Below are 288,358 nucleotides of genomic sequence, written 5' to 3'. Positions count from 1 at the left end.
ATTGAATTATTTTTGTTGAATAATGTTATTTGATGAAAAAAATATTAAGAGTACATACTTTCATAGGGGGAAAGTAGAAGGTCAATGATAGAAATATGCAAAACAGACACACTAATTAACCTTTATTAACACATAAAAGAATACTTTAGGTTAAGGTCTTCTTTCAAATAACAAAAAAGCTTTGGGGGTATCTATCTACAGATAAATATTAAGCCTGACAAAGTACTTAACGTCTAATATATTGCTTTCCTGCAATGTTAACTATGTTGAAGCACTTATTTTAACTGATATTATACACAATAATTATACTCTTATGTATGTAGATAGTATAAGAAATGTGCAGAATATGACAGTTTAATGGTGGAGCTATACACACATATTGATAGATGTCTTGTAATGCACTGTTGAGGAACCTGTGACCCAAGTTGTTCATTCATTGCATAACTACACCGTAGTTGTGTATATGATATGTCAATAAACCTTAGAAAATCTTGAAATCTTGAAAGGGATGTGCAAAATAGCAATTATATACAGTTTTTAATTAACTATTAGTACAGAATAACGATGAATACTTTATAGAGATCTGCAGATAAATGTTTAGTCTTCTCAAGCAACAACTATCAAATATCTCTCCTGATTGTTGGCACTTGACAATCACCTTTCCCTGAATTTTACTCAGGTGTAACTAAAGTCTGATTTAAGGGTTGTTTATATTTCACATAATTAATCAGAATCTGCAAAGTAACTCAAATAAATGTAGTGGAGTAAAAATACCAGGTTAACCTCCGAATTGTAGTGGAGTAGAATTACAAAGAAACAATGAGCTGTCATGTGGGTTATGGATACAAGCGATTTTCACCCATTTAGTAATTACATGTTTTAAATGTGTACACACTAATTTGTTTCCTATCGCCTAAACCTCCAGGGCTGTACACAGTGTAATACTGTCAACTTCTAATTTTGGGAAAAACGAAAACGTCTTTTAAAACTACAATTCCCAGTAGAGACGTGCCATAGAGAACATGTTGCGAAACACAATAGCCAGCATGTGTAGTTCTGGGGGGGGCGTTCAAGTCCAGTTTTGAATAGTCTGCCGTGGTTTCGTTCTATTTCAAAGAGCTTTGATGCTCAGCGTAACCTTGGCGCAATGCCACTCCAACATCCAATCCCAGAGCTTGAAGATTAATCACAGGGTTTGTCAACGGGACTGCAGTCCCAAACGATAGCTGGGGATTATGGGTAGTGTAGTGTCTTCGGCCATCCTAAAGTCTATTCCTTGACCTCTGAGTGAAACGTCACAGGGTTAAGGGATAGTGGATAGGAGAATTCAAGAGGACTTAGGAGAAGACTGCTGTACTTTAGAGAATCCGACCGCACTTTCACTATCCGACGTGTTTATGATGCGCCAGCGGACGTCATAAATGTGCGTCTGCTGCTGTGGGGAAACTATGGAAACTACAGTTTTCTATGCAGCGGACCACAACATGGTCCGCTGGATGTTTAAAAAGAACGACGGACTACTGTAAACTCATCTAGAGATTCAGCACCGTGCTCTGATGCTGTTATTTTATGCTTTATGAACGTGGACAACAGAGAAACATATTCTTCATGACCAAAGTTGGAATTTAAATAAAAAAAGAAAGTGAAACTTATGCTCGTCGTCACCCTCTCCCTCCGGTCCACATTAATACAAATGATCCCAATACGTATGATTGTATGAACTATGAAAATATCTTAAAATCAATACAGATGTATTTATTATAAACGTAAGTCCTTAACATCTATCACTGTGTATATCACCATTCAAACATCTTTTAAAAGTTGAACAAACCCCACACAGCTCAGTAAAGGCTGTGAAATGTTGACTTTATTTGATCATTTCAGTAAAAACTAACGTTCATATTTCTGTTTGATTATAATACTGATGAACGTTCAAAACAAAGCACTTTGGCAACTTACCACGCGTTTTAAAATGCTTAATAAGCACCGTAACTTTCATGATATCATTTCTTGGTCATAATCGGTTGTTTCCGTGAACGGCCGACTGTTGTGTGACGGCAAATGCTGCGGCTGCAAGGCATTGTGGGGCAGCATTTTCTCCTCTCCTTTCGTCAAGGGAGGTCCAGTGGTTCCTAAGCTAAAGGAGGTTATAAAGGAAGTTTGAAACCTCCTTTCCTATCATCTAGAGAATTCGAACGGCACTTATCATGGCTGCCACAGAGGGACTTCCGGGTCATTTCACTCCGTTAGGAAGGTTCCTACGCTAAATGGACTATTCGACTTCAGCCCGGGGATAGGAGGAATTCTGGGACAAAGAAAATGTGGGTGGATGAAAATGCAATAGAAAAAATGCTGTTGATCATAATTGCCAGTGGTGAAATTGCTGGTCTGTATTTCCCCTAAAATGTCCCTGTGTGTTACCGTCTGCAGGGGTTCCAGCATCTGCAATTATTTCTCCGGGAAGGATTCAGCTTGAACTTCAATATCACCTCCTCCGCGTCTTTCTCCACCCTCTCCCCCTCTCTTTATCCCCCTCCTCCTGCTCTGGACCAATTTGGGGTGGCGAGGCGATGGTTATCTAAATGCAAAGTGATGCTGTAATAGCACTCACGAGGAGGCGCAAATGACTAGTGAGACCCGAAGATGGAGGGATGGGGGGAGAGGTAGAGAGAGGGGGAATCAGTAGAGATATACAAAAGAGAAGTGGAGGAGGAGGTGACTGAGGTTGTATGACAAGCAGAATGAGAGAGAAATAGAGGGGGGAACGCGAAATAGGAGAAAAATCAGTAAAGAGAAGCAATATTAAAAGAGGGAAAAAAACATCTGAAGAGACAGAAAAGGTGAGTGTGAGAGCAAGGGAAAGAGTGCAGTGAGAGTGAGAAAAGGAAAGAAAGATATATAAGAAGAGGTTGTAAGACAGTGGTACAAAAGGCGAAATATAAGATAAGAGAAAAAGAAGCAGAAGTAATTTTTTGCGGTCGTTACCAGAAAAGCAGAAATATTGGTTGCTTGTGAAATTGTCCAAAACAAAATCCTCATGGAAGACCCTGGTTCATTTGAATGATGACTCGCAGAAGCAAAGGCAATAGTGTTACAGGGGAACTTAACCACTTATAGAGACAGGTAGGAACCCAACAAAGCATGTGATTCACTTCGTATAGGCCATAGTTCACATTAGGCCCATGGTCCCCTTCAAACCAAGTGTCAGGAAAATCGAGCTTTTTCAGTAAAGAAAATAAAACATTGTTGCATATCATCTGTCAATGATGGGTTGACTCTTGTTGCATTGCCTTCAACTGGTCCAAAATCCATTAGAACTTGTTTCCATGTATTTTTAAGCCATTCTAGCGGGTAGCAGGGATGGCAATATTTACTTTTTCTCTTGATTTATTCCTTATTTATGATATAACTTGATATTCATGGTTTCACGGATTAGCTTAAACTGTCCTGTTTGTGTTTATTGACAATAATCCAAATCAAGTATTTGGCACATATGTACATGGTTTACAAGATAAACAATAAAGCGATCTACATCAGCTTGCTGGTTTCATTGTAACATTAGCATTGTAAGCACCACTGGGCTAATGAAAGCCTCACAGAACCTTTGTCTTGTTTAAACCCTAACCATGATCTTTCCCTCACCTTAAAGGTGGGGTAGGTACATTTCAGAAACCGGCTCGAGATACACTTTTTGTTATATTCCATGGAATGCTCTTAACATCCCGATAGCAATGAATATCTTAAGTGCTTTGACAAAAAATCCATAAAAATCCGGATTGGATTGCCGCCCTGTCTGTCAGCCTTCCATCTCGTGCACGCACAAATGTATCTCGTGCCCTCATTGGGCGTGTCGTCATTGGGCCTGCATTGCAGCAGTACTTCAATGACTCGCCAGCAACAGGCGGCCACTTTCACCAGTCTGCTGACGTCATGTGCGTGTTCATGTGTGTTGGAGGAGGTGCTCTGTAAGGAAGTCTGAAGGAAGGGGCGGATTCTTTTCGGCTGTGTACTTTCAAATTTTAGTGCACTCGAGCCGGTTTCTGAAACTTACCTACCCCACCTTTAATTAAGTTCTTTGCTTAAACCTGGGAAAACCTGAACCAGTGTAAAACTAATCACGTGTGCTTCTGGTTTGGAAGACACTGATATATAATGTCGATGGGGCTTTTTGTTTGGAGGAAAATGACAAATGACTCGTTTTCCCTCGAGTTCGGAAGACTTGTTGAAATTAAGAATTGTTAGTCCAGTTTGGAAAAAGGGGGGGGGGGGGGGGTGAAGAAGAAAACTGAGGTGGGTATAGAGGTATGAGAAGGAAAAACAAAAAGAGTAGCTTTTCTATGATATTAGCCTCAAGTTTGTAAAATGACTTCTTTGCTACTAGCCTCCATCAGTATCACTTGTTTTGATGCCAGAAAAACATAATCTAAGTGAAAGAAGAATAAAAGCAAGCAGAGAAAGAGAAAGAACTGAAGAGGTTCAGACAAATGGCCTCCACCGTTATATTCACAAAATATTCACATAATACGACCCAAATCTTGTATTTCTGTCATGCTACGGAAGCGAATTAGAAAAAAAGAGAGAGAAAGAATAATAATATGGCTGTGGAGAGTCAAAGCATGCTGGAGATGAAATGGATGGAAGATGATTTTGTGTGCATGTACACTGTATGTGTGTGAAAATGTGCACATAACACCAATATCCCCTGTCAGTCAAGGGCCGGATTGGACAGATGAAAAAATGAAAAGAGTGGAAGAAGACACCCATCAATTATTCTGTGGATATTATAGGACACACACACACACACACACACACACACACACACACACACACACACACACACACACACACACACACACACACACACACACACACACACACACACACACACACACACACACACACACACACACACACACACACACACACACACACACACACACACACACACACACACACACACACACACACACACACACACACACACACACACACACACACACACACACACACACACACACACACACACACCTCTCCAAGTGAAGGAGTCACCTTCTGCCTTCTGGCCTCTGCTAACAGGCCGGTATGTCTGTTTGTGTCCCGGCCAAAGTGTTAGCATTTAGCTCATTGATTTCCTCCAGACTGTCGCTGTGATTAATCCCAGACAGGCACCCTGCCCTGCATTCTGAATAGCAAGTCTTTAACAGCAGGGGGGGGCAAACAGGGCCAATTCATTAGAGACCCAGACACATTTTCCTTATTTCAACATACTCAGTATTTTATTTTTCTATAATTGTTGACAACAGGCATGATTTTACAGTAGTGGTATAGAATAAGCTTTCAGTGAACATTGAAGCATTTTATCCAACATTTATGCAATATCCTGATGCAGAAAAAGTACGTATTGATTTGGACCGGTGTAGAGAGAATGCTTGAATAGAAAACACTGTCCTGCATTCTCAATGTGAAGGAAGAAGCACCTTATAGTATTATTTTAAAGTTTAACACAGGGGTTTATTTGGTGATCACTGGATATGACAGCCTGTCCTCCTACAAAAAGCGACCATATAGGCCGATTGTTCATGCCCTTATTACGACCCAGAGACACGTTTTAAAGTGTATGTGTTATGAACCGAGATACAGGACGCAGGACCCAAAAGCAGGATTCGGAGACAAATGTCCAAAAATAGAATGTTCTTTAATCACAAATTAAATCGTACTTTCACAAAAAATAGAAAGTAGATAAAAAGCCAAAACAAAGTTGTACAGCAACACAAAAACTCACTTGACAAAAGGTCTAAATCCCAAGGTAGGTATCAGGAGTCAAAAGGCCTGGGTGCTCACGACATGAAACATAACGAACTGACATAGGAACAAAGAAACACCAGGGCTATATATAGGTGAGGGGGATGGGCACAGGTGAAAACAATCAGGGCAGGGCCAAGAAACACACAAAGACAGGAACTGTGGGATCTGAAATGACAGGAAAGATTACTTTCAAAATAAAAACATAACTAAACCTAACATATCTGTCGAGTCACAACATTACCCCCCCCTCTAGGGACGTCTCCTGACGGCCCAGGCAGATTAGGATGTTGCCTGTCGAAATCCATGATCAACTCCTGATCCACAACGTAGCGAGACGGGATCCACATCCTATTCTCTGCTCCATAGCCTTTCCAGTCAACGAGGAACTGCCTGCCACGTCCCCTTCTCCGGACTGCCAGCAGTTTCTTTACTGTATAAACAAGGCCACCATCAACCATTCTGGGGGGTGGCGGAGGTTTAGTTGCGGGCACCAAACTGCTTTCCTTGACAGGCTTGATCTTCCCAACGTGGAATGTAGGGTGGACCTGCAGGCGCACAGACACAGGGTTCACGATCTTCGTTATTGGAAAGGGACCAACAAACCTGGGGGCTAATTTTCTTGAAGCGACATGGAGGGGTAGATCTTTCGTGGACAACCACACCTTCTGCCCAGGCTGGTACATTGGAGCTGGCTGGCGGTGTCGGTCAGCCCCCCTTTTCATTGAAGAAGAACTCCTTAGAAGGGTTCGACGGGCAGCCACCCAGATGCGATGGCAACGTCTGACCAGGGCATGTGCAGACGGGACCAAGACCTCCTTTTCAGTCTCAGCAAACACGGGTGGTTGGTAGCCAAAGACGCACTGGAAGGGAGTCATACCAGTGGCAGAGGTAGGAAGAGAATTGTGGGTGTATTCCACCCAGGTTAGATGCTTGCTCCATGATGAGGGATTCTGAGCCACCAAGCACCTCAGACATGTCTCCAACACTTGATTTAATCTCTCCGTTTGTCCGTCGGACTGGGGGTGATACCCAGAGGAGAGGCTAGCGGTGGCTCCAATGAGACTGCAGAACTCCTTCCAGAACTTGGAAACAAACTGTGGGCCCCGGTCTGACACAATATCCCTGGGAAATCCATGTATCCGGAACACATTGACCATCATAATTTCCGCCGTTTCCTTGGCCGAGGGTAGCTTGGTCAATGGAATAAAATGAGTCATTTTCGAAAAACGATCTACCACTGTTAGTACAGTGGTCTTACCTTGAGACACTGGGAGTCCAGTAACAAAGTCCATGGATATGTCAGACCAGGGCCGTTGGGGAATGGGCAACGGCTGCAGCAACCCAGCCCGAGGCATGGAAGAGGTTTTGCTGCAAGCACAAACAGGAAAGGCATTCACATATTCACCAACATCTTTAGCCATGGACGGCCACCAGAAACGCTGCTTAAGTGCGAACATGGTTCCTCTAATCCCAGGATGACAAGTGAGCAAGGACGTGTGAGCCCAGTGAATGATCTTGGAGCGTAAGGGCACTGTAACAAACAGCCTATTAGGCGGACACTCACTAGGTGCTGGACTCTCAACATTTGCTTGCTGCACCTCTTTTACTATCTGCCAAGTTACCGCTCCTACCACACGGTTCAGTGGTAGAATGGTTTCTGGTTCCTTGGCAGCAGGCTCAGGGTCAAACAGATGGGACAAGGCATCTGGCTTGGTGTTCTGGGAGCCAGGTCTAAATGACAAGGTAAAATCAAAACGACTGAAAAAAAGTGTCCATCTAGCCTGGCGTGAATTCAGTCTCTTAGCCTTTTTCATGTATTCGAGGTTCTTATGGTCTGTCCATACCAGGAACGGCTGAGCGGCCCCCTCTAGCAAATGTCTCCACTCCTCCAAGGCTTGTTTCACTGCCAGTAGTTCACGATTGCCCACGTCGTAGTTCCTTTCCGCTGAGGACAACTTACGGGAGAGAAAAGCACAGGGATGGAGCTTATTATCCTTTGCAGCCCGCTGAGAGAGAACTGCCCCCACACCGAGGTTAGAGGCATCCACCTCTACCACGAACTGTCGAAGTGGATCTGGGATGGTGAGGATGGGAGCAGAGGTGAACATCTCCTTTAGAGCTTGAAAAGCATTAGCAGCTTTGGAGTTCCATTCAAACGGGACATGAGGAGAGGTAAGTACATGTAGCGGGGAAGCAATAGAACTGAAATTTCTGATGAAACGTCTATAAAAATTTGCAAACCCCAGAAACTGCTGTAGTTTTTTCCTGTTGACAGGAACTGGCCCCTCGGCCACGGCACTGACCTTGGCAGGGTCCATCTTTAGTTGACCGGGGGCAATGATGAAACCCAGGAACGATGTGGTTTGGACATGGAACTCGCACTTCTCTGCTTTAACATAAAGTTGGTTCTGTAGCAGGCGGTCGAGGACTTGACGGACATGCTGCTGGTGGGTTATGTTGTCAGGAGAAAAAATCACAATGTCATCAAGATATACAAACACAAACTTATTCAGGAAGTCCCCCAACACCTCATTTATGAGGGCCTGAAATACTGCCGGTGCGTTTGTCAAGCCAAAAGGCATCACTAGGTACTCATAGTGTCCACTAGGTGTGTTAAATCCAGTCTTCCATTCGTCCCCCTCCCTGATTCTCACCAAATGATAAGCATTCCTTAAATCCAGTTTGGTGAAAATGTTGGCGTCTTGCAAAAGTTCAAAGGCGGAGGAGATGAGTGGGAGAGGGTACCTGTTTTTGATGGTGATTGCGTTCAGAGGGCTGTAGTCTATACAGGGCCGGAGTGATCCATCTTTTTTGTCTACGAAAAAGAAGCCCGCTCCCGCCGGTGACGAGGAAGGGCGAATGAGTCCGGCCTGCAAGGAGGTCTCAATATAATTGTTCATGGCCTCCCTTTCGGGTCCGGAAAGAGAGTAGAGGCGACCCTTTGGAATTGGGGAGCCAGGTACCAAGTTTATTGCACAGTCATTAGGCCTATGTGGTGGCAGGGCAGTGGCTCGGGCTTTACTAAAAACCTCCTTTAGGTCCCAATAGCAACTAGGCACCTCGGACTTGTCAGGGAAATCTTGCTCCTATACTTGGATAGCCTCAGTCATTTCTGTACATGCAATCCTTCTAGCATGGGGAGTGTTGTCATCAGTCTTATTGTCTCTCAAACAGAAATGCTTGCAGTCCTCTCCCCATCCCTTAACTCTCCCAGATCTCCAGTCTATGTGTGGGTTGTGCTTGACTAACCATGGGTAACCAAGAATAAGTGGATGCTGAGCAGAGTCAAACAAATGGAAAGTCATGTGTTCAGTATGTGTTGCATTTACGGTTACTTCAATGGGCATAGTACAGTGGGTAACGGTAAACAATAACCGACCATCCAGAGCAGAGGCCTTTAACGGTTGCGTCAAAGGAATTACCCCACAGTTCCACTTCTTGGCCAACCCCCAATCCATTAAACTTTCATCCGCACCAGAGTCTATGAGAACCCCCCTGAGTTAAAACATGTCTATTTTTACTTGTACCTGTGTCAAGGTACGAGGAGGGAATCCAGATGACAGTCGGCTCACCAGGGTCCTCCTCGTCCCTGATGAGCCCGATCTTTTGCTGTACATGAAGCCAGGAGGTGCCCCTGCTCCCCACAGTAAAAACACCTGCCCTCCTGAATGCGCCGAAGACGTTCTTCCGGAGTCAACTTAGCCCGACCCAACTGCATGGGCTCCTCTGAAACACTAGGGAGCACTCTTCTCTCAGGAGGAGTATCGGTAGGAGGTCTCCAGGCGGGACGATGGCTTGGTGTGTCCCCTTGGTGTCGAGGCAGACGTGCCACACTCTTGAACCTTTCTTTTTGTCTTTCGGCCAGTCTATTGTCTATTCGAACTGCCAGTGCAATGACAGAATCCAAGTCTTCTGGGAGGTCCAAAGGTATTAACTGGTCTTTAATGGAATCCGAAAGACCAGACAAAAAGGCGTCGAGCAGTGCTGCAGAATTCCAGCCACTATCTGCTGCAAGGGTCCTGAACTCAATGGCATAGTCCGATACTCTGCGCTGACTCTGCTTAATCTGCATCAGTGCTCTGGATGCCTCCCTTCCAGGAGCCGTGCGATTAAAAACCTTGGTGAGAGTGTCTGTAAATACATCCAGAGAATTACAGGTAGATGAATCTCTCGCCCATTCGGACGTAGCCCAGGCCGCTGCTCTCCCCGTTAAGTGGCTCACCATGAAGGCCACTTTGGAGTGATCAGTGGGGAATGCAGCAGGGTTATATTTATAATGGAGATCACAATGAACAATGAAAGGGCGGCAGTCACCGGAATCTCCGGAGAATCGCTCTGGAGATGCCAGACGAGGCAGTGGAGCATGGAGTGGCACATGGTCAGCTGGAACAATATGTGTGTGAGCAACAGCAGGGTGCTGAGGGGATGAACCAGCTTCCAGGTGAGCGAGGACACGGTGCAGCTGTTCGGCAAGGTGATTCACCTGAGTATTGACTGAGGCTTGAAAGTTTTCCTGACGGCCGGTCAATTCCCTCACCCCCAGGTTGATTGCGCCCAGCTGCTCCTCATGCTGGTGTAGTCTTGTTCCTTGAGCTCGCAGAGCTATCTTCACTGTCTCTGAATCCGCTGGGTCCATATTTTGGTCAGTTCGTACTGTTATGAACCGAGATACAGGACGCAGGACCCAAAAGCAGGATTCGGAGACAGATGTCCAAAAATAGAATGTTCTTTAATCACAAATTAAATCGTACTTTCACAAAAAATAGAAAGTAGATAAAAAGCCAAAACAAAGTTGTACAGCAACACAACAACTCACTTGACAAAAGGTCTAAATCCCAAGGTAGGTATCAGGAGTCAAAAGGCCTGGGTGCTCACGACATGAAACATAACGAACTGACATAGGAACAAAGAAACACCAGGGCTATATATAGGTGAGGGGGATGGGCACAGGTGAAAACAATCAGGGCAGGGCCAAGCAATCTCACGGGCGGGAAACACACAAAGACAGGAACTGTGGGATCTGAAATGACAGGAAAGATTACTTTCAAAATAAAAACATAACTAAACCTAACATATCTGTCGAGTCACAACAGTATGTTGTTTCTTACACGACCACTAGAGCACCTCTAGTGGTCATGTAAGAAACAACATAACAACATGCTCCCGGTCCGTTCATTGCAAACGCTCCGGAGGGACGTTTATTCACAAATGACCCTCTCTGGAAAATTCTAAATTGTGGAATAGTTTGGCCATTAAAATGCTTTTTGATTCGATTTCTGGCGAGAAGTGTATATTGTACTCTTAGAATCCATGTCCAGTCGATGTGTAGGATCTATAGTTTGATAGATATTACGAAGATGATTTGAGGTCTCGCCAGGATAACGTGTATGCAGCTTCCATGTAAAGTTAGCCTGGGTGAAAACAGTTTTTCCGGTCTCGAAGTTTTCATAATAAAACCGGATATATTCCCCTCACTGTCAAATGATTACACAGTGATATCAGTTTATCCTTGTTAATTACACAATATTGATTGGTTTAAATTGTGTGCAATGCTTTTGTGTTTTTAACCTTCGATTCAGAGAAACAAATAGTTTTTTCGAAGTTAAGACACTACAGTTTCCGAAGACACTTGACTACCCAGAATCCCCAGCTATTGTTTGGGACTACAACATCCGCCTTGCTTTACAAACCCCGTGATTAGTCATCAAGCCCTGTGATTGGATGTTGGAGTGGCAGTGCGACAAGGTTACGCTGAGCGTCACAGCTGGAATGGAACCACGGCAGACTTTCCAAAACTGGAATTGGACCTGTCCAGCCCCCGGCTCCATCCCCCCCCATATGCTGGCTATTGTGTGTTTCGCAACATGTTCTATGGCACGTCTCTTTATAAGATGTTTTCGTATTTCCCACAATTAGAAGTTGCCAGTATTAAACTGTGTACACCCTGGAGGTTTAGGGGATACGAAACACAGTGGTGTTATCACATTTAAAACATATAATTAATAAATGGGTGAATTAATATACCCACATGACACCTAAGGTCAGAAGAGCTTTATTTAACAGCTGGTCTTATGTCTGTGACCAATCCTGTTGTTCATTGATAAGCCTGAAACATGCACTTGTCAAGGTTTAGAGGCAAATGTTGCAAATATGGCAGTAGCCATCGATCATCTTGAGATAAGATAAGACATTTATTGATCCCAAGTTGGGAAATGTTTTTGTTACGGTAGCATACTACTTTGATCTACTCCACTACAATTCAGAGGTTAACCTGGTATTTTTACTCCACTACATTTATTTTAGTTACTTTTCAGATTCTGATTAATGATGTGAAATATAAACAACCCTTAAATCAGACTTTAGTTACACCTGAGTCAAATTCAGGGAAGGTGATTGTCAAGTGCCAAAATAAACTATGCAATATATTGGACGTTAAGTACTTTGACAGACTTCATATTTATCTGTGGATAACCCCAAAGTTTTTTTGTTATTCAAAAGAAGACCTTAACTGAAAGTATTCTTTAATGTTTAAATAAAGCCTTATTAGTTTGTCTGTTTTGCACATCCTCCTGTTAATATCTTTGGACGTCCTGCACTAAACTGTTTTATTGTAGAGAATAGAGATCACTACAGTATCTTCTTGATATTTTCTATATTTCTATCATGCCTTCTACTTTACCCCAATTTTGTATGTAGGCTACTCTTAATATTTAAATATTTTCATCAAATAAAACATATTAAACAACAAAATGCAATAACGTGCTTTAACCACTAGGCGGTGCGGGTTAAAAAACAAGTGGTCTAGTTAATAAAACATAATAATATCAAACATAAGACTATTAACTTTATTGTGAAATTAAAACAGAACGGTAAAGGAAAATACAGTTGCAGTCTCTCGATTTGAAGCTTATGCATTGTACCATGAACCTGTATAGACCTGTAACAGTCAACTGCATGAGGAGTTGGAAAGGTAGTAAATAATATCTTTAAAAACTACAAAAAAATCCCTTTCTATCAGCTGTGCACCGTTATGGTGTAAATATAACCTATCTACCAATTGGATCAAATATAAAAGTCAGCCAAATTAGTGTTGATACTTTAAGGAGACGTATTGTGTGAAAAGAAATGGAAGATGTTGTTTAATTGCTAATATATTTATGATCCACGTATTCAGTTTTGGCGGCATTTCTTACAGTTTGTTAAAAGGTCTTCTGATCTGGGCTCTATAAATAAATATCTACGGCAGATATGTAATATTTAATGCAGCCGCTCGTGAACTGTTAGCGCTGTGTTATGCCCACTGCACCTCGCGGGAGCGCGCACAGCGTAAAACCAAAACTCACAGACATTTCAATGATTTGTACGGCAAAGTTAGGTTTGGAAACGGTATCATATCATTTCCTTTTTGGCGGGTATGCATAACACCGGAGCCTCGCTGCGGGGAAGCTTTGGCGCTGTTCCGAGTTTGTTCTAATCCGTCAGAATGATAGACTGCTTTCAGATTTTTCCGTCATTGTTAAAGAAATATCCGTCATAGATGGAAAATATTCGGTTAACACGACCTCTGAGCTGCACCACACTAAGACCTTCCACAGTATAAAATCAATCTCTCAAAATCATTGTGCACCATGAAGCAGACAATGTGTATCATTTTGTTTCCTATCCTGTTAACATTTAGGGGAGAGATCATTTTCAAAAGATTTCGCTTTTTTTGGCTGAGATTAAACTGGTAAATTGTGGAACAATCCAGTCGTAGATGTCATCTCAACTCCAACTCAATTTTTGCGTCTCAGGTTGCTAAAGCGACTGTAAACTACCACTGTCAAATGAAAAGGAAGTCTTAGCTCTGCTATCTGCTTGCTACACCGAAACCCCAAACATAGCCTTACCCCCAGTTTCCACTTGGTCCGTCTGCGCCGCGTCACGGCTGCGCCGCGTCACGGCTGCGCCGCGGTTTTGGTCCGACCTCCTCTAGCGCCATAACCCACCGGACGCGTCTCAGAAGCGTTTCAGAAGCGTAGCGTCGTGTGTGCAGGCTCGCAGTTTTGTTATTGATTCGGGCATCCTGGACATTTGTACTTCTACAAGAAAGTAAGTAGGCTACGTAGTTAAATGTTTTATTTTTGTGTCTGTTTAAATTGTGTTTATTGAATGGCTCTGTACTGTACCTACAAGTATTAATTCACTTTAAAACATTAATATGTAGTTGTTACCTTCCACTCCACAAACTGCAGTGACTAAAACCAGGCCTTGTCCTTTCTGATGTTGTCCTTGTAGCAAGCATTGGTTACATCATATAAAATAGTTTGTTTTTCCACTTCCATGATGAAAACCTTGTCGTCCATTGTGCGTATCGTAGTGGAGGTGTTGTGATGAAGGAGGGGGTCTGCTAAATTAGTATATGTGGGGATGGGCCTGGCCCGGATGCTCACCTTTCCACTTCCTGCGAGGGGGGGCTGCCTGCCCGACCTTACGTTACGGCTGCGCCACGGCAAAAATAGGATTCATCCTAAGTTTAGAGAAGCGCTGCGCCGAGCCACTTCTGGGCCGCTTCTGAGACGTGTCTGAGACGTAACGCGGCGCGTGTGGTGGAATAGCACCCATTGACTAGAGTGGCCACGATCCTTATGACCACCGCGGCGCAGCTGTAACGCGGCGCAGCTCAGGCGCAGACGGACCCGGTGGAAACTGGGGGTTAGCCCCTTAAGGCTTAACCATTGTCAGATTGATAGTTTACAAAAGTTAGAAAGCAACTTTTAAAGATTTAATGCCTGACAATGTCCATTTAGTAACAACAGATGAACTTCTTTCACTTATTAGTTTGTATTTTTTACACTCCTTTTTCAAATAATATTCAGACACCAAGGACTAAAAGGCCATGGTAGCGCAGAAAGAGCTAAGACCTTAGGTTTGCAAAGCTTTTCTATGTGCTGCTGTACTCCTTCCAATGGCTTTTCACTCACTAATATATTACATTACATTACATTACATTGCATTTAGCTGACGCTTTTATCCAAAGCGACTTACAATAAGTACATTCGACCAGGAAGACACAACCTTGAAGAAAACAGAATCATATAAGTACATCAGGTTTCATAGAGCCAAGCATTTCAAGTGCTACTCAACTGGCTTTAGATAAGCCAGCCCTTTATTAGTATATAAGTGCTCTGTTAGCAGTTCTTTGTTAGTCATTCTATCGCTCGAAGTGGAGTCGAAAGAGATGAGTTTTCAGTCTGCGCCGGAAGGTGTGTAAGCTTTCTGCCGTCCTGATGTCAATGGGGAGCTCATTGTACCATTTTGGAGCCAGGATAGCAAACCCACGTGTTTTTGCTGATGGGAACTTGGGTCCCCCTCGCAGCGAGGGTGCAGCGAGTCGTTTGGCTGATGCAGAGCGTAGAGCACGCGCTGGGGTGTACAGTTTAACCATGTCCTGGATGTAGGAAGGGCCAGATCCATTTGCAGCATGGTACGCAAGTACCAGTGTCTTGAAGTGAATTCTAGCAGTTACCGGAAGCCAGTGGAGGGAGCGGAGGAGCGGCATGGTGTGGGAAAATGTAGGAAGGTTGAAGACCAGACGAGCCGCTGCATTCTGGATGAGCTGCAGAGGTCGGATGGCACATGCAGGTATATAGGTGTTCACAATGATGTGGCTCCACTTATAATAGGCAGACCTTACTCAATAGAGGATTAATTTGATCGAGATGGCATTGGCAATCTATGTGTGCCTAACTGTGTGCCTACGAGTGCTCTCAGCAGAAGGGAGAATGTCAGGGTAAAACTGGAAAGAGAACGTCTTTTCCAAGAGATAAAAGAAAAAAAGTGCCTTTTAATAAAATACCCCCCCTCTCTCGCCTATCCTCGTTGACTTTATAAGATTCATTGTTGGGAATGTAATATTTCAAGAAAAGAAATAGCAACATACTGTGAAAGGGAGAGCAGTAATTGTCAAAATGGACAATTGAGGAATCATATACTGTAGCCTACATATGAAAAAACACATGTTTTTATATTTTCGATATTTTTTAATTGAAGGTGATAGGTAGGTTTACTGTACATCTATATATATATATATATATATATATATATATATATATATATATATAAAAACGTTGGGTAGCCTACTGTTGTTTGGGAATAGAGTTTATAAAGAGAATGTGATATTGCAACTTATAGGACCTTTGACTACTGACACATAAACTAGAGACTTAAGGCCTGCCCAGTGTGCAGGATTTCTGTCCTGGATGGTTAACAGCTAACCTCTGTCTCAAAAATCACCAGCATACAACAGTTTGATGCTTGCCCAAATGTGCATTCCTGTATACTAGGGGAGGGCAGACATTTGCATTCAGGACAAATAAAGGATGCACCTGGGGACAGATTTATAAGCAGCAAGTAGGATTAAAAAAAGCCTGTTCATATGGCTTATTTATGGGGCGCATTTTACACATACTTCAGACTCGAGTATGCTCTGTAGAGCAAGATGTGACGTAATGAAGTGAAGATGTGAAGTAAGGTGAGAGAATCTGATCTGCATTATTGTTTTTTGCATGAAACACACCTATGTATAGCGATATACATGATAATATACAAGATGAAAACTCCAGCATGAAGATCAGACACGCAAAAAAATCCACCAAGCCAGCCTCCACCCTGCCCTGCCACATGACGGAGGTACTCAACGTGGGCATTAGAGGTGTGAATTTGTTCAACATTGTGCAAATCCCAGGAGAACATGATGTGATGGCAAATGGAATAACTCTAAATAAAACATGAATCTGCTTAGACAACAGAGAACTTGTTAGATAAACTATTAACATCAAAACGACTGGACACAACACAGAATTAATCTCCTAGTCCAGATTTAAAAGTGCAAAAACAAATCTTAAGCGTATAAAACTGATTTTGCAGTTCTTCAACAGCAGAATAATAGCAGAATAATTTGAGCACACAACAAAAAGCTTTTTTCTGCAAAAAGAAGGAGTGGAGTAGGGTTTTTTTGTTTAGTGGTTTATATTTAAACAATCTGCCTCCAAATCTTGATTCAAATGGACTACAGGTTTTGCTCAGTAGCCTACATAGTTTTGTTGTAAATAACTGCTTTCTCATTTCCAGTTGTATACTTAGCTATAACCTAAAAAAATATGTTTACAAAATGACTCAAGCATGCAACAGGGCACTTTGGTGTTTTTGATATTTAGCCAAACTATAATCCTTCCTTGACCCATAACCAGACAGTATCCTAAACCAACATGGAACAAAGGATGAAAACACAAGACTATGGTTTAAAAGTCCAGTGCTATGTACACACAATCATCCAACTTTACCTCCTCTGACTTTATTGCAGTATGAAATACCTTCTTGATTAAAACATTTCAGGAATGTGAGTTCCTGTGTGTCCCCTGCTGGCTAGCTAACGGCCACCGCTCTGCACTGAACTCACATGTTCGTTACCACTGACAACACCTTAGATCAACAGAGTCTTCTAACCTCCATCCCCGTCAGCACAGTTGCTACCGTCAACTCTTAACACCATCACGTTTGCATGCGATGTTAGAGTTGATAGCATTGTATATTCAATTCTGGCACAGAATATGAATGTTGTATAGCATCAAAGATAACACGTGTGCATCTGCACCATGATTCCGATCCACCCATAAATGTAATGCTATTTTTTCTACAACATGCTAAAAAAAAAACAGATAAACATAACCTTATTGGAGGAGATACGTTGAAGAGCAGAACCATCCAGGAATATGACCTGAACTTTACTTTGTGGCCGGGAGCTGACTTCATTACTTCTGCCAACACTACTTTCCTATTTAAAGTTTGATGAAGGAAGAAAGTTAATGAACCTGGAAACTCTCTCTTTTCTATTCCATCTGCTCTTATTCTCTCCCTACTTTTTTGTTCTCGACTTGAATGAAAGTGAGTCGAGAGATTTTGGCCATTCCAAATTCTCTCAGGGAATACAAAAAAAGAAGAGAAATCCCCTTCTGGGCAGGCCTCTGAATTGTTACACAAATTAATCCCCTTTCCCAATTCCATCATTTGCCCCAAGCTCCCTTTTCGGAATTATCCCTTTTCAATTATTTCTCCCTCCTTTTCTAATTTATAGTCACCCTTGGAAATATCAATGGTGATGAGAGTGGAGTGTAGAGAAGAGGAGTGAATGTGTTATTAATTGCTCTGATGTGGATTAGATGTGAGCATCGTGGTAACCCCTCCACCCCCCATCCTCCAATCACATTTCAATTAATAACAGTCAGCCAGGCTTTGCCTCAAGATGTGCTTGCAAGATGATTGGCCTGTCAGTCAGAGCTGCTAGGGAGCATTTGCAATTTGTCACCAGTTTCCTTTTTTCCCCTGTCTTTTTACAATTACTCACTCTTGTTACTATCTTATAATCTTCTTCCATTGCGATCCCTCTCCCTTGCTCATGTCATATGCCTCTTCACCCAGGTATCTTTCTATCCTTCCAATCATGCCACATATCTTCCATTTATTCATTTTCCCCATGATAGCTTTGTCAGCGTTGAAAAGGACGTGTTTGTGTGTGTGTGTGTGTGTGTGTGTGTGTGTGTGTGTGTGTGTGTGTGTGTGTGTGTGTGTGTGTGTGTGTGTGTGTGTGTGTGTGTGTGCACAGAGCTGCTAAGAGGTTTTCTGCTGCCCAAGATGACATGCAACTTTTAAAACTGTCGTCCATCGCCACATTTCAAATGAGATGGGCGAAAACAGCAATTTTCCACTAAGAGCAGCATGAAAACATGCTACCCAGAGGTGTATCTTGCACTGGAATACACACACACACACACACACACACACACACACACACACACACACACACACACACACACACACACACACACACACACACACACACACACACACACACACACACACACACACACACACACGCACACACACACACACACACACGTCATGTATCTCCTCTTTGAGCCATCTTATTTTGCCACCTGCTCCTGTATGTGTTCCAGCCAATATGTTGCCTGTGAGGATTCATATTACCTCAGTTGTGTTCTTGACCGTCTGTTTTCACATTTGAACCTTGTATTCATCTACAATCACTTATTCTTAGTTATTTGTATACAACAATGTACTTAAAAACGTTGCTTTATTGATGAAAGACTAAAGAAACAGAACACTTTTTGTTTCGATCCAGCAGGTATTTTGTGTGGGCTGATTACATTTAAAAAATGTACAGAGCCCATGTACATAGTCAAGTGATGACACTACAATGACTAACTCAGCAATTAACACAACTAATTCTCCCAAGCAGAGTTGGGAATTTAGGATGGTGAAAGGCTCATCATCTGCATACAGTAAGACATCATACTATCGAGTGATGCATTTCTCAATGCTGTGAGTTCCACTTCTGTTCTGTTGGCAAAGTATAACCACTTGCCTCACCTAGCCCCCCACAACAAGATCATGTATCCCCCAAGACTCTCAGTTGAACACAAATATATACTGTACGGTCTGCCAAACTCCCTGTAAAGCCCTGTGCGATTAGCATTATCTCGGGATTACAAATATGTTGCAATAATTGTGCAGGTCGACTGTGATCCTGATCCAGTGCAAATCTGCCTTGTCCGGAATTAAAAGAAGATTATTAAAAATGCCAATGCAACAATGCAATTACCTTAGATATGTTTGCCAAACACAAAGTGAATGTGATATGGAAGTCCTGTGGGAATCAGAATATCTGTGATAATGTTTTTGTAAGGTTTATTTTGTGTGCTGTCTTTCCCAGTTGAAATAAAGGGCTATCCCTGCCTAAAGAAAGTCTTAGTTGATTCATATTTTTTCTTCAACTTAGGTTTATTTAATTGATGGTACTGTAAGACTGATTTCGCCCAAATACCATAATGCAAATGCACTATTTCAAAATCAGACTCAAATGGAGGATCAGTTAAGTTTGATTATGAGAAAACCTCCCCGAGTTTAATAGAGTTATATCTGTGAATAATAAGTCAAACATTAATAGGCCTATATATTAAATCTAAATTATATATGGTTCTATTTTATATATTCATGTGTTACGGAGAGCCTCAACACCATATCCAGGAGATAATGTCAGTCATTTCAAATAAAATAAAGACTTATCCAGTGTGAATGCACCACTGGAAATACAGATTACATCACATAAAAAGGTCGCTGGTAATAATATTCCCTTTCAAAGAGGGCCACCGTAACCTTCATTCAATTACTAAATTGCAAGTTAAACTCAGTCATTACTCTAAAAAAGTCATCACATTTCTGTAAGGCATTACAACATAATGTGTTCCTGCCAAGCACAGCTCACAATATGGCGATAGGCAGGATCACAACATTATTCGTCAGAACAAGGACCAAACGGGTCTCATGGAGGTGGATCAGATCATCTCCTGAATTGGACAGCTAGTGTTGACAGATGCCTTCAGCTAAACCCACAGGAAGATTGTGTCCATTTGTTTTCTTTCTACTTTTCAATTGTTCACTTTCCTTTTCCTTCAGTTTCTTCTTATACAGAGTGCTTCCTCTCAAATGATCTGTAGCAGACTGGACACAATCTCTAAAAGAGCTTAACGACAATGATTCTCTTTGCATGTATGAATGAGTGTTGTTCTGATGGAAAGGAATCTATAGTATTTGGTTTTGCGCCTGTTGTTATTAAACCCCTGCAGATGGTTAAGAATGCCTCCCAGCATTTTAATAATGATTATATTTCCTCCAGTGGTGATTTGTTTTCAGTGTGCCTCATTTGGAGTTTGAGGGAAGCTCCTGTTTAAATATCAGCAGCTTTAAGCTCCGATTCTTGACCTGCATGTCAGAGGCCATCGGCCCCACGGTGCAGCGAGCTCAAGGCAGATATGTTACGGAAATCAGCGCCCGGTCAGTTAGAGAGGCCTGAGGTCAACATCATGTTATTATCATTATTAAGACTTCCTTTTCAGACGCAGATTGTACTGGTAACTGGCATGGGTTTCTTAGAACTGAGTTATTTGACATGTCTGCAGAGGGTACAGAGTTACTCAGTTCTAATATATTTATCATCTTTTATCAAAATTAATTCAAACATGGATCATTCAGCTTCCTGTACCACCGGAATCATTTTCGTCTGAAGAAGGTTCTCTGTATGACTATTCCAAGCAATCAATACTTTGGTGTTGGAGTTTTGCTGTGTCGATGAAATTGCGGCTGTGCAAATACAAGCTTGCAGGACTCAGCTTTTTACCGTTTTAGTGCAAGTTCAGTCAGCGGCAGCTTCCATGGGGCCTGTGAACATTTGTGACATGTAGTTATCCCAAATGACACGGTGGGAAATGAATTGTTCACTGATCTATGGATGGAAATGACAAGGAGACAAATCAATTTTTTTGTTTTTGTTTGTTGGAAAGATTGTCTCCTTTTTCAGTTATGACTGATGCTGTAAGCCTTCTTCACGGCTACAGATGGGCACAATACTCTATTCATATGTCTACCAAGCAGTTAAAACACCAGGGAAGTAAGAGTTGCTGCTATAGCCTCTACTGTATATTTAAGTTTATTAAAGAGGTACCACTTGTATTACTGTATATAATACTGTAAAGATTAAACTAGTAATCTCCATCATTAATTTGTCTTCATCTTCGCTGCACAAGATATCCCAGAGTTCACTATATATTTATCTTCTAAATAAATAATAAAACATGGGATAACTGTTTTGCAGGTAGATCTTTGCTGAGACTTACACACAGTTGCAATACTGTAAAGGCTTTGTTTTAACCCAAGTTGAAAATAATTGACAAATGTTCCACTGAACTCAGGACGGTCAGAGACAACCCTGTAATGCCACTATGTTCTAAGAAGTGATTCAATCTTTTACTGATGTGCGTTTTGAAAGATGCTGCGCTTGATTCGCTACTGAACTCCCATGACCAGAACTCTTCATAATGAGCTTAATGAAACCATTCCAATAACGAATAATTTCAAAACACTACCTCTACTCTTTGAATAAAAAATAGGCCAACCAAAAGGTTAAAGTCTACATCTAAACAAACCAGAATTGTCAAACTAAAATGCAACTGGATACAAGGATCAACTGAGTAATGTGTTATTAGAGTTATCAGAAATAAAAACAGCAGATTACTGATTTGTAAATGTCGTTATGACTCATACTGTGTAAGAACAAGAGACAGTGGAGGAGGAAACAAACTGAGACATTTTTTATTTTATTTTTAAATGGTTGAACACTCAGCCGTATCTTGAAAGGTGTGGAAATGTGCTGATTGACAAGCCAGATGTCCCCTCCAGCTCCCCCTTGGAACAGCAAGCACACAGCTGAGCTTACGGAAGCAAGAATGTGAGGAGAAATGAGAAAAGCCTATCTTCTTTTGGCCGAGTGGCTCTGCCCCGCTCTGCTCTCCCTCTCTCTGACTCTGCTCGCTTTCCTTTCTTTATTAAAAAGAAACACATGTAGTGTCGGAGCGTCGAAGTATGAAATTCAATTCTCATCCCCCAAACGGCGTTTTTATTAAAGCCGTTACTATCACGGCAAGCAGACGGGCCTGCCAGTTCGGCTGCGTGGATTCAGACTATACGAGGAGGAAGGAGGGCGGGAGAAAGAGCGCTAACGCAAGAAGGAGGTGAAGAAGGCAGCGAAGGAATGGTACAGTCAGCAGCAGGGCTACAGAGGACCTTCATTTGCCCAAAAGGCAGCTCAGCCTCGTATGCAATTTAACCAGGACGTGCTTGACTTGAGCTTGGGTTAGCACCATATATACAGTCTATGGTTAGCACCCAGGCACGGCACGGTGCACAGAATCAATTGCACATTGGACATGCAGAGAATTACACTGCGGTCTTGTTCACACTGTTATTTTGCATTGCAACACCATTGCCCTGAATTATGATTTAACAGCTGCTCTAAAGCCATCATGTGTGCGCTCACTTTTTCTGACATTGAGTGATGTGACAAATGTTATTCTTACGTTATGTTAGAATAACATCCCGCATATTTCGGGGATTGTAAAGAATGTACTTGTACCGAAAAGTTCTTCAGGCTTCTACAGCAGATCCAAGGAGGAAACATTGAATCAAGCCTATAAACTGTTACGTTGTGAGGTGAATTCATTTTTGGATATGTCAAATGCTCCATAGCAGCAGTTAGGAGAGCCATAGCAGCTTGGTTATTGTTATCTTCAAATGGAAGTTTTTATATTATCCAATATTCAGTTGTTTCTTACCAAAACTAATGGGATTCCTGTCAGCCTCAGTTTGAACCTATTTGGGAGTTTGTTCTAATTCGCAAACGTTAGCATGCTAAACTAAGAGTTTACAAGGTAGACATTGAACCTATCCTAAACTAAATACATGGCCTGTCATTGTTAGAAATTGGCCAAGTGGACTGCATTTCGGTATCTGCTGTGCTTTAATGCAGCATAACAATGCTGCTTGCATGACTACAACTCGGAAGGTGTTTTTTGGTTTGAAATGGTTATGTTAATATATTTGTGTTTACATTAGCCACCATGCCTAGCATGTTTAGGCTTAGAGTGCTAACAAAACAATGATCACAGAGCAGTTCTGCGCCTGAACACACCCGAGTAGACACTGACAGGGGGCAAAAGGTCTTGCTCTTACAAAAGTTGCTTCCACTACGCATATAGTAACCTGCTATACCCTGATGTAAACACGTTTACAGCAGGCAAACCACATCTGGATATTGTTTTGGGAAAACTGACAATTTTCTGTTCAAATCCAGTAAACCTAATATGCCTGGATGTATTTTTTAGATCTGTCACCCAAACTATTGAAGACAGCCTGTAACATGTTGAAAACTCTGACTGAAGGACTACATCAGAATACACAGAGTTCATAGTGAGACAACACACCTTTAAAGAGCACAGTTAGGATATCTTACACTATGTAGAACATTGTGTGGCACATCAATGTTTTAGAATGTTCACTTAAAATGTAGAATACCTTTTCTTAAATTATACCATTTTAGTCAATAAGTATTATCCTAGGTATGTTGCGTAATTCATCTCCACGTTGCGACTTGAATGGTAGTATTACGAGGCCTGAAATCCCCCCCCCCCCCCCCCCCCCCCCACTCCAATCATGAAAATAAATAAATATCAGAATTGTCAAACACTCAGTCGCAGTAAGGTCTTTCTGCTACGAATTCCCCCTTTCTCCTTCCTGACAGTAAATACACAGTTGGGGTCAGTTGACCCTGTCCATGCCTCAGAGAAAATAACGCATTGTAGCTAAACTATTCTGACAGGTCTGCCCTTTTTACAAATGAGGGAGACGAAGAAGGGAAGAGAACAGAGAGCTGGGTTGGTGGTTGAGGAGGGGGGGGGGGGGTCATAGGGGAACAATGCAAACAAGTGAGGAGGGAGATGAGGAACTGGAGACACAACGATATAGGGGTCACGGTGGGACTCAGGGAAACAAGTGGGGACATGACTGCAGTGTGGCTGGTTGGCTTGATACATTGTTGAAAGCTGCGTCATTGGCGGGCTGAATTCACGGCTTACAGGCTGACTGGCTATATTTCTGACAAACAGGCTTGCTTTTTGATTTGGTGGCCAACTGGCTGACAGATTTGACAGGCGCAAAAGTTGGATGGCTACCTCTGAGGATGGCTAGTTGGTTGTCTATGCATTTATTATTTATCCTGTGTATCTGATTTGGGTCATGCTCAGTTCTCCAGCTGCAAACAAGCGAGGCCCTCCAGCTACAGCCTGCAACAACGCAGCACAGTCTACAGCATCAGCAGAATCCGATTGAACCGTAGTTACCTCCTACATTATGTTTAGGGCTCAGTTAGCCCACTATGCTTTCTTATTGGCATTCTGTATTGTTCCTGTCTTTGTTTGACCCCAGGATATTAGCTTTATAGTCAGCCAGACTGTACAGTCATGTTAATCCTTGATGAGTTATTTGGAATTAAAGACGTATTTTAGTTTTAGGAAATATATTGAGCCTATGCTACGATAGCACCTCGAATGCTCACTAATACTTTATACGTTACGTTTTTAATCCGTAAAAAAAACTGTGGAACTATTAACTTCCTCAAATCTCTGCTGGTTACCTCGCAACTAATTCCAGCCATTACATTCTAGTCAACAATAACACTTTTCCCTTAACAAAAATAGACATTGGTGCTGTATGGTGGATTTTGACCTTCTGGACAGAGAAAGGCTAGCTGTTTTCAGTTTTAGTCCTATGCTCAGCTCACTGCCATCAGTCACTTCATATTCACTGTACAGAAAGCATATTTGTCCAAACATGGAACGTGTTCTTCAAAAGACACATCTCAGACCATTTCCCCAAAAAATACACGGTCTGAAAAAATAAATAGTTTAAAAAGAAAGTGTAAAATAAAGAACATTTAAACACCAAGATTTAAGTGCCTTTCCTTGGCCCATGATACAACTTGCCACCATGTGTCATGGAAATGGGCCAGTCAACACAACTAAAAATTAGGCATGATGAAGCAGATTTCATAGAAAAATTCCTTGAGTTAAAACAACTTTGATTGACACTTGTCTGTCCAAATCAACTTCGCAGAGATATGTCATCCTTACATAACAGTCCTGACCAAAGGAAGCAGACTGCCCTTGTCTTCGTCTTTTTCTCTGCTTCACTGTTTCTCTCTCTTGGTCTCCTTCTTTTAGGGATCAGAATTAAAAACATCATAGCTATAATACCTAAAAATGTAAGGGCTGCTTGACTAAAAAGTTCCTTTTGCATTATTTTTCTACATTAATCTCAACCATCCTTTTTATTAACATTAATCTTCCTTTCTTTTAATCTGTCAGACCTTCTTTCACACCTTGAACTCATTACCTACGCATCTGTCGTCTTTCCACCACTACCTCTAACTCAAAGTGAAATCCCAATATACAAAAAACAAACAGCTTCAGCTTTTTTTTTACTCAGCATCATTCAACCTGGTTGTAAATATCTAATGTAAAGAATACATTTACTTCTGCCTCTGTATCTTCTCCAAGTGGCCTGACTATCCATTCTCAGGATCTCATACCCTTCCCCTGCATTAATTCCAGATGAAGTGAGGAGTAGCGTCGGGGATTTCCCCCGTGGCGAGATGGAGATGATGTGATTAATCCAGAAACACGTAGGGCCGAAAGAGGCAGAACACAGGAGTGAAGGACACCAGGGAATAAGGAATGGTGAGGTTGGAGTGAATGTATAAGATGGGAGGACATGACTTGAGGATAGAGAATATGTAGGGTGAGGTGAGGACATCACTGAGATATAAGATGAAGAGATGAACACAGGGGACTGGCAGAATGAAAAGGTGGAAAACAGGAAGGAAATACAAGTGGACAGATGACTCATACCACTCCTCCTATTGGGCACCATTAAACAACAGAGGAAATCCTGGGTACAGCTATATAAGGTTTGAGGTACTTGGCAACCCTGCAGATACCACCTTAACATTATCTCAAAAGCTGAAATAACTTGATTGTCAAATTCAGAGGAGTAAAAAAAAACGTTTCTGCTGTCAAGCAACTTACTCTTCCAGTGCTGCCTCCCTAGTTGCATGACTTGTTAAGTACAAAGTAAGTTGTTAATCAAACAGAATATGTTTGCTATCCAAGAGAATGTTTTAGTATAATCCAAGCAGTGTGTAGTCCCATGCTTACATTCCACCAAAGGAAAGTATTGTGTGATGCAAGAGGAACTCTGGACACCGGTGGTTTAGAGGGAAGACCGAGAATACATTTCGCCATAATTGTTTCCAGGCAGCATTAGATCCTGGGGATTTTTACGGCCACTGGTTTCCTTGATATGGCTGTGTCGTGAGTAAGGCTCTGGACCTATCTGTCAGTGCGAGAGTGCTCCGTCTCCCCTTTCTCCAATCCAGCTCCAGGAAAATGCCAGGTTGAGTTTTCAGCCTGAGTGCATGGGATATGCACTGTGCAACCATCAGTGTCAGCAGGGTACAGTACCTGGAGCAGCCCCAGTCAAAACGCTGACAGGGTGAGGAGATGGGAAGAGGAATCAACCAGCAGACCAGTCATTCAGGAAACATTAGGTGTATAGAAATTGCATTAAAAGATTTTGATAGGTCATTCTTTACATTTATTTCTCATTATTATACAACCAAACTGGTCATTTTTCCTCTCATGGCATTGTTGAATCTGTAGCTGGATTTCAGTGAAGTGCACAGCAACCCTGTCTCCTAAAAATTACGTTCCCACAGAACTAAACTGCATTCTGAATTACGTTTAGCTAGAAACGTATTTACTCCCACGTTACGTTCGTTATGAACGTATCTGAAATACGTTTATTTTCTACATATCTTTGCCATTTATTGTCTTGCTTATAATAATGATAATAGTCATTTATAAATATCATTTTAGAGCACACCTTTTAAATCGAGAATCGGGCTCGATATATGGTTAAATTAAAATCAGTAGGCTAGGCTGTAATTTCGCCAGCTGTTACTCTCATGAGCAAGGCAGAAAATAATAGTTTTAACATGCCAAAAAGCTGCTGTGTCGTTTATTGCACCTCAAACATTAAAACAAATCCAGAGTTACGTGTTTCTGTACTTCCTCTAAGAAGAAAGGACAGTAACAGAAGATCTCTATGGCTTCAGGCTTGATCGCTGTTCAAATGACAGCGTTGGTTTCCCCAAAAGTGGGCGGGGCTGTAAAGTGAAGTCGATTTTACTCTCATCTATTATTCAAAACCATTATATTTATTCTAACGTAAATTACATGCCAGTGTTTTATCTTTTTATTTATTTTTATTTTAAATCGTATAATGTCGGACTTTTTTTGTCGTCTTTGAGGAAAATAAATGGGGCTTAGAGCCTCAAAATACTGAAATCTGTATTTTTAAAATCTCTTCCTTCTAATTTGTTATTCTTTTCTAAATAACACACTGTTATTTACTCAACAATAACACACAATTATCCTTGTTTTTATGTATTCGTTGAATTCTATAATCTTGGGCTTTTTAGCCGTAAATAAAGTCACCAGAAACAGACGGGACATTTCGAGATTTAGGATGGCCGAAGACACTACACTACCCATAATCCCCAGCTATCGTTTGGGACTACAGTCCCGTTGACAAACCCCGTGATGTTGCGCCAAGGTTACGCCGAGCGTCAAGCTCTTTGAAATGGAACGAAACCTATTCAAAACTGGACTCGAACGCCCCACCAGAACTACACATGCTGGCTATTGTGTTTCGCAACATGTTCTCTATGGCAGGTCTCTACTGGGAATTGTAGTTTTAAAAGACGTTTTTCCCAAATTTAGAAGTTGACAGTATTAAACTGTGTACAGCCCTGGAGGTTTAGGCGATAGGAAACACATTGGTGTGTACACATTTAAAACATGTAATTACTAAATGGGTGAAAATCGCTTGTATCCATAATGGGCAGCATTAATATATACCCACACGACAGCTCATTGTTACTTTGTAATTCTACTCCACTACAATTCAGAGGTTAACCTGGTATTTTTACTTCACTACATTTAGTTTAGTTACTTTGCAGATTCTGATTAATGATGTGGAATATAAACAACCCTTAAAGCAGACTTTAGTTACACCTGAGTAAAATTCAGGGAAGGTGATTGTCAAGTGCCAACAATCAGGAGAGATATTTGATAGTTGGTGCTTGAGAAAACTACACATTTATCTGCAGATCTTTATAAAGTATATTCATTACTCGTTATTCTCTACTAATAGTTAATTAAAAACTGTATAATGGCTATTTTGCACATCCCTTTCAAGATTTCAAGATTTTCTAAGGTGTATTGATCTTATACACAACTTGGGTCGCAGGTTCCCGAACAGCGCATTACAAGACATCTATCAATATGTGTGTACTGTATACCTCCACCATTAAACTGTCCTATTCTGCACATTTCTTATACTATCTACTACATACATAAGAGTATAATTAATGTGTATAATATCAGTTAAAATAAGTGCTTCAACATAGTTAACATTGCAGGAAAGCAATATGTTAGACGTTAAGTACTTTGTCAGGCTTAATATTCATCTGTAGATAGATACCCCCAAAGCTTTTTTCTTGTTTAAAAGAAGACCTTAACCTAAAGTATTCTTTAATGTGTTAATAAAGGTTAATTCGTTTTTCTGTTTTGCACATCCTCCTATTAATATCTGTGTACATCCGGCACTAAACTGTTTTATTGTAGAGATCACTTAGTATCTTCTTGACTTTTTATATTCTATATAATATTTCTATCATTGACCTTCTACTTTCCCCCTATGAAAGTATGTACTCTTAATATTGTTTTAATCAAATAACATTATTCAACAAAAATAATTCAATAACATGCTTTAACCACTAGGCGGTGCACACAAGGTACACACAGCATACTAATAATAACTTTGTATTATTAGTGTAGACACTTATGTATGTATAACATCTGAAGATGTGTAGTTTTATTCATGGTTTTACATAATTTTACAGGATATTGCTATACTATTTCTCTTGTTTTACTTCTACACATTAATATCTGATTTGTAAAACATCACAGACAGAAAGGCATATCCGTCATTTAATGGTAAGCTATTGAAATTGTGATTCCATAGATGTGTCTCCCATCACCCAAAACCCCTGCCTATTCTCTCAACTCAGTATTTACATTCTGATATTCAAAGAAAATCAGTAATATCTTTAAAAACTACAAGTCCTTTTCTATCAGCTGTGCACCGTTATGGTGTAAATATAACCAATACCAATTGGATCAAATATAAAAGTCAGCCGAATTACTATTGATACTGCAAGGAGACGTATTTTGTGAAAATAAATTGAAGACGTTGTTTAATTGTTGATATATTTATGATCCACGTCAAGTATTCAGTTTTGGCAGCAGTTCTCCTGTTTGTATCTCTCTATAAATAAAGAACTACGGCAGATGTGTAATATTTAATGCAGCCGAACCGTGTATTACAATGCCGTTATGTGATGACTTCCAAAGAGGAAAGCAAGAACACTCTGAATTAGGTATTATTTTATTTTTCGTTGTCGGATATCATATCTTATTAACACCATATCCCAGCGTGCATTGCGGCTAAAACATCCAATCAACGAGCTTCAAGCTGAGGATCTTGGGTAATCAGTTTGGTGGGTTTGTGGTGTGTATCGCTCGAAATGTCCCGTCTGTTTCCGGTGACTTTATTTACGGCTAAAAATATTATAGAATTAAATGAATAAATAAAAACAAGGATAATTGTGTGTTATTGTTGAGTAAATAACAGTGTGTTATTTAGAAAAGAATAACAAATTAGAAGGAAAAGATTTTAAAAAATACAGATTTCAGTATGTTGAGGCTCTAAGCCCCATTTATTTTCCTCACAGACGGAGAAAAAGTCAGACATTATACGATTTAAAATAAAAACAAATATATAAAAAGATAAAACACTGGCATGTAATTTACGTTAGAATAAATATAATGGTTTTGAATAATAGATGAGAGTAAAATCTACTTCACTTTACAGCCCCGCCCACTTTTGGGGAAACCAATGCTGTCATTTGAACGGCGATCAAGCCTGAAGCCACAGAGCTCTTCTGTTACTGTCCTTTCTTCTTAGAGGAAGTACAGAAACACGTAACTCTGGATTTGTTTTAATGTTTGAGGTGCAAGAAACGACACAGCAGCTTTTTGGCATGTTAAAACTATTATTTTCTGCCTCGCTCATGAGAGTATACAGCTGGCGAAATTACAGCCTCACCTAATGATTTTAATTTAACCATATATCGAGCCCGATTCTCCATTTCAAATGTGTGCTCTAAAATGATATTTATAAATAACTATTATCATTATTATAAGCAAGACAATAAATGGCAAAGATATGTAGAAAATAAACGTATTTAAGATACGTTCATAACAAACGTAACGTGGAAGAAAATATGCTTCTAGAAGATGTGTAGAAAATAAACGTATTTGAGATACGTTCATAACAAACGTAACGTGGGAGAAAATACGTTTCTAGCTAAACGTAATTGAGAATGCAGTTTAGTTCTGTGGGAACGCAATTTTTAGGAGACAGGGTTGCGCACAGACGGTCCAGCTTTTGAGTGAATGATCAACATTAACCAGCTGTAATTTATTTTGTGAACATATAGGGAGAGCATTTTGGTAGCTAGCCTACCTCAATCCTTAAATACCCCCTAAAGATAGCCAAAAACCAAACAAAAATTAAAAAAATTAATTAGTTAAAACAATCGAAAGATCTGATGATGCTCAAATCCTGCGCCTCATCCTTTAATGGACATTACTTTGTGATTGGGCTCAGCAGCTTTGTTGATGAGAGCATTTTCAGTTGGATTGTGGTTGCATTTTAATCTGTAACAACCAGGATTTCATTCACGTTTAAGACTTGGACTCTGTTGCGGTGTGTGAAGCAGGCAGGACCCAAATGCAGATTTAAACTGAAAATTCCTTTATTTCAAGGCTACCGGATACTAACGGCCCGTCCACACAGCGGCGTGCGTTGACGCTTGCCGGCGGACATGTCTGAAACTCGACCAACAACCAATCACATTAATCTCCCGCCCCTGACACACAAGCAGCGGTTTGATTGGCTAGAGCTTGTACTGGCATATGATTCGATTGGCTGACGCTTCTGCCGAGGCGTCAAAAGTTGAACATTGCTCAACTTTTGCAGCGAGCCACGCCAGCTACGCTCCGCGTCGCTTCCCACGATGCATTTCGGCTAAAAGTGACGTCACCCCATTCAAAGTGAATGGTGAAGCGTCAACGCATGCCGCTGTGTGGACGGGCCGTAATAAAGACAAAACAGAACACTCACCGGAGACTTAGTCACAAACAAAAGACGAACCAACACAGAACACAGGAAGAGAACATACTAAATACAGGGAGGGGTAATCACAAGACGAGAAACACAAGGGCCACAGGTGAACACAATCAGACAACTAGACACACCAGGGAAACGAACGACAGGGGAAACACACAGGAAGAAGGACCAGACATTATACAAGGAGGAAAATACCCATTACCAGACATACAAAACTACAAATGTGAAAAAACATGAGAATCCTGACAGAATGTGCGTCAGGATTTGAATAGTTTGGAATGAGAAGTACAAATACAGTTGTAAAGCTTAAAAATGTGTAAACATCACAATTTGTGGATCTCAAAAATGCTATAAGCTACATTTGTAAACTTTACCAGTAATGATCGTTAGCCAGTATAGTGAGCACAAACTCAGAATGGCCTCGTTATTGTTAGATGACTGCTTTGTAAGTAAAGCTCGTTTCAACAGGACTCAATACAATACATAACTAAATATATACAGTATGTGTTTCTTGTTTGATTACGTTGCAGTCTGGCTGTTAGTGATTTGACATTTGACTTGCCTTAACTAAGGACTCAAGTTGACATAACCTGTGAGTTGACCTGCCAAAAAGAATGACTTTACACTTGCTTGAGACATGGAACCAAGGTGACATGTCTAGTGTAAGCACCTGCTTAAGAGCCAGTCTTATAAGAAAAAGAAAAGCAACAGAGCCATACAGAATAAACAAGCATTGCTTCGATATTCTGCACAGAGCTGTGTCAATATATAGAATGGTGCAATGTTCTGGTCCGTTCTCCAAAGAAAGACAGTGGGATCAGCTCCTGACCCTTTTGGAGTCAAGTTCCTGTTTGTCTGTCTGACAGTGTGCCTTTCTTAGGATGTCTGCTGCCTAAAAGGACACCACTGATCTATTTCCTCAGGTTTCCTATCTCAGTACTGCTTGTAGAAAAAGCACACCGAAGCATTTTTTCCTCCTCTCCATTAAAACCAGCGTCCGACGACCATTTTTGCAGATGCAGTGATTTTCTATCCTTCTGCCGTTACTCATCTTTGTCCTTCCTTCCAAATACACTTAATCATTTAATATGTGGCCTGTTTTTTACACTTTTTAGCCTTCCAAACTTTATATCCTCATTTCCTCTACGTTTTCCTCTTAGAACTCAGTCTCCTTCTCCCAAAACAATAATAACAAGCTTAGTGTTGCAGCTCGCTGACCAGCTCATAATCCAGAAGGAACTGAATCCCACGGCTCAACACCAACAGATAATCCGGTCTGCAAAACTCGCCTTCCCCTTCTGGAACAATGCTCCATTTACACCAGAGTGACCCTGAAATTAATGCAGGAAAAGGTTGAGAGGAGGGAAAGCTGGAAGGCAAGACATGAAGACAGTCTGTAGCAAGTTCAGCACTGACAACGATTTCTACACGATTTTGGACGGAAATGCAAAAAGACAATTTAATGCTGGAAACAGCTCAAATCCTGAGACTTTACATAGCTGCCATACCATTCTGCCATCCCCATCATCAACCATACTGCAATCGGAGTGAGACGTTTCAAACTCAAACACACAGAAAGCACACCCTGCGTGACATTGGGACACTGGAAACCTTGCAGCTCTGCAACCTCCCTAAACCTCAGATGACTGCCAAGACAAATACAACAGCAGCTGCTAGCACCAAACAAGAGGATGCATTGTTAAGGCCCTGACACACCAACCCGATTTTGGGAGTCAGAGGCCGTCAGAGGCTGTCGGGCATTCGCGGCGCCGTAGTCAGGTTGGTGTGTCCCGCACCGTCGACCGTGACACGCCTTATTTGGACTGCCAGACCCGATGCATGGCCGATTCAACATGTTGAATCGGCCATGCATCGGGTCTGGCAGTCGGACCAAATAATCACTCTGATTGGCTATTCAGCTAGCAAATCAGTGCATGAGAAGCGAAGCGGAAGTGAGGGACGTAAACAAACGATTTAAGAAGGCACACACAGACTGCTATTCATTTTCATCTCATCATGGCGATCTGGAATGATGCAAACGAAGACCTGCTCATCACCTTGATCCAGGAGAGGCCAGCTCTGTATGATATTACGGAGAAAAGATACTCTTCTTCTTCTCTGTCTTCCGGTTGTTGCCTCTTTTGAATGACGAATACACACTACCGCCGCCTGCTGGTAAGGAGAGTTATTGCCACTCATGCACTGAAGTCGGTGCGGTGTGTTCCCGTGCGACACATGGCCAAAACGCAGGAGAACACGGCCAGACAACAGCCGACTTCAGCGTCGGCTAGTCCTCTGGTGACTGCTTGGTGTGTCAGGGCCTTTAGACTGCTCTTCAAAGCTGGAACCACTTGCTGGATTTGGTCAGATCACAATGGGCCAACACAGGGTACAGAAAATCAGAATTCCCGGACAGGATTAGTTTAATAGTTCAGGTAGGACACCTAGTGTATACCGTTGCTCACTCGTACTGGCCTGACACCAATTGTTTGGCGCAAGGTGGTCAATTGAGTCCGAGCAGTCTTAAGTCAGGATAGTTTTGACATTCAAATAAAACCAAACATGTTGCATGACTTAGAAACTGCTAGATATGAAGGAAAACATGCAAAAACATTGTTGCATATTGCAATAAATAAACAGAGATGTACTTGGTTCTGACACTTTTCTTGTTGAATATTAAAAAAAAGGAAATTATATTACATTTTCTTTTAATTTAACTGAACATGGCACTAAAAGGAAGAATGATAATATATTTTAAAAGTGCAGTGTTTTACTGATACTCTTTTACAAAAAAATGTGTATTATTCACAGAAGCTCTTAACAATGGCGATTAGGAAACGCATTTTATATTTTTAGTCTTGGCTAATGCCAATAGTTCCCTTGAATGTCTTGAAAATGGTCAACAACAATGAGGTATGCCCTCTCCAGCACCAAACAGGAAGCAGGAAAGCAGGTAGACAGTAAATACGGAGAAACTTGTAGTTATTTAGTGAACAAGACACATAGTCCTTCCATTTGTACAACATTCAAAACAAGACCAAAAGTGGACCGAAATGGCTGCAGCACGCTGAAGATTCCTGGCTTGCTTAGGCCCTCTCCAGCCCAAAACAGGAGGCAGCAAAGCAGGTAGACAGTAAAGATGGAGAAACTGGTGGAGTTGGATAGTGAACAAGACACTTCGTCCTTCTAATTATACAAACAAATGAAAAGGAAAAATAAGTGGACAGAAATTGTTGCAGCCCTCACAATGTCCAATAATTTGCTATTGAATATGCTAACGTTAGCAACTGAAATGTCTGCTATTAGCCTACAAGCTAACCACACATGTTGAAGCTGAAAATTGCTAGCTTAAATAATGAACATGGCTGCATTGTTCCCTTTCTCTTATACAAACAGGTGTGTGTGTGTGTGTGTTTTTTTGTGTGTGTTTTTGTTGTTGTTGTTGTTGTGTTTGTGGACTCGAACCTTCTGTCTCAGCCTGAAGATATCTTCCTCTGTGCCACATGCAGTATCTTTTCTGCTCATTTAAATCCTAACCCAACAGTAGAGCTCTTGTCCAGTAAATACAAATATGGCTGCTGTGCTTCCACTGCCTCTGGAAGGCAGAATTAACTAAATGACTACTGCTGTAGCTACTGCAGGGACTCCTACTCAAACTGTTGCTCCTGAACGCCTTTAGTAATATAGGGCTATCCGTTTATGTGTTTCTGCTGTCAGGAGCAGCTTTGCAGTCCTGTATCACAGCAGGTGTTTTTGATTAAGTGGCTGATTGGAAACACCTGCCGGGACATCACTGATCACGTGGCCAGAAGTGCACCATTCCCTCTGTTGCCTGTAAACAGCAACAGGAGTTTCTGTTAGACATATTATTGTAAAGGTCCCATTACATGGCCATTTCTGCTGATCATAATTCCATTGTTGAGGTATAGAATAGATTTACATTGTTCAATGTTCCAAAATCACATTGGTTTTCTCATACAGCATCTCTGTGTATAGTATGTGTATTCACTCTCTGTCCTAAACGGCTTGTTGGAGCTCCTGCCCCCCCCCCCCCTCCCTGTGCAACCCTGTCTCACGGCATTTCGTGTTCACCAACACGATTTTTAATCTATTGATTCGATTTGCCCCTTTTTTTCGTGTTGCACAGCACGATTTGAAAAGCAATGTATTTCTACTGGTAACGTGTTTCGTGCCTGCAGGCTGAAGCACGTCTTTTTCTCCGGTCGGGTCGTGGGAGACCGGAAGCTGTGTGGTTCATAAAAACATGTTCTTACTCAATATCAAGCCACAATTATTGCTTTTATTTTAAATCGTATAATTTCGGACTTTTGTTGCCGTCTGTGAGGAAAATAAATGGGGCTCAGAGCCTCAGGATACTGAAATCTGTATTTTTAAATATTTTTTTCCTTCTAATTTGTTATTCTTTTCAAAATAACACACTGTTATTTACTCACCAATAACACACAATTATCCTTGCTTTTATCTATTGGTTTAATTCCATAATCTCTGGCTTTTTTGGTGTCCGTCAGGAACTGAATTTCAAAATAAAAATAACCGGAAACAGACGTAGGCATTTACCCAAGATCCTCAGCTATGGTTTTAAGCTCGCTGATTGGATGTGTTAGCCGCAATGCATGCTGGGATTTGGTGTTTATATTATATGAAATCCGGAAAACATTTTAAAAGAATAAAATAATACTTAATTCCGAGTGCTCTTGCTTTTCTCTTTGAAAGTCATCACATAACGGCATTGTAATACACACTAATAATACAAAGTTATTATGGCTGTGTGTACCTTGTGTACACCTCCTAGTGGTTAAAGCACGTTAATGAATTATTGTTTTTATGTGTTATATTTAATTAAAAAAATATTAAGAGTACATACTTTCATAGGGGGAAAGTATAAATATAGAAATATAGAATATACAAAATCAAGAAGATACTATAAGTGATCTCTACAATAAAACAGTTTAGTGCAGGATGTACAAAGATAGGAGGAGGTGCAAAACAGAAAAACGGATTAACCTTTATTTAAACATTAAATATTAAATGTAAGCCTGACAAAGTAATTAACGTCTAATATATTGCTTTCCTGCAATGTTAACTATGTTGAAGCACTTATTTTAACTGATATTATACATATGGATTATACTCTTATGTATGTAGATAGAATAAGAAATGTGCAGAATATGATAGTTTAATGGTGGAGGTACACACATATTGATAGATGTCTTGTAATGCATTGTTGAGGAACCTGTGACCCAAGTTTTTCATTCATTGCATAACTACACCGTAGTTGTGTATGATATGTCAATAAACCTTTGAAAATCTTGAAAGGGATGTGCAAAATAGCCATAATATACAGTCTTTAATTAACTATTAGTTGAGAATAACGAGTAATGAATATACTTTATTACTTGTTTCCATTCATGTCAATTGCAGATACATGTTTAGTCTTCTCAAGCACCAACTATCAACTATCTCTCCTGATTGTTGGCACTTGACAATCACCTTACCTGCATTTTACTCAGGTGTAACTAAAGTCTGATTTAAGGGTTGTTTATATTTCACATAATTAATCAGAATCTGCAAAGTAACTCAAATAAATGCAATGGAGTAAAAATACCAGGTTAACCTCTGAATTGTAGTGGAGTAGAATTACAAAGTAGCAATGAGCTGTCATGTGGGTATATATTGATGCTGCGCATTATGGACACAAGTGATTTTCACCCATTTATTAATTATATGTTTTACATTTGATAACACCAATGTGTTTAATAATGGCAACTTCTAATTGTGGGAAAAACGAAAACATTCAGTAGAGACGTCCCATAGAACATTTTGCGAAACACAATAGCCAGCATGTGTAGTTCTGGGGGGGTGTTCGATTCCAGTTTTGGATAGTCTGGCGTGTTTTCGTTCCATTTCACACAGCTGTTTGACGCTCTGCGTAACCTTACGGGACTGTAGTCCTAAACGATAGCTGGGGATTATGGGTAGTGTAGTGTCTTCGGCCATCCTAAACTCAGAAATGTTGACAATCGCAATGATGCTCGAAATGTCCCTTATAGGCCTACGTCTGTTTCCGGTTATTTTCATTTTGAAATTCAGTTCCTGACGGACACCAAAAAAGCCCGAGATTATGGAATTAAACCAATAGATAAAAGCAAGGATAATTGTGTGTTATTGGTGAGTAAATAACAGTGTGTTATTTTGAAAAGAATAACAAATTAGAAGGAAAAAAATATTTAAAAATACAGATTTCAGTATCCTGAGGCTCTGAGCCCCATTTATTTTTCTCACAGACGGCAACAAAAGTCCGAAATTATACGATTTAAAATAAAAGCAATAATTGTGGCTTGATATTGAGTAAGAACATGTTTTTATGAACCACACAGCTTCCGGTCTTCCACGACCCGACCGGAGAAAAAGACGTGCTTCAGCCTGCAGGCATGAAACACATTACCAGTAGAAATACATTGCTTTTCAAATCGTGCTGTGCAACACGAAAAAAAGGGGCAAATCGTGTTGGTAAACACGAATCAATAGATTAAAAATCGTGTTGGTGAACACGAAATGCCGTGAGACTGGGTTGCCCTGTGAGCCCACTGTGCTCTGATTGGTCAGCTCGCACACACAGTTCTGATTAGTCAACCACCATTACAGCGGACATCAGTGATTATGTGTTACAATGGCGTTTGTTAGCAACCAGAAAATGACACCAGTAATGACAAACAGATGATAATGCTGCGTGGGGTCCGGGTGCCGTGTTGGCGGGACGTTGTGGGGCTCGCTGCTCCGCCCTTTAATAATAATAATAATAATAATAATAGCTTGGATTTATAAAGCGCCTTTCATGAGACCCAAGGTCGCTTTACAGAGAAGAACAGGAGGAGAAACAAACATAACAAAAGGCAGTTAGACAAACAGTCAGACAGACAAAACAACAAATAGATTAGGGGCCTTAGCAAACAGGTGGGACCTGAGGGCCCATTTGAAGGCGTCAAGCGTGGGCATGTTGCGGATCTCCGCAGGGAGAGCGTTCCAGAGGGTGGGGGCTGCCACACTGAAGGCTCTGTCCCCGAAGATTCGCAGGTTGGTGCGGGGAGTGGTAAGCAGGCCGGAGTCTGAAGACCGCAGGTTCCGGGGTGGGGCATGTGGGCGAAGGATGTCCGATAGGTACTGGGGGGCAAGGGCATGGAGGGACTTGTAGGTAAGGAGGAGGATTGTGTAAGTTATGCGGGACTTGACCGGCAGCCAGTGGAGGTGGGTGAGCAGGGGCGGACTGGCCATTGGGAATACCGGGAGTTTCCCCGGTGGGCCGGTGCTGTGTGGGCCGGAGGGCCAAAAAAACAACATTTGTAAGTGTTCCGGCCACTCCCTTTTTTTTTTTTGCTTACCTAAATCCTACCGGCCCACATTTGTAAGTGTTCCAGCCCAGCCCAGCCCAGTGGGGTGTGGCCAGGGTTATATACAGAATACATGTAACGGTGTTACGTAATCAGAATACAAAACTCAAGTAACTGTATTCAGCTCGCGTTACATTTGAAAAACAAGTAATCTGATTACAGTTACTTTCGTAAACCTGAAGTGAATACATTTTGGATTACTTATTGGAATTATTGGTGGAAAGATTTCCTCACAACATTTAATATTCATTACTAAAGGTACAGCCGAATCATCACAGCGCACAAAACCGCGCAGATGGACCAAAAAGGGGAGCGTTTGAAAAAAAATTGCGGGTCCGCTCAGTGAAACAATAACAACGTAACATGGAGGAACAAAAGTCTGCGTTTAAATCGTGTGTGTGTGTGTGTGTGTGTGTGTGTGTCTAGAGGTGTGTGTTGTTAAAACACATCAGCCACACCGCTCTTTAGCCTTTCTAATGATTCTGAACGTAAACACAGTGAAGGCGGTGCGTGAAAGGCGGTGCGTGAAAGGCACTGCGCGCTCCTCTTCTCAGAGGCTGAGTTAACCCTCCCACTGCCTCCTGGTGCTGCAGAGATTTCATGAAGTGAAGGAGGTTTTCCTTCTATAAAACAGCTGCGGGCAGCAGATACTGTGAGAGTCACAGACATGAATACATAGATCAAGGCAGACTGGTGCACACACTCAGGGCCGGCCCTCGGCATAGGCAGTATAGGCGAATGCTAAGGGCGCATCAACCCATAGGGGGCGCCGAAAATTGAAAAAAAAGAAAAGTTAGAAATAAAAAAAAACATTTTTTTTATTTCATAACAACACAATTTCCCGATTTTGGATCAACAAAGTACATCTTATTATCTTATACTAACAGAACTACGCCTATATTGCGTACAGCACCCATAAACTATGGCACACACCCCCCCCCCCAAAATCAAGTGAACTGCCCCAGTCCCAGTAAAAACCAAAGGTTTATGTGAAATTGTTCTTTTTTTGAAATAATGGTTTTAGTGTGCAATTATAGGTTTTAATTTTGTATTTGTATTCATTTAAAATAAATCAAACTCCCAAAAAACGTACACAGCTTCTGTGTGCTTTTATTAACATTGGAATTTACTGTGTAAGCGGTCGCGAGGGGGAGAGCTTTAGAGAGCTCTCTCCTAAAAGACTGAGAGGCTCTGATAACCTCAGCTCAGTGAGGTAAAGGCACACCTTTATATGATCATTATAGTTATAAAAAAATAAGAGAATAGGTGAAAAACAGGTATAAAATACTGACAGTAGAAAAAAGTTGTTATTAATAGTGATTTGTAAAATATCCATAAAGAAAAAGAAAATCTGCTTACAGTTCTGTTTCATATGGGTGTTAAGAGATGTATCCATAGATCTCCTAATGTTGCTCTCAAAGTGCACCAGATTGATGCTTTTAACTTCAATATAAAAAAAAGAAGTCTTCCCGGGGGTGCATGCCCCCGGACCCCCCTAGAGGAGCCCCCCCCCCACTTAAATCATGTTCAAATGGATAGGAAACTAAATACAGTTGCACACATCTTGTGTCAATATCTTTGTTTTTGTGGTCATGCCACAACCATGCACGTGCGAATCATAGTGAGTGTCTGCATTTGGGGGGGGGGGGCGCCAGCTAAAATCTTGCCTAGGGCGGCAAATTGGTCAGGGCCGGCCCTGCACACACTCTCCTGTTTTGCCAATCCGGTGCTTAAACAAATATAGCTCTACACCCCTGGCCGAAATGTCCTTAAAATGAAGTCCGAGTTCGACATTTTAATTAATGTCCTGCCGACACTGGCAGGACAGAAGGCGACACGCCCTTTCTAAGCCATGTCCTCACATCCCAAGCTGCATCCCCAAAAAGTTTATTATGTTGTTACAACAGGGTTCAGGGGGAGTGGCTGTACGGCTGTACCCGTAGGATAGAAAAGGGGGAAGTGATGTCTGACAGAGGTCAGAGGTCGCGCGGCTGTGGAGAAGAACGTGTTGCCCACATTCTGTTACTGAGTTTAGGCTAGTTAGCTAGCAGGTTTATTGTTTTGGGTGCAGTCACTTTTGCTTCCACTTTGCTGTTCAAATAAATGTTGAAAGAAAAAGTTAATCTGTTTACAGTTCTGTTTTATATGGATGTTGAAGAAGAAGAAGAAGAAGAAGAAGAAGAAGAAGAAGAAGAAGAAGAAGAAGAAGAAGAAGAAGAAGAAGAAGAATTGGGAGGGATGAAACCCTCTTTAATGGTCACACATGCAGAGCACACAGCACACACAGTGAAATGTGTTCTCTGCTTTTAACCCATCCTAGTACCAGGAGTCTAGTACTAGGAGCAGTGGGCAGCTATTGTACAGCGCCCGCGGAGTGAGGGGGGAAGGGGGATGTCTGGTGCCTTGCTCAAGGGCACCACGGCAGGAGGTGAACTGGGACCTCTCCAAGTAGAAGTCCACACTCCAAATAGGTCTGGTCGGGAACTTGAACCGGCGACCCTACGGCTCACAGTCCAAGCCCCTACTGACTGCCATAGATTTAGTCCCTAATTTTGCTCTCAAAATGGACCAGATTGATGCATTTAACTTCAACATTTAAAAAAAAATCTTCTCGGGGGAGCTTTACCCCGGACCCCCCTAGAGGAGGTGAGGTCCACCACCTGCCCACACCCCCTGTTAAATTATCTCACCCACATTGAGGATGCTTCCTATACGCCCATGTTTTATTCCATGTGGCCAATCAGGCAAATTGGTTCAAAATGTTATTGCATCAATGATCTGTTAACATTAAAATCACTAAATATATGCCGTAACTATTTTGCTCTAGGCAACTCAAGGGCTCAGGTAATGTGATTACTATATGAATAATTGTCCAAAATAACATAAAATGCATAGGGTTTTTTGTTAAGTTACATACTTTCGTCGCCGGCCGGCCGATACATGCCGCGCATTAAGTGGGCCTGTCTGTCAATTAATCCCCGGGCCACTTTTTCCCCCCAGTCCGCCCTGTGGGTGAGGGTGGGAGTGATGTGCTCCCACGACTTTGTGTGTGTGTGAGTACTCTAGCAGCACAGTTTTGAACTGTCCAGGGTTTTTTTGGGAACCCCAAACAGGACACCATTGCAGTAGTCCAAGCGGGAGGTGACGAAAGCATGGACTAGGGTTTCTGCAACCGACTCCGAGAGTGACGGTCGGAGTCGGGCAACGTTCCTTAGATGGAAAAAGGCCGATTTGGTAACAGACTTGATGTGGGAGTGGAAGGAAAGGGTGGAGTCAAAGATGACACCCAGGTTGCGGGCTTCAGGAGATGGGGAGATGGAGCAGCCGTCAACCTCAAGGATGAAGTCACCAACCTTCCGGAGCAGCGCCTTGGGTGCCACAATGAGCTCTGTTTTCCTGGTGTTGAGTTTGAGATAGTCGGACGACATCCAGGTTTTTGTGTCGTGCAGGCAGTTGACGAGAGACTGGGAGGGAGCTGGGAGGATGGAGTAGTGCTGAGATATAATTGGGTATCATCAGCATTGCAGTGGAAATTGAGTCCATGATGGTGGATGATCTGGCCGAAGGGGGAGCATGTAAATGGTGAACAGGAGGGGGCCAAGCACAGAACCCTGGGGTACACCGTGATTGACTGGGGCCGGGGGTGAATTTGAGCCATTAATGGTTACAAACTGTGTTCCCTGTTATGGAGGTAGGATGTGAACCAGGATATGGCTGTGCCAGTGACACCTAGGAGGTGAAAGAAATTAAAATCAATGTTCATATGGCGTAATTTAGATTAAACATACTGTAAACTTAAAACTGTTATTATTCTGAAAATACTTCATTTCCGGTTAGCATTAGCATGTGGCAAATGTTATTTCTGAATATTAAAGGAAAGTACAGTTTTATTTTGAAAAGCTTTATTGAAGGACAACCCCGTCGGTTACATGACATTGATTGATTGATTGATTGATTGATTGATTGATTGATTGAAACGTTTATTAACAGCTTGTATATTGGGTACAGTACAGTACAGCTCAAAAAATACAATTGTTAAGGGGATGCAGACCAGAGAAAGACTTTCGTCTTATTTACATCAGGGTCCCCCATTTCCAATTCATCATATCATGTAAGACATATAAGACATATTTGACATACAGATGGCTTATTTACAATTTACATACAGGTGTTTTTTTACATACAGATTGCTTATTTACAATTTTCATTTTAGATTTCGTTCTAATACATCCTAACCGGACATTTAAGACATACCAAGTCTACAGATATACAGTTAGTAACATAGTCTAAAATGCGAGTATATACATAGATGGGGGGGGGGAAGCTGTCCATTGTACGACCGGTTGAGATTTGTACCATTACCGGGGCAAGTTTTGCAATGCTCTCCCCCGAAGGTGCTCTTTAAGAGAGGTTTTGAAGGTAAGTCTAGTTTTACTTTCCTTTACAGTTGTGGGAAGAGCATTCCACCTTGATGTGGCATAATTTTGAAACGTGTATTCCCCCTTCACATCACTTCCGGCTTCACGTTAACAATGATTATAGCCGTTAAAATGCATTAAATAAAAAGTCATGAATGAGAATACGAGGAGAAAAGGCATGTGGAGTTATACAATAAACATCTAAATCCTCTTATTTACGCGATATCAGACACAGAAGAACGAGTGGAGGAAGACCCCCCCCCCCCCATCGTCGAAGCAGCCAATGAGAGGAGGAGCCAGGAATCCGATATACAGACTCTGCACGGAGAATCTGCCTCTCTTCTTCCTCCTTCCCGACACGGCGCTGTGTTTTGTTTCGCTCTGTCTGTTTCAAAACCACGTTACTTCATTAAAGTACCCATTTGAACTTTTCCGGGACTACATTGTCTCATTTTAACTTCTTTCTGGACTCGAGAACAACGAACAGATCTACAGATGTCAGATAGGCGGGTGAGTAGGATGGTGTGGGAGATGGCTCGAGGAGCGGACAGTGTGAGCTGGATTACTGGTGTCATTTCCTGGTTGCTGCGTGGGGTTTGCGAGACAGCGAGACACCGCGGAGCTCAGCCTGAGCACACACTCACACTCACAGCCTGAGCTCCGAGTGTGTGTCGGAGCTCCGCGCAGCACCGCGGCTGAGAAAAGATAAGGCTGAGTGAGTGTGTGTGCGGAGCTCCGCAGCGTTCCGTCACTATGACCAGGAAGACAAAAATGGAAATAGAAAAATCTCCAACGAGGCGTTCTGGGGCAGCATAGACACGTATTTTCTGTGTTTTACTCGCTACAGGGTGTACTTTGAGGGTTTGTGACTTTGCAGACCGTTTACATGCATACAAATCTACATAACACACAAGGGGACAGGTAATAACCGGAAAAGCATGACATGGGATCTTTAATGTTCAGATTATTTGTGTACATTATATGCATTGCGTGCGTATAGTGCCAATAAACAATACATTGGTACAAAGTGACCATGGTTACCTTCTGCTAACAATCCCACAATGCAGTGCTCCACATTTCATTACATTATGTACAAAATATCTGGGAAATATCAGAAAGTGTTGTGTAAGTTCAAAATTAAATTAAAAACCTTTATTTATCCAGGTGAAATCCCATTGAGATCAATGATCTCTTTTTCAAGGGAGACCTGCAGCAGTAGGTTCCACATGAAGACATACACACATGAACAACAAAAGGACATCATACAGCAACATTTACAGGGATTACAATGTACATATCTATCCACATGTACAGTACAGGTACCAACAGCATCTGAGTGTTTTAATATAAAGAAATGAAGACACTGCTTTACAGCATTCCCACCAAATAATGGACATGGAGTTTCAATTGTAACAACGTCATTTTGTACTTCTTTTCTCATGCTCAGACCTGCAGTAGAACATACATTAATCAAACGTTCCACTTGTATTATGTATTTTATAGGGCTTTAAATAGAGGGGTTTGAATAGACAGTTGACAGTATTTTCTAAGTTGTGAAACAGATATACATCAAACATTTCCTTTGTTAAAAAAGAAAAACATAAACTGTAATATTTCAACACAGTGTAACCAGAAGAAGCTGGCTTTATCCAATGTTCAGATTTCTGGTTCAGAAATGTATGCAAAAAGCTAACATTTAATAATATAATGCCTTAATTACACACACATAAATGTATTAGTTAAAATGTTGATGAACTTGTAGCGTCTCAACTTCAAATGTGAAATCACATGTTTGTTCAGATCATTTTAAATTAGTTTACTAATTAGTTGTTTGCTTTTTTATGTGCTGTGAGAAAAAAATATACATTTACTACACATAGCAACTCTGTTTGTTGATGCACATACTGTCAGCCAAAAAAAACCAACAAAAATCACTTTGGAGGTTTAATTAGGACTGCTGAATCTTTAGCAACCTGCTGAAATTAAAATTATGTAAATGTATCTATTTTCCACACAGGCGCGCCCACTGTTATGTGTGCTTTTAGTCTTATTAAGTTTAAGACGCAGCTATGGAATTAAACTGTAGTCTTTGGAGATGCATAACATTAAGTATACTATCCATAATTTAAGACACTGTAGAGACTTTAAAGTATTTAGAAATATCATTTATTGTATATATACTTCCTGCTATCCCAATAAAGTGCTCGCCGAAGCATTGAAATCGTTTTTTATTTGCAAAAGAAAGTGCTGAGTCACACACTTTTTTATCTGAGGAAAATATTTTTGGAAATATGTCCCTACCATTGAGGATGAATTCACCAAGGCCATCTATGAAGGGAAATCATACAGTGTACAAGAACACAAGTGAAATATGTATTGGTCTGTAAATTATAGAGGAGTGCAATGCAACAAGTAACAATAATAAAATAAATGGATAACCATTTAAATAATATAAGTCTGTATATGGCTCCATCAATAACAATTTTATAAAAAAAAACGGTCTTCTCAGAAATACAGTGTAAAGGATCAACCCCCATTCAACTCCCTTTGATCCTCCACTGATGGTACTCAACCCTACCTGCTCCTACTCACTCCATTAGACAAAGGGTTGCACACGCACACAGCTGTGGTTGAGTGAGTCACAGGGATAGTGTGTGTGTCCCTACCTGTCAATCAAAGCTCCATTAGTCGCTACTTGGCTGGGCGGCTCGGGGTCCACTGCTGTAGATGTAGATGTGAGATGACAGCGCTGTGTTTCCTCCTCAATATACACATTTTCCATGCGTGTGTGTATTAATGTGTGCCCTGATAAACCACAGACACAAAGCAACACACACACCTGTGCCTGTTGGATTCACATGAGGAGAAGACATGTGCCTCTTCTTTGTGTGCATGGACATGTAATGGCGCCCCGAGGGAAGCTGGATTCCTGCAGGATGTACATGTTATGTAAAATTGAAATCTATTTTGCGGACTCACAAGCATTTAAAGTGTTTGTGAGTGCGCGTGTGTCCCCTGCGCCCCCCCTGGAGGCAGGTCGTCATGAATCATGTCAACGCAGATCTGCTATTAAAAGGAGCCCTCTGCACTGAGTGGAAAGTCTCACACACACACACACACACACACACACACACACACACACACACACACACACACACACACACACACACACACACACACACACACACACACACACACACACACACACACACACACACACACACACACACACACACACACACACAGTAGCCAGCAGTAGTGCATCACAGCGGTCATCACTTGGTGTTTCGTATGCGGAGCGTACGGACACAGATTAGTGGAGCTGCTGTAAAGCTCATCTGCTCTCCTCTTTTCTCCTTCCACCTCATTTTTTATTTTCAAATCCTCTCATCTCCTGCCTCTCCCTCGCATTTCTTCCTTCTTTTGCACCTCCTGCCCTATCTTCTAGGACATACCTCCTCCCTTTTTCACTTTCTACCCTTACTTATGTGCACTTCTTCCTTATATTCCCTATCGTCTGCATGTTCCTCTTGTATCGCTTCCTTCACATTGTTGCACCTATTTCTTTTTCTTACTGTTTGCTCTGAACCTTTTTTATTTTCTCCTGTATCTCATGTTTTTCTCCATCACCTTTTCTCTCTTCATTACCTCCTTGTCATGGACTCGTTATCAGCACCATCCTTTCTTCTGCGCACCTGCCCATTCTCTGCACCTCTTTTCCCCTTTTTATCACCCCCCCTTCACCCTCTCATCGTTTTTTGTACTTTCTCTCTTCTTCTTTCTACAGCTCCTACTGCTTTTATAGCACTTCCTTTTCACCTCTTTTCTGCTTTCCTTTTCTTCTGCACCTTTCTGCTATCACTTACCGCTTTTCCTTTCATCAAAATCTCACTTCCTCTTCGCTTGCTTCTCCCCTTTTATAACCTCCTTTACTTAATTCTGCTCGTCCTTCTGAACGTCAATTTATTTCCACCTTTCCTCCCTTCTTCTTAGTTCTGCCCCCCTTGCCTTTAATCAACTGGACTTATGTAAACACTTTTTGTTTCCTGCACCTTCTTCTTCCTTCTGCACCACCTTTTCATACTTCTCCTCCTGTCCCCCCCGCCCTGCTTTTATCTCCTCTTCACCCCCACTTGATTTCTCTCCTCAATTACTACCCACAACTTTGCTACACCTTCCCCTTGTTTGGCATCCCAATGCACCATTTCAGCTCCTGTTAGATCAATAGCAATAACATTTGTAATAAGAGATGTGATCAGATACAATACATTGCTTGCTGGAGAAAACAACTGTTCAAAATAGATGAATTCATAATTACAAGAAGTCAAGGTTTAATTCTAAGTAATTTCTTCATGGAATAAACCGTGTGTGATTAGCCGGTGGCCTGCAGGTTGCCTCTCAGTTAGTGTGTGCATGTCTTAGTAGTTTTGGAATGGATAATAACTTGAGCGTTAATCAGCTTTGGTTAAATCCTCACATTTGTCTTGGGGTAAAATTGTCCTAATTCCTTTTCTCTTTCAGGTGTTTTGTGAAAAACACTCATAGCTCAGGGAACATTATCCTGTAGGACACGACATGTTTTTGTGTGTGTGTGTGTGTGTGTGTGTGTGTGTGTGTGTGTGTGTGTGTGTGTGTGTGTGTGTGTGTGTGTGTGTGTGTGTGTGTGTGTGTGTGTGTGTGTGTGTGTGTGTGTGTGTGTGTGTAAAGTGAAGGCAAGACTGCCATCTATTGTTCACTCGTGATCTCACCATGTGTGCATGCAGCCACTGTGGAGTGCCTTTACTTGTCCCCACATTTATTTTTAATTGTTTCATTTGTTATACTATTAAACGCCATGTGTTGTTTATGGATACAAAAGTGAATATATTGCAGCTATAACTTAGACTCTCTGAAAGGTTGCTGAATGAGAAATACAAAAGTGTTCTTCCAATAGATTTGACTTTATTCTGAAAGATTCACACTTAAACTGACATGTGCTGTTGTTTCCAAATCCTTAAACATTTCCCGGTGATGGAAATGTTCTTTCTCAAAGGCAAACTGTTCTGTGACTTCTTTTTGCACTTTCAAATGATTCTTTTTAAAGCAAATAGGGGCTCTATAACTGTATGCTCATTTGAATTCTTTGCTTCCACTTTGATATGTTTCCATGCTTTAATGTTCAAAAAGCTCTTTATTGTTCTCGTACTGCCTGTGCTGTAGCACCTCTTTCCACCCTCTGTCTGAAACCAGAGCCCATTCTGCTCTGATTGGTTAGCTGGCTGGCTCTGTTGTGATTGGTCACCGACTTGGAGATGTCCCGCCTCTAGCTAGAGTTCCAGGTACAACGCATTGGAGCTCTTGCCAATAGAAGCCCGATTGTTATATAGTGATGTCACTATGTTACGGAAGTAAACAAAGGAGTCTAATGGAGGCATTTCAGGCAGGGGGGGGGGGGGGGGGGAGTTTGTGGGAGAGAAATTCCCAAACGTTCCAACCTTTGCAGACCATTTACATGCACAGAAACCTATATAACACACTAAAGGGAAAAGCATAAAAGGGCCTCTTTAATATTGAGGTCCACCATGTCCCACAGTTTACATGCTTACATGATACATTACACCTTATGAGCTGTTTCATACCAAATGAAATGTCAATATTAGCCAGTGGACAAAGTTTTCTTTTTATTCACACTCGATATAAGTAACATTTCGGCAACGGGCAAATCCAGCCAGCACAAATACACGAGGCAAACACTTTGTACTGTTATTGCTGTTATTTCTTTAAAGCTCTGCAGTGCAGTTGTTTGCCTAAAGATCCGATATGTGCTGCAGGATCTCACCACAAAGTGCAATATGATGTTTGGCAGGTCTGAGCCTCTGAGTCTAAATCCAATATATTTCTTTACTTCTGACTCAATAAAGTTCTTGAGGACAAAATTGCATTCCTCCAACGTGTGTTGAAGCTAAACAATTATCTGGTTAGTTTTGCTTCAATTCTGCTGGATTATGTGATGGGCTTAGTTGTGAGGAGATGCAGCAGAATAATGGAAGAGCTCTCTTCAAGAGTCTGTTTGCAGCTTTAAAAGGAAAACATATAATTGTTGAGGCAAAGAAAAAGCTTTCTTATCATCACAGTTATAAACACGATATCCAGATGTTAGTTTTCACAATAAAGGTACATCTAACAACGATGCACCTTGAGGGAAAAAGTGTGACAGATTTTTCTGTTGAAATGAACTAATAAAAATAAATCTATAAAAATATTATAAATATCAAATTCAAAACAAAAGACCAAACGGAGTAATTTGTTTTACTCATCATAAGTTGTGTCCTTTATCTCTTGCCTGTACTAAAGTAAAAATAAAAGTACAGTACAGAAAACATGTGTTTTAAAGTATTTACCTTTTTAATGCAAAGTTTTATATTGTTTTCATTAGTTTACAAAAGAAAGACAAACTTGGAGGCTCATTAGTGGGTTTTGGTAGTCTCCAGCTTGTAGATATTTTCTTATTTCTCCAATTGTGTATAAGACCTCTGTTACCTACTGGCACGTTGTCATAGCAACCTCTAGTTAGTCTCGATAAATACTACAGGATTTTGATAAGACTTAGTCCCAATTAGGCCAGCAAACACACATTTAGAAGGCCACAGTGGAAATCGCACAGCCATAGTTCCCACAGGCTTTTTATTCCACAAATGTCATCTTGCATATTTGTCTGAAATGGGACTTTAACAAAGTAAAGCCTCACATGATTAACTGTCAGACGAGATCAGAGCGAAACGTGAAATATTGATCTATGCCCAGTACATTGTGTGTGTGTATGTGTGGCCTAGCATTACTATACTTGTGGGGACCTACATCTGTTTACACAGTCACGTGTGGGGACATAATGGAGGTCCCCATGAGGGGGAATCATTCATTTTAGGGTGAAGACTTGGTTAGGTTTAGGGTTAGGTTAAGGGTAAGGGTTAGGCATGTATTGGTTATGGTTAAGGTTAGGATAAGTCTCCAGGAAATGCATGTAAGTCAATGTAATGTCCCCTGAAGTGATGTATCCATGGTGTGTGTGTGTGTGTGTGTGTCATCTAAGCCTTTCCTCAGTGTGAACACCTACAATAGACAACATATAAACCTCAAACACACATACTCACAATCTCTCATTCCCTTACGCAATCACATGACAACCTTAAGAAAAATGTAAATAATGATAATGGATTTAACATATTTTTTTTCACAATAATAATTAATAATAATAATTATTATTATTGTTATACAAATTATAATCACAATAAGTATAACAATGAAAATATAAATAATGTTAATAATAATAATATTAATATAAAAATTAATACATTGTATTTCTAAAGCGCTTTTTGTGGTTCACAGATCAAATATTACGGTTACAATTATTTAACAAATATTTTAAGAAACACTTCCTCTTAATGACACCCATAAAGCTACACAATATATATATACTTTAAAAAAATGCTTACCTTTTTTATTATTGCTATTATAGGCTACAAGTTACTTATACTGCACCTATTTTAACCATTGTTGTATGCTTTTCTATTTATTTATCACACATGTGTTTGCCCCTTATTTAATTTGTTAACATATTTATCTTCTAGTTTTACTTCATTTGCACCGTCCCTTTGCTGTTATAACACTCTAGTATTTACCGGCTGTGGGAACAATTTATGATATTTCTCATCCTGATATATGTACATATTGTTTTTGGAAAAACTGAATTGACTCTAAAAGGCAAGCAGTTTTTCCTCATGGTGGTTTCTTAAGTGCCTGTCTGCCAATCAGAGGACTATAGGTGTCATACATCATTAAATGGAGCTTGGTTGGAAAGCTGTGGGTAAAGCAATATAAAAAATGCAGTCTTGTTATAATTGGGTAAATAATGACATGTCCAGGGGGCAGTTTGAGACACTGGATGCTAGCGAATAAGTAGATGTTTTGGCTCCTGGTTCCTTGTTAATAAGAGATTGTTGAGGGTGCAGGAAAGCAGACTATTTGACTGTCTTCTTGTTACATTGGACCCAGCTTTCGATATTTAGTATGAGAGTAAATAAGTAAGTTTGTTCTACCAATGCAAATATTATATACATGATTTCCAAGGCTAGTTAGTCTGTGTGTAAATTCAAAAACATAAACACATTGGACCAAATGCAGAAACATTCTCTTTAAACCATTTCATTTAATTTCAAACCTTTATTTATCCCGGTGTATCCCATTGAGATCATTGATCTCTTTTTCAAGGGAGACCTGCTCAAGTAGGTTCCACATGAAACATAACCATTATCAGTCTCTAAGTGAAGTAAGTAAGCCATTTAGAAGCAGAACACAGACACAATAAGTATCTTTTTATTTTGATAACAATAGCATGCCTTACGCCTCTCAATGGAAAATATAATAACTTTAGTGTCTCTAAAACATAATAACAAAAAATCAAATAAAAAGTTAACAATACGTTTTTATCTTTCTCAAATGTTAAATGCATGTTTCCTTTCCACAAAAAAAAGCGTAAAAAAAAAAAAAATACAAATAAAATAAAGGGGTCCCCTATTAAGCATGTTTGGTTCTCTGCTACGCACTATACTTCTTACCTGACTGCATTCAGCTTTAATGAACTCTCCATGCTGTTAATAGAAACTTCACCACAGACTGAAAACAGTTGACAAAGTGAACAATGTTGAAGTCTGCTCAGAGCAGAAATATTGAACGGTTACTGTTCTTATCTAAAAATATCAAGTGAATCTCACATCATACCATAAGGAAAGTAAGCAGATTAGATGCCACAGACGACACAACAGTCATCGGCCTGATCACCGACGGCGACGAGACGGCGTACAGAGAGGTCGGAAACCTGACATGTTGGTGCCAGGGTAACAACCTCCATCTCAACGTCAGCAAAACAAAGGAGCTGATTGTGGATTACAGGAAGCAGCAGAGAGAGGGCCACGCCCCCATCGCCATCAATGGGACTACGTGGAGAGAGTCAGCAGCTTCAGGTTCCTCGCTGTCCACATCACTGAGGACCTGACATGGACTCTACACACCATCACCAAAAAAGCTACAGGTGCACCATAGAGAGGATCCTCACCTTCTACAGGTGCACCATAGAGAGGATCCTGACCTTCTACAGGTGCACCATAGAGAGGATCCTGACCTTCTACAGGTGCACCATAGAGAGGATCCTGACCTTCTACAGGTGCTCCATAGAGAGGATCCTGACCTTCTAGAGGTCCACCATAGAGAGGATCCTGACCTTCTAGAGGTCCACCATAGAGAGGATCCTGACCTTCTACAGGTGCACCATAGAGAGGATCCTGACCTTCTAGAGGTCCACCATAGAGAGGATCCTGACCTTCTACAGGTGCTCCATAGAGAGTCCTGACTGGCTGCATCGCGGCCTGGTACGGCAGCTGCACCGCCCTCAATCGTAAGGCTTTACAGAGGGTGGTGAAAACGACACAGAACATCATCAGGACGGAGCTGCCATCCATGGCTCAGGAGGAAAGCCCTCCGGATTTTCAAAGACCCCCATCACCCCAGCCACAAACTGTTCTGTCTGCTGCCGCCTGGCAGGCGTTACCGCAGCATCCGGACTAAAACCACCAGATTCAGAGACAGTTTCATACCACCGGCCATAAGACTGTTAAACACCTGAGCTTGCACTATTGTTATTGTTGTTTGTTTGTCTTAAATTGCACTGTTGAGGAACCTGCGATCTAAGTTGTGCATACATTACATAATTACACCGTAGTTTTGTTTATGTTATGACAATAAACCTTTGAATCTTGAAAAAAAAAAAACAGTGTTGGGAGGGTTTCTTTCTTTTATGTTAGCAATCAACAGTGTTAATAGAAAATGGCTGGGTTTTGTAAAATGAGTGAAACACACAATTCTTCATTTTTAAATGCAAATTGTAAACAGGAAGCAATATGTTTTATTTGTTTTATTTATCTTTTTGTTCCTTGGTTGACCCAAATCTTTATTTTATCAATTATGAGAGTCATAGAAATATCTCAAAACACAGACATAGGAAGCCTTAATGTCCAAGCCCAATAAATCAGACTAAAGACACACCATCTCTAACCAGTAACTACAGTAGCCCTACTATATACTAAATTGAGAAAATAAATCAATGCTGTGACATTTAATCATCGAAAGAACCAAATGCACGATTTGAAAAGAAAAATCAAATATAACAGTTGCAAGAAATAAAGTTCATGTTCATGTTCAACTTTCACAAGCTTTTCATCACTGCACACGGGAGGTATTCAACATCACTCTTTCAAAATAATTCATCACTAAAGATGTCAAGGTTTCTGGTTTCACGCTTATCGAATACATCTGTGTGGTTGCTGTTGGCAACAGGCACGACATAAGACTACCTTGATACCTTCAGCTGAAAAACATCAGGAAATGTATTAACTAGTCCCTAATGGCTCTACACGTTTAATAAGCAACCTGCTACGCTGCGTCTTGGGGCCAGAGTTAGTTCTGGGTTTTTAAACATTTACACATTCAACGCAGCTCTCATTAAAAGGAAGAGCGAGAGGAGCTAAACACACGTTTTAAGATCAAAGATAACCTCATTAAAACGGTGGGCATCAAGCCTGAGATCCTGTGTTTTTAATGAGAGCTGTGTCTGACATTGTGTTTACTTGGATTTACTTCTGCAGCTCTAATATAGCCTTTGTTAATAAGGCCATACTATCTTAGTCTTTTCACATTATATGTTCTTATTTTAAGGATTCTCATTCATAGCAGGGCCATTCAAAAAATGTTCAACTGTATTTTTAGGCGTAGAGGTATCCGTAAAAGGGTCAGCCAAAAACTGGGAACCTGTCTGAGGTCATCAGTAACTTTGTATTGTCTGATTTGGCTTTATTAGGTTAATCCGTTCCCCCATTAGGCCTTCAACCACCTGACAAACAATCCCATAATTAGTTTCTGTTTGTATTTGAGCCTTGTGCTTAATTTGGATATTTCCCTTTTTACACTGTAGGTTGCGTAAAAAGGTGTGCTCTGAACACTTGCTCAGTGGGTGAATTTTGATTGGATAGCATTGTCTCGAGTCGTACTCAGCCCCACCAGAAGTGGCGGTTGCCGCTTTTAACTAGTGAGCTAATTTGCTAGCAATGATCATTCGCGGAACCAAATTAATACAGACTACTTTATTAACACTATCAAATTAACAATGGCTTCTTTTGGCATCAGTTAAGAGTTTGGTAAAAAACAACAACACATTTATAACTTTTATAGTACTGTGTTCATCGGAGCAATCGCAATCGCGGCTGGTTGGATATCTTCTGCTTCACAGCCAAAATGATGATGTGTAAGAAGTGTCCAGAGTTCCACACTCAAATGTTTCCCCGTTGTGACACATCTATACACTCATATCAGCAACTTTAAGTACATAAGAACACGTTTTGTATTAGTCTGGGTTGGATCCTTGCATGTAGTTGTATATTGTTATTAGGAAGTTTGGTTATGTTTGGCCATTCCTGGATTTCCTAAAGTTAAAGTTACTTTCAGGCCTAAGTTACAGCCTCCTGTGTTTAGGTCCACCCTGCTCCACTTTCCAAAATCAATTCTTTCTTTTAAAACATAATTCAGTTTGGACAGTCCAAACAGCCCTTGAGTCACAGCAGAGTCAACAGAGCATGTCAGAACATCTTTAGCAGAGTGCAACTCACAGGGATAAAGTGCATACGTTGTGATTGGCTGTCCCCAGTGGACGCAGGGTCACAGATTCACAATATGAGCCTCACTGACAGAAACATTGCACAAGTCAAGGACTTTTCAATGCCTGGTGGCGCGAGACACCGATGATGAAAATCCCTAAGAGTTTCTGACATTGGACGTTTGTTAGTCTCCATAATGGGTATCAGACATATGGATTGTGTTGTCTGCGTCGCCTTGAAGAATAGGATCTCTGCAGCATGCGTCATAAAGCATCCAAACGAATAACAGGAAAACCTGAGTTATATCTGCAGGGCAGAGAGACAGCAGCGCTACATCGTTGGTCCGATCTGATAAGGCCTCTATCAGGAGGATGCAAGCGGTTTTATACCATCATTTATGTAGACGAGACGCGTCTTCTATTGATCTGTCAGCAATCCTAGGTGTCACGGTGCATGAGTAAAGGTGTGCGGAACCTTTCAATTACAACATCTGAGGCCAAGTCCCTCTCGGTCAAACATACATCTCTCAAACTTTGCAACTTGCTCAAATCCATGCATTTGTAATTATACTGCACATAATAATTTCCCTTTTACTGATCTTCACCCTGTACGAACTGCATCCTCGATTTCCTGAACTACAAAGGAGTTTTTACATGATTCTTATTAAACTTCTGCTCAGATTTAAACTAATGAAGTCATGATGGGAACTACACTGAACAAAAATATAAACGCAACACTTTTGTTTTTGCTCCCATTTTTCATGAGATGAACTCAAAGATCTAAAACATTTTCTATATACACAAAATAACCATTTCTCTCAAATATTGTTCACAAATCTGAAAAAATCTGTGATAGTGAGCACTTCTCCTTTGCCGAGATAATCCATCCCACCTCACAGGTGTGGCATATCAAGATGCTGATTAGACAGCATGATTATTGCACAGGTGTGCCTTAGGCTGGCCACAATAAAAGGCCACTCTGAAACGTGCATTTTTGCTTTATTGGGGGGGTCTGGGGGGGTCCAAAAACCAGGCAGTATCTGGTGTGAGGGGTAGGGGTAGGGTTAGGGGTAGGGTTAGGGTAATGTTGTGAATCGAGTGGCACATGGTGGTGGTGGGGTTATGGTATGGGCAGACGTATGTAATGGACGACGAACACAGGACACTCGATTCACAACATTACCCTAACTCTGCCTGCTCAGCTCATCCGGGGAACATAACTTGAACTCGGCCGTGTTTGTTGTGCTGTTGCCTTGTGGACTATTCTTCATGCTTATATCGGACTATTGTGACTTGCTCCCCGTTTAAAACAGACGGTGCATGAATGCGGTTTTGTGGTAAGTAGTAGTAGTAGTAGAACCTTTATTTATCCAGGAAAATCAATTAAGAACAAATTCTTATTTACAATGATGACCTGACAGGAGGCAAAGGCTTCCTGAGGGGATGGGGTTTGGGAGGAAATAAAAAGACACACTCCGGGCACTACAGAACCCAGGAGACAACACAAACACATAGAGCAAAGATGACAGGCATAGCAGTTAAACATATACAAACTCTAAAACAATATTGCTGTGGTTCAATCAGTCATTAAGTGAAATTCAAGTACTTTATTTATGTGTTGCTTATGTTTTGAGTCAGCTAACGTTAATGAATGTTAAGGCTTAGGTTAGTATGTAAGCAAGTGGTTGCTACATCTGTGCTAACGATGGTAATCGTAGCCTCCAAGTTATAACGTAATAGAGAAGTGTTAAGCATTAAGTGGGATAATACTGTAGAATAAACGGCTTCTGTTTGAGGTTGGTAAAATAAGGTCATCCTTGTAAGTTAGAGATATTTTATTAGATAGGTGACTGTATGCATCGCTAAGGTTGTGTATATTACACATAATAATGTCATATTTCAAGATGATTACTTAGATATTACAATATGGTTGGTTGAGCTGGAGTTCATTATTGAGCTTACACGTTAACGTCACAGTCATATCTGAAGAACGAACTCAAACCTTGTTCTTTTTATTAATTGTATTACCAAATTGGTATCAAATAAATAGTAAGTATTGGTAACACCAATGCTGATAAAGTAAACTATTTTATTTGAGTATTTGTCTCTGGGAGAAGGTACTGTACCCAGTTCGGCAGTTACGGCCCGTCCACACAGCGGCGTGCGTTGAAGCTTGCCGGCGGGCGTGTCTGAAACTCGACCAACAACCAATCACATGAATCTCCCGCCCCTGACACACAAGCAGCAGTTTGATTGGCTAGAGATTGTACTGGCATATGATTAGATTGGCTGACGCTTCTGCCGAGGCGTCAAAAGTTGAACATTGCTCAACTTTTGCAGCGAGCCACGCCAGCAACGCTCCGCGTCGCTTCCCACAATGCAGTTCGGCGAAACGTGACGTCACCCCATTCAAAGTGAATGGTGAAGCGTCAACGCACGCCGCTGTGTGGACGGGCCGTTATAGACTGGGCTTTCTTGTACAAGAGAATTTAAAAAAAAAATCAATATGGACCTGTATCAAAATTACTGTATAATTATCCTTAAATGATGTTATACAATGCACCTAATAAACAAGTATTGCATTTTGAAACATGATGTGCAACCATTTTTACTGTAATTTGTGTGCATTTTGTTGTTAACTAAGATTTTCATTTCATTTCATTTCAAACCTTTATTTAACCAGATTGGTCCCATTGAGATCATAGATCTCTTTTTCAAGGGAGACCTGCAAGATGACGTTATGATTTATTGTTTGTTATTATGCACGTGGACGCTTTGGACATACCTGGAGAAGGAAGAAATGGGTTTCGGAATGATGGGAGTTAAAGACAAAAGGCGGAGACTAGTGTTGAAACTAGTGGAGAAACGATCAAGATGCCACCTTGTCCCTCTGATCAGACGGCATCTTAAGTCAGGAAGTAGCATTATGAGTGATGAGTGGAGGGCATACAGGAGAGTGCTGAGTAACATGGGGTACAACCACTACACCATAAACCACAGCAGGTGGTTTGTGAACCCCCAGACGGCAGTCATATCCAACATATAGAAAGAGCTTGGTCGACCGTCAAAGGACATGTCTGTAGACTGAGAGGAATCTGTACATAGAGTTTGTTGGAGGAACACCTCAAGGTTCTTGAATGGTCATCTTGGCTTGGCTCTGCTCACCCTGATGGACTGCTTGGACGCTTGTTCAAGATACACAAAGCCTTTCCAGTCTTACCAAGTCTTTCATTTATGTCTGAGAAAAGCTTTTATGTTTAAATATGTGTATCAGTCATACTAAATAGCAGTGGCGAGCCGTGACTTTTATACCTAGGCCCTCTGCCTATCATTGTAACTCAATCTTAAAAATGACTCGGTTAATAATTTCGCAACGATGTCATCACTATCACTGAAGTGAGCCATCATGAACGAACTTATGCTAATCATAAATCTATCGATTAGATTTATGATTCGAAAATTATAAAAGTAGGGTAGACATGTGGATATTATCGGGCTGAACAAAACGTGCATTTATCTAACAGGTTCGTTTTCCACTGACCTTATTTCCAGCTATTTTCTAAAACCCTCTGGAGAAATCCCATTGCTTTTGTCGAGGGAACCCGAGCGCAGCTTACTTCCGGGTTTTAGGACGCGTCACTGCACCACTCTACACACATGTATAAACCTCACAGCGGGCGGAACTTGACATAAAGTCCGCGAAGATAAAGCCCACCCATTTAGAGGGAAGATATGATTGGTCAATTGTACTGTCATTTGACATTACTCTCTCATTGAGTTACTATAGCGGGCCCTCTGTGAATGTACAGAGGGACCAACAAGCTCTCCCGTCTTCACATAACTCGAAAGGACGGCATTTAACCCTTCACATTCCAAGAGTTTCAGGGTGCGTGGAAAAGGTAGGACCCAAATGCAGAATTTTAACAAAAAACGAGCTTTATTAAATAATAAAAGCTGTGTCAAAAGGCAGTAAGGCAAGGCAAGGCACGTTTATTTATATAGCACTTTTCAACACAAGGCAATTCAAAGTGCTTTACAAAAAATGAAAGACATTAAGAAAATGGCATTTAAAATCAGTCATTAAAAAGAAAAGCTAATAAAATAAACATTAAAAGAAAAATACATGGATAAAAGTTATTGTGCAGTCTAAGATATGAATAAAAGAAAAAATACATGGATAAAAGTTACAGTGCAGTCTAAGATATGAATAGTTCAATTAAAAGCAGCGACAAAAAGAAAAGTCTTCAGCCTGGATTTAACATTAGTCTTTTAATCCTAGATATATTCTTTAGGTGATAGTAGGCTGATTTAGTAACTGTTTTAATGTGACTGTTGAAACTCAGGTCAGAGTCCATGACTACACCTAGATTTCTGGCTTTATCTGTTGTTTTGAACATTACAGACTGAAGCTCAGCGCTAACTTTTATACGTTCTGCCTTGGCTCCAAAAACCATTACCTCAGTTTTATCTTTGTTTAATTGGAGAAAGTTCTGACACATCCAGTCATTGATTTGTTCAATGCACTTACTCAGTGTTTGAATTGGAGCATAGTCTCCTGGTGAAATTGTTACGTAGATTTGTGTGTCATCTGCATAGCTATGGTAACTTCTTTTGTTGTTTTTCATTATCTGAGCCAGTGGTAGCATGTAGATGTTAAAGAGAAGAGGCCCCAAGATGGAGCCTTGAGGAACCCCACATGTCATATTTGTCAACTCAGATGTGTATGTACCTATAGAAACAAAGTTGTTTATGTCCTTTAGGTAGGATTCAAACCAATTTAGAACTGTTTCCGAAAGTCCCACCCAGTTTTCCAGTCGGTCTAGTAATATGCTGTGGTCAACAGTGTCAAACGCAGCACTGAGATCTAATAATACTAACACTGAAGTTCTGCCACTGTCTGTGTTTAAGTGGATGTCATTAAAGACCTTTACAAGAGCAGTCTCAGTGCTGTGGTTTGGACGAAAGCCTGACTGGAACACATCGAAACAGTTATTTAAATGCATGAAATTACTCAACTGTTGAAAAACAACTTTTTCAATGATCTTACCTAGAAATGGGAGGTTTGATATGGGCCTGTAATTGTTCATTACTGAAGCATCTAGATTATTCTTTTTTAAGAGCGGTTTAATGACTGCAGTTTTCAGGGCCTGTGGAAAAATACCTGAGTGAAGAGATTTGTTTACTATATGAAGTAGATCTGAGGCCATGCAAGGCAAAACATCTTTGAAAAATCCTGTTGGAATAATATCAAGGTAGCAGGAGGAGGATTTCAGAAGTTGTATAATGTCCTCTAGGTTCTTATCATTAATCTGATGGAATTGTGTCATGGTATTTGAATTGTTATTAGGTGGACACAGAGACAACACATTTGCTGTTCCTGATGCAGAGGCACTGACTGCTTGTCTGATTTTCTGAATTTTGTCAGTGAAGAAGGAGGCAAAATCATTGCATGCCCTGGTGGATAGAAATTCAGAGGCTACTGACACTGGGGGGTTAGTTAGTCTGTCGACGGTAGCAAACAAGGCACGTGCGTTGTTTTTGGTAATGATGTCAGAGAAGAACGATTGTCGTGCGTTTTTCAATTCCAAATTATAAAGGCCAAGTCTCTCTTTATAGATTTCAAAGTGAACCTGGAGATTTGTTTTTCGCCACCTGCATTCATCTTTTCGACATTCTCTTTTTTCTGTTTTCACGGTCATGGGCTTTCTCCATGGAGATATTTTCTTGCCAGACACTTCCTTTACCTTAGTTGGAGCTATGGCATCTATAACATTTTTAATTTTTGAATTAAAATGATCTACTAGCTCATTTACTGAGATGTTAGCAGGGGCAAGTGTGGAAGAAAAATTCTGAGTAAACATTTCCCTAGTATTTTCAGTTAAATATCGCTTTGTGGTTATCTCTTTTTGAAAAAATGTGTGAACAGAAATAGAGCTCTCAAAGAAAACACAGGAATGGTCAGAGAGTGCAACATCAGTCACCACAACCTTAGAGATATTCAGACCCATTGATATAATTAAGTCCAGAGTGTGCCCCTTAATGTGTATGGGCTCCGTCACATGCTGAGACAGTCCATAGTTATCAAGAACACAAAACAGTTCTTTTGCCCCTCTGTCCTGGGGGTTGTCAACATGGATGTTAAAATCACCAACAATGACTAGACGGTCAAAGTCAATACACACTATAGACAGCAGTTCAGTAAAGTCATCAAAAAAGCTTGCACAGTATTTGGGTGGTCTATAGATATTTAGGAACAGAGCTCGAGAGGAGCATTTCAGCTGAAGGGCCACATATTCCAAATAATCAAAGTTCCCATAAGATGTCTTCCTGCATTGAATGGAATCATTGACAGAATAGCAACTCCACCCCCTTTCTTATGCATTCTTTCCTGACTCATAAAACTAAAGTTGGGAGGGGTTGATTCGATAAGAACAGCTGCACTGTTATTTTGTTCAATCCAAGTTTCTGTTAAAAACATAAAATCGAGATTGTGCTCAGTGATAAAATCATTGATTAAGAATGTTTTTCCTGCCAAAGACCTGACATTTAATAAAGCTAGTTTAAGTTTGTTAAACACACTATCAGTCAGGTTTTTTGTAACAAGCTGTGGCTGACATGGAATCACTGCTAAATTAGATAAACTCACACAAACGTTTGAGCGCTTCCTGTTTCTAAGATGATTCACCGCTCTTAATCTATTACCTATCAACACAGATATCGGCAAAGCTATAGGCAGGCAGGGCCCCGGCATGTCCTGGAAAGAGTTGTGAGTGCCATATGCCCTGGACCCAGAAAATATCAGTTTGCAGCGTTTTGTACACACACATCCCTATCAGGCTTTGAAGGGGAGGGAGGACCCACCACCCTGCTCCTCTCATCATAGGAGGGCAGGGGGAGGGCTACACTGTAGAAAAGGGGGTTTGGAAATCTGCTTCCATCTTCCTTGTTTTGTTTTGGTTTGGATGATTGTGGTAGGCATGGTGACGAAGCTGGGGGAGATGGTGCGCGTCTCTGCTTCGGTGATTTTGGTGGGCGTCGTTGAGGGGCGGGGGTAAAGGACATGCTGCCAACCCTGCGTGTCGCCTTCATGCGGTCATCGAACTCCAGGGGGAGGGCGAGGGTGAAAGGGTGAGCGGAGAGTAGAGAGAGCTGGGGGATGAAGGAAGAGTATCCTCAAAGGCGTTGACAGGGAGGGTGACGGGCAGTGGAGACTCCTCCATTTGTGTCATAGGTCTCCCATAATCAGAACATTCCTCAGGCGGGTGCAGTGATACTTCTTCAGGGTTGTCTGCGTGATGTGTTGTGTCTTTCTCCTGTTTGATTCCTCTTGCCGCTTGTCCTTGGCAGAGGGAACAGATTGATGACGTAGGCAGTTGAATATGTTAGAGATAAACAATTTCACTCCTGACTTGTTCAGACAAACTCCATTTGCCTTGAAAAGATGTCTGCGATCCCAGAAAAAGTTAAAATTGTCAATAAAATGGACAGAATGGTCAGTACAGACAGTTGAAAGCCACGTGTTCAGTGCCAACAATCTGCTGAATCTCTCCACTCCTCTTCTGACTGGCGGTAGAGGGCCACTGATGAACACCGCCGCATTTAGAGAGCTGACAGTTTCCAACAAACATTTAAAGTCTTCTTTCAGCACTTCTGACTGTTGTTTCACAACATCATTTGTTCCAATGTGCAGTACCACATTCTTCACAGTCGGATGTTCAGCCCCAATATGCAGGATCTTCTCAGCCAAGTCAGAGACCACATCCTTGGGAAAACAGAGTACTTTGGTGTTGTTCTTATTACACAGACCTTTTACATCTCTTACAGCAGAGTCACCCACAATCAGAGTTTCAGGCCCAGTGGTTAGCTTTCCCTCTAGCCTTTTACTTTTGGAGTAGTTATTGCTCCTTACCCTGCTGTGTGAAGAGGACAGGTTATCCAGGTCATCTGAAAGAGATCTCCGGTTCTCGGTCAGCGGAGCGTATCTGTTCTGGATTGGCACACTCGTGGTTTAGGAGGATTGTTTGTAGTTCTCCCTTCGGCAGCTGTCCACGGCTGTTTCCTAGTATGAATAGGGGTTGAAGAGGCGCTCTTCCTGGGTGATAACAATGCAGGCCAGCCGGTCGCATCACAGATTTCAGAGCGCTGGGCTCTGCCTGTTGTTCGTCCTCCCAAATCCCGTGGAAATGATTTACTCTTCGGCCTTGCACCCAGAGAGTTCGAGGAAGGACTACCACTTGTAGATTTATTACCCGGTACACAGCCCTCCTGTTCCTTGGAATCCTTGTAGCTGCTAACAAGCTGTGAGTTATTAGGAGGAGCTGGTCTCGGGCGGAAGACCCGGGGGCAAGGCAGAGTCCAAGGTGGGGAACTCGGGCGGACGGCCCAGGGGCAAGGCAGAGTCCAAGGTGGGGACTCGGGCGGACGGCCCGGGGGCAAGGCAGAGACCATGGAGGGGCGAAGGCCACAGCGGGCGAACTCAGGGGGCCGAGCATTAGGTCAAAGGCAGCGGCAGGAAGAGTCAGGGGGCCGGGCCCGAGGGCAAAGACCACGGCACTCAGGGGGCCAGGCTCGAGGGCGAAGACTGCGGCTCTCAGGGGGCCGGGCTCGAGGGCGAAGACCAGACAGCTCCGGAGGCCGAGCAGAACCCGGTGTCGGCCGTACAGGAACCGGAGCCAGTGGGACAGGCTTCGGGCAGGATCCCCCACAGAAGAGGACCAGGAGTTGGCAGGACCCCCGGCGCGACAGGTGATGGCGGGACCTCCAACGGAACAGGACAAGGGGTTGGCAGGACCCCCGGCAGAAGAGTTGTCGGCGGGACCCCCAGAGGAACAGGACATAGGATTAGCAGGACCCCCGGCAGGAGAGTAGTCGGCGGGGCCTCCAATGGCACAGGACATAGGGTTGGCAGGACCCTCGGCAGAAGAGTAGTCGGCGGGACCCCCAATGGGACAGGACATGGAGTTGGCAGGACCCCCAGCGGAACCTCCAACGGACCAGAACATTGGGTAGGGACTTGAGAGGGGACTCGAGAGGTGACTTGAAAGGGGACTTGAGAGGGAACTCGAGAGGGGACTTGAGAGGAGACCTGAGAGGGAACTTGAGAGGGAACTCGAGAGGAGACTCGAGAGGAGACTTGAGAGGGGACTCAAGAAGAGACTCGAGTGGGGACCTGAGAGGGAACTTGAGAGGGGACTCGAGAAGGAACTTGAGAGGAGACTTGAGAGGGAACTCGAGAAGAGACTCGAGTGGGGACCTGAGAGGGAACTCGAGAGGAGAGAGGAGACTTGAGAGGGGACTCGAGAAGGAACTTGAGAGGAGACTTGAGAGGGAACTCGAGAGGGGACTCGAGAGGAGACTTGAGAGGGAACTCAAGAGGGAACTCAAGAGGGGACTAGAGAGGAAACTTGAGAGGGGACTTGAGAGAGGACTTGAGAGGGGACTCGAGAAGAGACTTGAGAGGGGACCTGAGAGGGGACTTGAGAAGGAACTTGAGAGGAGACTTGAGAGGGAACTCGAGAGGGGACTCGAGAGGAGACTTGAGAGGGAACTCAAGAGGGAACTCAAGAGGGGACTAGAGAGGAAACTTGAGAGGGGACTTGAGAGAGGACTTGAGAGGGGACTCGAGAGAGGACTCGAGAAGAGACTCGAAATGGGACCTGAGAGGGAACTCGAGAGGAGACTTGAGAGAGGACTTGAGAGGGGACTCGAGAAGAGACTTGAGAGGGGACCTGAGAGGGGACTTGAGAGGGGACTTGTGTCGGTCGGTACGCCGAAAGGACACGGGGAGCTGGCGTCAGCTGGAGAGCCAACAGGAGACGAGGCGCTGGAGTCGGCCTGTATGCCGACAGGCCTCGGGGAGCTGGTGTTGGCTGGTACGCCGACAGGACTCGGGGAGCTGGTGTCGGCCGGTAATCCAGTCCTGGAGCCGAAACTGGAGTAGTGACCATGGCTACTAGGGCCGGTACTGAAGCCGGAACCATGGCTGCTGGGTCCGGTACTGGGGCCCGAACCATGGTTGCTGGGGCCGGAAACATGGCTGTGTGGGCCGGCACTGGAACCGGAACCATTGGAGCACGGGCTGGAATCTTGGTCTTGCGTCTCATAGAGATTCTTTGGAGGACCCGTGGGCCTCCCAAGGCCTGGTTATACCCCAGGAAAGGGTTAGAGGCTTCGGACAAGTCCTCAGGACAACTTGTGAAAAGTTGTAGCCACTCAGGCAACATGCTCCTGAGCCAGGGCTTGCGAGCAACCTCCTGACATGCCTCCTTCAACGCAGCCTCTCTACCCCATCTAGATGAGGCGCCCTTCCAAGTATACAAAATGTACTCCAGAGAGTACCCAAGACATTCCGCCTGTAGAGCAAAATAATCTGAGTCTGCTGAGTCGACAGTGGGTCGGTCCATTCTGTCAGGGTGCGTGGAAAAGGTAGGACCCAAATACAGAATTTTAATAAAAAGCGAGCTTTATTAAATAATAAAAGCTGTGTCAAAAGGCAGTATCCAAAATATCCAAAAACAAATGAGCAGCACAAGGAACATGGACCGTGGAATAACATGGAGGGAAAACAATGGACCGACATGGAACACAGGGGAAGACTAGACTAAATACACAGAAGGGTAATCACAGAACAAGACACAGCTGGGCAGGGGAGGGAGAAACACAAGGGCAACAGGTGAACACAATGAGACAATCAGACACACCAGGGAAACTAACGACAGGGAGGAGGACCAGACAAAACACAAGGAGGAAGGCAAAACACCAAATGAACAGATTTACAAAACCCATAACCAGACAGACAACACTAAAACCGTGACATAAACATAGGAGTGTGACAAAGAGAAACTGAACAGGCAGATTCGAAGGATTTATTTCTTTGGAAATGTTATTTTATATGCAATTAAATCAAGTTATTTAGGTAAAACTAATGAAAAATATATATATATAAAAAGAAAGAAAAGATATTTTAAAAAGAATGTTTTCAAATATGATATTTTAGAATATCTTAGGCCCTCAGAGAGGGCCTAGAGGGCCCTGACGACTCGCCACTGCTAAATAGTCATTATTTTGAGGCCTGAATTTCTTCATGTGTGAATAAAGTGTTTTGCTTGGCTCTTTTGCATCTTACTTTGCATTTCATGTGAAAAATGTGTATTAGGTAAGCGTGAATGTTATAACTCATTCATAAATGGTATGTGTATTAAACTTAAAAACAACGCACCCTGTCAGTATACATGTTAGTGACTCATCAATAGATGGTGATGTGTTTCACACTTTGCAATAAGGCTCCCTTTTGGCAGTTATAAATGTTAGTAATTCATTCATAAATGGTCATAAGAGTTGCAAAGAAACATCAAGATGGATGGGGGAGAATCAACTCAGTGAACAACAAATACCAAGGATGCTGGCTGATGAAGAAGACGAGTTAAGCTAAGTAGCCAATATAAGGCTTAGCAGTACAGATAAATGTGGGCTCACTATTTGCCAAGCAACCGGTCACAGTTGCCCTGTTTATCTCATGTCTTATAAAAGCGTATTAATGATTTATAAAGTGTTCACAACCTAATTAATACATTAATTACAATCTATTCGTAAACCCTTTATAAGGGTAGTCTTATTGTAAAGTGGTACTGAAAAAACATATGCTTACAGTGGCGAAGGAAATGCACTCTTTGAGTTGCTGAGACTTTGTCTTTTGCTTACATTTTTTCAAAGAAAGATGTCAAAACGAATATTCCAATTTAGAATGACCAGCTATTCCCCTATGGTATCCCCATTATTAACTGTCACAGTCATATCATATTCCTTATCATATTATCCACAAAATGCTAGATTGAACTTCCAATAAGCCTCACTAACAGCGTGTCACCTGGTTCAGTCTTCAATAACAGACCGACTCTGCTAATGACCATATAGAACAGGCTTTATTTATACCATGACCTATTCTTCTTTCTTCTCTTTACTAACAATGTGTTGCATCTCTCTTATACACAGATCCACCTATACACCCATGCACACACACATAATGACGTGATGCACTTCAAAGTAAGAGGTTGCTCTATAATGAGGGTCATCATAGCAGACATGGACCCAGTTTATTCCCACATCATTATCACCTTTTTCTCTCGGCTCTTTTAAAAATACCCCTGTTATCTAATTGTACTCGTAAACATGAAGATACAGGCATGCATGCAAATCAAAGTATACTGTATCATAGTTTCAGTACAACTTTTGGAAAAATACCTTTAGTAGAAGCTATGCTCACAAAATCACCACTGCGAAAAGACACAACATCTTTGACACACCCCCAAATTCCTTTAGTCAAAACAAAAACTGACATTTTTCAGAAATATTCAAATATTGGAAGTTATCTGAAACCAAACATGTCACACCTTAGTGAAGTATAATTGATAATAGTTGCATTACACAGGATATTAAACATACTTATTATTACATTATTGGGATCCATTGGCTATCAGGCTGAACATATTTGAGCAGTTTGGGACAATGGACGACATGTTGGGGGTTTATCTGGGTGTATCTGCGCCATTTTCCATCAACCAGTCATTGTTGCAGTGAGATTAGCAATTAAGCAAGAATGGAGTTGAGAACTAATTCAACCGGATTGTTTCACAAGTAACCAGTTTACAAGCTCATTAAGAGCTGAAAACTAAATCACTGTAAAACTTTATCCGATTAGCTCTATTACATTTCATCTCATAATCAGAAGATCGTGGGATCTAATTCAGCTCTACTTGAACATATCCCCACTAAGAAACAAGAACACCTTGTTTTTATTATGAAAACACTGCCACAATACATTATGAAGAACATGCAGCACCACAACATTTATGGAAAGCGAACAGTACCACAATACGCAACTATTTTACTAATTACTACTATTACGGAGTTTTATTATAATCCAGACACTGAAAACTTTAAGGCGTGTGCGGGTTGATCTAGTTCATTAGCTATCTTATTTTATTTTGATTTAATAACAGACTATCTTAAACTATTCCATACTGTCTGATGACACTTCATTCAGACATGGTAACAATATCCCTTTCAAAATCTGCTTAACGGCTGAATTATTTGCACGATGCCGGCCAAACAGTCATTTCTCTGAGGGGAATTTTTTTGTTTATATTATCGCTTTACTACAGCATAACATACATTTAGTTTGTATAGTTTTATGGTTAGGGTTAGTGTTAGGGTTTTTTATTATAGTGTGTAAACTTAACATTTTAAGCATATTACAGAAGTTTTCTAATGGTTCTCATTATTCATTATAATTATATTTTCATTGCTGGTAAATATACACAAAGACTAAAATACAACACAAGGGCTCTGCTGGTGCAGGCCACCACACGTGTGTCTGCAATGGGAATCCCACAAATGCTCAGCAGAGAGAGATTTGTCCAGTTTTAACAAGGTTGCTGGACAGTACATTTCCCCTTTAGCTTTTCTTCATACAGTCAGAACCTTTCTGGCCTAACAAGGTGGAGGCCATTTCATGTGACAGTGGCTGTGAGAGCAAACATGTTGACAGCAGGGGAGTGGTTGTCGGTTTGTTAAAATGTAACAAGACTGGTGTACGGAGGAATGTCTGCCTGTCACACATGTCACTTGGGACGCCACTGATCAAATTCTGACAGCCTTGAGGGAATGAGGCATCTCACTGTTATCCAGGATTTCCCCCCAAGAAATGCACAGCACAGAAAGTGAGATACAATTACAGGTCGAAGCAAATGAACACCTCCATTGGTAAAACAAATACTCCAACCCGTTTTCTTTGTGACATTTATATCTTTCTGGAGATATTTACAAACCTCAGAGTCTAAAACCATGCAAAAGATAAATCGTTAACTAGGGGTGTCAACATATAAGAATTTAGTAAATGACTGGTTAGTCTTGCCTATCGTCGACTTATTGGTGGATCGTGGGTTTTTTGGTTGATTGTTCCCCTTCTGTTTTCAATCAATCAATCAATCAATCAATCAATCAATCAATCAATCAATCAATCAATCAATCAATCAATCAATGTTTATCTATATAGCCCAATATCACACATGTTACATTTGTCTCAGTGGACTTCACAGTGTGTACAGAATATCAGTATGACAATACGACACCCTCTGTCCTTAGACCCTCTGTCCTTAGACCCTCACATCGTACAAGGAAAAACTTCCGGAGAAAACCCAGTTTAAAGGGAACATGGGAGAAACCTCAGGGAGAGCCACAGAGGAGGGATCCCTCTCCCAGGACGGACAGACGTGCAATAGATGCCGTGTGTAAATTGAAAAGATAATACATTTGCAACATAGGTAGACTAAATGTTTGGAAATGCATGTGTGTATAATAGGAACATGAATCCACGAGGATATCCATCCAGGACCTATGTTTTATGTTTCTTACAAGATATTCACATACAGCATAAAGTCAGCTTTTTATTTCTGCTGATTGCATTTACGCTCCAAAGAAACGTGTGTTGGCCACAAAGCTTATATTCTGATATTCCGAATCCAATGGGAAAACCCCATTGCCTTAAGTCGAGGGAGCCCTTGCAACGCTAACTTCCGGGATGGCTTGCAACAATATGTCATCACTGCATCTATTTAGCCTAGGGGGTAAAATAACAAAGGACAGAGTCTTGAACAGTATGTGTCCATACCCTGTGCTCGTATGGCACGTTAATGGATGTTTCAAACACTCTAACATACATTTAGTGGCATCGCCATATGTGACAACCAGACCAAGGAGAAAGAAACCGTATTTATATTTTCAGTTTGACGTTTTCATACGGAAGTTTTTTAACTCTTTCTTAGTTTCCAATCAAAATAATAGACTAAAGTTGCTAGTGGGCACAATGCCGTCTTTGACACTTGCACTTCTGTCTGTTCAAAATAAATAAAAAGAAAGTATCAGTGTGCATTTGTTTTTTGTTTGTCAAAATTGCAAGAAACTGTGACTCCAAAGACCGCTAATAAGAGTATTTCTGAAAAGGTTTTCGTCCCTTTTGAGTGGTAACATGTGATTTCAATGTTTTAATCATTATAATTTAACAGATTTCAGCACTAACTGCTCAAGGACAGTTATTTATGTAGACAGTACCATTTCAGCTGTGCACAGGCTTCACTACGGGAGCCCTGGGTCCCTAAGAGAGAGTAATGACAATCGGCAGATAAAGGGAAGTCAGCACATTAAACAGCATTAAGCCACTCAGTACCAGACGCATTACGGAGAGAGAAAGAGGGAATGAAGAAAGAGACGAGCCGGGAGAGAAAATTGCAGCAAGGCCCAGAGAAAGGAGCGAGGCAGTGATAAATCGCAGGACTAATCCGAGCTACTACAGAGGGATTAAATCGTTCTCTGCTGCACGCCGGTCTGCTCCGTCAGATGGCGGAGGTTAAGCAGACCGTTCTCTCCCTGTCCTGTTTTTCTTTCATCCACTCTTCTTTTCCTCATCCGTCCAATGGCATTAGAGAGGTGTCACACACACACACACACACACACACACACACACACACACACACACACACACACACACACACACACACACACACACACACACACACACACACACACACACACACACACACACACACACACACACACACACACACACACACACACACACACACACACACACACACACACACACACACACACACACACACACACACACACACACACACACACAGTGTTGAGCAGATGGAGTGTCAGGCTAATAGATGTCAGTGTTTCTGGTAATCTGATGGGGGAGAGAGATAACAGAGAGTCATTGATTTCCCTTGTGGAAATGTATGTGAGTGTGTGAGCACGTGTTGCTATGTGTGTTGCTATGTGTGTGTCTCCATTCCAATCGGCAGTATTATGCAATTCCTTAGGAGAACAATAAATTATATTCTATTATATTATTTAAATGTTAAATGGCTAAGCAGGGGGAATGGTGTACTACATTGAGAAACATGTTATTAAAGCAGTATTAAAGTAGTAAACAAAAATAACTATTATTTGAGATTAAAGTTGTATATTGAATATAAACATATGCATAATGAGCTTTTTTTTTAAATGAAACTATACGACTCAATAATATGTTTTCATGTTATAGGCATTAAGTGGGATCACAGTTCTGCATGTAGACTACAATGTTTTAATGGAGGGATAGTGCAGCATGTGTTACATAGCAAACATAGAGTTACTAACATAGTTAAATAGCAAGGTGGTTGACTATGTTGTGTTCCTATATTGTACATTATTTCTCTAGCATTCCCATTATTAATAATATTAATTTAAGCATCACGTTTATTGCTGAGATCAAGCATGGATTATCAATAGGCAAACGTGTTCAGCTGCTGTGGGAATACCCCGACCCCCAGGTGATCCAAGGGCTCTACTTTAGGCATGTCACTGTTTAGTCAGTGGTTAATAACCGCTCTTTTTGGCTGAGTGATACTATGTCTCTTCTAAAGTTGGAAACAATTAAGTTTACTCTCCGGGGTTCCTCAGATAAGTGTTACGCTCATTGGAGGCCACTGATCAGCTATGTAGACCGTCTTCCCCCTGATATGGTGTCGCTGTAGGGATTCTCCCTTTATTTATCCGTCTATAATTCTGATATGATTACTCCCCTGTCCGCCACACATGCAGCCCGTGTGACACCCCTGGATATGTGTTAGTATGTGTACATGTATGTATGTATGTATGTATGTATGTATGTATGTATGCAGGTATGTGCATGTATATTATTGTATCTATCATTTTGTATTGTATTGATGTACTGTTGCCTCAGTGCTCCGGGAGAGGGGTGGTTGGGATGGGGCGGGGTTAAGGGAAAGTGAGTAAGGGTTTTTTTGGGGGGGAAAAAATGAAAATGCCTTAATTGCTGTAATGCACTCTTACACTTTTTTTTGTACATGTGAATAAAAATATTTGGAAAAAAAATAATAACCGCTCTTTATATGGCACTTTTTTCCAAAAGGCACCGATGGCAGGGAGCTAATGTAATATGCAAGGCAATGAAAGAAACATCAGGAGCAGTTTAGGTTCTGCTTTAAGAACAGGAGAAGCTGGAGATCCAGCTACTGAGGTTATTACGGCAATTGTATGCATTGGGAATACGTTGTTAACACTGTATACACCTCTGAAGCTCATTATATACAGAAGCTATAGGGCCTCAAATCCACACCTGCATTATTACCTCAACTTGCAGAGGCGCTGTGTTCAGACTTTATCCAGCCTCATTAAAATTGTGTTTCATTCACAGAATTAGGCATGTGCAATAATACATTATACTGTAGAAGTATTCCTATTATTGTTCAACAACCATCACACTTTGCCAACTTCCCTGCATTATGTTTGTCCTGCTACTTATTTTTCTATGCAATAAGGAATTATGAGCAACATTACAGCAGCACTATAGTTTTCAGTTTAACTCCAACTGAAGCAGATAGTGTGGCAAGTGTTAACCTGTTGCTTTCCTTGTCTAACTTCGTGGTAATGCCTGTTGTGTTCCCGGATCTTAGCAATTACTTTGGTGATTCAACTGCTATCAGGACTGTTCGAAATGCGGACACAAACTATGGTATGTAGGCCACTGTTATATACACCACAAATTATGTATTTCTTGGTGGAATGTCATTAGGATAAAGATATACGGGAATTGAAATAAAAACACCACTTTCAACAAACACGCATCACCGAAAGAGAACTGTGAGGGAATAATGTTGTCTTTACTCCTAGATATTTAACCTTATTGCCTGTTGACGTTAATAACCAACCAATATTCTGTTATCTCCTTTAAGGAATGTGCTCCAGCACTTAAGTGTCAGTGTTATGGCCTGATGGGGGGGTTTACGACTGTGAGAATGCTGGCTTCTAAACACCACTGATAAGTGATTGAGTATTTCCAGTTGGGGGACATCTCCTCTAGCTCCACAGATGTTTACGCCTCCCCCAATATGCTGATTAACTCTCTGTAAACTAGTTAAAAGGTCTATCGAGAGATAGGCTGGGCAGAATTGACATGACAACCCACCCGTGCAGTCAGAACCTTTTGCTGCTGTGACTTGTCATGTGAATTCTCCGGCCGTTGACTTGTAATAAACTGCCAGTGTTTGACATCAAACCTCCAACTCTCCTCGTGTCTCTCTGAGTCCTGACTCTCCATTGCTGCAGAAGTTTCCCTTACAAGAATGATAATATAGTGCAGGGGCTACTGTGTATGTAGAGCTGAATTTGTAGTCCACACACACTCTTTTTACATTTCACAGGGAAGTTGTCACCCACAGAAATCTTCCCCTGCCTTACGCACGTTCTCTTGAAGCTGCAGATAAGAGAGATTTCTGCCACAGCCTTCCCCTTGTGAATGCGTAATGACAAGCGTGGGTGTTTACCTGGGTGCAGGGAAGGTTCAAGCATACACCATAACGCTCCTCTTTTTCCTCTTTCTGTATTCCTTGTGCAACCCCCACCCCCGGGCCCCCTACACCCACTCAACACCCCCCCTTCCCCTCGCTGCAACGGTAATTGGGTATGACATGGGATCAACGTGCGGGGAGCGAGGATGCATTCGAATGCACCTCACGTCGTCTTCCTCACGTCTCTTTTCCTAACCTGCTGCCTTCCAGCCCCTTGCTTACCGCTGTTACCGTAGCAACATCTGCGTGACTGCATCCCACCCTCCCCCCCTCCAACCCCTGTGTCATTTATTTTATTAAGATTGGCCGCTAGTTCCCAAATGTGTGCGTGTGTGCAACTGCTCGACAGCGAGGTGCATAGCAGCAGAGGGTTGCCAACATCCGAGCCAATTACCGCAGCCTCACTACAGAAACGAAAGCTACAACTCAAGGAAGAAGGAGCAACGAGCAGAGAAAAATGTAGCCACACGAGTCAAACTTGTTACATTAAGTCAATCGAGTACATTATTGCACACCTGGGTACAACCATATTTGGCTCACAGGAGACACACACCTGCCACGGAAAAGTCCACACAGCTTTGGCAAAATAATCCACATATTTCTTCTTCTCATGTCAACATATTAAACACGAAAAGGTGAATTGCAGTTATTTTAAGCATTCAATTTCTGTTTTCAACCCCGCATTTCTTTTTCTCTATTTATTTGCAGCTCAAGCCTGAGGACAGCAGTTTTCTTTGTCTTCCTAATTATCTTTGATGGTATATCCCACAGGCTAAAAAGCTGGGAGGTTGAGGACTAGCAGCTGTTTGTAAGCAGATTAAATATGAATCGTGATACAAATTCATGCCTTCTAAGGGGCGTGGGTTCATGTTCATTGTCAAACCATCTGTTGCATGACTGTGAGAAGACCCTACTGAAACTAATGTTTGCCTCCTGTTTCAGATGATTGTTATTAGTATTTTGGTATCGTCTTTGCTTCGGAAGATGAAAGAGAATGTTTGTTTACCTTTGTTATAACCAAAGAGAAACCTGACAAAATGTACTTATATATTCAGAACATTCCCTGGCTAACCCTGACCCTAACCCTAAGATCGATCACAATACATTTTCTAGAGAGCCATTCCAGACGTTATGCTTGAGGACATCACACATTTGAGTTCACGGTAGTCAATGGGATTTCTACACCGGATTTCTGAAATATTGCACAAACTATGATCTTAAGCAAACGTTTATGATACTTGCACATTGTGTCCAGCAAGAGAATCTCTGCATATAAACATAATGTTATGATTTTTTTTAAGCAAAAAAGGCCATACCCAGAGGTCAAAAGCTAACGTCTGGCTATAATCCAACTACATCACGGTTACATGGCTGCGCATCACCACCGCTAAGCTAAAGACAGCTAATGTTAGCCTGATGCCATTAGTAGTCTCATTTAGCCCCATGTTAGCTACGGCTGTTTTTTCTGAAACATATAAGCTTTGGATATTCATGCATGGGTTATAAACTGACCTATGTTATATAACAATACTTACAAAATCTCTTACATTTGTGTTAAACAAAGATCTTATTTGAGACATCCTACCAAAAATACGTTACAAATCCATTGACTTTGAGTAGTAAAAATCATTTTCGGGTTTTTGGACTCATTTGTGCAACACTCTATAGCCAATATGGTTTTTCCAAGGCTAATCCAGCTGGTGAACGGCTTATTTAGGTTAATGCAGGCCAACAAGTATATAGTTGACTAGTTGTAGGGAGGGTATGAATAGCACATGTAGCAGAGTTATTAGTAGATAACAAGATGATAATACTCACTTATTTGTGTTGCACCTCACAACTAAGACGTCTCGAAACTGAAATAAAGTTCAAATTGATATGACATGTCTCAGAAATCTGGAAGCAGCAAACCCTTGTGGAGCAGCTACTTTGTCAGAATACAGAAGCAGAGCACTGGTGTCTGTTTAGAGCACATCAAAACAATGTCATGTTTTTTTTTTCATGCCATGAAGAGCCACAAAATGATCACATGTTGGGATTGGAATAAGTCGTTTTCAACACATCAGTACACAGTACAAATAATTACCTTTCTTGGAGTTAGAGGTGTGCAGCCTGTTGCTTTCAGCTCTCCATCCAACAGCTCTCTGTGGCTGCTCCATAATTGCCTGCAATTATTCAAACTGGGCCACTGACAGTGTTGTAGAAGCATTTTGGGTCAATAATAGTGGTCAGCACTCACTATTTCTGAATGAGAAAAAGTCCCAGTTTCACCAGTTCAAAGTTTTTAATGTGAACTAGCTGTAGTAGGAGTTTTTGTTTCCAGCAGTAACTTTATAAAGCTCTACTAGAGGAGGCAACAGTAAGTCAATGGGTTATATTACTTCATCAAACAGTGTTTAATGCTGTGTTAGTGTAACACATTATTAGCACCCTCTGCATACAAGTAGTTCAACTTCTTTAAAATGAAATTCAAGGGCTTTTTATGGACTTTCGAGATATTTCCCCCTTAAAATCAAGGATCTGAAACGGTACATATTGAGACACAAATCAACATACATTTTCAATGACCAATTTCTATTTATTTTCAAAATCTTCAATTGTTCTATCCAATATTTAGACACTTTCAAGGATTTCAAGGACCCTGGGAACCCTGTTGTGTAAGTATTTGTAAAATGTCAAATTTGAATGTTTTGCTTTGTCTGTACCTGCATATTTAATAGATGATCTAATTCACAAACATACCTTCATATACCTGAACTACTCAACCTGTGCCATACAAATTAGCATAGGTTAGGTGAGAGTTTTGAGGTACATGTAGGTATGTTCATTGCTCTTTAGTAATCAAAAGATAAACACCAATTATACTTGATTTTTACAAAAAGGAAACAACTTAAAAAATTAAGTGTAAGTATACATATAAGGGGAAATATAGTGTGAAAGAAAGAACTTTAGACACATACTGTACCGGATATGAATGGTTTAATAAAATCATACAATACATCACAGGTTTGGTGGATTTAAGTCATGGCCAAGATTACCTGAGCTTATTCCTGTGTTGTTAAAAAAATATAAAACCAACAAACTCAAAAGCCATAAAACCGAATCAGTTCTTCTTTTTCAGTCAAAAATCGAAACAAGGACGGTCCCTATGCACTCTTCATCTCACACCTGAAATGATTTCCTTCCTTTTCATACCGACAAAGGAAGCAGAGGTTTGGACGAAAACTGAATCTCACATTCAGATGATGGAGCGTTGACCCTGAATGATCTTCACAGCACAAATCTCAGAAATACTTCCGCTGATCTTGTGAATGACTGAATAGAAAGTGTACCGACTCCGACCATAAATCTAATACTCACTCATTTCTCTTTCGAAAAGCTTTCCCTGCAGAATATAACAGTGCAGAATAATAAAGCAACTTTACCAGATGATACCGCAGATAAATAGCATAATAAGAACTTTTTTCTTTTAAAACATGGCATGCTAACAGCAAATCTCTCTCATAATTCCAAACAGGAAAGCGACAAGTGCAGCTCCTAGTGCCAAAGTGAAAGCCTACGTCAATAACACTTTTACCCTTTTCCTGCCACTCTTCATCCGTGATTGACCAGCAGGTTCTAAGAGAAAAAAAAGAAGAAGAAAGAACCGAGAGTTAGTCCATCTGCACATCGGCCACACCCTCCGACCTTTTACATGCTCTCCGGTGAAAGGACTGTCCGTGTTTTCGGCACACTTTCCCAGCTTTAACAGAGCAGAAGTGAAAGGTCAGAGCTGCTAATAGTAGGGTTAATTATCTCAGTGATGGAAGTGAACCTGCTGAAAGATGTGCCTCAGCTCTACATCGATAGTTCACTGGCTTTCTCATGTTGGGACAAATTGCACCTACGAGAAGACAAAGATGTGTCCTTTGTCTTGGTATGTCTTTAATGATGTGTTACATATTTTATCTAAGAAACAAATAAGGCCATTTTTCTTCCCATATATTGTGTATTTTGTCCAATGCACTTCAAGTTTAGGCCATTTAGTTCTACTTTACATTTTAAACACATACAATCTGATAGCCAGGCCTTGATTAATCATGTGGTTACATTACTTTGTATATGTTGGGTATGTTTAACAACAGCAAAGTTTTCAATGTGGTAGAATGAAGGGAAATATATAAACTCAAGTGAGTGGCATCAAACAGCCAATCCTACAGCTCTTAATAAGTGTTATCCCAGCAAACGCATATAGACTTTCTCATATGTCCTAATTGAAGACGATTCGCCTAGGTAATACAATTCACATATCATGATTTGTAGAGGTAGCATATCATAGTATTTATTGTTTATCATGATGTGCAGTTTGATTTTGGAAAGATATTCACACAATAACCTTTCACCTTTCATAGACGCAAACCAATACAGGATTATCGAGACCAATTTGGATGTTTGATTGGAAAGATTCCCATTAACAAGGTATCTTCCATCATGCTTGTTTGTTTTTCTATCATTCAGTGCCTGTTGCCTTTCACTCAATCCAAGTAGTGCAACCTGCATCTTTCACCCAAAGACCAATGAGGTCCTTGAAACCTGAGCGTCTCGTGTCCCTGTGAGAAGACGACAGGTCTGACAATAAGGATTCCAAGCTACATTGCGCAATTTCGTCTCAAATACTGGGAAAGGCCTACAATCAGGCAACTAGGATCAATTAAAACCTTGAAATCCTGGCAAGATAATACACGAATCGGGCAAAGGTGATAACTAGCCAATTGAATAGAGCTTCACCACCATTTAGTCCAATTCTTATAACCTTGAGTGCAACCTATCAACATGATCAATAAAAGCTGGTGATATACAGTACCTTTTAAGTGAGATGGTCTCAATAGCAGTGTATGGAGAGGTGTTAAATGGTAGGTAATTGGCCTTCATTGAGAAGATTGATACACTCTTTGAAGCCTTGGTAGTTATTTATTATATTTTCTAAGGGAGACAACCGGATGGCTACTAGCTACAATTATAAAAGCTGATTACCACAGGAAGACTTGACCCTGACTATTGCATTGGATTATTTTAAATGCAGATGTGACGCATTCAGCTTCAGACATATGCAGTTTTTTTATTGGACAGCTGCACAAGGCTGAAGTGGCAGTTTTTAATAGTATTTCTAGTGAGTGTTTGCAAAGTGCGCCGTCATTAGTGCCGATACCCTTAAGGAAGGATCATGCAAGTAACAGGTGGAAATGCGTCAACATAGTGTCATTATTATTCCAAATAAAAATAACAATAAAACACATACTGGATTTATACAAGCTGGTGAAAAATCATGTATTAAATAGGCCCGATTAGGATTACGGGACTTTCCCTTTCCCTTTAATGTGTTATATGGGTTTTTGTGGATGAAAATGGTGTGTAAAGTCCCAAAATTGACGCCAGACAGAGTTTCTCTCCAAGACACCCCCCCTCCTGCCTAAAACACCTCGATTGGACTGCTTTGTTTACTCCTGTAACATAATTACTTCACTATGTAACACTCACGCTTCTATTAGCTAGCCCTCCACTCATTTTACGTGATAGGCTAAGGGGTGGGACATCTGTTAGCGGTTGACCAATCACAACAGAGCCGGCCAGCTAATAACGTGTTAACTTAAAAATATTATATTATTATTATCTTAACGCGATTAACGCATGTGCATATTTTGTCCTCGGCCGCCCCGTAGTTTCAGAGCGCATCGAGTTTAAAATACCATCTATACAATCCAAGCACACTGCTGATGCCGACAGCCCCGCTGATGCAGACAGCCCCACTCCTGCCGCCCGCTTGCAGCAAACCACACTTGAAAGTGTGCGGGGGAGACGCCTGGACACGTCTACGAGCAGCAAACTTTCAACAAAGATCGCAAAATGGGTGGCGACAGCTTGCAGGCCAATTAACATTGTGGAGGACGAGGGGCTGCGTGATATAAGTCGGGTCGCATCCAACGACTGCACTTATGAATTGCCTTCCAGAGCCACCACTGTGTCGAAAATACCCAACTTGTACAGATGTAGCGCTTTATTTCAGACGCCTACCCGTGCAGGTCCGTGATCGGCACGGGGTGGGCCCCTGCTGAAAAGGAAACCCCCCCCCCCCTAGGACTTGAAACGCCCCCTTGATAAATACATTTAATTATAATGAAACCAGCTGCAATGGATCATGGATCCACCAGGGGGAGCCGTGAAAAGCTGCCACACTCACACTCATGTGAAATAAACAGCTGATCTACAGGTATCTGATATAGCGGATATTTGTTAAGATCCATATGTCATGGATAGGATCATATTCTGTGCTAAATAAGAGACATGTAATCATTTACTAAACATCACCATGTTTTTATTTAACAAAATAATGTTTAATTCACGTTGGCGTAAGTACAAAACCATCGCTATGTTTTTAGATCAGGAAATGCATCCAGGCTCAAACAAACGATTTTCAATCATCATCCTCACGTGAGTTGAAATGAATGCACTAAATGTAATCCACGTGAGTTTACAACAACAAAAATAATCTCTTTGTAATATGTACAGTGTTAATAGTTTACTGTATTATTAGTGTATAATATTACTGGGGATTTCGGAATGGTACTGGATTTTGATTTATTGTATCGGCTTCATATCGCAATATATTCCCGAAGTCTGAAATGCAAAAATGTCCCACATTAGGGCAATTCACCCTACATTTAATCATTCAAACAAAATCATATTTTGTTTATTTTTAATGAAATAAATGTGGTTTAATCCACATAATTTACTGTGTTAATTGTTTACTGTAGTATTGTGCACATTACTTTTCGCTGCTTGTTGCACCCCTGGTTAGAAGCTAAACTGCATTTCGTTGTCTCAGTACCTGCAATATGTGCAATAACAATAAAGTTGAATCTAATCTTGAGCAGGAACAAATGTATTTAGGCTACTTAGTACATATCTGACATAAACGATTAAACACATTTGTGCATTCTTTAAACCGAGTCAAGCCGAGTCCGGAGGTGGCGGCACATTAAAGTGTGCACCTGATTGTTTAACTTGAAGGTGCCTGATGACATTTAATCATTCAAACAAAATCATATTTTGTTTATTTTTAATGAAATAAATGTGGTTTAATCCACATAATTTAGGCCTACTGTGTTAATTGTTTACTGTAGTATTGTTTAACTTGAAGGTGCCTGATGCAGAGTCCTGCACGGGTCTGATTTTCAAGACCCGCTCCCGCCCAATACCGAACCCGCCCCCCGCACATATTGCCAATTAGTTCCGCAACCCGATCCGACCCGTCGGCACAAGATCCGCAACCCGACCCGAACCTGCATAGCCTAGCCTATATATGAGTAGTGAAAACGTGCAATTATTAACACATGCAGTTGCATATTTGTCTCAAAAAGCATGGGATGTTGGTTATTTTCTCCATCTAGGACAGGGGTCGGCAACAGGCGGATCGCGGTCCGGATCCGGACCCAGACGCCGACCTATACGGACCCGGAGCTATAATCAATACATTAATAGGGGATTTTTCGGCTCCTCCCGCTTTTTTAACGCTGATTTGGGTGACTCGTGTAATTCGTGGAGAACAGAAGAGTTTTCGTTTTGGGTGTGGGGGGGGGGACAACTTCTCACTTCAAAAAAGAAGAAGAAATCTAGACCGCAAAAATAATTAAACAAGCGAGTACCTGTTTTTCCTGGCCAAGGACAGGTTCCTTGAACACAACACGAGCGTAACGTGTCTTCACGTGGTATGTCTCGTCTGAAAGGAGTGCTGACAGAGAGCACCGGGGCCGCTCCAGCCCTTAAACTATTGCAATACCCATAAGGAGCCGTACACATGCCGCAGTGTTTGCATGGCTGTGTCTTTAGTTGTAAGCACAGTGGCGATCTGTTGTTATTAGCATCTGGTTAGCTAGCTATGCTAACGAATTTAAAGCGCTTTTCTACAACCAGGTGGAAGAGAGCTCTCTCCTGAGAGGCTCAAATAACCTCAGCTCAGTGAGGTTAAGGCACACCTTGATATGATCAATATAGTTATTAATGAGACTAAATGAAAAACAGGTATAAAATACTATATGACAGTAACAAAAAAGTTGTTAAAAATAACAAGAATAGAGTTTAAAATGGGAGTGATTTGTAAAATATCCAAAAAGAAAAATATGCTTACAGTTCTGTTTCATATGGGTGTTGAGAGATGTATCCATAGATCTCTTAATGTTGCTCTCAAAGTGTACCAGATTGATGCTTTTAACTTCAATATTGTAAAAAAAAAAAATAATCTTCCCGGGGGAGCATGCCCCCGGACCCCCCTAGAGGAGGTTAGGTCCCCTCCCACTTAAATCATGTTCACATGGATAGGATACTAAATACATTGGCACACATCTTGTGTCCATATCTTTCTGTTTCGGTGGTCATGCCACACCGTCCACATGCATGCATACGTGAGTCATGGTGAGATATCTGGATTAAGAGGTTGCTTTTTCTTTGCACAGCATGAAAGAAAGGCCAAATGAATGGGCTGTGATTTTAGTTTTTTTAAGCAGAGGTTGAGTTCAATAATTTGCACGACCCTCGGAGGATGTTGTAAAAATTGAAAGGAAAAAGGTTCCCCACCCCTGCTGTAAATAATAATAAAACCCCATGATTTTTAACTTAACATCTCTGTCACCTATTGATCTGAGTATATTATAAAGAATAACCAGTTAATTGAAGCATTATAGCACAGGCCTTTGTCAGATGGTATATTACGCTGTTTTTTTTCTGCTTCGAATAGTTCTCTCTTTTTTCACCATACCTGTGTTTGCATCACTGTAACCAATGAGCACCTGCATGTGTGTGAGAATGGCCCTGACTCCATGTCGGCCCAGATTTACAAACTCCTGGCAGGACAAGCTCGAGCTCAATTCTTACACTGAATTTAAAAAAAGTGAGTGAGGGTCCTGCAATATAAGAGGGAAAGAAAGAGAAACTTTAAAACTGTTAAATTGTTATGATGTGTTGTTAGAAATTAAAATCAATGTTTTATGGCATAATGTACCTTAAACATACAGTCAGTTTAAATGCTATTCTATTCTGGAAAAAACCGGAAGTTCTCAATACCAAGCTTTTATTCTGAAAATCCTTCATGACGACATCCGGGACTACCGCCCATTAGTACATATAAAGTTATGAAAGAGATAAGGAGGAGAAAAGGCATGTGGAAGTAAGCAATGAATGTAAAATGTCGAAATCCTCTGTTTAACGCGATATCGGACACAGGAGAACGAGGGGGGAAGTCCCCTACGTCACTACAGCTCCCAGAGAGGAGGAGCGAACAGCGAACAGCCAAAGCGGGAAGGACGAATGCTTGTAAGCTCTCTTCTGCACGGCCATCACAGGGAGAGGAAGCTGCAGACTTTCTCTCCTAACAGAACAATATCCTGCTTGTAACATTACCGCATTTTTTATTAATTCAAGTACCAATTTTGAACCTTCTCAGAGACTCCATTTAGTCTCCTTTTTAAGCTTCTTACCTGGACGCGAGAATAACGAACACAGCATAACAGTGTAAAGACTGATATTGTTCTATAATCGTCTGAAACTGTTAAGTCATGATGTGAAACGGTTAACAAAGAAAAAGGGACTCTCAGGCTGCTGCTACACTTTATTTTATTTATCTAAAATTAAGCACTTTTAAGATGCACATATTTTCAAAAGCTATTTTATTTATTGTCTCTATTTTATTTTTAAATGCAGCCCGAGAGGAACATTACACACATCCACAGTATTTACTGTATATCTGTGTAGTTCAATGTTAATTGACAATAAATATTGTTGTTTTTGAATTGTACTTTCTTTATTTGATTGGCAGTCAGTTGTTGATTACATGCAGACGTTGATAAAGCTACAGGTCACTTCAATATATATCACACTAATTCATGAAGCAAGTTAGACATTTTGATGTTCCGGACCTTTGCATGGGGAGATTTTCTCTAACTGGACCTCGTTGAATTTTAGTTGAAGACCCCTGATCTAGGATGACACCAAAAGCCTCCCAGACATTGGATTTCGCTCTTGAGGAAGTGTTATTGAAAATGCTGTAGATGCCACTAGAGAGCTTCACCTCAGCCATTTCGAATGTGGCGCGCACAGCAGCAGATTGATGTGCTGCAGAGGTTATGATTATGCACGGTCCCGCGGGGGAGAAGTCTGAGGATTTAAACATTAAACTAAATTATTATTATTTTAATATATTTATTATGCAATACCCGCGACCCGACCCGCATCATCTTTTGTTTTACCTAGAACCGAACCCGGAAAAAAGCGTTTGAAAAATTACCACCCGCGGGTCACCCGATGCAGGACTCTGGCCTGAACATTTCCAGAAGAACTCTAGCTTGAATGGCCTTTGTATGTGTACAGTAGGCCTACAGTACAGCCCAACCATGTACACCTTCCTTTTTTCCCGTCCAAAGTTTGAATTGGATAAAGGTAATGGTTATCGATGGTGCTTTTATAGCCTATTGTATAATAACTGTGTGATTTATATTGCTTTTCAAATGCATATATGTCCACCCATTTACACGGCTCTTCCCGTCAAGAATATGAATAGAACTTAGTTAGATCACTTTACATTTCTGTAAATACATTTTTAATCACACACGTCTCCCCACGTCTCCCCGCCCCGAAAATGATAAATAAAATAAAAAGAGGAAACAATTTTCAAGTTCAGTTTTCAACGTTTTATTTAAAATAACTGACATAACAGACACCATACTGTAGGCCTATTTCGGGATCTGTTTTTTCGGGGGCTCCTCAGTCTCTCATTTACCCGGCTCCTGATCTTATCCCACTGGTCAATGTTCAGATTTGGGAACCAATTGGAAACATAGGACTCAATCTTTTTCAACCTCTTGATGGGAAAAAAGGAAGGTGTAAATGGTTGAATGATGAATAAACAGCAGAGGTGTGGACTCGAGTCACATGACTTGGACTCGAATCAGACTCGATTCACCAATTTGATGACTTGGGACTCGACTTGACAAAATCACAAAACACTTGCGACTCGACTTGGACTTGAACACCAATGACTCGGGACTTGACTTGGACTTGAGCCTTCTGATTTGAGGTGACTTGAATAATTTAATTCAGAGGTCTCCAACACGCCGATCGCGAGCTGCCGCTAGAAGAGCAGACTCCCGTTGGGGAGAGCAGAATCTTCAGCCGCTCCTACTCTTGCTGAGAATCCTTGCAGGCAGGGGCGGGACTTTATTTAGCTGGGCCACCATGCGGCCAATCATATGCGAGGACACACTAGGATCATACCATTATGTGAAAGAAGGGTGGGGGGCACAGCAGGTGTAGTGGTACAGGCCAGCTGCACAGAGCGACGGGGAGACGGATTTAAATGCAAGTGCGTCGGAAAAAGTCAAGAAATTAGCGAAAACCGAAAAAATAAGCAGCATCTGGTTGCATTTCAATGATATTGGAGAGAGCAAAGCTGAGTGCAGGATTTGTACCTTTATTTTGGTAACCACTCAGGATTTACTGTCAGAGGTGGGAGAATTTCAGATCTTGTACTTGAGTACAAAAGTACCAGAGTGTAGGAATACTCGGTTACAATAAAAAGTCCTGCATTCAAAATGTTACAAGTAAAAGTACAAAAGTATTAGCATCAAAATATAGTTAAAGTACCACCTGCAGAGGGATCTAGATGCCGGTGTTCTCTTCCCCATAGAGACGCCTGGCTGCACATTATCCCTTGCATAGAGATAGATTGTGGGTCCCTTATAACATGTTGTACACAGTGGAAATAAACATTCTGGTCACCTCAACATCAGGGATTTTATACATTAAACTCCTTCTGAATCAAACCGCCACGGTAGCCTTACCTTATTGTTCCCTCTTAAAATAGAAAAAAACACGTTACTTTACCAGCAGAGAGAAAATTGATTATTAAATTATTAATGTGACTAATAAAGAGCAGTTTGATTATTAAGTATTATTCTGTTGATCGATGTCATTACATTTGGTGAAAAACACATAATGACTTGTTTATGACTCGTTTTGTCAAAGTTTAGGACTTGGACTTGACTTGAACTTGCCCAACCTGACTTGAGACTTGACTTGGACTTGAGCGCAAAGACTTGAGACTTGACTCGGACTTGAGCGCAAAGACTTGAGACTTGACTTGGACTTGCAAAACAATGACTTGGTCCCACCTCTGATAAACAGTGAGGAGGGGTACAGTATGAATACACTAGATATACACAGCAGCCCAGCCTGTGAGCAGTATGAACACCAATGAGTGCTCAGCTCAAGATACCAGCGAGTCGAGAGAGAGAATGATATCTGCATTTTCTCTTTTGGTTTGATTAGGACACATCCTGGGGATTGTGTTTACAAACATTGACCAGACCCGTTCACCAGCCCCCACCCCCCATGTTGCCTATGCTGTCCTGTGTTGCGAACTCTTTGTTTAAAACGAATTGGCCATCGGAATGTGTGGAGGAATTCTCCCAAGGGTCACATTCCACAGCTCTCCCCCCCCCACTCCTGTGATCTCCCATCCCCCAGTCTGTAGGTTTGTGTTTGCATATTTCTATGCCGTAATTCATACTGGTCCTCTCACGCACATACATTCTCCTTACAGTATACATACATAGGCTATATGAGTCCGTGTATCTACGGACCATCTGTTTTTCTTTATTAAAAAAGTAAACGGAAGAGCGTCTGAGAGGCGTGTTTGCCCTTTTGCTTTTTACCTTACTAAATGGTCTAATGGTCAGTGGAGCGAGGGGGGAGGCCTGCGAAAGTCGCGGAAGTGATTTCAAAACAAAAAGCACTCGTTTGCTTGGAACAAAGAAAATGGCCAAGACACACATTGAGTCCAGAAAATGAATGTTATTAAGGGCTGTAACTATAATAAGCCCGTGTCTAAAATTGACAACAGGCTTATTATATTTACAGCCCTTAAGATACACTTTTGTGTTTAACAGCTGACCACCATGACATACTTTGTTTTAGTAGATTTCGCATGAGAGCAAAATGTATAAATATGAGCATTACATTATATGAATATGAGAACAAAATGCATGTGTGAGTGACAATATATGAATGTGTGCATTGAAATATGATAATATGAGAGCAAAATGTATGAATGTGTGAGTGTAAATATATACGTGTGTGAGAGTGAAAATGTATGTAGTAGTAGTAGTAGTAGAACCTTTATTTATCCAGGAAAATCAATTAAGAACAAATTCTTATTTACAATGATGACCTGACAGGAGGCAAAGGCTTCCTGAGGGGATGGGGTTTGGGAGGAAATAAAAAGACACACTCCGGGCACTACAGAACCCAGGAGACAACACAAACACATAGAGCAAAGATGACAGGCATAGCAGTTAAACATATAAAAACTCTATGTATGTATGTAAAAGGAGAATATATGTGTGTAAGAGTGAAAATGTATGTATGTAAAAGGAGAATATATGTGTGTAAGAGTGAAAATATGCTGCATTTTGAATGTCCGATAGTCCACCATTTCCACCGGAAATATCAAACATTTAATAAAAGTGAAAAACAATGAACTAGACTTAACGTATTCATCATTCATCAATTAATTATATTTATTTTGTTTGGATGTAGGATTTTTGACTTTGTTTAGAGCAGTGATCTTCTACTACATGAACATTTTGGACCCAAAATCACAAAAAAACGTAAAAACAGATTTTGAAAATGATATTATTTTTCATATCTGGTAACACAAACATACACAACGAAACCATTTAAAAGCTGGAAATATATACATGGGATGTCACTATGATAATGTGAAAGTTTGATTGAGGTAGCATGGGATTTCATTCTGATAAGGCAAAAGTGTTATTATAAATATAATTATAATTATGTACAAAATCAGTTTTTTCTGTCTTTATCTGTGCCACGCTTCAAAGCGGTTTCTGTCAACTACGACACAGAGGGCAACATCACAGATTCCTCCTCCTCCATGTCAAAAAACAAGCTTAAAGCTTGACTCACGTTCAGAGTTCTCTTCATCATAGTTGAATCTTCAAAACTCAAAATCTATCTAACTATATCTAAATTCTCAATGTTTGTCTGTCTCTTTACTTCAATCGCAGTCTCCCGCCGCCTCTCTTCGTCTCCCGCCGCCTGTCTTCGTATATCTTCGTCTCTCTCCATTTCCCGCCGTCTCTCTTCGGTTCCCGCCGTCCCTCTTCGTCTCTTTTCGTATCACTCCGTTTACCTGATTACCTCACCCCCTCCATGGTAAATACACCCTGTTGAGCAGAATCTACTTTTTCCAGTATTTTCAGTTTCGTAAAATGATAAAATACGGCGAAGATATTAAAATATGTGCTTCCATTATTCATACTTCTAAAATATATCTGTATTAACTTCATATCATCGTATGTCCGTGTTTATTGGGTCTTTTTGCATGAAACAAAGACTGGCATATAGTTTCAAGCCAGTACTTTTGACAGAAATACACATATACATCCTGTTGAGCAGGATCTACAGTCTCCAGTATTTTCTGTTTCGTAAAATGATCAAATACGGCGAAGATATTCAAATATGTGCTTCCATTTTTCATACTTTTGAAATGTATTAACTTTATATCATCGTATCTCCGTGTTTACTGGGTCTTTTACATAAAAACTGTTGTTTGTATGCGGCACTGGCTTGAACAGGTCATGTGATCTGATCACGCCGGCGTGACGGTCGACTCCAAAGGGTTAATATTAAATACATATAAGTATTTTTACAACTTGTATTTAGAAATACTCTGTTGTAATTATTATGTGTTCATCCATTCAATGTGGCATCTGCTATAATGGGGTTACTGTATGATATTACTTAATAATACAATACATTATAATTAGGGCTGTCAAGTTAACGCGTTAATAACGCGTTAACAAAAAAAAATTAACGCCACTAATTATTTTAACGCGATTAACGCATGTGTATTTTTTTTCCTCGGCCGCCGCGTAGTTTCAGAGAGCATGGAGTTTAAAATACCATCTGCTGACAGCCCCGCTCCTGCCGCCTGCTTGTGGCAGACCACACTTCCACGCTCAGCGGCAGGCACCGACTGGCCATCGGGAGGACCGTGTGTGTGTGTGTGTGTGTGTGTGTGGCCCGAGCGAGTGAGAGAGAGACCTTACGTGCATTGTTGTTGTTAGCATCTGGTGCTAGCTAGCTGCGCTAACGGATATACGGAGCTGTTTAAATGAAAACAGAGGAGCGACATTTCGCCACAACTGCGCCGAGCACTTGACTTGATGCAGGAAGCAGACAGCGGGACATTGTAGGAGAAGTCAGCACACTCATGATTGCAGCAACATGATTGCAGCGTCCAGGCAGCTCCCGTTCGAGCATATGCCTTGAGTTGCACATAGCTCCAACGATCCAACACACACACATCAGGGTTTCCGTTAGCCGGTAATTACCGGTTTTTAGCTGGTAAAATTTATTAAAAACCGGTAAATTCAAAACCTGCCGGTCAACATGTCTGGTAATAATTAGGGAGGCTCCGATCGATCGGCCGCGGGTCATTATCGGCCGATATTCACTCTTAATAGTTTGATCGGTGCTCTCTATAAAGGCCGATCAGGAGAGCTGGGTCTGAGCGATATGGACATAAACGCGAGTGAAGTATAACCGGACGAGAGAGAGAGATCAGATCAGCTGCTGAGTCTGACCGAGACACGCAGCTCTGCATAATCACCTGAAGCCCCGCCCTCTGTTTAGCGAGCTGCTTGAGAAACTGACGTGCTGTCAGGAGAGAGAGGGAGGGAGAGGGGAAAAGAGAGGCTCCGTTTCTCCCGTGTTATTATTCAAATGTAATGTAAACTTTTGAATAATGTACGTTATCTACTACAAGTAGTTTGTTTGAATGTAATAATTATGTTGTTTGTTGTTTGTGGAATCATTTATTGAAAAATGAATCTGAATTTTTCGATCTGTTACGATTATAAACTGAAGCAATATAAAAATGAGCCCCGTGAACTGAGTTTTAAACTGAAGCATATCTGCTCATAGTCCGGTAATAACCTGCTAACGGCAACTCTGCTACACAACTCTTATTATTATTGAAATATGACCGGTATGTTTCAAATTGGTCCGGTAAAATAAATTCTGCCCGGACATTTGACCGGTGAGAAAAAATCCTAGCGGAAACCCTGACACACACACCGGCACACACCGGCAGGCACCGACTGGCCATCGGGAGGACCGGGAGGGTGTGTGTATGTGTGGCCCGGAGCGAGCGAGGAGAGAGACCTTACGTGCATTGTTATTGTTAGCATCTGGTGCTAGCTAGCTGCGCTAACGGATATAAGGAGCTGTTTAAATGAAAACAGAGGAGGGACATTTCGCCACAACTGCGCCGAGCACTTGACTTTATGCAGGAAGCCAGACAGTGGGACATTGTACGAAAAGTCAACACACTCAGCTCAGATAGTGCGCAACATGATTGCAGCGTCCAGGCAGCTCCCGTTCGAGCATATGCCTTGAGTTGCACATAGCTCACACACACACACACACACACACACACACACACACACACACACACACACACACACACACACACACACACACACACACACACACACACACACACACACACACACACACACACACACACACACACACACACACACACACACACACACACACACACACACACACACACACACACACACACACACACACACACACACACACACACACCATTTGTATTGTATGAGAGAGGTTCCAGGTTGTTGTGTTTAATATTCATGAGAATATTTGTCATTGTTCAAATGATAATAAACATTAGCATAAAGCATATGTGTCCACTCATATGTTGATAAGAGTATTAAAAACTTGAAAAATATTCCTCTAAGGTACATTTAGAACAGATAAAAAATGTGCGATTAATTTGCGATTAATCGCGATTAACTACGGACAATCATGCGATTAATCGCGATTAAATATTTTAATCGACTGACAGCCCTAATTATAATGTATGATATGATAATTACATTTTAGTTTTATTCATTTCTTATTTCATAGTTTCTCATTATTATTATTTTTATCGCTCATCTTATTTTTGATTTTATTAATCTCTGTGAATATGTGCTGTCCTGTTTTTCACTCTTACCCTGTTGCTGTTTGAACTAATGAAGCTTAGCGCAAGTTCAATAAGGAAGACCTAACACGAGTCACTTACACGTCACTCGATGGCTCCCTTCCCCCCTCATTAAATATGAGGGCGTCACCCCTCAGCAGCCAATAGCTGCACATGCTAAATTCCTTAAATGCCTGCTCTTCCTCCCTGTCAGTTGTCATTTGCAGATGACCGCAAACAGTAGCAGTACTACAATACTCCTCCTCGTGAGAAAAAAAAAGCACAAGAAAAATTAGCTCAAGATGTCCAACTCGGACAATTCAGATCACGAACCTGGTATGGAATTATTCGAGCCCGGTTCGGCTCCCCACAGCGGCCTAGCACCAGAGGCAGACTTCCTCATCGCCCGGCTCCTGCAGCAGGGCAACCCCACAGCCCCAGGCCTCACTCTCTCGCAGCTCCGAGAGCTCTCGGATCAGGTCTCCAGCACAGCTCCCCAATCCGGGGCAGCAGCTCCAGTCAGCTCCCCAGAGAGCAGGGCGAGGACGCGGCCGCAGCCGCGGAGGCTCGCCAGTCCGGGAGCGTCACTAACACACCCCTCATGGAGAGTAGCGTGGCCGGCTCCCTGCAATCCCTGGCTAGCTCCATGATAGCAATCGATGCTCGCCTCCAGGCCCCGGAAGACTCCGTCACAGGAGCTTCGACTTCCGTGGCACTCAGGTCAGGTACTAGTGTTAACGAAAATGTTTGCACTCACCCTTACACAGGGTCGGGTTGTAACGGAATAGATGTAACGGCGTGACGTAATCAGAAATACAAAAAAAAAAAATCATGTATATTCAGCGGGCGTTACATTTGAAAAACGAGTAATCTGAGTCAGTTACTTTCGTAAACCTGAAGTGAATACTTATTGGAATTATTGGTTGAGAAGTTTCCTCACAAAATGTAATATTCATTACCAGCAGAACCGTGTGCACACTGCACAGCGCTGCAGCGTGTCTGTGAGCGAGAGATGCAGCGTTTCTGTAAGGCCCCGCCCGCGCGCAGAGGAGAGAGAGAGAGAGTTCTCTTTCAAAATATATTGAAAGGTAGAAACGGAGATGGTTAGATAAAACGTGGAAGATAACGTTTATGTAGCATTTATTTATTGTCGAAATGATGACATTTATAACGGGATCAAATCAAAGTGAATGGCCTGCTGAATGCATAGGGCAAGTGACTGGAAAAAAGTTATTAAATCGTTTCAGATAATAAATAATAATGATAATTCTTTCTATTTAGGGGCGCCTTTCAAAGCACCCAAGGACACCTTACAATGCATAACATATTCCAAGGAAAGGTTTTAAGACTGTACAAGAATGCAGTATGGGTGAGTTTTATGTGTGGTGCAGATGAGAGCTGTCCAGAATGACACTAAGATGTTGTGTTGTGCTCTTGATAAAACAGTAAAATACGTGTCTCCCGTTCACCAAAACATACCCATCTGTTATGGAAAAGAAAGTATTCCGAAGAAGAGAAGAAGAAGAAGAAGAAGAAGAAGAAGAAGAAGAAGAAGAAGAAGAAGAAGAAGAAGAAGAAGAAGAAGAAGAAGAAGAAGAAGAAGGAAAGAAAGAGAAGAAAGGAACTTGGAAGTATTCTAAGAGTAATCTGCCAAAAATCTGGCCCACCCTATATTTTTACAGGCCCACCCTAAAGTACATTTCTGCCTACGCTACTGTTTTTTTTTTTACGAGCAACGTGACCAACAACCAATCACATGAATCTCTTGCCCCCGACATACAAAGCAATAGCAATGTTAAAACGAAGTAAACTGGGAAGAAAAAAAAAAAAAAAAAAAAAAAAAAAATCTCCAACAGGCGAAAACCTACCAGTTTCACCCACTGTCTCTGCCACCTCCCTCCATGCCTCGCTCCTCTGGTTTGTATCCCGGTAGATGAACAGAGACCGATCATTCAGCACCGGGTGATTCACTACCGCTATAATGAATTTTCCCTCCATCTTTTGGAATATGAGGTAATGACCTGCGTAGTCTCTCCCAGCATACACGCGGTTTGACTGGCTAGCGCTTGTACTGGCAGATTTGCATAAACTGGATTTCATTGGCTGACGCTTCTGCCGAGGCGCCAACAAAATTGAACACTGCTCAACTTTTGAAGCGAGCAACGCCAGCAACGCTCCACGTCGCTTCCCAAAATACAGTTCTGCTAAAAGTGACGTCACCCTATTCAAAGTGAATGGGCAGAAGCGTTGGAAGCTTTAACACGCGCCACACGTTACGGGCCGTCACAGTAGCTCTGCGCCAGAAACCTCGTGGAGGAAGAAAAAAAAAATAATAATTGGAATATCCCTCAGCTAGCAGCTGCGCTATCTACTCACCCAGATTCCGTGTTTGTTGACTATCTCCTGTCAGGGCTCTCCCAAGGCTTCAGGGTATAGTTCCAACATAGTTTCCCAGCTCATCGACAAAGAACTTCTCAAAGGATATGTAATCGGCCCTTTTAGCTCCTCCCCCTTCTCAGTGTTCCGTTCAAATCCCATCGGAATAAGCCACACGTAAATAAAAGGCTGATTTTCGATCTGTCCGCTCCCCGCTCCGGCCATTGGGCAGCGTCAATAGCATCATCCCTCCAGATCAGTTCTCCCTTCACCATGCCTCAGTGGATAATGCAATAAAGATGATCAAGTTCACAGGGCACGGAGCTCGGCTCTCCAAAGCGGACATTACCGATGCCTTCAAAATCATCCCCATTCATCCGTCTCAGTGGTATTCGTTCGGTATTAAGTGGGAGTCCAAACTCTATTTTCGCAGAAGCAGCCCCTGCATCTTCAATTCCTTCTCGGAAGCGCTCTGCTGGATCCTGCTGAACATCGTCAGAATCCCCTCCGTCCTCCACCTACTGGACGACTCCTCCCCATAGACCCGCCACAGGACAGCTCAGGGATCTCACTGGCCAAGCTTAAACACTGCTTCAGGAGTTAGGTGTCCCTCTCTCCAAAGAGAGAATGTTAGGTCCCGACACACGCTTAGAGTTCTTAGGCATCATCCTCGACTCCATAGACATGAAGATGTCTCTCCCCTCCGAGAAATTGCAGCGCATCCGGGACATCACCAAGTCATACTGCGAGCAACACGTTATCACAAAACAACAGTTGCTCTCCCTTCTCGGACACCTCAACTTCGCCATGCACGTCATCCCCCAGGGGCGCTCGTTCATCTCCCGCCTCCTGGACGCAGCATCAGCGGTCGACAAACTCCATGACTGCGTTTTCTTAGACGAAGGCTGCCGCTCAGACCTACGTTTCTGGTCCCTCCTGCTCGCCCACTGGAACGGAGTTACTTTCTTTTACGATGACCTCGTGCGTTCCTCTGACTCAATAAAGTTCTTCACGGATGCCGCCCCTCAAGCAAGTTCTCATTAAATCCGGCCTATCACCTATATCATACCCGGGACATTCCTTCAGGATAGGTGCAGCCACCTCTGCTGCTAATCAAGGTCTCTCTACCTCATCCCTACAACAACTAGGACAGTGGTCCTCCTCCGCCTCCACAAGCTACATTCACCCGCACATCAGCGCCGTACTGGCTTCCCAAAGATCTCTCAGACCCTAACTATGGTATCTATGCATATAACTGGTGGCGGCTCATAAACACATTCACAAGTATACATGTCTCACTAAGGTACCTGATATTCAAACTGCATTCCTGTCCTAAATCCGCGGGCCCCGCCCACAGGGAATAATGTCTCGTCTCACGCTGCAACTACATGTAACGGGCTTCATCTCCGGCACACAGGTATTTCATTCCCAGGCCTTGCTCAAACGTATCAGTGTAAAATGTATTTCCTGCAGTCAGGCGTGGACTCGGGCCACCGTACACCCCCGTGGCAGTTACAAAACAAAGAAAATAAAGAAGGAAAAGAAAGAGATATCCTACGAAGTCAGGCGTGGCGGAAGGCCACCGTACACTTCGGTGTCGTAGCTTCGGGCTACCGTACACTTCGGTGTCGTGGACGTTGGGCCACCGTTACAAAACGAAACCGCTCGCTCCTCGGCGTAGTCAAGCCCTGCTGGCCAGGCATGCGACCCGTCGTTTTCAGGTAAGACCGGCACTGATTTCGGCAGTCAGAGTCTCAGCATGACCCGTAAGCTCCGGCAGTGATTCCGGCACTATGTCGCTCATATATGTGTTAATCTATTATCTTTCCTTCCCAGATCACCAGTCACCCCACAAGGTAAGCAACTCAGTTCATCTCAGTATTTCATACTTCACTGGTTTTGGGGATTTCATCGGAGCGGTGCTTTCCCTCCTGAAGGATTATCCTGCAAACCGGGGCCTAATCGCCAAACACCATTACATTCTCCTGTTGTATTAACATGGCAATCATTTCATTCATATGACGTGTAAACAATAAATATGTAATTCTTACATCACGTCTCTCCGGTTTGAAATGAAGCTTAGCGCAAGTTCAATAAGGAAGACCTAACACGAGTCACTAACACATCACTCGATGGCTCCCTTCCCCCCTCATTAAATATGAAGGCGTCACCCCTCAGCAGCCAATAGCTGCACATGCTAAATTCCTTAAATGCCTGCTCTTCCTCCCTGTCAGTTGTCATTTGCAGATGACCGCAACCCGCCTCCACCCCTCTCGCCTCCAGTCTCCTCCAGGACAAAGCTAAACCTTCCTTCTTCAGACCGGTCTTACCTACTCAGCACCACCACCAGTGTCTAGACCCCGGGGATTTCATCGGAGCGGTGCTTTCCCTCCTGAATGATTATCCTGCAAACCGGGGCCTAATCGCCAAACACCATTACATTCTCCTGTTGTATTATCATGGCAATCATTTCATTCATATGACGTGTAAACAATAAATATGTAATTCTTACATCACGGCTCTCCGGTTTGAACTGAATTTCCCCACGGGATTAATAAAGGTCCATCTTATCTTATCTTAATGTATAAGTTGATTTACTTCAATCTCCTGTACTGTGTAAAAACAACCCAACAATATTGCAAGAGATATACTGCATAAAGCAAACTATATACTTTATTTGATCTAAAATATTGATGTTTTTTCATTATAGTAGCTTGTGAAAACCATACAGTAACAAATAAGTGATTAAATGCTAAAGTATTCAGCAAACACAACTGCAGAGCTGCAAACATTGAAACAGACTAAGTTCTACAACACCCAGTTGTCTTTGTGTATTTGTGAATGAAGCGCCATCTCATGGTTAAATCCTGTAATTGAACAAATGGGGAAATTGGGCAACGCCCTCTAGCAATTTGGCAACACCCCCAGCCACTGGCATCCGCTGGGCTTTTGACTGGGACACACCCATTTGTGTCTGATCTGGAGTGCTACATCTGTATGAAGTCCAAAAAGCGATTGTAGAGGAGGATTTAAGAAAGACTTCCACAGTTGCGCTCACCGGAGACTATTGGACTTCACTCAGTAATGACAGTTATCTCTGGGTCACAGCGCATTATTTTGACCCACAGTGGGAACTTCAGTCTCATGCTTTGACAGTTATGAAAACAGAGGAGCGGCATTTCGCCGACACACGCACGCACTCACACACACACACTTGAATTGAGGCGAATATTTGTAATGTTCAGAGGTTGTTATGTTTAATATTCATGAGAATATTTGTCATTGTTCAAATGATAATAAACAAACATTTGCATAAAGCATATCATATGTTGATAAGAGTATTAAAAACTTGAAAAATATCCCTCTAAGGTACATTTAGAACAGATAAAAAATGTGCGATTAATCGCGATTAACTATGGACAATCATGCGATTAATCGCGATTAACTATGAACAATCATGCGTTTTTACTCAACCAATTCATGGTTTTTACTAACCATTGTCAGTATTTTGTTACTGCGGCATCATTTTGAAACGTGTATTACAATTAAATCACGGTAAAATATGTTCATTTTGTTGTAGTTGATATAAGCCCCGCCCCCTCTCCAGCACGTAAACACAGCTGACAGCCGCAGTGAAACTCCAGCGATTAGAGCAATGCGAATATTCATATCGCGTCCGTTGTGAATGCAGCATAATGCAGTTCAGAGACCAGACCACTGCTCTGACGCTTTTAAAGCAACTTCGAGATTTTAGCAGTGTGAGGGGCACAAAGGCCATGGTGCACCCCCCACTTTGAGAAACACTGCACTAGAGGCACAAAATACAAATATGAAACTAAAAATGTTATTATGTTATCTCTAACTTTTATTCTGCAGGAACAGAGGATGAATTATTAAATCCACCCGAAAACACAACTCTCCTTGTGCAATTCTTTTTTCATTTAATGCTTTGTTAAAAAAATATATTCTGCATTGACCATTCAAGTTATCAATAGAAGAGTAACATATATTATTTATCCATGATTCTGTATCATAGACTCGAGCTTAAACCATATTCTCTTTTAAATGTCCTGTGGTGTCTTATTCAGAAATCAATAAGGTTTAGCCCTGCCTGGCTTTGGGAGGTTTCAGAATCACTACTGGTCTGAAGTCTTCTAGTAACCCATGCGCAACAATGCAACGAGCTGAATTGACTGAGGGCCTGGGGTGTATTGACCTGTCTGAGAGGCATTCATGTACTTTAGGTGCATGCATGTGTGTGTAGACTAGACGCTCATGCTATCTGTTCTAAACACTGCAGAGACCGTTCCAGCTGTGAAAGTCAGACCATTAAAACCACAGAGAGACTCAGAGAGCAGGGTGATCAATATGGCTCCTCTCATCCCATCCCTCCGATTTCCTCTACTCAACTTACATTCTCTTCCCTCCCTTATCTTTGGATTTTGCCTTATTCTGCGCTTGAACAAGTAGGTGTTTAAACACGTTAAATTACAATAACTGAATATGTGTTCAAAAGTGTTTGAATAAACTTCTATTAAAGCTTTAGTACATGAAGTGGTGACTTTTGACCAGTCAGTTCAATACTGGTGAGTCAGTTTTTAAACATCTCCTTTGAAAAAACTATTTTACAAAAGCACAAACTATAATTAAAAGGAAAAGACAACCTCTTTGTTTCTTAACAAAATTGAAAAGTTTTATGTTTGTGCTAAGAGTGTTGTTGTTATTTGTTTGTGCAGGATTGGCAGTCCAATACACTTGGAAACCTTCAAACCGACATGGTAAAAAAAAGAGTTTGTTGGGAAATAGAAATGTTATCATTGACAACCGGGCAAACTGATTTGGCAAATTGTGTCATGTGGTTAAAAATCCTTTGTGGTCAGCTTTTTTTCTTGAATCTCAAAAGATACGTATGCGTATATGAGAACGTCTTAAAAGATTAGCTCTTAATTAAATGCCATTTTATAAGAAAGGAGGGTAACATGATGGCGATGGAGGGGATGTGTAGGAGAGAATTATCTTCTACAATCAAAAATACAGGAACTAAATTCATTATCAACTAATCTGTCATCATTTATTTTGGAGTATTTAGACACTCCAAAAAACTAAATGATCACCTCAGTTTTAGTGCTTTAGGATAGCCACAATTATATAATTGTGTATTGATGCACTACTGACCACGGCATTGACAGAATTAGCAATTAGTATCCATACATGTTCTGAAAATGGAATCTGTGGACTTCTACTCCATTAGAAAAAACTTGTAACACTTCAGAACTCACCCACTAACAAACACATGGATTTCCCACCAGTTGCTTTAATTGAAGATCCATCCTGAATTTAAGTATTGATTAAGAAGACTTTCTGGTGTTACACCACACTGCTTCCCAGATAGCGAATTGGTATCTGTCCTTTTACAAGAATACTTTTTTCATTTTCACATGCACCTAGCCAGCAGATCACACATGCCCCACAACGCGTTTTCAGCTCCGGCTCTGAGCTGGAGCCTGAAAAGTACCGGTTTTTCCTGTTCACACCGCAGAGGCGCCGCCTCTTAGCTCCGGAATCCGGTTCACTTCCAGCTCCAAAAAATGGTTGGTCTAGAGGCAAGAGCTTCGGAGCTAAGAGGCGGCGTCGCTTACGTCTCTCTTATGTCGAGGCAGAGGCATGGGCGAGATCAACCTCCTGAACAACAACAAAATGCCTGCGTGTGATGTTTGTAAAGTTCCAAGTAAAGTCGTCCCTAGTAAAGTCGTCCGATGCCTTCCATTTCGTTTCGTAAGAGGATAACCAAAGCGAACAGCGCTTCAATACAATCGGCCATTGTTGTTGTTGTCGATGTGAGGGATTTCCGCGCGGTTTGGATTTTATGAAGCAGGCACGTAAACGGTGACGTCATGACGCAGCAGCGGCAGCTCTGGGCGGTGTGAACAGAGTGGGAGCAGAAAAGAGAAACCGGAGCTGAACCAGAAAAGCTCCCGCTCGGAGCTAGAAAGGGAAAAGCGCTGGTGTGAAAGCCGCAACAGAGAGGGTGAGTGCAGGTAGTGGGAAAGAAGAAGAGGGGCCGAACACAGTAGAAGATAGAAAGAAACAAAACGAACTAACAACAAACAGAAATTCAGGTGAGGTAGAATAAGTCTGCCTGTTCTCCAATCTGCCTGACCCAGTGTAGCAGCCTTGACTTAATTAGAAATCCATTTTATCTGATGACTGGCAGGCAATTGGGGCTCCAAGGTGATCGACTGAGGCGCTGTGGTTGATAGGCCTGACCACTCCACTGCTGAGGGATGGAGGAATGAAGATGGGGGGAGTGGGGGTTGGAGAACATATACCCGCAAAGATTGTCTTCGCTAACAAAGTTCATTTGAGGTTACATGGATAATCAGGCTCCTCCCATTCCACTGCCCTAGCCGACACAAAAACGAACAGATATTTTCATTATAAGTTCATTTGTAAATCATTTTTACAAATAATCTATAAACCTTCAACCCAAAGTTATTAAATATACAATGTCACAAAACAGAAAAGTGGAAAATTCCAATCTGGACGATGTACAGCAGAGGTGGCCAACCCGCGGCTCTCGAGCCGCATGCGGCTCTTTGCCTAGTTTCATGTGGCTCTTCAGTTCATATCGAATTGTATATGTGTGAGTTTGGGGGAGAGACACTGACTCCTGACTAGTGTTGCACGGTGTACCGATACTTGAAAGGTACCGCGATACCCTGCCGTTAAAAACGCTACGATTCCTCCGTTTCATTAGTATCAGTACTTTAAGAATGACGGGGGAAAATACTTTTAATAAGAGCCGTGTGTGTTCAGCGCTCTGCTTCCACTCCCTGCACTGCAGCCATGCCTGCAGTCCCGCCCCTCTCAAGCACGCTCAAGTGCCTCCCCCGTCTCGTGCACGCGCTAGCTGCCAGAGCATGTGAGAAAACGAGAAGCATGGCTGCAAGTGGGAGTGCAACTGCTGCTGCGCCTCGGCTTGTTGACAAAAAAGATGCCAGAAGCGAAATTTGGAAGTATTTGAGCTATATCTCTGACAGTGAGGGCAAGCCTACGGACACCACGAGGCCTGTCTGTAAGAAATGTATTAATTGTATTTAATATGAATTCTTGTCATTTATTTTATTTATTGTTCTCATTGTTTAAACGTTTGTGTTATGGTTATGGTTCTGGCGTGAAATAAAGCACAATAATTACATTTAAGACTGTTTCCCTTTTTTTAAGAAAAGTATCGAAAAATAATCGGAATCGCAATTCTTGACTTGGTATCGAAACCAAAATGTTGGTATCGTGACAACACTAGCTACTCCTGACAGTTAAACCTGATCTGTAGGTCTGTTAAGTATTGAATGCTGATCATTCTGATGTAATTTGGCCGGTCAAAGTTGTTTGGGCTTGGATAAAATCGCTCCGTTACTTTCGTCCCGTGTTACTTTCGTCCCGTGTTACTTTCGTCCCGTGTTACTTTCGTCCCGTGTTACTTTCGTCCCGTGTTACTTTCGTCCCGTGTTACTTTCGTCCCGGCTCTCCCTACGTGTGTATGTGTGGTGTCAGGTGTCAGTATGAGAGGATGACAGCGCGTCTAATTTTGATGTGGCCCAAGAGCCAATCACAATAATACCTGCGATGCAGTGAACCAATCACCTTTGAGGGGGGGGAAACCTATCGTTGATCAAACACTATCCAGTGTTTGCCCTACCATTGTCTTGGAGGGGCGCTGCGCCCCCCCCTGAAATGCAAGGTGTATAAAATATATATAATTTTTTAAATATATATAGCACCAAATTGCAAATAATCTATAACTACTGTAACTTTTCACATTGAACATGTGCTCTTTTATTAAATAACCTAAACGCTTTCATTTTAAGTTGTGAGTTTAGTGTTTTTGACCCTAAGAAACACTGATGCATTAATCAATAACAATAATCCACAGCTCCTCTCTCTGCTCCAGAGGATTTAAAAAATATATATCCCAATGCCACAAAAATGCATCAGTGACGTGGTTGAAACCAAAAACTGAAACAAGCGGTATCAGTGACTGTGTGTTTGATGTGGCTCTTTGCAGTATCATAGAAAAAATGTGGCTCTTAACCTCTGACTGGTTGGCCACCCCTGATGTACAGTAACCGTGTAAATCACGATTTGTTTCCCCTTTTCCAGGTTTGAAGTGTGTGAGTGTTATATCGTTGGTATCAGATGCCCCTTTCCCACCAAAGCAGTTCCAGGGCCAGTTTGGAGCTAGTGCCCGACTAAGCACTGGTTCTTCCTGTTTCCACCGCAGTGGGGCTGGGCTCGTGACGCCCGAAAACCGTTTCTTATCTGGCCCCTCTCGACTGCCAGTCAAGAACCAAATACGTTAGGCTTACGTCACAGGCGGGGGTAGGGGCGCTGAGTAAAGTGACAAGAACACGACCTCACACTTAAAAAAAAAAATAACGTGATGCTGGATGTTTTTATCTACTTTTAATGAACATCCTTTCGCTGTTATTTCCCGTTTTTAAAAGTCCCATGTCATGGCAATGGAATTATGATCAGTAGAAATACTGATCATAATTCCATTGTTGAGGTCTACTAGAATAGATTTACATTGTGTAATTTTCCAAACTCACATTGGTTTCTCATACAGCATCTCTATATAGTATGTGTATTCACTCTCTGTCCTAAACTGCTTGTTGGAGCTCCTGCTCCCCCCTCCCTATAAGCCCACTGTGCTCTGATTGGTCAGCTCGCCCACTCCGTTCTGATGAGTCCACCACCGTTACAGCGGCACATCAGTGATTATCTGTTACAATAGCGTTAGCAACCAGAAAAGGACACCAGTAATGACAAACAGATGAGAATGCTGCGTGGGGTCTGGGTGCCGTGTTGGCGGGACGTTGCGCGGCTCGCTGCTGTGAGGAGCGGACAGTGTAAGCTGGGTTAATTTCCTGTTTGCTGCGTGGGGTCAGCGAGACAGCGAGACATCGCGAATGGACACGGGAAGTTGGACTGGGTGCTGAGGGGGCTGCAGCACCTCCATCTGCGAGGCTCCACTAGCACTCGAATGTTGGAAGCACAGAATGTTAGACTTGATTGGACACACCATATGATAAGTTCAAGAGCCACTGTTTTCGGACAATGCAAATAAACTACCGCCGTGTGTACATTGCCTATAATGAATCACAAACACCTGCAGTACTGCTATAAAAAAGAAATGTCCAAGTTTCACATGCAAGTGAACTTGTCAACATAGCTCTGGGAGTAAACAATAACACAATGGTATTTATTTATTAACAAAAAGGCCAGCGAAAACAAAAAAATCGATCTCTTTGGGAGTACAGGGAGTGAATTGGAGAGCAATCAACAAAGGAGAGGCAGGCCTCGACTCAAAAAGAGAGGGAGGAGGGGGATAGACAGACGGATTGAGTGACAATGGGACACAAAAGACAGGCTGGTACAAAGTGGACTGTTCCGATAATGTTGGGGCTGCTTGCAGGCTACAAAAGCCAGTAAAAAACCCACCTAAAAGCCCTGCTGTTGTCCTCTCTTATCCCAGCTGGTGGTCTTGGTTCCACAAAACCTCTTGCTAAGCGTGTCAGAGAGGGGGGGCCGATAAAATGCCAGCCAGAAACGTGGCAAGAAAAAAAAAAAAAAATTGTGTCAATTGCTTATGCAGCCGAGGTGGCTTTCAACGGAGCACAATACAGGGGACTGTGTTGTATTATTATCTGGGGCCCCCATCAGAGAATGCAGAAAGAGGGAGAGAGCGCAGGGGGTCTCGTGGCGCGAGCCGACAGGGGTGGTGGCACTCAGAAAGGTCAGTGAGGTGAACAAAAGCTGGTGAAAATGCACTTCCTCAGGAGGCAATTGTGAGTACCCCCAACTCTACCCCTCCCTCTATGTCTCCACAACCCCGGCTCTCCCCTGGTTTGAGGGCTTTGAGGTGTCTGAGGGCCACTGGGGGCCACGAGGCAGATACAAGGAGAAACAGATTTGGCTTGATGTGCGATTCGATCGAACACAACAGTGCAACAAAAGACAAGAAATAAAGGAGTGGAGAGAGAAAGGGAGGATGGAGGCCGAATGAGAGGTGGCAGAGAGACTCAGGAGTTGTTATGTCTCTCAAAGAAAAAGAAAGTAAGAGAAAGTTCCACGTGTAATACAAGGGTTGCAGAAAGTAGTGGAGGACATTCTTTGTCAAAGACAGGCATCTGCGTGGATTGTTAAATGTAATTATTTGCAACAAGAGGCTGCGCTAATTTATTCTGAAAGGTTTGTGATGCAGTTTTCTTTTAAAGACATCAGATGTCTGTCTGAATGAGCCATTTTTCACAACACTTAAGCGCCTCAGGCGCAACAAAAAACTAAAAGAAAGAAAAGCCTAATTCACTAAATACATAAATGTACTAAGTTGAGTGCTGGTTTGATACATTAAAAAATAAAACCCACAGAGCACACAATACAAGGCAGACAAACAACAAAAGAGAAGGAGCAAGAGCAGATAATGATGCTTGGCGGTGATTGGTTGTGATCGGCTGTACAATGATCAATGCCGGCTTGAAAGGAGGCGACGCTGATGGTTTATGAGAGAGGGAACAACTGCCAACAGTATGAAAATGAAATCAATAAATAAACTGCGGTGCAGGGAGAGAGAAATGAAGGAGGCGGCCAAGAAAAAAAGAAAAGATAGGGGTTTAGAAAAAGGAAAACAGATAGGAGAAGACAGAATAACACAAGAGAGACAAAGAGAGTGGAGTTAACCAGAAAAAAGAGAGATGCAGACAGGAGTAGAAGCTATGAAAGGCGTTGGTTTAAAGGAAGCAGAAAAACTAAATTGACAGATGAAGGAAGATTCATTAAAGATGGATACAAAAGAGAACAGTTTACAGGCAAAACAAGCAGATAAACCAACTGATAAAAACGTTTTCAACAAACTCTGGGAGCCGATTTAAGCATAGTTGGGCATGTTTGTTAAGTACTGTAAAAATAGGTTAGGTTAGGTAAACATATTTCCATACAGAATATTCTTCCTTATTAAAGATCAGGAAAACCGTGTCCTTTTATAGAGAGCCTTAGAAATACATACATATTTATATGAGGACCTTTTACAAAGTACTAAATAAAGTATTTTAACTTTAAGATAAAACTGCCTAGTTTGTTGACTTGATTTATAAGTCTCATACACCTTTTCCACCTAAGAGCTCCAGGGCCAGTTAGGAGCCAGTGTCTGATGTGAACCAGTTATTTGAGTTTCCACTGCAGAACGGCTGGCTTTTGGTCCTGAACATTGTTTCGCATTTGGAACCAACAATCTACTTGGCTGGAACCAAGAACCACATAGGTAAGAGGGTAATATGGAGGCTGAGGCAACAGTACATTGTGATGTAGCGAATAGTAGAAGTGACGCAATGACGTGGCTCCATCCGGCCACTGGGCAGTGGAAAACGAGGGGTTACGTATGGTAACCCTTTGTTATATAAGCACAGGCGTCTCACCGCATTAAAAGGAGGCCTCGCCTCCTGACTGTCATCCTACACTTCTCTTCAGCGAGCAGCATAGGGCCGACAGGGCCCCAAGTAGAGGGCTCCGTCTGTGCTTATATAACAAAGGTTACCATACGTAACCCCTCGTTATATCTCTCACAGGCTCCGCCCTCTACTGGACTATGGGTACAGTGGGCGGAGCCCCGATGTATACACGCGCTGTCGTCCAACACCTGTCATTCCACCTCACTGCCCCTGACCGGCTTTCTGGTTAGCAGCCGCTGCGCCTCACTCACCTCTACCTCGGTTTTAACCGTGGAGAAGTCCGGGCTGTGGCTGACTCTGCCGCGCTTACCTCGCGGAAAGTGTGCTCAGAAAACAGTGCTGAGCGCTCCCCCCGTCCGCCCATAGGCAGACGGAGAGAGTCCCCACCCCCGTATGGGCTCACGGTGCACCACCTCTCCCGAGTCCCTAAGGAGCACGTGGGGAGCGCAAGTGCCCCATGTCCCCCACACACAGACACGCTTACCTCGTGAAGAGTGTGTATGGACTATAATGTGGAGGACTCTTTCCCCCTGCCCTAAAGCAGGGGGAAAGAGTCCTCCAGCCCCGTATGGGCCCAGTACGCAGCCCGGGAAAAAAGTAAGCACATTATGTCCGGGGAGGGGGTCGGATGCCCACTGACCCACAGCCCCCCTCCCTCCTCACCAGTCCTGTGTTGCCCCAGCAAGCACAGACGATGAAAAGGAGCCAGACATGTCCAAGAGATAAAACCTTATGAAGGGGCCGCCGTGCATATGTCCTCCACACTCACGCCGTTAAATAAGGCTGTTGACACAGCCACAGCCCATGTAGAGTGTGCACGGACCCCCGTGGGGAAGGCTCTCCCCGCCTGCCCGTAGGCAGAGCCGGCCTGCCAGGCGCTTCTTGGACAGAGCTTTACCGGCCACGCCGCCCCCAAAGCACACAAACAGCTGTTCAGTGCGTCTAAAGGCAGCCATGTGCTCTGCATAACATGCTAGCGCACGCACCGGGCAGAGGAGGTGCAATTTAGCCTCCCTGGCCCCTCTATGGGGTGGAAGATTAAAGTCCCCCAACTGAATAGGCCAGGGCATGTCGGGCAGGTCCGGTGCTCAAGGAGTGGCGAGTCCACTTTTCTTCTCTTTCTCTATTCACGTCTTTGCTCAGTGTTCACTTCCGCTCGCTGAAGAGAAAGGGATAACAGTCAGGAGGCGAGGCCTCCTTTTATGCGGTGAGATGCGTGCGCATTCAGGTAGGCCCGCCCCGGTACGGCTACGTTTATAGAAGTCTCAGTGGATGAATGCTTGCATGATATGATCAAGGGGTAGTACCCATAGAGTCCAGTAGAGGGCGGAGCCTGTGAGAGATATAACCAAACTGGTTTGTATTTGGCTCTCGGTTGAACGAACTGCGAACCAGCAAGGAACTAGAACGTAACTGATTTTCAGATGAGAAGGGGTATTGGTGGTTTATATGAGTTCTTATGCCTTGTGTGTGTTCAAGCAGACATTAATGATGGCCATCAACTGATTGATGATGTCCAAATAGCTGCTCAATACATCTTAAGCTTTTATTGTTTTAAGCATGCTGTGTCATTATTAAAAAAGTATTAAAGCATATTCAACCATATAACACTTTGATGGTCCATTGCGTTTAAAAGTCAACACGCTGCCAAAGTATGACCTGCATCATGACGTTTGTCAGCTCATTATAGTAATAATAATAATACATTACATTTATAAAGCGCTTTTCCTGGTGTCAAAGCGCTTACAAGCAGGTAAAACAAAATAAATTACGAGCATCAAAGCTCCATAAGAGCAGAAATATTATCCCTACATTGGTGACGCTATCTGTCATACATTGACTACGTCTTCTGACCTTCATGGGTAAGCTTTAACTTCAGGAATATAAGAGAAAATAAAACTTTTGGTCAATCGACCTTCATCACTGCACAACACAACTTACTGCTGTCTTCTGTCAACTGTTGTTCAACACTGTGAGCTGGGGTGGAATAAAAAAGTTAAAGGATAGTTTTTTTATTTTCTTGTCTGCAAGCAGTCACAGCTAATGAGGCACGAACAGACCTTCAACTGAGAGCAGAACAGAAACAAGAATCTGACAAAATTGTCCTCCAAAAGAACGCTAAATGTTTTAATGAAATATTTTCAAAAAAATAAGTATTAAACAATTTGTTAAGAATTTAGATATGTTATGTCTGTTTTATTTCGGGTTTCTTCAGTGGGCACAAAGTCACAATGGTTAAAGCACCCTGAGTCACAAATAGAATGTCACAGGATTAAAAAACTTTGTAGAAAAGTTTGGCACGTTGAAAGAGGATATAAAAACACTGCAAGACTTTAGCCCCAATTAAAGCAACCTACACTAATTTAAAAGCTCGGTGAAAACTTCCATGCCTGAGATTTTATTTTTTCTGTCTGAAGAAATATAAAAATCGGAACTCTGTTCGTTAATTAGGCCTAGTTTAAACAGAGCTACAAGACACTTTGCAATGTTTATTCACGCATAGCAACGAGGTGAATGTTGAGTTTGACTGCTTGTACGCTTCATACAGTTAGTGTCAAAAAATTGGAGGAGGAGCTCATACCTAAGTGAAATGTTTGTGTGTGTGTGTGTGTGTGTGAGAGTTTGTGGTCAGTTTCAGGTCCAGCAAGCAGCACTCATTCTTCTTCATTAGTGTTGACTGCTGAGGGGCCTGCTATCTCTTTTTCTCTCTAACCCTTCCTCTATAACTGCTTACCGGCTCCCGATGCTCATCCCTTTCTCCCCCATTACTCCAATTTATGACATGAGCCTCGTGCCTCCTCCACCCTTCCCACTTTCTCCCCTATTGTGCATCTTCCAAAACCTTTCTCCTACATTTTCTCTCTTAACCAAAGTTCCAACCCCATCTCCAATCATCCCTTGTCTACCTCGACCTTTGTTCTTCAGTGACCACCTCCTTCTCTTCATGATTTCTCCCAACTACTGTGCTTCCTTACTATTTGTGTCCCTTTTCCATCTTCAACTGTTCATTGTTCTTCATAATGTCTACAATGCAAACAAAAAATGGTCTCGCTATATTAATTCTTCCTTGCTTTTGTCCTGCGTTTTTCAGTTTTCTTTTTTAGAATGTCTCTCCAAGCAATCAGCGTAAAGATCCCAGGAATGGCGCCGCCTGTTGAAGCACATTTTCGTATAGGACAAACAGTTGTACTACACATCCACAAGGTTATTAGGGCACAAATTGTCACGATCTGTCTGTGTTGTGTTTTGTCTTGTCTTTTTCTGTCTTTGGTTTCATGTTTTATTTTGAAAAGTCTTCACCCCCTGTCTTGCCTGTCGCTTTCTGTCTGTTTTCCCTCCTACCTGATTACCCGATTGTGTTCACCTGGTGCCCCTGTGTTTTCTCCTCCCTCCTCACCTGTGTCTTGTTTGTGTGATTAGTCTTGTGTGTATTTCATTTCTGGTTTTTATGTCTGTCATTGTTGGTTCATTGTTTGTCGTTGACTGTGTTCACGAGGTAGTGTTCTGTTTGTTCCTTAAACCTTGAAATAATGGGATTTTTTCTGTTTATTCTGCATTTGGGTCCTGCCTGCTTCACTCACCCTAACACAAATACACGTTATCATGGACTTACATTGGGAAAGGAACATCTGTAAATCAGTCGGAAATGTTATATTCCTTTTGTTAACCCTAATTAAATTATTCGGTCTACAAGAATGTATATGCCCTAAAAGCCGAATACAGAGTTATGCTACCTCTCCTTTATTTGACTGAGCCGAGACTGGGAGATTCAAGGCGGGGCTTAAGGAAACTCAAGTATCCATGCTCTATGGGCCCAGGGTACTTTTTCTACCTACAGTCAGTCCATTTTTGGCTTCATGTACCATTGAGAAACACTTTATCCAGTTTTCTTTATAAATCCATAATCAGTGCGTATCCCAGCATTCATCTCCCCTTTTTCTTAACCTATTTATTAATTTGAACCTGCCTATAGAGGAAGTCTGCTCTATTATTTGTTTCACTTAAACGGATATCAAGCTACTTCGTGTTACCGTTTAATCTTAGGCTTCACTTTACACCTAATCTTTTCTTCTTTCACTGTGCTTTCTTATCATGCCTTAGCGCTCCCCTCCTCTTCTTCCTTTCCATTCATCTGTTTTTATGTTCAGTGTTTTTCAAGGCCTCTCCATTTATTCATCACTGACCTTTCACATATACTCCACTAACAGTTTCTTGGTTTATCTACATCATGTTTTTTTTTGTTCCTTCTCTTTGTATTTTCATCTCTTTGTTTGTCTATCTGTCGGCAGAGTAGCTGAGCCGCTGTGATCTCTGTACCAGCATGACTTCTGTTCAATCAACAATAAAACTGAAGGTAAAAGGAAAAAAATCAATATAAGGTTTTATACCGCTGTGATTCACTGGCTTTGCGAAAGTCTGTTTGCATTCAGATTGGCCGCAGATACAGATTTATTATCAGTGTATCAGTATTGTCCATAGGCTTTTCTTTTGAGAATGGACTTATCAAAACTTGATGAAACTATTTTCTCTTTCCCCTTATCTTCTGGTGTGCTGTCCACAGGGAATCATACTTGCACACTAAGCATGCCTCAGAAACAGAACAGATTCCTGCACAATAGTCTTACTCTCTCTTAATCCTCTCCGTCTCCAATGGGACCTAAGGCTTTGTTGTTCTGCCCCTATCAAGACCTACCATTTTGAATTAAATAATTATTTAAAAATTCTACACCATCCCGCTGTGGAAAGCTTGCCCGCATTGACTACAACACGTCCCTCCCCAACCCTAATTATATTAATAAGATAAGAACAAAAAAGATACTGCAAACATTTCCTAGTATATTGCAATGTTGTCAATCGATACTTCCTCTGGTGTTAGGAAAATTCCAATGTGTTATATCAAAACGTCTCTAAGAAAGATAGATATTTTCAACAAAAGGGGTTTAATGACACCTAACTTAAAGCTCAGTTGAACATTTCAATGACCAAGCCTATATAGACAAGCCTATGCATCATCTTCATAGCAACGATCACTGTAATTCTAACTTCCAACTTTCTTGGTAAGAAACAGTAAAAAATAAATAAACAAGATAATGGCCAATTCGGGCCGTCCAACCGTTGTGCAATGTGACCAAAGGGCCTGTATTTGTTGATCACATTTCTTAGCCTTGTGTCAAACAGACATAGTTTTCATAGAATCCTATCTTTCCTACGTCAAGAACGCTGCTCTTTAAACAGCTATTAATTTGTAACGGACTTGAAACGTACCAGTTCATGTCACTGAAAGTTTTCCATACAACGTTTTAAAGGTTTTTTGTCACGTTCAAATCATTGATCTGAGCTCGACTTTAGTTGTATACTATGTTTTAGTTCCTGCTTTGTTGGCAACCTTCTGAACCTAAATGTTGGCACTGCTTAAAGAAGGGATGTCCAAACTTTTTTCAAAAAGGGCCAGATTTTATAATGGGAATATGCCGTGATTGGTCCGCGGGCTGGACTTTGGGATGGGACGAAAAAAATGTAGGTTCCAGGAACTTTCAGCAAAACAAATGCAACGGCTGGTTCGCAACAAAAGCAAGTAGGATATTACTAACACAGGACATTATTTAGCAAGCACTGCGTGAAAGTGCTATAATACCGGTTTTATTTGGAATGTCTGCACATTTGGACAATGTTTTGTAATAGATTATCTAAAATCAGCTTGTCACCAGTTTGACTACATTTTTTCAATGATGTTGGGCATTGGCATTTTCAGTAAAAGTGTGTAGTTGTTTTAGTATACTCTAAATCAGGGTTGGGGAACCTTTTTCCTCTCAAGGGCCATTTCAAATTTTTCAACATCCTCTGAGGGCCGCACAAATTATTGACCTCTGCTTAAAAATACTAAAATTACAGCCCATTCATTTCGCCTTTCTTTCATGCTGTGCAAAGGAAAAGCAACCTCTTAATCCAGATATCTTGCCATGACTCACGCATGCATTCACGTGGCATGACCACCAAAACAGAAAGATATGGACACAAGATGTGTGCAAATGTATTTAGTTTTCTATCCTTGTGAACATGATTTAAGTGGGGGGGGGGAACCTAACCTCCTCTAGGGGGGTCCGGGGGGCATGCTCCCCCGGGAAGATTATTATTTTTTTTAAATGTTGAAGTTCAAAGCATCAATCTGGTGCACTTTGAGAGCAAAATTAAGAGATCTCTGGATACATCTCTCAACACCCATATGAAACAGAACAGTAAGCAGATTTTCTTTATGGACATTTTACAATCCCTCCCCTTTTAAACGGTATTCTTGTTTATTAATAACAACTTTGTTTTACTGTCATATAGTATTTCATACCTGTTTACTTTATTCCCTTATTTTTGTATAACTATAATGATCATATAAAGATGTGCCTTTACCTCACTGGTTGTAGAAAAAGCTTCCTATATTCGTTAGCATAGCTAGCTAACCAGATGCTAATAACAGCAAAGTTATTGACTGTATGATCAGTATGACAGATGAACAGATCGCCACTGGGCTTTCAAATAAAGACACAGCCACGCAAAAACTGCGGCATGTGTACGGCTTCTTATGGGTACTGCAATTTGTGAAGTGCCGGAGTGGCGTTCCGGTGCTCTCCGTCAGAACTACACCCCTATCAGACGAGACATATACCACGTGATGACACGTTAGGCTTGTGTTCAAGGACCCTGACCTTGGCCAGGAAAAACAGGCACTCGCTTGTTTAATTATTTTGCGGTCTAGATTTCTTTAATTTTTTCTTTTTTGCGTGTGTTTATAAATGACCTCGAGAGTCGTACCAAATTATCTCGTGGGCCGTATACGACCCGGGGGCCAGAGATTCCCCACCCCTGCTCTAAATAGTCAGAACAATTCAACAACTGCTAGATGGAACAGATTATTGCACGACAATCAGTTGTGTAGCAGAGTTTTCTGCACATCCATGTCTTTTGTTTCATGTAAAGTGACAAGCTGATTTTACATTATGGTAAGGGACCGGTCTAATGTTCTTTTTTGCTCAGTTTTTGACCTCCTACTGCGGATAGGGTCACCTCTATTAATTTAATGAGACAGACATTTAAAAGTGGGATGTGATTCATGTGCAAATTATACAACTCTGAGAAAAGCTCCATCTTAACACAGCACTTAATACATCTGTAGTGGCCTCTGATGGACAGTGGACATGACATGTCATCAGTCAAACCTCCTCCGCTGTTTCAACTAGCCCTGGATGTCAAGACTGTCAGCGAGTGAACAGTCCAACAACTTAAATTATAAGCTGAGCAGAAGAAAGGGGAATTAAAGGTGTCATCGAATGCCTCTCGCGCAGGAGAAGGATAGTCAATCTTAATGTACTGGGTAATCTTTGGAGAATGTTTTACAGTATGATGGCTGACAAATCTGACATCTACATAGCAAGTCCTCTTACTGTCCCTCACATTGGCTGTCAGGGATCAAGGACTTCAACTACTTTGACAGGTAACCAAAACACATAGGAAAGGCAAAATTACAAGAACAACTGGTCCTATTTAGTAAGAATCTACAGATTATACTAATGGGCTGAGCATATCTATCTCCTTTGTTGATGAATGTGCATAGAGCAAGACAAATAATATTCAGCCTTATTTTCTCTTGATTCCTTATATGACTGTATGTCTGCTGTTCAACTGTTATTCGCGTTATACATCTAACAGACATGTTTTTTCCTTTTGTATTGCTTTAGTCAGAAAAATAAACCTTGATCTATTGCTATTAGTCAAGGGTTATGTCTGGCTTTCCCTGTAATGCAGAGAAAGATGTCTTCAGAACAGCCACCCTTAACTATTATCATCAACAGTCTACACACATAATCTGACTTTTCACATTTGATTGACTTGAAAACATCATATGTCCTACCTATTCAGAAAAGTAATGGTGTGCCTCCACATCATTGTCAAAATAAAAATAAAAGCAACTCTCCTGCCTGGCTGTTAAAAGCTCAGTCAGTTGATCACAACTAGAGGAACGGAGTACTTTAGCAGTCTTTGCAATCATTTTGCAGCAAATGAGTTCACAAAAGCAAGGCATTTAGCACTTTACCATTACCATTAAAGTCAGTATTGAAGTTAGGCAAAAATGTGAGACAATAGTTGAATTTGCAAAAATAAATGAATTACAATGGTTTGACTGCAGGAATTAGATTGGACATTAGGCTTCTTCAAGTGAAGTTCTGCGGAAACAAACCTACAACAAGGCACTGAAACAGTCCAGGGGAAAAGGACTATGGACGTTCCTCATTGCTGTTTCTATATGCCATTATGCATGAGATCAATACCAATTACTCTTTATACACGATGTTTCCAAATCTCCTTTTCAATCACCCTGCTGCTCCTCAGCACTCTATACCGTTTTTTGTCTCTCTGATTCTACCTCATTCTTTTTTCCCTGTTAGGTCCGGTCTATCTCTCCAGTCTGACGGGCAGCTTTAAACTTTAGCCGTAACTCCCTTGGGATTAGACCCAAGCCTTGTATGTCTGTACTCCATAGCAGGGCTCCCAGACATCAACGTGTGTGTGTGTGCTTCAGTAGTTGGCCTTGCTGGAGTGGAAAATAACGGCGTTTAAAGTTTTTCTGAGGTCTCAACTGCGGCCGGTCAGATCCCAACCTCGCTGTAGCTCCTGTGATACCCTCATTTCTCTATGTTTCTCCAAATCTCTTACTCCTGTATATCCTTCAGCTTGTCTTCTTTTCCTCTCCTTTCAGGTATTTCCTCACCTTTTCCAATTGTCTTCGTTCTTTTACCACGTTCTCTCCTCTGATATTGATCAGCATCAGAGGAGGCCTCTCTCTGAGACTGGCTCAAAATGACTTTAGAATCCCACCATGCACATAGACAGTGCTTGCATGATTGTGCGGCATATGTATTCCCATCCGAGATTGCAGATAAATAACTAGAAAATCCTGCCGTGAGTCTGGGCAGAGCTACATGTAGCTGTGCCCACGTCAGACCCAGACTCCCAGAGGGTAATGACTGGTGTTCGTCTGCTTGGTCTCTGTGGGATCCTCCACTCATTGCCATCAAACACGCACACGTGTACACAAGCATACACAAGCATACATAAAGATGGTGCTGTAACCCAGTGGGAAGTCGTCTGTGATTTGCAGGCCTGTGCACTGACCCGCTGCGGCACTGATCAAAACACATCACAGTCGCTTCCGTTAGGCTGCAAAGACAAAACAAAAAACTGGACAACATTCAGTCCCACTGAATTCCTCATTCACAAAATGTAAAAAGCCTGGGAAAGACATCATCTGTTTGCTTATTCCCCTCAGAGGCTTTCTAGTATCATATCTTTCTTAATTTAATCTTCTCTTGCTTTTTCCAACATTTTGAAAGGTTTCAAAGCCATATTAATGGATTAGAAGAAATAATTTGTCCTCATTATTTTAAATGCAAAAAATTACTAATGAGTATTTCCCAACGTTTTTTGGCTGCAATTTCACAGTTACAAATAGATGTATCAATCTATGTAAGGCTGGATGTTATTAATGATTTTTTAATAATTAGTTAAAATTAGCATAACATGACTTGTATTTGTTTGTTTGTAGCCTTTATTTAACCAGGTGAAATCCCATTAAGATCAACGATCTCTTTTTCAAGGGAGACCTGCAGCACATTGGTTACACATAAAAACAACAGAAAACAAAAAGGACATCAACTATAACTTATAGCAATAATGTGACTAACTACATGAAAATACAAAGCCAAGATGTGACGATAAACTAGAGTTATGCTTTACAGTAAATAACATGACAGCTCCACCAATGAAGTTGTGTTTTTAGCGGGATTACGGAAAAGTACGTGCCCGTTTTTTTATAAAACTTGATGAAAGGGTGAATGGTCCAAAGAAGAACCCATTACATGTTGGACTCATTCTACACCACGTGTAAACTAACCCTCATCAAGATGGCCATGGCAGACGTCTGCACTCTACAACTACGTTTCTAGTTTTTCTTAATTTAATATCAATATGCTAGATTTTGTCGCAATTGTAAATGTAGCTGAGGAAAGTAACAATAATGCACAATACACTTTTGTTTGTCAAAGGGTGTTTTCTATTCAGCTCTTTCTAGCTATGATAGCTACGTATTTTCCTTTTACATGCAACTGAACAAGGCTAAAAAGCTAGCTAGCAAATAGACATCTATAGCTTAGCATATGACATTCATATTTTGAGATTTTCCTATGATTAGCTCGAAATTCAATTTAGATTAACGACAGCCAACATGCAGCATGTCATGACAATGCTACCATAACAACTGTAAACATCATAATATAATAATGTCCTAATATTATAAATACATGTAAATCTAAGGAAACTTACTGACGTTGATTTTAAGGACAATACAGACTCAACATAATTTGATATAGAACATTAGGATTAATAAGCATTCATTAATTAATACTAGCTTTGCATTAAAAGGCTATTTTGTGTTTAAACATAGAAAGTTCAACATGACGAGACTTTATTCCTCCAACAGTGGGTCAGACCTTTTAGTTCTTTCAGTTAAATCACGGCTTCCTCTGTATCTACTCCACTGGAAAAGGAAAACCAAGTCATCAGTGATAACTGAACTGTGACAGCTTTTAAAGACACATAATGGAGGAAAAACTTTTCAAACTTCCAAATTGACGTTGAAATTGGGTGAAAGTCAGGCAGACACCTGAGGGGCTAATCAGGAAGAAAGACATTGATGTGTAGGTTAAAGCAGAATGCATGTTTCAACACACACCACACACACACACACACACACACACACACACACACACCACACCACACACACACACACACACACACACACACACACACACACACACACACACACACACACACACACACACACACACACACACACACACACACACACACACACACACACACACACACACACACACACACACACACACACACACTTCAAAGATTCTTCCCTTCACTCCTCGTTATCACACAACAGCCAATATGAAAATAGACACATCACACATACACAAACGCACAACATCAACGCTTTTCAGGACATTTGACTTGGCACATATACAAGAAGACAAACAAAGCTTTAGCTGTGTGTATACAAAGGTGAGTTTTCATGGGTTTTACACAAGACAGAAACAAAGCTATAGATGCCATAAAAAGTGCACACGTACAAACAGCAACACACACCACCAGCATAAGAGCAGAGGAATCGAGTTGCAGCGAGCTGATTATCACATGCTGTATTACTGTATGCCAGGGGAAGCCTCCGTGCCCCTGAGCAAGGGCAGGGCATGCTTCCAGTTTCTCTCCTGCAACTTCCCCTCCCCACCTTTCTGTGCATATGTACGTAAAGCTGCTGCTGCACACGCTTGAGGAGAGGAACCTTTTCTTCTGTTGAATAATAAAACAGTAGAGCAATTGAGGAATGCTGAGAGATAAAGTACAAAGGCTGGATTTTACAGAGTAAATGCCTAAGCAGTGGTTCCTAACTGTGTTTCAGTGTGGAGAAACTGCAAAAAAGGAAGCGTGATCTCATTGACTCACTGAATAAATTGTTTACAACTTTACTTTACTTTGAAACCGCTCTAATTGAAAGATGATTACTTTTCCAATCAGAAATGGCAAACCAAAATCAACGTATTTGAATTGTGTGCCCTTACATGTTTCCATGCTTTAATGTTCAAAAAGCTCTTTTCTCATACTGCCTGTGCTGCAGCACCTCTTTTCACCCTCGTATGAAACGTTGGGTTACGTATTGTAACCCTTGTCATATTAGCACAGGCGGAGCCTCTACTGGACTCTATGGGTACTACCTTACCCTGCGAGCATTCTCCCACTGAGACTTCTATAGACGTAGCCGGCCTTGGGTGGGCCTACCTGAATGCGCACGCATCACACCGTATAAAAGGAGGCCTAGCCTCCTGACTATCATCCTTATTTCATTTCAAACCTTGATTTATACAGATAAAATCCCATTGAGATCATTGATCTCTTTTCCAAGGGAGACCTGCTCAAGTAGTTCCACATGAAACATAAAAACATAAATAGAACAACAAAAGGACATCATACAGCATCATTTACAAAATTATCCACATAAACGGGTACCAATAGCTTCCGATTGAGTAGCATCCAACCAAGCTTTAAAAACATTTAGTGGCACCAGATTGTTCAGTTTCCATTTAATTTGCAGACTATTCCAAGACAGAGGAGCTGCGCAATCTAAAAGCTGTCTTCCCTAAGATAGTCCTAGCAGTTGGCACATTTAATAAAACCACAGCATTCAATCTCAGGCAGTAGCCACTTACAATTCTCCGTGAGATCAGGGAGTCAGATATAAGATGGAAGTTTCCCCCTAACATGGCTTTGTATATAAAAATGTACCAGTGACTGAGCCTCCGTACAGTTAGTGAAAGCAAACCAGCCCCTTGCATACAGGGTACAGTGATGGGTTAATGCTTTTACAGTTTTGTCACAAATCTCAGTGCACTGTGATACGCAGCATCTAACTTGACCAGGCAATTGGCAGGTGCATTCATATAGACCAGATCCCCATAGTCCAGCACAGGTAAAAAGGTCACAGTGACTAGCCTTTTCCTGGCCTCAAGCGAGAAACAGGACTTGTTTCTGAAAAAGAACCCTAGCCTAACACTCAGTTTTTTTAGCAGGTTATTGACATGAAGTTTAAAAGACAGACAATCATCAAGCCAGATACCAAGGTATTTGTAACAGGCAACAACTTCAAGTTTTGTTCCTTGCGTAGTTACAATATCTAAAACAGGCTCTGGTGTCTTTTTGCTTATGAAAAGAGCATTACCTTGGTTTTATCCACATTTAAAAGAAGCTTTAATTCAGAGATTGCCCCAGCAAGCACAGACGATGAAAAGGAGCCAGACATGTCCAAGAGATAAAACCTTATGAAGGGGCCGCCGTGCATATGTCCTCCACACTCACGCCGTTAAATAAGGCTGTTGACACCACAGCCCATGTAGTGTGCACGGACCCCCGTGGGGAAGGCTCTCCCCGCCTGCCCGTAGGCAGAGCCGGCCTGCCAGGCGCTTCTTGGACAGAGCTTTACCGGCCACGCCGCCCCCAAAGCACACAAACAGCTGTTCAGTGCGTCTAAAGGCAGCCATGTGCTCTGCATAACATGCTAGCGCACGCACCGGGCAGAGGAGGTGCAATTTAGCCTCCCTGGCCCCTCTATGGGGTGGAAGATTAAAGTCCCCCAACTGAATAGGCCAGGGCATGTCGGGCAGGTCCGGTGCTCAAGGAGTGGCGAGTCCACTTTTCTTCTCTTTCTCTATTCACGTCTTTGCTCAGTGTTCACTTCCGCTCGCTGAAGAGAAAGGGATAACAGTCAGGAGGCGAGGCCTCCTTTTATGCGGTGAGATGCGTGCGCATTCAGGTAGGCCCGCCCCGGTACGGCTACGTTTATAGAAGTCTCAGTGGATGAATGCTTGCATGATATGATCAAGGGGTAGTACCCATAGAGTCCAGTAGAGGGCGGAGCCTGTGAGAGATATAACCAAACTGGTTTGTATTTGGCTCTCGGTTGAACGAACTGCGAACCAGCAAGGAACTAGAACGTAACTGATTTTCAGATGAGAAGGGGTATTGGTGGTTTATATGAGTTCTTATGCCTTGTGTGTGTCAAGCAGACATTAATGATGGCCATCAACTGATTGATGATGTCCAAATAGCTGCTCAATACATCTTAAGCTTTTATTGTTTTAAGCATGCTGTGTCATTATTAAAAAAGTATTAAAGCATATTCAACCATATAACACTTTGATGGTCCATTGCGTTTAAAAGTCAACACGCTGCCAAAGTATGACCTGCATCATGACGTTTGTCAGCTCATTATAGTAATAATAATAATACATTACATTTATAAAGCGCTTTTCCTGGTGTCAAAGCGCTTACAAGCAGGTAAAACAAAATAAATTACGAGCATCAAAGCTCCATAAGAGCAGAAATATTATCCCTACATTGGTGACGCTATCTGTCATACATTGACTACGTCTTCTGACCTTCATGGGTAAGCTTTAACTTCAGGAATATAAGAGAAAATAAAACTTTTGGTCAATCGACCTTCATCACTGCACAACACAACTTACTGCTGTCTTCTGTCAACTGTTGTTCAACACTGTGAGCTGGGGTGGAATAAAAAAGTTAAAGGATAGTTTTTTTATTTCTTGTCTGCAAGCAGTCACAGCTAATGAGGCACGAACAGACCTTCAACTGAGAGCAGAACAGAAACAAGAATCTGACAAAATTGTCCTCCAAAAGAACGCTAAATGTTTTAATGAAATATTTTCAAAAAAATAAGTATTAAACAATTTGTTAAGAATTTAGATATGTTATGTCTGTTTTATTTCGGGTTTCTTCAGTGGGCACAAAGTCACAATGGTTAAAGCACCCTGAGTCACAAATAGAATGTCACAGGATTAAAAAACTTTGTAGAAAAGTTTGGCACGTTGAAAGAGGATATAAAAACACTGCAAGACTTTAGCCCCAATTAAAGCAACCTACACTAATTTAAAAGCTCGGTGAAAACTTCCATGCCTGAGATTTTATTTTTTCTGTCTGAAGAAATATAAAAATCGGAACTCTGTTCGTTAATTAGGCCTAGTTTAAACAGAGCTACAAGACACTTTGCAATGTTTATTCACGCATAGCAACGAGGTGAATGTTGAGTTTGACTGCTTGTACGCTTCATACAGTTAGTGTCAAAAAATTGGAGGAGGAGCTCATACCTAAGTGAAATGTTTGTGTGTGTGTGTGTGGTGTGAGAGTTTGTGGTCAGTTTCAGGTCCAGCAAGCAGCACTCATTCTTCTTCATTAGTGTTGATGCTGAGGGGCCTGCTATCTCTTTTTCTCTCTAACCCTTCCTCTATAACTGCTTACCGGCTCCCGATGCTCATCCCTTTCTCCCCCATTACTCCAATTTATGACATGAGCCTCGTGCCTCCTCCACCCTTCCCACTTTCTCCCCTATTGTGCATCTTCCAAAACCTTTCTCCTACATTTTCTCTCTTAACCAAAGTTCCAACCCCATCTCCAATCATCCCTTGTCTACCTCGACCTTTGTTCTTCAGTGACCACCTCCTTCTCTTCATGATTTCTCCCAACTACTGTGCTTCCTTACTATTTGTGTCCCTTTTCCATCTTCAACTGTTCATTGTTCTTCATAATGTCTACAATGCAAACAAAAAATGGTCTCGCTATATTAATTCTTCCTTGCTTTTGTCCTGCGTTTTTCAGTTTTCTTTTTTTAGAATGTCTCTCCAAGCAATCAGCGTAAAGATCCCGGAATGGCGCCGCCTGTTGAAGCACATTTTCGTATAGGACAAACAGTTGTACTACACATCCACAAGGTTATTAGGGCACAAATTGTCACGATCTGTCTGTGTTGTGTTTTGTCTTGTCTTTTTCTGTCTTTGGTTTCATGTTTTATTTTGAAAAGTCTTCACCCCCTGTCTTGCCTGTCGCTTTCTGTCTGTTTTCCCTCCTACCTGATTACCCGATTGTGTTCACCTGGTGCCCCTGTGTTTTCCCTCCCTCCTCACCTGTGTCTTGTTTGTGTGATTAGTCTTGTGTGTATTTCATTTCTGGTTTTTATGTCTGTCATTGTTGGTTCATTGTTTGTCGTTGATGTGTTCACGAGGGTAGTGTTCTGTTTGTTCCTTAACCTTGAAATAATGGGATTTTTTCTGTTTATTCTGCATTTGGGTCCTGCCTGCTTCAACTCACCCTAACACAAATACACGTTATCATGGACTACATTGGGAAAGGAACATCTGTAAATCAGTCGGAAATGTTATATTCCTTTTGTTAACCCTAATTAAATTATTCGGTCTACAAGAATGTTATGCCCCTAAAAGCCGAATACAGAGTTTATGCTACCTCTCCTTTTATTTGACTGAGCCGAGACTGGGAGATTCAAGGCGGGGCTTAAGGAAACTCAAGTATCCATGCTCTATGGGCCCAGGGTACTTTTTTCTACCTACAGTCAGTCCATTTTTGGCTTCATGTACCATTGAGAAACACTTTATCCAGTTTTCTTTATAAATCCATAATCAGTGCGTATCCCAGCATTCATCTCCCCTTTTTCTTAACCTATTTATTAATTTGAACCTGCCTATAGAGGAAGTCTGCTCTATTATTTGTTTCACTTAAACGGATATCAAGCTACTTCGTGTTACCGTTTAATCTTAGGCTTCACTTTACACCTAATCTTTTCCTTCTTTCACTGTGCTTTCTTATCATGCCTTAGCGCTCCCCTCCTCTTCTTCCTTTCCATTCATCTGTTTTTATGTTCAGTGTTTTTCAAGGCCTCTCCATTTTATTCATCACTGACCTTTCACATATACTCCACTAACAGTTTTCTTGGTTTATCTACATCATGTTTTTTTTGTTCCTTCTCTTTGTATTTTCATCTCTTTGTTTGTCTATCTGTCGGCAGAGTAGCTGAGCCGCTGTGATCTCTGTACCAGCATGACTTCTGTTCAATCAACAATAAAACTGAAGGTAAAAGGAAAAAAATCATATAAGGTTTATACCGCTGTGATTCACTGGCTTTGCGAAAGTCTGTTTGGCATTCAGATTGGCCGCAGATACAGATTTATTATCAGTGTATCAGTATTGTCCATAGGCTTTTCTTTTGAGAATGGACTTATCAAAACTTGATGAAACTATTTCTCTTTCCCCTTATCTTCTGTGTGCTGTCCACAGGGAATCATACTTGCACACTAAGCATGCCTCAGAAACAGAACAGATTCCTGCACAATAGTCTTACTCTCTCTTAATCCTCTCCGTCTCCAATGGGACCTAAGGCTTTGTTGTTCTGCCCCTATCAAGACCTACCATTTTGAATTAAATAATTATTTAAAAATTCTACACCATCCCGCTGTGGAAAGCTTGCCCGCATTGACTACAACACGTCCCTCCCCAACCCTAATTATATTAATAAGATAAGAACAAAAAAAGATACTGCAAACATTTCCTAGTATATTGCAATGTTGTCAATCGATACTTCCTCTGGTGTTAGGAAAATTCCAATGTGTTATATCAAAACGTCTCTAAGAAAGATAGATATTTTCAACAAAAGGGGTTTAATGACACCTAACTTAAAGCTCAGTTGAACATTTCAATGACCAAGCCTATATAGACAAGCCTATGCATCATCTTCATAGCAACGATCACTGTAATTCTAACTTCCAACTTTCTTGGTAAGAAACAGTAAAAAATAAATAAACAAGATAATGGCCAATTCGGGCCGTCCAACCGTTGTGCAATGTGACCAAAGGGCCTGTATTTGTTGATCACATTTCTTAGCCTTGTGTCAAACAGACATAGTTTTCATAGAATCCTATCTTTCCTACGTCAAGAACGCTGCTCTTTAAACGCTATTAATTTGTAACGGACTTGAAACGTACCAGTTCATGTCACTGAAAGTTTTCCATACAACGTTTTAAAGGTTTTTTGTCACGTTCAAATCATTGATCTGAGCTCGACTTTAGTTGTATACTATGTTTAGTTCCTGCTTTGTTGGCAACCTTCTGAACCTAAATGTTGGCACTGCTTAAAGAAGGGATGTCCAAACTTTTTTCAAAAAGGGCCAGATTTTATAATGGGAATATGCCGTGATTGGTCCGCGGGCTGGACTTTGGGATGGGACGAAAAAAATGTAGGTTCCAGGAACTTTCAGCAAAACAAATGCAACGGCTGGTTCGCAACAAAAGCAAGTAGGATATTACTAACACAGGACATTATTTAGCAAGCACTGCGTGAAAGTGCTATAATACCGGTTTTATTTGGAATGTCTGCACATTTGGACAATGTTTTGTAATAGATTATCTAAAATCAGCTTGTCACCAGTTTGACTACATTTTTTCAATGATGTTGGGCATTGGCATTTCAGTAAAAGTGTGTAGTTGTTTTAGTATACTCTAAATCAGGGTTGGGGAACCTTTTTCCTCTCAAGGGCCATTTCAAATTTTTCAACATCCTCTGAGGGCCGCACAAATTATTGACCTCTGCTTAAAAATACTAAAATTACAGCCCATTCATTTCGCCTTTCTTTCATGCTGTGCAAAGGAAAAGCAACCTCTTAATCCAGATATCTTGCCATGACTCACGCATGCATTCACGTGGCATGACCACCAAAACAGAAAGATATGGACACAAGATGTGTGCAAATGTATTTAGTTTTCTATCCTTGTGAACATGATTTAAGTGGGGGGGGGGAACCTAACCTCCTCTAGGGGGGTCCGGGGGGCATGCTCCCCCGGGAAGATTATTATTTTTTTTAAATGTTGAAGTTCAAAGCATCAATCTGGTGCACTTTGAGAGCAAAATTAAGAGATCTCTGGATACATCTCTCAACACCCATATGAAACAGAACAGTAAGCAGATTTTCTTTATGGACATTTTACAAATCCCTCCCCTTTTAAACGGTATTCTTGTTTATTAATAACAACTTTGTTTTACTGTCATATAGTATTTCATACCTGTTTACTTTATTCCCTTATTTTTGTATAACTATAATGATCATATAAAGATGTGCCTTTACCTCACTGGTTGTAGAAAAAGCTTCCTATATTCGTTAGCATAGCTAGCTAACCAGATGCTAATAACAGCAAAGTTATTGACTGTATGATCAGTATGACAGATGAACAGATCGCCACTGGGCTTTCAAATAAAGACACAGCCACGCAAAAACTGCGGCATGTGTACGGCTTCTTATGGGTACTGCAATTTGTGAAGTGCCGGAGTGGCGTTCCGGTGCTCTCCGTCAGAACTACACCCCTATCAGACGAGACATATACCACGTGATGACACGTTAGGCTTGTGTTCAAGGACCCTGACCTTGGCCAGGAAAAACAGGCACTCGCTTGTTTAATTATTTTGCGGTCTAGATTTCTTTAATTTTTTTCTTTTTTGCGTGTGTTTATAAATGACCTCGAGAGTCGTACCAAATTATCTCGTGGGCCGTATACGACCCGGGGGCCAGAGATTCCCCACCCCTGCTCTAAATAGTCAGAACAATTCAACAAACTGCTAGATGGAACAGATTATTGCACGACAATCAGTTGTGTAGCAGAGTTTTCTGCACATCCATGTCTTTTGTTTCATGTAAAGTGACAAGCTGATTTTACATTATGGTAAGGGACCGGTCTAATGTTCTTTTTTGCTCAGTTTTTGACCTCCTACTGCGGATAGGGTCACCTCTATTAATTTAATGAGACAGACATTTAAAAGTGGGATGTGATTCATGTGCAAATTATACAACTCTGAGAAAAGCTCCATCTTAACACAGCACTTAATACATCTGTAGTGGCCTCTGATGGACAGTGGACATGACATGTCATCAGTCAAACCTCCTCCGCTGTTTCAACTAGCCCTGGATGTCAAGACTGTCAGCGAGTGAACAGTCCAACAACTTAAATTATAAGCTGAGCAGAAGAAAGGGGAATTAAAGGTGTCATCGAATGCCTCTCGCGCAGGAGAAGGATAGTCAATCTTAATGTACTGGGTAATCTTTGGAGAATGTTTTACAGTATGATGGCTGACAAATCTGACATCTACATAGCAAGTCCTCTTACTGTCCCTCACATTGGCTGTCAGGGATCAAGGACTTCAACTACTTTGACAGGTAACCAAAACACATAGGAAAGGCAAAATTACAAGAACAACTGGTCCTATTAGTAAGAATCTACAGATTATACTAATGGGCTGAGCATATCTATCTCCTTTGTTGATGAATGTGCATAGAGCAAGACAAATAATATTCAGCCTTATTTTCTCTTGATTCCTTATATGACTGTATGTCTGCTGTTCAACTGTTATTCGCGTTATACATCTAACAGACATGTTTTTTCCTTTTGTATTGCTTTAGTCAGAAAAATAAACCTTGATCTATTGCTATTAGTCAAGGGTTATGTCTGGCTTTCCCTGTAATGCAGAGAAAGATGTCTTCAGAACAGCCACCCTTAACTATTATCATCAACAGTCTACACACATAATCTGACTTTTCACATTTGATTGACTTGAAAACATCATATGTCCTACCTATTCAGAAAAGTAATGGTGTGCCTCCACATCATTGTCAAAATAAAAATAAAAGCAACTCTCCTGCCTGGCTGTTAAAAGCTCAGTCAGTTGATCACAACTAGAGGAACGGAGTACTTTAGCAGTCTTTGCAATCATTTTGCAGCAAATGAGTTCACAAAAGCAAGGCATTTAGCACTTTACCATTACCATTAAAGTCAGTATTGAAGTTAGGCAAAATGTGAGACAATAGTTGAATTTGCAAAAATAAATGAATTACAATGGTTTGACTGCAGGAATTAGATTGGACATTAGGCTTCTTCAAGTGAAGTTCTGCGGAAACAAACCTACAACAAGGCACTGAAACAGTCCAGGGGAAAAGGACTATGGACGTTCCTCATTTGCTGTTTCTATATGGCCATTATGCATGAGATCAATACCAATTACTCTTTATACACGATGTTTCCAAATCTCCTTTTCAATCACCCTGCTGCTCCTCAGCACTCTATACCGTTTTTTGTCTCTCTGATTCTACCTCATTCTTTTTTCCCTGTTAGGTCCGGTCTATCTCTCCAGTCTGACGGGCAGCTTTAAACTTTAGCCGTAACTCCCTTGGGATTAGACCCAAAGCCTTGTATGTCTGTACTCCATAGCAGGGCTCCAGACATCAACGTGTGTGTGTGTGCTTCAGTAGTTGGCCTTGCTGGAGTGGAAAATAACGGCGTTTAAAGTTTTTCTGAGGTCTCAACTTGCGGCCGGTCAGATCCCAACCTCGCTGTAGCTCCTGTGATACCCTCATTTCTCTATGTTTCTTCCAAATCTCTTTACTCCCTGTATATCCTTCAGCTTGTCTTCTTTTCCTCTCCTTTCAGGTATTTCCTCACCTTTTCCAATTGTCTTCGTTCTTTTACCACGTTCTCTCCTCTGATATTGATCAGCATCAGAGGAGGCCTCTCTCTGAGACTGGCTCAAAATGACTTTAGAATCCCACCATGCACATAGACAGTGCTTGCATGATTGTGCGGCATATCTATTCCCATCCGAGATTGCAGATAAATAACTAGAAAATCCTGCCGTGAGTCTGGGCAGAGCTACATGTAGCTGTGCCCACGTCAGACCCAGACTCCCAGAGGGTAATGACTGGTGTTCGTCTGCTTGGTCTCTGTGGGATCCTCCACTCATTTGCCATCAAACACGCACACGTGTACACAAGCATACACAAGCATACATAAAGATGGTGCTGTAACCCAGTGGGAAGTCGTCTGTGATTTGCAGGCCTGTGCACTGACCCGCTGCGGCACTGATCAAAACACATCACAGTCGCTTCCGTTAGGCTGCAAAGACAAAACAAAAAACTGGACAACATTCAGTCCCACTGAATTCCTCATTCACAAAATGTAAAAGCCTGGGAAAGACATCATCTGTTTGCTTATTCCCCTCAGAGGCTTTCTAGTATCATATCTTTCTTAATTTATCTTCTCTTGCTTTTTCCAACATTTTGAAAGGTTTCAAAGCCATATTAATGGATTAGAAGAAATAATTTGTCCTCATTATTTTAAATGCAAAAAATTACTAATGAGTATTTCCCAACGTTTTTTGGCTGCAATTTCACAGTTACAAATAGATGTATCAATCTATGTAAGGCTGGATGTTATTAATGATTTTTTAATAATTAGTTAAAATTAGCATAACATGACTTGTATTTGTTTGTTTGTAGCCTTTATTTAACCAGGTGAAATCCCATTAAGATCAACGATCTCTTTTTCAAGGGAGACCTGCAGCACATTGGTTACACATAAAAACAACAGAAAACAAAAAGGACATCAACTATAACTTATAGCAATAATGTGACTAACTACATGAAAATACAAAGCCAAGATGTGACGATAAACTAGAGTTATGCTTTACAGTAAATAACATGACAGCTCCACCAATGAAGTTGTGTTTTTAGCGGGATTACGGAAAAGTACGTGCCCGTTTTTTTATAAAACTTGATGAAAGGGTGAATGGTCCAAAGAAGAACCCATTACATGTTGGACTCATTCTACACCACGTGTAAACTAACCCTCATCAAGATGGCCATGGCAGACGTCTGCACTCTACAACTACGTTTCTAGTTTTTCTTAATTTAATATCAATATGCTAGATTTTGTCGCAATTGTAAATGTAGCTGAGGAAAGTAACAATAATGCACAATACACTTTTGTTTGTCAAAGGGTGTTTCTATTCAGCTCTTTCTAGCTATGATAGCTACGTATTTTCCTTTTACATGCAACTGAACAAGGCTAAAAAGCTAGCTAGCAAATAGACATCTATAGCTTAGCATATGACATTCATATTTTGAGATTTTCCTATGATTAGCTCGAAATTCAATTTAGATTAACGACAGCCAACATGCAGCATGTCATGACAATGCTACCATAACAACTGTAAACATCATAATATAATAATGTCCTAATATTATAAATACATGTAAATCTAAGGAAACTTACTGACGTTGATTTTAAGGACAATACAGACTCAACATAATTTGATATAGAACATTAGGATTAATAAGCATTCATTAATTAATACTAGCTTTGCATTAAAAAGGCTATTTTGTGTTTAAACATAGACAGTTCAACATGACGAGACTTTATTCCTCCAACAGTGGGTCAGACCTTTTAGTTCTTTCAGTTAAATCACGGCTTACTCTGTATCTACTCCACTGGAAAAGGAAAACCAAGTCATCAGTGATAACTGAACTGTGACAGCTTTTAAAGACACATAATGGAGGAAAAACTTTTCAAACTTCCAAATTGACGTTGAAATTGGGTGAAAGTCAGGCAGACACCTGAGGGGCTAATCAGGAAGAAAGACATTGATGTGTAGGTTAAAGCAGAATGCATGTTTCAACACACACACACACACACACACACACACACACACACACACACACACACACACACACACACACACACACACACACACACACACACACACACACACACACACACACACACACACACACACACACACACACACACACACACACACACACACACACACACACACACACACACACACACACACACACACAGTCTTCAAAGATTCTTCCCTTCACTCCTCGTTATCACACAACAGCCAATATGAAAATAGACACATCACACATACACAAACGCACAACATCAACGCTTTTCAGGACATTTGACTTGGCACATATACAAGAAGACAAACAAAGCTTTAGCTGTGTGTATACAAAGGTGAGTTTTCATGGGTTTTACACAAGACAGAAACAAAGCTATAGATGCCATAAAAAGTGCACACGTACAAACAGCAACACACACCACCAGCATAAGAGCAGAGGAATCGAGTTGCAGCGAGCTGATTATCACATGCTGTATTACTGTATGCCAGGGGAAGCCTCCGTGCCCCTGAGCAAGGGCAGGGCATGCTTCCAGTTTTCTCTCCTGCAACTTCCCCTCCCCAACTTTCTGTGCATATGTAACGTAAAGCTGCTGCTGCACACGCTTGAGGAGAGGAACCTTGTCTTCTGTTGAATAATAAAACAGTAGAGCCAATTGAGGAATGCTGAGAGATAAAGTACAAAGGCTGGATTTTACAGAGTAAATGCCTAAGCAGTGGTTCCTAACTGTGTTTCAGTGTGGGTGAAAACTGCAAAAAAGGAAGCGTGATCTCATTGACTCACTGAATAAATTGTTTACAACTTTACTTTACTTTGAAACCGCTCTAATTGAAAGATGATTACTTTTCCAATCAGAAAATGGCAAACCAAAATCAACGTATTTGAATTGTGTGCCCTTACATGTTTCCATGCTTTAATGTTCAAAAAGCTCTTTTCTCATACTGCCTGTGCTGCAGCACCTCTTTTCACCCTCTGTATGAAACGTTGGGTTACGTATTGTAACCCTTGTCATATTAGCACAGGCGGAGCCCTCTACTGGACTCTATGGGTACTACCTTACCCTGCGAGCATTCTCCCACTGAGACTTCTATAGACGTAGCCGGCCTTGGGTGGGCCTACCTGAATGCGCACGCATCACACCGTATAAAAGGAGGCCTAGCCTCCTGACTATCATCCTTATTTCATTTCAAACCTTGATTTATACAGATAAAATCCCATTGAGATCATTGATCTCTTTTCCAAGGGAGACCTGCTCAAGTAGTTCCACATGAAACATAAAAACATAAATAGAACAACAAAAGGACATCATACAGCATCATTTACAAAATTATCCACATAAACGGGTACCAATAGCTTCCGATTGAGTAGCATCCAACCAAGCTTTAAAAACATTTAGTGGCACCAGATTGTTCAGTTTCCATTTAATTTGCAGACTATTCCAAGACAGAGGAGCTGCGCATCTAAAAGCTGTCTTCCCTAAGATAGTCCTAGCAGTTGGCACATTTAATAAAACCACAGCATTCAATCTCAGGCAGTAGCCACTTACAATTCTCCGTGAGATCAGGGAGCAGATATAAGATGGAAGTTTCCCTAACATGGCTTTGTATATAAAAATGTACCAGTGACTGAGCCTCCGTACAGTTAGTGAAAGCAAACCAGCCCTTGCATACAGGGTACAGTGATGGGTTAATGCTTTACAGTTTGTCACAAATCTCAGTGCACTGTGATACGCAGCATCTAACTTGACCAGGCAATTGGCAGGTGCATTCATATAGACCAGATCCCCATAGTCCAGCACAGGTAAAAAGGTCACAGTGACTAGCCTTTTCCTGGCCTCAAGCGAGAAACAGGACTTGTTTCTGAAAAAGACCCCTAGCCTAACCCTCAGTTTTTTTAGCAGGTTATTGACATGAAGTTTAAAAGAGAGACAATCATCAAGCCAGATACCAAGGTATTTGTAACAGGCAACAACTTCAAGTTTTGTTCCTTGCGTAGTTACAATATCTAAAACAGGCTCTGGTGTCTTTTTTGCTTATGAAAAGAGCATTACCTTGGTTTTATCCACATTTAAAAGAAGCTTTAATTCAGAGAACTGAGTCTGAATAGTGTTAAAAACAGCCTGTAATTTAACAACAGCCTCCTTAATGGTGGGACCTGCACAATACATCACAGTATCATCCGCATAAAAATGTAAAGTAGCTTCATCCACATTATCACCTACACTGTTAATATATATGGAGAATAAAAGTGGTCCTAAAACAGAACCTTGTGGTACACCATTAGAAATGTTTAACCACTCAGAAGACAGTCCATCAAAATGAACACATTGGGACCTTTCAGAGAGGTGGTTCACAAACCACCCCACTGCAAGGCTGGATATGCCAATACTGAGTATCCTCTGCGCAACTACACCTCTCTTCAGCGAGCGGAATAGGACAGACAGTGCCCTGAGTAGAGATGGATATATTGCACATGTTTGCTGTAATTCATTATCATACTACATGGGCTATATGATTAAATCTTGTACCGTAAATGTTGTATTAAATAAAGTTAATATTACTTATTATTATAAGTATATATATATATATATTAGTGCTGTCAAAATTATCGCGTTAACGGCGGTAATTAATTTTTTGAATTAATTGCGTTAAAATTAGGGCTGTCAAGTTAACGCGTTAATAACACGTTAACGCACATTTTTTTTAACGCCACTAATTATTTTAACGCGATTAACGCATGTGTCTTTTTTTTCCTCGGCCGCCCCGTAGTTTCAAAGCGCATCGAGTTTAAAATACCATCTACAAGCTGATGCTGACAGCCCCGCTCCTGCTGCCCGCTTGTGGCAGACCACACGTCCACGCTCACCGGCAGGCACCGACTGGCCATCGGGAGGACCGGGAGGGTGTGTGTATGTGTGGCCCGAGCGAGCGAGAGAGAGACCTTACGTGCATTGTTATTGTTAGCATCTGGTGCTAGCTAGCTGCGCTAACGGCTATAAGGAGCTGTTTAAATGAAAACAGAGGAGGGACATTTCGCCACAACTGCGCCGAGCACTTGACTTTATGCAGGAAGCCAGACAGTGGGACATTGTACGAAAAGTCAACACACTCAGCTCAGATAGTGCGCAACATGATTGCAGCGTCCAGGCAGCTCCCGTTCGAGCATATGCCTTGAGTTGCACATAGCTCACACACACACACACACACACACACACACACACACACACACACACACACACACACACACACACACACACACACACACACACACACACACACACACACACACACACACACACACACACACACACACACACACACACACACACACACACACACACACACACACACACACACACACACACACACACACACACACACACACACACACACACACACAGTATTATTGAATGAGAGAGGTTCCAGATTGAATTGAGGCGAATATTTGTAATGTTCAGAGGTTGTTGTTTAATATTCATGACAATATTTGTCATTGTTCAAATGATAATAAACATTAGCATAAAGCATATTTGTCCACTCATATGTTGATAAGAGTATTAAAAACTTGAAAAATATTCATCTAAGGTACATTTAGAACAGATCAAAAATGTGGGATTAATGTGCGATTAATCGCGATTAACTATGGACAATCATGCGATTAATCGCGATTAAATATTTTAATCGACTGACAGCCCTAGTTAAAATATTTAACGCATTTAACGGATGTGCAGAATGGCCCGCCCCATACGTGCTACCAGTGGCAGCGCCAGGGTATGGCTGGGGTAGGCTACACCCATACCAAGAAATGGCTTAGCCCCACCATGAAGCAAAATAAAGTCTGCCAACTCGCGCGGAGTAAATTGCACAGACAGCAGTTAGTAAGATTGATTTCAGCAGCCACGGTTTTGAAAACTTTTGTCACGTAGTGATCGTCTTCTCAATAGAACATCTTTGATAACGGCGTGGTGTTGTTGCAGGAAGTCCCGACGGAGAATACTTTTGCTGTAGTACAGGGGTGCACATAACTGGTACGCATGTTATGTAATCTGAAATGCGTACCGTCACTTGTGTCACAAAGCGCATTTGCGTACCGACGTACTTGTGAAGCTTTTCCAGAAGGCGGTTAGGTCACCGGACGACAGAGTCGGTCTCCGTGTGCACAGACAGGGCTGCTGTTAACGTTGGTCTGTACAACGGAATTCTGCCAAAACTACGCCAACTGGCTGCGGAGGGAGACTCTCTCCCCCCCCCCCCCTTCACTGGAGCTCTGCGCTAAAACAGCTGATCACAACATTCACACTCTGTGGTCACGAAGTACTCCACTAGCCCTCCCCCTCTGTCGACTTTCCTGAAGTACTCCCCCGTTGATATCAACACGTAATGAATTAAGACCCCACGGTTTGATGATTGATAGGTGTGTGGGCTGTCTTTCATTTTGACACACAGAACAATGTTATAATAAACATAGATACTGTATGTTAAATGGATATATCCGCCTTCTTTCATTTATCTTTCCATTACCACAACAATATACATAAATAAATGGCATATTTTGGACATAGTTCGAACGGTGATTAATCATGATTAATTAATGTTTAAGCTGTGATTAATCTGATTAACATTTGTAATCGTTTGACAGCCCTAATATATATATATATATATATATATACACAGTGCAATCATTCTTTCATGCTAAATGAAGCTCTGTTGCTTGGATATCACTAGATCCTGTTACAGCGTAATATAAGTACATAACGATTGATGTCACATTAGCATAATTACTAGCTAGCCGCTAGCTGCTAACTGCCGCGTCGTTAATATCAAATCCATCATAATCACAATCCATTACCATGCTGTCATGAACGTGCGGTGCTGTTACGTGTACGCAAATTGACGTGCTTGATGTGAACGAGCATTTTGGTTAAAGTTGCGAATGCTCTATGAGCGCACATACGGGTACTTCTCAGGCATGCCGGGTAATCTGTGACGTTTCACTCTCTCAAAAGTTGGGCCATTTTATCATCATGCACTAATGAGCAGCTGTCATAGGAATGAATGAGGCCCCGCCTCCCACGCTGTATCCAGTTCTTATTATACATCCATGGAGAAGGCTCGCAGGGTAAGGTAGTACCCATAGAGTCCAGTAGAGGGCGGAGCCTGTGAGAGATATAACCAGAGCCCAGTCTGCTCTGATTGGTTAGCTGGCCGGCTCAGGGGTGATTGGTCAACCGCTTAGAGATGTCACCTACAATACATTTGGACTGGAGGGAACTTAGGGTTTTTTAGTCTCTGCAGACCATTTATAAAAACCTATATAACACAATGTTGATAATGTTTTTATCATTTGATTAATTTATCTAATGTCAGACTGTGGTCTTAATTTTTTAAGTCATTTAAACCATGTTGCAAAAACGTCCTTTTTTCACCGAAGGAACATTGCCAGGATCAGACCATTTTTAACTCAGAATGCTGCTGAAATGGCTTTACTTGCTTTTATTACTAGTCGCTTGGACTACTGCATTTCTCATTCTTACTGGTCTCCCTAAAAAATATTTAAAGAAATTGCAATTCATTCAGAATGCTGTGGCCAGGATTTTAACAAACACAACAAAAGGGATCACATCCTCCAATGTCTTTCTTTTAGAAATTATTTTACAGGAAATATTCTGTAACATATGTGACCTGCTCCATCGAAATCAGTCGCATTGACCCGAAGACACATTTTGAGTTGTATACACGGTTGGAAAGAGGATATTCCTAGCTTTCTAATGATATCAGGATTGTTGTTGTACTCCAAATATTAAGCGAAATATGTCACATTATATAATGACTGTCACAGAGTCCTCATTTTGAGAAAAAGGCCTTTAAAGTTTCCTCTTCTCTGGAATCCATCGATCTGATTGATTATTAGTGGAGCAAATGATCAAAATACTACGGAGGGAAGATATTTTCGTTTGGAGGGGAAGCTCGCGAGTGTGTGTGTATACGTGTGTGCGCGTGTGTGTTTGTGTATTTTTGCGTTTGTGTGTATTGTGTTTGTTTCCCGGGGAAAACCCTCACGAGAAACACCGGCTGTTGTTGTGCCTGCTGTGGCGTTAAATTACTCCGTTCTCCGCTTGTAATTATGCCGTTACAAGCTTCAAAGTTATATTTATCATCTGAATTTCCCGAAACAAGTTTAATATTCTGAAAGCCAAGACTCTGTTTAATTTAAATCAGATGAAAACAAACTGTAACGGATCCTGCCGTGTTATCTATGATTACTTTACTCTTACGTTCATAATGTCAGCCGGAGGGAGGGGGGCGGCGCTGCTGGAAGAGCAGAGTGCGAGTGAGAGGTGCCTGTCTTCGTCCCTTCACAAGCTTCAAAAATGTACTTATCGTGTGATTTTGGAAATAAAAGTTTCATATTCTGAAAGCCAAGACTTGGTTTGTTTAAAATCAAACAAAACACCCGAACCCTGAAAAAATAGTTTTTTACGTAAATCCACGTTTATTCTGAAATGAGCCGTTGCGACTTCCGACTGATTTCGATAGAGCGGGTCACATATATCCTTCTATTGGATGTTAGAACAGCTATTGGAATTTGTTCCTATCTTTTAAAGTCAGCTTTACATTTGCGGTAATTTGAGTTGTATCACTGTTCATGTTGTATGGTTCTGTGATATAACTCTTTCTGTTTGTGTATAACTAGTTTTTAATTATGTACCTTATTCTTTATTTTGTATCTTGTCTGACTCTGTAAAGCAGTTTGGGCTGCGTCTTGCATTAAAGGTACTATATAAATAAAGTGTATTATTATTATTATTATATTTATTATTACTATCACAACATCATCAACATCCTCTCCACCCCCCGCACCAGGTTGCGGACTTTTGGTGACAGAGCCTTCAGTGTGGCATCCCCCACCCTCTGGAACTCTCTCCCCCCCGAAATCCGCAGCGCCCCAACCCTGGACATTTTCAAAAAAGCCCTCAAAACGCACCTTTTTACCGTTTTTTTCCCACTGTATAGTTAGTTTAATAGGTTTATTTTTCCGCTACTTCCCCCCCCACCCCCTTAACCTGTCTGCCTTTTTTCCCCTACTCCCCCCCCCTACCCGACTTGTAAAGCGACCTTGGGTTTCCTGAAAGGCGCTATAAAAATATTATATATTATTTATTTATTATTATCATATCTTTTTTATGTTAATTGTATATTTTTTCTGTCTCATGAACAGTAAGACTTTTCTTACACCATAAATATAGAAATAATAAGAATAATTAAAACTGCGGTTACAGTCGTGCACAGTTGTGGACGGGCCCTCGCGTCTTTGCGCCTGTCGGGGAGGGTCGATGGTCGTCTTGGTCGTCTCGTCCACGCACACAAGTCCTCCGAAATGAGCCGTTTGTCATTTCTCAAATGTTTGCGTGCTCGACTCCTCGGTCCTCGGGCAGCGACCCGGAAACGGATGTGGGCGCGCCGTCTCGAAGGAAAACTAATTTCTCTAAAGGCTCATCGAGGATCGATTATCGAGGAGGCTGTCTGGAGGAGCCGTAACCGAGGATACAATGATTTACAGGAGAGAGGTGAGAGGAGAGAGGAGTCTCTCTGGTGGAGCTATAACTGAGGTTACACTGATGTAGAAGAGAGCGAAGAGAGAAGACAGAAGTCTCTCTGGAGGAGCTATAACCGAGGGTACACTGATGTATCCTCCAGAGTCGATTTCAGGCAACAGTGATGTTTAAAAGAGGCGTGACGCATGGCTGGACTTATGTCAATGAAGCACAGCTCTGCAAACTGTTCCCGTTGTGATTATAAGTTATTTAAGATGATCAAATGTGCATCAGACTTTCTGCCCTTTACCGTTTGTTTACTCACTAATCACATCTCCCCTGGATTTTTTTAATACAACTGCTTTCATTGTGACGCAATGTTTACAGTGAGAACAGCTGCTGGGGTCAGTGCAGAAAGCAGAACAGTGTGTATAATATATACTGTAACACTCAATAATAAATGTAACAGGCCTACATTAAACACTTAAAATGCACTAATGTGCATGCAGTTACCAAGGCATTGCAGGTGAGAAGGATAAAATGAAAAAACACATCACCTCACAACTTCCCCAGATAGTTACTTACGTCAAGTCAGTATTTTCCCCTGAAATGTTATGTTTAAATATTCAGATTAGCTTTAAATCTATAGGTGAATTCAGACATGGTAAAACGAACACCATTTATATGTGTTTCTTGGAAGTTTTATTTCCATTAGAGTGAAAGAAAACATGGAAGCAAAATAGACCAAAATAACAAGTACATGAAAAAAGGATATTTTTGCCTGTAATGTCCCCAGGAGGAGTTTGCAAAAATGTGCTTAAAATGCATGAAAAACGACAAAATAGCCGAATGTGCCAAGATTCGTGAAGTTCGGAGGAACTATATGTGACTACCAAACAATAGCTGTTTTAACAAAAAATTACGATATTTATTTTGTACATTCTTGAACCACTGACTGAAGTAGTTTTGAAAAGTAGTGGTTCTGTATTTTACATGTAGGATTCAACCCCCTTTGTATTGATTTGTTTTAAAATGAACAGACACTTGAGTCATTAATTTGTAGTGATAGAATAATTGTGGGAATTCTATTGCATCCACCTCATCTGCAACGAAGAACGCCAATGCAATTTCCGCCATTGCAAACCGAGTCAAGCCGACTCTGAGCTGTCCGACTTCAGGCGAGCTTTTTGAGACGTCCCCCGGCTGCAATCGGCTATTCTCGTCTACTTTCGAGGCGAGCCGCAGCTCATCTCAAACAAGCCTATTGTCTAAAAAAAGAAACAATTATTTCATCCATCCGTTCTTGAGTTATACATTTGTGGTGGTTTTGGCGCTCCCTATAGTCCAAAATGAAAATGCTTTGGTGTGCCTATTCCCCAAGACAGACTGAACCTATCCACCAACATATGTGATATTTGGATACATTGTTGATGAGTTATGAGCATTTCTTTCTAAGCCCCGCCTTTTTGCAAATACGTTTTGATTAATGGCGGCCATATTTATGGACTGAACATGCTCATTTCCTAGGGTAATGTGTGTGACCCTCCACCGATGCTGTACACTAAGTTTGGTGTCGAAAAACCAAAAATTGAAATTTAAGTGAATATTTCACTGTTTTGAACATTATGCTAATTAAAAAAGGCGGCGGTTAGGGGTCCAAGAGGATAATTTGTAGAGCAGGTCGAGACGGATAAGTGTGCAAAATGTCTGGTCATTCGGACTTACGGTGCGACTATGTACCTTTTTCCGAAATGGGATTTTCATAGGTGGCGCTAGCCATTTGAACCCATTGACTCCAGAATGTCAAAATGTTTCCCGGTCCTGGCGTCCGTGCAAAATTATACAACTTTTGAAGCGTCCTAAGGCCCTCAAAAATGGGTTCTAAGGACGGGAAGAATAGTGAAGAATAATTCCTACAATAACAATAGGTTCCTAGCACTCTCATGCTCGGGCCCTAAATATATATATAATATGTTGTCCTCATTGCTATGATAAGAGACTAGGTTACAGGAATTGTAACTTAAAGGGGACATATCATGCTATATTTGAACAATATATTGTAGGGCCACACCTACTGTATATAAAGTATATATTATAAATATATATATTTTTTACAAAATACCAAACAGACCCTGCATTTTAGCCATGCCTCATTTCGCTCTATTGGCTCTTTCCAGCCCTGTTTTTGCAGGGGGCTGATTCTGTGAGCTGCAGCTGACCACGCCGGCCAAGCGGGGAGAAAAAGAGATCTCCGCCCTCCGTGTTTTATTCTTATAGAAGTAAGAAGTTGACATAAAGGGAACTGCTTTAGGCTGGTTACTAACAGCTGGTTATCCTAACTCGGCCCCCTCCTTTGCAGGGGGACGTGGTCAGCTGCAGCGCATGTGAAGACAGGGTAGAGGAGAGCAAAATAAAGCGAAATGAGGCATGGCTAAAATGCATGACCTGTTTGGTATTTTGAAAAATAAAACGTATAAATTAGAGCCGGGACTCGATTAAAAAAATTAATCTATTTAATTAGAGGCTTTGTAATTAATTAATCGAAATTAATCGCATTTTTAATCAAATATACATATTTGACCTGAGAACAGTGAGAAGCAGGGAGTTGGTTATTTTCTCAGACATGGACTTACTTATCCTGGCCCTGAAACCAGTCATCTGGTTGAGTGTGGGTTGGGTCAGGGTGTGGTTCCTTGCACTCGGAGTCGGACTAACGTCCACGCTAGCTGCTACATGCTTTGCATTTAGGTGATACTTTAGGCTTGATGTGCTGCGGTGATATGCAAATTCCTTTTTTGCATAATTTGCACACAACCGTGCTCTTATCGACGCTTCCATCCGTCCATTTTTTAAAACAACATTTCCCATCCACGGGGCCGACCAAAGCGGTCTCATCAGCTTGTTCGTTCATGTTTGACTATTGTTCACCGTGGTTTGTTGTTGTTTGAAGTCCCATGCTGAAGTCATGAACGTTAGTTGGTGCTCCAGTATAATCGGTACGCCTGAAACTCATCCAGTGAGAAACGTTCCGCTGTGCAAAAATAAGTGCGATTAAAATGTGTTAATTTTTTTAACGCGTTAATTTTTGTGTAATTAATTCATCTTAATTAACGCGTTAAAGTCCCAGCCCTAGTATAAATATACCTTATATAGGTATGGCCCTACAATATATTATTCAAATATAGCATGATGGATCCACTTTAAATAATCATACTCACAGTCTACAATGCAAGTTGTTATATTTTCATAGATTTCTAGTGATGAGACTACAGTAAATAATGCTGCGTCTTTTTTACGACCCTATCTGGTTTATTTGAAATCAAGTGAACTACTTTAAGGATTAGTTTTCAATTCTGGCAATGTTAATACATTTAGTTGCTGTCATATTCAGGAAATACCCAAGATGTCATTAATCATGTCTGGGAAAATGTCTAGTTGTACGGCTTGTTAGACCAAAACCATCATAACATTAGACCCAAAAGGCTGAACGCCGCAGTGACAAGCTGAACTGCGACTGAGGACTGATGCCATCCCAGAAACCCAGACTGTGTTTGAAAAAGGTGTCATTTTCAGCAGTGGTAGGAAAACAAGTTTGGTAGCACTGGAGGATTGGATTTCATACTTTTACATCAGACATTCATTTGGAAAGCTCTTTCTAATGACAAGACTTTTCTCCGTGTAAAAAACCTAAAGTGACAGCACTCAAAATCCTTTCAATTTGATTTTTTTGGATCCTTAACTCCCCCAGAATAAGTTTGACAACTTGAGTTTCTTTCTTTTACATCAGACATAGTGCTGCCCTGAAAATAACACTGTGTCTGTCGATGGAAAACATCAAAAGCCACCACTCCGACGGGGTCGTCATGTAGCAAACTTCAAGTACAATATAATATTATCTTTACATACGTATTATTTTTTAGTAGAAGGTTGCAATATATATGACTATATATGGGAGTAAGTACAATTTGTGACGGTACTTTTGTTTTACTAACCCTTTGGATGTTCCCTGATATTCCCTCACTCACCTTCTTTGCCGCATTGATACACTGCATGTATTGCTTGGCCAGGTCGGAACACCTTAGGGTCTGGTCTCCGTTATCCCTGTAGCAGGATAGAATCTGAGCCTGCAGGCCAGAACACACCGGGTTCATATTGCGAGACCTGCCGAAAACACAGGGGTAAACAAAGATGGAATCATGAGTGACGTTAGTAGAATTTGAATTACAGATTTTAAAGCACAAGAACCCCAAAGAGCATAAGGACAAACAAAAATCCAAGAGGATAGCGCTTGAAAGGATTACTAGATACACTTATTTCCTAAGTAGTTCTCGATGGAAAAAACATCAATAAAAACAAACAGGTCTCCCTTGAAAAAGAGATCGATGATATCAATGGTTAAATAAAGGTTTAATAATAAATACAAATAAAAAACAAATTACAACATACATTTCGAAAGACATCCTCTATGCCCCTTTTTTAAACTCCCTTACGTAAAAATGAGAAACAACGCTCTTGTAAAAGCATTGTTGCTCCTAACCTTAACCCTTTTTTTTGCTTTGTCAAATGCACTGATTTTTAAATGTACTGTACATTATTTTGGCTTGAATATTTTTGGGTGTTTATTAGCTGTATTAAATATTTTAAATACCCCAACAACTTGCTATGTAACAGCAGAAAATACACAGTTAGAGATTATCTGGGGAACATTTTGAAGCCAAACAACTGGATATTTTTCTTAGGAGTTGGTATGAAATAAGACTGATTTGCTACTTTTTTATTAGCAACCTGAATATGTAAGCTGATGCAAAGTGCCTTAAACCTCCATTATTTCTAATAACCAGCAGGGGCCAAACGTCCATAGGTAAAAAAGAGGTACGATTATATAGAAGTTGACATTCTTACAGTATATACAGTCAAAAGGAGATTACCCGGACATTCATTATTATTTCAAAGTTTGAGACCGAGAACTTTTCTCTTCTTTGCATGTGAGAAAAACAACACATTTACTCACACAGCAATGAGAAAAATGTATGACTTCAAAAGACTGACTGGTACAGTTCGCTTTGTCCAACTTGATGCAATATAGAAAACTATTAAAAAAGAAGAAAAAAAAAGAAAGAAAGAAAGAAGTCTGATTAAAAGAGGCAAGACAAAGGAGAAAAACAATTAACAACCTCAACCACTGACACCGGTTTAACAACATATGGCGTGTGTGGTGCATGCTTCTTTGCAAAACATGCAATTAGGGCAAGATCACATTTAATTGAGTGGGTAACATTGTTCTGATCAAATACAGCAGAAAAGTGAGCCTTGAGAGACAGATTCAGCCGTGCTTAATTTGATATGTGGGCTGTATTTTAATTGGTCTTTGCCTGTCTATCTGTGTGATTGTTAACTATGACAGGCCTGCTTCTTGGGTGCCCTGCTGTAATGGATTCTTACTGATTGAAGCAGAGACAAGCGGGTTCAATACACCCACGAAAGGCACATGCACAGATGTACACACCTACACACAATTTGTAGTACACCGTTAACATGAAAGCACCACAAACTTGTGCACACCTCCAGACATGCCGACTTGTCGATCTTCTCTGTGCAGTCCCCCCTGCGTTTCTCAGTAAGGAGCGTTTAACACCAGTTTAATTGAAAGCCGAATTAAAGGGTCTTTATGACTTTGATTCACAAAGAAGCACTGACCCCCGTTTCAATTACAGCATATCCATATCCACAAAGGCACACACGTGCACTCTATCATCTGTGACAGTATCATGAATGCAAAGACTGAGTTTATCTGAGCATGGGTGATAGAGGTTAAAGAGAAAAAGGAACAGAACAAACATATAAAGGAAGGAAGTAAGATAAAACGATGAAAGGGAATGAATAAAGCTTTCTTTGGTATTTATCACAAGGCCCATTTCCAAAAGATGACAGCCTATCCGATTACTCCCCCCCCATACCACCTCCAATGGTTTATCTTCCCTGTTTGATCTGGCTTTTCCCACTTTTTGTCTCTGTATTCCCTCCAACTCCTTTCTTACTTCTCCCTCGCTCACCCCCCCCCCTTTTCGTCACATTAACAACATAGAGAGGACGACACCAAAGCGCGCCATCTTTATCTCCCTCACCGTTTGAGGCCACTGAAGATAAGGAACTGTCCTTTAATTTGAAATAAATGGCCTTCATCAGGGAAAGCCAAAGTCTCCTGATAGCGCTGCGTTGGTTTATTAAAGGCGCTTGGAGCAGAACATTGACTCAGTCGCAGCGAAAGCTAAAGCCCTGTCCACATGCCACACCAAATTGAAGGTGGTCTTAAATCAACAATATTAACTGAGCCGCTTACAAAAATAAATAAATAAAAGGAAGTGAGAGAGCTTTGGTTTTTTCGCCGGAACGATCTATAGCAGCATCCCTGACAAGCCATGTATTTTCTCTTGAAGTGAATGTGTGTATGTGCTGCGAACGCACTTTATTGTGAGAGGGAGCAGTCATTTTTTGGGAGAGTTCTCCACGCATCTGTGAGCGGTAAATATGACAAACAGTAAGATTAGTGTCTTAATTAATGGTGCTGCCCATTATTTTTATCTCCGGCAGCGGAGGCGGTTGGAACACAGAGGCCTCAGACTTCCGGACCACGCAAACCAGCTTACCGAAACAAAGAGAAATTAAAGGGGGAGAAATCTGAAAATGGAAAAGACACAAAACACACCACCAACTACAAAAGCCTCTGGCAAAGCTACGAGACTGATAAGAAAGATGCTTTTTATCGCCTCTTATCTCTTAGAGTTAGCGATGTTTTTTTTGTGTTTTCCTTACTGGCTTTGGCTATGCATATGAGGCATTGTTTGTCCTGCATGCCATTTTATTTGTATCCTGTCAACTACAAAGTATTGCTATCTGTACTGTGTTTCAGGCAGCTAATCAGAAAATGGTGTTAACATCTCAAAGGAAGTAGCGCCCAAGGAAAATTAAGAGAATCCAACATTGTTAGTGACTAGAGGGCTACAATACCGACAACGTTTATTATGTGTATGTTCTAGACTTTTTGTTATTTTGCTTGCCAATACCACATCGTATTCTCCAAACAAACAGCAAAAGCGTATATACCCCTAACCCTAAAACTCTCAGATTGAGATGTTAGAGGACCCATTTCCCAAATAAACATCCTGTCCGGATGTTTATTTGGGAAATGGGTCGATTAACTGAAGTCATATTTAGGTCAGACCTACCATTGTAGGAGAAATGTAATACTCTAATTGAATCAAATGTTTCTGCTAAGAAGAATCCATTGTGGTTCTGTTGAGCATAGTTGGTTTCATTATTAAAGGTTATTGAATCCTTCAGTAGTGAGGTTGGAGTTCAAGTTTGCTATCCCAACATCACAACATACAGCCCAAAGACATTTTCTTTATTTTTATTACCAGGGTAATACAAATCTGCTATTTTCGAACAATAAAAAAAGAGGGTGGTTGGTAGGAGCCATCAGTTTGTCTTTTATCTTTAGTTTTTCACAAAAAGCCTTGCAAGAACTGTCTTAATATCACATACTCCACGTTTCTAGGGTCAGGCATCTACATTGACAATCATTAAACCATGGCATTTCGTCTGGTGGTTCTCGTATCCCTGAACAACTTGAGCCTCAACTGTCAGGATTAAAATCATGTTTGATTTAACACTCGGCTACATTCACACACTACAACTATTGTGAAGTCCTTGTCCGACCTCTATTGTCAAGGACATTGCAGTTGTTGTAGCGACTGCAGTCTTTTCTGCAATAGTCCGCAACATGGGTGGACAGGGATTTTACAGACAAGGCATATTGGTTACATCTGCCTAATGAACCAAGATCAACAGAGAAAGAAACTTCCCAACATTTTGGGAAATACGCTTTGCCGAAGAGAAAAAGTACATGGTACCTGATTCTAAGATGAGAAGATGGATACCACTCTCATGTCTGAAAATTGTTTAAAAATATCACGGTAGTTAAATTAGTTTGCATGTTCATGACTAGACCAGAAAGGATGGATCAGGGATCATCATCTCAAAACTCCTGTAGTTTAAACCCAACATTAGTTTGACATAAATACAATTTAGCCTGGTTCTTCTCATTGCTAAAAGTGTATCAACACAAACATTTAATACAATGTTTTAAAGCTTCCCCAAAGGCTTGCGAATGAGCTACTTCATTATTTCTATATGATTACTTACTTTTATAATGCTGCTACCGATATTTTCTACCTTGAATGTTATTAGATTTTTATTTTGTAATGTGTGCTTCCCTCTTTTTTATTGATAGTCTACTCTTTTAGAAAAGAGAACAGTAAACCTGAAGTAAACAGGTCCACCCTTATCTATTGAAGCAGGAAATGGCATTTGACATGTTCAGAGAGCTAGAATTCCTGGACACGCTGTTTTACCATTAACCAATTGATTAAAATACTCGTGTTGTGGTGAAGTGAAGTGAAAACCGAGATGATAAAAAGGACGAAAGAGGGCAGGAGAGGTGAAGAGGAAAACAGCTAGAGAGACAGAGATGCCTCTTATCTCTTGCTTGTAGCTTGTATGCACCTGCACCCTGACAGCTTTTCAATTGGCTAAGGGTACACATCCTCTTCTCCTCATCTTCTATCTCCAAACCTCTTCAGTTCTCCATCTATCCATTTATATCCCAACCAGGAAGACAGGGTCCTCTATAGTACTCACACTACACTTTGTCTCTCATCTCAAGCATTTAAGCAGAAGAAAAGTGCTTAATTTCATTAAATACATTACATTACATTACATTGCATTTAGCTGATGCTTTTATCCAAAGCGACTTACAATAAGTGCGTTCGACCAACACAATACAAACTTGAAGAAAACAGAATCATATAAGTACATCAGGCTTCATAGAGCAAAAATATTTCAAGTGCTACTCAACTGGCTTTCGATAAGCCAGTCCTTTATTAGTATATAAGTGCTTTGTTAATAATTCTATCGCTCGAGGTGGAGTCGAAAGAGATGAGTTTTCAGTCTGCGCCGGAAGGTGTGTAAGCTATCTGCTGTCCTGATGTCAATGGGGAGCTCATTCCACCATTTTGGAGCCAGGATAGCAAACCCACGTGTTTCTGCTGATGGGAACTTGGGTCCCCTTCGCAGCGAGGGTGCAGTGAGCTGTTTGGTTGATGCAGAGCGGAGTGCACGTGCTGGGGTGTACGGTTTAACCATGTCCTGGATGTAAGAAGGGCCAGATCCATTCGCAGCATGGTACGCAAGTACCAGTGTCTTGAAGTGAATTCTAGCAGTTATCAGAAGCCAGTGGAGGGAGCGGAGGAGCGGAGTGGTGTGGGAACATTTAGGAAGGTTGAAGACCAGACGAGCCGCTGCATTCTGGATGAGCTGCAGAGGTCGGATGGCACATGCAGGTAGACCAGCCAGGAGGGCGACAAAATGACAGGTTTACATCAGTCGACCTGAAAGATGCGTATTTTCACATCCCAGTATATTACCCACACAGGAAATATCTGAGATTCGCATTTCAGGGGATCTGTTATGAATACAGAGTACTCCCCTTTGGTCTGTCTCTCAGTCCAAGGGTGTTTGTACGATGTACGGAAGCCGCGATAGCCCCGTTAAGACAACAGGGTATTCGCCTGGCGACCTACCTGGACGACTGGCTGCTTCTCGCACAGTCGGAGCAGGAGGCTGTTACGCAGACAAATGTCCTCGTATAGCACCTGCTCAACCTGGGTTTCATAATAAAACACAGAGAAGAGCATGTTGTGCCCCGCGCAGACTATACTCTTCCTGGGTTTACGCCTGAACTCGGTGCCCTTTACAGCCCGCCTGTCAGCGGAAAGAGTGAAAGCTTTCAGAGCTTGTCTTGCTCTTTTCCAGCTGCGCAAACATGTTCTCTTCAGATCATGCCTGCGATTGCTGGGGCTCATGGCGTCAGCCGTCCTGGTCGTACGACTGGGACGCTTACACATGAGGGAGTTTCAGCGCTGGGTGGCCGCCCTAAAACTAAACCCTGCGCGCCATGGCGCGGAGAGTGATGGTTACTGTGAACTCCTCCAACTCTGATAGCTCCACACTGGCCAGCTATGTACTGGCTAGCGGAGATATATCAGCTGCTGTGCGGGCAGCCATGGCAGCTCCCACTACGCAGGGACATACTGTCCCAAGCGGGGGGGGCGATCTTTCACCCACACCCAGAGCGCTTGGCTCTATGGGCCTGGCCCGTGAGTGGTACCATATTTGACATACAGAGGCATCCTCCCCGCCACTGTATTCCTCCGGGGAACAGCGGCCGGATTTGCCGTATCCAGCCCGTGCTTTACGCACGTACAGGGACAGATCAGGGGTGCTTCGTCATAATGACCAAGCTCCTTGTGTCCTGGGCTATCCCTTATAAGGGCAAGCCTGTTACTAAGCAACGGCTCTCCCACTGTTTGTGGAAGCAATTGCTGTGGGGCCCATACGAGTCAGAGTTCGCAGGCACCCTCGGGTTCGCGAGTTCTTTTGACTTAGGGTATGGCTGCATCCTGGGCTCTGTCCAGGATGTTTCCCATCCAAGACATTGGTGCAAGCGGCGTGCTGGTCCTCGCCGCTCACTTTTGTCCACCTCTTAACAGTCTGGACGTTCTACTCCCAGTTTGACTCAAGCAGTGCTGGGCACCTGGTTGAGTCGGAGCCCTACCTGTTAAAGTTCTGGTCAGTTTGGTGATTTTCGAGATAAGCTCGTCTGGCAATACGGGAGCTACAATTTCCCATAGTGAGACATCGAACGGAGTGTTATGAATGAGAACTATAGGTTACTTACGTAACCCCAGCTCTAAGAGTAACATGAAGTGAGATGTCTCACCAGACGGCCCTCCTTGCTATGGTGAAGCGAGAAGAGGTGCTTATTTTGAATGACGCATGCGTCATGGCGCAGGCTACTTATAGGGGGTGAATTCCCTGACGCTGACGTCAAGATCACCAGCCAATCAGGATTGGCGTAATGAGATTGATGCTTCTGTTTGCTCCACGATGAGGCGCATCCCATAGTGAGACATCTCACTTCATGTTTCTGAGAACTGGGGTTACGTAAGTAACCTATAGTTTTTTGTATTCCTCTTAAAGCACAAACACACTGTCGTAGTAGTCCAAAAATGCACTTGTGGATCTCACATTTCTGTTTGTGGATCTCAAATCTCTGTAGTGGATCATCTTTTTACACACACAGAGTTTTGAGACAAACTTTACGCCGGTCTCGGCTAAAATCTACTCGTGTCACTCGGTTATTTTCGGAAAGCACGTGATGGCGACATTCCGCATGGTTTTTAAAGTAAGAGCATGATGGTTTGTTTAATGCGCTGTTTTTTTAATGAACAGCGGAACGTTAGATACATTCTTTATCACCACCATCATCATGTTATAGTGAACTGATACAGTTAGTTTGTGGTTCAACTTTCTTCATTGTTTTTTGTGTAGCGGGTCAAAGTTACAAAGCACTTCACATCTTATTAATCGGCCTAGTTTTACCTTACCAGTGCAGTGGTAAGGTAATCTGTAGAAAAGCACCGTATTTGAAGCCCAAACACAGACACACTGTTACCCTCACATCTTAACCACCCATTAAAGAAATACTACCGAAATCCCCGGAGGTCAGAGCTAGACTAGATTACAGAATAAATGAGAGCCTAATCCACTCTCTAAAGCCTGTATATAATTGTCCATAAACGTATGATACAGGAAGCTTGCATCGTTTTATCTTCTATGATAAAACGCTTGTGGATTAAGAATAACCTTCTTTCAACTCCACACACACCACCTCCGAACGAGCAGAGGATTATTGGTATTACTGTACGGATCCCCCAGAGGTAAGATCACCTTGTCTTAAGCATCAGCACAGATCAAAAGAATGTTGGTAATGCTTTAAATCTTTCTGTAATGGGAGTCTAGTATTCCTAAATTGCAGATGTCATCGTTCAAATTAACCTAAAACCCTTTCTTGTTATTGTTAAAACTGAGGTTAAGGGCTTAAGTGTGAAGGTGTAGCAGGTACACTTCCATTTGGCAGGATGGTTATTCAGAATTGTACCCCTGATGCTGTATTATTGAAATGTTCCTCATATTTTACTTCCATTGCATCTGCAAGTTGCTGTCAGCTACTGGTAGCAGGCAAGTACTCTCACTGGGTGAGGAATTGGTTATTCCCAAATGTTGTTCTTTTTTGTATCTTTGGCCATCTTCAGTTGGCTATAAAAGCATTTTACACTCAAGTCATTGCTGAGATCTGGGAACATGGTGGCACTGTTAGAAAAGTCAGATGAGCCAAGAAACTCAAACTGTCAGGCGATGAGATGGGTTCTAAACAGGCCAACAGTTACAGCAGTTTGTCTGAACCATTGTATTAAGTGATGAAAAATGGAGTTCAAGTATCATGTGGTTTTGTTCATGTTATGGTAAACGGGTTACCATTTGGAAAAGTGTATGCCTAAACACTGGCAACATACAAGACTATTACTGTAGGGCACCTGATTTACCAGCTGATCTGAGTTCAAACACTCACATATACATTTAGGTATGAGATCAAGATGCAAGGCTCAAGTCTGTCTGTAAGCTTCCATCAACCTTAACAAGCATATGTTTTGGTAATCATTTTACTGATTGTCTTACTTTTTGCTTAAAGGTTGTGGTCTTTGACCACAGTTGTTGCTATGACACTTGTTGAGTACAACCTCTGCTTTTGTTCGATCTTCAAAGGATGCTGTGTTTTTGGTTGAGTTTGTTTATTATTGGGATTGTTTGTCTGTCTGTCAGCAGGATAACGGAAAAAAACTTGGGGGCTGTGGATCACCATGGGTCGGGGAGAAACTCCCTCTGGAGGGACCTTTGGGAATGTAGCTTTTGCAGATCATTTACATGCAAAAAAAACCTTTATATCACACTACAGGAAAGGGATGGACTGTCCACTCCAAGTAGGGAATGAGTCCTTACCCCAAGTGAAGGAGTTCAAGTATCTCGGGGTCTTGTTCTCGAGTGAGGGAACAATGGAGCGTGAGATGGGCCGGAGAATCGGAGCAGCGGGAGCGGTACTGCAGTCGCTTTACCGCACCGTTGTGACGAAAAGGGAGTTGAGCCAGAAGGCAAAACTCTCTGTCTACCGGGCCATTTTCGTTCCTACCCTCACCTATGGTCATGAAGGATGGGTCATGACCGAAAGAACGAGATCGCGGATACAAGCGGCCGAGATGGGTTTCCTCCGCCGGGTGGCTGGTGTCTCCCTTAGGGATAAGGTGAGAAGTTCGGTCATCAAGGAGGGACTCGGAGTTGAGCCGCTCCTCCTTCGCGTCGAAAGGAGCCAGTTGAGGTGGTTCGGGCACCTAGTTAGGATGTCACCTGGGCGCCTCCCTAGGGAGACCTAGGACCAGGCGGAGGGATTATATCTCTTCGCTGGCCTGGGAGCGCCTTGGGATCCCCCAGTCAGAGCTGGTTGATGTGGCCAGGGAAAAGAAAGTGTGGGGCTCTCTGCTGGAACTGCTACCCCCGCGACCCGACCACGGATAAGCGGGAGAAGATGGATGGATGGAGGAAAGGGAAAACCCCCAATAAGCTTAATATGGCCTCTTGAAATCCAAATCAACGTGAAGATACACAGACAATGTTTAACTAATGGAAACAGATGTCAGATGTCTGCATGGATGTCTAGTTTTCATTAGGATGAATGCAAAAAAAAACAATAAGAGGACAATCCAAGAATATAATTAAAACACAGATAAACACCCTGGCCACAAGTCAGTTAATAAAACTTAATGTAACAAATATTATTTTCCCGTCATCTATGAGTACTTGCAGGACTCTTGTTATTGGCAAGCCCAGTTACTGGTGTGACACAAAATCTAACAGCAGGTCAAGACCCGGGTGTTTTTACAGACTGCAGTTGCAATAATTAGCTTGCTTGCCAGGCTGTGGCTCATTACAAGTCCACAGCGAGAAGCAAGGACGGGGATACAGGGTATTGTTCAATTCGGCTTAATTAGAGCAGCCAATTAAAACACTTATCGCATTAGTCAGGTGTGCTCTAGAGAATGTTTGAATCTGACTTGTTCAAACAAATTGAAAAAGACAGCAGATTAATATCTATTGCTACTTATTATGTTGTGTGTGGTGTGTGTGTGTGTGTGTGTGTGTGTGTGTGTGTGTGTGTGTGTGTGTGTGTGTGTGTGTGTGGTGTGTGTGTGTGTGTGTGTGTGTGTGTGTGTGTGTGTGTGTGTGTGTGTGTGTGTGTGTGTGTGTGTGTGTGTGTCTCTTACCTCACATGTTCTTCCGTCTTGGAGGCAGCACTGTGGAATTCCTCCTTGCTCTGTATGTATTTTTCTGAATTCTAAATGACAAGACAGGGAGACATAAACATAATGCATAAGTTGAGCTTTATTTTTTTGTTTATTATATGTTACATTTAGTCACAGTGTCGTATGTTCAAAACATTATCACAATCATATGTGGGTTACCAGATTCATGCTGTACACCTGTTCGACAATGTTGAGCCATATCAGATATAACAGTGTTATAAAATGTGTTAGTGTTTGGCAACTACAAATATTAAGTATTTTCATAGTGGGCTACGAGTTTAAAGTATGAAATGTTTGACAAAGAAAATTGGACATACTTTATGTGAGAACAAAATGAAAACATTAAAGTCTGTTTCTGTATAGGTTAAAAAAAGAGATATGACATCTCCAGATGTGCAGGTAAGCACAGCGCAGCTAGCTTTTCCCCCCTGCTTCTAGTGTTGACGCAAAGCTAAGCTAACTGGCTAGTAGCAGTATCTTTATATAACAGATATGGAGGGGATTTTATCTTGCAATCTTATTAAGGGCAAGGAAGCGGGTAAGCACAATTTCAAAGAAAGTCAAACTATTATTTTAACTTCCTGGGAGCTTTAATTGTATTCATAATAGTACACAGCACATCTTAATGTAGTTATTCTGCAGTCACAACATACTAACCGATACATATTTTGTATTCTTTCTGAATCATACCCTTTGTGTCTTTCCTTTCAAATCCAATATCCCTTCTTTCCTAAACTCATAGCCATGGTTTACTCTTGAGAATGTCCCTTATATATATGACGGGAAAAAATGTATTTCCTGTACTGCACTTCTCCCAGCTTTCTCTTCCCCTCTTCCGTATAGCAGCTTGCATTCTCCATTGTCTTTCAATTTTCCACTTTGTAGCTTCGGGCTTTGAACTTCTAGACGTATGAGTTCAAAGCTGCAACTCTGAATTCCACCTGTGATCTAACCTGAATATTACCTTTACTCTAAGATGAACCACATGGGAGACCCCGGGCCAAAGAAGCAAAGCTACAATGCCAAGAAAAAGTTGTGGAGCTGTATTTTCATCCTCAGGAAAGCTATCCAAATCCAGCTTCTTCCGGCAAAACTGAAGCTCAGCAGTAGCAAGTTGCCTTACTCGTACATTTTTAAAGAATTGGTGAATTCTGACTGTGCAGCTTGCCTGGTGAGGACAAAACCCCAAGCACGCAGGCAGTGGTATTATGATAAAACAAGCAGCTAATCCACAACAACTGCAGCCTTTCCTTTGCTGATCCTCCTAGCTTAGGCCTCCCAGCACCAAGTACCCACTCCCCAGCTCCCAAATATTTAACCAGCAAACTGTACCAGCTGGGGAGGAAAGAGGCTAGAGGGGAGGTAAGAGAGGAAAGAAGAAATAAAAGCAGCAGAAGGCATGACGGTAAGAGGCAGGAGAATATTTGTGTTTGCCCTGACTTCTTAAATTGGATTGGGCCCAGTGTGTGCACGTGTCTAAGATAGGCAAGGTACAAAAAGGAGTGCTGCCAGTGCCATATGTACACTAAATTCCTTGCGCAGTGGACAAACAAGTGAATGTAGCTGAGGAAAAAAGGGATTACAAAACACACCTACATAGCTATGTTATGATTAATCTTGAATGGTTTGGGTCAAAATAGCCTATTGGTTATGACATAGGACCTGACCCAAGCATGGACTTCTAACAAATCCAATCGCTTGAAGCAGGATTTGCTTCATAATGCCTTTCAAGAATACACCACGATACTTGAATGATTTGAAAGTCCAGAAGAAGACATGACGCACAGAATTGAAGAGTTCCTGTGGTACTTGGTGATATCAGACCTGAATCATCTATGTACAAGTGTGTGGTCTGATTTTTTAGCAGCCTGGTGTCATCTGCATTGGATTTAACCAAGGTAAACAAGACAAAATATAGAAATGGCAGTGTGCCCTGATGCAGCACATGACCGAAACTTTTCCATGTGGTTCCGAGACGTCTTATCTCATTCATTGTGAAATTGAGCGCACATACACAAGACTGACAGTTTACCATAAATGACCATGGACATGCCCTTAATCTACATTTGCATATTGATACATCTGCCTATTCAACCACTCATTAGACGAGTCATACCTGCCAGTGAAGAGAATGGCAAAGAAGCAGTGTAACTTCACCTTTTGTGTCACATTGGCAATGTTCTACAACAGCAAACTTACTGTCAACTTATTTATGGATTTTATTTTATAGAAATCAAACGCCCTTAAAAAGTAATACAAATTCGAACAAATCGGTGCTTTATAGTCTAACCAGGCCACCATCTCTTTCTCCCTTTACCCATATTGCATTTACATTGCAGCTATTGACATTCGCAATTCTGGTTTGCTTAAATAATCAAAAAATAATTATATTGGAGAATTTACCATGTAATGGAAATGTTTTATGTATGGGTCCAAAAAAAAAAAAGTTATCTAACCTGCTTCGATGAAAATCAGACACAGATGAAGATTAGAAATTCACCATGGATGAAAGCCTCAATATAAAAGAGATAAAGATGGATCTATAAAGGCTTGAGAAACAATGTTATTTAATAACTGAGATAAGCTAAATCCTGTTTCTATCTCAATATAATGAGGCACAGCATTAGGTTGTTTAATTTGAACAGACAAATTAACAAATGGCATAAAAACTATTACTTCTTGCTTCTCTTGTCCTACCACAAATGTTCCAATGTACTTTCCTTTGTATGCTGCATAGATTCACTTGTTGATAGGGGCTTTGATTACAACTATTAGGCCACCTGCAGCCTTTTAATTGAAACTTTCCTATTTCCTAGGCGCTCATTATGTTCACTCATTTGACGTCATGAAGACCTGTCTTGTCCTCTCTTGGTAGCTTAGTTTGTTAAGGCCCCGTCCACACGGAGACGATATCTGTTGAATCTGCTAACGTTCTCTATCGTATAGACGGTTCGTCCACACAAGGCCGACACGGAAACACGGAAACGCGGATTCGGAGCTCGAATCCGATACACGTTGATAACGGCTCCCAAAGTGGGTAGGTCTGAGGACGAAACGATTGTGGCTCCGTGTGTACACCCTATACCAGGGGTGTCAAACTCAATTTCATCACGGGCCACATTCGCATTATGGTTGCACTCAAAGGGCCGGGTGTAACTTTAAGACTATATAAAAATAAATATTTAATATATTTAAAATAATGTATTATTACATCATTGCCTCTGCATTGGATTATTATCGGATAGGGTAATAACTTCATAATTAACTACGTCTGAAAGCAGAAGTCTAGGGCAAATAATGGCAAGTCTCTTCAGTGCGCATATCACAAAATGATTTTAAAAGAAAAGCACAATTAAAAAAAAAGTGACATTTTGAAAAAGAAAGTAAATTCTGAGAAAAAAGGCATATTTAGAAGAAAAAAGTCAAATTTGAGATGCATTGTGGGAAATGTAGTTTATGGGCAACGTGCTTCTGTAAATCGGCATGTAACCGTATAACAAACATATTATATTATTTGCAAGCTCTTGTGGGGCCACATGAAATGAAGTCGCGGGCCGGATTTGGCCCCCGGGCCTTGAGTTTGACACCCCTGCCCTATACGATCATTCCCTGAAAACGATGACGCCATAGCCCCGCCCAGTGTTTCCGCCAGGGGGGCGTCTTGCCGTCATTTGACGCCCTTATTCGGCTCGGGATTCCCTGAATATTCCAAAAATATTAATATTAATATTAATAATTTGAGAGAAGATCGAGATTTGTTATCGCTTGAAATAACTAAAAGGAAAAAGGACAAGGACATCCTGCTGTTGGAGGGGCAAAGGAGTCTGGTGGGATTCTTTTCGGAGTATTGAAGATTGTTTCCCCGACATCGGCGGTGCCTGCTACAGGACAACACACGGACGCGATGAGCAGTGCTAGTGGAGCACGCGAGTGAACTGCGAGCGCCAGAGCCTCGCAGCGGCGAAACTGAGGCTCCGTGGTAAACTGTGGTAACATGAAGAGCCGTGTGGGAGCCGAAACAGCCGGCGCTTTAAGAGAGCCGAGCCATTTGATCCGGCTCACTAACGTAAAAAGACAGTATCTATAAGGGACGGCTCAAGTCCAAATGTAAGTGTGTGTCCCCCCGCTCTAGGGGTGGACGCCCTCTCAGCTCTGGTCTGGCGGAAACACTGGCCCCGCCTCTCCTGCTCACCCCCGCGTCATTGCTGATGCGTTTCGCCAACAACAATGGCGGATCACAGGGTTGCGTTCGTGCTCCAGACGCTACTGACCATGATACAGATTTTAGTGCAAAATGTACAGCTCCTCTACCACAACCATCAGCAACAATAATAATACTAATCGTCATCAGTCTTCTTCGCTGCTTCTGGTATATTTTGTGGCGGAAGTACAGCGCCACTTACAGGCCCGGCATTTGTACTACAGCGTCTCCAGCGGGTCGAGCAGTCTTGTGTGGACGGACACGTTTCTTGAGCCAATTCCGTGTGGACGGAAGACTTTTTTGATATCGAATTTGGTTAGTTTTCGTCTCCGTGTGGACGGGGCCCAAGTCAACTTGGTGGTGTTCCTGACTAGTAGTCTTTATGCACAAAAAAGTGGTCCCAACATCTGAAGCTATAAATGCCATTATGCTTTCCATCTGAATAATGGTGGCATATGGTCAATATTTTTGAGCGAATGTACCATCTCCTAACCAGGGTTAGGGCTAAAAGTAAGAGGAAAGTTGATGTGCATGGGATAGGAACAAAAATTAATGAAGGAGAAACCAATGCTCATTACTTTTTTAAAGATGGCCATATAAAAGCGTGCAAAACACAGCCTATGTGTAGAGTGTCAAAAAGCCTGTTAGCTGTAAAAATGTGGCAACAGCTGCACTTAACAGTCATCAGCCATCAATAACCAAACAGATTTCTGCTTCCCTACTGATGATGATTGCAGCAATTCTCCCCAGCTGTCTACACATGTTTACAACCACCCTGCGACTATGGGATCCTAAATGTGGTGCTTGTTTGGAGTCAAAGGCAGCCTCAAAAGTAATAAGGTAGATTTGTTTAATAGTGTAGTTCCATTGCTGTTCGCTCATTAAAACAAGGTAATTATGACAGAGGTAATACTGAGCTCAGATCAGGATATAGAGCATCTCACTCTATTGGTCCATGTCGGGCATTGATAAGGTTGATGTATCCTGGCTGAAAGTATCTGCTATGAAATAAACACATATGGCACTAATGTAGGATAGACACTTGCCAAAGCAGCAAAAGGCTTAAAAAGGCCACTATGCTTTATTGGGGTTTTCTCTTTCCGATAGAGTGTATAGGGTTTTGTACATGTAAATGGTCTGCAAAGGCTAAAATCCCAAAGGTAGCGCTAGAGGGAGCACAACATCACTATGTAACACTCGCGCTTCTATTGGGTACTGCTCCACCAAATACTATATGATACTAATATATGATATTCCGACATATCTCTAAGCAGTTGACCAATCTCAACAGATCCAGCCAGCTAACCAATCAGAGGTCTTGTTTTCAGATGAGTATGAGAAAAATAAAGCGCTTTTTAAATATGAATGCATGTTAACGTGTCACAGTAGAGGCATCCTGAAAATGAGCATAATGTGTCCTATGTTCATTTTTGAACTAATCGCAAACCTTGGTCAACAAGTTGGTGGCTAAAAGAAAACTAACACACACTCCCACCTCATCTAACCTTTTGGTATGACCTGAAAGTGGCAGAGGCATTTACTGAACCACACAAAAGGATTCTTGATGGAGTCACACTATTGACCCTGGGCTTTGAGTAGAACTGTATATGTGTGTGTGTGACATGTGTTACGTCCTTAAACAAATGTACTTCCATTTATCATTCTACTTCTCTGGTGTGTATTTCCTAATGTATATTGTATACTGTTTTCTAGCCCTTGAGGGGTCAGAGATGTCACTAATGGAAAACCTAGTCAGCTAATAGTTATGACTTACAACTCTGGCAACATTAGTTTGGACCCTACAGAATTTATGGACAACGGTGTAAAAAGCGGGGTTATGTAACATCTCTGCTTTAGAATGTAAGTTTAAGATAAACATCATAAGTGGATTCAAGTTCATTTTAATTATAAGAGAAAATGTTCTTGTCGTGCATGGCAGATGTTAAGCTTAAACATTATCAGATATAAAACATAGTATAAATCATGCATTGGAGCAAAAAAAATGTAAGACACAACTTCAAATTCACCCAAGAGTGTTTACCATAACGTACAGAAGCACTTTATTTTGTTGCAAAGGAAAAAATAATAAGGTATCAGGAATGGAAGCCACAACTCTGCAATGTTTAGTGATGTAAACTTATTTTGCAACTCATATCTTCATCTCCAGATGGGTGCAGCCTCAAGAGGAAATATTGCTAACAAGCTCAACTAATAGGCACATTGGAAGTCCTCGCTGCAGCATATTGAGCAGATAGCTTTTCACAGGATGAAAGTGTTAAACTTTGACTCGGGCCCAGGGTGTATTAATTTCCATAAGAAAGTGCAACACAGCAAAAAAGTGGAGTTTTAATACAGTACTAAAAAAAAGTTCTGATTAGAAAGCCAACGTGCCATTGTTACCACATGTGTGTACGTACAGTATATGTGAATATACAGAATGTGCATAACCAGAGTTCTCCTCTTCTCTGTTTGACCAGGGAAAAGGTACTGCCATCGGCTTCATTTACTGCTAAGCTGTGTGTGTGGGCGTGTGTCTGTATATTTCCAGTGCGCTACATGGAGGCGCCCGCTGTGAGTGTGTCAAGGAACCTGTCAGACTTGAAGGAGGATTATTATTATCCCCTCCTGTATGCTCTATTTCCACAAGCTTCAAACTATACTTTACCATGACAGGAGTGTGCGTGAGAGAGTGAGCAAGCAAGACGAGACGGTAAGAAGGAAGAGTTACATATATATCAAAAGGTGCATGTGAAACCAACAATAGACATGTGCAAAAATCAAATAAAAAATTGTGCTAATACATTTCCTGTATTGACCTTAGTTTTACGTGCTCCACTCTTTTTTGTCTTCTCTGTCTCTCTGCTGTGCAGGTACACCTGGGTTGCGTTCCAATAGTCCATTTCGCTTAGGAACCTTCCTAACGGAGTGAAATGACCCGGAAGTCCCTCAGTGGCAGCCATGATAAGTGCCGTTCCAATTCTCTAAATGAAAGGAAAGGAGGTTTCAAACTTCCTTTATAACCTCCTTCTGCTTAGGAACCACTGGAGCTCCTTTACCGAAAGGAGAGGAGTAAATGCTGCCCCACAATGCATTGCAGCCGCCGCATTTGCCGTCACTCAACAGTCGGCCGTTCACGGAAACAACCGATTATGACCGAGCAATTATATCATGAAAGTTACGGTGCTTATTAAGCATTTTAAAACATAGGTGGTAAGTTGCCAAAGTGCTTTGTTTTGAACGTTCATCAGTATTATAATCAAACAGAGAAATATGAACGTTAGTTTTTACTGAAATTATCAAATAAAGTCAACATTTCAGTCTTTACTGAGCTGTGTGGGGTTTGTTCAACTTTTAAAAGATGTTTGAATGGTGATATACACAGTGATAGATGTTAAGGACTAACGTTTATAATAAATACATCTGTATTGATTTTAAGATATTTTCAGTTCATACAATCATACGTATTGGGATCATTTGTATTAATGTGGACCGGAGGGAGAGGGTGACGACGAGCATAAGTTTCACTTTCCTTTTTTATTTCAATTCCAACTTTAGTCATGAAGAATATGTTTGAGGGATGGGTGGCACAGTGGTCTGTGCGTTTGATCATCAGATCAAGGGGGCGTTGGGGAACTCCAGTTCGAAACCCGCTCCCTCCCACCTGCGTCAAGCCGTTGTGTCCTTGGGCAAGACACTTCACCCAAATTTGCTCCTGTGGGTATTGTCCACAGTAGATGACCATTACATGTATTATGTGTAATGTGTATTTGTAAAGCGCTTTGAGAGTCATTGAGAAAGCGCTATAATAAATATATTATAGCGCTTTTACAGGGTGAATCTTAAACTGAAGCTTGACTTTAAAGCAACCCAATGGAAGTTTCATGTAAGTTTAGTTATTTCACTCGTAGTTCAGTTCAGTTTAAGATTCGTGGCTGCAGGGGTGCTAGAGAGGGGAGCACGTTGATACGACCTTCCTAGCCGGAGATATGGCCGCATTTTACAATAAACTTCCGTTGGGTCGCTTAAAAACAAATATTGCGAATCGCAATCGCAATATTTGTCAGAAAATTCGCAATTACATTTTTGCCCAAAATCGTGCAGCCCTATAGGGTAGTTCAGACTAGATGCAGTGCCAGGTTCAGTGAATTACTTTACAGGCGAGAAAGCAGGCAATGTATATTGTAATCAATTCAGAATCAAAAAGTCATGTGATCGTCCACATATCAACTGTTTAAAGGGAACATGGTCAATACAGATTGGTGGCCAATCGATTGAAGCACATTTAATGATGAGATGATCAAAAAGTGGCAGTAAACTTTAACAAAGCAAACAGGAAATACTTTGACAGCACACAACATTAAATAGTCAGCACTATGAAATGGATAGTTTGTGTGTCATGTCATTTTCTGTTAAGCGATGTTTCGGTCTTGTTGTCATTCCATGTTCTTCTTTACTCAATACAAGAAAACAACAATCTCTATTCTAATGCTTCCAATTAATCTTGTCAAATGTTGAACAAGTTCTTGCCAGCAAGTATGTTAATGCAAAGGTGTAAGATACTGTAACATAGTTATAAGCCTGGCTCAGTTTCACTTTACCCATCTTGGTTAAGTTCAGCTGAGCAGTTTGAGAAAACTAAAGCTCAGGCATTGAGAACCCTTGGAGCAGTCAAACAGAGTAAATCCACAGCATTATGAGGCTACTGGTGCGGTCTGCAAACACACTGAGCCTGAGGATTGTTACGTACTCCCCCCCTTTTGTTGTCCTCTTTGTTCTCTCTGCTGTGCAGGTACACCTGGCTCCGCCTTCCTCAGGTGTTCCCAGTTGCCACTCAGCCGAGCTCGGCGCAGGTGTTCCCAGTTGCCAATCAGCCCTCGCATAAAAGAGGAGACTGAAGGAGAAGGAGGAGGCCGATCACTACTCCGGATGTCTCTGCTGTGGCAGAGCTCTTTTGCTTTTTGTTGGGTTTCCTGGAGGACGTGTTAGAGTTAGGTTTTCGCGGCTTTATGTCTCCAGTTAGGTTCTGTGTGATTTTGGGTAGCGGAGGAAGGCTCTGGATCCTACAGCCCGTGGTGTGGTTGGCCCAAGTCCCCTCCGTCTTTTTGTTTGTTTTACCTGTCCTCCAGTGTAATGTCTTATGATTGTGGCAATAAATGTACAATCACAGTTTAGTGCCTACGTGTTGTGTATTTTTGTTTTATGTTGCGGACTGCCTCACGAGCCACTACTATTAAGTAGGGAGGCGGGTTGTAACAAGGATAGAGACATAATTCCCCCATTTACATATACAGTACACGTGCACCTGAATATACAGTATGCATGCATATCTCTCCGTATTACACACATACACATAGTGGTCTGTCTCCAAACATCCTAAGCCCAACGACAAACACAGCTAGTGCCACCCGTACGACAGCCTGCCAGTCGCCTACTCCCTATGCAAACCCACTAATGAGACAAACACAAATAGCCAGGCTTCTGAGTCCAAGACTGTCCAGAGCCTGTTTTAGATATTGTAACTACGCAAGGAATAAAAAGAAAAAGTGGTTACCTTGGTATCTGGCTTGATGATTGTCTTACTTTTAAACGTCATGTCAATAACCTGCTTAAAACACTGAGGGTTAGACTAGGTTTCTTCATAATGTGCCAAATACTTGAATTGGATTATTGTCAATAAACACAAACAGTACAGCTGAAGCTAATCCGTCATTATTAGTTATATTATATGTTTGAGTTGATGATAGCCAAACCGGAAAAACTGTTTTCACCAAAGGAGATCAAAGTTATTAAAACCATTCATCTGGAGACCATGAATATCAAGTTATATCATAAATAAGGAATAAATCAAGAGAAAAAGTAAATATTGCCATCCCTGCTACCCGCTAGAATGGCTTAAAAATACATGGAAAAAAGTTCTAATGGATTTTGGACCAGTTGAAGGCAATGCAACAAGAGTCAACCCATCATTGACAGATGATATGCAACAATGTTTTTATTTGCTTTACTGAAAAAGCTCGATTTTCCTGACACTTGGTTTGAAGGGGACCATGGGCCTAATGTGAACTATGGCCTATACGAAGTGAATCACATGCTTTGTTGGGTTCCTACCTGTCTCTATAAGTGGTTAAGTTCCCCTGTAACACTATTGCCTTTGCTTCTGCGAGTCATCATTCAAATGAACCAGGGTCTTCCATGAGGATTTTGTTTTGGACAATTTCACAAGCAACCATATTTCTGCTTTTCTGGTAACGACCGCAAAAAATGACTTCTGCTTCTTTTTCCATCCATCCATCTTCTCCCGCTTATCCGTGGTCAGGTCGCGGGGGTAGCAGTTCCAGCAGAGAGCCCCAAACTTTCTTTTCCCTGGCGACATCAACCAGCTCTGACTGGGGGATCCCAAGGCGCTCCCAGGCCAGCGAAGAGATATAATCCCTCCACCTGGTCCTAGGTCTACCCCTTGGTCTCTTCCCAGCTGGACGTGCCTGGAACACCTCCCTAGGGAGGCGCCCAGGTGGCATCCTAACTAGGTGCCCGAACCACCTCAACTGGCTTCTTTCGACGCGAAGGAGGAGCGGCTCAACTCCGAGTCCCTCCCTGATGACCGAACTTCTCACCTTATCTCTAAGGGAGACACCAGCCACCCGGCGGAGGAAACCCATCTCGGCCGCTTGTATCCGCGATCTCGTTCTTTCGGTCATGACCCATCCTTCATGACCATAGGTGAGGGTAGGAACGAAAATGGCCCGGTAGACAGAGAGCTTTGCCTTCCGGCTCAGCTCCCTTTTCGTCACAACGGTGCGGTAAAGCGACTGCAGTACCGCTCCCGCTGCTCCGATTCTCCGGCCCATCTCACGCTCCATTGTTCCCTCACTCGAGAACAAGACCCCGAGATACTTGAACTCCTTCACTTGGGGTAAGGACTCATTCCCTACTTGGAGTGGACAGTCCATCGGTTTCCTGCTGAGAACCATGGCCTCAGATTTGGAGGTGCTGATCCTCATCCCAGCCGCTTCACACTCGGTTGCGAACCGATCCAGTGAGTGCTGAAGGTCGCAGACCGATGAAGCCATCAGAACCACATCATCTGCAAAAAGCAGTGGTGCAATCCTTAGTCCACCGAACTGCAGACCCCCCCCCCCACGACTACGCCTCGAAATCCGATCGATATATATTACAAACAGGATTTGTGACAAAGCGCAGCCCTGGCGGAGGCCAACCCTCACCGGAAATGGGTCCGACTTACTGCCGAGGACCCGGACACAGCTCTCGCTTTGGGAGTACAGAGATTGGATGGCCCTAAGTAGAGACCCCCTCACCCCATACTCCCGCAGCACCTCTCACAGTAACTCCCTGGGAACTCGGTCATACGCCTTCTCCAAGTCTACAAAACACATGTAGACCGGATAAGCGTACTCCCAGGCCCCCTCCAGGATCCTTGCGAGAGTAAAAAGCTGATCCGTCGTTCCACGACCAGGACGGAATCCGCATTGTTCCTCCTCAATCTGAGGTTCGACAATCGGCCTGACCCTCCTTTCGAGTACCTCGAAGTAAAGTAAACTTTCCCGGGGAGGCTGAGTAGTGTGATGCCTCTGTAATTGGCACACACCCTCTGATCCCCCTTTTTGAAAAGAGGGACCACCACCCCGGTCTGCCACTCCTTCGGTACTGTTTCCGACTTCCACGCAACGTTTTTCTCTTATCTTATATTTTTTTAATCTGTTTCCCTCTTTTAATATTGCTTCTCTTTTTCTCCTATTTCGCCTTCCCCCCTCTATTTCCAAGTCTATAGTTTTGTGTGCAACTTTGGGAAAGAATCTAATAAATGAATGTGTGTGTGTGTGTGTGTGTGTGTGTGTGTGTGTGTGTGTGTGTGTGTGTGTGTGTGTGTGTGTGTGTGTGTGTGTGTGTGTGTGTGTGTGTGTGTGTGTGTGTGTGTGTGTGTGTGTGTGTGTGTGTGTGTGTGTGTGTGTGTGTGTGTGTTTCAAATGTGTCTAAATAATTTTCATTGAGGTAATCAATGTTTATTTAGGCTGCATGCATGATAATTAGAATACAGATGTTGTGTTATGATGCTGTAAACCTGTCAATGGAAGAAGACGGAAATAGAATCAAGGGGGAAAGCATGAAAAGAAAGAAAAAAAGAAAGAAGCAAACCATTTACTTGTTTCAGAAAGCCCAAACTTCAGATTTAGCCAAACAGAAAAAAGCCCATTGCTCGAGTCAGTGGCTTCCAACAACTCTATCCGCTTTTGGTAGCTTATGGCAGACACTAAATATAAACTCAACCGACATGCACATATGCACACGGTTTATTCCAAACCTGCTGTGAGATTTTCTTTAGTTCAATTTTCCAACAGTACTCTGGAATTAACAAAAAAATGAACCTGTACGTACACTAAAAGAAAAGCCAATAAATAAGCGTTTCCCTTTCTTTGAGGGGGGTTAATATACAGTAGGTTGTTAATATACAGTAGGCTAAAATCACAAAGTTCCCTCCAAAGGGACTTTCTCTCCCACACACACTCCCCCTGCCTGAAACGCCTCCATTGGACTCCTTTCTTTACTTCAGTAACATAATTATATCCCTATGTAACACTCAAGCTCCTTTTGGCTAGGGCTCCTACACATTGTACGTGATAGGCTGAGGGGTGGGACATCTATGAACTGACCAATCACAACAGAGCCGTCCAGCTAACCAATCAGAGTGAGCTGGGCTCTGGTTTCAGACAGAGGGTAAAAAGAGGTAGTATGAGAAAAATATAGAGCTTTTTGAACATTAAAGCATGTAAATACTTCTATAGAGGCACAAAATATATGACCCTGAAATTAGAAAAGCCCCTCTAAAGGCTGAGTGTATGATTGAGTAGGGCTAGGTATCAGTACATTAAAAAAATATTGGTAACTTTTTTTAATTTAATGTTACGTCACCTTGATTAGCCCACTGCTTCAGCTGATAAAACGCATACAGTCTGTGAAGTTAAGTTTTGTGTGTGTTTTAAATAAAACAATTTTTTACTTCAACACTTGTATTCGTATATTTGTAGAAATATCTTAATGGTGTTATTCAACTGTATTTCATAATGGGTTACAATGAGTTAGAAAAATTAAATACTCTGTTGGTGTTGGTATTCTTTCAAAAAGCTACTATTTCCTTAACACTGGTATTATCATTTCTAAACGGTACAAAGCTACAAACATATGACCCACAGAGGGTAACTGTTGCACTGCAGGGATGGCAGTCACATGGCCCGTGTGACTCCATCTGCTCCCAACACTCATTTTGCAGGACATGCTTCAATTAACCCTAACCCTAGCCATAAACAGAACACCTAGATTTGACACATGATGTCCTGCAAAGGTCTTCTCCATCTAAGAACTAGAGGAGCACTTCCCTCAGAGAGCCGGTCCATCTTGTGCAGCTGAGACTTAACTCGAGGCTTCCACACCTTTCCTGCCTGCTAAATGTCAGCCGGGCAGATGAAAGGGGATGAAAGGGTTTGTGAGGGCTCTGTGGAAGCGCTCAGGTTAGCTAGAATCTGTGTTCCCTTTTTACCGACACACCTTGTGCTTTTCTGACGGATCTTTGTAGGATCTTGCCATTTTTTTTTACTAGTTTAACTTTATGTTAAACAGAAAAAGTGCATGCAATAAAACCCAATAAATAGCTTGGTAACAACCCACCATGTTAATGTCACACAGTGCTACTTTTACAAGGTATGTTTCTGCAGATGTGAATGACAGGAGTCAGACAGCCAATGCCATTCATTTTGCAAAAGTTATCGATCAGTTACGTCCACTTTCAGTGTTATAGTGTGCTAATCATTTGGACAATAATAGCGTATTCACTGTGCCTGCATTTGTCTGAGGGTGTTTCTTTATGTGTGTCACAAAGCTGAGTCAGTCCAAGTTCCAAGTCTATAGTTCTGTGTGCAACTTTGGGAATATGTGAAAGAATCTAATACATGTTGGTGTGTGTGTGTGTCTTGTACCCTCTTCTCCAGTTGTGCCATCTGCTCCTTGTAGAAAGCATCCAACGCTTTCAGCTGAGCATCTTTCTTCTGTAGCTGCTGAGCCTGAAAAATGAAAAATAAACACACACACAGACACACACACACAGACGGGATTAAACTCTCTGTAATACTACGTATTATCCCTATAAGGTAGAAGACCAGTCAAGTGTGCATAAGAAATAATGAACTTTTTTTTCTCAAATCTTAGTAATTACATTCACTTAGTAATAGTAACATGATACAACAGTGTGGGCTACATACTGTGGGTCTGAGGAGGGCAACACAAAGTGTGTGTGAGTAGGAGGGAGGGAGGGGCATGTGATTCTAACATTTGTTTACCTTTTGGTATTCACAATTTAAAGTTTTCTTTACACAATATTGTTTATAGCACTAAAATGTCCTTTATGTATGTTTTTATATACGACACTGGATCCATAGACAAATAGAGACAAACAGTAAGGAAAGATGCATGCAGGACACATAGAAATAGAAGAAAGAATAAGAAGGAATGATGGATGGATAAGGAAAGGTAAACATATATGTATCATTTCAATGGACTGGCAGAAGGGATAATAAAACCAGATGACACCTTGAAGATAGGGAGATGTGGAAAGAAATGAATAGAAAATTATCAATACATCTTTATTCCAAGAACTGAAAGGCTCATTGGCAATCATCAGCAAAGACATTTTGTAAATGGCCAAGTGGGAAAGTAAGACACTGTGATCGTTAGAAAGCAGCAGGATGGAAAGATGGATGGTATGGATAAAAAAGCAGGAGGTTAAAGTGAGCTTACCATCATATCTATCTCATCTGGAGACTTGAAGTTGGGAAATAGAAAGGGAAAGAGAAAGGGTCGAAAAGGTAAACACACAAGCAGGTTAAGAAAAGAAAGCCCACATAGGAGGAAGAGAGAAGCACAAATGGTAAGAAACACACAGCAGCTTGGCGTAGGCCTGTTAAATGGTTATTATTTAAATTGCAGTAAAAAAATGTATATTAGTAATTGAATAATGTTATTAATCAGATGCAGCTCCAAGAATACAATACTTTTGTTTTCATTCTTTAGAACATGTATGTAGTATTACTTATTGAACTCCCCTGTTTTTGCTGAACCAAGCAATAACAAGTGGGGATACATTTGTAAAGTAAAGATTAATTTAACTGACCATGGTGCAGTTTAACCTACTACAGTAGCTATTTGCACTCATTGTTAAAGTTTCAGAATGCATTATCTCTTGGAGATCCTCACAAGTATAGATATAGATTGTGTTGTGGATGTTTAGGAAGCATGCGTGGATTCTGGGTAGAATATGTATGTGTAATGTACAAACTGAAGAACGTTCTTTGTGCGGGTGTGTGTGTGTGTGTGTGTGTGTGTGTGTGTGTGTGTGTGTGGTGTGTGTGTGTGTGTGTGTGTGTGTGTGTGTGTGTGTGTGTGTGTGTGTGTGTGTGTGTGTGTGTGTGTGTGTGTGTGTGTGTGTGTGTGTGTGTGTGTGTGTGTGTGTGTGTGTGTGTGTGTGTGTGTGATTCAGCAGCATGGGGTAGATGCTAGCTTAGCTTCCAAATGACGCAAACTGGGTGCGTGTGTCACATCGGGAAAGTCAACATGTCGAACGTTTTAATGAGTATTTCTGAGACTGAGTCAGACACTATCTGAAGTTCTGAACCACACTAATGTGCTAACTCTAACACATCTGGTACACCCAGCACATGAATGCCAGTCAATATTTAAAAAGCAAATTCAAAAGGCACTATTGTCCCAGACTAATGGCACTGTGGCACTGAACACAGCATCAGCACAGAAAAGTGAAGAGAGTCTACGTGCACACGCGAATGGAGGGAAGATTCATCATAATTATCAGGGCTGCTGAATCAAATCAAATCAGAGCTGATCGTCTGTGTTCCATAAACAGACCTTAACTGGGGAGAGACAAAGAGCGGGGGGGCTGCTGATTTGAGAAATACTTTCACTGTCGGGTGTGAGCTGCAGCTTGCGCTTGGTAAAAGGTAGAATACGAAACGTTTCGCGTGAGAATAAATAAACGGCTACACCTATGACATAGATTTTGGATTGTGTACTTACTGTACATCGCCCTAAATGTTGCAACAAGATTCACACCGTGAAAAATCTGTAATTTTGTATAATATAACAGTGCGTTTTATTTGGTCGCCTGCCAATGGCGTTATATCTCAATATTAAGGAAGTCTGCTACCTGCAGTTGACTATAGTTTGTATTGCAATCTTGTGACGGATCACAACTGTCATTGCGTTTGCAGCACGTTTCAAGGATGTCCCCACAAAGCGCACATGTTTATATCTTACATTATCTTACGTTTTTTACAGCTAATTCATTAGGGTTACGTTTTCAAAAACCTTGTCGATAAACATATTTTCTGAGTCACGTCATCAATGGTGGCTGTTCAACATTGAGGGCAGCAACTCCCATGATCCCAGGCTAATTATATTCACATTATCAAAGTCTAACTATTGTTATGTTCGATTGAAAGCCCCCTTGTTGCAGAAATGACATACTGTGTTGAATCAGTTAGAAAAAGGGACTGAAATGGTGTTATACATGTGTTAATTGTATATGTAAGACAAGAATCTGTTCGGTAAGGATTAGGCAGAAACTGAATGTATTTAATTAAAGAAACACTCAGTTTGCCTTCCTATCAGTGTCTATGTTGGTCCTGTTTTAATTTGCAGTCGGAGAAGAAACTGCAAGGGAATCACATGACTCCTCTGGTGTGTCCCCCCAGGGACCTGCGAGTCTCTGGTAGATAACAGCCAGCCAGGCGTGACTTTACACACAACACAGCACACACACAAAAGGATTGCTTAGGCTTATACACTCACCTGTCTGGTGGGATACCTTGGTCCTTAATTTATTCACTCTAACATGTCTGTTCTCATGTGTATCATTGAGTCCATCTGTAATTTGGTTTTCTATTAGCAGTAGCATATTTTATTTTTATTAAACTGAAGACTGCTGGAGCAGAGGGCTGTAATTCAGCAAAAATAACCATTGGATGATTACCATGGGATTTTAGACAGAAGTCAATAGTCCTTACAGGATTAAGCCTAGTCATTTTCATTACCCTCTATTGCCACTGGTAGATTAATTTTCCAGCTTTTAGCTTATTTGTAAAAGATATTTAGATGGATTGCCATTACATGTGGTGCAGACAATCAAGTTTGCCTTTAGGATGAATTGTACTCACTTTTGTAATACCTGAGATCTTTCCTCAAGCATCAGCTTCTTGGCCACTACTTTGGTTTAGGACCAAAACTAAATGCTAAAGTAAGATGACTAAAATGGTTTGTGGTCAGTATCAGCATGTTAGCTTTGCCAAGTAATACTTCCGTAGAGTATTTTTCAAATTGTCTTGTTTGCTTAAGGTAAGGTACGTTTATTTATATAGCACATTTCAGATGCAGAGGCAATTCAAAGTGCTTTATTTTTATTTTTATATACTTTATTAATCTCTGTGTGGAAATAGTTTCTCTGCATTTGACCCATCCTAGTGTTAGAAGCAGTGTGCTGCCATTTTGAACGGCGCCCGGGGAGCAGTGTAGAGAACGGTGCCTTGCTCAGGGACACTGAGTAGCACTTGGTCTTGCCGGGTCTTGAACTGGTGACCTTCCAGTTGCCAAGCCAAGTCCCTATCGACTTCGCCACCACCGCCCAATGATCATTATCACTTAATAGTAAGACAACAGAAAAAAACACAATAAATAAACATAATGGAATAACAGATTCATAAAAATCATGCATAAATGAGATACAAAATAGTTTAAAATTTTAATTTGGAGCATAACAACTGAACGCTGCTTCTCCATGTTTAGTTCTGACTCTGGGGACAGAAAGCTGACCAGTCCCTGAAGACCTGAGAGATCTGGATGGTTCATAATTTAGCAGGAGGTCAGAAATGTAATTTGGGCCTAAACCATTCAGTGCTTTATAAACCAGCTGCAGTATTTTGAAATCTATTCTTTGACACACAGGAAGCCAGTGGAAAGACTTCAGAGCAGGAGTGATGTGATCCACTCTCTAGTGTTAGTGAGGACTCGAGCAGCGGCGTTCTGAATCAGCTGCAGCTTTCTAACAGATTTTTTAGTGAGACCTGTGAAGACACCATTGCAGTAGTCCAGTCTACTGAAGATAAAAGCATGGACAAGTTTTTCCAAATCCTGCTGTGACATTAGTCTTTTAATCCTAGATATATTCTTTAGGTGATAGTAGGCTGATTTAGTAACTGTTTTAATGTGACTGTTGAAACTCAGGTCAGAGTCCATGACTACACCTAGATTTCTGGCTTTATCTGTTGTTTTGAACATTGCAGACTGAAGCTCAGCGCTCACTTTTAAACGTTCTGCCCTGGCTCCAAAAACCATTACCTCAGTTTTATCTTTGTTTAATTGGAGAAAGTTCTTAAACCATTCAAAGCTTATGGAAGGAGGTTGTCACTCAAAATCTCACGATACATGGCCCCATTCATTCTTTCCTTTACACGGATCAGTCGTCCTGGTCCCTTTGCAGAAAAACAGCCCCAAAGCCTGATGTTTCCACCCCCATGTTTCACAGTAGGTATGGTGTTCTTTGGATGCAACTCAGCATTCTTTCTCCTCCAAACACGTCTAGTTGAGTTTTTACCAAAAAGTTCTATTTTGGTTTCATCTGACCATATGACATTCTCCCAATCCTCTTCTGGATCATCTAAATGCTCTCTAGCAGACTTCAGACGGGCCTGGACATGTACTGGCTTAAGCAGGGGGACACGTCTGGCACTGCAGGATTTGAGTCCCTGGCGGCGTAGTGTGTTACTGATGGTAGCCTTTGTTACTTTGGTCCCAGCTCTCTGCAGGTCCCGGTCCCCCGTGTGGTTCTGGGATTTTTGCTCACCGTTCTTGTGATCATTTTGACCCCACGGGATGAGATCTTGCGTGGAGCCCCAGATCGAGGGAGATTATCAGTGGTCTTGTATGTCTTCCATTTTCTAATAATTGCTCCCACAGTTGATTTCTTCACACCAAGCTGCTTACCTATTGCAGATTCAGTCTTCCCAGCCTGGTGCAGGTCTACCATTTTGTTTCTGGTGTCCTTTGACAGCTCTTTGGTCTTGGCCATAGTGGAGTTTGGAGTGTGACTGTTTGAGGTTGTGGACAGGTGTCTTTTATACTGATAACGAGTTCAAACAGGTGCCATTAATACAGTTAACGAGTGGAGGACAGAGGAGGCTCTTAAAGAAGAAGTTACAGTTTACGAATATTATTAAGGAATACAAATCCCTCTTTGCAATGTTTACCAGCCTCCTTAGGCTTTTCAATCACAATCATTTAACTGGAATAAATACAATATTGTTAACATTAGAACATGATTTTATGTTCGTTGTTTAGAGTTATTCTAAGGCTTTACTCATTGGGAACTCGGTATGAGGACGGCTGGCAAACAGCTTTTAGGCGCAATACCGGCCCCTGGATTATATATAGTGTACTGGATACTGCCCTGAGTGACAGATTTTTTTCCCACTCATAAAAAAGGGGTATTCGTCGTGTGACTGTATGTGCTGAACCGTGACGTCCGAACCGTGACGGTACGGGACGAATACGGATACCGTTACACCCCTATGAGACATGAATGTTCTAAGTCTGGCTACCTTTTTTAGGTAATAGTATGCTGATTTAGGCTGGAGCCACATGAGGACGATAACGCAAACGGACCAAAATCGATATCAAAAAAGTCTTCCGTCCACACGCAATAGCCACCAGAACCGTGTCCGTTCACACGAGACCGCTCGAAAGCGCTGGAGACGCTGTAGTACAAATGCCGGGCCTGTAAGTGGCGCTGTACTCATGCCACAAAAGCAGCGAAGAAGACTTTCCGTGTATGGTTGCCATGGTTGCCCTTCTGTTTATTCTCCGCTGTGGACGTTCTGGCTCTTTTTCTCCCTCCCCGAGGCAAGCGTTTGCTCCTGCTGTAAATCTCTCCAGTAGTCCACCAGCAGATGAAAAAAACCCACCTCTCCGCCTCTTCCAAGGGACGAGGGGACCGTGCGGCAGAGTTTCAGTTAGATTTTTTTCCGCCGATCAACATGTCCGTTAAAGTTTAAATCTTCCGAACAAAATTAGGTAAGTGTCGGTCAGAGGTCTTCTTTGTTATTTATTGAGCTTTAAAACAAATTGATAACGACTCTATATAATAATATAAGAAGAAAAGACGGAGCCTCTCTTTTCCTCCCCCTCTTCTGACAGCCTGTGACGAAGGTGGCTTCGTCACTACGGACTGACGGCTTCAGGCCGGGTGATAGGGCACTTTGTTGGCGTGATTGCACAGTATATGTTGTCTGTGGCTGATGATTGTGTGCACCTGGTGTCCTGTGTTGTCTCCTCCCCCCTCACCTGTGTGTGTGTGTGTGTGTGTGTGTGTGTGTGTGTGTGTGTGTGTGTGTGTGTGTGTGTGTGTGTGTGTGTGTGTGTGTGTGTGTGTGTGTGTGTGTGTGTGTGTGTGTGTGTGTGTGTGTGTGTGTGTGTGTGTGTGTGTGTGTGTGTGTGTGTGTGTTGTGGCTGCAGGATGTGTGCAGGGAGAACAGCAGGATTGAAGCTGTGAACTTTGTGCCCATGTTTTTAATAAATGCCCACGTCGGGTTATATTTTTGGACGTTCTGCCTCTGCCTCCTTGCTTGATCTGGGCCGCTCAACGGTCAGCTTCACATTTGGTGTCAGAAGTGGGATTCGACCAAGTAAGGAGGTGAAAATTACGGAGGAAAGAAGAGGGACCAAGGAGAGGAACCGCGGCTGGGGGTGGCTGTGCCTGGAACGGATCAGGGGGCCACGGCTGTTGGGGCAGCAGGAGACGAGAGAGGAACAGCGTTTGCGGGTCGAGGAGGCGGACCCGGACCCGGACCCGGACCCACGAGACTGTAGAGACACTGTGCTTCCGGGGGAGAGGGGGAAGGAAATGTGGCGAAGGTGGCTTCGTCACTATGGACTGACGGCTTCAGGCCGGGTGATAGGGCACTTTGTTTGCGTGATTGCACAGTATATGTTGTCTGTGGCTGATGATTGTGTGCACCTGGTGTCCTGTGTTGTCTCCTCCCCCCTCACCTGTGGCTTGTTGTGATGATTGGAGTGTGGGTATTTAGTCTCTGTTGCCCTGTCTGTTGAGGGCTGGATGTGTGTGAGATCCTTGTGGCTGCAGGATGTGTGCAGGGAGAACAGCAGGATTGAAGCTGTGAACTTTGTGCCCATGTTTTTAATAAATGCCCACGTCGGGTTATATTTTTGGACGTTCTGCCTCTGCCTCCTTGCTTGGTCTGGGCCGCTCAACGGTCAGCTTCACACAGCCCAGCAGCTGATCTCTGAGCGGCAGAGGTGGGGAGAGGCAGGGCTATTGCTTCAACGTTATCAGGAAATGATCGTATAGACGTAAACACAGAGCCGTTTGCCCCCTGTGACGAATATGGCTTCGTCACTGTGGACTGACTGCTTCAGGCTTTGTATATTGCACATGTGTTTTATTTTGAAAAGTGTTCTCTTTCCCCATGTCTGTTGCTGTTGATTGTGTGCACCTGGTGCCCTGTGTTGTCCAGAACTACGTCTAGATTTCTCACCTTCTCTGATGTATTTAGTAGTAGGGCTTCTAGTTTAGCGCTCACTTCAGCCCTTTCCTCACTTTTGGCACCAAAGATAATTGTCTCGGTTTTGTTTAATTGTGGGAAATTGTTGCTCATCCAGCTACTAATTTGTTCCATGCAGTTGGTGAGGGATTGTAATAAGGTTCATGGCTCAGTGTAATAACGTCAAAATAAAGCTATTCTCATAATCTAATAAAAGGTGCTTCATTGTTTCCATCCTCATATCCTTAAACCTAGGTGACGCCACACGACCATCCTTTACCAAAGGAAAGGTCATGATGCCATCCCACAATTCTTTGAAGCACTAATTCCAAAGCGACGTGCTGTTTGGCCATCAAAAACATCAGTCAGTGCTGTTTAAATGCACCCTGGATCAATTAAAGACATCCTTTTTTTCCAAGGTACTCCTTTACATCTTTCCTCGATTTTTTTTTTCTTCTTGGACTTCAAGAAAGATATATAGAATAAATAGGAAGTAATGTTTTTTCACTATTGGAGCTTGTTTCATTCAAAAAGAATAAAAATAAAAACCTATAAAACGTTTGTACTATTCTTTGTAGTTTTTATCTACTAATGGCTCATTGGCAGCCTTAGTTTTGGTAGTATTGGGACAGTTTCAATCCTCCAAATGATTCCCCTTTTTCTCAACCCTTTACCCAGTGCTATGCCTGTGTTTTGTATGGTGTCACATTAACCATCAGTATGACAAAATGATCCAGTTTAAAAGAGAAATTATGTTTGATGTGATTCTTGCAATGCTGTGTGAACATTTTAGGGGGATATTGATCTTAAACGTGCTATAAATATGTTTCATTTTATCCTGATTAAAGACAGAGCATGTGTACAATGTAACTACATAATAGATATTTAAAGCACCATTATGATCACAATAGACAAACAACGGTATTGTGTGAATGTCTTACAAGATTTACTTTTGTCATACAGGATATCAAATTCATTCTATTCTGACACGTTTTCAAATTGCAGGAAAATGTCCTTAATGAATGAAAATAAAATAGAGTAGGAACTCATCCAGTTGACAAGGTCAGACAGGAAATGCAAGAGACAAGAGGAAGCCTAGATACGTAACAAATGTAAACAAGTGCAGAGAAAAACATCCTTAGTTATTAAGCAGGTGCATAATTGAATACGGCAGCTGCTAGCCATGAGCCAAACAGGAGATTAGCTTACAAACGTATTATCGCACATTCTTCCTGCTCTAGACACCTTCTGCATATGAATCAATTCAGATCACAGCAAGAGGTGTGAAGCATCTATTTAGAAGTGAAAAAAAATGTGCTAATGTGATAGACAGGAAAAGGGAAGAGAGAGTAAGTGAGGTATGAGCTGAAAAGGATGAGGGAAAAGGAGAGACGGGATAATGTCACAAATAAATGACAAAGTGAAACAAAACAAAAATCACAGCAGGAATGAGGGAGCGTGCAGGAAGGAGAGATGAGACCTTTTGTCCTGGAAACTCACTGTAGAACTTTAAATCAAGCAGAGAGATTTAAGCAGTTGTTTGCAATGCAGTTTCACTTGTTAACTGGAGATACCTTTTTAGAAAATTGTGACAGTTCTTCTAACAATCTAAAAGCTCTAAGCTGGAGACGGAGCTTCTGTGAGATAAACTTATTTCCTGCAGGTATAAAAATACTTTTAAAAGATTCAAGAATACGATTTTTTGATTCTGTAAAAATTGGGTTGTCATTGAAATTGATGGATAAAGACTCCTAATGTTGGTTTTTAAAAATGTCTTTTTAATGCTGAACTGCTCATTGAAAAACGGATATCCTATATACAGTACTTGTGTACAACCAAAGGTAAGGCCTGTGTCTATAGGACCTGACACACCAGGCCGAAATCGGCCGTTTTCGTTAGTCGGACGACGAAGCGTGCTCTGTCGCCCAAACTCAATTTGGTGTGTCCCGCACCGTCGGCCGTGACACGCCTTATTTGGCCTTTCATGGCCGATTCAACATCGGCCGTGCGTCAGCCACGGGCAGTCGGACAAAGAAATCACTCTGATTGGCTGTTCAGCTCGCGAATCAGTGCATGAGAAGCAAAACGGTTGCTTAAGAATGTCTTCCACAAGCAACACTCCAATGGCTGATAGCTCCAGTACGGCACGAAATATGTTTTCGATGGACGAGAGTGAAAATGGAACGCACACGCTATTTGTTGTTTGTTTAGATCACGTAGTCTGTTCTTCTTCTCTGTCTTCCGGTTGTTGCCTCTTTTGAATGACGAATACATACTACCGCCGCCTGCTGGTAAGGAGAGTTATTGCCACTCACGCATGCGCAGTTCGTACGTGCTCGGCTGAAGTCTTTACGGTGTGTTCCAGTTCAACACATGGCCAAGAGAACACAGCGAGTTCTATGGTGACTGCTTGGTGTGTCAGGGCCTTATAAACTCGAAACAAAACTGCTTGTAGGTATTACCAACATTTACAAGCAGGCAATGTTTATTTGTGTCTGATGCAGCACAAGGCTCAATCTCCATACATCGTAGACTGACTAATTAAGGACTAAAATAAAATGTAGTATTGTCAGTTTCATTATTTTGTTTGCTTATTCTTTTTTTGATTAGATGTTTTTTATTGAAATGTCCCTATTTTAGACTCTTTTGTTTAGGTTAAGTTCTTGCATGGCTGCCTGTGTTTAGATAACAGTTGAGAATACCGGCTTCTCTTGTTAGAAAGGATTTCGTAGGGAAATATGCCTACATTTCTCACAGAAATGTCAATTTATAAGTATGTTTTGGAAATGTGTTTAAAAAAATATTCAGATAAGCACAGTGGTAACGTAAGTGCATTTACTGTAGAACTGTACTAAAAACAATTTGTAGGTTATTTTACTTCGAGTATTTCAATGTACTTCTTATTTATACTGTATTGCACCACTACATCCATCCTACATATTTAGTTACTAGTTATTTTACAAAAAAAGTACAATCCTGTTCTGAACTATACAACAGTGCAGAAACACTTGTGACATATTATAATATCATCGCTCTGAAAGGGACCATCCTGCATAACAAGTTTTAAATGCTAATAGTTTAGGTATATGGTAATGATAATAGCTTTGAACTTTTACTTAAGAAAGATTGATATAGCAATTCTATAACTTTAGGCGCTAGAATGGCACGTACAAACAAAGCTTATACCTAATTAAACATGGGAGAAATATAGCCTCAATGAATGTCTAAATCAGACATCCTAAAACCAAACTGTAGCTCAGGGGGTAAATGCATTAATCTACCAATCACAGGGTCAGTGGTTCAATCCCATCCCCTGCAGTCAACATGCCAAACAGTTGGAGATACCCAATCCCAAATGGCTTCCGTACGCTTGTCTACGGTATTTAAGTGTTTTACAAGTTGTTTTGGCTAAAAGAATCAGCTAAATAATGTAAAATGGAGCATATTTTTTTACAGTGCTCAGTACACCGCAGGTTTTGGAAGCTGCGCTGTAAGGACAACAGATGGCAGCTGGCTGAGCTGTTAGCAGTGATATCAGCAACGGAGGGCCAACACCATGACCCAGTACAGAAGGAGCCACGAAGAGAGCATCGGAGGGCAGCGTACCAAAGTTCGCTGCCCAAACACATGGAACGCCAGTGTTTGGGCTCGCTGGGACTGACAAGTATGAATAGACACTCACGCGTCTCACTCTTTCCCTGTGGGCGCTGTGTTGCCATCTGATAGCGGCAGCAGTCTGTTCTCCCCCTCTCTCTATTTACTCTGCTGCGTTTATTTAACACATAGCTCCCAGCGAGGCAATAAATTAGCTCTCAATAATAATCTGCCTGATAATTACAGCTAGAGAAATGAGTAGGACAATAATGGTCCTTCTTCTATTTATTTTACCCTGCCTACGGTCTCCGTCAAGTTGTAATTTGTTGTTAAACTGTATTTTATGATTCTAAAATGTGGTCTAATGTTACAGGGTTAGGGATATAGTGGTATGAAATTAGACCACTATCATACCTGGTGCATTTGCTTAGATAGCTACAGTATTTTAAACATTTTAAAAATCAGGGCGGTTTTACACATATTTACATTTAAAAATGGTTGATACTTTCAATTGTATTACATGTTTTGTTATACAAAACAAATCCTTTCCGTTTTTATTTCTTTAAGGGTTATTGTGGTTTTTGTTTGATTCATTCAAAAATCCCAAATTGGGATCAATAAAATCCTTCTTCTTTTAAGTAATATTTATTTAAATTGTGGCGCTTCAGCTTTTATGGAGGTAAACATTTATTTAATCATCCAATGCAATTGCTATTCTACTTTGCTGAACAGGTCCTTGATCCTGTCGGCTGATGCTCAACGTCAGGCCGAGTTGCATTGGACAGTCAGGTTATCATTGATGTCTGTGATAATTAAAGACTTAAGAACAGATCAATATATTTAGATTGTAAATGGACTGCATTTATATATTACTTTCCTAGTCTTGCAGGCTTTACAACACAAAGGCTTCCACCTGCTCATCAGAAGGAATAAACGTTCACACACACTTTGTGGCCGTGCCATCGGGAGCAGTTTAGGGTTCAAAATAGATTTTTGAATCTTGAAATATGCATCCAGTCCAGTGGCCCTTCACAGTTTACCCATCTATATACTAGAATTACAGTTTAAGAACTGTATCATGTAACATCATTGCCCGTTGAAAGCTTCAGTGAGTAACAGCGAACACATGTGACTTTTTTTCAACTAAAGTGGCTTGGGACTAGTAGTTTTTGCATTATACAGATAAAAGACACTGACTTTTATTCTTTTCTAAATCTGTCTGTTTCTTTTGTAACAAATATTTACTGGACTTCATGTCCTTCTGCCTGCTCACTTAGCTCATTTTACAAGATTATCTTTGAGCACTCACAGCCAGTCTAAGGCCCCGGCCACACGAGGACGAAAACGGTCGTTTGCGTTACTGTTTAGTGTCATATAGACCGTTCGACCACACAAGGGCGACCGAATACGGCACTAAACGACTGCGGAACCGATAAGGGGTCCCAAGGTGGATAGAACGGCATACGCAACGCTCTGGGGGGTCCAACGGCTCCGTGTGTACACCCTATACCAGGGGTGTCAAACTCAATTTCCTTGTGGGCCACATCAGCATTATGGTTGCACTCAAAGGGCCGGTTGTAACTATATAAATATACATATATAAATACATAATATATATGAAATAATGTGTTATATTATATTATTGCCTTGGCATTGGATTATTATTGGATAGGGTAATAACTTCATAATTAACTAAGTCTGAAAGCAGAAGTCGAGGGCAAACAATTGAAAGTCTCTTCATGTCACAACATGAGATGCATTGTGGGACATGTAGTTTATGGGCAACGTGCTTCTGTAAAATAAGATAAGCTAACCTTTATTAATCCCCGTGGGGAAAAGCAGTAGTTCAACAGCAACAGGGTGAGATTGAAACACAGGACAGCACAGATTCACACAGATTAATAAAATTAAGGATAAATCAAAGATAAAAAAAGATAAATAAATAACTATAAAATAAGAAATTAATTAAAATGAACATATGTAGATATACTGTAAAGTAGTATGTAACCGTATAATAAACGTATTATAATATTCTTTGCAAGCTCTTGCGGGCCACATAAAATGAAGTCGCGGGCCGGATTTGGCCCCCGGTCCTTGAGTTTGACACCCCTGCCCTATACGATCATTTTCTGATAATGATGAGGCAATAGCCCCGCCTCTCCCCACCTCTCCCCACCTCTGCTGCTCACCCCCGCGTCAAAGTAAACTGCACAATGAATTCAGATTATTTATCTTTCTCTCGATATGGACCTAAACGCGAGTGAAGTCTAATCTGACAGGGCGGAGACACCTCTCAAACTACCTAAACTAGTTATAAATATGTTTATTTTTACTGTCGGCCGGGTCACTCATTACTGGATGAGCTGCTGCATGAGACAGACACTGACGCTGTCCGAAGAGAGGGAGGAAAAAGAGAGGCTCCATGTATTTTATTATTATATTATATAGATTCGTTATTCATTTGTTTTAAAGCTCAATAAATAACAAAGAAAACCTTTGACCGGCACTTTTATAATTTTGTCGGAAGATTTAAACTTTAATACACGTTGACTGGCGAAAAACTCTGCCCGGTTCTTTCGGCCCCCACCGCGGAGAATAAACAGAAGGGCAACCATGACAACCTTCTTCTTCGCTGCTTTTGTGGAGGAAGTTACAGCGCCACGTACAGGCTCCTGCATATGTACTGCAGCTTCTCCAGCGGTTGGAGCTAAATGGAGCTGTCTCGTGTGGACAGACACTATCCGTTGAATATTGCGTGTGGACAGAAGCTTTTTTGCGATTGCGTTTGCGTTAATCCTATGCGTTTAGCCATTTTCGTCCTCGTGTGGCCGGGGCCTAATAGCTTTACATGCAGAACCGTGTCAGTTCCTGCAGATTACAATTACTGATACCCTGTGGGCTTATCTGTACCTCACAAGCTCCCTCACCTACTTCGAAACCTTGTTTTCCCATCATTCTTACTATGTTCTGGACTTTTCCTCTCTTAACGTCTTTAGATTTTCTCTTTTACTGTTCTTACGCCTTCATACATTCTTACCTTTTATTTATGTACTAATCATGTATGAATTTGAATACATTTCCTATGAATAAATACAAAATTAAAGAAAAAATGTGTTTTGTATTCATACAGTGAGAATATTCAGATTGCTTTAAGGATGTAAATCCATTGGAATTCAAGTCGAAACCCGTGCAAAGCAAAGCAACTCATTTAACCTGTTTTTCACTCATCTAAACGGCATAATCGCCGTGTGTTACCATATGTTTGACTAAATAAGCAGTCAGGGGCGTACATGATAAAACATCAAGCCATTCACCAGCTCATATGTACAGCTATAATGAAGCATGTCCCCATCTGCTTCTCTCCGAGGTATGTGTGTTTGAAAACAGCTGTTTCTCTCACACACCATACCCAGAGTCTGAATGAGTTTCCTGAGTGTGTGTGAGACAGACAACACAGTCGCTCCATCAGCAGAGAACCTCTGGCTGATTACATGGGTTTAGGTACAAACAAGGGATACGGGTTTGTCCAATCAGAGACAACATCTGGCTCATTCCAGCAGGGCTGCTGCACAAACAAAAAGATAGGAGGAATACCAACGCTATCTCGCTTTGGAGTGAAGCTGACGCCTCAGATCACTGCTGGGAATCAAACATTTGGGATTCAGCTTAACTTTGGTCTTCTTTTTAAAGCGTTGTTAAGGGGAAGATTACTGAGACGTGGACAATCTCTGCTAGAGCGTTTGATGGGGTTTTGCAATGACAATTATCAAAAGAGTACAACAAAAAGACAAAATCAGCATTTTAACAATATTATTAGGTTATGGCACAATTTAGAGTAAAGATAGAAAAATGCAGCTACATTCTCGAAATAATACAACTAATGCTCGACCTTTTATTAAGTTTACATCCTTAACCCCTCAAACCGTGCAAATTCAGAGCAGATATTTAAAACAATGGATGGTATAGCAAAATCTGCATCTCCATGTACAGGAAACTCATTATTGCACCATAAACAAAAAATGTTTGCATAAAATAACTAAATAACTAAATGATGTCATCAGGGTCATCTTGGCATTGGCCTTGAGAACTTTTAAACATACTGGGACTTGGCTTGGGAAAGGGTTAGCCACCAATTTAAGTCCTGATTGGATTAAAGAAAACTGGGTGGACTGCTGGAGATGTGACAGTTCGCCTCCTGGAAACTGCTGAGGTTCATTTTGAAAGAGGTGGGCCTGTATCGGGAAAGGGAGTCTAATGTAAAATGCTGTTCAATTGAATCATGGGAGTAGGGCTGGACTGGGACAGCAAATCGGCCCTGGCAATTAGACCCAGACCGGCCCAAATCCATAAAACAAACGAATAGTAGCGGTTCCTGGCAAGAAGAATAACTCAGTATAATTTTTAAAAAACGCTATTATTATCCTTTTTACGTACCAGGGGCAAACAAAACCCCCCCCCCCAGAAGAAAAGTTTTAAAAATAACCCCTTAAATTATGACTTCTAGTGAATGTAGGGGGGGGGGGCCCTATAGTGCCCTGCCTCCCCTTTCTATGACAACACAATAGAGATAGGACCAGATGAGTCTACAGGATGAGTCGACGGCATCTTTTTTATATACATTGACGCTTTAATTAAATGTTTCCATCCTTTTTTTAATCGCTGTAATTGTATTGCCTTTTTCATCTGTACACACGACACCTATTGCACGTCTGTCCGTCCTGGGAGAGGGATCCCTCTTCTGTTGCTCTCACAGAGGTTTCTTCCTACTTTCCACTGTTAATTGTGGGGTCTGTTTTGGGGAGTTTTTCCTTGAGCGCTGCAAGGGTCTAAGGACAGAGGATGTCGTAACTGTAGCTTAGTCCCCTCTTCCCAAGCACTTTCACCACATCCACCACACGCTCCAAAACCTGACGTCTCTTTCGGACTTGTTCCCTATGAGCAGACATCTGACTGCCAGCAAACATGCTTTCGATGTCTGCTTCAGAGCACCGTAAGAAAAAAGCTTCAGCACAGGTTGAATGTGTAAGGCTCTTTTCGTGCTCCTCTGTACGCTGGTGTGCGTGCCTCCAATCTGACATTCCAGTTATAAATGTGCCAGTGTCAGTCCTCTTCCCAAATGCCAGACATACAAAACAAAACAACATATGACGTCCCTTGCAATATGTAAGCCACTTTCTGCTGGTGCCATCTTTACAGGTGAATACATTCTGCACAACTGGATTTCTGGTATGTTGTTGTGGGTGCTGTTCTAAAAACATCTGTAACATAAATGGCTCGGGCGGGCAAAGTAATCTATGTCCTCCTGCTCTTTGCTCTCCTCACTCTCGCTGACACTCTCCTCCTCTGGGGATGCTACCTGGCTCAACACAATGATACAGAATGAATAGATTCCCTGATAGAGGTCCATAGAAATAGGCATTGACATAACAATACCACACAGTTAATGGTGAAAACTACATGTGTGCCTCCATTTTTTTATCTATTTCTATATTATTCATTCTATATTGTCAATCAAAACTACCACAAAAAGCTGACTATAAAAAAATGTTCAGGTCCCAAAAGACCACTGTTGCCCTTATAACCAAATAAGTAAATAAACTAAACAAAACAAGCTGCCAGCTGACAGTAATTGTTCATGAATGGTGGTTAACAAAATAATGACATTCTTTCAATGAGACAACGTATCAGAGTCCCATTAAGCTATATTTTAACTTGCCAGGGAAAACCTAAAAAAGCCAGCTTACTAGCTTGTAGGCTAACGAATGTTTCTCTTATAATATTTGTCTTATTAGTGCTTCATCAAGGGGATATTAATGGGTTCCAGAACTACAGAGTATCATAACCTTAATAATAATATTTTCCTAATTATCTTAGCTTCTGCTTACCGCGAGTTCTCCTCCCTCTCCCCACTCGCGCTGATCTCTCTCCCTCTCATCATCTTCCTCACCACCAATATCGGCCACGGGTGCTGAAGATGGACCTGCACCTGTACTAAACATGTCGGTTATTTTGACACAAGCGGCAGCATCAGCACGAAGGGCCTGCTTTTTTCTTGCCCGCAATTTTTCTGCTCCCCCTTTTTGCTTGGTCTTCGTCTTCGCCTTCTTTTTCTTTTTTCGAAAAAAAAGGCAGTTTGGCTTCAACGGCCGACTCGCTGGGCCGACTCACCTCCTGGGGGCGTGATTTAATGATGCACACCGAGCGGCCCAAAGCGGGAGGTGATTAAAGATTTGATTGGGCCGGCCCAGTGTCAATTACTAAAAAAAATTAAACAGAGGGCCAATCAACCCATCTTATGGGCGGGGATTTCAGAAAAAAAGAAAATGACGTGTCGGCCCAAAAGGCACGTCGGCCCACCGGGAAAATGCCCGGTATGCCAGATGGCCAGTCTAGCCCTGATGGGAAGTTTCCAATCGTTTTGGAAGTTGGACCCAAGTTAAGGACTAGAAATATTGATATCTCTTTTGCTGCTTTAGTTTCTTATAAATCCACTGTAAACGTTCCAACTTTCGTAAAAATATCTTAAAATACTTGTTTAAATTGTTTTGAATATAATGCATTAACCAACAGAAAGTAGTTTGTAAAAGAAATACAAGAAGCATGTTGTATGTCAATCTTCATTCATTTCTCATGCATAACTACAGTCAGTTGGCTCTGAAATCTGCCAAAACCCAAGTGACATACAGTCAACGCTGTGCCTGAACGTATCCATTGTATACTTTTAAAAATGTAACCAGGTATGTAAAGTAAGTAGCAGTGTAGTATTTTACTTCAATAGAGAAAGATGGCTAAATGAACTGATTCTACTACATACGTACACACTCGGAGAAAGAGTGTTGTTAAACCAGCAGAGAGACAAGCAGACACACAGCTAGTTACTATAGTGACTGAAACTCAAGTGTTACCTCCTGTGGAACAATTATTTTTGACTGATATTCTTTCATCCCTAAAGCAGGTGAGACAACGAACGTCTACAGCGTTTGGCAGAATTCACCTCGAGGTTGAAAGTCATTTAAACTTCACGATAAAATGTTCTCTGTCACTGTGGCACTCCTGAAGCAATAAAAACAATTGGTGAGATGAAAGGTCATTTTTCAAGAGAGATTAGGTCAATCAGATTAACACGGGGGACCTGTGCAATAACATTTGTGACTGGCTGTTCAACAAGACAATTTCACACTTAACTTAATATAGTGCATGATGAGCAAAGACACAAAGCTGCAGACAGCGAGAGGGAAAGTGGAATAGGCTTTTGTTGCCATCTAGTGTCACCTGGAGGAACTGATTAGTCCAGCATTTTTCAACAGCTGCCATTGAGGAATAACACATATATATATTAAAAAAAAGCTACTCTTCTCCTTGAAAATCTGGATTTGTATTTGTTTAGATAATGTGATTCTTGTATTACCTCTTGCATCATAATTCCACTGTGGTTTAAATGACAAGTTAAGTTATAATAACTTGGAGAGTAGTGCTTGTAAAGTATGCATCTTATGGACCTTTAACATTTCAAATGCAGTATTTATAGAGGTTAAATTTGCCTCCTAACGTTTAAGAGCTGAGCTTTTCTATCAATATGCCCGCCTATACAATTGAACATACAATTTCCAGCGGTTGTTTGTCCACATTGTCGCTTATAGCGGCACAGATCTTTTGAAATACTGCATCAGATTACGTCATGATTGGGGTGGCTTGTTGTAAAGAAAATGTTTCCTCAATCTACAAATCAATTTGTCATTGTTCTCTCAGTGAAACAAAAGATAAAGCTTCTTTAGGATCTGTACTGTGACATAATTCTCAGTGAACGGAATATTTTAGCAAGTATTTGAGGACTTCTGGGTTACCCACGTCTCAAAGTGAATCGTTTTTTAAACAAGTATTTGGTTAGATGGATGAAATAAGGTCTGTGGATAACATAAGCTTAGAAGATTTTCACGTTGTACTACATCATGAAATACATCAGTAGACAACCCCGGGTGAACGTCTGAAGCTTTGTCTGTTCAAAAAGGTGGTTACTAACAAGCCATCATGCCAACATGAGTGCACAATATGACCGCGATAGGATCTTAAAGAAATTGAGAAAAAGGCATTTATCAGTTCATCTTGACCTCAATAAGCTGTTGGGCTTCACTGTTTTGGTTTGTTAAATCCTAAAAGGTGACGTCAATATAATGATATTTCAACTTATGATTGCTGCTCAACTGCAAAGAAAGTCAGTTATGCAGGTTTATCTGGATATAAAAAGTAGTTTGTTGAAGGATTATTACTGTAAGGCAAGGCAAGTTTATTTATATAGCACTTTTCAACACAAGGCAATTCAAAGTGCTTTACAAAAAATGAAAGACATTAAAAAGGAAAAGCTAATAAAAGAAACATTAAAAGAAAAAATACATGGATAAAAGTTACAGTGCAGTTTAAGATATGAATAGTTCAATTAAAAGCAGCGACAAAAAGAAAAGTCTTCAGCCTGGATTTAAAAGTAGTCAGAGTTGCAGCGGACCTGCAGGTTTCTGGGAGTTTGTTCCAGATATTTGGAGCATAATAACTGAACGCTGCTTCTCCATGTTTAGTTCTGACTCTGGGGACAGAAAGCTGACCAGTCCCTGAAGACCTGAGAGATCTGGATGGTTCATAATTTAGCAGGAGGTCAGTAATGTATTTTGGGCCTAAACCATTCAGTGCTTTATAAACCAGCTGCAGTATTTTGAAATATATTCTTTGACACACAGGAAGCCAGTGTAAAGACTTCAGAACTGGAGTGATGTGATCCACTTTCTTAGTGTTAGTGAGGACTCGAGCAGCGGCGTTCTGAATCAGCTGCAGCTTCCTAATAGATTTTTTAGTGAGACCTGTGAAGACACCATTGCAGTAGTCGAGTCTACTGAAGATAAAGGCATGGACAAGTTTTTCCAAATCCTGCTGTGACATTAGTCTTTTAATCCTAGATATATTCTTTAGGTGATAGTAGGCTGATTTAGTAACTGTTTTAATGTGACTGTTGAAACTCAGGTCAGAGTCCATGACTACACCTAGATTTCTGGCTTTATCTGTTGTTTTGAACATTGCACACTGAAGCTCAGCGCTAACTTTTATACGTTCTGACTTGGCTCCAAAAACCATTACCTCAGTTTTATCTTTGTTTAATTGGAGAAAGTTCTGACACATCCAGTCATTGATTTGTTCAATGCACTTACTCAGTGTTTGAATTGGAGCATAGTCTCCTGGTGAAATTGTTACATACATTTGTGTGTCATCTGCATAGCTATGGTAACTTATTGTGTTGTTCTTCATTATCTGAACCAGTGGTAGCATGTAGATGTTAAAGAGAAGAGGCCCCAAGATGGAGCCTTGAGGAACCCCACATGTCATATTTGTCAACTCAGATGTGTATTTACCTATAGAAACAAAGTTGTTGCTGTCCTTTAAGTAGGATTCAAACCAATTTAGAACGGAGACAACACATTTGCTGTTCCTGATGCAGAGGCACTGACTGCTTGTCTGATTTTCTGAAATTTGTCAGTGAAAAAGGAGCCAAAATCATTGCACGCCCTGGTGGATAGAAATTCAGAGGCTACTGACACTGGGGGGTTAGTTAGTCTGTCGACGGTAGCAAACAAGGCACGTGCGTTGTTTTTGTTTTTGGTAATGATGTCAGAGAAGAACGATTGTCGAGCCTTTTTCAATTCCAAATTATAAAGGCCAAGTCTCTCTTTATAAATGTCAAAGTGAACCTGGAGATTTGTTTTTCGCCACCTGCGTTCAGCGATGTACACCAATTTTCTATATTTTTCAGTGTTTCAATAATCTGTTAAAAAAATGTATGCATTAAGACGTGAAAATGCTGTGATGTACACATAGTAGGGGTGTAACGGTACACGTACCCGTACCGAAATGATTCGGTACGGGCCCTTCGGTTCGGTACACGTGTGTACCGAAGTGTACCGAACGCATATAACGTTAAACGTAAACAATTGAGAATGTGAACAACTTCTTGGAAGTAATCTCAGGTGCTGCGTCGCAGCATTCAGAGTAATTTGCACCCATTGTGATCAACGCGTCATAGAGCGAGCAAGTCATTTCATTGGACGAGCTGGTCAGAGGGATGCGTTCAAATGTAGTCAGTAATTTGAGGAACTGTCGAAATGGCGAACGCAGATAAAGTTGAGCTCGAAAATCCTCCAGCATCATTGAAGTCTCCGGTTTGGGAACATTTTGGTTTCGCAGTTACGTACAAGGATGACGGACAAAGACAGGTGGACCGAACCAAAGCTGTTTGTCTGCATTGTTCAACTAACATTGGTTACGCGGCTGGCAATACATCAAACGTGCACACTCATTTGAAAAGGCATCACCCGAACGTGAATATCACCGGTACCAAAAGACTGAAGTGCAAACCCAACTCCCGCTAGCATTAAGCCTCGACCACTCGCAGAGACTTCAGGCCGAGCCAAAGCTATTACAAACGGCAAATATCCTTATGTTGCCATGTTAGCAAAGCGCTACCTGGCTGTATCTGCTACCTCTGTCCCTGGTGAGAGGGTGTTCTCCACAGCAGGAGACATTGCTAGTGCCAGCAGATCTGCCCTTTCGGCAAGCAATGTGGACAAGTACATTTTTCTTTAAAAAAACATGAAAATACAATGACAAGCAAGTCCTAATGTCAAACTGGCTGCTTAGGTACTAGTACAGTACAGTTCAAATACAGATTATTTCAGTTCATGGAAAAGCTGCACCTTAATGTTTATTGTATTATATTTTATATTTATTTGAGTGAATATTCACAGTTTAATAATAATTAAAAACCCAAAACTAATAGTTTATGTTTTGTGAGTACTAGTACAGTAAAGTTCAAATACAGATTATTTCAGTTAATCGAAATGCTGCACCTTAATGTTTATTTTATTATATTTTGTATTTATTTGAGTGAATACATTATTCACAGTTTAATAATAATTAAAAAAAAATGTTATGTTTTGTGATATTTTTTCTGCTGTACCGAAAACGTACCGAACCGAACCGTGACCTAAAAACCGAGGTACGTACCGAACCGAAATGTTTGTGAACCGTTACACCCCTAACACATAGCTAACATTTCTCTCTGCCACGTGCTTTACAGGGCATTTTTTATAGAATGAGAAAAGCTGGGTGGCATTCAGAATCAGAAGAAGAATCAGAATACCTTTATTAGTCCCACAGAGGGGAAATGTACGTATTAGCTGAAGCTCCATCAGAGGAAATTAAAGGGCAACTAAAAAAAAAAATAGGATTCCTAATTGTTCTGCAAAAGAGAGAGAGATTTTCCGTATGCTAATTTGGCTTATAACCTTTTTCCTGCTTTCAAGAGGCACCAAAAGGCCATAACACATTATAAAAAGAGAAAATCCCATTTAGCCCTTTAGTTCGACTTGCTTCCTTTCTCCACATTCTCCCTTTCCCTTCGCTCATTCTGAAATTAATCTGCAGAAGATTTGCTAATAACAAAGAATATTCACAGAGCGCAGCACAGTGGGCTAAAAGATGAAGAAAGGGAAAGAGGAATGACGGGAGCAGGCATTCACTCAGAGGAGGACAAAAGCCGGGTAATAAATTAAAAGTATCAGAAAAGAAGGACACAACTACATAGCAGAAACATTCTTGCCTGACTTGTGACTCGGAGCTCCCACGCACCTTCTCTCCTTTCTCCTCACACCTTTGTTCCACACTCAAGGCTAAACTCATACCATACAGCAGGGATCACCAACTACATTTGTCCAAGGGCCGAAATGTAACCAATAGACACTATCGCGGGCCAGCGATTTTTATATAGCCCAGAATTTTATAAATAGTATTCAGATTACTTTTGGAATACTTACTTTTTCCATAACAGATGGATATGTTTTGGTGAACAGGAGACACTTATTTTACTGTTTTAATGGCTTATCAAGAGCACAAACACGACATCTTGGTGTCATTCTGGACAGCTCTCTCATCTGCACCCACATAAAAAACATCACCCGGACTGCATTCTTTGTACTGTCTTAAAACCTTTCCTTGGAATATGTTATGAAATGTAAGGTATCCTTGGGTGCTTTGAAAGGTGCCCCTAAATAGAATGAATCATCATTATTATTTATTATTATTATCTGAAACGATGTAATAACTTTTAAAACTTTTTCCAGTCACTTGCCCCATGCCTTCAGCAGCAGCAGGCCATTCACTTTCATTTTATCCCGTTATGAAATGTCATCATTTCGACAATAAAGAAATGATACATAAACGTTATCTTGCACATTTTATCTAACCATCTCCGTTTCTAACTTTCAATATATTTAAAAAGAGATCTCTCTCTCTCATCTGCGTGCGGGGGTGGGCCTCACAGACACACGCTGCACCTCTCTCTCTCGCTCACAGACAAGCTGCAGCGCCGTGCAGTGTGCACACAGTTCTGCCGGTAATGAATGTTACATTTTGTGAGGAAACTTTTCCACCAATAATTCCAATAAGTATTCCAAAATGTATTCACTTCAGGTTTACGAAAGTAACTGCAATCAGATTACTCGTTTTTCAAATGTAACGCCAGCTGAATACAGCTAGCCTACTTGATTTTTGTATTCTGATTACGTAACGCCGTTATGTATTCCGTTACAACCCAACCCTGCTTCTAGGCTACTGTCCCGCAGCTCCAGCCTCTCTGTTGGACTCTGTCACAGCGGGGCTACTGCTGTGATGCGGAGCGCATTAACCAGACTCTTCACAACGAAGGATCACTTCTTCTTCAGGGGAGGGAAGGTTTCGCAGTATGCAGTCTACTGTCCCGCAGCTGCTGTCTCTCTGTTGGACTCCGGTACTGCACCTTACTCACGAGACGTTGTAAACAAAGAAATGGGTGGGGGGCGAACGCAGTAACCACTCCGCCAACGCCACAGTCACCCCCGTCGTGCGGGCCGGATGAGAATGTCTGGCGGCCGGATGTGGCCCGCGGGCCGCCAGTTGGTGGTCACTACCATACAGTGATTCCTTTCCACACATTTGTACTATACACTTCCCTGACCAATGTATCCTCACCTCACCTGTTCCACTCTTTCAATCTCACACTAACCTCTTTTTATCCTGGAGTTAGATGCACTTTAAAATAGTTAGTTCTGGTGCTGATCTATTATTTGAATTTAAATTGACATTGCAATGGTAGGCCTTTGGTCCACATAGTCTTTCTTCATGCAGGGCGCTGGGCAGAGCCTTCTCCCAGCTCTTTTTTCAACAAAAAAAATGTATGACAACGTTTCTCACCTATGGGCATGAAGGATGGGTCATGACCGAAAGAATGAGATTGCGAATACAAGCGACCAAAATGGGTTTTCTCCGGAGGGTGGCATCTTAGGGATAAAGTAAGACGTTTGGTCATACTGGGAGGGACTAGGAGTAGAGCCACTGCTCCTAGAAAGCAGCCATTTGAGGTTGTTCGGGCACCTGGTAAGGATGCCTCCTGGCTGCCTCTCTAGGAAAGTGTTCCAGGCTCATCCAGCTGGGAGGAAACTGAAGGGCTGACCCAGGACCAGGTGGAGGGATAATATCTTCACACTGGCCTGGGAACACCTTGGAATCCCCAAGTCAGAGCTGGTTGGTGTGGACAGGGAAAGGGAAGTGTGGGCCCTCTGCTGGAACTGCTACCTCCGACAACCGACTCTGGATAAGTGGTTGACGATGGATGGGTGTATGAATGGATAGATGACAACGATATCTTGGCAAAGAATCGCTGCTCTTGTATGACAAACTAACTTCTGCTCCTTGCCTTTTATCATCTATTTCTGCTCACTTGTACTTTTTTGAAATCTTTTATGAGTACAAACTGGATTTCTTGTTCTCACACTTTGTATGAATGAGTTTGTCATAGCTCATGGCTGTAGAGCGAGTAGGACACATGTAAGGCGATGAAAGTCCAACAATCACCGGCAGCACTGTCCAGTGTTAACCGAGCTATACGCCTAAACAAATTGTCTTTAGGTCTTTGTTATGATAGTTTCCATCTGAAAGAAAAAGTCAATATCAAGCTTCTTCACCAGTTGCTACAGTGAGGCATGTAGTCTATAGGTCTATAGTTGATATATGTTCAACTGGAAGATCTCTTCTCATTGAAAACAACTGAAAAAGAGTTGTGTTTTGTAGTGTTAATTTCGTTGACTAAAACTATGACGAAATATGTTCGTCAACAACCTTTTTTCCCATGACTAAAACGAGACGATGACGAGAAGGCCCCGACGGCAGTAAACAATAAAGTTACGAAATCAACATGCAATATCGTTGACGAAAAGTGACGAGACGAAAATGTAGTTTACTAAATAAAAACTATGCCAAATTCTCTCTTTACTTTCGTTGACGAAAAATGAGGAGACTAAATATTATCAAAGATAACGTTACATCTCTGATAGTCAGTTTTTCTCCCAGCAGTTCCATTTCCGGTGCTGCGGCTGGGCAGCAGCTGTGTGTCTGTGCTGCGGCTGGGCAGCAGCTGTGTGTCTGTGCTGTGGCAGGGCAGCAGCTGTGTGTCTGTGCTGCGCGTGGCGGTACATTTGAATTACACCGGGCCAGCGGCACACCGTGAACTGTCAGGGTCTAACTCATGGTCCAACTAACCTTATTTAACAGAAAATAAAATGGCAACAACAGGGCTTGGGAGCAGTGGTCGCGTTAACCGAATACCCCCCCCCCCGTCAGCGCGAGTGAGTGACGAGTTGTGGACAGACTCGACGGGTAATAATGGATTATGACGGAAATGTTACGATCCTGTCTGTCAAAATGACTGACAACGAAAAAGTCTAACGCCACCACTGCTTGGGAGAAAGAAACGATGTGATATTTGGGCCCATTTTCACTACAACGAGGCGGAGAAAAAAAGCGAATGCATTATTTTATCAGAAGGGAAGCAATGTGGCCATAACACAGCTGGTAAAAACACCACAAACCTGACCAGGTACTCTCTGCAAAGCTACATTCTTAATCATTCAACCTGTGTTTTTCATCAAATAAGGACAAGATATAATCTTATTGTGAAATAAATTTGACTAAATTTACAAATTATTGGTTTTGGCTAGACTAGTTTGACTGAAATGTTCTATATAATCTGATGACTAAAAAAGACTCAACAGTTTTCATTGACAAAAAGTAGACTAAAATAATTAGTTTTCTTTGACTAAAATAAGACTAAAATGCTCAGACTTTTAGTCGACTAAAACTTGATTAAATAAAAACAGGATGAAGGTGACTAAATATGACTAAAACTAAAACGGAAATTTAACACAGGACTAAGACTAAAACTAAATTAAAAAAATAGCTGACGAAATTAACACTAGTGTTGCCTCTTTAACCATTTGTATTACAGTGATGTTAACTCGTCTATCAAACTACTTTTTCTTCAAGGTGAATGCTGGGCAAAGTGTTTCTCTCCTCCTTTCTGTCAATACTCCTCCTTTCTCTCCTATTTCTCTAAGTGCTCTTAATTGTACAAAATGCCATCTTGTAACTTTCTTTCCCCCATGCCTCTCTCCTTAAAGCACTGAAGCAACATCAGTATTATTCACTCCTTACTTCTCATCCTCCCATTGCTCTGCTCTTCCACTTCCTCATGATTCTGCAGGAAGTCACTAAATGATGCAGGAAACGCACGTCATCTTCTCTTTCATTTCCATTTATTCTTGGCTCCTCTTCATTTGTCAACATTCACAAAATGTGCAGTCACTTCTTTTTCATCTTCATATCCTTCTTGCTCCCAATTACTTAGTAAATGCTTAATCAGCTGTCCGCTCTCATATGTTCAATCTTCCACATCCTGTTTCTCAAGGCAATATTGCATAACTGTCAGCGCAATAAACGCCACCCTCAGAGGCTGTGATATTAACATGGGCCGCCTGCTAGATGTAGGTTTCAGACCAAAGCAGCGCACATTGTTTTTGAGACACAATCAGCCATATAGTAAGGTATGGGTACCCTTAGCCTATCACATACAATGTGTTGGAGCGCTAGCCTATAGAAGCGCGAGTGTTACATAGTGATTTGAGCCTATTCGAGGCATTTCAAGCAGGGGGGGGGGGGGGAGTGTCTGGGAGATAAACGTCCACTGGAGGGAGCTTTGGGATTTTAGCCTTTGCAGACCATTTACATGCACTAAAACCTATATAACACAATACACGAAGGGAAAACCCAAAGAAGTGGAATAGGGCCCCTTTCATTTCGATGTACAATGGGAAAGAGACGTATGTAACCCAATATGAATACTTGAATATCTCTTTTTTAAATAATTAGGGCCTGAAAGTTGCTAGTTATTTTTCCTCTGCATTCAATGAGCAAAGATAGGACATGACGCCACACATTGGAGAGGGGGGTTCAGGTCAGCGGAAGTGCAGAAGTAACAGGATTCTGTAAAATAGTGTTTACTGATTGGCTGTGATTTTATTGCAAAACTCTGCCATTACTTCACCCTGAGATGTGATTTCATACACAGTCTGATTTTACATTTAAACTGACGTTCCAATATATTAACAATAAATCAGGTGTACAAAATGCAACACCACCTTCCTTCTTTGTTTTATGGATCTATTACTTCAAACTAAATGAAGTCATATTGAAACACAAATTGAATTGTCTTAGAAATAGCTATGAATCATTTTAGGCGGGAAATTGGTTTAAAAAAAGACTCAACAGTATGCTGTCTTAGCGGTATGTAAGTCAAATATCATTCTTATAATTATAATAAATCAGGCATTATGTTTTTTTGGACAGGGCCTTCAATAACAAAAGAATATCTGTATTGCCAAGGTTTGAAAAAAATGCTTTCATACACTGATTATAACCCTGGTTAAATCCGGACCAAGAGTACCAGACTCTGGGACAGTTTTAACCCAAAGTCCCTTGCAGTCAACATGTCGCTGTATCCTTGGGTAAGATACTTAAAGCCAAGTTGCTCCCAATAGCATGACCAACGGTGGGAGAATGTGTGTGATGTTAGCTAACTTGAGCAAAATGCTCTGTATGAATGAGGTATGAATGGGTGAATGATGAGTGGTTTTAAACATCTGATAAATCCAGACCATTTAACATCCATCATTATGTTTTCTTATAGCACATACATCTGTTTACATTCCACATATTGACATATTATTACAATAAGCAGTGTTTTTATTTCACTGTACAGTATATAACTGCACTTTGTGTCTGATCCTATTCTGTTTTACATATAATAGTTCACTTTGAACCAGTGTGTGCACTTTTTAATGTCTCTTAAAGTAGATTGTATGTTGCACTGGTAAAAGAGCATGGTACTTAAGATGTACATTGCCAACAATTGTGGTGTAGATATTGTGCATATTACAGTTAAGCCTTTCAATCTAAATCACATTGTGAACAATTGAAAAAGTTCAAAATGTGGGGTTTTAATAGGACAAATAGCAAGTGGACGATTATGCCCTCGGATTCCACATCAGGGGAACAAATGTAATATGAGCAAATCATGAGTATGTCTGTGATGTATTCATTGCACTAGCAACAGTAATTACACACAGCTCTCAGCATGGGGGGGCGGTGCTGCTCGACCGGTCATTGTGTTCACGCCGTCCCTCCAGCGGCTTTCTATTAGCGGAGGGAGTGTGTTGGGGGGGAGATAAGGCAGGTACTACAGCGTGTCTCAAAGAGGAGGTGGGAAAAGCAGGTAGGAGAGGAGGGGGAGGGAGGGAGAGTCACAGGAAACAGGCACCGTCAGGTGTGTTGAACAAGCTCTCCCCTCCCCACGTCTATACCTCTAACCCCCCCCCACGCTCCTATCTCTAGCTGCAGGAAACTCTCAGGGTGCAATTTACCGCTTGCGTTGCACTGATAATACCGTCTCCAGGGCAGGAAGGAGAGAGTAATAGGCAGGGGTGGAAAGAGGGAGATTGAGGGTGGGGGGAGGGGGAGAAGACAGAAGGACAGCAAGGGAAAGAGGGAGAGGGAAAATGGTTAAGAGAGGGGGAGATAGAAGGAGGTGAAAGGAGGGGAAGGCAGAAGGAGCATCACTACGGAAAATAAAAATGTAAAATTAAGTCTTAATTTATCTCCAACGTGTGATAAAACCATAGAAAACCATCTTTATCACTAAACCGCATGTAAAACAAAGTGTTCAACTTGAAGGTGCTGCAATGATTTAGTTTTGGGGGGGGTATTATCAGCATTTCCTGTATTGTAAACCTCTAAGTTGCATGTTTTCACTGATTGTATTGACTTCACTTTTTGTATTCTGTCGAGGGAATACAGATAAAAAATACATGATTTTCTTTTATTAATAAATCATTTGATGATGAATGATTTAGCTCTCCCCCAAATGCCAAATCTCTTTTGATGTCCAACAAGGCTGTTATTAATAATGACTTTGACAGGGACTTTTGACCCGCTCTATGAAAACGTGTGCGCATGTTGTGTTCTTGCTCGGTATTAATGTCACTTGGGGCTGCATGACATCAATACATTTTTAGTTTACATTTCGACGGGTGACCATCTTACTGCGCAGTTTTACACCCAAAACAAAAGCATGAAACAGCACTGCATGTAGTCAGCAAAGTCATGCATTGCATTTTAAATGTGCAACTGATGTGTGTGTATGTGTGTTTTTGGTAAACACGCTTTAGACTAACTCCCACAACCTCAGGTACTAATGGACCACCGTTTGTAAAGGGAATGGTTAGTGCAGAAACTAGTCCCTTAAAGTTGTTCTCTAAAAGCACTACGGTTGGTTTTAAAGGGGCAGTGTGTGTGTGTGTGTGTGTGTGTGTGTGTGTGTGTGTGTGTGTGTGTGTGTGTGTGTGTGTGTGTGTGTGTGTGTGTGTGTGTGTGTGTGTGTGTGTGTGTGTGTGTGTGTGTGTGTGTGTGTGTGTGTGTGTGTGTGTGTGTGTGTGTGTGTGTGTGTGTGTGTGTGTGTGTGTGTGTGTGTGTGTGTGTGTGTGTGTGTGTGTGTGTGTGTGTGTGTGTGTGTGTACCAGTGTTTGGGCGTGCTCGGCTTCCATGCGTTTCTGCTTCAAGGCTTTGGTCATCTCCTCTCTTGCTGAATCTTTCTCTCTTTTCTCCACTTTGGCCTGTTCCGCCTTCAGTGCAGCCTGCTGCCGTTCATACCTGAAACACACAAACACACACACACCATACATTAATACACACTGTGCTTCCATAAATTGCATACTTTCATTGCTTACTGCTTTCTAAATCCTTTCCTTACTGTCTAAATTACTTGGAACATATTTCCACAAGGGGGCAGCATATGCCAACTTTCACCAGACTAGTCAAATACATGGAGAATATAAACTGTACTATAAGTTATATTATATAAGAAATAGAAGAGAGTGATTTATAAACCTGTCATTAAAATATGGATTTCATTGGTTAATATTTAGTTTGATCTACAGCAATGATACACAACTTTTGTTTAAGCTAATTTGATGATTATTCTTTATTTTTATGGACACAAACTGAGTTGTTTTGAGGGGATTTTTTTCAAAAGGACTCGTGTTGACGGAAAAAGTACTTCAAGGCCTTCTTTTTCAGACTATTACAATTTGTACGGGAGTATATACGTAGGCGCATCTACTGAATTAAAAAAGAACAAATGAACCAAAGAAAATGAAAACCATAAAGCAGATTCAGGCAGTAGGCGTATAGACTCACACTTAAAGTATTAGCCTATAGCAGTACAGCTTACAGAGAAGTGATCAAATGTGATCCTTTTACAACAAACACTATATGCTCTTTTACTAATGTTGTAATCCTGCAAGTAATCCCCAATTGTTTTAAATGTAACAGTCATCTGATTCCGTGTTTTCTTATGTAACCGTAAGGGAATAGTTACCCTGTTTTTGTATCCTGATTACATAATCCTGTGACATGTAATCCATTACTCGCCAAGCCTGACAATACACTATTAAAAACAATTTGAGTGTAAAACAAGAAAAAGCAACAGAAGTGTAAATTAGTTATGCACTTAATTGGGATTTCATGAGATATTGTTCCTTGTCAGGTTTCACCTGCGAAGAGATTCAGTCTTTGTGTTGCAATGAAACATTATGGATCCTATTGACAGACTGCCTGTCCTACTTCCTACATACAGGGGGAATGTCTGAATAAAATGAACATTCACTGATTTTCACTGTTTATAAAATGTAATTAAAAAAAACACCAATCTGTGTTATCCCAGTTTTAAGATATTGACAGCCATTTTAATAAAATGTAACTTAATCTTTAATTTTCTTAGCTATAATGAGGGAACAATGACACGACTTTACATTTGCCGTATGTACAGGCGTCCATTTATATAGCGATGAGCACTCACACAAAGGGAACATGGAATAAGCAGCTTAGTGAGGGGAAGGTACAAATTGAATGTTTTCTTTTTACAATACTCGTGGCTTCATAGGTGAATTTTAGTTGCCATTGATAACAGGCTTTCATAACAGTCTGCATATTGACGCTGAGAAAGTACGAGCCAACTCATATCTCTGATGTCTGATAATGCAGCATAGTTGTGAAACACGAAGCTTTAAGTAGTTTATCAGCTAGAGTCCTTTTTATGATTTCAGAGCAGAAAAAGAGGCATTGTTGGGGGCTTAACACATACCAGGGTTTTGTTTTTATGCGTGCCCTTTAAAGTTGGCACAAGGATAGGCAGCCAGTGGCCAACCGACGAGCTTTACATTTCCTATAGACGATTAAAGATGTAGCATTAGTCACTATGAATACAAAGAAATAATGAATGCTTGTCAACCGTTTACCTTTTCTTTTCTTCCTTAGCGTAGGAGGCAGGTTTGCTACTGCTGGGCTGGGGGCCGGGCTGGGGGCCGGGCTGGGGGCCGGGCTGGGGGCCAGGCTGGGAGCCGGGCTGGGGGCCGGGCTGGGGGCCGGGCTGGGGGCCGGGCTGGGGGCTGGGCTGGGGGCCGGGCTGGGCCTGCTTCTTGGGGCTCTGCTGGGGAGGGGGGCTTGAGCTAGCGCTTCGAGAGGCACCTGGACAAAGAACAGGGGTAAAATGTAAGCATTAAACAGTCCGTTTATTTACTCATTCCTGCCTTTTCTTCATAATTGTATGGTGGAAATGTCTTATTAAAAGGGAAACACAAAACGCAGGCACAAGATCACAATTGAAGATATACAAAAATGTGATATAATGCAGTAAAGCTCTCAGGCACCCTCTAATGCTTTTAAATATGTATGATATTCCAGCCAAGTGACGACACATGTAGACCTATAATTAATGTATGAATCAGCTAATGGCTATTCTATTAAATAAATAAATAGATTTTAATAATAAACCTCATATTTGAATAGCTCGTGTTTGAGCAAGATTCCTGCTCAAGTTCACATATTATGCAGATTTAAAAAAATTGTTCTCCAAGATTTTGAGAATAAAGTTGTAATATAATGAAAATATTACATACAGAAAAAGTTGTAATATTAAAAAGAAAACATTATTCCATTGCGAGAAATAAAGTTCAAATATATTCATCCCACAGCGGGAGAAATGTAGGTTAGGAATCAACAGTAAGGAAAAGTTGAAGGAGCCGGTAATGTTAACAGATTAGTGCAGTGGCACGTCTGGCCCACCCACATCCAATCAGCGCGTTATAGCGCAGAGCCGGGAAGCCCAAAAGGAAGTGCCACAAACTGCAGTTCTGCTAGTGGCCAACAGGGGATGGATGCAGAAAGGAGCAATTCCCATAGACCCCCATGTTAAAATGCCCAACTTTACAGCAGAAATAAACATGTTTCTAGCCTGGATCCAATCAAACGTATTCTGGATATAGTTAGATTCCATCTTCATGACAATGGAACAGGGAGTGCATTTTTTTAACGTGAGTAAATTAGTAAGTAAAGTAAATGTTGCCGTGAGTGACTTAAAGTCTTATTTCTTCTTGAGGTCTGCAGTGAAGCGTGTACACATTTGCTGAATATGAAAAGACTCTCTCAGTGTGTGCCCACTGTGCAACTGTCAAGGATAAACAACCTGTGGCCGCCGAGCCAGTCATGTGTAGGATGGGTACCGAGCCCCGGTATTAAACGGGCCCCAGGGCTTAATTATTAAAGACCGTGGTACCATTAAGCTCCGACCTTATCGGTTGGTACTGGAGAGAGACATGTAAAAAATATCTGCCATATGTATTATTGCCACACAAACATTATATTGCAGTTTTAGTGTCGCCAACTCCGTTTCTAATATGCAAAAAGACAACAAAATGCGTCTATGATTATTTTTAGTATTTTAGATCTTTCCAATCCCCGTCTGTGTGCGAGGGGGCGGGACAGTTTACACACACGCAGCTGCTACATGCAGCAACACACCGACGGAGGAGATGGCGGAGAGAACGCGCTCTGAGGTGCGGTTAAACTTTACCCGTCTCGATGCTCGTTACTAAAAGTGCAATAAGAGTTTAGCATGTAAGGGCGGTAACACGAGCAATTTGTCTAAACATTTATCAAAAGTGCTCCACATTCAGACGGAGGAATGCACCGGGTTCGACTGTCTTTCTAGTAGCTCTGTAGCTCCATCCACGAGTAACGTGTCCACGTCAGGTGTTATGTATGCTAGCAGCAACACACGGAGCTAACTCAATGATACAAACATGGGCTAATGATTAGAGGTAACTGAGTTATTTATTGTGTTAAAGTTTCAGCTATTCTGTTTACAGTTCTGTCATCAGGTTATTTAATACATTGTTGTTGTTTTTTTTTTAAATTGAAATAAAAAGCAATGTTAGTTTTGTTCACAATTTGTTTAGTCAGTTTACCTTGTTTTTTTCTCAAAAAAAACGATAAAAGTCCGTTAAAGCACCGAATCGATAAGCGGTATCGATAAAAGTAGTAGTAGGCCTAACGTTAAAACCTTAACGATACCCATCCCTAGTCATGTGGATATCAGTTTTACACACATTCTGAGGTCGCTGTGCCTATGTTTTTGTTTTCACTGCTAGTTTATGCTTATGTTCAATTAGTGCATTAAAAAAATCATTAATGAAGTTTCAGCTTAGACCCCACGCTTAATAAGTCTCCCCCTGGCCCACCTACATTTCTCCAGGCCCACCCACACAATAGTTCCTGGCTATGCCACTGGATTAGTGTACTAGTAAACCAACCTATGACCTATTTCGTATATGAATATTGAAAGGTAAGGGTACAGGTATTGTATTGCTTTCTCATGATATCAACTGTGCACATGTGCAGTGACATTCACCTGGTAAGCATGTCACTTTAAATGTCTATATCTCTAATGATGCAAGGTGCATGATACAGTACCTGTGTCTTTCTGAGGGCTTGAGGTTGGTGAGGCTGGTGAGGTTGGGCGTTCTGGAGCGATGTTAGCTACTCCTCTCATCCTCTGGAGAACATCTTCTGACAGCTAGGGAGAGATAGTAGCCATGCATTTAAAAAAATCAAAGATGGATGAAGACAGAAAATCAACAACACAGGATTGCCCAACTTTGTGCAAACATTGGGAAGTAGAGTAACTTTGGCAACACTTTACATTTGAATGTGTGTGTCCGTCCAAGGAAATGGTTTGTTTCTTTAAAAACCACAGTAGGCAGCACTGACTCACTGTACCTATGACTCACTGGATTTGAATGTGCATGCAAAACTGGTAAATAGGATTATCAGCAAAACTCGTTCTTTCCATGTTTTACAAATATTTTAACTATTATTATGATTTATGTTACTAACACAACTATAAAGCTCTAACTTTATTGAGTTTCATAGGTGTTTCTTTTATATTACAGTAGCTGTAGAACTCGACTAGGTTGCATTTCAGTATAGCTACAGTGAATGAGACGGTGCCTTCAAACTTATAGGAAATTAGGACACTACATCTACAAATTCCAATAGACCTTTTAGAAAGCAAGACATTGCTGTGGCTTCGGTCACGCTACAGATATGTGTGCCCTTCTTGAGTTTGCATGCCTGTGGCTTAATATCTTTATTTTTGAAAGAAGCCCAAAGGTTGCACGTCGTTTTCAGTAAAACAAAAGTTAAACTGGAAAAAACTATAATCATTTTGGTAAGAAAAAATATAGAATTTTGAAAATAACTCTGGGAAACCCCTAAAATAACATAAAATAATATTACCTGTGAGAAGGGGAGGATGTAAGGGGGGGAAATGGTCTAATAATAGAGTAAGCTAAGATTCCGACATTTTCAGTTGCACTGGAATGCAGCAGTGTCAGTGGCAGAGCAGCACGCCAAACCTCATTCGAAATATCCCAATTTAAAACGCCCTACGTTATGAACAATAAACTACTACAACACTATTTTAATCTCTTTTTGATTTAGCAATGTCTCTATTGTGCAATTATATTAAAAAAATTCGACGGAATATAAGCAAGCATTAACGATTTGTTCGCTTAGTTTCTACCTAAACGTATTATATTTAGCGCTGGTAGAAAACGCTGACAGCTGCTTGGGAATTATACAAATGTAAGATATATACTAATGAACTGCTTCTGGATGGGTAATGTATATGCCGAATTGACAAGAAGAGCCTGAAGGTTCCTAGATGGTACTGGTAATATGCCAGAGTGTGTTATGTTGCCGATAAACAGGATACAACGTAAACTGAGGCATAGTACGATATACGTTTGGTGTAAGGAAAAAAAGGGTTGTTTAAGGTCATACATCAACCTGCCCCAGCCCCTCCATCCCTATACATCCTCCTCATATCAGCAGTCGCTTTAATGGTTGTATACCTAACGTATATTAAACTCAGAATGAACAAATAACTTAATTTGCTGTGCAAACACAGCTAACGGCTAGTTAGCGCTAGCCAGCCGTCATATTAAAGTAATGTTAGCATGGTTTATCAAACGTTAGCTTGATTCGCGTTACCTTGACACCACGAAGAATCCTGACTCGGTCCTCATCATCGACACCGAAAGACACTTTCCGGGTCGTACTCTCTCCTGAGCCCATGCCTTCTGCTGTTAGGTGACCTTGCGTAGAATATTGTTACTAACATGAATTGATGTTGTCCTGCCCAATGACAAAATGTGTGACAGATTAAATGCAGGTTGCCAGGTTTACACCACCCCCCTTTCAAAGACGCGTGAAACACGGAGCATCATTTTTTTGCTTTTTTTTAATAATAAAACCGAGCCAGTGACTGGAAAAGGGTATGTTGTTAATACAAATCATTATGATAGTTTGTTAAATTAAAGTTTAAACGGTTAAAATACTCTAAATTACCGTTTAACATCCCAACCTGGCAACCCAGATGTATTACACTAAACTTTATTTCAGTGACTAAAACTCTTGAATGAATGCACTTCAGGTTATATTTATGAATTAAGCAGTACGTTTCAAATGTGTATTTGTGCATGGATGTTGCAACTGTACAGATCTTTGACAATACTGTATGTCAATATGGCCATGCTAATAAAGCTATTTGAATTTAATCGAACTGTCAAGAGCTAATCATATTGCATACTATAGGGAGACCAGGGACAGTTGCAACACTTTTTGGGTTTTTCCACAATAAGTAAAAAACCATTTACAATAGGATAGCCATTTTGCTATATTATACATTATCAATATGTCAGCTACTGAAACAATGTATTTAAGATGTTTTTATGAAATAAGTACAGGTTGGAAAAATGTATTTTAAAAGAAAACTCAACTGTTACACATGCCAGGTACGGTTGTAACATGTTAATAACGGTTACCTTTTTCACACTACATGACAACAAATAGGGAAACCTGTCAAATTCTAAGGCAACAAGATTTGAATGGGGTTTCACACATCCCCCAACAAACAATGAGCAATGAACAGGATAACAGATAACACACACAGCATCATCCTCTGTGAAGGATTAAACTGTTCTCTGAGAGGTGCTTCTACCTTAATTATGTAGACCTACCTCCTTTGAGCTGAGACCATAATATAAATCAGCTGCCTCCATCAGGTAGTCTCTCAAAAGCATCTCCTGCTCTGTTGAGAACACCTTCTTTGGTGTCCAGTAGCCTACTCTTGGGGGTGTTTGTGATCCCTGACTCTCCAACCTCAGCCTCTTTGTATGGAACCGGTACAAGGTGACATGGCATATATCCAGGGACTTTGCCACTTCCCTGAATGATTTGCCCTTCTCAACTTCATTTGAGGCCCTCTGCAGCAGAGCAAGTGGCACTCCCCTGTCTGTCTTTCTCTTTCTGACATTTGGCATACTGTAAACACACACACACACACACACACACACACACACACACACACACACACACACACACACACACACACACACACACACACGTTAGGCCTACTGTACAGTATTATATTCTGTTTATTTGTCAGGGACAATGCACACCAACCAACAATACAACTGTATGCTTGAATGAACAATTGATCATTCAAGCAAATGAGCCATCATTGTCAATGTGCCATGTTACAACCGTCCCAGGACCACCAGTCTTGCTTCCACCCCCTGTGAACCTGCCTGATTGCTAGCTTGACCCATATTTAGCTAGTTATATCTGTAGCTTACAAAACAGTGATTCTAATAATACTAGTTTGGATTCCTAGACATTTTAACTCAAGACAGTATCCAAAAAATACATCATATAATTTTAGTTAATATTTTACCTCAGAAACACACTTTTGCTGATATCTTACGCGAAAAATTCAAACATGGCTCCTTTTTTTCTCAGCGATCTTACCATCTAACTGCGCATGTGCAGAGTGAGTTTCATCACTCTAGCTTTGTGATTGGAGCTATTGAAGGTGTTACAACCGACCCGTGTTACAACTGTGCCTGGTTAACCTACCATACAGACATAGGCCTACATACATATAGATGTTGATGCACAGACATTATCACAAGACTTTATTTGTTGCATAAACACAAATATGTGTCTCATATTCATCCTAAAGGTTGGTGTCCACGCACATCAATGTTTACAGGAAATAGAGATCACAGACAGATAACACACAATTCAAAAGAAATGAAGTTAACTTCATAGACACACTACAAATTGAAATTTAAGAAAATGACAAAAAACAAAACGAAGAAAATCCCACAAAGCAAATTCATGTATGAAAAACATTAATGTAGTCCACAAAAATCACCCTTATCATTAACAAAACTTTTTTTTGTAAACAACTTTATGATTGAATGTTACAGTACTGTAAGACAGTTGTGGTTTTGTATAAAAGCATGGCATTATAAAGCATTGTTTTGTATTAATGGAAGACAAATGTAGGGATTTAACAAAAAGGCCTGCACAACAACAAGCTAATGTCTGACTGAGGTCATTTTTTTCTTACTTTTGACACATAAATGCACTATTTAGGATTGATTCCTTACAAATATGGCATTTGTTAAACATGTATTTTATTATAAATTTGACAGGGAGCAGTACAAATACAAAACAATGCTGATGTTAACACCCAAATCAATTCTAAGCATGTAAAAAAGCAAACAACAGAAGTTATGTTTACATCCCACTGTGCAGTGTGATCCAGGACTCTTGTGTGTTTGAATGGATACTGAACGCTGGGTAAACGGGCTCCTTGAACACAACCCTGAAGGTGTGCAGGTGCTCCCTGTGCCCTTTGGTGTTATGGAATATTAAAGTCCCAGCCTCATAGTCCAGTGCTATCTCAATCCTGAGCGGGTGATTGGTAATTTCCCCCAGAGCCACGTTGCAGGAGGACTGGCACACCGTCAGCTTGTTGTTTTTCCACTGAAGCCGCCAGGAAACAGAGTTGTGTCCCAGGCGGCTGTGGTCACCACGGCGATGGATGCTCTTGTAACACACGCCCATGGACCACATGCTGCCGGGCCCCACTTCCACCACCCATATGTGCTCCCCACTGGAGAACCCCTGGCTGCACAGAATCTGGGGTGCGCTTGTGAAACGCTCTGGGTGCTCTGCGTACGACTGCTTGCTGGGGCTGTACTTGACCGTGCGCAGATCATTGGACACTATCAGGTTCTGGTGGGCGGTGCAGAGGTTGAAGGTGAGGTCCAGGGGGTTCAGGAGGATATGGAGGGAGTTCAGGAGGGGGATCATTTCGGAGCGGAAGTCTTGGGTTTTGAGGCCTGCCTGCAGACGCTTGGTGTTCAGCGGAGCCTTCAAGGGGACCACGGAGGGAAAGTTGCCTGTGGAGACCTCTTTCAGCTTATTCTCAATCTGCATGAACCTGGAGAACAGAAGAGTTCTCTCAGTTGAAGATTGTTACATTGTATTCACATGCTTTGGTTCTGGCATCACATGTGAGGACTTATCTGCTAGACTCATATAAAGTAATAATAGCTACTAGCTCACGTAGTTATCCGGCACACTTTTAAATGTAACATTATCTAATGTCAACTTGGAAGCCCTGAGAGGCAAGTGAGGAAGAAAACAAATTATGTTGATTCATAAATCCAATTGACTTTTCTTTCTTTCCTGTGCCTATGACTTAAGAAGTGGTGCATTTTGTATGGATAATCTATGAAATATTATTTTTTTATGATACAGTTTTTAAGTGTTTGTTACTGTAATACTAATTCTGGCCACTAGAGGCTGAAATGCATCACTATCCTATTTTCTAAATAAAGACATGACAGTCATTTTTCAATACTCACATCGAGTACTTAGAGAAAATTAAAACTTACCTGAAAGAAAATATGAAAGCTTTGAGTACAAAGCTTGCAAAACTTTATGTATGGCCCCGTTGCATTTAACTTTCACAGAAGCTGCTACCAAAACCTTTTTCTAAATATAATTCTTAAATTATAAGTACACAAGAGTAATGTTGAGATCAGACTTTCTTTCTCAATTTTCTCTCAGGGCTTCCGTAGTTTGTAAAGCTTATATTGTTAATGACATCAAGTTGAATGGCACATGTATGAACCTTGGTAAATAGACACATATAAATGCTGTCAATTCATCAGTGAAAACATGTTTTCCTATATTATTAGGAACTATTTATTTCACATGGTTTTGGACTCATATATTACTTCTTTTTTTTTTAGCAATATATTCTTGTGTACCTGTGGATGAAGACGCATGGGTCTGTCTCACTGAGGACCTCTTCAGCGTTTCTCTGGACCTCCACTAACTGCTGCTGCTGCTCCTCCAGTGCATTGATTCCATACTGCCAGCTCTGTCTGTGCAGGCTCTTCTCCTTCTCCAGCAGCACATGCAGGCGCTCCCTGTACCTGAACACAACACAGCGGTAGTAAGTAGTTATACACATGCCGCTTTCGTCTCATTAGTATGCATACAAATGTGACAGGTCACACCTCCCCCACTTATGCAAATGAGCTAAGTCCCGCCTCCCATTTGGTCGAGGTGTGAAATCCCAAGTAGGTGTGATATCACGAGCAGGTGTGAGATCCGTCGATAGGAGGGGGTGATGTGTATTCACAGGTGTGACCAAAAATAAATAAATTAAAAATTAGAGAAAAAAAAAGAAAAATAATTCTGCTTCAATCACATTAGTATGCATAGAAACTGACAGGTGGGCCCGCCCCATTATGCTGATGATGTCCCCCACCGTCCCCCTCACACCCCTCCCCCCCATCCCCTAACCCCCCTTCCTTTGACTGTGATGTAAGAAGACTGTGGGGGGTGGAGTTAGATAAAAAAATTAAAAGCCAGTCGTTTCCACTCATCAAGTCATCTTTCAAAAAATAAAAAAGGCCAAGAGACGCCTCGATATGGGTTTAATCAGCGAGACGCCTGTGACAACTTACAGCCATCCGTCGGGAGCGCCAATCAAGAAACGGATGCAGTATATGTGCCGGGTTCAGACGCCTTCAGCCGAAGAACTTCATGAAGAATGGACTCTGAAAAATGTTTGGGGTTATGTATTCAACTATATGGCGAATGAACTGCATTTCTACAATCTGAAGAATGGAGAAACGTATGGACCCTGCAGTGTTAAAGCGACACTGACCTCAACAGATTGGGCTGTGTTAATTCTGGTGTCTTCCAGAGATCTCCACGCAACCACTGTATCGGAAGAAGTAGTGCATCAAGAAACCATAGTGGAACCAGCGGTGTACAAGATATTTGCAAAGAAACGCAGACAGCATGTGAGATCAAAGAAGAGTTTTCACCGCTACCCCTCAAGGTGGAGGAAGAGGAAGAAGATATTCCCCCGCCGCCAGAAGTGGGAAGAGTCCTGACAGGCACCGTCTGGGAAACTAAAAGCGGAGCATCTGGGCGCTGGTATTACCGCTCAAGCCATTTGGTGACGCTGGGGAAGGACCCCTCTGATGATTTTGTTTTGGAGTATTTCAACTCGACATGCGGGGTTTTTCAAACATCCTTGCGTGTGCCTCTGACTGCTTGGCTGAAAATGATTGATGAGAAATCTACAAAGCTTAAAGAACTTTTTAAACAGAGTCAGACATCGATGGACATTATACTGGTGAAAAAGACTCTCACTTTTGCAGACGACTCCGCCTCCCACTCAACATAACAAGTCCCACCCCGACTAACATTACTTTTTTGAAATATATGTTTTTTTTTTGGATGCTCTACTTTGATTTCTTTCATGTTATTTGCAAGTTAGCGTCCAAATGGTTGGAAGATAAGGAGGAAGGACAATCAATTCTGTATATAGTAAAGTGTGTCACCAATGTAACCGGTTAGAACTCAAAGTGGCGATGAGGTCTTAAAATGTATGGAAAGGGTCTTAACAAAGGTCTTAAAAAGGTATTACATTTGACTTCAGGATTCATGCATATTCATTTCATTTCATTTCAAACCTTTATTTAACCAGATTGGTCCCATTGAGATCATAGATCAAGAATAATGCGTAACACAGTTCTGGCTGATTTGGACAATCTTGGAGTGGTTTGGGGAGTTATTGAGGAAGTCAAGGATCAATTTCAGAACCAATGTATGTATCAGGTCTCCCTTGAAAAAGAGATCATGATCTCAATGGGATTCATCTGGATAAACAAAGGTTTGAAATGAAATGTAATGAGTTGTTTTGCTTGACATAATCACAGTGCTTCGCCTGCAGATGCCCTGCTGGCACCTTTTATCCAGCTCTGCAAAGTTGCAGTCCTTTTAGCTGCCTCCTTCAGATTTCTCTCTCTCTCTCTCTCTGCTTCAGTCTCCTCTGTCTTGAAGGCATTCTTAAGCACAGAAATGTAACATTAGGCTATGCATAAAATAACCAAAAGAAGGAAACTCAATTCATTACAAATTAATGAATATTTTACCCAGTTCTAAAGTTTTAAAGAAAACCCCATTCCTTAACAAAAGAACTGGGTAAAATATTCATTAATTTGTAATGAATTGAGTTTCCTTCTTTTGATTTTCAACATACTATTTGTACATAATGACTTTTCCATATTTCTGACAAACTATACTTTTGACTTTTTCCGTAAAATCTTGACAAACTATTACCTATTCTTAAATTTGACCTATTGCTGCTTGGTTGGAAATGATAGATGAAAAATAACTTTTTTTAAAAGAGTCAAACAGCGAGGGACGTTATACTGGGGAAAAAACTCTCAATTCTACAGATGGCTCCCTCCACTCAACGCAATAAGTCCCACCCCACACAGCAAATCATATAAAACGAAGGACCCCACTGAGATGACCATTGAAAACTAGCCTTGGATCTGAGAAAAACCAAGTCTGATGTAGCCTCCCCTTATTATCACCAGGATAACAGATATGGGCTTAATGACTGGATGTTACAAAGTAGGGGAGAGGATGTTCCCGCAGAAGAGCTCTCTTCTATCTCATATCCATGTAAGGTCTTTAGGACAAAAGAGGACTATGATAACATGACATATGAAGAATATCTTTTACATTACATTACATTACATTACATTGCATTTAGCTGACGCTTTTATCCAAAGCGACTTACAATAAGTACATTCGACCAGGAAGACACAACCTTGAAGAAAACAGAATCATATAAGTACATCAGGTTTCATAGAGCCAAGCATTTCAAGTGCTACCCAACTGGCTATAGATAAGCCAGTACTTTATTAGTATATAAGTGCTCTGTTAGCAGTTCTTTGTTAGTAATTCTATCGCTCGAGGTGGAGTCGAAAGAGATGAGTTTTCAGTCTGCGCCGGAAGGTGTGTAAGCTTTCTGCTGTCCTGATGTCAATGGGGAGCTCATTCCACCATTTTGGAGCCAGGATAGCAAACCCACGTGTTTTTGCTGATGGGAACTTGGGTCCCCCTCGAAGCGAGGGTGCAGCGAGTCGTTTGGCTGATGCAGAGCGTAGTGCACGCGCTGGGGTGTACAGTTTAACCATGTCCTGTATGTAGGAAGGGCCAGATCCATTCGCAGCATGGTATGCAAGTACCAGTGTCTTGAAGTGAATTCTAGCAGTTACCGGAAGCCAGTAAAGGGAGCGGAGGAGCGGAGTGGTGTTGGAAAATGTAGGAAGGTTGAAGACCAGACGAGCCGCTGCATTCTGGATGAGCTGCAGAGGTCGGATGGCACATGCAGGTAGACCAGCCAGGAGGGAGTTGCAGTAGTCTAGGCGTGAGGTGACGAGAGCCTAGACCAGAAGCTGCGTCGCTTTCTGGGTCAGCTGGGGACGTATCTTCCTGATGTTGTAAAGCGTGTATCTGCAGCAACGGGTTGTAGCAGCGATGTTTCTTTAAAAGAGGGTATTATAGATAACCTTTATAGAAACAATATATCTCATACCACTCGCCAAGATCGCAAACGACAATTAGCAGAAAAGAAAAAGTAAAGAAAAACGAAGAAAAATAAAAAGCAAAATGAAAGGGAGAAGAAAAATGAAAAGCAAACGCAGAATGCGAATGAAAAGAAAAGGGGCAAAAGGACGGAAAAAGACAAAAAGAAGGAAGGTGAAAAGAAAAATGTCAACTAGAGGATGGTGTTGTAGAGCCATTACCGGATCATAATAATCTTATAGATCATCTACCGCTAACCGACTGCTGCGAATGTGTTGAGCAAATACCAAAAGCAATGGCAGAGCTTTGCTTCAATATAATGAGAGAAAAAGCGCGATACTATGGAATTGCCCAAATTGGCGACAGTGCCAGAACATCTTCTCCTCCATACAACTCGGTAAGGATATTTTCAAGTCTCTCCTTGAGGCGTCTGCAGTTTTTGAGCTTGCGCAGAAAAGCCTCAGAAGCGTGTCGGATCCTCCGTTCATCCTCGCAGATGCCTTCATCAATAAGACTCTGGTCAATCACAGTAATGAAGTCGGCGAGCCAAAGTCTTTTCATTAACGCGTTGTAATTGTTTCTGAAGAAAAAATCGGGCATGTCATTCAGACAATCGTGTTGCCTCTGGCCGGGGTGACTGACTCGGCATCCGTTACATGTTTCTTCTCTGTACCGATACAGCACCCTCTCCAGAATATGAACCAACTCCGATTTCACTGTGTCCATAAACAGAGACGTCTTGGCCCCAGGAGTAACATCAGCAGCAGCAGTAGTACTGCAAGATTCGGGTGTCCAAAATGGTGGTGATGATGGTAGTCCAGGAGTCTGCTCCTGGCTGCAACTCGCGGGGGGAGACTTGTTTTTTCTCAGATCCATGGCTAGTTTTCAACGGTCGTCTTAGTGGGGTCCTTAGTTTTAGATGATTTGCTGAGTGGAGGGTGGGACTTATTGCGTTGAATTCTACAGAATGTAGAATGTAGAATTGAGAGTTTTTAAAAAAGTTCTTTAAGCGTTGTAGCTTTTTCATCTATCATTTCCAACCAAGCAGCAATTGGTCAAATGTAAGAATAAGTAATAGTTTGTCAAGATTTTACGGAAAAATTCAAAAGTATAGTTTGTCAGAAATATGGAAAAGTCATTTTGTACAAATAGTATGTTGAAAATCAAAAGAAAGAAACTCAATTCATTACAAATTAATGAATATTTTACCCAGTTCTAAAGTTTTGCACCCCTTAAAGAAAACCCCATTCCTTACCAAGTACTTCATATTATACCCTTTTGTTAAGTGTTGCGTACATCAAAGTGTATCTTAAAGTATCTTGGTAGCAGAAAATAACTAAAATATGTAAGGTTATCAGAAAAGAAAAAAAACCTTGTTTAACTGAACAAGTGTTTAAAAAAAAAAAACGGCCATTAAAAGAAACCGAATTCCTTACAAAGTACTTCATATTCTACCAGTTGTTAAGTGTTGCATACACCAACGTGTGTCTAAAAGTATCTTAGTAGCACAAGAAAAGAGAAAAAAGCATTGATGTTAACAAAAACTGGATTGTTCCACTGAAATAATAAATAAATAATTTCAAAAGTGCGTTTAAAAGAAAATGTATTCAGATAAAGTATTTTATTTTCAGAAATGTTTAAGGTTTTGCATACATAAAAAGTGTATCTTACAGTTCCTTTGTTAGAGAATTACAATTGCAGTGTGTCACTAAAAAATTTTAAAATCACAAAAACGTGTCTGTATGGGGGTTTCACACCTGAGCTGCTGCAGGGGGGAGGGCGTTGAAACGGGGGTGAGTATGGCTCTCGGGGGATGGTGTGTTAAGAGTCACAGTCTTAAAGAAAATCTGCTCAGAAAAAGTACTTAACTTTCTACCAGTTGTAAAGTTGTCATACATAAAAAAACGCTATCAAAAAAAAAAGTAAGAGACTTACTGTTCCTTTGTGAGAGAATTACACACAAATCTGCAGAGTGTCTGTAAAAAGTCTTAAAATCACAAAACCCCTTCACTGTCCCGCTTCATTGTAGGATTTCTGCCATGTCTCTACTTCAGTTTGACCATCTCTGTTATTATGTGATGGAATACTAGATAAATAAGTAATTAGATACCTTACCGTTACTGCGCTCATAAAGAATGATAAGAATAAGAATAATGCGTATTGAACTGGTTTAATTAATTAGTGAGTTTATTTAAGGTAATTAGTTAGAAGCCCTATTTTATCAGCATGTCTGCACCGCCGTTACAATGGTCAAACTACATTAAAAACAGAATTGTCCCCATTCTTTCTTTAATAGTTACTAACATTAGATATTTTAATGAGATATGGACCGCAAAACAAAAGATATCCCTGGTTTTCATTTAAAAAATCAAGTCACTGAATCCAAGTAGTTGCCTTAGCCGCAGCGCAGCCGCTTCTGGTGGGATCAGGGGGTTAGCTTATTTTGTTATGAGATGATGATGTGAATTACTGTTCAAATTAGTTAATGTAATAATCGTTTGGTTATTTTATGCATAGCCTAATGTTACATTTCTGTGCTTAAGAATGCCTTCAAGACAGAGGAGACTGAAGCAGAGAGAGAGAGAGAAAGAGAGAGAGAGAAAGAGAGAGAGAGAGAGAAATCTGAAGGAGGCAGCTAAAAGGACTGCAACTTTGCAGAGCTGGATAAAAGGTGCCAGCAGGGCATCTGCAGGCGAAGCACTGTGATTAGGTCAAGCAAAACAACTCATTTCATTTCATTTCAAACCTTTGTTTATCCAGATGAATCCCATTGAGATCATTGATCTCTTTTTCAAGGGAGACCTGATACATACATTGGTTCTGAAATTGATCCTTGACTTCCTCAATAACTCCCCAAACCACTCCAAGATTGTCCAAATCAGCCAGAACTGTGTTCTTAACTATTGTTACATACGCTAAAATGTTAATTCATGCTAATTCAGGGTAATTGCAGGTCTCCCTTGAAAAAGAGATCAATGATCTCAATGGGACCAATCTGGTTAAATAAAGGTTTGAAATGAAATGAAATGAATATGCATGAATCCTGAAGTCAAATGTAATACCTTTTTAAGACCTTTGTTAAGACCCTTTCCATACATTTTAAGACCTCATCGCCACTTTGAGTTCTAACCGGTTACATTGGTGACACACTTTACTATATACAGTATTGATTGTCCTTCCTCCTTATCTTCCAACCATTTGGACGCTAACTTGCAAATAACATGAAAGAAATCAAAGTAGAGCATCCAAAAAAAAAACATATATTTCAAAAAAGTAATGTTAGTCGGGGTGGGACTTGTTATGTTGAGTGGGAGGTGGAGTCGTCTGCAAAAGTGAGAGTCTTTTTCACCAGTATAATGTCCATCGATGTCTGACTCTGTTTAAAAAGTTCTTTAAGCTTTGTAGATTTCTCATCAATCATTTTCAGCCAAGCAGTCAGAGGCACACGCAAGGATGTTTGAAAAACCCCGCATGTCGAGTTGAAATACTCCAAAACAAAATCATCAGAGGGGTCCTTCCCCAGCGTCACCAAACGGCTTGAGCGGTAATACCAGCGCCCAGATGCTCCGCTTTTAGTTTCCCAGACGGTGCCTGTCAGGACTCTTCCCACTTCTGGCGGCGGGGGAATATCTTCTTCCTCTTCCTCCACCTTGAGGGGTAGCGGTGAAAACTCTTCTTTGATCTCACATGCTGTCTGCGTTTCTTTGCTTTTCTTTGCAAATATCTTGTACACCGCTGGTTCCACTATGGTTTCTTACAGTGGTTGCGTGGAGATCTCTGGAAGACACCAGAATTAACACAGCCCAATCTGTTGAGGTCAGTGTCGCTTTAACACTGCAGGGTCCATACGTTTCTCCATTCTTCAGATTGTAGAAATGCAGTTCATTCGCCATATAGTTGAATACATAACCCCAAACATCGCCATTTTTCAGAGTCCATTCTTCATGAAGTTCTTCGGCTGGAGGCGTCTGAACCCGGCACATATACTGCATCCGTTTCTTGATTGGCGCTCCCGACGGATGGCTGATTAAACCCATATCGAGGCGTCTCTTGGCCATTTTTCTTTTTTGAAAGATGACTTGATGAGTGGAAACGACTGGCTTTTTATTTTTTTATCTAACTCCACCCCCCACAGTCTTCTGACATCACAGTCACAGGAAGGGGTGTGAGGGGCACAGTGGGGGACATCATCAGCATAATGGGGCGGGCCCACCTTTCAGTTTATATGCATACTAATGTGATTGAAGCAGCATTTTTTTTTTTCTTTCTAATTTTTAATTATTTGTATTTATTAATTTTGTCACACCTGTGAATACACATCACCCCCTCCTATCGACGGATCTCACACCTACTCGTGATATCACACCTACTTGGGATTTCACACCTTGATCAAATGGGAGGCGGGACTTAGCTCATTTGCATAAGTGGGGGAGGTGTGACCTGTCACATTTGTATGCATATTAATGAGACGAAAGCGGCATGTGTATAACTACTGCAGTACATCAAAATCATGGTAAACTGGGAACATCAGCATTCCCACCAGACTATATACTACTCATATTATGGCATGTTTGTGTATTACTTCAGCTTTGAAGAGCCTTTTTTAACAGTATGTTTATGTGTAAGGACAGCACGTTTAATGTTTCTAGGTTTTCTCTAATCGTTGAAACTTTAAATTACTGACTCAATGGAATCAGTCTCACAGTGAAAGCTGAAAGGTGATCTTGAAGAGCATATGACACTTGACAACGTTTCCAGGCAGTCTCAAAATCCTGACAAACTGGATCCGTCGCATTAAGTGACTGCTTCTGGTAATCCTTTTCACGGTATGTGCTTCTGTCAATTGTACTCAGACTGACTTATCACATTAATCATATAACCTTAGTAACAGTGCAGGCGTGGTTTTACTATTTTATTGTACATTTCTGCTTCAGTGTTTGAAAATATGTTTCAATTCATATGAATTTGAAAGGGCCTTTTAAGGTTTTACGGTTCTTATTTGTATGTTGTGCCTCTACTGTGACATGTTTCCATGCTTTAATGTTCAAAAAGCCCTTTATTGTTCTCATACTGCCTGTGCTGCAGCAACTATTTTCACCCTCTCTGTCTGAAACTAGAGCCCAGTCTGCTCTGATTCCGTACGGGGCATAACGCGTTAATTGGGGGGGGGCTTGGTATTTTCCAGAACCCCGGGGACACCCCCGAGACCCCCGGGGGGTCCGGCTATTTTACAAACGTCGGGGGGGGGAGTAATTGGGGGGTCGAGCGCAGGTTGTCCACTGCCTGCATATTGCGATGGCAGTGGGCTTCCATTTTTCGAGCAGGGCTGCTACTTTTGGTTAGCTGGCCAGCTCTGTAGTGATTGGACAAACGCTTAGTTTTAGACTTTTGTTTTATCTTTTAGGTTACCATGGTGAAACTCATAGCTAATCTGCTTCATCATGACTCAGGGTGTGGTTTAATGTGATTTGATTGGCAGTGGTCTAGAAAGATAAACATACAACCCAACAGCATTCATCAGATTCTGATTTAAATGGAGATAAATCCTGATTGGCCGTGAAATTATGTGACGCCACCATTGTGCAGCTAAACTGCACCCACTTCAACCAGTGAGGGGAGGGACAAATATATATTTTTAAACAAATATTATATCTTTAGAAAAAGTAGTCCCATTTGACCAAAGAATATAGAATGATGAAAACAAGGCTTTATCTCGGAAACTAAATACAATCAAGTATTGGGCATCAATAAACGTATAGCAAGTTAAATGCACACATATGCAATGTAGAAAATGTTTAATATAGAATACTTTTTTCCCGCACTTGTAAAAATCCTGACATTGACTTTTAATAAAAGTATGATCCTTCATGTGATCTAAAAATGTTGAAGTTGTACTGTTAGACACTTTGTCAATATTTAAAGACTTTGGAGCAATTAAGAACAAATGTAAGGCTGTTACCTGTCCACCAGTGTAGACATACTGTCCATGATGGCGACCGCCTTGTTCACCAGTTTGTCTCCGATGGCTTCAGACGCTCCTTGCTCCTCTGCTGTCTTTTGTAGGACACTCTCTGTGATCTTCAGCCTGAAGGAAACCACCTGCACACATGTTGCCTGTTTAGCACTTTGTATTTTCCATATTGCAAGAAAAAAGAGATGTGTACGTGACATTTCGGTGAGATGATTTTGCACTTCTTCCTGGACGTGATCTTTTTAATTATTAAGTCACCTGGAACGGAAAACTCAAGTCAACCCTGTCAGAAGTCATTGGGTGTTTCTCGTCAGACAACTTTGCATTCTTATCATTCAATACTCCTGTAATGCACCATGGCAGTGAGCCAGATGGCCGCTAGCCACTTTATTCAAACCTCCGATGTCTCGTTTCATTGTGCAATCTCTATTGTTCTCCGTTTGGTAGCAATTTATTGTTCAAGGCAAGGAACAGAAAACATTTCATGCATGAGGCCAAACGTGAAGTGTCTATTAAAGGAAAAACAGGAATTTATTTTAAAAATAACAGTTTGATATAAGCACAGTCAATTCAATATTCATTTATTATCAGAAACGTTTTTGTTCATGTTTGTCAAATTTGTGTGACAAACTTCACATGTTCCCACGTTCAGTTGATCTTCACTTTATTACCAAAAATAATTGCTGGATTACCAATCCATTGTTTCTTCAATTTACATACAATAGGCCTAAGTACTTTCTAGATAAAAAATGTGATCGTAAAAGAACACATTTAGGGTAAATGTATTTGACTTTACCCTGTGTTTTACTCTATCCCAAAGTCCCAGTTTTCTCAATGTTTGCAAGACTGGAACAAATATCTCTCCTCTAGTAAACATAAATGAAAGCACTACCTTGCTGCGGCTCTCCAGCGCCACCCTCATCTCCTGCTCTGCAGCGCTGAAGGTGAGAATATCGTGGTCGTAGTGGTGTCCTTCTATGAAGCACGTGCTGCACATCAAGGTCATGTCGTTGGAGCAAAAATACTCAAAGGGACGCCGGTGAGTGGCACAGGCCTTCATCCCCAGCTCCTTCAGGGGCTCCACCACGGCATGGGCCCTGAACGCCTCCTTCTCGTTGTGCCTCTGAAGGTGTCTGGAACACAGCGACACCTCGCACTGCAGGCACGTCTTCACGGCTGCCAACCGCTCGTCTATGCAGTGGTCGCAGAAAACCTCCCCCCCGACAGTGTCAGGCTGGCAGTCCAGCTGTGGAGCGGTGGCTCGGTAACCCTCGATGATGCTGCAGAGTTTGAAGTTCCTCTGCAGGGATTCAAACCCTTGGTACTCCTCGCGGCACTCTGGACACCGTGGAGGTGTTTGGTCCTTGATGACGACGCTCTTTCCGATACAGGATCGGCAGTAGTTGTGTCCACAGGGGAGAACCAAGGGATCGGAGAAGAGCTGAAGGCAGATGGGGCAGTTTAGCTCGTAGGCTAGCTGCTCCTCTGGCTTGGACAAAGACATGGTTTCCGTCTCTTATTTATGTCCAACCCCACCTCCACCTCTTGTCATGAGACTATCTACTTTACTTTGTTTCTGCTTTCCATCCGGTGAGTCTACAGTGACAACAGGCAGTATACAGAGCAAACAAGGAAGTCAGCAGGCAATAACAGTTTACCAGAATAGCAGGAGGTGTATCCACAATGTGTGCAGTACAGCATTCCTTTCAATGATGCCCTGCTGTCTTTGTTACCTGAAATTCCCACCAGCATAGCGGTGGCTGTTGATGGTAAAACAAACGCTTCACGTGACTCATGCAAAGTAATTAAAGTGCCAAGAACTATCTTCCCATGAAACCATAGAGCATGAGATCTTTACTCGAGATAATGTAAGTTGCACATCTTGTGCAGTACTGGAGCAGACACCTTTGCACAGGTATTGCAGGTGTATGAATGTATGCAAGACTGAAAGAAGATAATAAGGAACTAATGGAAACCCCATACTGTACAACATTGTCAAGTCAGTTTAATAAATTCCACAAACACAGGACTCTCGATCATGGGATTGCGAAAAGTGTGAGTGTGAAAACAGAGTCAACATTTTACGACCATAACTAGACAAACATTGCCAAACAATCATAATTGTTTTAAACCTAACCTAAGTAGATTTGTTGTGTTTCTGTTTTATTTAAATTCCAATTCACAAGTGTGAAACAAGTGTTTTAAACAGCAACTTAATCCAGGACAAAATACGTTTTACTTTGTAGAAGAAAGCGTTGCAACTATTGCTTCCTCTCTGGTGCGACACTCACTTGTAGGTTCTTTATTTTTGACCCTGGTTTGAGCAGCGTCTCCGATATTGAATGACAAATCCAGCCGAGGAAGTCCTTTTTACTGGCTTGCTTGATGCTGGGATGGTCGGCACAATCATTGCTAGGAAAATGTTTTGCCAACTAATCATGTTTGATCATTTACATATTACAAATATTGCACGCATTCAATCTGATTTCCCCAGAAAAAAAAATATTATCTTTTTGTTTTCAACCTGATAACCCCAACCCATTTAGTTCAGTTTACCAATGCCTGTGAATTTATATACATTGATACATGCTTTAGCTGTTTTTACCACTACTTTTTTGTTGTTCAGTGGGTTCCAACGTGGGTTAGGGTGTAACCTTCCCTATCCTGTGCTGGACTTTGCCCCTTCATAACAAGGATTAGACTTCAACAATCTACAACCTAACCCACCTTTATTGAAAATAAGAAATGCTTGACACTGATGTTGGTTTTATCTATCTTCAATATGATTTGGCCCATTGTGGATATGTAAAAGTGTGTTTCTGCATAATACTCACATGCGCTGATGTCTCCTGGGACTCATCGCTCGCTCCAATGTTGTTACGTTTGTATTACCAAGATAAACGGTCCATGCAAGAGACTTTGGTTTAGGTTTCAAGGTCACCCAGCAACAAAGACCCAAGCGGAAAAAAAGTATTTCTGCAAAAGTAAAAACTGTTATCTATAATTAGATACACAGCCGTTTGAAGGTGCTGGCTCTGAATGTTTCCAAAGCAACTCCAACTGCAGGTACTGTATACCTGACAAAAACATAACCCATAAACCTTTGTGATATATTGAAGCCTAAAATGTAGTTCCTGAAATAGAGAGATAATATTTACTCAGTGGTTTCCCATATATTTCAAAAATAAATTAGATCATCTGACATGCTTCAATATACAGTTTTTTTTATAAAGCATGTCTTGTTGGTGATTTCCATTCATTGCCAACTTTCCATTGTAATAAAGATCAACATGGCATTTTGATTTGTCCTTCCTGATGCATGTCACAACTTTCCACTGACCAGTTTGACAACACATGTGTGAGTAAGGCTTTAGACTACAAACATTGATGTGACACTTTGATACAAGGACATCAGGACAGGAAGGACATTAAGAGGGCACTGAGCCAGGGAAAGAGGAAATCAGCGTGAAACAGTATTTAACAAAAAAATATTTTAAAACCAAATTATTTGAAAGCTATATCTACACTTTTTATACAGGAAACCATTTGGCAAACCAATATCAACTCAAGGTCCACTTACTTTTTCTTTTGCCGGAGCTTTAAAAATGTCTCACTTGGTCTTCATAAGCAGGAGTTTGCTCAATTGGCATACAACTTCCAATAACAATTAGTATCAAAGCCATGTTGAATTACACACAATTATCATTGATAGTTTTAAACCAGAAAGCACCCACGTTGTGTCCACACCACACCCTGCACAGTAGCTGGGGGTTGCTATCACATGTGGAGTTCTAAAAGTCTTTTTGTGATGCCCAAAGAAAAAGAGTAAATAGAGGCATGGGCTGCAGGGTCAATGCACACACAGACACCACCACACACAATAGTGGGTCTACTGATGATTAAGAGGGATTATCTTTATTCTCCATGCATAGTTTTTTTATGCAATTGTTGCATACTTGACCTTTTAGAGACAATATCACACCCATTTATGTGTATGCCATTGACTGTATGTTTCATCTTGAACATCCAATGACATCCAGCGTCCTGTCATAAAGGGCCAGTTCAACCACACACACACACACACACACACACACACACACACGCACGCACGCACACACACACACACACCACGGGCGTAGGAAGCATCCTGAATGTGGGGGGGACATTTGTTAACGAGGGGTGTGGGGGTCCTCCGCCATGAAAAAAAATAGATTTCCTGTATTCTGGTGCATTTTAACAGGTGGTTTGATAATTTTATGTGGCTATACTAGCATGAGGACAATGATGGGTACATTTTTTAATTTCATCCAGTAGTAAAGAAAGGAATCATATTTGATTATTAATTCAGAGCTGTCTTTGAATTAATAAAAAGCAGTTTAAATGCCAATTTTTTTGTACATTTATATACAACAATAAATATGTGTGAGTGCATTGAGAGATATTGTTGTGGAGAGTCATTTATATATAAATCGCAAAATACATTTGTGAGTCCTTCTGTGAGCATTTATTAATATTGAGACTGATCTGACTCCATACTGATGTTAAGTTCACCTAGGAATGGTATCATTGACTTAAATCAGGGGTGCCCACACTTTTTTGGCTGGTGAGCTACTTTTGAAATGACCAGCTCACAGAGGTCTACCAACCAAAAATAAAATCCCAAATTGCAAGGGTTGCTGAATAACACGTTTTATTTATACATGGGATAACTACAATAGGGCTGCAACAAACGACTCATTTGATAATCGATTAATCTATCGATTAATGAAACAACTAATCGACTATTCAGACTATTACTGTATGCCTTGCACAATTTCTCAAACGCTCTTATTTAGCCATCAACTTTTAGATTTAGCTTGAGGTTGTTTTAGGCATGTGGAAACTAACAATGAAGATAAAGATGAATACTTGATTCAAAATACATATATTATTAAATTAATTTAACAAATTGTGAACAAAATTAACATTGCTTTTTATTTAAATTAAATAAATAATATTTCACATCAAAAGAAACAACAATGTTTTACCAAATCGTATTAAATAATCTGATGACAGAACTGTTAACAGAATAGCTGAAACTTTAACAAAATAAATAACTCAGTTACCTCTTATCATTAACCCATGTTTGTATCATGTAGTTAACTCCGTGTGTTGCTGCTAGCATACATAACACCTGACGTGGAAACATTACTCGTGGATGGGGCTACAGAGCTGCTAGAAAGACAGTCGAACCCGGTGCATTCCTCCGTCTAAATGTGGTGCACTTTTGCTAAATGTTTAGACAAACTGCTCGTGTTACCGCCCTTACATGCTAAACACTCTTGGCAACGAGCATTCTTTCACACACAGTGACGTCACGAGCTACCCACAATGCAACGCGCGCCATATTTTTATATAAATACGCTATTTTCCTGGAGGTGCTAATATCCTGGAGGTGCTAATATAAACAGCTAGCTAAAGTAGCCAGGCAGAGCGCACTAGGTTTTTTTCTGAATTAACGACCGAAGAAATCGCTGCATGTCTTCGGATTACATCTCTGGACTTGAGGGGTGTGCTCTAGGTCGTTACCAGCGTAAAATAGAGCTGTGTGGGTTGTCGGATTGCCCTTACAAGAATGCCTGCAGATGTATGGAAAAACTAACCTTGAAAGTGGCCTTCGTCGATTTTGGCTGCATCTACGTCTAATTTCTGGAAACACCAGGTGAATACCCCACTTGTCACAATAATATTATCATGCCATTGCATATATGTGGTATTTTAGAGTTGACTAGATATTTATTAAGGCAATAGACTATGATATTGTGCTTGCACCTCCCGTGAAATGGGGATACCGGAAGTACGGTGTCGCACTCGGCCCAATACCCGTATGTGTGTGTGAAAGAATTGTCCACCTCAAGACGGGTAACATTTAACCACACCTTGGAGCGCTTCTCTCCGCCATCCCCGCCGTGTGTTGCTGCATGTAGCAGCTGCGTGTGTGTAAACTGCCCCGCCCCCTCGCACACAGACGGGGGAGAGAGATCTCGTCTCGATTGGAAAGATCAAAAATACACCGACCATAGACGCATTTGTTTGTCTTTTTGCATGTTAGAAACGAGTTGGCGACACTAAGACTGCGAGATAATGTTTGTGTAGCAATAATACATGACCTTTCTCAACTCGCTACTCGGAGGGAAGTCGCTGTCATATGCCTTGTGAACACTCCGATAATGCCTCTCCACGTTACCTTTCTTTGGCAGAGCGAGGCTTGCTTTACAAATAAGGCAAATAACCTTTGAATGTGACATCACAAACAAATATTCTTCCTCCCATTCTGGGTGGAAGTGGTATGTCTTTAGCTTTTTGCTCGGTCCCGCACTCATTTTGTTGTTTGTCTCTTGTCTTAATTTGAGTTTTCCCGGCACTTGACTGATTTTGTATCGCTTTGGATTCTGGGTTAACAGATTGGAAAGCGAGAGGTCACTTTTTCTGTCAATCAAGTAAACTCCTGAATTAAGTGGCAGGGAGGCCAAGGGAGGAGGGATCAAAACCTGTTTTGTCTATTTTAACGGAGATTTTTTTTTTTATAAATGACTCGCGATCTACCAGCATTGCCCCCGCGGTCGACCGGTCGACGACGTACTGGGCACCTCCAGGGTCGGCTCTAGAACAAATCGAATGGGGGGGAAATCATTTACAAAGGGGGGGCACACACTGCCGTCAACAACCAACACACAAACACCAACGCAACTTCAAAAAACATGCTGTAAAGTCTATTGTCTTTCACACACATTGCAGGGTGTAGTGCTATTGTATAACGCACCTATGACTTGTTCATACATGCACGGTTGTGGCACGACCACCAAAACAGAAACATATAAGGACATAGGCCACCATATAAAAAGGGTGCAAATGTATTTAGTATCCTATCCATGTGAACATGTTTTAGGTGGGGGTGGACCTAATCTCCTCTAGGAGGGTCTGGGGGTATGCTCCCCCGGGAAGATTATTTAAAAAATATTGAAGTTAAATGCATCAATCTGGTGCACATTGAGAGCAACATTAGGAGATCTATGGATAGTTTACATCTCTCAGCATCCATATGAAACAGAACTGTAAACAGATTTACTTTTTCTTTATGGATATTTTACTAATCACTCCCCTTTTAAACTGTATTCTTGTTTTACTGTCCTATAGTATTTCATACCCGTTTTTGATTTATTCTCTTATTCTTAAATAACTATAATGATCATATAATTCCTCGCAAATACTTGTTTACATAAATGGTGAGCAACCCGTTTGAGACCCACTGAGATAACCTACACTAAAGTTAACTATCTAAACACTGAGAGAGTCCTTACCTCACTGAGCTGAGGTTATACGATCCTCTCAGTCTGATAGGAGAGGACTCTCCTCCACCTTGGTGAAGAAACAGCTCTTTATATCCGTTAGCATAGCTAGCTAACCAGATGCTAACATCAACATTCCACATTACCGCTTGCGCACTCACAAAATGCGCTCGTGCCACACACACACAGAGCCGAGCTTGAATGAAACACAGAGACCCAGAAATAGGCTACTTGTACTGTACTGTATATCATATTATTTTCAATGGCTTTACTGTATAATCAGTGTAACAGATGAACAGATCGCCACCGGGCTTTCATCTAAACACACAGCCACGTAATGATAACAAAACAAAGGTCGGGGGTCATTGGTCAAGCAACACACCAATCAGAGAGCAGCAGTGAGCACAGCTCAGGCTGTGTTTTATATTTGTATTATTTATTTCTGACGTATTCCACACAAAACGTGTGGAAACGTTTTCACTTATATGATCTATTTTTTAAAACGGCAAAGTGGCAAGGCTTGACCACCCTGCGTTGGGGGGGCACAGTGACTCATTTGGGGGGGCATGGCCCGCGAATGACCCCCCATGACAGGGGACCTATCATGCAAAATGCACCTTTGTACGTCTTTTATACATGAATATGTGTCCCCGGTGTTCCAGGGAACTCACCAAGTGTCAGAAAACACAACCCTCTCTATTTTCCTCCTTCGCCAAATCTCTAAAAAAGGGGCTGCAACGGATCTGAAAAAAACGGATCCAGATTTCAATACTTTTCTACGTCACAGAGAAGTCCTCGGCTTATTGGTCAAACTATCCACCTATCAGGGGAATGAGCCACGGCCACGTGCATTGCCAAACCTCTCATTCGCATATAGGCTATCGGCAGGCTAAATCAACCCACATCTGTGTTTTTGCCTGCTCTTGCCAGGATGTCTAAGCCAGTTAAACGTTGTGCTGTTGTTGGCTGCAAGACTCGGGACAGGGGACTGCATGCAATGCCATCAGTGGAAAAATAAATGAATCTGTGGCTAGACTTCATTTACAAGGGACATGTGCCAGAAGACCACGGCAGATTTCTGTTTGTGTGTTCCAAACATGTTACGACGGACATGTTTATGAACTTGTCTCAAGTCCAACACGGATATGCCTCCAAAGTAATGCTAAACCCGGGATCAATACCAACCATCCGGGACCAGGCCAGTGAGGACACATCCAATTTTGAAGCTGTAAGTTTTTATTTAGCGGTGTTTTTCCTGATAAAGCTATCTCTAGCTTGTAGCATGTAGCATGTAGCTTCGCCGTATCAATGTCACCTCAAACCCAAATAGTAATCGGTTAGGTGTTTATATATTTTTGTAGCATTTTATTTTGTACGCTCCGCAGTCTTTGCTTTGTCTTTTATTTGAATGATCAGGCATTTGCTAACATGTTCAGACATACTGCCGTAATGGCGATCTGTGTGAAGGCTGTAAAGCCACGCCCTAGGCGATAACACAAGTATTTATTCTCCTATTTATTAGTATTTTGTATCCTCTAAAATCATATTGAGTAAGTTATAATAACAAACGTAATCTTCTGTAGGCAACTGCCGTTTTTTCCAGCGTTATATGTAAAAGCTTTTGTGATTGTAGTCTGTAAGAACGATCAAATATCATCGATCTGTAAGCTAAGCTACGCTACGCTAATGAGACATGCCGTTTTTTCCAGCGTTATATGTAAAAGCTTTTGTGATTGTAGTCTGTAAGAACGATCAGATATCATCGATCTGTAAGCTAAGCTACGCTACGCTAATGAGACATGCCGTTTTTTCCAGCGTTATATGTAAAAGCTTTTATGATTGTAGTCTGTAAGAACGATCAGATATCATCGATCTGTAAGCTAAGCTAAGCTATGCTACGCTACGCTAATGAGACATGCCGTTTTTTGCAGCGTTATATGTAAAAGCTTTTGTGTGTTTACTTGTTTGCGCACATGAATATAAATGGGGGTGTGTTAGGATACAACACTGTGTATGTATGCGAGGGGGGACACACACCACGAGTAAAACTGAGCTAAAGCCCCGTTGGTCTGTTGTTGTTGACAAGGCCTTACCTCTAGCAACAGGCTAATTAGTGGCTAGCACTCATTACAGTCAGTCTACTGAGCTCAGCCCCTCTCCAACACATCATCTGTATTGAGTCAGAAACACAGCATGCATGTTACGGTTCAAAACTAACTCAGATTGGAAAAGGCTAAGCAAAGAGCTTTGCTAAATAGAGAGCTTTGCTAAATAGAGAGTTGTAGCCCCATCTTTTGGGATTTCAGACTATATTTATCCAAATAGTATTTTCTCATCCTGAATACTAAGTTGAGATGATTTTGTTCTAACTATGTGTTCTTCTTTACAGGCCAGCACCTCACATACTTACTAATTAGTGACAATTTGTACATCCTTTGCTATTATTTACATTTGTTTGTATCATGGCGGAAATGAAAGACTGCACCTGGCAGCCCTGCACTACAATGAAAACGCTGAGCGTGCACAAGCCACTACATCCACTGGAAACCCTTTGCATAAACTGCAGTTCCCAAAGGCCAGGAAGGGAGAATGCAGAGCAAAACCAGTAAAGACTGACCCCACATTCCGTAAGTGTTTAAAATATTTATTATACAACTATTTACAAATATAAAATTAGAAAGAAGTTTCAGTTTTTTTCATGCATATACTAATCTAAACCACATTTTTTGTTGTGCTTTTTTTACCATTGCACAGCCCTACGTGGCCTACTTGATGGACCTCATCTTCGACCAAGTCTTTGTGGACCCTGCACCATTATGAGCGACCTGACAGGGAGGAGGTCATCGCTACACGGTTTAATTTGGCTGCTGTCTGAACCCAAAATCGACATTCCACGGATCAGGAAACTCCCTGCGTATCCTGAGGACAACGCAGGCCGGAATCACCACTCTGATCCTGCGTCCAAGGAAGCCCCAGCACCAGCTCACAAAGCTTCTGTAAAAATATTTAGTGTCATTTATACAAAATACAATTAGGCTACATTTAGTTTTTTTTATGGGTTTTTTTTAACCGTTGATTTTGACAATAAAGTTCCGAGTTGATATCAAAATGTGTCGTGATTATTCATGTTTGGATGGGTAAAGAATATTCTGATTTCAAAAGCATAAGGTTCTGTGTGTGGACCTTTTTGTCGTACACATGGGTGTGTTATGCCATTGCTGTGTAGTATATAATATAATAGTACATGTACAATGACAGAATGAAAGATTGCATAAAGCCATATACACCAGTATGTATTTCCATGAACAATATTAGCATTCGTTTTACAATTTCAGTAAAAACAAACAAACCACTAACTGCTCTATTTGCCTCAACTGTAGTCCACCATGTTCAGCTCAGAAAATATTCAAAGCATTCTGCAGGGAGAACACATTTAGGCACACAGGCTCCAATCCAGGATGGTCCACCATACAGGTTACAGGGTCCTCAAGTTACTGCATCTGTCTTGACACATTGTGATAAACATATATTGAATGACATGTGAAATGTATTTAAACAGACAACTTAGTAAAGCCGTCAAAAATGTTACCTGTGGTATCTCCATGCAGCACACATTCTCCGTTCAGAAGGCATCGTGGCGCAATTTGCACAAAGAAGTCAATACCTGAGCTTTTAAAGACACATGAAACTACACACATTGCTGACAACTGAGGTGTTGTTGGAGTTATACTTTTTATCATCCTAAATTATTCAACTTTCCAACGGTTGTTGCACGATGTTGGAAGAAAAGGACTGTAAACTATTAATAAACGCAATCAGGCCATTGTATATATGCTGAAAATATGAATGTCTCCCTTTATAAATATATATATATATCGCTGTTTTTGCGTTACAAACTGTACACATTGCATTCTTGCTAATTAGCCAAAATATGAACGGAATAAGGAGCAAGCATCGTAACAGAGTAAAACAAATAGGGACAACAGCTTGTCAGCTAACCATTCAGAAACGTCCTGCTGCGACCGAGATTTTTGCACCTCCACCAAAACCTCCGCTGCTTCAGGGTCAGTTTCTGGATCAAATTGATAATATGCTTGAACACATGCATTGCTCTGAGATGACATGTTTATTCCACACTCGTAATCACAGCAAGCACGGTAACGTGACTCTCGACGGCTCATGCCTGCTCTTCTGCAGGGGGGCGTGGTCAGCTGCTGCTCAGAATTTGAAAAATAAAATGTATAAATATACCTTATATAGGTATGGTCATACACTATATCATTTAAATATAGCATGATAGGTCTCCTTTAAATGTTCAAATAAATGTTGCTCTTCCGTCTATATTGGTCAGATGATGCCCCTTGACTGAAATGTTTCCTGTTCAATATCCCCACTGATTTCCTTAAAATTCTGGGATGAGAGTCCACATCACAATTTACTCTAAACTGTAATTTCCATTTCATCACTCACCTCAGCTACTTTCCTATTCTTTGAAAAAAAATGTCTTATGTCCATGTTGTCTGGAGGAGAAAACATATCAAACCAAGAGATCGTCAGCTTTGATTTTCGCTGTATTAACAATGTCCTGAACAGAGTTACGTGTTTCTGTACTTCCTCTAAGAAGAAAGGTCTCTGTGGCTTCAGGCTTGATCGCCGTTCAAATCACAGCGTTGGTTTCCCCAAAAGTGGGCGGGGCTGTAAAGTGACGTAGATTTTACTCATCTATTATTCAAAACCATTCTATTTATTCTAACGTAAATTATATGCCAGTGTTTTATCTTTTTATTTATTTGTTTTTATTTTAAATCGTATAATGTCGGATTTTTTTTCCCGTCTGTGAGGAAAATAAATGGGGCTCAAAATACTGAAATCTGTATTTTTTGAAAATCTTTTTTTCCTTCTAATTTGTTATTCTTTTCTAAATAACACACTATTATTTACTCAACAATAACACACAATTATCCTTGTTTTTATTTATTCGTTTAATTCTACAATCTTGGGCTTTTTAGCCGTAAATAAAGTCACCGGAAATAGACGTAGGCCTATAAGGGACATTTTGAGCGATACACACCATAAACTCACTGAACAGATTACCCAATATCCTCAGCTTGTTGGGATAATGTTAATGCGATATGATATCCGAAAACATTTAAAAAAAATAAAATAATACTTTATTCCGAGTGTTCTTCAAATCAAATCAAATCAAGTTTTATTTATATAGCACATTTATAAACGATTTATGGTCGAGCCAAAGTGCTGTACATATAATAAAAATAGCCTACAGTAGAGACACTTTACAGCTAATACAATAGCACAGATTGTTCAGAATATCAGTATGAGAAAAACGACACCCTCTATCCTTAGACCCTCACATCGTACAAGGAAAAACTTCCAGAGAAAACCCACAGTTTAAGGGAAAAAAATGGGAGAAACCTCAGGGAGAGCAACAGAGGAGGGATCCCTCTCCCAGGACGGACAGCCGTGCAATAGATGCCGTGTGTAAATCTAAGAGATAATACATTTTACAGCATAGGTAGTCCAAATGTTAGGAAATGCTTGCTTTTCTCTTTGGAAGTCATCACATAACGGCATTGTAATACACGGTTCGGCTGCATTAAATATTACACATCTGCCGTAGTTCTTTATTTATAGAGCCCTGATGAGAAGACTTCTGGACAAACTTGAAGAACTGCCGCCAAAACTGAATATGTGACGTGGATCATAAATATATCAACAATTAAACAACATCTTACATTTCTTTTCACAAAATACGTCTCCTTGCAGTATCAATAGTAATTGGGCTGACTTTTATATTTGATCCAATTGGTAGATAGGTTATATTTACGCCATAACGGTGCACAGCTGATACAAAAGGACTTGTAGTTTTTAAAGATATTACTGATTTTCTTTGAATATAAGAATGTAAATACTGAGTTGAGAGAATAGTCAGGGGATTTGGGTGATGGGAGACACATCTATGGAATCACAATTTCAATAGAGAACCGCAGTGACGCGTCCTAAAACCCGGAAGTAAACTTCCGGTTCCTTCATCAAAAACCAATGCAAATTCTCCATAGGATTTTGGAAAATAGCTCGAAATAAGGTCTGTGATTGACACACATTTAAGAGAGGGATCACGTTTTGTTCAGCCAGATAATCTCCACATGTCAACCCTACTTTTATAATTTTGTAATCATAAATCTAGTCGCCAGAATCAAAATGCTAACGTTATGCTATAAACGAACTACAAGCTAGTACAGCAGCAGGGTCACACGACTTCAACGTCAAGCCAACTTAAGATCGTTTCAACTGACTTGCACTGAAACTGCACTTTGAACACTTTAAATATATTATTAACATTTTAAACTGTATACCCCGGTTATCTAGGCCCTTTTTGTTTTGTTTAATGTATACCACGTTTATCTCGGCCCTTTTTGTTTTGTTTAATGTATACCACGTTTATCTAGGCCCTTTTTGTTTTGTTTTATGTATACATGTCACACAGTGGGACTGCGGGAAACGATATTTAGATTTTTCTGGATGTGTAACACATGTTTAATTTTTGACAAAGATGACAAGAAGAGTGTAGATAGAGGCGAGAACCACTACAAGTCAGGACACGTAAAACAGTGCAGCCTAGATGAAGGTGTGCTTGCCGGTGTTGTCAGGGCTAGCATGAGGGACAAGGTTTATAGAGTCGGTGAGTAGTGATAGCAAGAGTACCGTTAACCTAGAGTTAATTTATTCACATTAGTGACATTAATTCCCATCAACAAATCCATTTTATGTGTCACATGAAATCTTTATTACAAATATTACACACCAGAAAACACAGAAATATCCATGAAATAAACATACAGTAGGCTATAAACAATTAAAGGGATAATTTGGAAGGCATTACAAATGTAAATATATTTTAAATAATAAAACAATCCCACCACCACAGGTATCTACAGGAGAAGAGGGAATTCTCTCCACAAAATGTGAATGCCCACGTGGAGAATGAAAATGCAGTCATGCGGCTGCATTAGCCATCTTTGCCATCCAAAATTTCAGCTGCACTGACGGTGGAAGTGGAAGAAGCCAAAGGCAGCTAAACGTACGCATTCAGTGGAGGAGCTATTTCCTCCAACCAATAACTCATTCAACCTGCTGACAAGAGAGCCCACCTCCGAAGATCGTGACTGGCTGAGGGACAGACTCGGGGGCAGGTTCTCAGGAATGTCTTGGCTTCTCTCCCCCGAGCCAGAAGAGGAACACTACAGCTTGGAAACACTTACTGTTCCTGAAATTCTCAAATCTGTTTGGCATCAGGGACCTGAGGCAATTGTGGCAAGCATGGCATTGTCTGAGGAGCAACAGAGGGCAATTCAGGTGGCTACCACTGGTCAGCGAACCAACCCAAACTGGCATTTGTTCAGGAAAGGAAGGTTGACTGCCAGCAACTTTGGAGCTGTCCTGAGGTCTAAGCGTGTAACTGCTTCCCTTATTGCCAGGGTGCTAGGGCAACAACAGGCCCTTGATGGTGTTTTGTCTGTACAGTGGGGGACTATGAATGAATGTGAGGGCGTCAGGGCATTCACCACTGCAACCCAGATGCAGGTCCATGAGTCAGGTTTGAGGCTCTCCCAATCAGGAGTGTTGGGGGCATCTCAAAATGGTCTGGTAGGGGCTTCCGCTGTGCTGGAGGTAAAGTGTCCCTACGGAGCCAGGGAAATGACAATTAGTGAAGCTGTCACAAACGAGCTGAGGACCAAAATGCAGAACACGGGAAACCAGGGATAGTCGGTAACCAGCTTTATTGAAGGCAATAGGCTGGTAGGAGACAAAACGGCAGATAGTAGGCAAAGGGCTGGTCGGGGACAGGCGAGGGTTCCAGGAGAAAGCAGGACGGGAGTCGCAGGTACAGAACGGGTCAGGAAGCAGGCGAGGCAGGCTGGTCAGGGACAGGCAGGGTCGAAACCGGGAGAGCAATCTGAAGGGTAATGCGGGAAAGACTGGCATGCTGCAAAGTACGATCTGGCACTGAGGTGAAAGTGAAGTGGGCCTAAATACTAATGGAGCTGATGGGTGTAACAGAGTGAGAAAGAGAGACAGGGTGTGACTACCAGGTGACTAAGGAATGTTAATGCAGAAAATAGGTGAGTGAGAAAGCAGACTGTGACAGAAGCATTGCAAATCAAGGGCTTCTGTGTCAGTAAGGAAGGAGAAACATTCAGCCTGTGTGAGGAACATCCTTATTGGCACCAAGTGCAAGGTCAGCTTCATCTCACTGCAAGAAAGAAGAAGAAATTAAGAAATTGTGAATCGTTTTTAATTTACATTTACTCGCCTTTGCAATGTTGTGGTTGTTAGAGTGTTAGGTTTCCTGTCAGCTCGTCTGTTGGGAAGATATCAAATATTAGTTTCATGGAAGTCACACCGTCACATATAAGAGCATTAAGACATACAGTACATAGGCTAAAACAAAACATCTAAAGATATAACCTTGCACTTTGTCTCGTGAACATTTTCACTATTTTGACATTTTTCTAGATGAAAATTGAACTAAAGAAATAAATGGTAGATTAATCCATATTGAAATTAGGTGTCAGCTGCTACACTAATTATAATAGTTATATTTCTTAATTAATTAAGATAAGATATTACTGTATTGATCCCAATTTGGGAAATATTTGTGTTGCAGCAGCATAACAAGAAAAACAAAATATAAGTTATTATATATACAAAAGTATTTGAGGGATGGAATATTAAATTGAATATAAATGTAAAATGTACATGTGATTTTACATCCAAGAGAAGCTATGGAGCAGAGAGTTCTCTGCCAGCCAGAGGTGATTTGTTATTAGTTCAATATGTCAAACTGATTTCCCTGACTACAATCTTTATTCACATGGTGAAACGTTATGCTGCTTGTACTAATTAGACTTATCATATAAGCCACACAGGTTTTAATAGGATGTATTCATTATCTTTACTTATGTTGCGGTCTTTTCAGAAGCGCCATCTCTAAAACAGCGATACAGTCACTACCCATCATTTACATTTCACCGTGACATGGACAAAAATGTAACGTCAGCTTACCTCATAGAACGAATCCAGACTCTCCTTTGAAACACATTGGCCGGGAAACGATAGAACGAGCACGTTTCATGCGAAGACCTGTGGCTGCAACCCGGAGCAAAGCAACAAACCATTGCGTAGCTAACTAGTAGCGCTAGCTTTAGCTAACGTTAGCTAACGAAACGAACTGCCGAGTAAAATTGGAAAACACTGGTAATTAATTATTCTATAATTTGTAAATCTACGGTGTTAAAAACGACAATTTCAAAAATACAGATTCTAATGGTCAGATATAGATATACAGATACTAAAGATAGGCAGGTACTTGCTTTCAAGCAGAACACAGGGGAAAACAAACTTAGCGGGAGTGTTTACGTGTTAGGCGTAATGACGTACAACGGCTTCGACAATTTCTGTAGTCCTATTCAGCCACTCGGTAACAACCATCGTTTTTCAGACACGTAAACTCTTCAAAAATCACCAGTGGGGTCACTGCTGATGTATTTAATGTCGTAGAACAAAATGTGATTTATCTCTTAAATTTGTGTCAACCACAGACCTTATTTCGAGCTATTTTCCAAAACCCTATAGAGAAAATGCATTGCTTTTTGACGAAGGAACCGGAAGTGCTAAAAATGCTAACTTACTTCCGGGTTTTACGACGCGTCACTGCGGTTCTCTATTTAATCACGGTAAAATATGTTCATTTTGTTGTAGTTGTAGCTCCCGAGCCAGCGCGTCTTGTTTGAATGATGCGAGTAAACACAGCTGGCAGCCGCGGTGAAACTCGAGCGACTAGAGCGATGCGATAGGAGCGTTTAGAACGAAGCGAATATTCGCATCGCGTCCGGTGTGAACGTAGCATAACGGCCCATCCACACAGCGACGTGCGTTGACGCTTGCCAGCGGGCGTGTCTGACACGCTCAACTTTTGAAGCGAGCAATGCCAGCAAAGCTCCGCGTCGCTTCCCAAAATGCAGTTCGGCTAAAAGTGACTTCACCCCATTCAAAGTGAATGGGCAGAAGCGTTGGAAGCTTCAACGCACGCCGCTGTGTGGACGGGCTTCTCGGCAACTCTGCAGAATCCTATGGGTGATGTCACGGACCCTACGTCTATTTATATATACAGTCTATGGTTTCACGTTAGCATCGTGCATGCTTAGCAGAGAAGGCTATTGTTTGCTAGCTAAGTACTAACAAGAACAGCGCGCGGAATGTGGAAAATTGATGTAAGGTATTGTACAGAAGAAGTGAGGCAGCATATTTTTGGTATATTCATTTTAATGTCACCCATATATAAGAGGTGTATTGCATCATGTTATCCCTAATATATGTGTGGGTTTATACATTCCTGTGTGTTAATAGTTGAAGGAACAAAAAGTACATTTTTCCTCTTAAATATAGAGAGGTTTTTTTATAGATTCCTGAAACAATGTTCCCTTTTTTTTAAAAGTAGATTAGCGCAATAGTCTTTTTCTTTGACTTTTACCCGTTTATCAAAAGGGTGTTTTTAGGCTATTTTTGAAGAGGGAAGATGCAGAATTACTTGTGAGTTCTGTTTTGAGTGAAAAGATTACCCCTTTGAGTGTTTTTCTTGGTTAAACCATTGATAGGCTTTGCAAATTGCGAGGGACATTTTCCCCAGATATAATGATGCGCATCCTGCAGGCCTTCCCAACACGTGTGGCTTTCATAGAGGGAAAACATATGGACTATTGTGTGATAAGCTACATAATAAGAATGTGTTTTGCTTCAAACTGAAAACTGTTTGGTACTCTGCTGGCCCGCGTTGATTCCCTGTGAGACAGCGTTTTTTGGTATCTCCCAAATGAAACTCCACCCCTTCCTGTTTGTGTTGGTATTGAGAGCTTGTTCAGCTTGTTGTTCTCTCTCTCTCCACGCGCTGCCCAGACGAAAGGATGCACAGCGCGTGAATCAGGGCAGGAGTACTCCTCACGTTACTTATATGATTCTTTGTATTGTATAGTAATGTATTATATTGTATTGCATTATTACCTTGTTTAATTTAAACGGATTATTGTTTAACTGGTATCCTGGTGTCTTCTAATTTACTCCCTGTTATGATTTCAAGCAGGACTCGCCAAAACGACACGCGGAGAGGAGTTGGGTTGTAAAAACCCCATCCCCCAACAGGAAGGCGGCATTGTTTGTCCAATGTTATTTTCCACACAGTATCCAACATGCATACGTGATGCACACTGCAAAAATCAGTAGCCGTTTATTAAATTGCATGTCAGTTCAAGTAATATGACGAACTCTGACCCGGTTGAGTGGTATTGAGTACAGTAACGGTTTGCACATTCAAATGATGCACAAGGCTAACTAAGTTGAAGCTAGCTTGTAGCATCTCTCTTAGTCTATCTAACGTCGGCCGCCAGTTTCCTCGTGGGTCTGTCCGGGTAATATATACTATATATATTGTTGTGTTCGGTCGCTCTGTGCTTAACAATGGTGAGAGTGAAATACAGTTTGTCCCGTTTGATGAATGGGACACAGTGTTGTTAAACTCCAGCCCCCGCGCGTGAACAAGGAGCATTCATATGAGCGTGCATGAAACGATAAATACTGAGACAACTATCTCTTAGTGAAAAATAACCATCGTATATTCAGCCAAGCCACAGTAATAATGATTTATGATTAATTTGTCTTTTTTGAGGTATAGCTGCAGCAATAGCCTATAGACTTAACAGGGTTCTTACGGTCATTAAAAACCTGGAAAAGTCATGGAAATTCAAAATGCTGATTCCAGGCCCTGGAAAAGTTATGGAAAACAATATTTTTCTCAAAGTTTTGGAAAAGTCATGGAAATCAAATATAATTTATATTTTTAGCTAATCGCCGAAATAGTAATACTATAATGATAATAAATACTGTATCGTATAGTAATGAAACATAAAATGGCATTTAACTGTTGAGGTATGTTGTTGGTGAGAGATGTTAGTTGCTTTAGCGTGTCGAAGCTAGTACGCCTATGTGATTTGTTTTAGATAGGCACAACATGTTTCATATGTTTCATTATTCTCCTGTTCCATGTTAAAATAAACAATTTTCAGTGGTACGCTGAGAAAGAGACGTTCCACGTTCCAGGAGAAATGTTCAACACTTCCTGCCTGCACTGCGCCGCGCTGCGTCAAAAATAGGATTCATCCTATATTTTAGAAATTCCCTGCGGCGAGGAGCTTCTGGGACGCTTCGAGCCGCAGCGCCGCGCGGCGCAGCGGGTCTGGTGGAATAGCGGGTCTGGTGGAATAGCATCCATTGACTAGAGTGGATATGTGCAGAATGACAGTTTAATGGTGTAGTACACACATATTGATAGATGTCTTGTAATGCACTTGAGGAACCTGCGACCCAAGTTTTTCATTCATCTTGAAAGGGATGTGCAAACTAGTCATTACATACAGTCTTTAATTAACTATTAGTAGAGAATAACGAGTAATGAATATACTTTATAGGGATCCTATTAATATCTAATAATAAAAATAATGAAATTCAATAACATGCTTTAACCACTGGGTGTCCCTTTATATCAGAGCTGTGCACCTTTATGGTGTAAATACAGCCTATCTACCAATTGGATCAAATATCAAAATTAGCCGAATTATTGTTGATACTGCAAGGAGACGTATTGTGTGAAAAGAAATGTAAGATAATGTTTAATTGCTTATATATTTATGATCCACGTCACATATTCAGCTCTGGCGGCAGTTCTCCTGTTTGTCAAGAGACAAACAGGAGCACGTATCAGCAGGGCTCTATAAATAGAGAATTACGGCAGATATGTAATATTTAATGCAGCCGAACCGTGTATTACAATGCCGTTATATGATGACTTTCAAAGAGAAAAGCAAGTACACTCGGAATAAAGTATTATTGTATTTTTAAAAAACGTTTTCAGATTTCACATCACATAAACACCAAATCCCAGCATGCATTGCGGATAACCATCCAATCATCGACGTCTATTCACAACGTCACGTCCGTTTGTTCTACATATCCACGCATGGATTAACATCGATTTAATACATTAATGTAGCCTTTGTTTCTGCTAAAAGAGGTGTCGACCAGCTGGGGCAACAAGAAAATCGGAGTAATCGAGTGTGGCTATTACAAAATAAATCATTAGGTCGGGGTTTGCGGTTATTTCTCCACTGTTAACAATACCGTGTAGCTGTCACGCTTTGAAAAGACGAAACCAACCGTGACATCTTCACGTCTCCCAGCAATGGTAAGGCGTCACATGTTCACGTCTCGGCGTGATACCGGGTTGCTTATATACTAATAAAGGACTGGCTTATCTATAGCCAGTTGAGTAGCACTTGAAATGTTTGGCTCTATGAAACCTTATATGATTCTGTTTTCTTCAAGGTTGTGTCTTTCTGGTCGAATGTACTTATTGTTAGTCGCTTTAGATAAAAGCGTCAGCTAAATGCAATGTAACACAGACTCAAAACAATGGACACTCAGGCATATAAGTAACATAAACAATGTATAGGCCTAGTTCAGGGGTCTGCAACCTTTTTGACCAAAAGAGCCATTTTGCTCCTTTTTCCAAAACGTATTTTTGTCTGGAGCCGCAAAACATATTTCATAGTTTTTTATTGTTATATCAGACAAAAACTAGAGTTTTTTTGCATTTATTAGGCTATTTATTACATGATATAAAACTGTTAACCTCTAATAAGAAACAAAGAACTCTTATAAGGAGAATTACAAATAATACACAGGCCTACTTTAAAATAAATTAAACACAGCACTTGGGGAGTCCTTTGCACATTTGAAGGAAAAAAAATATATTATTAAAATGGGCCCACTTTGAAATAAATAAAACATATAGCTGCACCCTAAAAAGAGTTAAAGGTAGGGTAGGTAAGAATGGAGAAACCAGCTCGAGTGCGCTAGAATTTGAAAGTACACAACCGGAAAAAATATGCATCTTCCTTCAGACTTTCTTACAGAGTCCCTCCTCCAACACACACAAACTAGCACATGACCAATGAGGGCACGAGATAAGCTTGTGCACAGATGGAATGCTGACAGGCAGGTAGGCCATCCAGTTATTTTAGCAGGGCCGGCTCAGATGATTGGTCGTGCTTTTTACAGCGCTACGGCTTCCAGAGATTAATTTGTGTATGTATTTATATATATATATATATATATGCATTGCTATCGGGACGTTAAGAGCATTCCATGGAATATAACAAAGTGTTTTCTGAAAAAAAATGACATACCCCATTGAATTATGACTGAAGATCGTCAGCTGTCTTCCTCTCCCTTGTTGTTCCTCGATACGTAAAGGCTGCACCACCGTTGACAACTTCTCTCTACATATCAAACATACCGGTAAACCAGCATCGCTTGCTGTGAAAGCATACAACTCTGTCCACACAGAATTAAATCCTGTGTTCCTCCGGTACTTTTCTTTGATTTATCCATAGTTCGCTCATCGAGCCGGGGGTCAGGTTATTCTCCTCCAAGAAAAGGCGCTCGCGCGGGACCGTAGCAGGATGTGACGCATATTTTAGTTGACCTAATTAAAACCGTTTTGTTTTTTATTTATGTATCACAGTATCACCTCAAAATACAAGATACGAAACATTTTCAACCATGCAACAAAATATAAATAGTCCTACAAATACTTTTATTTTATTTCCTTCTTATTTTTGTCTAAGCTCAAGGGAGCCAGAGCAGAGGGCTTAAAGGGCCGCATGCGGCCCGTGGGCCGCAGGTTGCCGACCCCTGGCCTAGTTGCATAAAGGCTTGAGCTCAGACCCGGCGGCAGACATACGTCTCTGGGCGGGCATTTGATTTACCAGGGCGGCGAAACTTACATATCCCGGGAAATCTCGAGATTTGTCTGACTGATTTGGTTAGTTTGCCATAAGGCTGTTGACGGTCTTATTATAGGCTACATCCATTAGTTGGTTTTGTGGCACATTTGTAACGCTGTGCCAACTTGGGCAAGCACGCAGGCAAACTTGAGCGCACACAGGGTGGAGAGGTGGAGGGAGGTTGAGCGATGGAGATAAAGGGAGAGAGAGAGAGAGATTGAGCGAGGCAGAGAGCATGTGCAGCGAGAGAGTGTGTGAGAGAGCCGGCCTGAGAGTCAATTTCTCTTCAAAATATAATTGATTGCCAGCCTCCCTTGTCCCTGGCTGGCTTGCTAGCTCGTTGGTAACGTAACTGATGTCTTCTAATGTGGCGCTGAGTTGCCATATTCCTTTCAAGTGTATAAGTGTGAACCACTTCCTGAGATCCATTGTTGCAGATAAATATAAATGATAATAGCCAAACTAACCTAGCAAGAGTAAACTGACAGGCTGCTGTGCCGCATCTCACTCAAAAAGCCACACGACTCAACCCAGCGAAAAACCAGTCTCGCGCGCAGCCTTTCATTCAGAATTTCATAGCAAAATTAAAAAATGATATTAAACTAATCTTTCAACATAGTTTAAAACAAAAATAAATATTAGGACAAAGCCCTACAAATAACAACAATAAACATAATCAGTGGCGGCTCCAGAGTGTTTGTGTTGGGTAATCTATGGTAGGGCTAACCCACACAGTGGTGGGGCTCAAGTCAGTATTTGTAATGTAATTACATACACGCTCCCCTTGACAGTGAGACGCCACGCGTGAGGTTTAGATTATTTCCCTGTCTCAATCCAAATTGAACTGTATGAAATAAAAAGGCACATTTGTCTTGTAGTAAATAAAAAGGGTGACCTGGAGCCAATCCTGCAATTTCCCCACAGGTGAAAGAGTTGACATGCTGAAAATCCAACCCCTGCAGGGGGGTCTGGGGGGGATTGTCCCTCAGGAGATTTTTTGAAATACTAACATAAAATACACATTCTGGTACTCTCTTGAGAAGAAAAATAAATACATCTATTACTACATATTTAAAAAATGAATGCCATTTGAGTTTGTTGTTACTTTGTTCTGAAAGCTGAACCTGCTGCTCCTCACAGAGAGAAGAGGGAAGAGGCTGTGTGAATTACTTTACATTGTGGATAAGGGTGGATAGCCCCCATTGTTCTGTGTGTCAAAATGAAAGACAGCCCACACACCTATCAATCATCAAACCGTGGGGTCTTATTTCATTACGTGTTGATTTCTATCAACACGTAATGTTGTATATAGAGATGTACTACAGCAAAAGTATTCTCCGTCGGGACTTCCTGCAACAACACCACATCGTTATCTTGATTCTGATTGGTCAGAAGACATTATCAAAGATGTTCTAGCGAGAAGATGATCACTACGTGACAAAAGTTTTCAAACCGTTTCTAGTCTTCGGTATTTACTGCTGTCTGTGCAATTTACTCCGCGCGAGTTGGCGGACTTTATTTTGCTTACTTTAAAATCATTTTTCATGGTGTTGATAAGCCATTTATTGGTATGGCTGTAGCCTACCACAGTATACCCTAGCGCCGCCACTGAACATAATAATAAAACAATTAAAATGTTGTATTCAGTCCTGAAATTAACTTATTAAACGAAAGGAAAAAGATAGCCTACTCAGGGGTGGATCTAGAAAATTATTCATGAGGTGGCAAGAGGGTGGCAGGAGATTTTGAGGGGTGGCATCCCCTGGCAGAAGTATATGCTGATTTAATCACAGTCATATCAATCAATGTTAACTTGGAAAGCCAAAATATTGATATTTTAACTGAATAACATTAGGTGACATTATTGTGGCACATCAGTAAAGCCTTAAATAGAAATATATAAGATGGCAGACATAATTGAATGCATTTTAACTGGACAATAACTGAATTAGTTTGTTTCACTGTTAGACCAGGGGTACCAAATGTATGCAGACTGCTGCAATAAGTACATTAGTTAACTGTCTCATCGATGTTTGTCTGAATTAATATGATAATATTAATCATATTATTCCTATCAGCTGTCAATCACTGTTATGATGCGGCGATTACCATTCTGTTCAGCAAAACGCCTCACAAACTGATTAAGATCCAAAGCTTTAGTGCGTTTTGATTCAATGCTGAGTACAGCCAAACTTGACAGTCTTTTCTCTGTCATTGTAGACCGCAAATACCTCGTTCCTTCCGTCTACAGTACTTGGGTCCGGATGCTTCTCGTTTTGCGCCGTCCTGTTCAAATGAAATCGCCGCCAATCATATTTCCACGCTCGCGTCAGGGCCGGGGGAGGGGTTACAAGGCTCGTGTCTTGTGGTGCATTCACTTGCACTCGGACATTAGAGATTTTCTCTCATAAATGTCCGATGAGCCCAACGCCCTAACCCACAGCCTAGAAAGCTATAGAGAGGCGAAGTCCCTCCCTTTCCGGGAGCCTCCATGGGACCCCAGAAGCGTAAAATTATACATTGAAGTCAATGGAGAGAGAAAGGTTATCTTTTGATCCCGTTTGAATTGTGCCACGAATGACACATATGATGTTTGTCAATTTAAAAGAATATTTTGCAAGTCAAACAAATTTAAATGTGTCGTAAAACTGTGAAGTTACACATTTTTTTGTGTGAAACCGCTGAGTGAACTACAGGTCTCTTGGTCTCGCACAATACGCGTCACCATCACAAAGACGGCCGTCACGTTAGCACATTTCACCCGTTTCTTTCAGAATGAGAATACAAGTATAAAATGAGGTGAAAATCACTACAAGTCTGGACACGTTGAGAGCTGTACATACACGAAAGGGGAGTTAGTCGGTTCTGTAAGAGCAGCGGTTTCGGTGAGTAATATGAGTGCAATGTGTAACGTTAATGTCAGCTAGCTAACATTAGCTAACAAGGTACACTAACGTGTTTTGTTTTAGTAACTAGTTTTCTCCTTAAGAACTTCGTGGTCTCTGTGTATGCTGTGGATAACATTAGTGTTCACAAGAACAAGGTACACTCCCGTGTTTTGTTTTAGTTGCTCTTCAGATTGAAGCGGCCAGTTTTATATCGACTATACAGGATATTCTATACTGTATGTGTGATCTCCTTTTACATCTCGTTGTGTCATTTGAGTTTATTTGCTGTGTGTAGATTCAAGGATTTTGGTGACATGAACATGACCATCGCGGAGGCAGTCCAGTTACCATCCTTCTGTCTCCGTGAGGAGGGTGGGTCATATATCACCCACACTGGCACCAGGTCCAAGGGCAGCTGCACATCACAGACCGGAGTCTCTGCTACTTTGTTGTGTGGACCAGAAGGAGGCGATCATCATCCTCATTCCCAAAGACCCTGCATGGCATGGAAATCTCCTCCTCCTGGAACAATTCTACAGCCAGCATATGCTCCCTGTGTTGGCCAGTAGAGAGGAGGACATTTAAATAAACATACTCTTAACACCCTCAGACTCTGCGTTGTGTTCCGTATGTGTGATGGGTGTTATGCAGAGGGGAGGAAAACAGGACACAGCAGATTGGGATTGTGGTGGAGACGCTGAGCAGTTATTTAATTGTTGCATGTAATTATTATTATACTGCGTGCTTCTTAGTTATTCCATATTTTGCTGTAACATGGATCTGTATGTAACTCTATATTTACTTGTTATCTACCACACTTCCTTCTACATCATACACCATCATTATACATGATGGTGTATATAGGATATATATATTTGTATACATTACATATCTGTAAATTGTATAATTTAATTTTTCGTATTTGGGATTGTTGGAAACGTCTTTTTGATCTCTGTCTATAAACACAAACTGAGTAAGATTGACAATAAAGTTGACTTTGAAAAATATATATATTCTTTATGAAAATAGTTGACTGTTGGAGAAATGAATCCAAATGAAACGTTGGACTGAACTACAACTACGCCTTTCAATCTCTACGGACTGTTCTTCAGTGGGATGGCAAGTTGATATCTTTAAACATTTATGAGTTTTTTCTCAACAGATTTGATTTTCTGAAGTTAATTTAACTTTGCCGACCATGTAAGGTCATTATTAAAAGGTACAATCAATTTGTTTAGGGTTGACTAAAATAATGAAAAACATTCATTTGGATAATTTACTGACAGAATAAGAAACTCAATAATGCTCTACTCACCTGTTCCTTTTTATCAAGTGAAACAGTTGAAACGATAGATTTTTAGTAAACTTAAAAACAACCTTCTCCAAAAGCTATCAAGGAATATACCGAATACTTATTTTAGAACGTTATTACATATTATTTGTATATAGTTTGAATGATCCATAATTGACAGAAGCTTGTGTTTACACTGACCTGTTACTCATATATTAATGTCTTTGTAACTTCTTTAAACCACTACCTCACTCATTTCTTTCATTCATCACGGTTCAGTAAACTAAGTGACACATGAACCAGTTGAATCATTATAATAATGTAGGATTGCAACTCTTTGAAACTGTAGGTGGCTCTTAAAAGAGCCGTTGTGTTTGGGTGTGCTGGTCTCGGGTCAGTCTAAGCCCTCTCTCGCGGATGCAGCTGGATGTCCTTGGGCATGATAGTGACCCTCTTTGCTTGGTTCATCTTACTGGGGGGCAGCTACATGGATGTCGGTGCAGTCCACAGTCATTGTGCAGTTGAAGGCAGAATGGATGAAGGCAGAATGAATGTATTATTGACTCCGAATGAAGCACAACTTCATGTCATACAATACATTGACTTTATTTGTAATTGTGTGAAAACATATGAGCATAATGATTAGCAAGCAGGACCTGCAGGAACAGAGAACGGTAATGGATGGAGCTGGGAAGAGAGAAGAATAAAGAAAACAGATCAACTTCATTTTCGGATATTAAAAATTCAATTTCAAAAGAAGTTGCCGCTCCTACAGTTTTCTAGTGTGTAAAGATGATTTCACTTGACCTATGCACAATATCACACTCAATACATGTGTGTCTCTGGGGGGTGCATTGTGCCTTTGATGTATATAAATAATATACCATAACCAAATACTATTACGTACAGTGGAAATCAGGTTGCCAGAGCAGGTCAGTGTGCATGTTCCTCAGGGTCTCAGCAGTTACAGGTGAGGGAAAGGAAATAAAAGAGAAAAAGGTCAGTAACAACACTTTAAAGTAACACAACAGTAACACTTTGAATAATTATCCCTTCTAATAATTTTCTCTCAGTAATCACTCAACTACTGTCTTTCCAACAAACAGATTGACTCACCCTTACTGTCATCACAATGAAACACGTCCAGAAGAATCTGTCATGCAAAGCTCCCTGCCTGCCTTCGACTCTCCCTGACTGCTTCCATAGCACCCGGTGGATGGCGCAGTAGGCTACTCTTCAAATGTTTCATGAAATACTTACCATCTACTCTTACTCTTACTTCATGTAATAAAATAATAACTTCATGGTAAGGCTACTAAAAATGACAAGGCTAAGTAATGTGATGCTAACTAACGTGCTCGCTACTCGTCGCTACTAGCTAGGTAGCTAACTTGACTATATGTTCCATGCACAACATGTGTATTACCTGATATGTTTGGTCCAACGACTCCTGGTCCTTTCATCAGACGGGAAGCGATAGAACGAGCAAGTGGTTTGATCACTTATGTGATTACAACCTGGTACAAAGCACACATGCATCTTGTAAAAGTGAATTTATTTTTTAGCAATCTCTTATTTATTGGAGGGAATAAATCGGTTATGAGATCTTCTTCTTCTTCTTCGCTTTAATTACGAGTCGCAACCACTTGGAGCATTATCGCATAGTCTTATATTTCAACAGTTTTACGACAAAATGTGACTTTTTTGACATGGAACTTATTGTTTAAGATTGACAAACATCATATGTGTAGTTCGTGGCACAATTCAAACGGGATCAAAAGATACGTGTTCTCTCTCCATTGAATTCAATGTTAATTTTTCGCTTCCGGGGTCCCATGAGCCGGAAGTAGATGGGCGTGACTTCGCCTCTCTATAGAGAGGCGCCTCTCTATAGAGAGGCGAAGTCCCTCCCTTTCCGGGAGCCTCCATGGGACCCCGGAAGCGTAAAATTATACATTGAAGTCAATGGAGAGAGAAAGGTTATCTTTTGATCCCGTTTGAATTGTGCCACGAATGACACATATGATGTTTGTCAATTTAAAAGAATATTTTGCAAGTCAAAAAAATTAAAATGTGTCGTAAAACTGTGAAGTTACACATTTTTTTTTTGTGAAACCGCTCAGTGAACGACAGGTCTCTTGGTCTCGCACAATACGCGTCACCATCACAAAGACGGCCGTCACGTTAGCAAATTTCACCTGTTTCTTTCAGAATGAGAATAAAAGTATAAAACGAGGTGAACATCACTACAAGTCTGGACACGTTGAGAGCTGTACATACACGAAAGGGGAGTTAGTCGGTTCTGTAAGAGCAGCGGGACCGGCTTTACAAGATGTTGGTGAGTAATATATGAGTGCAATGTGTAACGTTAATGTCAGCTAGCTAACATTAGCTAACAAGGTACACTAACGTGTTTTGTTTCAGTAACTAGTTTTCTCCTTAAGAACTTCGTGGTCTCTGTGTATGCTGTGGATAACATTAGTGTTCACAAGAACAAGGTAAACTCCCGTGTTTTGTTTTAGTTGCTCTTCAGATTGAAGCGGCCAGTTTTATATCAACTATACTGTATGTGTGATCTCCTTTTACATCTCGTTGTGTCATTTGAGTTTATTTGCTGTGTGTAGATTCAAGGGTTTTGGTTATCTTGTCAATTTGTTTGGTTATCTAGGCACAGCTGTGTGTGACTCCCTCGGGTACACTGGTATGTGTTTTCCTAATGTAGAGAGCATTGATTAATTAATAAACTACACACTGAGTCTAGATCCTGACCAAATCCTTTTTTATTGTTGATCAAATGTTTTTCAAAAATGTATTCATACACATTTAGAAAAATACAATGTACAATCACAACCAGTACAACACGCATTACAAAAAATACAGAAAAAACAAACAATAACAACAATCAGACAAAACTATGGAAAAATAACCCCTCCCACCCCCAGATCCGGACCATCCTTGTATTATTGCTCATTCAATCTATTATAGCATTCTAACAAACATGGTACTTACTTTATTTTTACAGATCTGCATGGGAGACGATGGCGCGATGCAGAGCGCTGTCTGTGATTGTGCACGGGGGATGTACAAATGCAGCCACGCTGCAGCATTGGCAATATGTGCCATGTGGCAGATAAGCTCCACAGATGTTGAGTGCCAGTGGAGGAAGCCTGGCACTTCCAAAGTAGTCCAGCCGGTGTCTCAACTTTACCAACAGTGAGAGGAGACATACAACCCACTGGCCAGAGACATCGCCACTCAGGATGTAGACTGGTTCAGGTCTGCACTGAGGGGCGCACAGTGTGGCATGGCATGGCTTTTGTCACCTGAGCCAGAGCCGCGGCCTCAACATCAGGCCATTGTCACCGTGCCGGAGCTGGTGAAGGGGCATGGGGGTCGGGGGCTTGAGGCAATTCTTGCCTCAATGCGACTGAGCAGAGACCAGCAAGCTGCCATCCAGACAGCCACCGGAGGACAGCGGACACATCCTCTGGCAGTTACACAGGCGGGGCAGGTTGACAGCCAGCAAGTTTGGTGCTGTGCTGCGGTCGGGACTTTCATCCACTCCATGCGCGTCCCTCATGAAGAGGGTGCTCGGGGGTACAACTTGGACGGAGTCATGGCTGTCAACTGGGGGGTTGTAAACGAGGCCGAAGGGGTGAAGGCTTTTGTGCAGGCCTATCAGGAGACAGTGTTCGAGTCTGGTCTCTTTGTGAGTGAGTCGGTGTTTTGGGAGCATCCCCCGATGGACTTGTGCAGCCATCTGCCCTGCTGGAGGTGAAGTGTCCACCATCATTATATAGGATATATATATATATATATTTGTATACATATCTGTAAATTGTATAATTTTATTTGATTTAAAAGTATTTTTGATCTCTCTGTCTATAAACACAAACTGAGTAAGATTGACAATAAAGTTGACTTTGAAAAATATATATATTCTTTATGAAAATAGTTGACTGTTGGAGAAATTAATCCAAATGAAACGTTGGACTGAACTACAACTACGCCTTTAAATCTCTACGGACTGTTTTTCAGTGGGATGGCAAGTTCCTATCTTTAAACATTTATTAGTTTTTTCTCAGAACAGATTTGATTTTCTGAAGTTAATTTAACTTAACCATGTAAGGTCATTATTAAAAAGGTACAATCAATTTGTTTAGGGTTGAATAAAATAATGATAAACATTTCATTTGGATAATTTACTGACAGAATAAGAAACTCAATGATGCTCTACTCACCTGTTCCTTTTTATAGTGAAACAGTTGAAACGATAGATTTTAGTAAACTTAAAAACAACCTTCTCCACAAGCTATCAAGGAATATACCGAATACTTGTTTTAGAACTTTATTACATATTTTTATATAAATAGTTTGAGTGATCCATAATTGACAGAAGCTTGTGTTTACACTGACCTGTTACTCATATATTAATGTATTTGTAACTTCTTTAAACCACTACCTCACTCATTTCTTTCATTCATCACGGTTCAGTAAACTAAGTGATACATGCACCAGTTTAATATTTATAATAACGTAGGATTGCAACTCTTTGAAACTGTAGGTGGCTCTTAAAAGAGCCGTTGTGTTTGGGTGTGCTGGTCTCAGGTCAGTTTAAGCCCTCTCTCACGGATGCAGCGGGCCAGCTGGATGTCCTTGGGCATGATGGCGACCCTCTTTGCTTGGTTCATCTTACTGGGGGGGCAGCTACATGGATGTCGGTGCAGTCCACAATCATTGTGCAGTTGAAGGCAGAATGAATTTATTATTGACTCCGAATGAAGCACAACTTCATGTCATACAATACATTGACTTTGTTTGTAATTGTGTAAAAAAATAAAGCATTGATTAGCAAGCAGGACCTGCAGGAACAGAGCATGGTGATGGATGGAGCTGGGAAGAGAGAAGAATAAAGAAAACCGATCAACTTTATTATCGGATATTACAAATTCAATTTCAAAACAACTTGCCACTCCTACAGTTTTCTAGTATGTAAAGATGATTTCACTTGACCTATGCAAAATATCACACTCAATACATGTGTGTCTCTGGGGGGTGCATTGTGCCTTTGATGTATATAAATAATATACCATAACCAAATACTATTACGTACAGTGGAAATCAGGTTGCCAGAGCAGGTCAGTCCAGTGTGCATGTTCCTCAGGGTCTCAGAAGTTACAGGTGAGGTAAAGAAAATAAAAGAGAAAAAGGTCAGTAACAACACTTTAAAGTAACAACACTTTGAATAATTATCTCTTTTAATAATGTTCTATCAGTAATCACTCAACTACTGTCTTTCCAAAAAACAGATTGACTCACTATCATCACAATGAAACACGTCCAGAAGAATGGACCACAGATGGAAATGAGCTATTAGCTATAATCTGGCATATTGCATCTCTTCTCTTTGCTGAGATTAATGTTTTTGTATGCATGGTCCTTCTATAAATAAATAATGTCATGCAAAACTGCCTGCCTGCCTTCCTTCCTTCGACTCTCCCTGAACTGCCTGATCTTTTAATGATAACCATTTAAGCAGATAGCATTAAGTAGAAAAGATCGCAGATGCTAATGTGCCGTTAGCCTACCTCCTGCCCCCTTAGCACCTGGTGGAGGGGGCGATAGGCTCCTCTTCAAATGTTACACAAAATACTTACCATCATGACTACTCTTACTGTTTAACATTTGGGGTTACTTCATGTTAAGGCTAATACAAATGACAAGGCTAAGTAATGTGATGCTAACTAACGTGCTCGCTACTAGCTATGTAGCTAACTTGACTATGTTCCATGCAAAACATGTGTATTACCTGATATGTCTGATCCAACGACTCCTGGTCCTTTCATCAGACGGGAAGCGATAGAACGAGCTATGATCTATAAGTATGATCACTTATGTGATTACAACCTGGTACAAAGCACACAGGCATCTTGTAAAAGTGAATTTTTTTTTAGCAATCTCTTATTTATTGGAGGGAATAAATCAGTTATGAGATCTTCTTCTTCTTCTTCTTCTTCTTCTTCTTCTTCTTCTTCTTCTTCTTCTTCTTCTTCTTCTTCTTCTTCTTCTTCGCTTTAATTACGAGTCGCAACCACTTGGAGCATTATCGCCTGTGACATCACTTACGCGAGCCAGAATGGGATTTCTGGGATTTGTAGTCTTTGTAGTCGCGTATTTTTCATAGTCTTATATTTCAACAGTTTTACGACAAAATGTGACTTTTTTGACATGGAACTTATTGTTTAAGATTGACAAACATCATATGTGTAGTTCGTGGCACAATTCAAACGGGATCAAAATATACGTTTTCTCTCTCCATTGAATTCAATGTAAATTTTTCGCTTCCGGGGTCCCATGGGCCGGAAGTAGATGGGCGTGACTTCGCCTCTCTATAGGAATCTCCTCTTTCCCGACAGTGTATACAATAGTGTTAATTTCGTCAGTTATTTTTTAATTTAGTTTTAGTCTTAATCCTGTGTTACATTTCCTTTTTAGTTTGAGTCATATTTAGTCACCTTCATCCTGTTTTTATTTAGTCAAGTTTTAGTCGACTAAAAGTCTGAGCATTTTAGTCTTATTTTAGTCGACTAAAACAGTAACTATTTTAGTCAAGATTTAGTCGACTAAAAGTCTGAGCATTTTAGTCATATTTTAGTCAAAGAAAACTAATTATTTTAGTCTACTTTTTGTCAATGAAAACTGTTGAGTCTTTTTTAGTCATCAGATTATATAGAACATTTCAGTCAAACTAGTCTAGCCAAAACCAATAATTTGTCATTTTAGTATATATAAATAAATAAGATTACATCTTGTCCTTATTTGATGAAAAACACAGGTTGTATGATTAAGAATGCAGCTTTGCAGAGAGTATCTGGTCAGGTTTGTGGTGTTTTTACCAGCTGTGTTATGGCCACATTGCTTCCCTTCTGATGAAACAATGCATTCGCTTTTTATCTCCGCCTCATTGTAGCGAAAATGGGCCCAAATATCACATTGTTTCTTTCTCCCAAGCAGTGGTGGCTTTAGACTTTTTCGTTGTCAGTCATTTTGACAGACAGGATTGTAACATTTCCGTCATAATCCATTATTACCCGTCGAGTGCACAATTGATCACTCACTCGCGCTGACGGGGGGTATTCGGTTAACGCGAGTGCGACCACTGCTCCCAAGCCCTGTTGTTGCCATTTTATTTTCTGTTAAATAAGGTTAGTTAGACCATGAGTTAGACCCGAGTCTTCCTGACAGTTCACAGTGTGCCACTCAGGGGCGCCGTCAGGGATTTTGGGCCCCATGAAAATATATCACATTGGGCCCCACCACCAGGCACAGGCCACTTTGTTTATAAATTACCTCGAGGGCCGTACCAAATGGTCTAGCGGTCCGTATACGGCCCGGGGGCCGGAGGTTCCCCACCCCTGCTTTAATATAATAACATTAGTATTAATATCCTAACCAAAATGTCTGTGATTAACATTTTGTTTACAGACTGATCACTCAATGCTTCAAACTGTCCATCATCCTAAATAGACTAAAAGCAGTTTTTTGTTTTATATAGATCATTGGCTATGTGGGAAAATACTGTGTTTGAAATGTATAATTTAAATTAGATTTAAATTAGATTTAAATTATACATTATACAGCTAGATTAGTTAGCTTTTTTGTTATATATATATATATATATATTGTATTCCAGTCTCCCTTCAGATATGTTAAGTGGCATGTCATTCAACACAATGCTGCCCACCTCCTTCAGTTGGGAGAAAAGCTGGTTCAGGTTCAGCCTTATGGGGGGACAGGGCTGCTGAGCCTAGAGATGGATCTGTTGGACCTGGCACTAGGAGGAGGGACAACTGATTTAGTATGAATAGGCGCTAAAAATGTGCCTGCATTTATTAAAGGTAGGTAGATAAGAATGGAGAAACCAGCTCGAGTGCGCTAGAATTTGAAAGTACACAACCGAAAAAAATCTGCCCCTTCCTTCAGAGTTCCTTACAGAGCCCCTCCTCCAACACACACGAACGCGCACATGACCAATGAGGGCACGAGATAAGCTTGTGCACAGATGGAAGGCTGACAGGCAGATGGAAGTAATTTTTCCAAAAGTCCAGTCATTTTTGCCGGGCCAGCTCAGATGATTGGTCGTGCTTTTTACAGCGCCACGGCTTCCACAGATGACATTTTTGTATGTATTTATTGTCAAAGCATTTAATATATTCATTGCTATCGGGATGTTAAGAGGATTCCATGGAATATAACAAAAAGTGTTTCTGAAGTGAATTACCTACCATACCTTTAAATATCAGCTAAAAGAGCAGTGAAATTAAAGACCTCTGAATTTTCTGTAAAGATATTAACAGTATTTAATGTCAGCTTAGTAAACAAAAAAACATGAGCTAACAGACTAATTTCCACCACTCATAGACCACACCCACCTTTTCTTGTGAAAAACTGGGTGACATACTGTCGCCCTTTAGTCCCTCTCTCTTGTCTTTCTCTCCTTTCTCTTCTTTTCTTAGAGCCTGACTTTGTTGGTCGTTGAAACATGGTACAACACACGTATGTAGGCTAGCATCCCTCCTCACATGCTTTCTCTCTGCAAGTGCCGGTGCCGCACCGCGTTTGGAGGCAGGACCAAACCATTACATGTAAATAGAAGGGGGTGTACAGAGGCTTTGGGTAATTAACTTTTGGAAGAAAATAAGTTAAATGAATCGTAAGTTTAGTGAGTAATTTATCAATATAACGTTCTATTAATGTTAATTATTGAGGATTGATGAAAGGTTACTTACATTTTTTTTCTTAATGTTCTGAACATTTTGGGGCCCCTGTCAGTCACGGGCCCTTAGAATCGTCCTAACTTTTCACCCCCTTACGGCGCCCCTGGTGCCACTGCCCGGTGTAATTCAAATGTACCGCCATGCGCAGGACACAGACACACAGCTGCTGCCCTGCCGCAGCACCGGAAATGGAACTGCTGGGAGAAAAACTGACTATCAGAAATGTAACGTTATCTTTGATAATATTTCGTCTCCTCATTTTTCGTCAACGAAAGCAAAGAGAGATTTTGGCATAGTTTTTATTTAGTAAGCCACATTTTCGTCTCGTCACTTTTTGTCAACGATATTGCATGATGATTTTGTTGCAGTTATTGTTTACTGCCGTCGGTGCCGTCTCGTCATCGTCTAGTTTTCGTCATGGAAAAAAAGGTCGTTGATGAACATATTTCGTCATAGTTTAACTTTAACGAAATGAACACTAGTATACAACTCAAAATGTGTCTTCGGGTCAATGCGACTGATTTTGATAGAGCTAGTCACATACAGAGTTGGGTGTACTGTAATAATATTACTTTTGTCGGTAACGAGTAGTGTAACGCGTTACTTTTATAATTAAGTAATCACACTACAGTTACTAACATTGCCCCGACACGCGTTACTTCGTTACTTTTATAAAAATCAGTCATAATCACACTGACAAGAGGGGTTTCCGCCGCAGGTTTATATGTACGTAATCTCCGCGACCGCGACTCCACCTGCAGTGCTGCATAAACATGGCTGAGTCAGAGACAGAGTTAGCGATATCTTTCGAGGGGTGGAGGTATGCCCATTATTTTGAGTTCGTCCGAAGACTAGACAGGAATGTGACGGTGAGGTGCAAACTGTGTCCAGGCCAGAAGCTTTTATCCACGGCTGTAAACACCACGTCAAACCTAAACAAGCACCTGCAAAGAGCACATGGTAATGTGAAGCTAATTGCTAAGGACCCCCGAACCCAGGATGTTGTGAGTGCGCTGCCGCCGACTCCGAAGCAGCAAAAATTTGAATTTGGAGGACCGGTAACCAAAGCACAGATGGACAGGCTTGTAGCATCCTTCATAGTCGAGGAAATGTTGCCCATTTGCACAGTGGAATCACCATCTTTCAGAGATATACTGCGCAAAATACAGGTAACAGGAGACAGAGGACTGCCATGGTCAGACAGGAAAACCTTCAGGAGCTATCTGGATCAGTCGTATGCGACAATGGAAACTGAACTAAAGAGAACATTCGAAACTTTAGAATTTGTGTCTACCACTGCTGACATCTGGACTAGCCACAATAAAAGTTTTTTGGGAATGACAGCACACTGGATTGACCCACGCGATTTCCATCGTGAGAAAGCCGCAATTGCTTGCAAAAGGATTAAAGGACGACACACATATGACGTTATTGCTAGTGAAATTGAACAAATTCATTCAAAGTTTGGACTTTCACACAAAGTCACCGCCACTGTCACGGACAATGGATCCAATTTTGTCAAGGCTTTCAAGGTGTATGAGCAGCAGCCTCCAGCATCAGATTCTGACGAGGGAGATGATGAAGTAGATCAGAGTGTAGCTTTCACAGATGTTGGAGAAGTGCTGTCTAGCAACCTAGAACAAGGACAGTTTTCTCTACCTCCACACTTGAGGTGTGCGTCACACACACTCAATTTAATTGCAGGCAATGATGTTGAAAAATGGCTTACATCAAACACCGAGTCCAAATCGGTTTACAGAAGTGCCACTGGAAAGTGTTCTGCCCTTTGGACTAAAGCAAGCCGTTCTACCGTGGCATCTGATCTCGTCGAGGATACGTGCAGAAGGAAACTTATCGTGCCGACATCAACAAGATGGAATTCATTCCATGATGCCCTATCCCGCATCACTGACATCCCCATCCCAGAGTTAAATACTCTCTGTAGCCGACTGGGTATTAAAGCCCTCACTGAACGGGAGCATCAATTCCTCAAGGAATACTGTACCGTCCTGAAACCACTCACAGTGTCGTTGGATATTCTGCAAGGGGAAGACAACTGCTACTACGGCTGTCTTCTACCAACGTTGGACATTCTGATGTCTAGGACATTGGCACTACAAACTGGGCTTTCCCGGATGACAGCAGGTCTGCCAGATGCCATAGTAACGGTAAGCCGAACATAAGATTTGAAATATCAGAATGCATGGATGTTTTTTTGTGAAGCTGCAGATTTATGTTAGGCTACATGACACTTGCACTTAGTTTTCACCAAACACTATCCCATTAGGCTGTTTTAAATGTAATCCTAAATTAGGCTCATGGGAATGTGCTGCACACTTTTAAGTGTGATGACTTGATGTAGCCTATGGAAATATGTTGCTGCCTGGTGATGATGATGATAAATAGGAGCGTATTCCCTCAAACAGCTGTCTGCATGCAATCTGCGATTTTGTTTAGCTATAGGCCTCTCAAGTTACAGTGTAGCCTACCTAGCTGACCTCTCCATCTTATCCAATATTTCTATCGTAGGCCATCAAGAGACGGTTTGCACCTGTGCTTGACAGCAGAGATGCCCTTCTTGCTGCTGTGACGTTGCCCAAGTTTAAAGTGCAATGGTTTACGGAGGAGGGAAGGAGAGAAGCTGCGCGGGCGCTGCTGACTACAGAGTGTCGTTCTGCACCCGGTGGTGTGGAGCCGGGTGCGTCTCATCAGGAATCTGCCGCCTCCTACAGCACGTCCGCTGAGAAGGATTTCTTTGCCTTCGATGAGATGGAGGGAGATACAGCTTCCTTAAACTCTGAGACAGAAGTCATTGACTATTTTAAGTCGGGGTCAGAGCTGGCAGTCTTGAGCCGTTTCCCTAATATAAAGCGCATCTTCCTGAAATACAACACCGCTACCCCATCGAGTGCGCCGGTTGAGAGGCTTTTCAGCCTAGGCAGTCTTGTGCTAACACCAAGAAGAAATCGGTTATCCGATACACTATTTGAGAGACTCCTCCTAATGCGGTATAACCACTGCTTCAGTGACAAACACATCAAATAAGTGTGAGGTGTTCAGTCTGAGATCATGAGAGGGAGTGTGGCCTATGTTCACAGCCAATGCCACTTTGGCCTATTTTCGCTTTTGATTGTTATTAATGATGTTAAAAGGCCATGTTGACTATATTGTATATTTTTTAGCTTACTGTTCAATTAATGAAGCTCATGCTTTAGGTTGTGTTCTTTTTCATTAGCCTTTAGGCTATTTGCTAATAGGCCTTTTTTTTGTTGAGGCAGTCAATATTTGTGTATTTAATGTGTTATCAAGGCCAACCTCTTATTTTGTTTTATACAGGCTATTTATTTGTAAAGTATTTGTTTATTTTGCCCAGTGTCACATCACATTGATATCGCCCACTTGTTCCGTTATTACAATTTTTCTCTTGAAATGTTCTTTAAGTTTCACAGACTGTTAGCTTGTTGTGGTAGGCTGGTAGCCTATTTTATTAAAGAGCCTATAAAAAGAAAGACTTGTGTTATATCTTCCTTATTGCAATAGTAATTGGGGGTGCAAGTGGAGTCTCGCAGAGGCAAAACTGTGGCGCGCTTACACTGTAGGTGCGCCGCAGTCTGCGTGATCTGCCTGTAGGGAGGGGCGGGTCGGCCCTGCGAGTAAAGTAACGAGTAAAGTAAAAAACGCGTTACTTTATGTAGAGAGTAACGAAGTAGTGTAATATATTACTTTTTTTAAAAGTAATATGTAATATGTAATATATTACTTTTTTTTAGTAACGACCCCATCTCTGGTCACATATGAGGTGGTCCCCGAAAATCCTTGATAATAAAAAGTGGATTTGATTTTTCTTTTTTCCAGGGACCACCTGCAGTACCCTCGTGGACCACCAGGCTGATACTGATTCCGGTGATCGGCCCCGAAATTGGCGATCGGAGCATCCCTAGTTGATATGCCTAATTTGAGTGAATATGCTTTTCATTCTTTCTTTTCAACATGGAGGACGAGCATGACAACGTCGTGGACCAAACTATGAAGGTGCTTGTGATCCATGATGCCAGGGACAGGGGACCAGCATATGTGTTCATTGTCATAGAGGGAGACAGAGTTTTGAATTTGTGCGGAAACCAAACAAAGGCATGTGCATTGTTGATGGGATTCATCTACGCCCTCAACCTGGAATACCCCAACAAGCTCAAATACACATTTGAGGTATTCTAAAAACTGTTTTTGGAGCTTGATGGAGCAGCCTTGATGGAGCAGCCTTGATGGAGCTTGATGGAGCCAAGTTGCTCAAACAGGTCCAGAGCCTCAAATAAACAATTTGTTCTGAAGTGGATGTTGACTTGTTTTAGTGCCGAGTGACACAAACACAAAATAGTGTGATGTGAAATGTAATGGATGTGGAGAAACCTTTTTCTGTTAAAAGTGGACTGTTTACTGGCACTTAAAGGTTTTAATAGTTGAGTAAATTGCACTTGGAAGATTATGTTAAAAATGTTTACAATTCCCATGCACTGTGATTGTATGACTATTTTGAAGATTCTGCTCAGTGTTAACAATTGAAATGCACTTAACTGTTTAAATAATCTCAATGTATGACCATATTGCACTTATACATTTGGTCAATAAAAAAAAACATGATCAATAAAATCTTGCGTGGCAATATATTGTTTACGGGTAACCTTACGAATAAAGTAATATTAATGTGTAATATGGATCAATTATTAAGTAAATAGCTGCCTACGATTAGGAGTAAATATTACTCATTTATAGGGTTGGGTATCGTTTGAATTTCCACGATTCCGATTCCGATTCTACTTTTCGATTCCGGTTCTTAACGGTTCTCAATTCCGATTCTTTGAGGGGCAGGGTAAAAAAAATTATTAAGTTCTTGTTGAGAAAAACAAGCATATCTGCCTCAGGCATACCGGGAAGAAATGTTTGAACATTTTAAAGCAAAATGCTTCAATCTGGTGCACTTTAAGCAGAATGACTAGAGACTAGATCTAGGGGGTACGACTCTAAACACCCATATGACAAAGATCAGTTTACATTTGAATAATTAAATAAGTATGTGAACACAACCAGTAACCCATAGCCAATAACAAATACATGTAACGTGTTTTATGTTTGTTGTTCATTCATATCTTATTTTACTATTTTATTTATGCATATTTTTATCTCTCCAGTTTAAAACGATATGTCTGGTTTACTGTCCTATAGTATACATTGGAACGATTTCAAACCTGTTTTATCCCAATAATTATAAAGGAGTGCCTTGGAAATATGTGTTTACATAAATTGTGATCAAACCGTTTGAGACACTGAGATAACTTAGACTAAAGTGAACTATCTAAACACTCAGAGTCCTTTACCTCACTGAGCTGTAGTTATCAGCCTCAGTCTGACTGGAGAAGACTCTCCCTCCACATCATTGGAGAAACATCTTCTTCTTCCGTTAGAGCAGCTAGCACCAGATGCTAATAACAACAGCGCCGGTTCCAGTGCACCCTCCCTTTCTCCCTCGCTCACGTGCACTTTGGCTGTGAGCTGCGGGTGCCAGATAAGCCAACATCCCCCATTTTCATCACTTGCAGCGCCCATCGCACAGGGCAAATTAAAAGTGTAACCGGATGAAAAGGGGTGTTACATTTACTTAATTATGAATGTTGTTACATCAAGGCCGAAAATTAGGATGAGCACCAACTAAACGGTCAAAACGTTTGGTTCCCTCCCAGAGCTGTCAGCGCAGCGCCTCACAGATCTGGCGCCCTAGGCGAACATCTATACGCCAGTGCAACGGGCCGGCCCTGGTCTCAGGTTACACTGTAGAAAGTGTAGGTACAACGCTACATTTCCCGCCCCGCCGCAGTCATACAGTAGGCTACGGAGAGCAGCGAGAAACATTTCCTCAGGCATCGAAAAGCGGAACCGAAATTCACATTTCTAAATGATGCCGTTGGAATCGAAATGTTGGAACCGGTTCCGGTTGGTTCTCGATACCCAACCCTACTCATTTATAAGTAGGGTTGGGTATCGTTTGAATTTCCACGATTCTGATTCCGATTCTACTTTTCGATTGCGGTTCTTAACGGTTCTCAATTCCGATTCTTTGAGGGGCAGGGTAAAAAAATGATACATGCTTCTTCCACCAAAAAAATTACATTTATTCGAGAAACTTTTACACAGGTTAGTTTACAGTAATATTCACATTAATCAGTCTGTTTATATTCACTGCTATGTAACTGTAACCTGAGAACCACTGAAGCTACAACAGTGCAACAGTCCAACTTTTAAAGAACAGTTCTTGTTGAGAAAAACAAGCATATCTGCCTTCTCAGGCATACCGGGAAGAAATGTTTGAACATTTGAAAGTAAAATGCTTCAATCTGGTGCACTTTAAGCAGAATTACTAGAGACTAGATCTAGGGGGTACAACTCTAAACACCCATATGAAAAAGATCGGTTTACATTTTAATAATTAAATAAGTATGTGAACATAACCAATAACCTACCATAGCCAATAACAAATACATGTAACATATTTTAGTTTTGTTGTTCATTCATATCTTATTTTACTATTTTATTTATGCATATTTTTTTATCTCTCCAGTTTAAAACGATATGTCTGGTTTACTGTCCTATAGTTTACATTGGAATGATTTCAAACCTGTTTTATCCCAATAATTATAAAGGAGTGCCTTGGAAATATGTGTTTACAAAAATTGTGATCAAACCGTTTGAGACCCACCAACCCAGTCTCACAAAAAAACGTGTAATAACTACGTTGCTCCACAACGTAGGATGTAGTATTTCTACAAAAACGCCTTTGAAATTGTAAGATCCCTACGTTTTTTTTCACCATTCATTCCAATGGCTGGCGACTATGTCACGTGATCTTCACATTTCTCCCTGCAGAAAAAAAAAACATGGCCGAACTTCGTTTTATTCTCGGTGTAAAATGCCTATTTAAAGTTACTTTGGCCATTAAAATGCGTTTTGATGTCATTTGATGCGAGAAATATGAGTTGTTATTTCAGATTATGTGTACAGTGGATGTACATGATCTTTAGTTTGCTAGTTATTACGAAGATTACTTCAGGAAATGGTGTCAATACAACGTTTTCATTGTTACCAAGGTGGTTGGTAGGGACGCTGCTATCGATATTATTTCTGTTATGTTGTGTAACTGTTTAATGGTGTTATCTTTATTGCTACCCCATTCCCCGTCAAAGTATAGTGTTGTTCCACAGCGCAAATGTATTAGTTTAACAAAATCCGCATCTAAAATGGTGCAGAAACGTTATTTTCCCCTGTGCAATTCCAGTCTCACATCTCACATCACATCGTCATTAACAAATACCGGAAACAGACCGAAAACACTTTATTCCGAGTGTGCTTGCTTTTCTCTTTGAAAGTCATCACATAACGGCATTGTAATACACGGTTCGGCTGCATTAAATGTTACCTATCTGCCGTAGTTCTGTATTTATAGAGCCCTGATGAGAAGACTTCTAGACAAACATGAGGAACTGCCGCCAACACTGGAAACGTGACATGGATCATAAATATATCAGCCATTAAACAACATCTTACATTTCTTTTCACACAATACGTCTCCTTGCAGTATCAACACTAATTCGGCTGACTTTTATATTTGATCCAATTGGTAGAGAGGCTGTATTTATACCATAAAGGTGCACAGCTGATATAAAGGGACACCTAGTGGTTAAAGCATGTTATTGAATTTCATTATTTTTATTATTAGATATTAATAGAATCCCTATAAAGTATGTTCATTACTCGTTATTCTCTACTAATAGTTAATTAAAGACTGTATATAATGACTATTTTGCACATCCCTTTCAAGATTTCAAGATTTTCTAAGGTTTATTGACATATCATATTCACAAACGGTGTAGTTATGCAATGAATGTAAAACTTTGTGTATACCTCCAGCAATGTTAACTATGTTGAAGCACTTATTTTAACTGATATTATACATATGTATTATACTCTTATAAGATGTATGTAGATAGTATAAGAAATGTGCAGAATATGACAATTTAATGGTGGAGGTACACAAATATTGAAAGATGTCTTGTGATGCACTGTTGAGGAACCTGTGACCCAAGTTGTTCATCTCCGGCCTTGTCAGGTATTGAACAATCAATAAATAAAGAACACAGAATTATTCAATATAAAACACAGAATTTGTGTGATTATACTAAATGATTTACAAATAAACACCACTGCATATTTACAACTATACACATGCTGATGTAACGCAAATGTTTCCAACTTGGGATCAATAAAGTACATCTTATCTTAAGATGATTGATGGCTATGCCATATTTGCAAAATGTGCCTCTGAACCTTGACAAGTGCATGTTTCAGGCTCATCAATGAACAACATGAGGGGTCACAAACAAAAGACCAGCTGTTCAAATAAAGCTCTTCTGACCTTAGCTGTCGTGTGGGTATATATTAATGCTGCCCATTATGGGCACAAGCAATTTTCACCCATTTATTAATTATATGTTTTACATTTGAGTGTTTCCTATCCCCTAAACCTCCAGGGATGTACACAGTTTAATACTGGCAACTTCTTATTATGGGAAATATGAAAACGTCTTTTAAAACTACAATTCCCAGTAGAGACGTGCCATAGATAGAGAACATGTTGCGAAACACAATAGCCAGCATGTGTAGTTCTGGGGACAGGGTGGGGGAGGGGGGACGCGGTTTTTGTAGAAATACTACGTCCTACGTTGTGGACCAACAGTTATTACACGTTTTTTTATGAGACTGGGTTGGACCCACTGAGATAACTTAGACTAAAGTGAACTATCTAAACACTCAAGAGTCCTTTACCTCACTGAGCTGTAGTTATCAGCCTCAGTCTGACTGGAGAGGACTCTCCCTCCACATCATTGTAGAAACATCTTCTTCTTCCGTAGAGCAGCTAGCACCAGATTCTAATAACAACAGTGCTTACCGGTGCACCCTCCCTCTCTCCCTAGCTCGCTCCCACGCTCACTCGCACTTTGGCTGTGAGCTGCGGTTGCCAGATAAGCCAACATACCCCATTTTCATCACTTACAGCGCCCATCGTACAGGGCAAATGAAAAGTGTAACTGGGATGAAAAGGGTGTTACATTTACTTAATTATGAATGTTGTTACATCAAGGCCGAAAATTAGGATGAGCACCAACGGCCAAAACATTTTGTTTCCCTCCCAGAGCTGTCAGCGCAGCACCTCCACAGATCTGGCGCCCCAGGCGAACATCTATAACGCCAGTGCGACGGGCCGGCCCTGGTCCCAGGTTACGCTGTAGGAAGTGTAGGTACAACGCTACATTCCCACCCCGCCGCAGTCATACAGTAGGCTACGGAGAGCGGAGAGAAACATTTCCTCAGGCATCGAAAAGCGGAACCGAAATTCACATGTCTAAATGATGCTGTTGGAATCGAAATGTTACCCAACCCTATTTATAAGTAATACGTTTTAAGTAATTGAGTTAGATTTTACTTAATTTCTTAAAGTAAGTCTTATATATTAAATATTAGTAACCTTTCCCCAAAAACATTGGGTAAAATCTACTCAAAAGAAGTGTGTGCAAATTGTTACCCTCATTTTATTGAGTAGATCTTATAGGTTGATTTTTACAGTGTACAATACTGTATACTGTATACACAAACTATACAAAGACGCCTTTACGCTTTGGAGCTTGTTTATCCATCTGTAAGCAACTGCCAGCTAGGTCTCTCAGTCACTCACTCCTGATCGTTCAGTGACAGCTGCTCAGGGCCTGATGTGTGAAAGTGAAACTTTCTGATAGATAGATAGGTAGCCTATCAAAACGGCCCAGCCCAGTGGGCACACCCCTCCAGGGAGTGGCCGGAACACTTACAAATGTGGGCTGGTAGGATTTAGGTAAGCAACCAAAAAAAAAAAGAGGGAGTGGCCGGAACACTTACAAATGTGGGCCGGAAGGATTTAGGCAAAGAAAAAAATATATTATGGCAGGGGCCAGTCTGCCCCTGCTGCCCATTATGGATACAAGCGATTTTCACCCATTTAGTAATTACATGTTTTAAATGTGTACACACCAATGTGTTTCCTATCGCCTAAACCTCCAGGGCTGTACACAGTTTAATAATGTCAACTTCTAATTTTGGGGAAAACGTCTTTTAAAACTACAATTCCCAGCAGAGATGTGCCATAGAGAACATGTTGCGAAACACAGCATTTGTATTTCTGGGGGGGCGTTCGAGTCCAGAAAATAAACGTATTTGAGATACCTGCATAACGGACGTAAGTGGGAGAAAATAAGTTTCTTGCTAAACGTAATTGAGAATGCAGTTTAGTTCTGTGGGAACGTAATTTTTAGGAGACAGGACACACACACAAATCTCTTACTTCTTTACTTGTCACTTGTTAGATGCCTGCACCCAAAGCGACTTACATACTCTCCTCACAGGAGCAATTAAGGGTGAAGCGTATTGCCCAAGGACACAGACATGCTGACTGCAGCGGGGTTTGAACCATGTGCTCCCCTGATCCAAGGATCAATCCACTGAGCCACAGCCCCGCTTCATGGGATTCCAAACAGTGATTCCAAATAGAGGTTGTATTCCTATTGAAATACTATTTTATGACCTATAGACCTGTCTTTATATATTAAATAATGTAAATGTCTAATACATTGAATAATATGCTCAGTTAACCATAACATTCCTGTAATAAATTAAGCTTAATAATGGTTTATAATGTTCAGTTTGTGTTGAAATTATTTTAGACAGGTAAGGTCAAATTATTATTATAGATAAGGTGTTGGTGATCATTTTGAAGGAGTTGTTAGTGCTGTTCAACTATTGCGTTCCACATAGAGGTATTTCTGGAAAGGACAAAATAATAGAAACACCTGTTATCATAAGGTAAGGAGAAAAATGTACAATAATGATAAGTGAAATACAGTTAAATTACCAAATGCAGGTGAGACAAATGGTCTTACTTGATTATATTAGTATTGATTTCAAATCTGTATGCTGTAATTTGTTTTGAACACATGCAATATAGTTTGTAATGGTTCAGGGTTAGAGAAACTGTCATAAAAACATGTCAGTGACAAAAGGGAAAGAAGAGCTGTGTGAACATGTATAGAATAGGCAAATTAATAGATCTTAAGTTGAAAGTGTTTGGCCCGCTCAGACACAATACTCGATAAAGCTTTCTAAGGGGAGAGAATTGTATTTATATAGCAATAAATTACCCTGGAAACGAGGCTCAACGTGATTGTTGAAACCCATTACACAGGCACTGTCCCACTGTAATGATAGAAGTATACTGGTAGTTTATTCATACCTCGAGATCTTAAGCATCAAAGTACTGCAGGTACTGCTGAGGCAGGACCTCATTGAGTCTGCTCTGCTACCAGCCTGCGGGGGGAGACAGAGGCGCACACACACACACACACACACACACACACACACACACACACACACACACACACACACACACACACACACACACACACACACACACACACACACACACACACACACACACACACACACACACACACACACACACACACACACACACACACACACACACACACACACACACACACACACACACACACACACACACACACACTCCAACTCAACAGTCAGAAACACTGTAAATATGTCTAGAGTAAAACTTTGTACTTCATTGTCTCTCCTCAGGTTCTACCGAGTAAAACGACTTCACACTGTGTGAATTGAATTGGTTCTTATTATACTTGACGGCTCAAGGTGTGTCGCACAGATAATAAGGAATGATGTCCTTGGAGTGAGATAATATGTAAATAATTCATAAAGATTTTCTTATTGGATAGAAAAACACCCCCAGCCCACATTCCTCGATGTAGTTAAGTGCAGATCTGTGCACTGAAAAAACAGATATGTGCACTGAAAAAAAGGGAAAAGTGGGGTTGTTCAATTTGCAAATATGCAGTTAATATATGAGACAGAATGTATTCATGTTTCTCATCGAAACATCAATCAATCATGTAGAACTATTTTAATCGTACGTTCTAAGTCTCAATCTTAATTCTAAAATCTAGCGTTAGGTTTAAGTCTTAAATCTTAAGTCTTAATCATGTTAAGAAATAAGAAAAAAGTTATGTTTAACTCTGTAACTCCGCCCACTGAGCACATACTCTGCAGCCGATTACTCAGCTTCTAATTATTATTGACAAATATTTTATTCACAAATCAAAATGGTCGGACTCAAAACCGTACTTTAATTGTATCTTAATTGAACTTGAACAATATGGCACTTTAATGGACAAGATGAAAAGCAGAAAAATTGCAAAAAATCTTTATTTGAAAATGTTGAGTAAGCTGGTTCTGTTCCGAGGAGATCTCGATAAGGTAAAAGTTATTACAAGTTATTTAATGTCATCAAATGTTCGCCATAGTTACAGGTTATCACAAGACACATTGTTTGCAAAAAGCTGAGTTCACATTTGCCGTTACAATGAGCAACGTAAATACCGCTGTCAATTTGTAAACATTGTCTTTCACTGGTGTTAGCTAGGATAAAGCCATGAAAATCATAAGGTGAGTTTATATTTATTGACTTGTGTTTAGCGTGTTTTTATAGTGTGAGTATTTGTAGAGCGTAAGTCCGGCTTGCTATACAATATTTAAAACTATGAACCTTGCCCAAAGTTATGCACATTAAACCGAGCTCAGTGGGGAGGGGGGAGTCATAGCCGATGGACGAGCTTGCGGCATGTTTGCGGTACATCTTGTTTTAAATTATTGTTTCATGTCTGCTGTCAGGCGGTGTAGAACTTTACTGCGTCGGTCCGGCTCTGCATCTTTACCCATTCAAGCCTAAAATGGGTAAAGATGGTCGACACCTTCAATTTTAAGGTGTTGATTGTTAAAGATATATTACAATATTGTCTGTGGGACCGCAGTGTTTTCCCTAAAAAACGGTGTATCTGCTTTGATCAGATCCGCTCTGTGTTCATGTAAATACACACAGAGCGGATCAAAACAGAGACACAATATTGTGTGTGGGCTGCGGGTGTGTCCCGGAAAGTGACACTTGATACTGGAAAGTGGAGGATATTAATGATTGTGTTACATTTTAGCAGCGGTGCACATCCAAGCGGCAAACTCTGGGGCAGAGCCGGGAGGACAATAAGGAAGTGCCTCAAACTGCAGTTCATCTAGTGGCCAGTAGGAGCAGTCTGCAGAAGTGAGCAATTTCCATAGACCCCCATGTTAAAATGCCCAACTTTACAGCAGAAATAAACATGTTTACATCATGGTTCAAAAAACCATATTCTCTGTATAGTTAGATTCCCCCTTCCTGACTATGGATTGGGGGGTGAATCTTTTCTCAACTCCATCCATCCATCTTCTCCCGCTTATCCGTGGTCGGGTCGCGGGGGTAGCAGTTCCAGCAGAGAGCCCCAAACTTTCTTTTCCCTGGCGACATCAACCAGCTCTGACTGGGGGATCCCAAGGTGCTCCCAGGCCAGCGAAGAGATATAATCCCTCCACCTGGTCCTAGGTCTACCCCTTGGTCTCTTCCCAGCTGGACGTGCCTGGAACACCTCCCTAGGGAGGCGCCCAGGTGGCATCCTAACTAGGTGCCCGAACCACCTCAACTGGCTTCTTTCGACGCGAAGGAGGAGCGGCTCAACTCCGAGTCCCTCCCTGATGACCGAACTTCTCACCTTATCTCTAAGGGAGACACCAGCCACCCGGCGGAGGAAACCCATCTCGGCCGCTTGTATCCGCGATCTCGTTCTTTCGGTCATGACCCATCCTTCATGACCATAGGTGAGGGTAGGAACGAAAATGGCCCGGTAGACAGAGAGCTTTGCCTTCCGGCTCAGCTCCCTTTTCGTCACAACGGTGCGGTAAAGCGACTGCAGTACCGCTCCCGCTGCTCCGATTCTCCGGCCCATCTCACGCTCCATTGATCCCTCACTCGAGAACAAGACCCCGAGATACTTGAACTCCTTCACTTGGGGTAAGGACTCATTCCCTACTTGGAGTGGACAGTCCATCGGTTTCCTGCTGAGAACCATGGCCTCAGATTTGGAGGTGCTGATCCTCATCCCAGCCGCTTCACACTCGGTTGCGAACCGATCCAGTGAGTGCTGAAGGTCGCAGACCGATGAAGCCATCAGAACCACATCATCTGCAAAAAGCAGAGGTGCAATCCTTAGTCCACCGAACTGCAGACCCCCCCCCCCACGACTACGCCTCGAAATCCGATCCATGTATATTACAAACAGGATTGGTGACAAAGCGCAGCCCTGGCGGAAGGCCAACCCTCACCGGAAATGGGTCCGACTTACTGCCGAGGACCCGGACACAGCTCTCGCTTTGGGAGTACAGAGATTGGATGGCCCTGAGTAGAGACCCCCTCACCCCATACTCCCGCAGCACCTCCCACAGTAACTCCCTGGGAACTCGGTCATACGCCTTCTCCAAGTCTACAAAACACATGTAGACCGGATAAGCGTACTCCCAGGCCCCCTCCAGGATCCTTGCGAGAGTAAAAAGCTGATCCGTCGTTCCACGACCAGGACGGAATCCGCATTGTTCCTCCTCAATCTGAGGTTCGACAATCGGCCTGACCCTCCTTTCGAGTACCTTGGAGTAAACTTTCCCGGGGAGGCTGAGTAGTGTGATGCCTCTGTAATTGGCACACACCCTCTGATCCCCCTTTTTGAAAAGGGGGACCACCACCCCGGTCTGCCACTCCTTCGGTACTGTTTCCGACTTCCACGCAACGTTGATGAGACGTGTCAACCATGACAGTCCCTCAACACCCAGAGCCTTCAGCATTTCCGGGCGGATCTCATCCACCCCCGGGGCTTTTCTCAACTCGTCTGTTTAATTAATATTCAGTCTTAAACTTATGCATACATTAGGGCGTGGTCACATTGAGTGACAGCTCTGTCAAGTGACTGCTGCTGCTTGCTTCTTGTCTCTCTGCTAGCAGCTCCGTGATGCTAAAGGAACTCTGCCTGATCAGTTCAACCGGGGCACACAACTTGAATGTGTTAGTTTGTTCTTCATGCTTATATCGGACTATTGTGACTCGCTCTGCAGTTAAAACAGATGGTGCATGAATGCGGTTTTGCGGTAGGTGAAATTTGAGTCCTTTATTTATGTGTTTTTGATTTTAATCAGCTACGTAATGAATGTTAAAGGTGGGGTAGGTAAGTTTGAGAAACCGGCTCGAGATACACTTTTTGTTACATTCCATGGAATGCTCTTAACTTCCCGATAGCAATGAATATCTTAAGTGCTTTTGACAAAAAATCCATAAAAAAATGTCATCTGTGGAAGCCGTAGTACTGTAAAAAGCACGACCAATCATTTTAGCCGGCCCAGCTAAAATAACTGGATGGCCTACCTGCCTGTCAGCCTTCCATCTGTGCACAAACTTATCTCGTGCCCTCATTGGTCATGTGTGCGTTCGTGTGTGTTGGAGGAGGGGCTCTGTAGGGAAGTGGCAGATGATCCAAAATGACCACCTTTAAGGCTTGGGTTAGCGTGTAAGGCAGTGGTAGCTAGCTACATCTGTGCTAACGATGCTAATTGTAGCCTCCAAGTTAAAACGAAATAGAGAAGTGTTAAGCGTTAAGTGCGATAATACTGTAAAACAAATGGCTTCTGTTTGAGGTTGGTAAAATAAGGTCATCCTTGTAAGTTAGAGAGATATTTGATTATGTAAGTAACTGTATGCATCGCTAAGGTTAATTTAAATTCCCTATGCTCGAGTATGTCGACAAGCTAACGTCAAAGTAGTGTGTAATGAGGTGGAGCGGAGGTTCGAAGCCGGGGATCCACTTTGCTAGAGCCAGCAGGCTGGAGCAGGTGTGCGGAGAAGTACGAAGGAACACAGACGAGGTGAGCCGGGGGATCCAGAGCTGACGAGAGCAAGCAGGCTGGGGCAGGTGTGCGAGGATGCACGGAGGAACACAGACGAGGGGTTGGAGACTGGACGTGGCAGGCAGAGGAGGAGGCAGACGGATTCTGAACAGAGAGGGTACAAAGTCAGGTTAACGGGAACACTGTGACATAGGTTTTGCTAATAGCTAATAATACCAAGACGAATTACCAACGTGGTGAGACGACGAACTGGTGAATACTGGATGACGAAAACCGGGTATATAAGCAGGTGTAGGTGAGTAGTTGAATCAGAGCGACGAGCAACAGCTGAGGAGGTGAGTTGGCGGGAATCGAAAGTAGGTCAGCCACGCCCAGCCAGGAAGACAGACACACAGACAAACAACAACAAACACAAAAGAAGGGGAAAGAAGGAGGCAGAACTGTATATCCTCACAGTACCCCTCCCCCCTCAACGGGAGCCTCCTGGCGAACACCAGGCTTGTCAGGGTGTGGCCTGTGGAATTCCCTCACCATGACAGGGTCCATGATGCATGACCGAGGAACCCAGCAACGTTCCGCAAGGTTGTAACCCTCCCAATCAACCAAGTATTGCAAGCCCCTGCCCCTGCCTCGGCGCCTGACATCCTACGGTGTAGGCAGGATGATCGTCGATGACTCGGGGGGGAGGAGGGGGAACGATTGGAGGGCACAGGTCGCTGGTGTGAACTGGCTTGATTTGAGAAACATGAAAGGTGGGATGAATCTTCATGGATCTGGGGAGTTTCAAGCTGACAGCAGAGGGGTTAATGATGCACTCAATGAGGAAGGGGCCAAGAAACCGAGGGGACAGCTTTTTAGACTCGTGAGGAGGGAGATATTCTTGGAAGACAACCAAACTGATTGTCCAGGGGTGTAAGGGGGAGCGGCATGTCTGTGACGGTTGGCTGACCGTTGATTTCTGGCAGAAGTCAGGAGGAGTACCGAGCGAGTGTCTCTCCAAATCTTACGGCACTGACGAAGATGTTGCTGGACGGATGGAACTGCCAACTCACTCTCTTCTTCAGGAAACAGGGGAGGTTGGTACCCTAAGGAGGCTTCAAAGGGAGATAGACCAGTAGCAGAAGACGTGAGTGAATTGAAGGAATAGTCAACCCAGGGTAGAAGGGAGCTCCAGGTAGATTGATTGCGATTGGCAACACAGCGGAGAGTTGATTCCAGGTCTTGATTGGCCATTTCTGTTTGGCCGTTGACTGACAGATGCACCAAGTGAATGACAGAAATTCTTCCAAACCTGAGAGGTGAACTGAGGGCCACAGTCGGAAACGATGTCAGCCGGAATACTATGTGGACGGAAGACGTGCTGGGTGAGTAATTGGGAGGTCTCCAGGGCTGAGGGGAGCTTGGGCAGGGCTACAAAATGGGCACATTTGGAGAAACGGTCAACAACAGTTAAAATTGTTGTGTTACCTTGTGAGGGAGGTAGGCCGGTGACAAAGTCCAGAGCTATATGTGACCAGGGTCGACTTGGAATAGGAAGGGGCAGAAGCAATCCTGCAGGTCTCTGATGAGAGGCCTTGCTCCTAGCACACGGTGTACAGGCTGAAACAAACTCCTTTTGTCCTTTTGTCTTTGTCAACTGTTGGCCACCAGAAATGTCTCCGGAGAAGGGAGAGTGTGCGGTTGGCACCTGGATGATTGGTGAAACGGGAGCTGTGGACCCACTGTAGAACTTGGGAACGGACTGAGTTGGGGACAAACTGACGATTAGGCGGACCGCTACCAGGGTCTGGTTGCTCCAAAAGCGCCTCCTGAATCGAGTTACTGATTTCCCAGGTGAGGGCACCCACAACACAACTCTGGGGGAGAATTGAGTCAAAGGAGGTTACAGGTCCCACAGACGAGAACGACCTGGACAGGGCATCGTGCTTGGTATTTTTAGAACCAGGGCGATATGTAAGGGAGAAGTTGAAAAGACCAAAAAAAGAGAGCCCATCTGGCTTGTCGGGAGTTTAGCCATTTGGCTGACTGGATGTACTCAAGGTTTTTGTGGTCAGTCCAAACAAGGAATTTGAGCGACTCCTCCAATGCCATCTTCACCGCCAGAAGCTCTCTGTTACCCACATCATAATTTCTCTCTGCTGGGGAAAGATGGCGAGAGAAGAAAGCACAAGGATGAAGTTTATTGTTTGGCCCTGTAGTCTGGTACAGAACAGCGCCAACCCCGATGGCTGATGCATCAACCTCAACAACAAACTGCTTGCTGGATCCGGCTGGATGAGAATGGGGGCAGAAGTGAACAGGGACCTGAGTTGAAGAAAGGCATTGTTAGCATCAGTGGTCCAGGAAAACTTGACTTTGATATAAGTGAGACTGGAGAGTGGAGCTGCAACCTTGCTATAGTTCTTGATGAACCGGCGATAGAAGTTGGCAAAACCCAGGAACCTCTGCAACTCCTTCCGAGTTGTGGGGACTGGCCACTCAGTGACAGCTAGAATCGTTCCTGGATCTGCCTCCAACTTGCCTTGCCTGATGATGTAACCAAGGAAACTGACCCGTTCCTGGTGAAACTCACATTTCTCAGCTTTGACGAACAGTTTGTTCTCAAGCAGCCTCTGTAGAACCTGACTGACGTGGTTCTGGTGTTCCTCCAGGCTCATGGAAAAGATAAAAATGTCGTCAATGTACACAAAAACGAACCTGTTGAAAAAATCTCGCAGGACATCATTAACAAGGGCCTGGAAAACAGCTGGGGCATTAGAGAGTCCAAAGGGCATGACTAGATACTCAAAGTGACCGAGGGGGGTGTTAAAGGCTGTCTTCCACTCATCTTCTTGGCGAATTCGAACCAGGTGGTATGCATTTCTGATTTATCCTTTTTGTCCACAAAGAAAAACCCAGCACCCAGAGGGGAGGAATAAGCACGAATAATACCTGAAGCAAGGGAGTCACCGATCAATCAATCAATGTTTATTTATATAGCCCAATATCACAAATGTTACATTTGTCTCAGTGGACTTCACAGTTTGTACAGAATATCAGTATGACAATACGACACCCTCTGTCCTTAGACCCTCACATCGTACAAGGAAAAACTTCCAGAGAAAACCCCACAGTTTAAAGGGGAAAATGGGAGAACCCTCAGGGAGAGCAACAGAGGAGGGATCACACGATCACGGCAACAGGATTAGCCTCGACTCAGGATCTTGGCCTATATATAGACACAAAAAAAGAGATTTGGGGGAAGCTGGGTTAATCGGAACATGAGAGTACACAGGTACAAACATGTATACACACACCGATGTATTTCTCCATGGCCTCTCTCTCTGGCCGGGACAGATTATAGAGTCTGCTGGTTGGGAAAGGAGCCCCAGGAAGCAGATCGATGGGACAATCATAGGAACGATGAGGAGGGAGAGAGAGAGCTTTATCCTTGTTGAAGGCCCCACTCAGGTTGTGGTAAACGTCAGGAACACCAGATAAGTCTACATTAGCTGAGACACATGGATCAGGCATAGGGTTAACAGGGACGGGAGGCACAGCAGACTGTAAACAGTTAAGGTGGCATAACTGGTTCCATTCTATGATTCTTCCTCCAGCCCAATCAATATGCGGTTTGTGGGTGCGAAGCCATGGGTAACCAAGAACCAAAGGGGTTGCAGGGGCGGAAATAACCTTCAGTTGGATTACCTCTCTGTGATTACCAGAAATTAACAGGGTTACAGGTTGTCTGCTGTGTTAGTATTGAAATGCTTTTACCACTTAAGTCATAAGCCGCGTTCACACTGCGGTACTTTTCCCACAAAGGTTCATGCGAACTTAGTTCATGATCGCGTTCACACCAAAAAGAGCCGGTACTAAAAGTAGTTCATGCGAACCTTTTTACCCCCTCGAAAGTCCCTGCTAGAAAGTCCCTGCTAGAAAGCAGGGACTTTCGAGCAGCTCTTTTTTGAGAAAAGAGTTATATTCCTGATTGGCTGGGAGCGGTGGAGATGAGGAGGTGTCGGCGTTCTGGCGATTTACTCGGAAGGCTTCAGTAGAAGCTGCTGAACTCCGGGGACTTCCGGCCGGGGACTTTGGGCGGCAGTATACGCCGTGAAGTGGGTTGCGGCCTGCCAGTAAACCCAAAGCAGAAGAAGAAGAAGTGAGGTCAGCGGCTTCATTTACCTAATCCACCCCCAGGGACTTTTTCTGGTGTGAACGCGATCTGTACTTAGTTCATGCGAACTAAAGAGGTCGCATGAACCTTTGTGGGAAAAGTACCGCAGTGTGAACGCGGCTATAGGTTCCTGTAATGTTTCCAAGTTGAGACCCAACTGCTTGGTTAGTTCAAGATCCACAAAACTATCCTCTGCTCCAGAGTCTATGAGGGCAGAGAGGAGCAAGGTCTGAGTGCTAGCACAAAGTGTGGCAGGAATCAGAAAATGGCTCAAGGTTGGGGCTACAATAGGTGTAGGTTGTGGACTCGTCAGGACCCCAACATTCACTGACGAGCCCCTGCGTTTGGGCGGACAGGACAGCCAGCAAGGAAATGCCCCAATTTGCCACAATACAGGCACTCTCCAGACCTCATACATCGAAGGCGTTCCTTAGTGGATAATCCGGCACGTCCCAACTGCATTGCTTCCTCCTTAGCAAAGGTGGGCACGCGAGGTGGCGAGGTGAAGCCAGATGAAGCCAGATGGTCTGGATACAGAGGGAGCATACTTGGGTGAGAAGTTTGGTTTACTTGGCAATGCAAAAGGTGAACGCTGCGTTCACTCCGCACGTTGCTCCCGCAGCCGGCTGTTGAGACGAGACACCAAGGAGATTAAGGATTGGAGGTCGGCAGGCTCATCTCTTGCAGCCATCTCATCCTTCAGTTAGTCCTTCAACCCCCTAACAAACACTGCCCTTAAAGCCGCCTCGTCCCATCGGGCTTCCGCCGCCAGTGTGCGAAACTCGATAGAGTAATCTGCCACGGTGCAAGTCCCTTGTTGTAAATTTAGCAGACGATTTTCAGCTGAGCCAGAGTAGTCGGGGTGATCAAAAACAGTGGACAAATGATCAGAAAAAAATCCAAAGGAAAGTGTGTCGTAAGAACTCAATGCTTCGGCCCAGGTTAATGCCTTGCCACGAAGCAAATTCAACACATAGTTAATCTTAGTCACCTCAGAAGAAAAAGACAAGGGGCGCTGGTGAAATACCTTGTTGCATTGAAAAAGAAATCCTCTGCATTTCTCCACCTCTCTATGGAAAGGCTCAGGGTTGGTGATGGAGAAATCCCGGCATGGAGTGGAATCCTGAAGAGGATTGGAGGTGGCAGGAAATGCAGCAGAAGACGTCAGGGTTGAGATCTGGGCAGCAAGGTTCGAGATGTGAAGTGCCATGGACTGATTGCTGTCAACTAAAGCTCGGATCATCTGCTCATGTTGGCCCAGAAGGTTTCCCTGATGAGACAGGGCGTGCTGGACAGCGGCGGGATCCGATCGTAATACGAGCAATAACAAGCAATACGTAGCAATAACATACGTAGCAATAACAAGCAATATGATTTTGTCAGCTTTCTAATTTAATGTATTGAAGGCAAAGCTATTTAACACATAGTGAGAACTGCTACTATTTATCTCTCAATATTGTCTGTAAAAACGTGGTAAAAGTTATTCTTTAAGTGAGACAACAGAGCAAGCTTCTACAGTTGCACTACATTTTGATAACAGTTCAATATTGTTTTGATAATAAAATATATTTCAATGTTGATGAACTTCATACTGTTCATTCATAATCTGATTGTCTTTGTAGCTCACTGTTGAAATAAATAAAACAATTACAATTACAAAAGAATTATATCTGCAGCCCCTAAACACACACACCTCTTTCATAGATAACACACTTGTTCTGCAATAATATGTTTTATGTTTTCTGTCATTTTTGTTAGGAAAGGACATGCCTGAAAGACACGACTCAACATTTTCTCCTTCTCCGAGGGTCAAGAAGAACATCCAAGAGGAGAATTAAAAGCTGATGTTATGAGATGTTAAGACCAGTACAGGACATTTACTAAGAAACTACTTTTATTGTGAAAACAAAGATCTGCACACCGAATATTTTTGTAGTCTATCAGGACCATCATTTGTTTGTGACGCTGCACCTCAGAGAAGGTGTGGTTATTGTCAGGCTTATAAAGTGTGGCGAAAAACAGTGTCAGCAGATCGAATGCACCTATTTCCACATCTACACTCCATCAGCTGATTATTTCTATTTGCCTCACTTCATGAGATTCACAACATGTACCTTGTACCGCAGAGTTTGCAACTTCACAAATAAATGGGGCCAATCTTCAGTCAGATGTGAATGTGTAATCTAACATTTTCAGTAAGAATAATGGACAAAAGGAGTGCAAATACAAATTCAATGTATTGAAATGTGAACCAAAAGTTAATCAAAAATGTTTTAAATAAAAAGCACATATGGACAGAAGGTGTAAACCTATTAAATGTATAAGTAAACACATTTAGTCAAATAAAGTGACAGACTAGGCCTGTGCAGTTGGTATCAGCTTTGCCCAGCATGGGCTCCTCCATCAGGCCTGGTCCTCCTCGCAGAGGAAAGACCCTCAGTCCTCTCCAAACCAATAGACAGGATGTCCATCACACGGAGGTTTCTCCCTGAAGTCTCAGCAGCCCTCTGGACACCACGCTGTCTCAATCCGTCCACACTGAATATGAGAGGGGAAAAATGAAAATAATAAATGCTTTAGACCAGTGGTCGCCAACCAGTCGATCGAGTGTGGTGCGGGTAGATCGCGGACCGTTGTAACAAAAGAAAGAAAAAGAAAAAGAATAATGTTTGAAAATACATTTTTAGATGTAAACCTATCATCCACCACCCCGTTAGCAGGTGCCACTTGATTGACGTATATTTGAGACACCTCAATAATATAATACATTAACCGTGCTTTACGTGAACCTCATCATGACACAAGAGAGGACGGCAGGACTGCAATTTCCCGTGTTCAGTGAATGCAACAGAGGCAAGTCACCAGACCAATCGGAGAGTTGCATGGAAATACACGTGTGCTTGTGTCATTCAAGCTCGGCTCTGTGTGTGTGTGTGGCAATAGCGCATTTAGTGTGATGGAGGGAGAGAGAGGGAGAGGGAAAGAGAGGGACCGGTGCTAGCGGGGACCGTGATGTTAGCATCTGGTTAGCTAGCTGCACTAACGGACATAAGGAGCTGTTTCCACAACAGGCTGGAGGAGAGTGATTAGAACGGTTTTGTCACAAATGATTCAAAAGATTATTTCCGAGGCACACCTTCATATGATCATTATAGTTATATAAACAATAAGAGAATAAATGAAAAACAGGTATGAAATTACTATATGGCAGTAAAACAAGAATACAGTTTAAAAGAGGAGTGATTTGTAAAATATCCATAAAGAAAAAGAAAATCTGTTTACAGTTCTGTTTCATATGGGTGCTGAGAGAGGTATCCATAGATATCTTTATGTTGTCATTGAGGAACTGCACACAGCTAAAGCAGCCTCCCTCTCCTCTGTCATCATCCTTTTGGACCTGTCTGCTGCATTCGACACGGTGAATCATCAGATCCTCCTTCGCACTCTCCAAGAACTTGGAGTTTCAGGCTTTGCACTTTCCCTCATCACCTCATACCTCAAAGACCGCACCTACAGGGTTACTTGGAGAGGGTCGGAGTCCGACCCTTGTCAATTAACTACAGGGGTCCCTCAGGGCTCTGTTCTTGGTCCCCTCCTCTTCTCCTTGTACACAAACTCGCTCGGATCAGTCATTAGCCCGCATGGTTTTTCATACCAGTGCTACGCTGACGACACCCAATTAATTCTGTCCTTTCCCCGCTCAGAGACCCAGGTCGTCGCACGCATCTCTGCTTGTCTAGCTGACATCTCTCAGTGGATGTCTGCTCACCACTTCAAGCTCAACCTTGACAAGACCGCTTTTCCTTCCGGGAAAAGATTGTCCCACTCTTGACCTGACAATCGGCACCTCTATTGTTTCCCCGACTCAGACTGCAAGGAATCTGGGTGTGACCCTAGATAACAAGCTGTCCTTCACTGCAAACATAGCTGCTACAACCCGCTGCTGCAGATACACGCTTTACAACATCAGGAGGATACGTCCCCAGCTGACCCAGAAAGCGACGCGGGTTCTGGTCCAGGCTCTCGTCATCTCACGCCTAGACTACTGCAACTCCCTCTTGGCTGGTCTACCTGCATGTGCCATCCGACCTCTGCAGCTCATCCAGAATGCAGCTGCTCGTCTGGTCTTCAACCTTCCTAAATTCTCCCACACCACGCCGCTCCTCCGCTCCCTTCACTGGCTTCCGGTAACTGCTAGAATCCACTTCAAGACAATGGTACTTGCGTACCATGCTGCGAATGGATCTGGTCCTTCCTACATCCAGGACATGGTTAAACCGTACACCCCAGCACGTGCACTCCGCTCTGCATCAGCCAAACAGCTCGCTGCACCCTCACTGCGAGGGGACCCAAGTTCCCATCAGCAAAAACACGTGGGTTTGCTAGCCTGGCTCCAAAATGGTGGAATGAGCTCCCCATTGACAACAGCAGAAAGCTTACACACCTCCTGGCGCAGACTGAAAACTCATCTCTTTCGACTCCACTTCGAGCGATATAACTATTAACAAAGCACTTATATACTAATAAAGGACTGGCTTATCTAAAGCCAGTTGAGTAGCACTTGAAATGTTTTTGCTCTATGAAACCTGATGTACTTATATGATTCTGTTTCTTCAAGTTTGTATTTTGTTGGTCGAACGCACTTATTGTAAGTCGCTTTGGATAAAAGCGTCAGCTAAATGCAATGTAATGTTGCTCTCAAAGTGCACCAGATTGATGCTTTCAACTTCAATATTTTAAAAATAAATCTTCCCGGGGGAGCACCCCCCCGGACCCCCCTAATAATAATAATAATAATAATAATAATAATAATAATAATAACTGATATTTCTATAGCGCCTTTCAAGGGACCCAAGGTCGCTTTACACTGTTTTGTTTGTGCTTGCCCTATTCCTGTAAAGTTTACAGGAATAGGGCAAGCACAAACAAAACAAAACAAAACAAAGGTCAGACAGACAAAACAACAGATCGATTTAAGGGCCGAAGGCCTTGATGAACAGATGGGACTTGAGGGCCCTTTTGAAGGCGTCAAGTGTGGGGATGTTGCGAATCTCCGCAGGGAGAGCGTTCCAGAGGAAGGGGGCTGCCACGCTGAAGGCTCTGTCCCCGAAGGTTCTCAGTTTGGTGCGGGGGATGGTGAGCAGGCCAGAGTCTGAAGACCGCAGGTTCCGGGGTGGGGCATGTGGGTGGAGGATGTCTGATAGGTACTGGGGGGCAAGGGCACGGAGGGACTTGTAGGTCAGGAGGAGGACTTTATAAGTTATGCGGAACTTGACCGGCAACCAGTGGAGGTGGATGAGGGTGGGAGTGATGTGCTGCCACGGCTTTGTGTGTGTGAGGACCCGAGCTGCACAGTTTTGGACATACTGGAGCCTGTTCAGCGTTTTGTTGGGAACCCCGAACAGGACACCATTGCAGTAGTCCAAGCGGGTGGTGACAAATGCATGCACCAGGGTCTCGGCAACCGACTCCGAGAGTGACGGTCGGAGTCTGGCAATGTTCCGCAGGTGGTAGAAAGCCGATTTGGTCACTGATTTGACATGGGAATGGTAGGAAAGGGTGGAGTCGAGGATCACACCCAGGTTGCGGGCTTAAGGAGATGGGGAGATGGAGCAGCAGTCTACCTCAAGGACGAAGTCACCAACCTTCTGGAGCAGTGCCTTGGGTGCCACAACCATGAGCTCTGTTTTACCGCTGTTCAGCTTCAGATAGCTTGAAGACATCCATGTCTTGATGTCATGCAAGCAGTTGATGAGAGACTGAGGGGGGAGCTGGGAGGATGGAGTGGTGCTGAGATACAGTTGGGTATCGTCAGCGTAGCAGTGGAAGTTGAGTCCATGATGTCGGATGATCTGGCCGAGGGGGAGCATGTAAATGGTGAACAGGAGGGGGCCAAGTACAGAGCCCTGGGGTACACCGTGGTGGACTGGGGCCGGGGGTGAGTTTGAGCCACTGATGGAGACAAACTGTTTCCTGTTGTGGAGGTAGGATGTCAACCAGGACAGCGCTGTGCCAGTGACACCCAGGAGGTCTGAGAGGCGGGTGAGGAGGATGTTGTGAGAGATGGTGTCAAACGCTGCAGAGAGGTCCAGGAGGATGAGGATGCTGAGGCGGCCAGAGTCAGCAGCAATGAGGAGATCGCTGCTGACTGTGGCCGCCTCAGCATCCTCATCCTCCTAGAGGAGGTGAGGTCCGCCCCCCACTCATAAAAAAATAGCACTTTACCCCTGCCTATATGCCATGACCTTATTATGGAGCCTTCATTGTAACAGTAATTCAGATGCAATTAGCCTATATAAAAGGCCTCAAATTGGAAGCACTGTCTGGCCGTCTTTTTCTCTCAATTCTGCAATAGGTAGATCTCGCCTTTCACCTAGGCCGAGGTCGGTGATCTTGGGCTTAAAAAGGTTGGTGACCACTGCTTTAGACAATAAGAAATATAAAAGTGAACCGTTGAGTTGCTCAGTTTTTTTAGATTGTCAATACTATTACTGTATAATATCTCAGGTTAAGAGGCACATTCATATAAAGATTGGTCTTTAAATACATTTAGTCTTTTTAATTTTTTTTTTTTTAAATTTTTTTTTTATTGAGTCAGGCACAATGAGTTTACATTTATACAGTCAATATTTTTATTTATTTTTCCCCTTTCCCCCCCTCCCGGTCCTAGCTAGTAAAATAAATAACTAACTAAATAAAATAGATACCTGTATAGGTAAAAGTAAAGTAATATAGAAGATAATATTAAAAGAAAATGTATAGATAAGGGAATAAAGAATAGTAACAGTAATACTTGTACCCATATACTCACATATGTATACCCACATGTACACATACACATACACCTACATACATACATGCAGAGCCATAGAGAGATAAGAGTTACGACACTCTTTGATGTCGCCGCCAGCCGGTCACGTGGTTTATGTATGCCGGGATAGTTCAAAACGCACTTCCGGGGCAATGCTTCTCTATGGCAAAAACAGCACAAACATGGTCAAAATAGTCATAGATTAAACCAAGGCTGTTATTTTTTAAAGATTGCTTTCATATTTACATGATGTGGTTACACTTTGTATGGATTGGCAATATTTACAAGTTTCGTTATTTAACGATATTTTGAGGGGAAAGTGTGGCAGCACAAGCAGGCTATGTTGCTGTCACTGTCAGGTCAGTCACGTCCGTAGTATAGTTACGCTGCGCTGTCATGTTCTTATATGGGACAGACAGACAGCAGCGATTGCGTTATTGAATGGTAAATATATATATTAAAAAAACACACACACCCAAGTACTTTTTCAGCTGTAATTGCATTATTGCATACTTTTTATTGACAGTTTTGCATTTGGAGAGGCAGGGTGACAACGGAAAGCTTGGTAGCCTATTACTTATTAAGAACAGTGTATGGAAAAAGTGATGTGTGTTAGAACAAAACAAAGTCAAATGAATGAGAAGGAGAACAAAGAGGGTTAGGGTTCAACAGAAAATGATTAATTCAGCCAAAAAACACAATTTTGATTAATCTAAAGTGTAAAACAATCTTCAACACAGACCAAATGAGTGCCCTTGGACAACAAAATATATGGTGGGGCAAAGAAACGATAAATTAAATTGAGAGAGTGGGAGACTGAAAATGATACTATGATAAATATTCAAACTATTTACAAAACTATTTACAGAAGCTCCTGTTGAACCATGGTTCAACAGAGCAACAAAAACAGGTTTGTCAACAATACAAATTAAAATGACGAGGCCACTTTGCCAGGGGGAGGTGATCCAGCGACGAGACAATAAAGCAATTCATATTAAGTTCTGTTGAGACACCACAGGATATAAAACCTTCCAAGCGATGACCTCTCCTCACCTTTCACCTGTCTTTCCTCAGGAGACTCAGGTCCTTCAACGTCTGCAGCACAATAAGCACCCACCCACAATTGTTGTTCGCACAAGCATAATTGTGCGAACAACAATTGTGGGTGGGTGTGGGGGGGGGGCATTTTACAAATATTTACAAACAACTATTTACAAAAAAGCAATACAGAACTCTAGTCTAGGGCATCCAGGGGCCTAATCATTTTGAAAAAAACAAGAAGGTTCCTTTGTGAAAGGGACATCCTCTTCATCTGTTTCCTGGGCCCTAAAAAGCAGAGCAGGAATAGGAACAGTGTGAATAATAGGAGAGAATACAGTTGGGAGCAGACTGAACAGAGGACAGCAATATTCATGTTAAAATGTTTGCACAATAAATATTATGGCACTTTCGTTTATATTGCCTTTTAATAGATCAGTTGTCATACATAGCATTTGGGTGCTCTAATCGATCCGAGAAGGGGTTCCGGATGTATGGCTTCCTAAGGACGTAGAGCGAAGGAAGAGATGGATGCCAATGGTCAACAGACAAATCCCTGTGTCTGACAGAGGACAACAACAGCAGAAAACTCTGTCATGTAAGTAATGTTCACAGAGGTGACATGACTTGTTAACATTTTAAAGGGCATCATATTTCCAAGTGTAGAGAATTATGACTCTTCAATGACATTTGAAGTGTGCATGGGGAAACTGATCAAACCTACCTACCCACAGGTACACTTTGAAGACGACCAATATATTGGCAACAAATCAGGAGGAAATTTGAGTTTGAGGCCAGATGCTGTTCCAACAGTATTTATACATCGGCCTAAACCGAAAAGAAGAAAATTCACGTCAAGGAGTATGCCTCCAGCTGTCAGGAATAATGACCACACCTATTACTGCACATCAGACATTGGTATGATATATGAAGCTAACAATGTTTCCCATGTTATATCATTCAAGGATAGACTACACTCCTAATGCAACTTTCAGATTATACAGCTTCAAAAATACCAGGGTTCAGGGATTCTCTGAAGATGCATATACCACATGTACATCATCTACAGATTTCTTCATACTGTAACATTGCCAATAGGCGAACTTAGATGAATGTCACTATACTGTAGGAGTATAGTGTACCCTTAAACGACAATAGGTGCACATGTAAAGGCAGCATACACATATAACAGCAAGATTGCCTTGTTATTGTTACAGAGATTCAGGGAGATATTGAGGTGGAGTTCCAATGGAATGAAAGGGACATCACAGACAGAGAGAGTGAGACAGATGTCAGCAGACTGCCAGGGGCCAGTATGTCAGGGGCCGACAATCAAGAGGCCACCTTACCAGAGATCAGTGTGCCAGGAGCCAGTCAGTCAGGGGTCAGCTATGAAGAGGCCAGTTTGCCAGGGTCAGGTGCTCCAGGGACCAGACTGCCAAGGGCCAGTTGTGACCGGGCTCACGTGGAGGATCTAATGAGGCAACTGAGAAGGGAGAGATTACTAAGAAAGAGAGCCGAGAGGGCTCTGGTAAACCAGAAGAGGATTCATTCGGCATTAAAAACAAAACACAATTTGATTAATCTAAAGTTTCAAAAAATCTTCAACACAGACCAAATTAGAGCACTTGGGCAATCAAAAAAAGGTGGGATACGGTGGGGGAAAGACACCGTGAAAAAAGCAATACAACTAAGGTTCTGTTGTGGCACTACAGGATATAAATGAGAGAGCTGGTCTGCTGGTATTAAAATAATTTAAAAGGGGTGCACTTTACATTACATTACATTACATGTCACTTGTTAGACGCTTTTATCCAAAGCGACTTACATACTCAATACTGTGGGCAATCCCCACAGGAGCAATTTTGGGTGAAGTGTCTTGCCCAGGGACACAACGACATGCTGACTGCAGTGGGGTTTGAACCTGTGACCAAATGATCACAACACCAAGGCTCTATCCACTGCGCCACACGCCTCCTTACTTTACCGTCCATCAGATGAGGTTTTCACCCTTGTTCAGAACGTGGAGCAGCTGTTCCGTGTGAGGATGAACGATTCCCTCATGGAGTCCTCAAATGCAGTGTCACAACTGGAACAAGAAGCCATGTTGCTGGACAGCAACCTGCCTTCATGCCATGACCTGAAGAAAAAAATCCTCTCAACATACATCAGGCTGAGGTTAAGGATTGCATCAGGGCTGAGAGGAAGGATAAACATAAAGGGTATCTTGGCAGCAAGAGTCAGAGTAAGAAGGCAAAGAAGACCCAACAGACCTCTGCACCGAAGGTCATAACATCTAGGCCACTGCCAAACACCTTACTCTGCCACACACCTATTCCCGGTCCTCCGTCAGCAGCCTCCAGCCTCCTCTTCCTTCAGCAGCAGCACCCTCCTCCAGCAGCAGCCCCCTCCTTCAGCAGCAGCAACAGCCATATGAGGCGGACATATGAGGCTGAATAAAAAAAGTGCTAATTATTTTTTTTAAGTGTTTATTTTGTTAAAAATAAACATTTTGGATGCATGACCATGTTTTAGGCTCACCCTTCATTCACTGCTGTAGAGTAGCCTATTCAGTAGGCTATTATATTTTTAAGACTGAATAATACCTTTGAAGAACAATCATTAAACTAGTGTGTATATTACAATACAAAGGAATCTATCCTAGCATGCCATCAAGCATTAAAAAGTAGCGCTAGGCTAGTTGTACAGTACAGATAAGTTAACACGGAACAGTACAAAAAAAAACTAAGTACAGTCAACATGTCACATAATGAAATGTTAGTATATCCCAAAATGCAATGAAATATTTATCACAAACGCCACTAGTGCTAGCAGTTAAGTCATATCATACAGAAAAAGTCATATCATACAGAAAAAGCCGACTAAGGATGGCTGACACAGTCAGGTTCAGCAGATAAAAACCAAAATAACAATAAAAACACATAATCAACCTAAATCCTGCTTGTTAGTTACCCAGCATCATTGATATATAAGCTGCTAGCGATTCATTACTGAAATCTTACCTTCAAATCAAAGCTGAGGAAGTCGCACTAGCTAACTAGCAGGCAATGCTAGCAAAATGGGTTGTACCAAGATAAAATATAGATAATTACGCTGTGCATATACAAATGAAGACCAGTATAAGCATCATAAAGGGCCTCTGATACAATATAGACAGTTGACAATTCAAAAGAGTTCGATATTTCAGCAACTTACCTCTGGAACTAATCGACGCGCCGTAATGTAAGTGAATGAGGTCCAACGCCCAAATGACAATATGTTGAACTATTTCGATGTCCATACCCCGGAAGTAGGCGCCGCCATTTTTTATAACGGAGGTCTATGGGAGTGTCGTAACTATTATCTCTCTATGGCTCTGCATACATGTATACAAAGACAGAACAAATAAATAAAAATAAATAAAAATTAATATAAAAAAAACAAACAGATAAAAAGAGACACAAGGAAGAAAAAAAAACAACAAACATACACATACATTCGTACAGTAGTTCCCCCTCTTTCTCCTTAATGTAGTGTCTTAAGTTCAGCTATGTAGGCTATCATAGAGCCCCAGACAGATTCAAATAGTTTTGAGGAGCCCCTCAGGTTATATTTAATCTTCTCCAAGTTCAGGTACAACATTAAATCTTTAAGCCATAGAGATGCTTTAGGTGGTATAGAAGATTTCCATTCTAGGAGTATTCTTCTACGTGCTAAGATAGATGCAAAGGCTATACTGTCTTTAGTTTTCCTCTTCAACATTCGGTGGCCAGGTACTCCAAAAATGGCAGTTTCTGCACATGGTGTCAATACCACGTCCAAGGCCTCAGTAAGGTGTTTGAAAATGTTTGTCCAGTATCCTTGTAGGCGAGGACAAGACCAAAACATATGAGTCATGTTTGCTGGTGACATGTGGCATCTGTTACAGCTATCCGTGACATTTGGGTATATTTTGGAGATTTTAGAGTTGGTGTAATAGATACGGTGGACAACTTTTAGTTGTATAAGATTGAGCCTGGCACAGGACATATTATTGTTCACTCTCGCTAATGCGCCATCCCAGACCTCATCATCTATTGCTTAGACTAGTTCCTCTTCCCAATGTTGTTTGATTTTACCAAGCGATGTTTCTGTGAGACGGGAGACGGAATTGTAAATTCTTGAAATCAGACCTTTTTCGATTGCTAGAGTGTCCAGAATTGAGTCAATTATTGAATCCGGAGGGATATTGGGGAAGGAAGGGTTGTTTATTTTAACCCAGTTACGGACCTGGAAGTAGCGAAATAGATGAGTGCCTTGAAGGCAAAATTTGTCAGAGAGTTGGCTAAAGCTAGCGAAAACATTGTTAATGTAAAGGTCCCTTACTCTGATAAGACCTAATCTCTGCCACATAGAGAAGGCCCCATCAGTGTAAGGGGGGAGAAAGAGATGGTTGTTGCGAATGGGACTATGTATAGAGGATCCACAGAGTCCATGAGCCTTTCTGAATTGGGACCAAATTCTTAGGGTGGAAACAACAATCGGGTTATTCGAATATTGAGTTGGCTGGCTGGGTAATGTAGATGTAAGCAAATCCAAAAGTGAGGTATTAGGACAGGATTTGGCTTCAAGTTCACACCAACTCAATGTTGGTTCCTTAGTCCATTACTTTGTGGATATTGGCTGCCCAATAGTAGTGTCTTATATTTGGAAGCGCTAATCCTCCTGTAGATCTATGCCTTTGTAAAAGCTCTTTCCTAATTCTAGGTGTCTTCCCTTGCCATAAAAAAGAGATTAGTTTGTCTATTTTACGAAAAAGTGATTTTAGTAGGAAGACTGGCTTTTGTCTTTTGAATTGTTTGTCTAAAGTCAAGGATCTAGAACTGGTACTTAGTTTTAATGATACAGTCTGGTTATAATGCTGTTTGGAGGAGGCATCACAGGTAAGAGCACTAACTAGCTACCATCACATGTACCTTAGCTTGACGTAAATGTATTAAACGTATAATTAAGTGACAGCAAAATATAAATAAATAATGGCATGCAACATATTAATATTTGCTTGATTCCAGTGTTGAATTTAGCACAATTGCATACAAACGTTAAGGGATTTTAAGATTCTGAAGTATTATGCTAAAAACTCAATAACTTAGATTATTATTTATAGTTTTGCTGAATAGTTTCATGTCTGCTTACCTTAGAAACGCAGTGTGCAGATGTTAGCTTAGCTTAGATTTTGGTTGTTCCGAGCAAAATGAAATGCAGTCGAATACACAAGTCCTGCAATAAATCCTTCCTTCATTGAGGTGATCATACTTTTTGTTAAAACTCTGTGAGAGGTCTTTTTACAAAAGCTCTTTTTGGAGGATGGAATCTGTGATGCTGTTGAATGGTGTTGTGATATAGTGAGAATAACTTTTTATATTAAGTACGAACAACCAGGTTAGACTACATTACATTTCATTTAGTTTACGTTTTTTTCTAAAGCGACTTAAAATAAGTATTACTGTAATGGAAGACTACATATAAGAAACACCCTTATAGCCATTTCAACAAACAAAACATTATCCCTTTTGTGAAGGAGGCTTTATCGCAGAATGTTTGGCTTTTGCCTCTCACTTTCTGAATAACTTTTGCCTAAAAAATCAGAAAATGTGTATATCCCTGCAATGTTTGCAGTATGTAAATGTTATGAATTAATATTCAGAAATTGTCAGACTAATACCAGTTTTCATTTTGTTAAAGATCAAGTTTAAGTTAGTCAAATAAATCACACAAAACACTTGAATACTCACCATTTACTACAGAGCCTTTGGAACAATGTTCAAAGCAAGGCTGAGGTTAATCTTCTCCACATCAATTACCTATCACAGAAAAACATATTTGAAATTATTTCATTATTCACACACAAATAAAACAAAAATGTTCTGCTCCTTAAAGGCGACATGTACCATTTAATGATGTACCTTTAGGTAAATATGAACCGACTTCGGCCGAGATGGGCACCTCCAGTGTAAAACGCTACAGTATACTAATGCAATGAGTACAACCAGTGGCGGCCGGCCAATAGGGGTGCTAGGGGTGCTAGGGGCGCCGCCCCCCTCTTCCCACATGTTTGATTGTCATTTGCAGGTCTCCCTTGAAAAAGAGATCTATGATCTCAATGGGACCAATCTGGTTAAATAAAGGTTTGAAATGAAAATGAAATAAAAAAAAAAAAATATATATATATATATATATATAAAAATAAAATATATTTTTAAATTGAATTTTTAATGAACAAGGTAAATATTATATGGTTGGTATCAGTAAAATGTATAATCTACAATAAAATCTCGTTTAAAATTGTTTTACGATGTCTAAAGTTACTGATAAGTCACATGTTTCCTGGCTGGCCGCAGCGTGTATCATTACCCTCTCTCGTCCGGGCGGTAAGAAAGGAGCCCTCAGCCAGAGCAGCATCAGCCAACAAGCTGACTGTTGCTATCTGTAAACTATGCCGCCGAAACATAATTTCAGCCAATCAGCGTCGTCAGATCTGATTTTGTCAGAAATCGGGAGGAATGCGGGAGAAATATGACCCCGGGGGGAAACCGGGAGAGCGCAATGAAATCGGGAGTCTTGGCAAGTATGACACACACACACACACACACACACACACACACACACACACACACACACACACACACACACACACACACACACACACACACACACACACACACACACACACACACACACACACACACACACACACACACACACACACACACACACACACACACACACACACACACACACACACACACACACACACACACACACACACACACACACACACACACACACACCACCACACACACACACACACACACACACACACACAGGGGCCCCGGGGCCCCTCCCCGTCGCTATATTACGTACAGGATACCCCTTGACCGTCAGGCTTCTACGGGCAGGACGTCCCATAGACCTTCATAGACCACGTGATCAACAACGATGGCCGGCCTTCGTGTTATTCTCGGTGGAAAATGCCTATTTTAAGGTTCATTTGGCCATTAAAATGTGTTTTGATGTCATTTTATGCGAGTAATGAGTTTTTATTTCTGATTATTTGTGCAGTACATGTACATGATGTTTAGTTTGCTAGTTATGACGAAGATTACTTCATGAATGCTAACGTTTTTTTGGTGGAAATGTGTTTTTTCACAGCAAAGTCACCCTCTGTACTTGGACTTATTGGGAGAATCTAAAGGCAAGAACATCCCAAATATTAATTTAGGTCTTTATTGTAGACCTTTAGTGTTGCCGTCTGTGAGGAAAATACATGGGGCTCAGAGCCTCGTATTTTTAAAATCTTTTTTTCCTTCCAATTTGTTATTCTTTTCAAAATAACACACTGTTATTTACTCACCAATAACACACAATTATCCTTGCTTTTATTTATTGGTTTAATTCCATAATCTCGGTCTTTTTTGGTGTTCGTCAGGAACTGAATTTCAAAATAAAAATAACCGGAAACAGACGTAGGCCTATAAGGGCCATTTCGAGCATCATTGCGATTGTCAACATTTTTGAGTTTAGGATGGCCGAAGACACTACACTACCCATAATCCCCAGCTATCGTTTAGGACTACAGTCCCCGTGATTACTCTTCAAGGTCTGGGATTGGATGTTGGAGTGGCAGTGCGCCAAGGTTACGCAGCGTCAAACAGCTATTTGAAATGGAACGAAACCACGCCAGACTATCCAAAACTGGAATCGAACGCCCCCCAGAACTACACACTACACTATTGTGTTTCGCAAAATGTTCTACATGTATGGGACGTCTCTACTGAAAGTTTTTGTTTTTCCCACAATTAGAAGTTGCCAGTATTAAACACATTGGTGTTATCAAATGTAAAACATATAATTAATAAATGGGTGAAAATCGCTGTCCATAATGCGCAGCATTAATATATAGCATTAATATATACCCACATGACAGCTCATTGATACTTTGTAATTCTACTCCACTACAATTCAGAGGTTAACCTGGTATTTTTACTCCACTACACTTATTTGAGTTACTTTGCAGATTCTGATTAATGATGTGAAATATAAACAACCCTTAAATCAGACTTTAGTTACACCTGAGTAAAATGAGATATTTGATAGTTGGTGCTTGAGAAGACTAAACATGTATCTGCAATTGACATTAATGGAAACGAGTAATAAAGTATATTAATTACTCGTTATTCTCTACTAATAGTTAATTAAAGACTATATATTATGGCTATTTTGCACATCCCTTTCAAGATTTCAAGATTTTAAAGGTTTATTGACATATCATATACACAACTACGGTGTAGTTATGCAATGAATGAAAAACTTGGGTCACAGGTCCCTCAACAGTGCATTACAAGACATCTATCAATATGTGTGTACCTGCACCATTAAGCTGTCATATTCTGCACATTTCTTATTCTATCTACATACATAAGAGTATAATCCATATGTATAATATCAGTTAAAATAAGTGCTTCAACATAGTTAACATTGCAGGAAAGCAAGACCTTAATCTGTTATTTAATGTTTAAATAAAGGTTAATTCGTTTTTCTGTTTTGCACCTCCTCCTATTAATATCTTTGTACATCATGCACTAAACTGTTTTATTGAAGAGATCACTTATAGTATCTTCTTGATTTTTTATATTCTATATTTCTATCACAGACCTTCTACTTTCCCCCTGTGAAAGCATATGTACTCTTAATATTTTTTTAATCAAATATAACACATAAAAACAATAATCCAATAACGTGGTTTAACCACTAGGCGGTGCACACAGACACTTGTATGTACAACATCTGAAGATGTGTAGTTTTATTCATGCTTTCACATACTTTTACAGCATATTGCTATACTATTTCAGACTCAGTATTTACATTCTTACATTCAAAATTCAATCCAATTCAAATCAGTAATATCTTTAAAAACTACAAGTCCTTTTATATCAGCTGTGCACCGTTATGGTGTAAATATAACCTATCTATGAATTATATCAAATGTAAAAGTCAGCCGAATTAGTGTTGATACTGCAAGGAGACGTATTGTGTGAAGAGAAATTGAAGATGTTTTTTAATTGTTGATATATTTATGATCCACGTCAAGTATTCAGTTTCGGCGGCATTTCTTCAGTTTTTCCAAAGGTCTTCTCATCAGGGCGCTATAAATAAAGAACTACGGCAGATCTGTAATATGTAATGCAGCCGAACCGTGTATTACAATGCCGTTATGTGATGACTTTCAAAGAGAAAAGCAAGAGCACTCGGAATTAAGTATTATTTTATTCTTTTAAAATGTTTTCCGGATTTCATATAATATAAACACCAAATCCCAGCATACATTGCGGCTAAAACATCCAATCAGCGTAGCTGGTAATCGCTCGAAATGCTACGTCTGTTTCCGGTTATTTTTATTTTGAAATTCAGTTCCTGACGAACACCAAAAAAGACCGAGATTATGGAATTAAACCAATAAATAAAAGCAAGGATAATTGTGTGTTATTGGTGAGTAAATAACAGTGTGTTATTTTGAAAAGAATAACAAATTAGAAGGAAAAAAAGATTTTAAAAATACGAGCCCCATGTATTTTCCTCACAGACGGCAACACTAAAGGTCTACAATAAAGACCTAAATTAATATTCGGGATGTTCTTGCCTTTAGATTCTCCCAATAAGTCCAAGTACAGAGGGTGACTTTGCTGTGAAAAAACACATTTCCACCAAAAAAACATTAGCATTCATGAAGTAATCTTCGTCATAACTAGCAAACTAAACATCATGTACATGTACTGCACAAATAATCAGAAATAAAAACTCATTACTCGCATAAAATGACATCAAAACGCATTTTAATGGCCAAATTGTCACGGTTGAGTGAAGGAAGCAGGACCCAAATGCAGATAACTCTGATAAACCTTTATTTCAAGGATAATGAAACTAATACAGACAAAACAGAACACTCACCGGTGAACTCAGTCACCAACAAAAGACGAACCGACAAAGACAGACAGAAAAACCAGAACTTAAATACACACAAGACTAATCATACAAACAAGACACAGGTGAGGAGGGAGGAGAAAACACAGGGACACCAGGTGAACACAATCGGGTAAATTAGACACACCAGGGAAACTAACGACAGGGAATCACAGACAGATCTAAACAAGACAAAACACAACGCACCATAGACACCATAGAGACAGATCGTGACAGTACCCCCCCCTCAAGAGACGGATCCCAGACGTCCCAAAAAAAGAACACAAAAGTCCAAAACCTCAAGCAGGGTGGGTGGAGGGGGTCCAGCGGAGGGACGTATCACTAGGCCACCAGGGTGGGTGGAGGGGGTCAGGAGGACGGGACTGAGCTGACCGCCAAGGAGCACAGCAGAGGACCAGGAAGGGATCTCGGGCGGACGGCCCGGGGGCAAGGCAGAGTTCATGGAGGGGCGAAGACCACAGCGGGCAAACTCAGGGGGCCGAGCATGAGAGCGAAGGCAGCGGCAGGAAGAGTCAGGGGGCCGAGCAGGAGGGCGAAGACCGTGGCACTCAGGGGGCCGGGCTCGAAGGCGAAGACCACGGCTCTCAGGGGGCCTGGCTCGAAGGCGAAGACCGCGGCTCTCAGAGGGCCGGGCTCGAGGGCGAAGACCAGACAGCTCCGGAGGCCGGGCAGGAAGGCGCTGACGGGACAGCTCCGGAGGCCGGGCAGGAAGGCGCTGACGGGACAGCTCCGGAGGCCGGGCAGGACCCGGTGTCGGCCGGACAGGAACCAGAGCCGGTGGGACAGGCTTCGGCAGGATCCCCCACGGAAGAGGACCAGGAGTTGGCAGGACCCCCGGCGAGACAGGTAACGGCGGGACCTCCAATGGAACAAGACATGGGATTGGCAGGACTCTCAGCGGGTCCTCCAACGGAACAGGACACAGGGTTGGCAGAACCCCCGGCAGAAGAGAAGTCTGCGGGGCCTCCAACGGGACAGGACACAGGGTTGGCAGGACCCCCGGCAGGAGAGCAGTCAGCGGGGCCTCCAACGGGACAGGACACAGGGTTGGCAGGACCCCCGGCAGAAGAGTAGTCGGAGGGGCCTCCAACGGGACAGGACATAGGGCTGGCAGGACCCCCGGCAGAAGAGTCGGTGGCGGAACCCCCAACGGGACAGGACACAGGGTTGGCAGGACCCCCGGCAGGAGAGCAGTCGTCGGGACCTCCAACGGCACAGGACACAGGGTTGGCAGGACCCCCGGCAGAAGAGTAGTCGGCGGGGCCTCCAACGGGACAGGACACAGGGTTGGCAGGACCCCCGGCAGGAGAGCAGTCGTCGGGACCTCCAACGGCACAGGACATAGGGTTGGCAGGACCCCCAGAAGAAGAGTAGTCGGTGGGACCTCCAACGGCACAGGACATAGGGCTGGCAGGACCCCCGGCAGAAGAGTAGTCGGCGGGGCCTCCAACGGCTCAGGACATAGAGTTGGCAGGACCCCCAGCGGAACCTCCCACGGCACACGAGTAGGGACTTGAGTGGAGACTCGAGAGGAAACTTGAGAGTCGACTTGAGAGATGACTTGAGAGGGATCTTGAGCGGGATCTTGAACGGAGACTTGAGAGGGGACTCGAGAGGGGACTCGAGAGGGGACTCGAGAGGAGACTCGAGAGGAGACTCGAGAGGGGACTGGAGAGGAGACTCGAGAGGGGACTCGAGAGGGGACTCGAGAGGGGACTCGAGAGGGGACTCGAGAGGGGACTTGTGTCGGTCGGTACGCCGACAGGACACAGGGAGCTGGCGTCGGCTGGAGAGCCAGCAGGAGACGAGGTGCTGGAGTCGGCCGGTACGCCGACAAGACT

At 41.6% G+C, this 288,358-nt stretch overlaps 2 protein-coding genes and 3 long non-coding RNA genes across 6 annotated transcripts; all 5 read right to left on the bottom strand.

The window, feature by feature from the left end:
- Positions 1-76,511: 76,511 nt before the first annotated feature.
- chchd6a (coiled-coil-helix-coiled-coil-helix domain containing 6a) lies at positions 76,512-199,820 on the bottom strand. Of its 2 annotated transcripts, XM_071203638.1 has the most exons (9): positions 199,632-199,820; positions 198,051-198,153; positions 195,539-195,767; positions 193,760-193,892; positions 164,365-164,388; positions 163,548-163,631; positions 149,319-149,389; positions 139,068-139,203; positions 76,512-77,167 (listed from the first exon to the last, which is right to left on the bottom strand). In XM_071203638.1, exons 1-9 carry the CDS (start codon positions 199,713-199,715, stop codon positions 77,144-77,146), a joined length of 888 nt encoding a protein of 295 aa, XP_071059739.1. In that variant the 5' UTR covers positions 199,716-199,820; the 3' UTR covers positions 76,512-77,143. The 2 variants fall into 2 exon arrangements, with proteins under 2 accessions (XP_071059739.1, XP_071059740.1); XM_071203639.1 differs by lacking the exon at positions 164,365-164,388.
- Positions 199,821-201,651: 1,831 nt separating this feature from the next.
- On the bottom strand, positions 201,652-215,066 carry LOC117449908 (E3 ubiquitin/ISG15 ligase TRIM25-like). The gene is made up of 4 exons (XM_034087834.1): positions 214,268-215,066; positions 213,364-213,503; positions 203,771-203,938; positions 201,652-202,935 (listed from the first exon to the last, which is right to left on the bottom strand). Exons 1-4 carry the CDS (start codon positions 214,877-214,879, stop codon positions 202,227-202,229), a joined length of 1,629 nt encoding a protein of 542 aa, XP_033943725.1. The 5' UTR covers positions 214,880-215,066; the 3' UTR covers positions 201,652-202,226.
- Positions 215,067-244,542: 29,476 nt separating this feature from the next.
- On the bottom strand, positions 244,543-244,969 carry LOC139434126 (uncharacterized). Its single transcript, XR_011643556.1, has 2 exons — positions 244,911-244,969; positions 244,543-244,690 (listed from the first exon to the last, which is right to left on the bottom strand). It is a non-coding gene; the product is annotated as an uncharacterized lncRNA (long non-coding RNA).
- A 31,678-nt stretch (positions 244,970-276,647) lies between these two features.
- LOC117449978 (uncharacterized) lies at positions 276,648-277,284 on the bottom strand. Its single transcript, XR_004552532.2, has 3 exons — positions 277,222-277,284; positions 276,946-277,059; positions 276,648-276,785 (listed from the first exon to the last, which is right to left on the bottom strand). It is a non-coding gene; the product is annotated as an uncharacterized lncRNA (long non-coding RNA).
- A 1-nt stretch (position 277,285) lies between these two features.
- On the bottom strand, positions 277,286-278,543 carry LOC117449977 (uncharacterized). The gene is made up of 3 exons (XR_004552531.2): positions 278,485-278,543; positions 277,847-277,983; positions 277,286-277,325 (listed from the first exon to the last, which is right to left on the bottom strand). It is a non-coding gene; the product is annotated as an uncharacterized lncRNA (long non-coding RNA).
- Between the last annotated feature and the right edge of the window lie 9,815 nt (positions 278,544-288,358).

The sequence above is a fragment of the Pseudochaenichthys georgianus genome, chromosome 7 (genome assembly GCF_902827115.2).
Source record: "Pseudochaenichthys georgianus chromosome 7, fPseGeo1.2, whole genome shotgun sequence".
Taxonomy (NCBI): Eukaryota; Metazoa; Chordata; class Actinopteri; order Perciformes; family Channichthyidae; genus Pseudochaenichthys; species Pseudochaenichthys georgianus.
This window is presented reverse-complemented; position numbering and strand designations above follow the sequence as displayed.

Excerpts from the sequence above, each read along its gene's own strand:
- LOC117449908 (XM_034087834.1), bottom strand. The coding sequence starts at position 214,879 with ATGTCTTTGTCCAAGCCAGAGGAGCAGCTAGCCTACGAGCTAAACTGC. Across the intron at positions 213,504-214,267 it reads CGCTGGAGAGCCGCAGCAAG|GTGGTTTCCTTCAGGCTGAA; the intron begins GTAGTGCTTTCA and ends ACATGTGTGCAG. Across the intron at positions 202,936-203,770 it reads CCATGCGTCTTCATCCACAG|GTTCATGCAGATTGAGAATA; the intron begins GTACACAAGAAT and ends TCTGTTCTCCAG.
- chchd6a (XM_071203638.1), bottom strand. The coding sequence starts at position 199,715 with ATGGGCTCAGGAGAGAGTACGACCCGGAAAGTGTCTTTCGGTGTCGAT. Across the intron at positions 195,768-198,050 it reads AAGCCCTCAGAAAGACACAG|GTGCCTCTCGAAGCGCTAGC; the intron begins GTACTGTATCAT and ends TTCTTTGTCCAG. Across the intron at positions 139,204-149,318 it reads AAGACGGAAGAACATGTGAG|GTCTCGCAATATGAACCCGG; the intron begins GTAAGAGACACA and ends TGTTTTCGGCAG.